The sequence below is a fragment of the Temnothorax nylanderi genome, unplaced genomic scaffold (genome assembly GCF_030848795.1).
Source record: "Temnothorax nylanderi isolate EJ_2023f unplaced genomic scaffold, tnyl_v1.0 TNYL_tig0042_pilon, whole genome shotgun sequence".
In the NCBI taxonomy this organism is placed as follows: domain Eukaryota; kingdom Metazoa; phylum Arthropoda; class Insecta; order Hymenoptera; family Formicidae; genus Temnothorax; species Temnothorax nylanderi.
Window position 1 is genome coordinate 557,632 of NW_027249104.1, and position 240,933 is coordinate 798,564.

A 240,933-nucleotide genomic window follows, 5' to 3' on the forward strand; every position below is an offset into this window, starting at 1 on the left:
TTATCTACTATTGATAATTCTTTAGATAACATATAATATAAAATAAAATACTTTGTTAAATAAGTTTTAGTTAGTATAATATGGTAAAACTTTAATCTTTATGAACATTTAAGTACAAGTGACTCCAAAGAATCTTTGACTTAATGAAGAAAGCAACGAAACTATTTAATAACAAATAATATCAGAAAATTGTAAAACAATATAGCATTGAATAAAGTCTTATTCGAAATTAAAGACTTAAACTTGAATATATCATATATCATAAATGAGAGATCTGATGAACAGGAACGACCTGCATAATATCTTTTTATTGAAATACAGTCTTCTTTCATTCGGTCTATAATTTAATTTAAAAAAAAAAATGGAGTAACCTACAACACAAACGTAACAATTCGCACAAAGAATTATCACGATTGTCTAACATTTATTGCCCAAGTACACGAGTAAGTTACATATTATATTTACACGGGAGGGAAGAGTTATTGTGACCACAAATGCAAAAACTAATATAACTTACAGCTTAGCATATATACATGTCCCTGAGGCTTATTCTACATTATCGTACACACACTATTATCATACAATACCAATAGCTCTATGCACTGAACAAACGCGGCGTTTGTATATTATAATTTACCGAGTATCACACACCTATGTATATGTACATAGCACATTTGGGGTCATCACAAACATACGCAAGCGGCATATCGCGAAATTGATGGGTCCATTTGGAAAATTCAAGCCAAACTTGCAATTTGCAATCGACTAGCGAAACGTGATTGATTGATAACAAATTCGTTAGGAAAATAAACTGAAAGCTCGACTGATGAATCGCTAGTAAATTTTGCTTTGACGACTGAAAATATTGCACACTCGATATTTTGTGCAAGAGCAATATTAATAATTGTAATATATAGAAATTTATACATTTATTTTTTCCTACATTGAATACACCCTGAAAAGAAATTAAAGATCCCATTTAAAAAATAAAAATATAGATATCTGGAAATTAAAAAAGCTTTGAATTTTAGCCTTGATTTTTTTTTAAATTTAGCATTTTCATATTTCATATATGTTCATTTCACATACAAATGTTAAAACCTAAAGATATATGTTAATTATTTAAAATAACATTTTATAAACTGCCAAAATAACACAAAAAATGTTTATTAACACTTAACAAAATCTTTGTTATTAGTAGAATTAATTTGTAAGAAATTTGTAAATTTTTTAATAGCTTATAATTTATAGTTCAGAAAGCACTATGTTAAGATATAACACTGTTCGTTGACGTATGTACTCTGTTTAATCATTATTTATCTAGGACACACTAATCACTAAATTATAACGTACGGATGAAAAACTGATAATGCTTTCTATATATGTCAGTTTAGGTATAATAAGTCTATTGTACATTATTATATTTGTATGATCTCGAGGTATTTGAATTAAAAATACTTTATTGATCATTCCGTTGAATAACGGAAATCTTCAGAAAATTATTGTCATCCTGTAACATAAGCGATGGTTATATTAGACTAACACTTTTACACAAACTTATAAAAATTTTTACAAAAATTGAAAACAAATTGCAAGAAATAAAAACGTGATTATAGTAAGCAAAATTATATGCGATTTTATATCGCAACATAATGTTTTATATAGAGCTATAAATTTTTATTTGCTGTTATTAACAATCTCTTGTATTATTTAAACCATTTGATGGATTAACTGCAAAATTAACTACATAATTATTATTTCTCTGCGATGCCATAATAATTAATGCGCCATCAATAAGGGATATTCGATCGGCTCCCTTACGAGGCAATATAGGCAGGTTTTATAAAGTATTATTACATTATCCGTACCCGCGACTAGAATAAAGAACACATCCACTACCAGTTTGAATAAAATGGAGTAGTCCTCTTTATACTGCTATATAGAGATCATTAGAATAGCCACTTTTATAATGTAATACGGTAAATCCGTTTTGCAATTCTCTCTGTCTAAAAGTTATTGCGACATGCTTAAGGGAAATAAATTTTTTCTCGATGGATATTTCCTGTGAGGCACATTCTTTTGTTTCAGCGACATAATTTAAGTATCCGAAAAACAATAGGCAGAGTAAATCAGCGAATCGTAATAACATGTTGCAAACATGATTCATGAAGCAATGGCAATTTAATATATTGGCATTATTATGAAGCACTTATTATTTAAATTATCCATTTATTTATTTTAATTTCTTAATAAATAAATATCAATTTATTATTTCAGATTTCTTAGTATCCTTGCTACATATAGTATATACAAGAGGATTTATTTATTCTTAACTGATACTTTCTACATAAAACGTAACTAAATTTAGCATTTTCTAACATTTACATTTCTTATAATAAGAGCTGAAGATAATAAAAGTCTGTGTGTATATATATTTTTTGAAATCAGGCAAAAATAATGACTACAAATTCTATAATAAACAATAGATAACTTTTTTACATTTAAAATTATTTAAAATCTAGCTACATATAATAATACAATCACTCTCATTCTTTGCGCCCTTGTACAATTAGATACTATTAGCAAATTGCAAGCTATATATGCACGCTTAGTTAACATTTTGAAATGCTGAAATAATGACAACATATATTCGCAGCAACGTCATTATTTACATGTATTTGTAAAACGAATAATATACTGTTAAATTAAATATTCAACAAATCTAAATAGACGCTATGTTATATTATATTAAATGTAAAATTAGAAAATGTATTTGCATAAAGCATAATTTTGTGAGTGAATTGAAATATAATTTTCATGTCATTATCAGTATTTGTTTTACAAATCAGAAAATGCGATTGCAAATAATATGTGTCCGTCGTTACTGGACCTACAGACTTTCTTGTTTTCAAGTGATAGCGAGGTCAACAGAGTTACCGCTTGGAATGGAAACGGTAAAAGCCAGCTACTCTGGCACCTTCAGCGCAAAGGGGTTAATAGATTGGTGGCTTTCTACGTCTTTAGGGAGGAAAGTCTATTAGTACACGTTCGGCTTGCAATGTGTTAATTACGCTTCTCACGAAGTACCCTGGTCACTCTGGCCTGATCAGCCAGGTACTTCGAAACTCCATGTAAAAACGACTCTTTGCTCTGCGCTTCGCTTTACGCAAATTTCATGTACAATAGGAAGAGATCTTTTACGGAGAGCAGCAATTCCCACGCAGCATCATTCTTATCGACATTCCTTCGTTGTAACGTTTGCCAGCATACGATGCCTAGTCTCGTGTCTGGAGAACGTTTTGCATTAATCTCCTTTGGTAATAGTTTTTAGATGCACAACGATGGCCTACGTGGATAAACCACCGGCCAGTATCACAGTCATGGCAGTTATCCCGAAATTCGTAAATAAATGACGATGAAACGACGATGAGGCCGTCGCCGATTGAAAATCGATCTGCTCGTCACCAACATCGTCGTTCTTTAGCATCGGGTCGTCTTTCATACCGACGGCCTTCTTCTCATGGTTGTGATCGATCTTCCACGTCTTCTTTGACTCCCGCCTCATGCCTGGTCTGCGCGTTGTTGGCGGCTTATCGATCCCTGAAAATATGGCGATACAATAAATTCGATAACCAAAATTAGTGTAATGGTGTGCTTTTGATAGGAAGCGAAATATTTCATAGCGTGCTTCTAGTACGGGTCTTTTTTTGAAGATATTTGAGAAACTAATATGTATCTTGCTACTTTCTTTCATACAGATTCTTCTGAGAGTTAGGTTCTTTCTTTACCGATCTTTTCTCATAATATTCTCTTTTAACGTTCCTCAGCGTCATGTTAAAACTAACTGAAGAATATAGTACTATTAATTTATTCGCTTCTATTTTAAGAATTTCTTTCTTCTAGTTATATAAGAAATGGGTCACTATTATTGCTTGAAAGCGAATTAAAATAGCAAATTCCTTAATTGAAGCAAATGAGATTAAACACGTGAATTTAAATATGTGCAATCCATTACTACAAAATAGAAACAGCACGATTTCATATAGTTAATTATGGAAGCTAAAAGCTCGTGTTTCTGTGCATTAGTTTAAGCCGTGCTTATCGTTGTTTACTAGCATTGATTTTACCAATCAGTTTCAACGTAAAATCATTTCCTACGCGGATGTCCGTCCATGAAACAAACCTTCCATTTAAATAGAAATATTTGTGAAACGACATATATATATAAATGATCGCGATTTTCACAATCATGGTGTCGATAAAAGTCAATGATAACGAATAAAAAGTACATTAGCTAATTGCTGGATTATTGATAAACGTTGGCGCTTAAAAATCGGTCCGATTGTCTGAATAGAGATTGAACGTCCGTCGCAGTATGCAACGCAGAAAGCCGTTTTACCGTCGAATCGCGTTTGAAACGAACGGGCGTAAATGGCGAATCGAGATATCGGTAAAGCCTGTCCGCGAGTAATAACCGGAAAAATAATCGGCCAGGCGGTCGGACTTTCCGCGCGATGCTCCCCGGTTTGACGTATTGGAATGTCGTCCGTACGGTATTCCCGCAAACCCGGAGAGCTCTTGTCACTTGCACACTCCGTCGAAATGTCGAGAGTTTGGAAGCGATATTAATTCTCTCGCGCGTGCATCGACATTCCCGCACGAGACGAAAGTAGACTTTTTCTAATTAATCCGCAGGATGACAGCGCGCAGGCCGCATAACGTAACTGAGGTGTGACAATCGCTAACAATTGAGAGACAAAAGTTAATGTCGAACCAAGAACGATGTTGCAGATATAAACGTGAAAGTAAATGTAGTTCTCTTTCAATTTTGATATATCGAACAAAGATTTGCGTAGGTGAATTGAGAGCTCAAGAAAGAAACAAAAGAATATATATTTGCCAGCTCTATTATATTTCTGCTGATATAATATTTAAATACACTGGAATTTAATTAAATAATTTTTCTGAGAAAAGAGAAGTATACTTTTACGACGAATTTCTAAATGTACTTTTACTTCAATGTGTTAGCCTTTAAAAATCTCCTTGCATATTTCAGTTCTGAAAGTTACCTTTGCGAACAGACGTGAGTCAAACATTGTTGAAATAGTAATCAACTTTCGTTCGATGTGCAGAAGCTTATGCAACGTTGATTTCAATTCGCGAGCGACAATTGTGTTTGCACTTCTGCAAGGTCAATGCGTTTATGTTTACTCGTAGTAGCTGTTTACAAATCTCGGAAAGCGTACGGCTGCGCGGGCGTATTCGGAAGTACAGATGCGGAATGTGTGCTCACGGCGATTCTGACAGTTGCGCTGTAACAGCGCAATTTAATAAATACATTAATTAATACGCTCAGACAACTACGTTCCAGTAATGAATATCGGAATTGCGGTCGGACCCGTGTTACCGCGCTGTTACCGAAAAGCCGTTGAAACGGCTATTCGTCTCGAATGCCTTAAATTACGAATTTACATTTATTAGCCCGTGCTGTTATATCATCGTCTTTGATGCCGGCTGTGTCTGCGGTAATGAATATTGCGACTGTGGTTTAAGATGCTCAGAGCTCTTCCACCTCACTGCAATTAGCCAGTAATGTGTTCTACCGTAAGACTCGTAATTCTGTTCACTTCACTACCAGTGATGCCTGCCAGTTCACGATAACGCGCTTTATAGCGCGTGAAGGTGAGCAATGATCAACCGTGGAAGGTGAAATAATTCAACTTGTCTTCTTTCCATTTATCTTTTCATCCGTTTTTCGCAAAGAATTACGAATAACGCGAAGAATTATGGATATACCTTAGAAGTTTCATCCGCGCCATCAGTCTCGAAGAGGTAAAAGTGTTAAAGGGTGAAGGAACGCAATTATTTTATTCGTAGAACTCTGTACAATCATGAAAATTGAAAGTAATTTAATAATTCCATGCGTGGCATTAACGTCTGTATGTTATTTAGGTAATTTGTCAAATACACAACTTAATTACTTTAAGCGCTATAACGTTCTAAGTACCATAAATAACGATAGAATAATCAATAATTGTTAATAATTTGTAGAAGTTATTTTACCTAGTGTGCTGGTATTGCGAAATCAGATTTACCGGGCCAGTTGCGACTTAATTCTTTCTCAAAGAACATCCGCTTCTGTCAGCGAGCGAAGTAAAAGTGAACTAACGACCACAACCAAATGCTACCACGGCGCATTTATCGGTCACATCTATACGCGCGGGCACGTTCCCCTCATCCAGCGATATAATGCAATTTGAATATAGGCCATCATGCACAGACTTTGCATGCCATGCGTGCACGTCATTGTACAGACTCGGAACGACCGACGCGACGCGGTGGCGCGACTCGAGCGCAAAGTTTCCCTCGCAGTCTTAGCCACTCTTAAAGCATCCCCCTCGCGACTCGTCCCCTTTTCGCACACAAACCATATGCTGCGTCCGTCGATAATTCGTCCTTTCTCACTTCTCTACCCTCTTACTTATAGTCAAGCTTAAGTGAGATACCTATCGAAGTTAACCGACTTCAGCGAAGCATGTAATCCACCGTCCGCGTGCCTTTCTCTCGGTAATTATTGCTAATATGGTTAGATGTGTGCGGCATGTCGCGTTGCGCCGGCACCGGAAAAAGCTCCCGATAATAGCATGCAAGTCGACCGACATTTCAATGGGACGCTGGATTAAACTACTGGGCTAATTATTGGAGAAGTGATTCGCGAGAATGGAAATTCGTGATGGTCGGTGCAGGGGCGTGCGGGCGTGCGGGCGTGTCCCCGGGCTTTCCCGTCGTCGCTTCGACCGCAGCGTTTTATTTGCAATTGTCGGTAATTAAGTGCCGCGCGCGGCCTACGGTTACCCCCTTTCCCTTTCCGTTATCCAATCATCATGAACGGCGATTTTTGTTAAAGCCGTCGCTTTCTTCCTCTCCCTTTGAGCGGGCCGCTTCCGTCCTTTCTCGCTGCCCGTCTCCCTTTCCTCACCCCCCGTCCCCCGTTGACACTCTAATTGGAGAGACGATCAATTAACATCAGCGAGGTCAAACGGAACGGACGGGTCGTGCTTTACGCATTTGGCGTGCTTGCCACTTGAATCTCACGCGTGAGATCCAATGAAATATAATGACGGCAAACGGAATGGACGCGTGACGTAGTGACGCGAAGATGAGCTGACATGACATGACGCGACGCGATGCGATGCGATGCGATGCGACGTGACACTACGTGACTCGATCCCTTATCCCTTATGCGGTTTGATTCGCAGCAACGATGTCTCCTAGGAACCTACGGGGGGTTTTTGTTCGCTGCACTTTCATTTTACTTTTCTTCTTCTTGTACGCAAAAAAATAGTGAAGCCACTAACGTCGTTAGCTAACGAGCGGCAACACACGCTCCGCGAGATCGCCGCTCTTTTACTCCATCAACGCGACAAGGGTAAATGATGGGACAAGGATAAACAAGAACAGAGGTTGTCTGGCTTCCCGAAGTTCATATGCACGGAACGATGATGGAGATCAAGCGACGGTTCCGTGGAATGAGGGGGGGGGGCGGGAAACGAGGTGCATTGGTACACTGAGATTGGGGCAATTACGTTGAGGAGGCAATATCGATCGGCGATAAACCGATAAGTTATCCGCTTAAGAATCGCGCCCCGCCGCTGGTTTAATTCTGAGACGGGAGATGTTTCGTTGCCCCCGAAATAACTATGTGTATCAGGATACACGCAGATTTTTCATTCGTTTCGCTGCATACGCCATTACGCCGCAATGAGTTTAAGCCATACGTTTTCATGAAACATGTTTGATTACAAAATACTCTGTATCGTGTTTTCCAGTAATAAGCGAAACTGATTTAAATCCCTTTTATGTACTTGCGGTTGACGCGATCAAAAATAATACAAAACTGACGATAATAATAAAAATGCAAGCTTCAAGTTTGCGTAATTTAGTAATATTTATTATTTTCTATTATTTATACATGAAATGTAGGGCATGCGAGTAACTAATCCTTTTTTCCACGCATGATACGTGCAACGCAGGAAAAACAGGAAGCGGAGAAGCATAAGGAGTATGTGCAACATTTACAAAATAAAATTAAATTATCAGTAAATTATCTGTATAATATGTAATTACGTCAGATAATCACTACAACATGAATATTAAAACATACAAGCAGATGATACGCGTAATAATATAAATTTGAAAATTAAACGAGATATTTAGTGCGTGTATAGTTTTTCGTATGGAACGTAGCGCGCAAAATAAATAAAGGAATTGGGAATCGGATTGAAATAACAACTGATTAAACACATATTCTTTATGCGAAAGTAAGTAGTATATACACTGAGAAAAAAATGTTCTGGATTTTAGTAAATATTAGTTTGCATACAACTGTGACTCTATTTACTAAAATAAAGAAAATTTTCCTTTTTATTAGTATATGTGTATTTACTAGGAAAAAAATATACTAATAAAAAGGAAAATTTTCTTTATTTTAATAAATGGAGTCACAGTTGTATGCAAACTAATATTTACTAAAATCCAGAACATTTTTTTCTCAGTGTAGTATATCGTAAATGAAACAAAAGTACATTACGTATAACTTATACGGATTAACAAGTTCATAAATGTTACTCACTGTAAATTTTTATTTTCCCATCGGTCTCTCCGAGGGAGTTTGTCGCCACACATCGAAAGGATCCGAAATCCTGTGCTCGTACAGATTTTATGACGAGCTTCATCGTCATTTCGTATAATCCTTTAGGAATTGTTTCGACCTTATAGTTCTCGTCTGAAAAGTGTTGAAAATATATCGGTATAGAGATTAAACGCGATAAATACGCTGAAACACACAATGGAATTGCAAACGCTAATTTTCGTGGAGATTTTACCCGATCAATCATAGCACGCATATAACATTACATGTATAATTTATAAAGAAACAACTCGTTATATCAAAATGTTTACAAAATTAACAATAATTAACAGAACAAGAGTTTGTGAAGCTCGGCGCCTAAATAAAAAAATATGCTCGTTTCCCCTAATCGAAGTCAATGATTCAGAAGGTTGTTAACGGGAAACGCATGACGCACAAAACCAGCTTTTTCGCGTTGATGCAATTGCATTTGTCTCTCGTTAAAAAGCTAATTCGTTTCATTGCCGCGAATAGAGGAGCACTAACTAGACAGGCTTCCATGGCAGCCGGGAATAACAGAAAATTCCGGATCGATGCGGCAGTAAACTTCGTATTTACGTTCCAAGCCGCTTAAACATTATGGAACCGTGCAAAGTACGCACAGAATGGGCCGTGTTATTCGTGCAAATGTCGTTTTCGTTCTGGCATACGCGGAAGACGACGCGAATGTCGATTTTCATGTTATTAGTTCCAGGCTACGACACTGTCGATGCAGAAACGTTATTTCAGAGGAAAGTTTGTCGGCGCTCATATCGGTATACGTCGTGTTATCCGTAACAATAAAAAATCGTACTCTTTTGCAAGAGCTTACTCGCTGCATTCGCCGATTGTATACGTGATTTTATGAATATGTATTCAAAAATCTGTGGGATATGATATATTTGATATTTTTGCCATAAAAAAATCTCTTCGGGATATTTCTGATAACAAAAATGGATGTGATAAAATTTATGCAAAAAAATTGCATTAATGTAATAAAATTGAAAAGTTTAATATGGTATATTGATTGTCTATTTATAATATTATTAATTTACTTAGAAGAAAATCAATTTTCGGTGTCATTTTAGATAATTTACTTTTCTTTTTACGTTTATTACATTTAATGTCTTCCTCTGATCTATTATTCTAAAACATAAAGTAGCAGTTAATAACCTAATAATAAATAAGATTATTTATATCAACGTGCGTACACATATGTACGAAGTGAAGAACATTTATTGTTGTAACGATACTCGCAAAAAACGTTTCTATTACATAAAAAAATAAAAAAATACGAAATAAAGAAATATAATATAAAAACGCGTATACAAAATAAAATATTTAATTGAAAAATATCGGCTATAGCCATATACACTAATAATAAGCTTCCTCTCCGTAACTGATCGGCAAATATTTCAAATTAATTTTATCCATTAATTTGTAAAAAACTTTTATCAGAGATCATAATTAAGCTGGGTCGAAATCGTGACAATAGATAAAAATAAAATTTGCATAAGAACAACTTCGCGCGCTCTTAATTGATTTGCAGATCTTTCATTATAACATATTATGGAAAAATTTTAGCCCGTACAGAGGGTGCTGTCACGGATTAACGACCCGACATGAGATGGCACGCACACGTCTTAAGTTTTAATGCCGCTGCCCTTGCCCTTAACCCCTTGCATATCGCAAAGGTGCATGGTAGCAATTAGAGTGAAACGACCGCGTTAGCGCGATGTAATTAAGGCGAATTGCATTACAGCTGCTCGTGCGTGCACCTCCCGGCGTGCGCATGCAAAAAAAAAGAAAGAAAAAAAGAAGAAGAGAAAGAAAAGGACTTGTAACAATTATTTCACAAATTGGAATAAAGCGCGCTCTCGGTTTCATTAAAACTCTCATTTTTCCTTCTTTTCAGACACAATGAGTATCGTCCACGGATTTTTCAATAATAAATATTATCTTAAGAAGCAAATTCATGAGACGTCAATGTTTGTGTAATTATATGTATAACGTCACACACACACACACACACACACACACACACACACACACACACACACACACACACACGCAAGAAGAAATAATCTTTTATCACAATAAATGTAAAATATTTAAGAATTGAATTATTAATATTGTGGTCTTAATATCCATATAAAAATAACGATATCGTTTCGTATATTGTCGTCGTGTTTCGTATGTGTCTTATTCGATACGTTCCAAATAAACTTATACATAAATTAGTTGTTTGTCATGATAAAGAGTTATATTTGTCCGCTTGATAAGAATACGGAGAAAATAGATCATGTGAAATACTGTCTTTTCAAAAAACCAATGTAATGTAATTATCCTTTTCTATGCACTATTTCTTATTATTGTTGATAAGAATGAAAGGCATATCAAATTTGGACAAACAGAAATATCTGCTCACCATTGGCAATGGTTTCATTCGATGGCCTCGTCCAGTAAGTGATAGGACTAGGATGGGCTTCGCTACGGCATTCCAGCGTAAGAGTTTGCCCTTCGTAAGCACCCACTAGCTGATTTTCGATCCAAACCATTGGCTGAACTGTGCAAGATAATACATCTTAATAAAATATGCATTAAAACATAACTATTACATTGAGAGAAAAATCCAGGTCTAAATAATCGGACAATTCGTTAGAAAATTAACAAACGGCTAATCCGATACTTTCAATCAGAATTATAAAAATGTCCAATCAATGATATCCAATTATCAATGATATCCGGATATCATTAATCGGATCATTACATTACATTACATTACATTACATTATTCTGATCTTGATCGGATTCTTATAATTTCGATTGAAAGCATCGGATTACCCGTTTGTTAATTTTCGAACGAATTTTTCCGATTATTTATTTCTCTGAGTGTAGTATTATAATCACATAAAAGAAAGCATCTCTTATTTTTATTTTATAAAAGACGGCTTATCTCTATTATCATAGCATTTTTTGATTGCCTTGAGACAAAAAGTCATGCAATATGGCGCTGATCAACCATATTAATTTGATGTATACTGTTATTTTTAATTAATTTAACGAAGTTTAGTTGGCAATATATTTGATATTAAAAATTATAAAGCTGTGGAAACACGGCTGAGAATTTAACAAATCCAATTTTACAAACTCATCATAAGGTACAATATCTAGCGTTTGACATAAAGTCTTACTAAAGAGCTCCAGCGCTCATTTTTAAAACATGTTCCCTCGAAATAGGGCTCTCTTATTTTTTAATCAATCCAGAAACGTCACTTGTCCTCGTAGCAAGCGACTTGTTATATAGCGTAGCAAAATTACGTAGCCTGCAGCGGCGGGAAAGATTTAACTCCGTTTTCAGGAACAATGGCCCTCGGGATCAGCTATTCACCATGCCTACCCCGAGAGGCGTCATTACGCGAGATCGCTCACACCACACGCGAGTACGACAATCTAAATTATATTTTGCGACAAGCGCGCGACGCGCGCATAAGAAAGGATTTCTGCTACCAGAACAGACAGAACTGCATAAAATATCATTCGCATGCATTTCCGCAATTATGCATGCGTAAAAAGCAAAGGACGAAAACGCTGGAATAGTCAGAGTTTCGATTAAATTGAAATTTTTGAACCAAAATTCTGACAGCATTACATCGTACACGTTATATTCTCTAGCATTTTTAATCTGAAAGATTAATTCACAATTATGAATAAATTTCGATTAATCCTCGTATTTCCAGGAAGATTAAATAATTTTACGTAATATTTTTTCTCGCCTTGCAAAACGGAAACGCATTTAATTATATAATATTTCTCTCAATTGCAATGAAAAAGCCATTTAACGCAACGTTTTACGTATTTCACCACGTTGCACGCTATCGCTTGGATGTGAAAGTGTTTCTTAACATTGTTCTATAAAATGAAATCTAGGATCATGCAGCAAAATTACATACAGTGAACAGTGAGCAGGATCCGCTTGCTGACTGTTGGTGGCACCCCGTTGGACGCTATGCAGAGATATGGTCCCATATGGAGACGCGTGATTCGTGTTATTTCCAGCTCCGGACCCACGATACTCCCCGCTGCAACAGTTTATACATGTAGACGCAGGCATGCAAATTCATATGGACGTGGATTACGACGCATTATTACGTACGCTTCGCTCATCGTTCAGTGAAACGCACCTATGACACGATCTGACCAATTGCACACGTTAATGCCGCGTCGTTAATTTTTAAGCATCTCGAATTACGAGCGTATTTTTGTGATTGTAAATCAAAAATTTAATTATTCGAGTTTGTAAATATCTTTCATGAAAAAGGTGATAAGATAATATAAATTGTTTAATTCCCTTAATATGATTTTCAAGATAAAATAATAGACAAGGAAATGATAAAAAGTAGAAAAAGCATATTAATTTTTTCTAATTTTTTTAAATTATGTAAAAGAGAGGAAAAATATATTTTTATTTGAGCTTTGGAAAATACGCGTATGCATATTCAAACACATTACATAAAGTTTAAAAAATTTCAGATTATATAAAATATAAATGAATCACGGTTATATTTATATGGGATATATGGAAAAGTAAAAATTTTCAAGTTTTTGTTAGCGTTATATCAAGCAACTAAATGCATAATGCATTTGTTTGTTGTATAGGGAATGCATAAAAAATGCTTTTTGACTTAAATTTTTTGACAAAAAATTTTCTCCAAAACCAGAAAGTCTCTTTGAATTTATTATTTTTGATTACATGTACATATTTGACGCTTAAAAGTACTGCTATTAATAAATGCAAACATAAGATTAATAAGTAATAATAATAAATGTAGCTTTGTTATAGAAAACATGCTGTGTTATATAAAAGTAAAACAATATGCAATTTGTCTAATTTTTGCTAATTCTTACAAATAATTAATAACGTTTAATTTTGTATTTAATTCCCATTTTCTTAATATACCTTTTCATAACGTACACGTTTCATGAATCGCGTAATCAACAAGCGTACGTACGATAATTAAATGGCAAGCAAGTGGCTTAATATTGTAAAACATATGTAATCTTATGTCCTGTGTTTGTAAAATATTCAAACGCGTAAATTATAACATAGATAGCGTAAACTGAATGTGCTCTTCCATGTGTGAAAAAGCAATTAAAAGATTTTGCAATACACACATATCAACAGCGAGAAAAATGGAACATTGATTCATTATTAAATGACATAATTTCGTTAGACTACACATTGCATTAAATGGAACGTAACATAAATATTAATACGCAAAAGTGGATAAAGTAGCACTCATTATGTCAACTGTAATTTCATATGTTGTAAATTAATATTTGCTCTCTGATATTTTCCAATAATTCCTGTTTCGCATGTTGCAATACGGTCGACTAGCTTAATATCGCGAAACAATTGATTTCAAGTTTAATTAAAATGTGTATTTCCTTAATTTCGATATTATATAATTAATCGTGCTAATCGATTTGTACATTGAAATTACAATTAGTTTCACGTCGCGAGTGTGCAACGAAGTTAAATTGACAATCTAGCACATTCATTTCGAGATTGATTATCATATAATTTACATAGTTTCTTTACAGATCAACGGCCTATCATTGTGTATAGTGTATACTATACTATTATCAGAACAATTGTTCCATAGCTTATACAATATAAGAGCTTAAATTTATTAAATAATATATTAAAATAATACATATATACAATAAAACATTATAGTCTAATAACATTTTTCAAAATTTATGAAAATAAAGATATATTATATATATACACACACATATATATATATATATATATATATATATACAATTTTGTTCCTAATATATATATACATATATATAATAAAAATGTTTTAATATCAGATGCGGTCAAAATCTCTTTTTGAAGAAATAAGACAATCTAATTCCCAATAATATTATTACACATTATCTTTAATTACTATACAAGGTCTATAAAAGATTTATGCGTGTGTAAAATATATTTGTCGTTCTTTAATAATTTTATAAAAACCATTGGTTTATTATCAATTATCATATTTATTTAAGAGTATAAATTATTCTATTTGATAATCGACTATAAATTATTCGATTCGCTTGATCCATTTTTAGTATTGACTGATTTTATTTAGTATTTACATATATATCGCGAAACTTGTGCGTAACTCTTGTCTGCACATTTCAACGACAGCTTAAAAAGCGTTTTCAACTCATGTCCTTGTTGAGATTTTTTTAAGTAAATTCATACTTCAAACTTTTACCTTCTGCAAAAAGCAATATCTCTCAGTATGAATTATCATACAATAATAAAAGAACGCAAAATACTTTGCCCATGCTATTATCGGAAGTCAAACGGAGTGCGCGGATCTCGATTGCAAAAATCGTAAGAGCGATAGCGCGCTGCCGAATACTCTATTTTCCGGTACTTATCGTCTAATGGAATCGCGACTGAATCTTTCCGCAAGACCGACGAGAGACGAAGGGACGAATAGGGGAACAGCGAAATGCGACAAAATACTTAAAGTAATTCCCTAAAATCGACGCCGAAAGATGAAAGTTTCGTCCAGTGAATAAATCATCGGAAGTCGGTCCCATCAATCGATATTTTATCACAGCGAGATGTCCTCTCATTTCTTCACATTTCTGACCCTGAGCACATAATCTCGCACGAAAGGACGAAAATACATTACGAGTGTGTTGTACATTGGCTCATTGGTCTTTCTGAAGCACTCAGTACGGACTAGACAAACAGAAATAGGGTGAAAGGGAAAGAGACGAACCTGTAGAAGAAGGGAAGATCCTAAAGCCGTATAACGTATAAGAGGAAGAGACTAAAGCGGCACTTTAGCTATCTGTCTGATGTACAATTGAGAATGTCCCCGACACTTGCTTGCGTAATTAGTCAGCAAAAGATCTAAACAATCCTGATGCGAGCGACGAGTAAAACGAGGATGCTATTGAATGAAGCCGACAGCCAACAGCACGTGAGTGATTGGATTGTGAGAACGGCGAATCTTGCGAAATATGATTCTAGAGAATAACAACATTTCATTTAAATTACGGGATATTACCATAACGTCTTTCACTTTAATTTTATACAAAATTAAATAATCAATTGAAATCTTTTTGAATGTGTTACATGTGTCGAAAGTACAGGAAAACCGTTCAGCGCACATAAATTAGAAAAAAATATAAAAATAAATATAAATGTACGCGCCTATGCTTGTAATTATAAAAGTAGAATCTATTTACGTCTTATTAGTAATAATAATTTCTTCAAATATTAGTAATCAAACTCTATCTTCGTCGAAGAATTATCACGTATTAATAGAAAGTTCTCGTTAAAATATTCTCGCGAACACTTGTATAACATTCCTTCTACAACAATTAAGAAATTAAATTACATGTTGATTACTAGTTCCTGCTAGACTTTATTCAAGACGGCATAAGACAGAAATTTGTTCGGAATTGTAAACAAAATTAATTTCTCACCGAATGGGTTAAGTAAATGAGTTTATATTATAAATTCACAGCAATTTTATTTCGATGGACATTACGCCGACGGCACTTTACTGATAATAACATCAGGAAAGAAACCATTTTGTGTAACGAATCGTTAAATTTTCTCGTCAATTGCGAGAGACTGTAGCAAGCGCGGTAAGATAGTAAGGAAGTAAAAATTACTGTTGAAAGTATTGTATCGTCAATAAAAGAATAAAATCAATTGAAAAGCAAAAGTTTTATGATAAAAAATAAAAATGTATATTGAACAAATAGAGTTACAAAAAACAAGAAAAATTTGTTCTTTAACCGAATCAAATCCATGCACTTGATAGTACATTAGAGTTTCAAGGAGGAAATTTGCTTTGTTTCTGCTTCATTTGCGACCTTTCATCCGATTATCAAACGTGTTCAATTTACAATGAATTCAACAAAAGGCGCATCTGTATCGGTTCAGTCGCCGTCCATCAAAACTCATTCAATGATACGATCCGAGCGCACAATAAACGTCTCGCTCAATCAGCGCGAAACGAGACGGCGAGCTTTCTGTCACTCTGTTTTAGAGCGAGAGCGAGGGAAAAAGCCTCGTAGCGGAGCTGTTCTACGAGCGGCGGGTTACGTTCAATATACGCGAAACAACGCGAGACAACGACGGCGAGGGGGGTTGAAAGGAGGCGTGGAGATCGGGTGAGAGAAACGCGACTCTATCTGGAGTAGCGAGCGGCATTCGTTGCGCGATGGAATACGCGACAATCGACGCCCAACGAAGCGCTGCATAGCGTGATAATATTATAGTAGTAGTAGTAGTAGTAGTAGTGGTAGCAATATAGTAGTAGTAGCAATACGAAGATACGTACCCTGCCAGTTCGACAAGCTGATCGTGCCGCCCGCTTCACGACGCCACGTGACCGTTGGCTCTGGTGTTCCTGTCGCCGCGCACCGTAGCGTCACGTTGCTACCCTCCCGCACCACCATGTCCGTGCTGGTGGGATAGTCCAGGATATCCGGCGGCACTGAAACAATGACCACATTGCGACGAGAACGTCCCAGAGAGGCTTGCGTGAGCGCGCGAGCACGCGCGCGTACCAACGGTGCATGGGCGACTATGCGCGATGACCATTCGCGCGGACCAGATAGATGGTTATCTCGCGACGCGGCCGATCATGCTCCGCCACCGCCGCCCGTCGTGCAACATCCCGCGTGCACACACCGCACATACCGCGGGGAGAGCACGCGCGACATGCATCCTGGGGTTCGCGCCCCATTCGTTCGCGGATGGTGGATTCGCTCGTAAAATTCTCGATTCGCCCCGCCGATCTCGCTCAAATTTTCGCAGCGTCCCAAACCACGTCCGGTTCGCGTTCACCCCCCGTTTCCGCTTTTCCGTACGAGAGATACTTTTTGTTCCATTGAAGGAGTGATTTCTTTCTGCTTTTTTTTTTTTTTTTGCTAAGGCGATCTTCGGCGCGTCGGTTACGGTGCGTGATTTTAACGGTTCGTAACCCACGTTGCTTTTGTCGTAGATCACAGCCGGAAGCTTGACGGGGGTGTTGTGACAACGGCGCGTGGCATTAGAGCGAATCTGTTTTTTACGGCACATATACGCCTTCGAACGCGAGAGCGCAAGCTGCTGGATGAAATTTGGATAAAGCTTACCTGCCAAGCAGATGTAAAATTGTCATGAGCTAGATTACCATACGGAATAACTTTATGTAATTATTTATATAGCATAACTCAAAAGACTATGCACGCTCTAAAGCACGATTTTTTTTCATTTACGCACACATGTGTTTAACACATTTACATAAATCAGCTATGTGTACATGTTGCCTCTATAAATTTTACGAAATGTATAGAAGTTATACAATTTATCAGTTCTATAAATTAATGCACGCGAATAATACAAAGAGGATCTGAACTGACTAAGAGAACGGTGCAAGTGGATTACTCGAAAGGAACTGCGTAAGCAATCAATATATCATGCAGAGTAAATCCATCACCTCGCTTTATCCGAGTTTAGTAAATGACAGTTGGATGTGGCGGCATGGCGGATTGTTTTGTGCTTAGGCGATACACTAGACATAGTTTAGAGTCACCGTCCATCCTTCTAATCTGAGTAAATAAATCAACTAAAATACCAAAACTAAATGCTAATCCAATCTATCTTTTATCTCATCGCTTGCATTACCAAGATTTTTATGTCGATCTGTCTTATTTCAAACAATTTGAATTTAATATATTTGATCACTTTATACTGAAATGTTCTTTTAAAACACGCACGATGATATAAAACGTAGAAAAATATATATTTGAAAAATAAAGCAGCTGACTGGGGCCGTGAAATTTTCTCTCTTTCTTTGATGCGGCAAAATATTTCAGAGGGAAACTGCTCACCTCGATAAGGACAAAAATTTGTAGGAATCTCATTCCTCTTGCGGTTGGACGTTTTGTATTTGTAAAACGATTGAACGAACGTTATTTATCCATCTGTCTTGGAACCAATGCGTCAAACGAGTTGAAATATATAGAAGCATTGTATTATCGTATTCAAAATGTGCGCTTTAGCAAAGAGAGCTTCGTGAAAGGATGTAATTTTAATTATATCTTAATCTGCTGTGGAGATTATCGTATCACACAATTAGTAACGCGAAAGCTGTATTCTCGGACTGCATTGATTTGAATAATTAATTAAATTTTTATTCAATGATTTAAGTATATATCTCCTCATACATTTTCTCATCCTCTCTTTTAGAAAAGGATGTTATTATTGAAGAGATATAATTGTCAGAATTATACATCTAGTATTTAAGAATAGAAGATCATTATAAATTAAAAGCAAACTTTTAATTAAAATAGTTATAAATTTGTCCTGTCTTTTCGTAATAAAATTTTATAGTGTAAATCATGTAAATGTAAAATCTACAATCTATAGTAATGCATATTAATTATCTCAAGTCTCTTAAGCACATAAATTCTACAATTATCTTCAATCTTGAAATTTACTTGACATAAAAGGCAATTAATAAAATTGTCTTTCGTTCAGTTATCGCGCACAAACTAAATTTAGTTTAACAAAAAATGTACTTTTCTTGGTTTATTTAGTTTCTCGATTTATTTATTTAAACGCGCAACTTTTAGTCGTTTTTAATTTATCTAACAAGATGAATTAAAGATGTTACTGGCAATAAGATTTTTTAAATTTAAATTTATATAAATATAAATAAAATGTATGTTTGATAACTTTTGTTATCATCATATACTATAAACTATAAAAAATTTCAAAAATCCTAAGAAGTCCTTTATATTCTTCTATATCAACATATCTGTTTTACACTGACCTATTCAGGTAGATTGACAGCTTGCGAAAATTTTTACGCTGGCGTCAGCAACACAAAGATTATTCGCGCGTGCACACCGAACCAGCCTTTTCAATAGTGTAGGATATAGAACCAACGTTTATTACGAGATATCGCCAGCATTTCACGATAATCGACCCGCATACTCTTCGCGAAAATAATCTTTACCGCGCGTCGGGATGGAGCGAGACCATCGACGCGATACATTATTTGCGGCAACAATGCGAAGAATTTCGTTATCGAGTTGCTTTCGAAACGGAATAGAGCCGAATATGGCTGGCGCGCATGCAGCTTGTACACCGGAAAGACGGCTGGTTTCCCACGGCTTACGCGGACTAAGTTCTTTCCCGGTCACGAAAAAGGCTACCTTCGTGAATAGTCCTCTCTCAGAGACCGACGTCGCGTCCCCCTGGTGAGTTACGAAAGACGTGTTCGGAAGGCAAAGAGGTTCCAGGACGAAGTTTTCGCGCGGATGCGAAAAAGCTCCCGGCGCGAATGGTGCTTTCGTGTGCTAACGAGACGACGAGGATGGACTGAGAGCTGCGATTGCATAACAGTGCAAATCCGAGAAGCACATTAGGAATACAAAGCTTTTCTTTACTATAATTGATAATTGATAATCGATAAATAATCTTTTTGAATTACGATAAATGAGCCTGTAATTAACTATCCAACTACAGCAGTTGCTTTCTTGACAATTACGTGAATCAGAATAATGTCCCATCATTTTTAACGACAATATATATTTCGATATACGTTTTAATTCATCGTTAAATAAATTCGTCAAATTAATTTTATATTTTGAAACATTCAATAATTTTCGATTTCAAAGTATAAAAAAAGATCGGCAATGTGCAAGATTGTATAGTTAGGTTAGCGTCTGCGGTGCAAAGTATTTTCACAATAATGTTTGTGCCGTCCAACAAAGAGGAGGTTGAAACGAGGATGTTCTCCGACGACACAGTAGGATCACGGCAGAGCAGTCAAATACTGAGGGCAACCGTACGGCAGCGAATTCTTCCAAAGAATTAAGCGGGCATCGGCCATCGAGCAAAAAGCAATTCCACGCCGGCATCGGTACGCCCGCGCCGTCACAGGTCACAGAGATATCACCGGGTCCGGTGCGCAATTCATTTCGCGCTTTGCCCCGACTGCATCGGGCGCAAACGGGGCGAAAAAAAGCGCCGTATCCGCAGATAGTATATTTATTGATACGGGAAAACAATTGGGTCGAATTTATTATTTCACGCGTGCCCGCGTTGTTTTTGTTTGCTTTTACGGATCGCGTTTTATTCGCGTGGACTGTACACACAACCGCGTTTCATACCGCCGATATCTTCGAGTGTCTTTTTGAATGGCCGCTATATTTTGCGACGTTCCGATAACGTTTGAAAAGTTCGATCGGTCGGAGAGCGAGCCGACGTTTAAACCAACGTGATACTAAATTGATGCATACGGGCCGATCTTCGATAGTCGAGTTACGCAAAGGTGCGGCAAAAACTATCAACCCTTTGCCATCTGAGATAATTTCGAGTAATGCGATATTAAATACTCTCTTTCTATCGCAATCGTCTCAACACTACGTAATAGCACAATCGATATCTTTTCTGTACAATATTTTACGCAAAGTTTAAAAAATCTTTCTTGTAAATTATAATGATTTATTTAGAAAAATATATTATAAAAATATACAGGTCGCGTAAGTCATAGAATGGAATTAATTTCACACTGTGAAGAATCCATCCTGACAATTTTAATACTTATTTAGAAATCGTACGTAAAGAAATTTTTTCAATTCATACATGTTATTTAAATTTGGAAAGGAGAAAGAGTAGATTTTATTTACTATATAAAATAAAGTTGACTATTCTATGCAATTTCTACTTCATTTCTATTTCAATTCAATCATTCTTCTGATACGAATCAAATAGTTATATTTGTGTTGCATTTGTGTCACGAATGCTTTACGCTTACGCAATCGCGTATGCTCACATTGGGGAAAATGAACAATCAACCAATTGATCACGTAAGTTGGGGAACATGTAACATCACACCAAAGCAAGTTGACCAAGCCAGTAATTTAATTATGATAAACAGGAAATTTAATGAGGGTTGGTTACGATAAGCTCGAGCTTTAGGTTTGTATATGCATATGCATCCTACGTACATCGAAGAAGCAAAGGAGGGGTTACGACGTATGACATATTAATATTCATAAACTATTATAAATTTGAAAAAGAGTTTGCGATTAATATAATAAGAAAAATATCATTGCTATATAGCGAAGACCCGCATGCCAACTGCAATACGCATTCAATAATCGAATTCGCGCAAAATAAAAAAAAAACAAACCGAATGATAAAATTTCTGCAAGTCAATATTTTGAACGGCGCAACGAATCTATATGCAATATTTGCTATTTCCATATTTCAGCATTTCGCTATTTTTATATATTTTTAAAAAAGCTCGGAAATTGAACTCTCTCAACAAGTTTGATTACCCAAAGCTGATTACCGTAAAAGTGTACAAACGAAGCAATATTTATTACAATTTGCATGCTTGTGCGCGTATAGAGAGAATTATGGTTATTACTGTTATAGAGTAGAGCTACTTTTTCTTAGTATAAATTTTACGAGTTTTTACTTCCCGCTCATAGTTATTTATTGAAAACAATTTTTGCATAATTATAACAAACTTTTCTCACTCACACATCATCAAAGAAGCAATATCGCGCGGTTTCAGCAAATAACGTAGTCGTAAGAGTTTAAAGAATACATAATAGAAACCATAATAAACGCGGGCAAATATAATTTTTTTGTTTCCACTTTATCCTTTCCTAAATGCAAATTAGAATAAATCATGATTGACGGCTCGATAATGCAAGAAAAGAATAAACAATTGGCTTTTCTTCTCTCGCACATTTATTTTACGTTGGACCAAAACAGCAACGATTTATTATTAGACGAGAGCCAATAATTCACTATTATATTCCAATCACTACAAAGCATGCTTCAAAACTACGTCAAAGGCATTGTTTCACAAATTAATAAACACAAAAGATGCAAAATTAATTAATACATCGTAATTACGTTCTATAAAACTCGCTTGTATCATAATAATTTTGCGTCATTTGTGCCATTTTTTTCATTCCTTCCTGCTCGAGCGATGCAAACTACCGAGAAATGCAATGTCCGCATGTCATTCGATAAAGCGAGATAAAGCAAAATAGTCGACTCCTTTCTTTTCTCTCCTAGTCTTGGCAATATAGTCGACGATAGGACAGGCCGATAAAGAAGAATCTTAACGAGGGGTTGCGGTGAAGTTAAACTATACGCTTATACGGGGTTCTACGACACGGCGGCTGGGCGGTTTGCGGCGTGAGGAGGCCGACCGGTTATTAGAACGAGGAGCACGAGTTGCCGGGAAGGTGTCTAATAGCCCGCCAAGAGTACAATCGCCCTCGAAGGTTTCGGCACGGGGGGGTACGTACTTTACATACATTTGCATCCCGCCGCCACAAATCCGGCCGATCGCGGAAGGGGCGAGACGGGTTGCGCGGGGAGGCGTCTCTATCTTGGCAAGCCACCCGAAAGAGCTCGCTGAGGTGTGAAATCTTTAATCTCTTCAGCTGCTTTCTCGTCCAACAAAACGTTATTCCAAATTTCACAGCAAAGTTCAACGCGCGACGTTGTTTTAAATTTTTATTCCTAGAAAAATATCAAGCGCGCGCGTATGTGTATTTATGTGTGTAGAAGAACAATCAAGATAAACCGCAATCGATACATCTCTATAAAATACAGCATCTGTATAAAATAGTGCATCTATGTAAAAAAAAAGTATAATTGTTTAAATATTGTCCACTTTAGCTTAAATTAATCTTTTAAATAAAAGATTTTTATTATTCAAAACTATTTTAAACCATCGAATCTTTACTTAAATACAATGTTGTTTCATATTTACTAGTACACAAAAATATCAAACGTGCTTGTACGTGGATGCGTACACAGAAAGAACGGTTTTGTTAAAGTATCTAAAAATCTAGCTAGATACAGATCTGAACATAATTTTATTGCACCATCAAAATAATTATGTACAGCACTCAAACTGAGTGCTAAAATGTCAAAATTTTTTACAGCATTATCATCATACTTCAGCAACCTACTATAATTATTTTGATGGTGCACAACAAAATTATTTTCAGATCTGTATCTAGCTACATTTTTAGATACTTCAGCAAAACCGTTCTTTCCGTGTGTATAATAGGGAGATGTCCGAGATAAACTGTGATCGATATTAAAATTGATTTTAGTAACATCTACAAAAAAAAACGTTAATTTCTTAATACAAGAATTTTTATTATAATATTATTTTTTTATCATGGAATTTTTATTTATCTAGACGAATTAAAGGATTTCTCTTTAAAATGAGTACTCAGCTGTACATCCGTTCATGAATGTTCGCTCGTCTTACTTAACGTGAGCTTAGCAATGTATCAATGGGATACTATCTGCGAGCTTGTTAAGAGATATAAATCAGTAACCTTAGCTGAGGTATTTATGGAGATGCATTAGCTTTCCGCAAGAGTATAGAATGCCAGCATTTATTTGGTAATTTCCGGCAGTCTGATATTCATCTCTCGAATGCTATTGCGCCAGAGAGCGATAGAGCCGACCAATGATCTCTAGAAGTCAAGAATTGTGTCAGACCTTCGTCAAGTTAACCGATAATTAATAGCAGCGTGGGAAAGATACTTTCATTAATTTAACAAAAATAAAATAAGCCCCGAGTATCCGATCTAATAAAAATAAGGAGCCAACTATTAAGCGAAAGAATGAAAAAATTTTGGAAGCTTTAAAAGTGCAATTATTTCACACAAAAATCTTAACGTATTAAATAAAACAATAATAATTTCGTTATTTTATTAGCAAACATTTTTTTATCTAGCGATTATTCAATGATTAATTAATATTTTATTAAAAAGCATTTTATGAAAAAAAAGTATTAAAAAATTATTATGTAAGCAAAAATAAGAAGTTGCTTTAAGAATAATGTAATTAAAATATTCATATTAATTTAATTGCTAAGTCGTAATTTCGACGTTCTTTTTGCAAAATAATTGAGAAAAGATAATGCATTTCCCTGTGGAAAATTGGTTAATTAAAATGATGATCGACCTTGCGGACATTAAGTATTATGTTGTGCATATGTTGTTCCCCGGGAAGCCGCGAAACAAAAATAATCAAGAATTGAATATCGGTGTCTTGTAGTAGCAATCACGGCTTTCTCTAGAGGTACTAGGGTGTCCGCTAAGACGACCGTAGTTGGCGAAGTTTGACAAGTTGGCGGTAACAGGGACGGTGGTACCAAGTGCCAAGAAAGTTTCGAGGAAGGATCAGTTGATGCATAGTCACGGGAAGAAGGATGCGCCCTGCCAGCAAAGGACGTGTTCCGCGGGACAATCGCGAGTTACGTATACATGGAAAACGCTGAATCCGCTTGTGCTTAGTCGAGTTTCGCAAGGACTAGTCAAGGATCCCGGACTTTCTGGATGGCGCGGGTTACAAATTCACGAGCAATCTCGAACGTACGATTTGCTCGCAAATATTTGTCGGCAACGGTCCTTAAATCATTCCGAGATTCTCATTCCCCACTCAATTTTCCGCCTCTTAAGCGTTATGAAAACTGGAAATTGCTCGTAATAAGTTTAATGCCGGTTTTAAATTATGTATACGCAATATATGGCAGTCTTATTTTAATTTTTATACATATACATATACACGGAAAGTGTTAACGATTATTTAAAAAATATTTTCACATATTTATACCATTATTAGATAATGGAAAATATATCAAACGTTGATTATGCAAATGTAAATGCGACAAGTGTAATTGTTCTAATAAGTCATTTTAAACTATGCATTCCTATAATTACATAAAAACAGATACACGTCATTATAAAATAAAAAAATTAATATATGTATTTCAAAACTAATTTGAGATCTCTTCTTCCTTAATTAACACTCAATCTTTCACACCGATATTTTTTTGTAATTAATCTAAAATTAATAATTAAAATTACAATTTCAAAAATGTTTTCAAATATAAATAAAAAGTAAATAAAAACTTGAATAATGCTTTTTCATGCATCAGAATAATGCGTTTAAATAATTACAAATAAGTGATCAAAATTTTAGCAATAAAATTTTATCAGGTAAAATAAACTGAGGTAAAATATACTGTGCAAAGTTCGTACATTCAAAAAGCCTCGCATCTCATTGCCACTCATCACTGAGATTGCACGAGCTGCAATGAGATGCGATGGATGTGTCAGGTGTGACATGTTAATCTATATTGAGTGTAAAGTGTAAATTATTTGTAATTTTTCGAACAGGCCATAATAAAGTTGCGCGTGGTATGATATTCATTCAGTGTATGTGACACACGATATTCTCGGCGACGGATATGGAAATGTTCTGCTCAACAAAACTTGCAATAATTATGATTTGTCATTTGTTTAATGTGACAATAAAATGTTTGGGTTTGGCAATGCAAATAAAAATTAATGTTATGTAATTCAATTTAATTTATGTAATTTTTGCGCACGCAGCAAATTTATGTGTCTGCTCTGATAAGCATTATATATGTTTTTTTACAAAAAATTTCTTTTTTTTCTCACTCTTGCTCTCTTTTTTTTCTTTCTATAATACTTTATTAATAGCTGATTCAGTAATATCTCGTGTATAATATTATTTAAATAGTTAATAATTTTTTAATCAGTATATTATTTTATCTGAGTTAAAAGAAGATATGCATTTGTATTTATCGATAAATTGATAAAAAATAAATTGTTTGGATATTTTATAGCAACATTTACACACACACAGTACCTATTTATAATACATAACATTATACTAAATATATTTAAGACATTTAAAAATCTATTGCTTCTCTTTGTATTGCGTTATGCAAATTTTATACATTGTGTTTATTATTTTTTGCTCATAATATTAATTATTCCTCTGTTTAAATTAATAGATGTAACGCTTATTTTTCAAATGTAAACATAATAGGGTAAATAGAGGCAATTCTTTTAAGGAGAATTAGAATTAGGAGAATCAGATTTTGATCTTTACCAACGACTTCGAGAAATCCAGTGATGCTGGACATCGGGTCAGTATTAACCTGGCACATGTACCAACCGCTGTCGGTCTGGCGCGTGTCTTTTATGTGCAAAGACCACAAACGATGGCCAATATGTGTCACAGAGATCCGATGATTCTTCGTAATAACGTGACCTGCTATCGTCAGAATCGTCTGCGTATCGACTCGTAGCCACGCTACCTGCAACACAAATCACATAATGGGTCAAGTAAATAATCCATTTAAATAAAATTTCGCAAACAGCGCTGTACGCGTTATGCCGGTCCAAATGCCTTGTTTATATATCGAGTTTTTTGGAAATGTATAACACATCAGAGAGAGAATTTCAATTTAATTATAGTCCATGTTAAAAATGCGACGTAATGGAAGTTATGTATTATATACATGTAGTAGAAAAATTAATTCGTGTTGACAGACGAATGATTGCAAAAGATGAAACAAGGAAAATATCGAAAAAAAATACAAAAGTAGGAATGTTATTTTACAATAATAGAGTTTCCATTTTAATTGGCTTCTACCAGTGATGCGTACACCAATATTTTTGAAATTATTTTTAAATGTCTATAGATATATTTTTATTCTCAAAATACATCTTCCACGTTTTAAATATAATGACTTTAATTAATATCGATATTTCGCTTCGAAATACGCTTTGTTAATTCCTATCTGGAATAATTACAGAAATAATATTGAAATAAGAAAGTGTCGGTTAAAATTTAACGACGCGACTTCTTCGATTGGAAATAAAAATAATCATACATTTGCTAAGCATTTTGAGACACGCATTTCCAGCATATGGGCGAAATTAAATTGTCGAGATGCACATTCCATATCCAGCTTTCCCGCTGCACTATCATATTCAGAGTGATAACAGACGCTACGCGCGCTAGGTAGGTACTTTAGCCTGTTGCAAGCTGCGTTAGCGGAGTTAATATTTTATCATATCGTTGTAAAACAGATTTACATTACAAATTTCGTCCGACAAGAAAAGAAAATTGCGTTTGGAGAAAAATCTTCAATTAATTTTGTTAAACGCAGTAATTAGCGATTGTTAAAAAAAGATAACACAAAATATATTTTTACTATAATTTTATATCAGTCATGGTTTTATAACTGTGATAGTTTTTACATTTCTACAATATTATTTTATAAAAATATAACTCAAACTTCAATATTAAGCAATAATAAGAGAATGTCTGAGCATTTCAAACAGAACTATAGCCATATATTTCCAAATTTGGGTTTTATAATTGAAACAATGTGTTAAATTTCTCGCCTAATATTCAAGAATACGTCAAAGTTACAAGTGTCAAGCTAGCTATCATGTTGAGAAACCAAATCAACGGGAATAATAATGTGTATGCGACCTAGTTACCGCTTTACCTGTCTCTTGCATTTTCCGACAAAAGCACACACAATTCTTTTATCTGATCCAATATTCGCGAAATAGAGCACCATGAAACACATCTATGGCTTTGCAGATCGCATCGCGACCCAGCCAGGATATCTCGTTAAAAAAATAAGTAGTATTCTTATTCTTCGTACTTATTCTTTGTAGAAAAAAAAAAGAGAGAAACAATGATCTCTCTAGGATGATGTCGTACACGGTTTTACTTATGGATGTCCGTTGCAAGTCTTCCGCTTTCCGTGCGCCACATCCCTCCTTCCCTGTCCCCGACCATCGCCTCAACCATCGTCTTTCCCGTCCTCATTGCGGAAGCTGTCAACGCGTCTCATCGCCCAAGTGCTACCGACAATGTACTCGAAGCTTACCAACTACGCTCGTAACGTAAAGAAAGCGGGGATGGAGAAAGAGAGAAGAAGAGAAGGGAAGAAAGAAAGAAAGAGAAAGAGAGAGATACAGCAAAAGAGAGTCAGAAAGAGAAAAACGAAAAAAAAAATTCATTGTTAACGCCAAAGTCGTAATACCCTCGGCGCCGTTTTAGAGAGCACGCAACATTCGTCTCTGTGCTCTTCTACATCCACTCGGCCTGTAGGCAAGGTGTGCCGCGTACGACGCGTATCCGCCACGTGCCCCGTGTGTGCCGGACAGGCGTAATAGGTGCTCTAGTCACGAAGAATGACGAAAACGAGTAAAAAGAAGAACGTTTTCCAGAGAGAGCGATTCGAGGACGAGGACGAGAGTAGAAAAGCGGTGGTTATGTCCATCGAGAAAGAAACCTGGGAAAAGAAGGTGCCGGGGTGTAGCGAGCGGTGAAGCGCGGACGATGAAGGGAGAGAGGGCAGAACGGTTGTAAATTGTGTGCTCAAGACGGGGAGGGGGAGGGGTGCAAGAGCTCTCGGGGTTGATAGAAGAGACGTGGTGCAGCGCGGGCGCGCGCGGCGCGAGTGCCTATATACATATATGCATATACATTCCGTTTTCTTTTTCCTTCTCTCTCCGAGAGAGTATCTGGTGGTATCGGCGCATATACGCGCCTATTACGTACGCATGACGAGCTCTATGAGCGCGCGTAATGGAAGCGCATCGTTCTCCTTCACCCCGCCCGTGAGCAGCCGTCGGCTGCAATTACTCAAGCTCGTGTATATATGACCGAAATGCAAGTGCCGCGAACGCGCGTAGCGGCGCGCGGGCGTCGCGGAAGCGGCGCGACGCGGCGCGGAACGGCAGGTTTCGCTTTTACAAACGATCCGTTTCTGCGGTAATGACATAATTGCGCCTGTCGCAGCGTAATCTCGCCGCGCGCGTCTCAGTGCGCGTTCACCGGGCCCGTGTCTGAATAAACGCCGCGGAATTCTCTCGTTTCTTCTATTCTTCTTTTCCTCGCATCCATCCCACCGCTACAACCGCCAACGACGGGAACACTTCCGTATCTACTTTTGTTTTTTGTTATTGTTTTTTTTTTTTCGTTTCGGCCACTGTTGTGTTTCCTGCCTTGGACGTGCCATGACCAACCGGTTCGCCAGTTGAAAGCGGGCGAGAGGAAATCAGAACTCGGCGGCAACTCTTTATTTTCGTTTACGTCAGTCGGTTGCACGAGACGATACCTGTGTATACCTACCTACCTACCCTTTTTTTTACTAACACTCTTTCCTCAGCGTTCCCCGCCCCTTCCTCTCCCCTTGTCAAGCGCTCGATGCACCCGTTACACCACCCTCCGCCTCATCTCTTTTAGTTGCGGCAAGGTATGGAAGGTATATCCGCGGGTAGTTCTTTAATTTCGCGAAATATCTTCCCGAGAGGCACGGCCGCTTTCGCGACTCGGACTCGCGGTGAAAAATGACTCGGTGCAAGTTTGCCTCGAGGGTGTACCGTGTCGTGGCCCTCGGACGATCGCTCATCCTTTCTCCTTCGATTTCTCTTCCGTTCGCGTGTGCTCGTGCAATCGTCGCCGGATGTAAGCGACGGTGGAGAACGCTGCGCAATGAATACATCGAAGCAACGTCGGCAAGTAAGGCGAGATCTCGATATATACGATATTTTTAGAGGGAATAATTATTTATATGATTTCCTTGGGATCCTATATCGGGTTAACAAGATTTAGCGGTACTCTTAATTATTGTCAAGTACCGCTTCCAGTGACAGCACTAGTTGACGTAATTCTATTTATTTGACTAATTGGATGGTACAGCGAATCGTGTCCGCGCACGCGCGCGCGTTACCGCGAGTGCTTTTAAATAATTAGATTACACACGTATATAACACACAAATCCACGTGCGTTAATATCCTACAGCGCATAAAGCTACAAATAGTATCTCAAAAATGTTTCGTGCGCGCTTTACGCGGGCATTATTTAAAATTACGCTATGACTTTCCAAATATACGAGTTAATTTTACTTGCTGGCATTGTTTTTGCGATTAGAGTTCGTAAAACGTTTAGAAAGGGTAAAATGTGGATGGGAAGTGGCGGCATGAACGTGTGGCGCGTAACGCTACACACGTACACACATATACCTGCAATACGACACACAGTGAGAAATTAAAACTGCATTACGAGTTATATACGAGCGCCTTTTATATATGATACATCGCCTGAATATCGTTACGCCTAAAGAGATGTTCTTTAGACGCGCGCAACGTCGTGCGCGATATGAATAAAAAATAGTGTTTTTTTTTCCCCGCCGACCCGTAATGTGTACTGTACCTACAACAGCGGCGCGTAATTACTCGTAGCTCACGACCGATGGCTTACGAAGAAAAACGAAAAGACAGTGATTCGTATTTACCCGCCAGTGCAGCTCGAAGGTGCTCAAATATTTTAACAAGATACGAGCGCGGCCAAGCGATTTTCCGACATAATAACTTATCCAGAAGAGGAAACTGTATTCGACGCGCCGCTTCGACTACGACCTCGAAGGAATATCGCGTGAAATTTTCGATGCGGCTTAATAGCCGAGCGTTGTGCTTTCATCTAATTTAATGGCGCTAATCGATTAACGATAATGCAATATCTACTTTCATCTGATACATCAATTAAAATGAAATTTGTTGCAATTTAAATAAGATATAAAGATTTTGTTGTATTGTACATCATTTGCATCTTCGAAATATTTTGTCGATTGATAGTAATATCAGGAGAGAAATAATTTGGTAAATGAATTTAAATTATATAATCAACGTATTAAAATGAAATATCTACATTTGAATGTGGATTATGGATGTTATTCACGCACTGCCATAAACAAATTTCAATTATTTGCGAATAATGTAATTAAAGCATTTTATTTCTTTTTTTTTTTAATGTGAAACGCATAAAACAAATAAAATAAAAAATCTCGTTTGCTTCCTTTTTGAAGCAAGTGATATACTATCGTGTACGTAACGTGAGAGGGAGATTTACTGTTTGTGATATCACGACAATGTATGTCGTGTTGCTAATTCGCAAAACAAAGCGTCATTAAAAGGAAATCGGCCAGCTTGCGCGCGTGCTCGCGTTTATTAAAGGCAAATATATTAAACTTATCCCAGCAACAAAACAAATTTTATCGGTTATTCAAGTTTTCTAGCAGCATGCTGAAAAACGTTGAATATTCTGGTGTGTAAATATTGGAAAATTCTAAGCGTGGCAGAGCGGTTATACTGTTGAACGGGCATGATATGGTAATAATCACGCCGGCATAGCGCTCGCGGTTGAAACGTCTAACGCACGTCATTCACACTTCGATTATTGTGTACGTACGCATTGAAAAATTTAAAAAAATGACATACGTGATAAAGAAAATATGCACGTTAAAGCGCGCATAATTCATAGCGACAGTATCAGTTTTTTTCCTATGTTTTAATAAAAATACTCACAGCTGCTTTTATTACATTTAAGAATAAATTCAGGTATATACATGTTATTTTAATATTTCCAATAATACACATTATTTCAATATATTAAATAGTTGGTTTTTTTGCACACTTAAATTCTTATTCTAGTTCTAATTTCTAGTTTCTGAGCTCTAGTTGTTTAATAAATTTCAGAATTGTGTTATGTACTTTTTAGATTTTAATACATAAAACCTGCTTATTCATGTTATATTCAGTATGTTTTATTACACTGAATAAGCTTTGTTCTGTTAAAAAGGGTTGCGTTAATATTTCCGCCAATAATTACCGTATTCACGCGAAAACCAAATTCGATTAGCGTTTAATTTGTTTCGCCTTGTTACAATTAAAAATTTATTTTTCCGTAAATATATCATGTAAATATTGATATATTCAACTGCATTTAAAATTATATGGCTTGTATGTGAATTGCCCTAAAATAACTTATATTTTAATTTAAAAACGACTAAAATATGCATAATATCGAATTACAATTGTTTTCAAATTGCCCATATTACAGCTCAGAAACTATAAGCAATTAAAAAATAAATTTTAGCAAATAAAGTTTTAACGACGTAAATTAACGTAAATTAACGTAAATTAACGTAAAAAATTTCATTTTTTATTTAATTTTAAAAAGTTGGAATATTAATTTTATTATTAATCAATTACTTAAAATTGAAAACTGAAAAATAATGACAGACTACTTACTATTAAGTTTTTGCTATAAAAAAATTTAGTTTTGTTGCATAATGTATATGGCTTGATGGAAAAAGGTATTATACTAATTTAATTAAAATGTCATTCATTAAATTGCTCTTGTTTCAGAAACAATGTTTATGACATGCACGCAGTAAACTCATCCAGGTGTAACGACTTTAAACGTAACTCGCCATGCACAAGTCACAGAGTATTTTACCTTTGTAGAATATATTTTGCGCATGATTGTTAAACAGATCTGTTGCCATAGCGTTCGAACAACAGGAAGACCACCTAATACGGGATCGGGTTACAAGTTGGTACTATCACGTTATCAGAGAACGCAAAGATAAGCATCTGTTCGCAGCATCAAAGTTTTCGTGGACAGAGCGACGAAATAGTCGGTGAATTCGATGCAAGTTGTACAGACGGATAATTAGCCCCTAGTGGTACAATCGGCATAATTATTGTTCACTGCGGCTTACCCTCCCACACTTTCCTCCGGGAGTGCTCCGCTCCCACTCTCTTTCTCTCTTTCTCCCTTTCTCTACCTCTCTATCACTCTACCCCTATCGTACTCTCTTCGGTTCGACGTTTTACAACTACCATCAAACGCACCAACCACTGACAAAACACACGATCGCATTAATGAGCCCAACAAGAGCCGATTGAACCTGTTTTGCCTAAACAAGGAATGCCCTGTTAATTGTAATCGCTCGTCAACCACGGACGCGCTAATTACAAAGGCAATCATCGTAACGAATGTCAAATACAGATAACGCTATCCCCGGTCGTTTGTGTTCCCGTGGACGGACAGATACGTAATTCCTAAAGCCCGCGTTCTACGACTTATTTGTCTAGCGCATTACCATTAACCTAGTTATGTGCAATAAGAAGTGCCTCCCACTTACGTGTAAGCTGTAATGTGCACCTCCTGTCAACGGCCGTGCTGATTACCAAAACAATCGGTGTAATAAATGGCACATATATCGTTGAGCGCCTTCATAGAATTAAGCAGGACATAAAAATCGGACGCATGTTTTTAGAATGATAATAAATTATTGAAATGCGTGTTTCAATCTGATTGTATTAAATATCAAACATATAACATATCTATATTAACGTATATAACGAAGAAGAGTCACTAGGCATATAATATTTATAAATATGAACAAAACATCCACGATTTTATATTACAAGTTTCGACAGTTTTCTTATAGCTGAATTTGTTTGATAAATTTCGTAGTAAAAAAAGTAGATACATACAAAAAATATTAATGTATTAAAGATAAATAAAATATATAAAATATATTAAGGATTTGCTATGTTTAAATGGATTTTATATACATACATATGTTCCGTTTTGTGAATGCTATTTAGTTTAAGTTACCGCAATCTATTAAAAGTGCTTGATACCTTGAACCAAGTATTCATCATAAGTTGAGTACTTAAGTTATCCTCCTATAACTCGAAAGCCTCCGCTTGTTTGCAACAAATTTGTAGTTTTGCACTAAATTCTAAACTGCTTCATTATTCAAAACAAACAATCCTTTCATCGAAGATTGCATTACTTTGCGCTAAAGCGATCGAAACTTATCAGCTTTGAAAATAAACGTACTTCCGATATTGTTGGCCGTTAAGTTAAGTAGGTCAGTAATAGCCTACGGCGTATTCTTGTTACTTCCGAAGCTGATAAGTTATAAGTTATCGCAAAGCGACATTGACAGCACATTTTCTACTCGTCTATTTGATTGCATCATTTATAAGAAAGAAAGGATCGCATGGCACATGATTAAAAAATAGCCTGTGCTATCAAAGCGAAAACGATTAAGAATGTCATTATATCGCAGATACTGTTGGACATGCTATACCTAAAGCTGTCAGTTTTTTGTCCTTTATTTCTCTTGTATTTAAAAAAAACAATCTGCTCGTATTTATCGATTAAAAGCTAACTGGTCAGCCATGGACGGACAAAAAACATTCTACACATAAAGAAACTGTGCACACACGTTATCCGTGTCGCACGGATTGCGAGGTTTTCCTTTCACTAGAAAAATACGAGTGGCTGTATAGTTTCGATCGACGATGTAAAATTGCCAAAAGCTCGAGTGTTCGCGATGTAAATCATACAGTCGTTCTCCAAATAAAAAGAAATTCTCCAAACAACGTTACTCAAAGGCATTCAAAAAGAGAACATAATTTTTAGGTAAAACAGTAACTCTGTTTAGTACATCTCATAAAATGCTTTGCAAAAGTATTTTAATTGAACCTATCTAATAGTTGGTGTATCATCTATCGACTTGATTTTCTATTATTATTACGTGATGTGAGACGGGACGAAGAATTTCAGCGAAGATCGCCGAAAAAGGAGGGAGGGAAACCTTCTTTCTTCTTTCTCGCTGGTAAATCAAAAAAGAGATTGGCCGAAATAAAAGCGAGCCAATTTCATCGCGTAACGTTCAGTTGTCTCGCCAGCTGGTGTATCGAGCTAATATACGCTCGCCGCTTATGCGCCTTTTACACGAACTCACGGCGCGCCGCAACACGCTCGCGGGCTAGCGCCAAGATATCTGTCAAACATCCCTCGGCAGAAAGCGTCCTAGAGAGAGAACGCGTTCTTCCTCGTCTTCTTCCCCCTCGCCAGCCCCCTTCCCCGTCAGACATCATTTTTCATATCTCGACCCCTAAGAATATCCGACGACGGGTGACGTCCTCCAACCCCCCAACGTCGACAATGTGCTGCGTTGATTGAATCGTCGAACGTCAAGGCGTTCTCCGCCTCCGACTCTCTGTCTCTTTTCCTCTCTTCCTTCCGCTCTATCTTCCCTTTACCTTAGTCGCTCTATAACTCGCTCCTCTCCTTTCCTTCCCTTTCTTTCTCCATTTCACTCTCTCTCTCTCTTGTTCCAGTCCATTGCCTTATTCCTAACCGAGATTCAACCTCGCGGCACGATCCTTAGTGAGATCGCGCTTAGTAATTCACGCGGCGCAACCGCTCGTGTAACGTCAATTGCTTTGATACGCTGAAGACTGCGCGGTCAATCCGGATATTTGCCGCATACCAATGTTGCCGATCCCATCGTCGTAAAACGCTTTCCAATTTCAGTTTCGACGTTGACGCAGTGGAGAACATCGCAGTTTTGGTCTGGGTCAGATACGACGTTGCTTATCTTGCAGCGTGCCATCGATGTGTGTGTGTGTGTGTGTGTGTGTGTGTGTGTGTGTGTGTGTGTATGCGAGTTATATAGTTAATAAAGTTAAATGTGTAGTTAATAAAGTTGAATATGTAGGAAGCAATATTGAATACATAAAAATAAAATAGGATTTATAAATGACATAATTGTGTTATTGGAGAACATATTTTTATTAGCGGAAATATATATATATATATATTTTTTTTAAGACAGAATCTGGTTTTGCTTTTTATTCTACTTTTTCTTTCTTTTTTTTATTTTACTAGACAATACAGACGCGCATACTATTACACTATTAACTCCTTGATACACACAACTGTCAAAATATACAATGACAGCTGCAAATGAAGTAAGCGCAGCAAGAGAACCAATCGGCATCGCGGAAAAGCGACAACAATAAACTTCACATCTCCTTTTTAGAAAAGGAGGAGGAGGATATTTGCAAAATAATATTATTATATAAATACAATATAAGACAGAATAAATTTGATTTACCTACACATCCTTTTTACTGTTTCATACATTTTGCAATATAACAAAATGGATTTTCTTATAAAACGACAGTTATTTCGAGGATAGAAGTCTAAGAAATTCGTGCACATATCTGTCCGTGGTGTCCACATTAATTTTCTCTTTTGACCAGAAAAGGGAAGCCGCATGACGTACCACCGAAGAAGTGGCCGTTGAGTTTGTATTCCTTTGCCGGTCATGCGCTCTGTCTTTGTCAGAAGAAAGCATTAATGCCCCAGTCCGCGCGCGAGCATTCTTCTGGACCCTGACTCTATAGCGAAACGTTAAGCGTTTAATAATTTGTAATCGTGTGCGCGCCGCGCGCGGGAGGGTTGCATCGTGTAGCGGAAAGTCGGATAGACATAAAAATATATCCGCTCTTATTCCGTTTTGCTTTGAACGTAAACTCGCCGCGCAAGCACTGCAGTCGAGCGGTTTAGCACAAGAGAAATTCAAAGGAAATACTTAAAAGCGGTGAAAACTGACGCTAATGGAATTTCGTTGTAACTGACACTTTTTTTTGCGCCTTTGTAGTGCGGCGACTGTACTCAGAATTATGAACCAGATCGGGTTTTGCGGTTGAAATAAAAACTCTGCGAAGTAATATTCCAGTTAAGTGAGACAGCGCAGACGAGACATTTTTTTCGATAATACAATATTCACAGCTAGTACAGTGCAATTATACATATTGGCTACATCTTTGTAAATTTAAAATTTGTCAACTGTGACGAGTACATTATTTATTTTATTTAGTAAAATACCGTTTTAAAATAACATAACAAAAGTTAATGCAGTATGTGATATGTGAAATTATCTTGAAGATTTAATCTTAAGCGAAACTCATAAAGATTATAATGCCATATGAGGAGTAATATTATCCTGCGTCTGAATTTCTGAAAAATATTCTATTAATATATTATTATAAATGTATTATATATACTTATAAATATAGTATATTTAATAGAATTACAAGCACTAAAAGATATTTATATTATTAAGGATAATTATATTTTTATAGATAGCAGAAATAAAAAATAAAAATATATAAGTAATAAAAATTAATTAATATTTACAAATTACATATAAGCTGTCATATGAATTTCACTTTATGGGGACCAAGAAAGCTAATGAAATATACGCATATGTAAATCAGTATGTTTTCTTTCAAACGAATGCATGCCGTACACGACATTTCTTTGGCGCTATTCTAGTTTAATGATGTGTGTATGAGCAAAAAAAACCGCGGCACCGCTGGTGGACCATTTGGCTCTCTCTTAATTTGTCTCTCGCGTAGACGAGTTGGAACACGACCCTGACGCGCGAAATTTCACAAGGAGACGGCAATTACTGCTAGCGTGGTTAATAGCTAGTGCATTCGCCGTTGACTTATTTCATATTCATTAAAACGAGGTTTAATTTCATGGAATATAATCGAGTTTTTCTAAATAAGAACTGTATGTTACGCATTTTCGCTCATTTCAGCGAGCTACAAAATTAATTTGGACGAGATGATTCTGTTGATAAAAGTTTTTATATTCCATTATATTAATTATATTTTTCCTTCGCTTATTATTACAAGTGTACATTGTTATCGCGCATCGATCAATATCATTAATAGTGTACTTTTAAATGTAATTCGAATCTAATTCTAATTTTATTCTAACTTTTGCAAAATTTTGGAAAAATTTTAAAATTGTCCTAAATTACAAAAAGATAAGAAAAGAGAGAAGGAGAGATAGAGGAAGAATTGTAAAAAATAAAATAAAAAAATATATTATATTCCTAAAATTTGTTTAAACATAAATTTATTCTAATTATAAGCTAGCATTGATGATAGAAACAACATAACAAAAATTTTTGTAACATGTGATTTACATTTGTATGACTCTGAGCATGACTAATAATGTAAAACTGAGTCAGCAACAATGTATACATTTATGTACAGATTATAATAGAAGCCTTTTACATATTTCTAGAACTGATTTTAAGATTCTTTAATCTTCGTATTTCAAACGCGATATCAAAGTAGATTGCGTTAAAACGCATTTGGCGACAAATTGTACTGATTACTCGTCACGTAATTATCTTTATCACATTTCCATTTTGAAAGCCGTACCATCTGTCGTAATTTTCAGGACTGCCGCTAATAGTGGTGCTCAATAATTCATTAGACAGTACCTGAGTAATTATCGAAACTCTGTTTAATGTTTCAATTGCGTTCTTCATGTTTCGTATTCCTCGCGAACTTTCGTTTCTCCCCGTTTCGCTCCCTTCTCCGTGGGGTCTCCCAATGAGCGTGTGACAAGTCGCGGCAATGACATTTTACTTTACTCGCCGGCTCATTGTCTTGCCATTTCACCCGCAAAATGTCGCGACTCCGACGCGCCGTGCAACGAGAAGCTTACGAAAATGTCATACCTTCGTCTCAAAGTCCCTACCCGCGCCATCCCAGCCAATGTCGTTTCGCATTTTTCGAGCTCACTACGCTTCAGCCTGGGTTTATTTTCAGGCGCGGTTGCATACGTTTCGCGCAGGTATGCCGCCGGCATGATGCACCTTGCATCCGAGAGGAGACAGAAAATAAACGGTAGAAGTGTTTCAGATATTTGCCTTTTGGATAAGGCAACCGATGGGTCGGGCATTAACATGTGAATTATTATGATGAAACAAGTGGAAAAATTTTCATCGCGCTTTTTATAGACGCCATATTCTACGAAAAAAATGACCGAGTGATATAATACAGCGAAAAATATAAATTAAATTACGCATGTTCACAAAGCATGTTAAAATATATGAGACTTATAAGTATTGTCTTTCGCAATCTCCCTTTCTTTTTATAGTTTTATAGAATTATTTGAATCGAAATTAGCCATTAAAAATTTTCTTATTCTTCAAAAATAAAATTCGTTAATTGCAATATAAAACTAATTGTGATAAAATAAGTAGATTTTATATAAATAGATAGTATCAATTTGCATAACAAATTTTCTAAGATAGTATCTTTAATTTAAAAATATGATATTTGTAAGAAATATATTTCTGTATCGTCAAATTTGTAACAATATTTAATATTAAGACGCAAATTTAAATAATAAACTAGATTTATAATAAGCTCGAATTTTCTTATCGAGAAACATTTATAATGAGATAATGATAACTGACAAAGTACTTGGGAAAATGCTTCAACAGATAGTGCAATTCATCATTATTTCGCGCTTTATCGATTTTTCTAGCGTATCTGTGGCTCTCCGAGTGACGATAAATTAATGTGAGGTGCAATTCCAAACGGTACCGTTAATCCTCCTTATGACGAAGTCGGAGAATGCATTCATTTGGGAATGTCAGAAAAATTACAAAGTTTCTTAATGCGGAAGCTCGACGCGGTGACCTGCGGATGATGTTACAATTTGCTCAAGGCGATGCCGTTTACTTCGCCGACCGATAACCATATTTTATACGTATGCGACGCAGTATAGTTAATGGTAGAATCATTAATCAAGCGATTATGACGTATAGAATGAACCAATCTGACAGAGTAATTTATTCTTTCTACTGAATTTCTCTACTTACACAGAGGCAAAATTTTAAATAGCGAGCTAATGAACCTCCGTCAGCCTGAATATGTTCTAAATGCCTGTTCTTTTCGGAGAATTCATTACGTTAACTGAAATTTATGCTTCTGTCTCATTTACACTTATTTCGACTACAATTTCGTTACGGCCAGCTAACTATACATTATTCTGATCCTTATTCAACCCTTAACTTGATTCATTATGTGCATGTAATAGCGTAAGATATGAAGCTTACGATCTATACCTACATCTTTCTTTCGTTATTTTTTCATCACAACGTGAAGTAATAATGACCAAATCATTTTTTATCCTACCTGCAACCATCCATTGCCCAATATTCTCCACAGACATTTATCTTGCAGTTTCTTGATCGCTCATTACTCCTGCTGCGTAGCTCGACCAGAGAAACATTGCACGCACGCACCCTGTTTAAAGATTTATTCCTCACGCGAATCTTCCCCAATCTTTTTAGCCTCGGCAAAATAATTTCCGGCGAAGTTGTAATAATACCAACTGTCTCCATAGCTAATTTATCTCAAGATACTGGTACATGTATGATAGTATATATAATTTATGATATAGAATGACTTGCCGATAATAGAATATATGTGCAAGACTTACTACAATGGTCAATCTGTTTATTTCTTTGTAATGCAATACCTGATTTTTGTTTGTATGCAAGTATATGTACAAGATATATATTTTAATACTATATCGAGTTATTTTATTTTAATTCTGAATAAGGTCAAAATATATTTCTAAAAGAAACTTTAGTGTGACATGTGGAGTGGAATATTACTCACGCTCGTAAATAGATACATTTTTAGACTACCCTTGTGTAGCATCCTAAAATATCCTTCTAATGAATATTTCAGAGGAGAAAGCCATTATCATGATATGTTATTGCTAAGGTTGAGTTGATGGTTTCGATAATTAGGCAACTTTATTCGTAATTAATAAACAGTAATATACTGTTCGAATACTAACAAGAATATATTTGTTAAAATACAAGAAGCTTGTTAAAACAAATGATAAAATTACATTTTAATGTGTAAATGTTGCTATTTATATTGTGCCATCTTTATGTTTTATATCTTTTTTATTACTATTTTCAAAAATTCAAAACAAAAACAATTTAGCACATTACTGACCACTTTAAAAATTTATAACGTCATCGTGCAAATAATGCAGAAATAAATCTATTGTGCTCAGAACGGCTACGTGTAATCTTATGATAACAAGAAAAATATATTTATAATTTCTTTCAGAACCATTACAATGCGCTTTTACATGAAAATTTAGAATTATCGATCTCCGAGAAAGAGAGAGATGTCGATTATATCGTTTTCAAACGTATATTCTGAATTCTTTTTATTAATTTCAATAATATTAATAATTCTTTATAATTCAAACTCGATTGATATATATATATATATATATATATATATATATATATATATATATATATCCGCGCGATTACAAACTATAAAATAAAAGACCGTATTTTTTTCTGTCTCTATTAAGCCAACGTTGGGGAAAATTGAGTTTTTTTATGATCTTTAAAAAAACTCTCACCGGTCGTGCAATAAAATGGCAGAAAAACTGCATCCGCCGCGGCCCGCAGATGAATATAACGCTATTGATAGTAGACCACACTCAATCGAATCCACCATCCATCCACGCGATCCGAAACTAAACAACTGTGAAGTAATTTCGCCGAGCCGAATCGTTTGACGTGATAAAGTTCAATTAACTCCGTGCGATGGCTGCATGCACGTGGTTTTACGACAGCACAGCCGCTTCAAATCGGAGCGTATTCGAGGACAAGAGTGGCACGGAGATTCGCCGCGTGCACGGCCACGAGAGAGACAGAGAGAGAGAGAGAGAGAGAGAGAGAGAGAGAGAGAGAGAGAGAGAGAGAGAGAGAGAGAGAGAGAGAGAAAGGCAGGTAGGGGAAAAACAGTAAGCGGGATGAAAGGTCGGAAATGGGGTAAGCTTCCTTCCGTAGCCAGCTGTTTTCGTACAAGCAACGACTCTGCTTTGCACGTGTGCAGGCGCGTGTGCAGAAATTCCGTGTATACAGATATGCGTTGGGGAAAACGTTACCCCACTTTCCTTGACTACTTCCGCGCTTCATCTTCACCCTTCGATTCTCACGGTTCTCCTCTCCTAGATTACAAACTGCAGTTGCCGTTGCTGCTGTTGCAGCGACTACCGCATCGTAATGCACGTGAGAGAGAGAGAGCCCAGCAATACCGAATGAAATTGAAGCGCGTATCCTATCCACATGCACTCGTGGGAGATGGGGAACGGGATAAGTGGGAGGGTAGCGTGAGAAAAAGGGCAAATTGATAACGCGAGTTTCTTCAAATATTTCACATCGATAATATCATTCCGTCGTAATAAGTACGGCTGCATCAAGTGCGGCCAATCGTGTTGAGCATGTTCAACGATGCATGAGTCCATTAGTAGAGGATTGCTGTGTCCGCTTCGTTTGACTGAAATATCAGAAATCTTTCTCGGTGTAACCTGAAGCTCTCAGCAGGTACCGAAAAAGTTACCAAGACCCAGAAACGGATCGGGAGACCTGAAAACCTATTTCGTGAAGTATATTTCTGTATGTTATTATTAATGCATTAGCTTCTTCAAAATTTTTTTGTCGCCTGCGTTGTTTATTCCCACTGGGAGCTGTTGGGAGAATGAGATATATAATTCACATAACGTGTATTATAGATTTTCTTTCCCCAAAAGCTCTCAGTGTGAATAAACAAACGCAGGCTTATAGGTAGCTGCATATGATCTTTTTTGCCTTAAGAAATTGATTGTATCTATTTCGGGAATCCGAGAATTTTGTATTCATGTGTATTAAATATTTTGTTATTCTCGACATGCCGTCCACATCAAAATTTATATCATGAATATCACGAAGGAATAAAAAGTTGTTTTGAAAACAGAAAAAGCCTACAAACACAAACAGACTGATAGTAGCAGGATGGCGAATCCTAAGAAATCGAGAACAATTCCTAAAGAAAGAAAACAAATGTAGCGACCAATACTAAATTGACGAAAAAATATAAGACAAAAAGAATTGAAGAAGCGTTTGTGATATCTGAAATAGAAAAAAAATTTAATATTGATTTATTTATTGTTATTACCATTCTTTAATTGTATATCATTTAATATATTTTTTTTTCTTCAAGAAATAGTGAATAGCTCAAGAGTGTGTAAACGTTGTTATTATATAAGATGTAATTGCGTGTAGATAAGAATAAGACCATCCTGCTTTCAACACAGGAAACAAAACCTATATTATATACAATATCGTGCAATACTTGAAACAGTTACTTCAGATGACCGATCGTATAAAAGTACGATCTCTCTCAAGCAGCTATACACGAAATTTGTACTTTACAAGTGCCATCGTCTGTTAGTGAGAGCCAAGAAGAAAGTGCCGCCGTCTTTTTCGATTTCGTGCACGAGTATTGCAGAGATAAGTGAGACTTCCAAAATGCATTCTACAGAATATTAGCCATATACGTTTCCCTCTTATAATCTATGATACGAATCTGCGACACTTTAACGATATCGAAACAAATAATGGAACCATTTTGCTGATGCTAGCTTTTTAATCTAGTTCTACGAAATACGTATTCGTAGATTAGAAATATCTATTCGTTTCATGTTATCCTACTAAAATCAATCTGCCGTTGAACCAATCAACAAATCGACCGTTGTCAAAAGACAACGGGTTTAATATATTCGTAAAAAAATGCGCTCGCCTTTTTTTGTTGCCAATACTTACAAATAAAATATTGTAAACGTAAATTCCGTATTGCAATACTTAGCATCCGATATAATGTATATTATGCTAATAAACATTGCGTATTTCAGTATGCGAGCTCGATTAAGCGCGTATTATAGGCGCGTCGACTTTATTGCACTTTTATGTAGCATATTCTTCTAGGGAGAGTATTCCAAGCGTCGTGATAGTAGCGCACCGACGATGCACCCGAATCGAAGGGTAAATTCAAATTTGCATCTCAGACCGGTATTCGTAAACGGAAGGAAACGCGTTTCCGATCTCGTCCACTTATAATCCACTCCAAATATAATGGTTTCCTCGATCGATGGCGCACCGCACACAACGTGCATGTAACGTAAAGAGCATCTCTCGCTCCGCGCACGACGCGAATTCTACGTATTTGGTTGGAACAATTAGTGCTCTCGCGAGATATTAATATCGGTGGCCCGCCTTCGCGTGCAACAGAGAGTACTAAACCGAGGGAATGCGGGATCGTTGGGCGGTGCGGTAAGCTTGAGAAGCAAGGGAAGATAGCAGGTAAGAGAGAAGTGATTAAATCGTAACTGGAATTCCGTATTGGTCATTCTCGCTTTCCGCTCGCGTAAGATTAACTTGTCATCGGACAATCACCCACTTAGCTATCCGGCATACAGGACACCAATAAGGTCGTGCAAGCAAGTTTTGTGCAATATCGCTTATTCGGTGTTCCAAAAACTTATCACAAGAAAAGCGACAATGACTACATTGAGCCATTGAAAGATAGTGGCGGGCGCGAAGTGTGAGGCACGAGGTGAAAGTTCGTGTTTGTATGTGTCGGAGAAAACAGAGTTGGCAAGAGGCGAAAAAGGAGGACCGGCGCGAAATAGAAGTGGCGACCCTGACCATTGACGCGCCGTTACTCTCGAGAGGAAATCTCAGCCGACCCGTAGCGCCGGGGTTTCCTCTCCCCCGAGATTCAGGAATTATCGTCGACAAGATCGTAACTCCTCTAACATCGGCTTCTTCCTAGGATATCCGGCCGACTGCCGCTCCGCTCAATGCAACCGCCAGTATCGCGAATAATTAATACTGCGGTTTGTTTGCACGAACAATCACAGGGGCGAGCATGAACGCGACTTCTCTCTCCCGTGTGCTCGCATCAGCGTCGGCTTTCTCGCCAATTCCGAACTATTGACCGCGAGAGAGACATTAGATATGCCAGCATTCTCCGAATGTTAAGCACCTTGATCCAAAGTCCGTCACATTAGGGCCGACGTCAGATATGTGCGGGAAATCGCGCGTCGTGTCGGTAAGGACTACCGAGTAATCAAGGGTCGTCAAGGGATTGTGGAATATTCCGCGTTACCGTGCCTCTCATGGATGCGCAATTTGCCGAATGCTACAGTGAGGAAGTACACAATACGTTTGCAACAGGCCGTAATGATTTCGAGAGTTTGCTCTCTCGGGAGAATATTAGTCGTAAGCGTTGCATTACTCGACGCGAAACAACCCGTATAAAGTCGCGCTAAGTTTGACGTCTTAGCGTAATTGAAAACGGAAACTGAGGACATTATAGATTTTTGATAAAAGCTCAAAATTTCGAAAGACCTTTTAAATCCGATCATATACTTTTTTTAAATTAATCCTACGTAATTCGCATATTTACGTTAGCTATAGATATGTAATTGTATCTAATGCGAATACAGAGTCGATGGAAAATTATGCTTATTTCCGACGTCCAATTTCGAAGGAAATAAAATTTTGTCTGGAAAATGAGATTTGTTCGCGGCGTAGCAATAGATGGCACATGACGGTGTATAACCATTTGGCAGCCACGGCTGGCTCTTGCGAGATCAAACTCGTAATCTGATGGGGCAGTTGCAAACATTCACAATATAACATATGGACGTTTTGCCAATAGATGAAAACATGGTGCTTGAGGTAAAAGTTATGCAACAAGGCAATTATGGAAAATTGTGAAATATACAGGTTGCCCCGGCACAATACTACTTTAATGTCTTTTTAGAAATTAATTAATGTTTTAACATAGCACAAGTCTTAATTATATTTTAAAATCGTTATAGAAGACAAAACATTTTGAAAATCAGTTCAGGACGCAAACAAGTCAATAATTTTCATATTTTAGATATAGCGTTCTATTCAAATGCCATTTTTTTATTATTATATATCGCACAGATATGTTGTATAATACGCTATGTGCGATTTTGCATTTATTCGGAATAACGGAATAAAAAAGTGCACGTTGACATAAAGCTGAAATCATGATTATCTAAAGGAAAAAAAATTTCCGAGCGCTAATCTTTACGAAGCCTAACGAGTTTCAAGGACCCAGCTTCAATTAGATTTAGGACCGTAAAAATACTTCGCTGGGGGTGCCTCCTTTCCTTACACTGTTCCCACTTCCACAGGAAGCAATTTTGGCCCTTTAATGAAATTTTAAAATTTGCTGGAGAGTCGGGATAATACATAAATCGTTTTATTTCTAAAGCACCCTTATTTCCGCACTTCATAAGGTACGATAAAAATGAAAATGTTATAGCTGCAAGCACATCGGATGAGCCCTATTTTCTGATAAGATTTGGGCAAAAATATATTACTTCCTACGAAAAAGGATAATTGAATTTATCTTGTTCATTTTTCAATGTGCTTATTAATGAAACAATTAGCACTTTTAATTTGTAATTTCTTAAAATTATAAAATATGTATATAAAGAATATCGTAATCGACTGCAGGATATCTTATAACTTTTAAAATAACCTAAATATCAAATCGGATTTTGCTTATATTAAAATTAATTTAAAAAATATTTTTAAACAGTTAAGTTGTTATATTTTATTTTTTATTTTACTATTTAACTTTGTTTTACTAATAATTGAAATCTTTTATCTAAGATTTTTAATAAATCAATACTGTTTAAACAAATAATAAAAAAATTAGAGTTCTTGATAACTTATGCACGTAGACTTGCATAGTAAGTTACAGCAAAATTTAATATATAATGGATCACTGACAAGCTGTGTGCATGATTAATCCAGAAATATCAAGTTTGAATAAAAAGTTTCCGGTGATTTTTTAATTATAATCAACTAGGCGACACATTCACATTTGTACAGTACGTTCATGTCAAGATTTAACTGTTACTTTATAATTTTATGTAAAATACAATCGTTTCTAATACAAACTTTAATGTAACTAATTTTTGAATTATAGTATTTATCTTCTAATTGTTCTTTAAAAATAATACTTATGTTGTTAATAATTAGATATATTTTATATTTTAACAATTAATTTAATATATTAACAAATATAATGCCAAATTAAATACTTCAATTATTTACATCTTTTGTTTATATCTTTTTTATCTTGTTTTTAAAAATGTATTTTAAAAATAAAATATTTTCCAATTCTTAATTGCTAAATTAATTTATTAATTATGATAACGAAAACATAGTGTATGAGTACCCAGGTAGCAGGATGACGTCTAAAGAAGTCTTAATGACGTTTTATTGACGTTAAAGACGTAATTAAAACAGACGTAATTAATACGTCATTTGACGTCACTCTGCTACCTGGGTAACGACGATTTCCAAAATCGTTGCTTCTAAAATCGTTCTAAAGTCGACTATAACGCGAAGACGTACAACATATAAGTGACATGTTTGTTGCTAATTAGGAGAATTGGTGCCATCATGTACTGCATAACACGGTGCGAGTCGTAACACCTTACAAGTCGTAATAAGACGCTTTATTATTTCAAAGCACCGGAGAATTTCCGAGATGTTTCTTCCCTCTCACAGGAGTCACTATACATAAAATCCACCATTACTCATGTTGCAACTTGAAATATAAATAAACTCGATGTCAGCATCGTCGTTGCACTAACGTACGCTCTCTTTGCGTTATTATTGTTTAAACATATATTTACGTCTCTCTCTCCCTCCCCCTCTCTCTCTCTTTTCTTTGTTAAAATGATAATACTGTGAGTCCGCTCTCCACTTAATAACATGTCCTATCAGAGGAAATTAATAACTTATTATTAGCGATGTAAAAGGATTGCAATACCGTCGGCGCAAAGAACCAATTACGAGATATTGGTTATAACCGCGCCGTATGCGACTGCCATGTGCTAAAACGAGTTACGCTAAAAAGCGTTAATTTCGCGGCGACAGTCGTCGGCATCGATTATCGAAAGCGCACCCCTTTGTGTCCCGTCCGGGCAAAGTGGCACGCGCTTTTTATTATTTTCGCCAAACGCTTTTCGCGAGTATCGGCGGCGGCCAACGTGACTCGCCGTTTTCATTTCCGCAGAGGTGCCGTTGACCAACCGTAAGGATAATGCATCGATTCCGTTCGAACGCGCGCGAACGAACGCCTATACATATACGCGCACACGCATACGCACACATATATTCCGGCGATGCCGTAAAACAATTTCGCGCATTTTTATCGCGAAAACATTTCCACGGTTGCGAGAGGTTGGCGTTATCTATAAAACTATAACTCCTCCATACGCGGTTTGAGCGCGCGCTGCCGTGCCTGGCAAGAGAACAGAGAATCGAAAAGGGTATTTCCACGAGAAGCGCCCGATCTCTCGCCCGAGAGGAGGATGGGAAATAAGTAGAAAACGAGGGAAGAGAGACAGACGAACGACAGGGAAACGATCGGCCGAAAGACGACGCGACGCGCGACGGCGGCGGGTGAGAGAGAGGAGCCGCTTAACAAACTGCTGAACTCACACACACACACACACCCCACGAGATTTTATTTCTACTTAAATGGAGTTGTTCAGATACGCACTGTGATCCTCGCGCTCCAATCCCTCGCTTTGAATTTATTTGTCCTGTTTGTTAACTTCTCCCCGTCCCGTGCAGAACTTTGCGAGCGTAGTTCAGTAATGACGTCGCCGTGCCGCTCAAAGCGTCTTAGTACCAATTTTCTAAATCGCAAATTACAGCGTATCTATGTTTTGGCATGAGAGTAACCGACGTGATTTCGTAATTTAGAGATAAAGATCTCTGTATTTGCATAGTAAACTTACTGCGAACTCTCGCTATCTGATTTTCATCTTATATTTACGGGGCTGCCGGCTGGCCAAACAGGAAAATGAAAGCCGCTCATATTAAACTTCCATTAATCGTGAATTGTATAATTTTGATGTAAAATTGATTGAAAATGAGTTTAAAAATTGTCTTCTTTTTTTTCAAAAATGAAATTAGTGGAAAGTTGCAATAAAGAGTTAACATGTTTGTTATTGTCAAAATCAAACTGATGAAAATTTCATCAATTTTATCGATTAAAAAAGAAGGATCATTTCGAAATTCGATAGATGATATCGCGTTATAATTTATCACGGATGTCTAATGAAATTTGCACGGCCAAAACCCCAAATACCAATCATACGGAGAGACATCAGCGCGCGCAACGCGGCGTGCAATTGCCAACGGCAGCACAGCGGAATGTATGGCTGCAACCGCGCGTGGAAATAGGATAGCCGGGGTTATGATGTTGCGTCTCACCTTGTATGGTCCGAGACCCTCGACGATGCAGGTGAAAATGGCTTCGCGACCCACCGAGACTGTGAGATTGTTCAACGGTTGGCCAAACCTGGGTAAATCTGTAACACGTGAACGTCCTCGACTTAAGTATCACGCTATCGCGCGAACGCTCTACGTATAAACGGCGGTATACATACTCTTATACTTACTTACTAGTACTTATACTTATAGCCCACCTACGTGCGCGCCGAAGTTTGCAAAGTACTCGAGGAACTCGGCAGTGAATAGCGCGAGTTAACGTAAGCGGGTCAAGCGAGGACTAAGCCTGGCGCTTTATAATTCTACAATGTTCTTTGTGTGCTCTCGATTTGGAAAAAGAAAGGCCATTCGAAATCATCGCACGCCGATCATATCGTTGCGCCGCAATAATTTTATTGATTTCCAATAAGAGTTATACTTGGCAAATGTCTAGTCACACTCCAAATTTTTGGAGTGTGACTAGACATTTGCCAAGTAACTCTCTTATTAGAAATCAGCCGGAAAGACTCAAAAACAATCGTTTCTACTGCGTTTTTATATAATAGTTACGAAGATTTGAAATGCAAGTGAGCGAGCAAACTCCCTTTATATTCTGACGGCAAATAATGATATGTTAATGTCTAATAATAATTCATAATTAGATTATTTAACGTAGATCCATATATAACGATTTTTACTAATTTCCTCACATTGATCACCGAAATATTTTGCGGTAAAATTTATTACGGTAATGAGATAAACGTTATTGTGAAAGTGACAAGATTGTTTGTCCAATATATAACAAAATTCCTTTCATTAAGCTCAGCTTTATAGACGGCCCGCTCATCAAGTTTAGAAACTTCTAAGAGGCCATTAATAAGCAAGCCAATTACTACTTCAAAGAAAATTTTCGAGACGAGGTAGTATACTTACGAAACTACGCGTGATGATACGAAGTAAGTTAGCAACAGTTTATAGATGCATGGTACGTGCATCATCACGCCGTTATAATCCGGAATTTAATGTGTTCAAGTATTTCTCTCACCTAGAGAATCGATATTGTCGCACGCGATATTTGCATATTCAATATCACGTCAAATATTTGATTCTCCAGATTTTCGAAATCCGAAGAGACGTGATAAATGAATTATTTTATAGTTGACAGCACATCTGTTTATAACTTTTTCATGATCGTATTTGTTCTTCCTTCTCATTGCACAAATTTTTATATTCTCAAAAAATAGTTTTCAAACCAATTTCAAAAATAGTTTTAACCAATGCGGTCGTGTCTTTTTTTCTTACACGTTTGTTAGTCATATTAGCGCTATCATATTTTGAAATTTTAAACTATGTTTTTCTGCTGTCCTGTGCAAATTTAATAATCTCAGAAATATATCCGATAACTACACTGTTGCAACTGGAATATGAAATACTGGCATTTGAAATGACAGAGGCATTGAAATGGTCGACACATTATCAGAAATACAATATCGTTCGATTTCCAAATGCGTATTCATGTTTCTCTTTAAAAAAAATCCCTTTGCTAATTGTTATACTACGAATACATCCTTTCTCATCAATATAACAAGCTACAGTAATTATACCAAAGTCCATATTCACGCGCATATTCATAGATGCTTTATTAAGCTTGGTATAAGTTTCATCGTACAGTATCTCGTCGAAGAGTGAGATGAATAAGATCTGTCAATTATTGCGAATTGCTCGATTCATGATCCGCGACAAGCGGTCGTTTACAAGATCAGGTACATTGCGCACGTCTGTCAGTGCAATGAGTGCCCTCATGCATCGTCAGTCACCGTTGCTCATTTACGAATATAGCCGTGCAGTAAAACGGTCTCTTAATCTTGTTCGTCTGACAGACAAAACGTAGTCGCTATCGTATATAATTTCGATTTCACAAATAAATTACATTGTAAATACTAATTGCTTGATACATAGTATAAGAAAGCTATGTAATCTTCTCTTGTATTACATGTCAATTTATTATTATCTAGTATATCTCTTAATAGTTTGATGAATTACTTTTATCAGCGAAACAATGAAATGACAAATTTAAGTCAATTATAATATATTGTCTAATGAATAATGTTTTATTGTTATTAAGTTTATACAGCTAGATGCTAGAAAATATATTTATGTATATAATTCACGATGTTTACATGAAACTTATGCGAGATGTAAAACTCGACGTATGATGTCTATTTTAAACTATTAAGTTTCTTTTGTCTTCATAAAAGATTTATACTTGTGCATGCAAGAAGGTTATTATACATTCATTAATACCCGCTATGTTTTCATAAATTTCGCCATGAAAGAAGTTGCTAAATTAAGATTTTAAAACTCACGGATATCAGTTTCCAATATATTCGAAAGATCTCTACATTTAAAAAAGATGAAAACAACAGCGAGTATTTAATTCAAGTATGCGTGCTATTTATAAATAATAAATTTTTTATTTATAGTATTTACATTAAGAAAAACGGGTAACAAATTTGTAACTTTATTAGAATGTATCTTTTTTCTAAGCGACAATCTATGTAAAAGCTTCTTTCTATGTGATATGAAGATATGATCTATAACATATAGTCTGATTAAATTTAGCTGACCTATTTTGTAAAATTATTTTACAAAAATATATGAACTATTGATTTACAGATTTCTGCTAATCAAAAATCGTTACATAGCGAAATGTTAAAATTTAAATTGTTGAAAAACAGACGAATATAATTGATAGATATAATTAAAAAATGTTTGTTAAAAATTATTTAAAAGATCCATGGATATAGAATAATATAAATAAAAATTGAAAAAATTTGCATGAGAAAAATTACTTAAATTTTTTCAAATATTTTAAATATTCAATAATTTAAATATTCATTCGAGTATTACTACGAGATATAGATTAAACTAATAAAGTAAAGCATTTACACATCTGTATATGTTTTATAAAGTCGTATCTACGTATCAAAATCGATTTAAAATATTTCAAATGTAATCACAAAGTCGCAATACGAAATTCTAATTTCTTAACGCCGGATTCTAATCTAGCCTTCATGCATGAATAAACGTATTTATAATCCTCTTAAAATTTGAATTAACTTTTCGATTATCCGCTGACACATGTAATCAATTTATTTTAACAATGTAATTATCAGAGAATGATAAAAGTCATACATTTATAAGTAATTGCAGAGTCCTCAATTTTGAAATCAATTTTTGTGTAGTAAAAATGTGCAGTTGAACGTCAATGAAACTTTTGCTTTTGAGAGAGATAAAGAAAATTTTCTACACACACATCATATTATTTATATATTAATGTTTTATATATATATATGTATATATTAAAGTTTATAAATTATAATTATACATTAATTAGCATTATCTAGTTTTTCAACAATTAACATAAGTATTAAATAAAATTATATTAGTGATCTTACGTAGCAAAATTAACGTTTATTATTTTATCACTACTTTATAAACTATATCAGAAAACTTATAACATGTTTATAATATATTTAACATTATTTAAACAACATACAATACTGTATTTCTAGTGAAAGTGCTTGCATTAGTGTCGTATTTCATAAAGTAATCTTTTAAGTATCGCAAACCGTCAAAGATTAAATTGAAGTTATAAATCATATGTTAATATAGCCCGATTCACGAAGAACTAAAATGAAAAATAATGAGCACACTCCCTCCCTTAAATAGCAATCTAATCTGATTTAATGGTAAACCGAGTAAATGGAAAATAAAGATCGGCACGCAAAGATGTTCTGGATCGATAGTATCTCGGTAATCGAACTGAAGCTAATTATTCTGGTAAGAAACAGATACAAAATATATTGCAAGTCGACGAGACTGCTTAAGATATGCAATGTGCATTATAATACAGTTTTAATTAAATTTAAATCTCTCGTTTACGTCGGTTACGTTCCATTCTATTCCATATGCACATCAACATAATGTTGCTGACAACAATGTACTTTTTTTCTGTACTTATAAAAAACTTTTGTATCCTGGCAAGCTTCATGTAAAACAGTTATTTATAGAAATTTTTGTTAATATAAAAGATGCCAAAAAATATATTTCTCAAAGTATGCATTCTAAAGATAAAATATTGGCAATATTGCAGTTATTATTAATAAAACACGAATGATGATATTTATATTTAGAATAGAAATTGACTAAAGGACAGTATTTGAGGATATGTCAATAGGACAGTCAAATTTCATGAAAATTATATAAAATGTGATTTATCTATATCGATCTTAGCTGCAACATAAAGACGCATATATATCTCGTGACATTCTTTCATTTTTATCTGTTATTTTTATCTTATCGATTTTTTACTGATTTTTTTTCTGATCAGGTCACATGTCTAAAACCAGTAGCGAGTATTCTTTAATAATTTGCGTATACTAATTTAATGTATTCCACTTAAGTCGCGCGATACGCTCGAAAACTATATTTGAGAGCATGTGAATTTCTGGTTTGCCTTCATACGCAGACCGGCAAAGTCCAACATATCCGAATGTGTAATCTTCAGTCCAACCCGGGATCTATGTAAATCCAGATGGAAAGATCCGTACGCGCGAAGAGGGCAAGGGAGATAAACAGAAGGAACGGACAGAGGGGAACCGGTACAGAGAGAGGAAACGATAGTGGATAAAAGGAGTTCCGAATCCCCGCACGTTCGCGTATTACCATTGATAGAGGCATCAGGGTCCCTCCTGAAAATAAACGTAACGTCTCCTATCTAAGATCGAAGGATCAATACCCGTCGCGATGACCCGTGAAACGGTTACACCCAAACGCGCGGAACCAAACCGTTTCCAGAATTATACTCATGAACAATGCAAGAGTCGGCGGTCCCTAATCGAAGAAGTAAGTAAGCAGGCAGGCAAGCAAGCGCCACGGCGCGTATACGCGACGGCTTCACCCGAGCCGAGAGTGACAGCTTCCGGTATCTCTTATTTCGGGCACAATATCCGACCACGAAGCTCATCAATCCTGCGCGTCGGCGTGGGCTACGGGCCAGAGCTGCACACGTATGAGACAAACTTGCACGTACCTGGTAACTGGAAATTTCGCGATACTATCTATCATTCCTTCATCCTACCGTAAAAAGAATACCAGATTCCGTGTATTTCGAGAATGTAATATGGACCTTCCCCTCCGCGGCCGTGCAGCCGGGATTAAGGCTGTCCTTTTATTTCTATTGTGCGTAGATAAGCGAAATAAACATATATTGAATTATGAATCAATCAATTTTTGATTGATTCGCACATATATATGTAATTATATACGCGCGTGTAAGTATATAATATATAGAACTTCAATGAACGCTACCTATTAGTAGCCGAACAGGTGTAAACATTGGAAGCTATCTGATTTTATACTGCTTCATTTACATTACACAAAAAATAAGAGAATAGATAGGCAATAAGAATACAAAAATTAGAATGCTCCAACTTTAGGCTCCAACTTTAGAATTTGATACGCGAGATATGATACATGTCTATATGTAGTATGTACCTTTAACGACTTATAATAGTTAATAATTTAGAATATTAGATTAGATTGAAATATAATATTCTATTAACATATATAATTTCACATATTGTATATATAATATATAAGGAACTTAAAGAATCAGAAGGCACATACATATGTAACTAATTATATCACAGGTTGTAGACCATCTAAAATGGTATTTAATATAAGGAATTAGGGCGATAAAATTATGGAAGAAATTGAACTCTTTTAGCTGTATTCAAAGTATACTCAATTACATCATGTGACATACACGTTAAACTTATTGATAAGAATATGAATTTGAATTCATGAAAATCACATGTCAGATTGTGTAAAATATTTTATACGCCACTTTATTTCATTGCAAAAGCCATTTCCTAAATAAGGACATTATTTTGGTTTTACATTTTATAAAGCAATTAACTATGATGAAAACATTTTATCATTAAATTACAGCGCCGCGTCTGTAACAGTATTCATATGGGCGCGATGGAAATTTCTATTTTATCGTGATAAAAGTGTTCATATTTCATTGGAGTAAATTTGACCAACCAACAGTATGAAGCAACTACGGTTGTGGCCATTGTGTACACATCGCTAATAGTAATGCCATTAACATTTGCACGTAAAGTACATTTTGTCATTCTCATGCAATTATATGTTACAAATCTTGGCTTGCCGCTATATATAGAACTATGTGTAGGTGTGGATATGCATACGTGCGTGTGTGCGTGCATGTGTAATTTATGCATCATGTACGTTTGATATCAGATGTTAATGTGACGAATGGCTATCAAAAACTTTTTTTATCTTAATGATTTCGGATTATATACGTTATATCTTACAAAGATAATACGTATAACTCAAAGGCTAGAATATTTTCGTCAACTTTTTTATGTTTAGCCTTTTCTATCCCTCTCTTTTCCTTCCTTCCTCTTTCTCTTTCTTTCTTCAATTAGGTAATTTTTATAAAGAAATTAACTCTTAGCTGGCACACTGGGGCCGTTTCAGACCCCACCACTAAAATGCTTGCTGGGAGGAAGCTATTGATTTTTTTACTTAAAATAATTCCAAGATAGTCTTTGAATGTTGTTTTAACAAATGTCATAGGTTATTTTAATAAAATGTAATATTAAGTATGAAAAAAATTGGAGAACGTATAAGAAAACGAAAAAATGACTGTTTTCACTCAAAAATTCATAACTCTTATATTTTAACTCTTCCATTTTTTACTACCATTTTCGTACTATAGGGGGGCTTAAATTAGAGCTGAACTTGGGCGTTTAATACACCACAGTGCCAGCTAAGGGTTAATAATGTACGCACAAATAAAATATGCAACTTAATTGAAAATATAAAAAGAACGCGAAAATACTTTGGCTAAATAAATAACCTTCGACTTTTAATTTAAATAAAATTATTTACTTATTTGCAAGTCGCATCCTGTCGCATAAAAAAACATTAGTTTGTACGAAAAAGTCGATGGTTATGTAGCCAAAGTATTTTCGCGTTCTTTTTATATTTTCAAGTTGGTATTTAATTCAAAGTATCCTTAACTGTTTAGTTATAACGGGCGCAACAATATATATGTATATTTAGATGTAACTTTGCATATGGTAAAAGGCAATCGGTCAGCGTCGAGGAAAATAATCGGTAAGCAACAGTGGATATTGGATATGTCTCATGAATAACGAAATTAAAATTAACGAAGTATTTTCTTGGATGTTAGATAATACTACAATATTTATTTACTATGGCGCAAACTCCGTGGCTGGCCCGAAGTAGCTTTATATTACGATACGCTATTAAACTTTGCGACAATGATAAATAGCATAGCAGATATTTGAAAAATGTAAAAAGCGATGCAATAACAGTTTACTTAAAAAACGAAGGAGATCGTACTTCAAAATAAGTGGAATCGTACTTCGAAATAAGATTCTATAATTTCTTAAACGTTCACTCCAACACGTTTATGGTGGAAATTCTACAGTTCTAGCAAGAATTTTCAAACCGACGATGAACCGATTGTCGAAAAATTATGGTGGTCTAAGGGGTGATTCCCTAAGGGGGATTTTCGAGAAGCCCACGTTTATCGACGCGGGTATAAAAATTGTTTAGTATCAATAATATCGTTACGATTTCGACGATCGCCCAAGGAGCGAGCACAGACACAGTACTTCACTTCGTTGTTTGCCCCTGAGGCTATTGGGATTCCATGGAGGTTTACACTCACTGCGATCGCGGGCTGTTATATAAATCGTATCTCTCAAATTGGAAAACAATCTCAGTCGGCGTGATTCCTTCACTCTGCGGCAAAATCGCGTCTCCGGAGCACTCGGAGAAAAGATGAAGTAGTCGCACTTCTTTACGTGGTGTGCACTATTCGTCTCATAACATCATGAAAAATATCTCAAAAATATATACGTACCAACATGAAAATCGGGGATGAAATTTGATCGCATGGCGGTTATATGGATATTGCGCGATATTGTACGTTACACGAGATGGAATTGTTACACAGATCGGGCTGATCAAGATACGAGAGAGAATCAATTGCAACGAATATTATAGCCAGTATTGGTTCGTTAGTTCATACCCGATTAATGAAATAAATTATTTTTTTAAATAGTGTAATCGAAATATATATAAATATATGTGTTGCAATAAGAATTTTAAATTTTTATTGATTAAATTTATTTAAATATAATAAAAGTTTATATATTAGATTTTAATAAATTTATAAAGATAACCCGAACACGCGTATAAATAAAATAATACAATATATTTTTTTATTCTCTTATATAAAATATTTGAGATATTAATTAGATTAAAATATTTAATTTGAAAAATGTATTTGCTTTATTCCAGGATGTATATAAGTAAAACAATAAAAAATATTAGAGTAACGAGTTAAAAAGATAATAAATTCACGAAATGTAAGACAAAAAATATCACTTACATTTCGCGTAAATTATAATAATCTTACTTTTCTCACTGCATTATCCAAATCATAATGTAAATATCCGAGCGATTTAGTTTCCCTAATGAAGTTAAACATGTCTAGATCCTCACGTGTTAGAGTCAACGATCCCTTTACCCGGACTCTCGTTAAAGCAATTGGCCATTTACTGCAATCCCCGATAGCTCTCGTCTTTATCCGTACATCACTTCTTTAATGATTTTATTACGCCTTTTCTCTCAAATCCTTGTTTAATTCCTCGTGTTACCGTCTAATTCCTCGATAACGGAGGAAGCATCGGGCGCCTTCTCGGAATAACAATGGGCATTTCCTCAGTGTCCCCCTTCGCGCCAAAGCACGTTCCACGGTTTAATTATTTCCAAGTGCGATCTTCGCGGCGCTGCCGGCAGAAAAGTTAGAGAGGGGCACAAAGACGCCCCGGAAATTTACTCGCTGCGTATAACAAGCTAAACGGTTAACGGTTCTTGGGAATATTATACGCAAGATTGTCTCCGTTCTTGCGTGTCCTTCTACAATGCTTCCTATTATCCCCGCAATCGTAGCAGTTTCGAGCAGCCGTAGGTTCCCGGAATTATCGTCACGCGAAAATAAATCATTTACTTTCCTCACCGACAAATTCTATTGACGCTCCAATATTTCATAAGGCATTTTGTCACATTAACGGGGTTACGACGGTACAATGCTAACTTTATCTTCGTCAATTATTAAAATTTAAAAAGCAAATCGTGTGATGCTTATAAACTTTTATATTCGAAATATTTCAAACGTGCTGCTCGTGCAGTTCAAAATTATTTCTTGTTTTCAAAGTACGCCGTATAAAAGTAATTCTCTGAAATTCAATTCAATTCTCGTTTAATATAACTCTGTTAAAAAGGACGTTAAGAAATAAATTTGGAACAATCAAATTGCAAACTTAGTTTTACGTTATAATTAAGAATTAAATCGCTGAAGACAAAGAATAATGATCAGTTTTTATTAACAAGATCATATCTTTGATCTATTACTACTTTTATCTTCACTTTTATCTTATTCCTGAATTGACCATATCCTCTTTTAACGTGTGTAATACAAAAATATACTCAGTCAACGATCTGATTAACGGTGCGTAATTTATCACTAAAATCTGATACAACAATTCATAAGGCTCCGTGATTATATTATCTGCCTCTTCGAGCGGCGCTCCTCTGTCACGAGATACTTAACGCGATTGTGAAGTGACGTTCTGATACGTTTCTCCTGGTAATTAGCGACGAATAATTTACGCGTCCCGGCTTTGCACACCCGAATGAAACAAGGGTCTGTTCAGGTAGGCGAAAAAAGGTATCAGAGATTTTCGATCTGATAGGTCGCAGATATGGCAGAAAGTCACGAAGCGGTTTCATCACGTGCTGGTTCGCCACAAATGGACGGAACGGCGCGTGAGGACTGATCGCGTATAACGTCACGACGACATAAACTGGAAATGCGTACTCGCGCGACGACAGCGATTTGCGACGGCAGCGTGTGTATACGCAAATCAGATTAATTAACGAATAAACGCGTGGGCGAAGGTGAGAGAGCACTAACGAATCTAGGCACGAATCATCCCGACTTTGATAAGGTCGCAGGTCCGAGGGATCGGGACTCGCAGCGCGAATCATCGGAATACGGATCGGAGAGGCGACCGCGCGAGAGAGAGAGAGAGAGAGAGAGAGAGAGAGTGATAGTAGAACGCACGCCAGGAACCTCAAGGCATTAAACCAGACATCTCGTGTCCCATAAACCCCGGACTTTGATCCTAATCCCAACTAGAACCTGAGCTGTCGTCTGCTTAATCGAGTTTAGCCGCTTCGGATCCACTGCGTAATCGGCGCGCGAAACTCATACCTGATTATGCTGCCAGCTATTCGCAACGTTGTTATCCGTAGAATCGTGTAATAAACTTGGCAACGCGAATAGTTTGAATCGTTGGCGGTCGTTGACTGAACGCATAGCGGCGCTGATAAACGGGACCGACGACGTTCTACGTATCCGTCCCGCTATTGTTAGGGCAGAGCTTTAAGAACACGCACGACACTTGATTTTAGATAGACACAATGGTTTTGAAATCGGCGTCAAGGCCGACAAATTTGATGTAAATTTCATTATTCATTAATCTTAATAATCTATAATAATTAATAATATATGAAGCTTCAATCTTCTAGATATTAAATTTAATTGATCTTCTTCACGTTAATGGCCATATTATCCGCATGTCTCTGTTACTATTATGCAGATATCCTTAATTATGATAACTGAACTTACTCTTCTCTTTCTCTGCAAATTCACCCACAAATAAAAATTATACACGAGCATTTACTTGTATAATTCTACCACCTACTTTATATGTACATACATGATTGTTCACGATTAAAAGACTCGACGCAACTACATGATATACAATATGCATCCTTGATTTATTCTATTACACACAATGCGTGAAATGCGATGTGTGCTTACCTAAGTAGGTCAGCTGAAATGATGCCGCTCATGATATTTTTAAACACAATTACAAGTTAAGCTGTCAATAGTATTGGCCCACTTTGTAAATATCGATTTTGACTGCATTTTTTATTTCTTCTGAAATCCAGACCAATTAATCAAAAGTCAATAAACGGTTTCTATAAAGAGAATCATTGTTACAGTTGATATCATGTAAATTAGCTAGCGGCTCAACTAAATTTTCCTTCGCGGGGCGCTACAGTTTTGATAATAAAATGTTCTACATAAAACGCGGCCAATCCACGGTAAGCACCGTACGGTTCGTACGGTTAAACTTTTGCAGATCTCGATTATTTTTTTAAAGGGAAACCACTTTTTCTGACCCAAGGCCGCGAAAGGTGCTATAATGGAACGAATAAACATAGCGGCAGTAACATAGCGTGTCGCGTCCGCCGGCATCAAAAGTATGCCAACGTCGTCACTTCGTTCGGCATTGTTCTCGGCTAGCACTGATAGACGTCGTAACTATAATCTATAACACTCCAAGAATACGCTAATTAACATCGGAATGGGCAGGGAAGCGCGGCTGGCGGGTGCGTTTTCGTTGCGCCAGCAATAAATCCAGGAAGCAGATAAGCGTTATCGCGGTCTTTCGCCAGCACCTATCTGCAGCAGTCGTGGTTTCCCTATTCTCGAACAGACACACGGGAGGCCACCACACCACGTAACGTGGTCGCCATTGCGGCCATGATAGACGATTCATCGATCGGTGGCTTACCAAGATCGAAACGATCGAAGACTGCCCGGTTACGTGCAATAGCGATATCACGGAGTTAGACGAGTATGTGAATTGAGCATCTTTTACCAGTACCAATTTACTTTCGACGGATAGCTTTAATATTTTACACTGTGAAACTCTCTGGCGGTTAAATAAGTGGACCGTTTTTTTTTCACATATAAGGAACATTATGAGGAAAATGCGTTTTTATTCAATGTATATTTTTTAATTTGATTTATATATTGACAATCTGGTTATATATGATATAGATTTTATTTGTAATAAAAATAGATAATGCAGATGATGTGTAATAATAACAAAAGTAACTGGAGCAAGTCGCTCAGATTCTGTCAATTTCAGTACTATGCTGAAATTTTCGTTACCTCATGCCCTACAGGTTAAGTAAAGGAAGTACTATACCAGCAGAATTACTAGACTTAGTGATTCCGCCTAGTCCGGTGATTCTGCACAAAAGAGTACATTCATCTACTAAATGTACTCTTTCAATAATTAATTTTTACCTTACCCCGTATTATTCAGGAAAAGTCTTAGAAACTTCATTAATCTCGCCAAAAACGTATATAGTAATAGACTGTATCGCGAGAGAAATAACTACTTGGTAAAATTTGGCAATTATTTTCCCGGCAAATTTTTTTATTATTATCTTAATTAATAGAATTTTGTCCGTTTTGAATATATATTGACGTTGTACCAGATAAAGGTGCATTATAGATTGTTCTGCATTTCATTCGATTATAAAATATAGGATATAAAATCATAGGATCCAATCGTAATACTTGTAATACAAAGTGCTGAATATTTCATGATTTATTTCGTTTAATGTAATAATCCAAAGTACATTTAATTACCTTTAATTTGTACTCAGATAAAAGCGCAAAATTGATGCAATTGAAAAACAATTCTCAGAAATCTATCTTGTAACAAGTCTTTCGATAATATAATATTAACATTAATATTAATTCTAAAACTGGATAATTAAAAATTTATAATTCAACTTTATTGTTAGACCATTCAATATAAATGGAAGTGTTTATAGCGTTGCATCCGCAATGTTCCATGACTTTAATCTTATAAAGAGACCATTTTTGTAAAATCAATACAGCGCTACATGAAAATAACATTCAATAAAAGAAGCATTGTACCTGAGTGAACGGCATCAAAAAAGAAGAAAAAGAGGATTTAACATGATCCGCTATACCTGCATGATAAATATGTCGTAGTTGGATTATTCACACGTCGAATTATACACACACGTTAATAGTTGTTATAAATTATAAATTCCACGTTATATAAAGCTTGTTTTTAAACGTTCATATTAATCTTACTTGAATTGCTAGCTTTTTTTATATTCAACGCGCAAGTGTATCGTGAATACGTGGATGTAACAATTGTATTCATATTACTGTATCGTTTTAAATGTTTATCGCGATATTTATATAAAATAATATGTCTAGAATGCCTTTTTAGAAAAATATTCCGACAATGCCTTTCACACGGATCTGTTGCAATCACGATCGGCAAGTGCAATCAGGATAAGGTGCTTTCAGAATTGACCCATCACGATACGAGGCTTAATTGTTGGCAAAATGAATTAACGGAGTGCATGCAATGCGCTTTAATTTATTCACCATTTATCCACGTACAACTATTTCCGGTGCAGCGACTATAAAGTATGTTGCTTCAGAATGAACGATACAACACACGCTCGTATACACGTACATACGCGCGCGCGTGCTCGTCATCAGGTCGAAATGCCTAGGTATTACTAATGCAATTACGTAATTTACTAATGAATATCGAGGTCTATTGTTTATCAGTAAATCTCGCTTCGCGTAGTATGCCGAGAACTTGCGTATACGAAACGGTAGAATATTCAAGGAGAAAAGTTTCGTCGTTACAACAGAACTCCACTCGCGCTGCAAATTATATGGTTCCCGAACTAGCTATAATAAAACGAGATCGCACGCAAATTATTCCCATAATAATTTTATTGCGAATGCATCTGCGAAATTGAATGTCGATATTGATATTTCGTACATTTAAAGGAATATACAAGCATTCGACAAAGAGATATTCCAATTCCGCCAAATATTTTTGAAGAAACAATTTGTTTTTAGAAAGACAATTGCCAATTTTTATTCACAAGCTCCCTTAACTATTTTTTAAAAATAAACTTTTTATATGTAGGTACACAAATCTCTTAATATTTTTAATTTGTCCAAATATGTATTGACTTCGTTCAATGAAAACTGTTTAATAAAGATAGATGAGAAGTTTATATCAATAATATTTCAAAATAGAAAGTTGACGGGAGAACAAATTGAAGTTATTTTGCTAGCATTTTCTATCATCTATGTTGAGGTTTATTGAACATAACTTTTAACGATTTATAACTGGGTTTATAACTTTTATAAGGATTTATAACTTATAACAAAATAAGATGTTTCTTTGATGTCTGGCGCTAAAATTGGCAGTAGGTAAAAAATTTATGCTTAGACAATACAAGCATAATAACGGCCTGATGCGACGCGACCGACGAACGTCAACGGCAATAACAACGTATTCAAATTTAAGTGATGCACCTGCAGCGACGAAATTGTCGCGAGATTAAATCCTCTATGATTGTCGTAATCAGATTCAGGTAATAAACTCTCTATCTATAAATCCCCCGCGCTTTGCCTCTTTCCGCATAGTGTTTCTCTCCGTTTATACCCAACACACAATTTCGTTGTTCGTGCCGTTGCGGCCATCCTCATATATTCCTCCCTCCTCAGAACAATTACTGCACATTTTAATTAAAAATTCTATTAATTCGCCGCGGTTTCATACGAACGACCGCCACGGAACAAACGACGCCGTTCCGAAGTATTAAAAGATAGTTTTAAGGCCGCAGAACCGTTCCCGTGTAATTCCCGCAAGGGAGAAGCCCCGCGTAGAGCCGTGCACCGCGGAAAACGCTCCCCTCATTTTCTTTTTAATTTCTCCGACTCTTTAACAAAGTGCTAATTCCACGGGGATCTGAGGATCCCCAATGAACGGGAAGTTGTCAGAGTTTCGACCAATTGCGTTCGTGAATACGAAAATGCAACGGTGCGGAAAACTTCGCAGTCCATCGTCGTTTAGAAATTCTTCCCAATCAGGATTAGATACTAACATAATTTTCTATTACGTCACTCGAAGAATCGTTGAATAACGAAGACAAATCTCTATCCGTTATATTTTAGAATATCTGTCAGGTTAAAAATTTACGATGCGCGGTGTGGCGCAATGAAATTACATGCACGGTCGAACGAATATCCTTACCCGCGTGAAATATAGCTTAATTAGCAATTAGCTTGCAAAGTGCATCCGTAACAAAATATGGTCACATCTGAATATCCAATTTACGTATTGATGTATGGGACCGTCAAAGCGTCGACGTAATGTAGATATGAATAATAATTAATCGCCACGCCGGAGAACTATACTGAAACTTAATGCATCTCATTACTGCAGATACCCGCGCGCGTCACGCCGCCAAAGAAACGTCCGCGCGCTCCGACGCGCGACGCTTGTGTATATGCCCCGCCAAACGTTTATGTATACGTGTGTATAAGTACGATGTCACCCGGTCCCGGATTTGTAAAGGGGAACATCCTGGCGGCGCACTTAGCACGGATAACGGTACTGTAAGATCCCAGGTTGGAGAACGGCGTAAAGTTTGAGCTTAAAACACAATTTAGCGACAGCGTGTCTTCTATATCCACGGCGGAATAGGTAAGATAGTTTGCGGAAACAGGTGGAGCGAGGAAAACTCGTTCAGCGCCGCATCCTTTTCGCCTTGAGAATTTTGCCCTGGGAAAAATGTCCTCCGGAGAAAAATTTTGTTCATCGGTGCATAACAATTAACAGGTATTTATGCTTCGCGCCGTGCAAGTATCGTCGACTCTTATTTACATATCTTAACAAATAATCTTGTGAGCGTAGGATTTGTTACTTTTTACATCTTTAAGTATCGTTCTCATCGCACCAGTACCGTTTCGTATACGGAAAATAATATTTAGGTTATTTATCAAATTAAGAAAATTTTAATAACTATAACGATTTAAGGTTTCATAAAATTATTTATATAATAATTATTTGCAGAAGATATAAAATAATTGAGATTAGGGACAAACATCCAATCCGACCATATAAAGCTTATTTCTATGAATAACCATATTATGTATCGAATTGTTTTATCTTTTATAAATCAAAGCACTTTAATATGGTCAGATTATATCTGCAGATAAGTTTATTTAAATAATGAAACAAAATGAGTTGTAATTACGCGACGCTCGGACAGTGTTTTTGCCAGATTAAACTTACTGTGATTTCACTTGCGTGAAATCACGGTCGCGAAGATAAATAAAAGTTATGACGAAAGTTTGGCTAAAATGATAGGGGATTGAATCTAATTCATCGAACTCTCTGCGAGACATTACAACAACTTTAGACGCAACTATTTAAAATCTAATTAAATTATAATCTCTAATTGATAAAAGCATTGTTCGAACGTAAAGATATGTTTTACAAATTTTGCATTTTATTATCAGAATAAATTGCAATTTATAAATTTTAAGAAAAACATAAAAAAGTATTTTAAAATTTTCTCTGAATGAAAAATAAATTACATCGTTTATGTAGCGACATTTTTCCGTTAAAATTAAAAAAAATTATTTATTTTTCGCAATTTAAATAAACTATTTGGAACACACCTTCGCATTGCACTATTTATCCATAAATTGCATAAAATAGGAATTTAAATAGAAATTCACGGTAATGTGAGATTCGCCGAAATTATCTCTCTTGTATCGAAATATTATTGAAAGCAGAAGGTTCTGGGAATTCACCCGTCATATGCCTCGCATTTTGTAAAAGTTCCGTTAACGTACGTCAACATGCGCGAATTGAACTTTGCTGTATCGTGCGCGAGGCACGTCTATCTTTTAATTTCCACGATCGCGAATGAACTTCGAGCAGCGTGTATTTTAGGCGTCCATTGTTTGGCTTACCATCATCGGCGGAAGGGCACCTGCGCGCATTGCGCACCGCTACGATGAGCCAGCAGCCCGCGTGGCGACCGAGGGAAATCCGAACGTCCAACGAAAATCGATTTGGCGAGCCGGCGCGGGGGGAGGCCGCGATACCGGTAATTTGTGACACGCGATCTCGCACCGAATGAAAACTTGATGCCGTCACGTGGATCTGGCTGGCGCCACGCAGACGTTCCGGTTATTTCATCGAGTTCTCTACGGTTTCCATACGTGCGCGTACCTGCCGTTTTTTTTTTTTTTTTTTTTTTTTTTTTGCGCCCCATCTGCACCCCCTCAGCAAGTCAGAATCTTATATGATACGTTCATGCTCTCGTGACTTTATATCAAAGATTGGTAACACACCAATGTTGGCCATAATATCATGCATGATGCTGTTCAAATCTATGTTCTTGACTTCCGTTAAAAACGGTCGTAAAAATATAAGGGATTAATAATGTCGATGCACAGCTAATCATTATGTAATTCCCAATATGTCATTATCCATATAAATATGTCGATAAATTTAATCCTAATTAAATCCTATTTAAACTTAGTAATCGATAATCATATTTATCATACGATTTTTCTCTATATAAAGTCATTGATATTAATTTATAATTAAATGAAATTTTAAACGCGAATGTTCACGGCCGAACGACGTCATCACTGAAATTAACGATTTCCCACCAAATCGAGCTTGTCGGGCAATTTTTATCTTTAATCTGTAAGTACTGTTAAGCATATTTTAAGTGTGACAAAGAAGGAGCCTCACAAGGATGTTCAACATCACGAGACGCGATTTTACGCACCAAGCTGTAACGCAGGTAACGAGTTACCCGTAGGTGTGTGCAACGCATTACACGAGCGTGCAGATGTATTGCGGCCGACAGTCGCATGCTCGCACAAAGGATCCCATTAGACGGTACGAGCACGCAGATCCTGCCCTTTGAACGTACGCAAATCAGTGACAAGTCGCGTACGAACAGGCACTCGAGGAACGGACTACTGCGGTACATCAAGGCACTAGGCATGTCCAACGTTCCTATTCGCCATCCTCCTGGAAACGCTCGTCTTGCCCTCCGGGAGAAACGGCCGACGGTGACACGGTGAAAATGGGTTTTCGATCGCTTTGGCGAGAGAGAGAGAGTGCACAGTGCACGTGGCCCGCGCGACCTCTCGTAAGAACGAAGAATCGGCCGGAACAGATCTGCGTGAATGACCGACGAGTTAAATTGGCGAGTAATGGGAACCGTGATAACTTCGCCCGACTGTTTCAGTTCGACACGTCTATTTCTGCTTTAAAGAACATGACCAACCTTCATTTTCATTATAACGTTGATAACGTTTGCGGTTAAGCGCGCCGAGTAAACAGACGTGAAATAGACGATTTCGCTTTCGCTCCTCGCGGATAATTTTTAATTATCCGTGAAGGACACTTGACATGATGGGTAAAACATGCGATTTCACTGGAAGGGTAACAATGATCAATCAAACGGTGGATACCCGAAGGAATTCGATTGTGTTATGTGTGTGCAGGTTACTACAATATTAATTATTCGCGCGCGCCATAAAAGCGTGAGCAAATTCAGATTTGGAGCTGAACAAATGTCGCATTTGTCGCAGTGTTTGGCAATTAACCGCGGTTATACGCGAGAATAGTCGCTTTTCGCGTAACAATAGTATCCTACTATTCACGAATAAGTCACTTGCATGCTCCGTTTCCGAAATAATATGTCTAATTGAGAGATATATATACACGTTCTCTTTTATAAGAAGAAACATGAGATTCCCTATAATGTTACCGAAGTTTAATTAATTAAAGGACGACGACGTACAATACGATTTAATGTAATTCCCGTTAAAACGACTATTTCGAACGACATTTCTATTACTTCTGAAAGTGATTTTAACAATCGTGTTTAAACGTGTTTAAACGTGTTTTCGAGTGATTCTATTGAGTTTCACGAGAAAATGATCATAAAGTTTATCTCGTATTAACTTTATCTTTTCACTTGACAGATATACAGTATTATACAATAATATGCAATAAAATATTTAAACGAGCAGTTAAGTAAAAATAGGAAACGTTCGATAGGTAACTGAAAGAACCATTTAGAATATATATATATGTATATAAATTTTCCGAGAGAAATAAATTGTTTCCCTTTACGGCAAATTGAAATCCGGCGGATATCGTCTGTTAATACGATGTCGCATAATATCCAAGCGAAATTAGACTTTAAGGACGAGAACGGCGCTCTCGCAAGCCCAGAAATCTCGTTTCAAGAAAAAGTGGACGGTCTGTGACAGTGGAAAATGGGATTTCGATCGTTCGCGGGACACCAAGCTGCCGCTGAAGAACGAGCTGTGGCCAGCTGCGGTGGATCGTAAAGTAGAACGGGTGGACCAATCAGAATGGGAGAAGAAGACAAAGACCTTCTTCCACCCCTGTAATATTAAGCCAGGATATTAAACGTCCACAACGTTGAGGCGTTTCCGGTCGGACTCTTGTCGTCCTTTTTTTCCCCAAAGAAATAAAGGAAAGGTACACACCAAGACACGACCGCCGCGCCGCCGTAGAATTTAGAGTGACGCGCTTCGTGACGTAAACCCGAGTAACTTGCAGCAGGACAATATGGTGAGAGGTCGTCGTCTCGCGCGAACGGCATGCGTGCTAATCCTTAGAAAAAGTAGGACTTTGCAAGGCAATTTCTCATCTCCAGGAGAAGATACGAAATAACGGCTTTTAACGGCTGCATCTACGTTAACCGGACGGTGTAAACCACGGACAGTCCCTGTATAAAAAGTATTGTCTACTCTGTCGCTGTATAAAAAGTAACTGTCGACACTTCACTCGCTACTGCGCGCGGCCACTCCGAGAACTTTACTGTCCTGGGGAGGAGGGGGGAAGGGGAGGGGAAAGAAAAACGAGAAAACGCGAAAAAAATCGGCCGCACGGAACGCTCTCGCGAATAAACTTCCGGAATCCTGCTAACGACCGCGACGCTTCGCGCGACTTTCAGTAGCGCGCGCGTCTCGATTTTCAAACGACGGAGCCGGCAGTCACGGATGGCAGTTTTATACTACATATATACATATATAGGTATATGTTATGTACGTATACTCTATGGCACGTACGGCCAGGGATATCGCGAAGGATTAAATGGGGCGAGCGAGGATATCGTGAAGTGAAGCCGGTCGGGCGAGATCGAAGAAAACGCCGGCTGCGATTATTTGCGAGAGACACCGTTCAGACTCGAGTGCCACATACGTTCGCAGGGAGAGAAATAAGAAAACGCGAGCGGGCGTTTCGGGAGATAGCCGGGTGAGTTTCATGACGATAATCAAATAGCACGGAGCGAAGAGAAGGGGCGATGCCCGAAATATATGGGGCATTGGCAGAGCGAGGGAAAAAGGAGAGAACCGACTTCCCGAGATGTCGTAAAGTCGCGCGCGCGCGCATGAGGTGCAGAAGAGTTAGGAGCGTAACGCGAGAAACGATTCAAGGAGTACCAAAGAGAAGCGAGTGAGTCGAGGAATACGATAGAGAGTATGAGAGTAGCGAGGTCGATGAGCGCGCGCGCGCGCGCGCACACACATGCACATGCATCGAAATCTTTTGGGCAATCAGGTTTTTAAAGAGCTGATCGGGGAGAAAACCTTATTTTTTCATCATCTGCGCTTTTGACGTAAAAAAAATGCTTCGTACGCTGGGTTACTATGTAATCTGTCTTGCTTCGTTAACGGAAACCGTTCGTACGTTCGTTGTAGTCAAAGATAGAAAACGGAACGTGATCGATCGAGGCGACGGCTTGTACACAAACGCGCTCGGTACAAGCAAATGTGAGACTCTCTGCGTTGGCAGAACTCCGTTGATTTTCAAAGTTACGAGGATGTACTAATTTATCGACCACAAAAGAAAGTTGGATCGAGTTAATTACGAGTGTACGGCAATAGACTGTTATACCAAAGATGTAATTTACGTTAATGTCGCCGACGTTTTGTTAACGCAGACGACAATAATTCTAACATAACGGTCATCTGTGTTTCCTGCAATATGACCAGGTAGTTTCAAACACATCTCAAATGAATTAGTTTAGAGTTTACAAAGGATAACCTAAATACGAATAAATGAAGCTCAAGCCCTGTGAAATAATTATACTCAATTATTTAATATCTATCTATTTTTCAGAGTTAAGCAGGAGTTATATTAAGATGACTTTTAAATTCTGAAGTATAAAAATAAAAAGACGGTAATCAGACAAATGGTTTTATAATGTAGAAATGTCTATTTTGAACGGCTCAATTTTGTCAAAATGTTACTGGAATATATTCATAAGCCTAAAAGAGGAAAAAGTACGAAAGTAGTCTATCGTAAAGGAATACTGTTTCTTTAGGATAACTCGTTCATATAGTTAGAGGTAATCACCGAAGTTGGAGATAATCCAACTTGAATGGGAGACTTTATATGAGCCACCTTATTCGGTCATCTTTCTAGATTATCATTTATTTCTGGTCCTTAATAATAATAATCTGCGTGGAAAGGTATTTAGGAATGACAGGGAGCTACTAAACTAATCTAACCATAAGAACTTTCTTCTGTTTCAAAAATAAGGATTTTTATGGAAAGAAGAAATGTTTATAAGCAAGAAAAGATCGTTGAATCAAATGAAAATCTTCGATAAATAAAATTATATTTAATATAAATTGTTCTCTTTTTTTTACGACTATCAGAAATGATAAAAACTTTTAATCATCTGGTACAGAAACTTCTTTTTAAAAAGATAAGCATGATTAAACAAGCAATTAAGAGAAAATTAAAGAATCCAGCTTACTGTCTGTTACCGCCAACATTCGTCGTCGCGTCGACGAGGGCGACGAGTACATTCGACGATTAGCCGCAGTGAAATATGATAGCGCCGGAAATCTACAGACAAGTGGAACAAAAATAAACCAGGTGCGAGACCGTTCGCGAGCGTTGGAGTGATAATCTGTAACGAAGTAGCCTGATACGGACGGCACGCGGCGAGAACATAACGATTGCTCCAAGCGCGGGCGTGAGTGTAGCTAGGGGAAAAGTTGCGGCGGCACGGGGATAGAACACTAATTAATTGGGGTTAAATAACTAACTGTAAAATACTTGGCGTGTCGGACTTGCGCGCGCGCGCGCGCATAACGAGATTCGGGAATGAATTGGCGGGCAGCCTCGGCAGTAGTGAAGAGTTTAGCCCGAGTCGGGTGAGCGACCACGGAGGGCAAGTAGGTACCTTTAATGAGGTTGATAATGGGTGGTTATATAGTCCTCCCCCCCTCCCTCCCCCCTGCCCCTCTCGGCCCAATAGCTCGCCCACCCGTTTGCTCACCTTTCTTCCCGCCGTTACTCATTGATTTCGCGGCGCAGCGGGGTTAATCGGGCCACGAGAATTTCGTATTTCAGCGGGTTTTCAGCCTTTACTCGAGGTTAAACACTCGCCCAAGAAGAGTGCCGTTAATTGGATACCCCGATTCTACCACCGCTTGTCCGCCGACACGCTGGAAAACCAGACCTCCACCGGCTTACGGCGGCGCGGCGGCGAGCGATTCCACTTTCCGCATAACGGTTCCGGGGGAGTGATAGCGACTCTATCGTGCGCCGCGATCGTGAACGGAGTCATTCCGTGCTCAAGATAATCTTCGATTCTGCTGAACTGTCGTTCGAAATCCTATGATCTGGCAGGGAAGAGGGAGACAATAGAACTGGGTCGAGTAAACTCGGGAAGGAACGCGCGGTATGGTCTTTGTTTAAATAGTCATCGTGTTTGGATAAGCAATTATTACGGACGCTTTTGCCCCGCGCCGACCCACTTGTAAAAACACTCCTCACGCGCGTAACTTTCTTAAGATGCGACACCGCGTCGCCGTGACACGCGCGCCCGCGCGCGTTAGGAATGAATAATCGAGTGTTCTTCATTCGAACGCCTCCCCTACGCGCCAAAGGGTGTAATGCGCCGTGACTAAAGCGCGCGAGAGACTCACGTCGCGGAAGACGCGTAAACAGCGGCGGCGTTAGTGTAAAATGTCGAGGAAAAACAAGGTCTTACCCGTCCTACCTCTCGGTCGTTGTCTAAACAGCGCGCCGGCGAATAAATTCATTTGCAAACGGAAACCGTGGGGCACGCGGTCATTAGGATCCGCGCGAATTGTCAAACCGGTCGTAACGCGAGCATAAAGGCGAACCCCTCACTCGGAATCAACGCCGCCGGTTCGAGCAAGTTCGAGTCCGCGCTCGGGCAACAACAATTTGGGGAATAACTCGCCGACGCGGACGACGAGGATATATACAGTTGAAGTCCGCTCGGGCGTAAATGTGCGGCGCAGCGTCGTGAAAGTTGTGTCCGCATCTCGATCATCTCTCAAACGGCGCGTATTCGAGACACACATACACAAACGTTGACACGCCGGACAGGGGTGTGCGGACGAGTTTTTTTTTTTTTATTGACACTAAAAGAACCGTAAAGAGATGCACACCCGGTTACGCGAGCGTCATTCTATCGCCCGTGCCCGAAAAATGCAACTTTGTGAAAAAAAAATTCGAGCGATCCGGATCACGATCGTGTGCGCGCTTTCGAAAGCTATCGCGATCACGCGCCCGTCTCGGTCGGTGGCCGAGCGCGCGCGTGTGGATCTTTCATAACTCGGTTTTGTGATTTATTGCGACCTCGGTGATTTTTCATCGAGCAGCCTACGAAATAAAGTGATTGATTGCGCGCGAGAAGGAGCGATGGCGAATGCGGTCGAGCGCGCGCGAGAGAGAAAGAGGGAGAGAGAGAGAGGAGAGATATATTTGTCAAGATCTCTCTCTGGGTGGATCGTTAATTTACGATTGTTAATTCGCGAAAGAGTTACCACGCTGCGGGAGCACGAAGACGAGTTCAGTTCAGACAAGCGATAAATTTGCGTGATATATGATATATAGTTATTAATGTTTTGTTAATTAGTAATAAGGGTCACAGTTAGTACAATGGCTTTGTTGTTAATGAAATCTTTGAATAAAGCATAGAAAAATACAATTGCCATCGGCAATTTTTATATCCATTTCCGAAGTATTCCATTTACTTGCGCTAACGACATATTGTGTTATTTAAGAATAATTTGGTTTTTTTTCAGTTTCTGTTTTGAGATGTAATTTAAGAAATTTAATCTTCTTTGGGTGGAAAATTCTGACTCTTCGTGTACTTATGACATGAAAGATATTTATACCAAAAGGAATTAAATCGCATTTGTAAGAAGATTTCGTTAAGACAACGATAAGATTCAAATAACGAAACTAATGAAATATTTATTTAAGAAGTAGTATATTTATCAAAATTCTCATTATTTTATAATATCTTGTAATTGTCACTATAAAATGTAATAATAATAAGCATCATAAAACTATTTCTTTCAAATAAATGTTTACATTTGCATATGAAACGTTAATTAACATAAAAAGGTACGTAAAATAAATAAGCAAGCTGACTAAAATCTCTCGCATTTATTTTCACAATAAATATGAATTTTTGGGCTACTTTAAAGTAAATTTTTTTGTATGATAAAAATATTACAATATTAATAATTTTTATATACGATGGTGTATATGTATGCAAAAAAACCACAAATTTTAACAAATTAAATAAATCCTTCTCATAAAAAAATTTTTTTAAGGTAAATTAAATTTTATCGCTTAATATTAAACTCATATATTCTGAAGGAAGTAATACATGTTCACTTCATAAAATATCATTTTTAAAATTTATTAAATCATTGCAGATTTAATGTGTAGAGTAACTCGAGATAAATCTGCCGTAGAAAACTATATCAAAATGTAATACTTAAATATGAAAAATAATCAAAGTAGGACAACGGAAAAGTGTAACTAATGTTCATTATAGATCAGCCATGACATTTTCTCTGATACGAAAATCACATATAGTTGTGAGAAACGAAAAAACAGTGCAGTGTCAGAATTACGGAAGCGATATTATGTCGTAGGCCGGCGCTGAAATGCGGCAATGATAAATGCTCCTTTTTTCTTCGACGAACGTCGTTAGCGTTGCCCTGCGATACATCATTGCTAATTAGCCATGAAACTTTTGCAACGCGCAAATCCTTAGCATGATCTAAAGAGGATGAAGAATTACACATATCTGACTCAGAACACGCCATTGAAAAAAAGATAAGGGGAAAGATATGGGGGGCAAAAAAATCTGCAACATTAAGCTTGTAAGCAATCAGATTGCAGTTAACGTCCGCAATATATCTATTATATTTGCCAAAGGAAAATCGGAAGCTTGCGAGTCAACATAAAAGTCATATTGACTTTCGAATTGATTTTAAACGTGAAATTTCGCGTTCTTGCTACACATTATATCTAAACACCTTGATTCGATACTGTATCTCTATTTATATTATAATTGCTGTAATATTAACTTTTGTGATGTCGTATATATTTCAAAAGTATTTAAATAGATACTGTATTTTCATTTATAGCATATCAAATAATTGCATCTATGTTAAGTGTTGCTATATTAACTTTTGTGACATCATATTTCAGAAATATTTAAATACATGTTTCAGAAATATTTCGCTTAAAGGTGCCAATTCATGAGACGCTGAAAATGAGCGTCAACAAGGTGAACGTGGTGGTTTCGCTTTGACGCTAGCGTCAAAGAAATGAAGTTGAATTTGTTTAATATTCAGCGTCGTCGCTGAATCGTCGTTAATCGTCCCAGTACAATCAAACATAGACTTCGAAATACGTAAAATATTAATTATTTTCAAGTAATATCTTCAAGTAATAATATTTTATAGATACATATATAAGTAAAAGATATTATTTCTGAAGATTTTTACTTGCTGAAAATGAGCGTCGAGCGTCAACGTGAAAAGGCACCTTAATTTTTCATAATAACAAGTGCAAATCAATTTTTCACAATAAGTCATTCAATCTGATCTAAAGATATTGCCTGTTTTCACTCTAATGATATCTCGAATCACATATGTCTCGAAGTTACATTAACAATCTTATTTAAATATTTAAATAGACATTTAACGAACATTTGAAATAAAAATATTCAATATATAGATATGGTCTATATAAGCTGATTTGAGATTTTATACATTACATATATGCAAGATAAATCGGTAATATATACATAACGAGAGCATATACACTGCATCAATCGAGGTTAATAAGTATATTAAAAGTATACACACAGGCGTGTGTAGTTTTACAAAATAGCCAATAAGAAATGCGTGAGATTGTTAACAAAGATCTGCGTATATATCCGAATGGCGACATATTGTTATAAACATCGTTACGAAGGTATGGTAAAACCGGTGATCACGATAACAGGCATTCGTAAAGGTCGCGAAACCGTAAAATTGAATTAAAATCGATGACAACGTTCGCTTCGCCAGATTCCCAATAACGTTACTGTTAACACGTTGCGCGTTTTTTTCGTCTGTTCGATGAAATGATCCAATTTCGTCCGTGTTCCCTGGCACGTCGGGTCGATCGTAGGAGGACAAGCATGCGGCCGATATATGCGCGCAATGGCCGTTTGCGTGACAATTAGAAAGAGACAAATACAGAGAGCCAATAGCGGAGCGGTGCGTGCAATTCGTTTCGTCGTCGTCGTCGTCGTCGTCATCGTCGAAAAGCACCCTCTCGCGTCGCAACACGCGGGCAGATCCGCCGCTGCGAGAAGTTAAAAGGTCGTTAGCTGAATTCGCAGTAGCGAACTCAAAACGCCGCGGCCGCCATAATTTACGCGGCCGTGTCCCACTCGACCCCGTCGTGAGATCGTATCACCTCGCAGGTGTCTAGCCTGCATTCTCGCGGAGGGACATGCACATGCAAGCACGGAAACGCTGTTTAACAATTCCATTCTTGCCGCGAGAAAACGTTTCGCTTAACCCCCCGTCGGTTCTCTGTGAAGCTAACTCCCATGCGAGTTTATGGAACAGAGTAAGTCTTCAATTCTCTCGCGCATACCTCACTGTTTATATCTACCTAGCTAATTTTCGTCCTACATTGTACGTATAAAGGAAGACATTTCTTTCGGCAAGAATTGATATTTTTGTACACAAATCTCGAATAAGATCGAAAGATGTATTGAATAAAAATTAATTAATTAATCTTGAATAATAATTGTACATGTGAGATTATTATCTTTAAATTTCTAATAATATTTTATGTAAAGAGAAAAGCGGGCGGTAAATCTGTGAACCAATCTTTTTTATTATAAGCTTGATAATATCACTGCTAGACGCATAAAGATTTTATCAGCCAATGGCTGATAAAGCTTATTTAAGTCGTTAGCTTAGGAGTGGAAGCGCGCTCGTGTTGTACACATACACCTACGCCAAGGGCGTGAAAGAAATTAATTTCGCGATAGCACCGAGCTAATTGTGAACTGTACTTTGAAGTCGCCCTCGATATATCACGATGCACCGAATGCATAAACGTATCGCTGCTCTCTATCCTAATGAGTTTCCCGGGCGCTGCATATCTTACCATCGCATTGTCTCTACGTTCTTAGCACATGCATCTACGAAACATTTGGAAAATCGTATTAGAATGTTAGTGCCTTTAACAGTTGACTTCATATATCTGTATACTTGTAAAACGCCTATTACTTGCCGTGATTATACTTAAGGTAGTTCTCCGGTCCTTGTACTAGAGACAATCGATTTTCTCTAGATTTTCTTGAAACTGTGAATATACGTTAATTTAAGTGTGCTTTATGCGTGGTCTAAACTTCAGTACCTCTTGCGGTATAAAAAATCAAGATACTGAGCCTCAAAGTTTCAACTTCTTTTACTAAATTTTAGTAAAAATTGAAACTTTGGAGGCTCAGTATCTCGATTTTCTCGATGCAGTATCTCGATGCAGATACTGCAGTACCTCTTGCGGTATAAAAATCGAGATACTGAGCCTCCAAAGTTTCAATTTTTACTAAAATTTAGTAAAAGAAGTTGAAACTTTGAGGCTCAGTATTTTGATTTTTTATACCGCAAGAGGTACTGAAGTTTAGACCACGCATAAAGCACACCTAAATTAACGTATATTCACAGTTTCAAGAAAATCTAGAGAAAATCGATTTTCTCTAGTACAAGGACCGGAGAACTACCTTAATGAAAAATGTGATCGAATTTTGTATAACATATAAAAGCTGGAACATATATAGGATCCAAGAAGTTCACATATTACTTCACAATTTGAATAAAACTTCATTTAATAATAGCATTAAAACATGATAAGTCGCAAAAGTTAAGCAGCTTCAAAAATAATACCGTGCTCGAGAAGTACCCCACTCAACTTTAATGGCGAGCTAGACGAGGATAAAATAATTAAAAGGCTTTATACGCCAAAACTTACTTGTTGAAATTTAAGATAAACTTTTATAGTCTCGTAATAAAAATACTATTTCAGTATACATATACTTTGTAATACGTCACGAAGTGTCGTATTATTTTCTGACAAACGAAAACACCTCATAAAGGTTAAACTGTATTATTTTTTTCGGTGACAAGTTAAGAATATTCTGTACGTATAATATTCAATCCTAATATTATACAATTCATAATCGGAAATTAAAAGGGTGGAAAATACATTTTAAGATCAGAAATAGGAGAAACATAATTCGCAGCTTATCGTCTTTAGACAGCTTCCATCGTAAGCGAATAGCGTTGATGCACTTTGGTGCAGTGGACCGCGCGCACGTGTCATTATACATTCCTCTTTGCTCATGCCAAAGGTAGGTGCATGAGAAATAGCGGTGCGTGGAACGGAAAAACAAAACTGAGAACCGCACACGTACTGAAGATAGAGTGTGCAAAAGCATGTACATATATATACATATATATATATATATATACATATATGTACATGTGTTGCCTGCGCGCATATTTATCTAACGTACGCGTTCGTATTTCGCTACTACGAGATTTCGAAGCGCGAGGCACGGAATTGCCAGTTTAATACCGATTCTGCGTACAAACACACGGGGGTGTGTCGACAGTGGTTTGCTGTTTGCGAATTAGGTGCAATCAAATGCAAAATCACACTGGCAAATATCACACGATTTACCAATCACAGACTCCCGCAATTAATTGCTTGGCGCGATATGCTATTAGCAAAGACTATTTCACTACGCTGAGAATCTGTCGGATCCCTTGAAGACTCTGTAATACACACTCCGAGATTTTGTCATATTTCGGGTACCCTACAATATTTTTATATTGATTATTCATTACTTAGATCACTGCTGTATTCTGTATTTAATGAATTATTACATTTCATACGCGATGTACAAAAATAACCAAACAGATAAAAATTAATAAATGTCACATATACGTTTCGTACTCATATTCATCTTTTAGACATATCCCTTTATTTAGATTTAATTGAATTTTTCATAATAAAAGATATGAAAATTATAATATTATCGCAACAATTTAATTTTCAAATTAAGGTTTTATAATTAAGTCTTTAATTAAATAGCTGTTCAATTAGATGACTATATCTACAATTAACCAAGACTAAAGTTCTCGAAATTTCCTTATATAATTTAAAGATTTATTTAATTGAAGAACTTTTGTGTTATCGAGATGTTGACTTTCTATATAAATAATCTCTTATCAGATAATATAATTTCGGTAAAAGTAAGAGATTTCAGTCTCATTAAAAAGTCAAGCGTAGTTAATTCGGTAGAAATTATAGTACGTATTAATAAAAGCACGTTGGCAAAAGAAGAAACTTATAGCAGGTGTAAGTCGTTTCTAGAGTGAATAAAATATAGCCTGCGCGTCAATCATGCGCCGTCGAGCTATCACCTCGAAATAGGAAATGTGCGGTAATTGTTCCGCTCACCCGAGTTATGTATTTAACAAATCAAATTGCTCCTTCCGTGAATTGACGTTTCGCCTTTAAGGAGCACTCGTTTTAACTATTAATTTAGCCTTTCCATTTATCGAATTGCTCGTTGCATGCGTCGTTTCGGGCATTACGATGAAGTATTAGACCTGTACAATCAATTTAGACTGTGAATGAGAGTGGCGTAATAAACGGTTAAATACACACAATGTCGCGCGTTTAATAACTGTGATAAATGTGATCGTGAAAAAAAGTCTGTAGAATTGATCGGGCCAACCATTTGCCACATTTTTCTTGTAAAAGCAGAATACAACAGATATTTCTCATGACTTCAAGTGCACGCCGCAGATACATTGATTTAAAATAGCAATGACAGTTTAAGGCCAGACGAATGATACTACATGAATACTAAACATGATATTATGGATACTTTCAAAATCGCAGTGTTATTTGCAAGTATAGTTTATTTAAAGTCTGGAATATTTTGTGATCAATTTATACCATTTTATTAATGAAAATAGTTTGCGTATAATAAAGAAATTAATTTCTTTATTATATAAAAAGCCTAACGAATAGCCTAACACCTTGTAACATAAAAAATCTAATTTTACAGTAGCGGCAGAAGAAATTTCTACTTTACTGATTGTTTAAATTCTCAGTACTTTCGATATTTTTGTTTCATCTATTAATCTTCATAACGTACGGATACGAAAATAAAATATTGTGATATAAACAGCGATTTTTACGATAACGAAATACAAACTAAACTTCAGATATGTTTTTATAAGATACCGGTATTATTGCAAGCAGGGTAAGTTAGTATTTAATTGTTTCAATCGTGATTATAAAACTTTCAAAAATATACAAATTTAATCGAATGCCCCACAATCCATAAAAATACATAAAGAGAATGACATAAAGTCGCGACAATTCTGAGATGTTTATAATAAATGCTTGGTAAAAAATGCTCACGCGAATAGTGCTCAAATAATTGTGTTAATTCGCAAAATGCATAAAATACGCTTGAATCCAGACTATCTGTTTTATTTGTGCACGATAAAAATTTCGCTCCGGCGTGGCGCGTCGTGCATGAATTAGGGCTGTAAGGGCCTCCACACACGAATTGGCATCATGTCTATTTGAAAATGACAGTATTACGGTTCGAAAATACTTAACGTAATTGGTGAATTCTTACGGTACGTCTTACGTTACGGATACTGCAATTTGTGTATATAGAGGACTTAACAATTTTAAAAATCGTAAGTCACAGTCTCTAGCGCGCACGGCTTTCATCGATATCTCTTTGCGAGAGGCATTCCAGCGTAAATAACTCACGTGACGACTAGATTTAAAGGAGCATGTGTTTATTATCGGCCTTATCGAATTGCCTTATCAAGGTGCGATGTGACGCGACCCGAGAACGCGGATTAAAAAGCGTCAAGCCTCTCTCGTTCGACCCGGCGTCAACCGGGACCTGCTGCAACTAATGCGGGACTAATTCGGGCGGTAAGAGGCGGCCAATTAACGGGCGGGCGAGACCAAGTGGATTTACGGAGCCTTCGGTCGACGGCGTGATAATTCGACGTTAAGTCATTAGCCCGCGCGATTACAGCGCAGGGCGCGTTTAATGGCGCCGGCGTATTTCACTGGCACCTAATCCCGCTGGCGTCCCACGTGCCGACGCGCGGCGGCGGTGGCCACGCCGCGGCGTCCGGAAATCTCGCGATTACCTCCCTTTAAATTTTCTGCCGTTTGTCCCGCCATCGTGAGACGTACGAGTAATCGTGTCCGGGCCGGGGCGCGAATAAACGGATGATCGCCGGCGCGATCTACGAAGGTGTCCTAGCCGACGGCTGAAGAACCCATTTCCCAGCCGACCGGTCGAGAAAGAGGAGTAATTATTATCACGCAAAAGGATAAGGGGGAGTTTGCTGGACTAACTTCCGCCCGTGATAATTTATACTTGCCACGATTCGCCATAGGAACGATTGCGGCGGCGGGTTTGCGCGCGGCCAAGAGGGAACGGAAAAGAAGAAGGACCGATGTGTGCGCGGAAGAAAGAACAAAACAGGTAATGAGATGGCACAACGCCGACTCTATGCGTTCCCATTTGAATGCGCACCCTCACACCCACTTTTGGTTACTTCCCGTTTACCATTTACGGCAGACACTAGCTGGCTAGCGACCGCGATTTCAATCGATGCGAGGAAACTTTTGGAACAAAAGATTTTTCGTTTCCGACATCAGTAATGTTGATTCGAAAGATCAACGCCACAGTGAAGAAAAATTGAGCGAGGAGCCTTGGTTGTGTGTTTGTGGTTACAGACTCGTCGCAGAAAATTTTACGATCGAACAACGTATCCCACAATCGCGATCAATGGAATAACATAAACTCGCTTTGCGATACCGCATTACGATCGTTCCCGCGGGATCGGAGCAGAGCTCCTGGCGACAAAGCGACGCGACGCGACGCGACTCGTCGTGACGTGAGGCGATACAGCGGGATAGGCGACTCGATCGTGGCCAATCTCGTTCGTTTAAATTACGGCCGGCTCGTAATCACCTACTGACTTTTATCATCCACGTAATAAACAAACCGCAATCGTAAAATCCGACCGTAAAATTTCCTCGGAGGAAATACCCGAGGAAGAGAGAGAGAGATAGGGAGAGAGAAAGAGAGTGCACGGTTAAATACGCAGACCTCGTGCGGAAAAGTCATAAAAACAATGCAATGAGCTACCCCTTTTTCTCTGTCGCTCACAAAGATCTCGATCGCGAGGGCCCTTCGAGCTTGGCAGTGGTTTCGATCGCGCGACGGTTCTCGTCGGGGACGGCTAAGATGGAATTCATCGAGAGGAGGAAATGTTATATTGCATAATTGCGTAAAGTGCGTAACGCTGATTCGGATCGTGCAGAATCGGTGCGGGGGAAGTCGTGCGTCTTGCCGGGGGGGGGATGAATTATTTTTACCTGATGACGGATCGTTCAGCGCGGATACCCATGTCGCGACGCAGAACACCGGGATCGCGAGAACGGGGAGCATGTTGCTACGTCGACGACGCGGCTACGTCAACTGAGGAGTAAACGCGCCGGGCGCCGCGACGCTCACCGTCGCGACGCGGTTCCGCTTTGCCGCCAACCACGCGGGCGCCTGCGTGCTGCCTCGTTCCGTGCGTCCTGCAACTTACGCGACTCCGCGTCGTCCGCGGTGAGCCGAACGGACCACGGCGAGGAGATGCGGAAATATCTCTGTTTACTATCAAACGCGATACAAACTCGAACGCGACGAAGCGCAAACGTGACGCAATTGCGTTTCGCCGCGTACACATGTTCGACGAAGAACTGCAATGCACGTGCAGCCATACATACACGGGATGCATGCGAACGCAAGAAGTACGGTACATAACAATCTCGTTATTACTTCCTTGAAAAACTTTGAAACATATTGAGACTTCCTCGAATCGAAAATATCTACATATCTTTTCTTAAAGTAGGTATGCATGTATATGGTAACCGTTTTTCTTGTCAAAATCTATCAAAATGTTAAAAGGATTTCTCTATTACCGAAAACAATTGAGCCTCTCAGAAGATAAACTAATTGACTCCATAAAATTAAAAGTAGAAAAAATTTATGAAGAATGTGCTCCAATATTAAAATTAAGAATTTATTAAAAAGTGGAATTGATAAGTGTTGCTTTTGAGACAATCAATTACTACTGTTTGCCACGTTATTACTATTTTCATTATATTAATAATTAATAACATGCAAGTTTAATATCATGCAATTGGCTTTCACGAGACTTTTCAGTTGAAAAATTTCAACGCTCATTTTTATAAAAATAATTATTTAAATACTTTAAATTAATCAATTTAAAAACTAACCATTTCAAATTTTACTCGTATATCCAGTTTCTTTTTCTTAAATTGGAAATTGATAGACAACCTTTTTTATCAAATAAATTTTACAACAATCAATAATTACATGTAAAATTATATTTGTTTTACGAAATTAAGATTGTTACTGGAGTTGTGATTAATATAAAATTTTTTTTTCTAATTTATATAGAGCCGTACGCAAGAAACAAAACTTGTCTAATCGTAAGTCCACTTTGATTAATGAGAACGCTTGTCGAAAAAGCCGAGAAAAAGCGAGTTTGTAGGTAATTACTTTCGCAATAATTACATTGCCTTGTAATCATTCTAACGATCTTATTTTGCTCCGCATCTGCTTCTTGTTTAGCACGGATGAATTTTTAAGTATTTTGATATTTATTTCACGTCGGATTTCAATTATGGCATTTAACTTATCGCTTCCGCTGCACGCTTGCTATTCTAATTGGAAACTTTCAAATACATTTATTGAATATATTTTTATATTATATAGAGTTAAAAATATTACTATTGTGTCAGATGTTGCTTGGATGTCTTTTTAATTTTTAATTGCTATAGTTTAATTAATAGTTATTGGAAAACTTTTTTATTTTCCAGACAAATATGCTATTTCTATCAAACTTGAAGTAGCGACTTCTAATTTCATACATTCGATAAATGTGATTGTTTGAAATATGCACATTAAAATATTGCATGTTGTTTACGTGTCATCTACATTAAACTAAGAAATCGTATTAAAACTCCGAAAATATCAGAACAAATACAAAGCAACGATCGATGAAATACAAAGCAGTTTATCGACGCATTGTTACGGAAAACAATCATTTGTTTTCACTGCTTCTCGTAACTTTCTACGCTTCGATGCATCAGCGAATTGTTATTCACTTTACCACCCGTAGCGTGATACGTATGCAATATTGCTCTTTTTTTCATGTCCATATAGTTTTTTTGTCACCATTTCTGCCGAACCGATTCGCGATGCACGCTCATGCAGCAAAAATCTCCTCGTGAAGTTCCCATGCGTTCGATCGTGGCAGAAAATTTTTATTTTTGCATGATTGCATGTCGCTGCGCGCTCCGATACACACGATAGTATTTTATCGGCACGAAAAACGGATCAGCGAGCGCTAAACAGTAAATAAACACCGAAATCGGGAAGGACACCTTTGCGGCATACGGAGAGCTTGGCGTAGCGCAATCCCTATCAACGATTTATCCCTCGAAGAATCGCGATGGAAGTGGCTCGCGTGATAATTCATGCTCGCCGCGGATACTATTTCGAGCACGCGTGCCACTTGATGGAATCGCACCTCCGGTTCAGCACCATTACGTACAATTGTTTTCGCTTATTACATGCATGCGATTCCCCTAGGTACGGATGTGGCGGAACGCGCCCGAGAAGCTCTTCCTTCTGTTCCTGAAGCTTGAGAAAATATTCCATTCGTGAGCCTAACAAGATTGAAATTTTCAATTTGACGTTGCGCGAGTACTCGACGGGAATTTCACCCGTAACATAATTTGCGCGCAATCATTTGCGCATAAAGAAAGTCGTTTATATGGACGTAAAACGAAAAAATAACTAATGTACATATGGAGGGGTAAAAACCACAGTGGTGTAAGTCAAATTTTTAAAAATATTTTTTCGTATGCATAAATGCAATTTATATATTGTATAAATTGCATCTATACACGCAAGAAAAAATTTAAAAAAATTTGACTTACGCCACTATGACTTTTACCCCTCCATATGTATATTAATGTGTATATAAGCGTTCGCGCTTTAAATTCTTCAATCTTAGTAATCCACGTTCATATATAATTTGAAATATCTTAATATATCCGAGATATCGAAGACACACTTAATGTAAACATCCATAAGCCGCGACACGAATCGCTACTTGTCGACTCCGTATCATGAAAGATGAAGGGCCAGTCAATTTTTCTGACAAAGACATGCGATATAAGAACGTGCGACCAAGCCACTTTGCGTGTCAGTGATTCCACTGTAAAAGCAACTTTACCTTCATGATCTTGGCACCGCGTGCCACGACCCGTGAGACACGCCATACCATCATTAATGCTCCGTAACGTAGTGCATTATTTTATTTGTGCATGATCGCGCACTCGCGCGCTGACTCGTCATTTCGGAGCGAATAATCAGTATAATCTGGAGTTTACGAAAGTATTTTGTGAAAATATTCTTTTACGTTAGTTGATTCGAAACGATCCGCGATCACGACACTGTATTTGTCTATTTTTCAATTTGTAACGTGTCGCGATAACGTAAACGAAATACTATCATAACTTGATCACGTTCCGCACACTATCATTAAACGAGAAGTAGCGTCGCATTCCGCGAGAAGAGTATAGGAAAGAGAGTAAGAATCTAATATCATAAATCATTTAAATAGTAATAATCTAAATAATGCGCGATTTAATCTGCATATTTTCCGTGATGGCGGAATACACGTACTCAATGATTTGAGTGTTATCGCAACGGTAAAGTTCGATCTCCTCCGTACGAGCCTATCTCCGTTTCCCTTCCCGACCGCTCTGGAGAACCAGGTTGCAATGAGTGTGACCGAACTCATTCGGGCGCAATTGTCGCGTGCACCCTTGTACTAGGTACTCCATCGCGGCTACACCACGCCGCGCGCCGGGCAGAACGGCAGAATGGAAGCGGATATATTTGCGCCAATCGTCGAGGCCGCGGCGATCGATGCCGAGCGGCCGAGGATCGATTTCAATTTAGCGGCCGTTTAAGCGTGCACGCTCGCGGCTAACGAGCTTTCGAAAGTCGTAGATATCCGACAAGTTGGCCTACGGGGGCAGTCCCGCCGCGGCTCACAACCAACCCTGCCAGAAACTTACCGCAGTCAGGCAGCGCGAGTATCCGCGAGCATACATGTAACACGACACCGTTAACTCCCTTAACACCGTACTTGTACCGTACAGATATTACACACAGGCGCGCACAGACACACGCGCGGCTCTCTCTACCTGACGTTTATGCGGCGCCCGGGATCGTGGTGGTAGGCATTGTTAACGTCTGAAAAGGATAAGAACGGCGCGCGCGATGGAGGGCGGCCCGACTGTTTTACTGCTTTTCCAACGTTGGAGGAGTCGATGGGGGATGGCGTGTGGTTCCCATTGTAGAGATTAGAGAGACCGGCATATGCACCTGAGGAACGGATTTACGTTCGGCAGCTAGATTACACGTTACGGCCGCCGCGCCGCGCCGCTTTCTTTCTTTCGAATCGCTTTCGTGCAAGAAGAAGTCATTCCTGTTTCTCTTTTTTTGTTAATACTTCCTGAAGGATCGATGTCACTGTAATAGAACTTAAGTAGAGAAGTGGATCAGATATATCGCCCTAACGTTTCCAATCGTTGAATCGCTCGTACTAGAACTATTTGAAGAGTATATGAAAATGTTTGAGTACCGACTAATTAGACTGTAGTTTTAAGAAGTTTTAAAAAGTTTTGATAAAATAATAATACAGTTCGCGTGATGAGAAGTAATAGTGTGCGAAATCTTTATTATTTCTGACAGAAATTATGATCCTCGTTTATTATCACATACGGCGTTAAATTACTGTGAATGAGTCTGCCAATTTCAAATACATTTAATTAATTATTGTGGTTTTCTGGAACATCAAAGACGTCTGAGGTGTACTTGCGCAAGATTGTCAAAGGTCTCCCAGCATTGCTACGTAGTACCGCCTTTAATTAATTCTTCCCAGTTAAAGAAAATTTTAATAAACAGTCTACAAAGAACTGCAACAACGGGATAATTTATATCTCTGTTCCCTTCTCCCTCGAGACATTCTAATATAAACATGTTTCCATATGATATTTGTATAATGTAAAAGATAATGTAAAAGATTAGAATTAAATAACGCACGTTTTAGAAAACCATCTCATTTATTTACGTATAATATCTCTTTTCAGACAGTATAGAATATCTTAAAAATATCGTTGTACAGGCACGCGTTTTTGGACGCTGCAGCGCGCGCGAGTAAAGCTGCAGTTTCGAGACTTTATAAATCAAATTCGGAGTATGATCATATCGCTGTTATGATCTCACCCTGTCCAAGTTGAGCGTAAAAAAATGTAATTATAATCGAGACCGTACTAAAAGCAATGTGCAACGTTGAATTCGTAACCATTGAACTCTCGTCATTCACCTCGTATACATTTATAGTATTTATACAATCAGATCGTTGAACTCTCGTCATTCATGAAACCGGTGAAATAATCGTAATTGTTGTGCCACGAAATGAAAAAACGTTTTTCTATGACAAAATAAAATACGTCCGAGAAAATAAATTCCGTCGATCGTATATATCTTTGTCGGTTATTTGTAAAATACATTAGAAACGTTGCAGTATATATATGTATAATAAAAATTGATAAATTGAATATTTCTCTAAACTCCCCTTCCCATCGCGTATATATAAACTCTAAAATATCGTGAAAGTATCTTGTGTGAAAAAGATTCCATGTGAAAAAAAATATCGCTTTTGGTAAAGTGATTTGTCCGTCATCGCATACGGCCAATTTACAATAAATGGTTACGTATGGTAAAAACAAAATGTGTACAAATTTATAGATTACATTTGCGGACAGATTTCGTTACCTTTCCGTTCTTGCTTTGTTCTTGCCTTTTCGATTTTTTTCTTTCTTTCTTTTTCGAAACTTCGCATTGGACTGAAATCTCTGCAATTCGCTTACGAAAAGGAACAATGGCATGCGGAGTATTAACGCACCACCAAGTAACGGCTAACCTGAAGCATATAACATTCGTCACAAACGCGTACCGGTTTCGTTGAGTTCGGCAAGCCTGTAGTATTGTCACTGCAGGCGTTGCAGAAAATGTTCCCGCAACTGCGACAATGGTGCTGCAACAGAAACAATAGCCACAAATATTTACTATTATACTATTCATATTAATTGTTAAGCTTTACCTTTATCGATAAATAAACTATTGTATTATGAATATAAAGTTAATACCTACTATAAAATGTTTTTGCATATTCACGTTACGAGTTATATCATCAAAATTGATATTTTAATGATATATGTTCATTTATACTACGATATATCAAACATATCAAATATATAAAAATATAAATATAAAATTACATTTATTTGATTTTACATTTAAATTGAATATAAAATAGCCATGCATTTCCACATATATAAATATAAAAATATACCAGCATTCAAATGTCTTATAATTATAAATGACGAGATTACGTAATAAGTATCTAATATCAGCTTCTACAATAATATGTAAACGTATGGCAAAATAGAAAAATTAGTGTGTTCACGTTTGCACTTATTTAAAAAAACAGAAAATTGGTTATTAAACTTCAATGATTACTAATCTATTCGTTCTAGAAGTGAAGCTACATTTGTCACAGAAAGATTTGTCACATTTAGACGTAAAGATCTAAAATAAATATATATATATAATTATAGACATAATATATACTTTATTACATTTACAATTTATATTGTAACTTCATTCGTAAAACATTTACGAAGTAGGAGTAAATTAATAATGCGGCGGATTGACATTTAACTTCGACTATTGAGTTCAACCAATTTCACTTTGAGAATCGACAATAATTTATAAGATATCTCGATTGTCCCGGGGCAATGTAAATATAGTACGTTTTAAATCTCGTAGCTAACAGTTTAGGATTTAAACCGAAACGTCCAAACCAATCATAACTTCGCGGCGGTATAATGGCGATGAGTTTTGCCCGCCTCAGGTCTACACGTTGAAAAGTAAAAAGCTCTGTAGCGTAGTTCGCAGTTACGGATTACGTGTGCTCGTTACGTTCGGGTCAAAAAAAGTGCATGCCCGTACCTGAAGCTGGCACGCGGACAACGGCCGGAGCTTTTTGCACTCGGCACCGGGGATACTATTGTCCGCGCGTCAACTTCAGGTAAGAGAGCGCTTAATACTTTTTTGCGGTGTTTCTTGCACAGGTCATTTCCATGTGAGAGTCGTTAGATTGTTGAGGTATAGACGGACATGGAACAGGACTGACTGGCACAAGCTGCTGAAAGTGACAAACGAGAAACAGCGAAGATAAGGGCAAATAGGTGAAACAAATTCGTGTTAATCGCATCGTTTATGCAGAATGTCTTAATAGCCTCGTTCGTCTTTTTGTAGCCTTCTTTAAAATCGCAGATGCTAAAATATAAATGAAGAAAGATACTAAAAATATTAGCCAAAAATAAAGGCGTCCCGTATTCTAGATATTTTGTCATATTATTAAATTTTCTTTTAATAGCGTGGCTCTTGTTCAGAGCTAATGTAAAGAATTCATCATCGATTCATCACACGAGGAATCCGTACAAATTTGTAAGTCGCGACGGGGGAGAACGTACCCCACGGTATCCATGCGTTTCATCTTTGCGTTCATTTCGCGCGCGCGCCCCTACTCGCGCCCCCGTTTCTCTATTATCCCGGTAATCCTTATTTTCGAGCCATTACCGACAGTCAATTATAATAACGTGGTATTCGCGTGCTCCAAAAGCCAAAAGAGAAGCGTAACCGAGGCGACGATTCTAAATTTTACATCTAAATTGAATCCTCTAAGTGAGACAGTCGGATAGTCGTTTCCCTCTTAGCGCGAGGGTGATGAGGGTGTGCGGGAGAGTGGTTGCCCGGTTATTACCGGGAAGTAAGAGCCCGAATAATATCGTCCCGATAACCGATTTCCTCGCGAAGTTAATTATTGAACCGTCATCATGACTTACGACCGAAACGTAGTAGATTGGTGCCCGCAACTCCGTAACCGGCGTGCCTCAAGCGCGCCTTATCTTAACCGTGATAGATACCTACTTACAGATACTTTCCAAGACGAATAAATCTGTCTGAGAGATCAGATTCGAGAGATACTGTCGGGCAAATGATCGACCGTCGCGATCTATAAATTTCCCGCGAGATGACTTGACTCTTGGCGCTGACGCGAAAGTCTTGGGTAAAACCGAAGAGACCGTCTCGCGGCTTACCTCGCTCGCCTTTGTAGCGCGTAACATCGGGCAAACTCACTTTTATGCAATCGCATGAGCAAGGAAATGAGTTTTCGTCTCTAAAGTTAAGAGTTAAAAAGACGCAAATGCCATCGCACGCTTATTTATCTTCGTGGATGAAACGGAGAACGCAAAGTATTTTTTTTTTTTTTGCAATTATAGTCGCCTTTATCGGTCTCATAACCGATATGTTCAATGTGTTAATATATTCCAAACAAACTTAGATTCTTATCAAAAGTTAGCTTTATCAAGATTTGAAGAGGCCACATGGCCCACATGATAGAAAGTTAAGATGGTTACATCGTCGTGAAGCCTGCCTTAATTTGGAATAGAATGAACAGAGTTCCAAGAGAATTCAGAGAGATTAATAACGATTTTGAAATATGCATATTCATCATCTGTAAAATAGCGTCTTTAGCTTCGCTTCAGGTTTATACAACACATAGGAACATTCTCAGTGCATCCTTTACGGCACCATTCTACCGCATCGCCGGCGGTGTGCGGCGGCGAATAATATTCACTTATCAGCATCTGTGCCCAACATGATATTGCTTATGATGCTCCAATATCGCAAGTGTATCGTGTATGCTTCCTTACGCAATAATCCCATGATATTTTAGAAGTATTTCATGTTTTTATCGCCCTCATGGCGAACAACAGAAGAAAAAAGGATGTTTACTTTGCATAAATGTGTAAAAGTACGTATAATAAGTTTTGAACGGAAATATCGTATATATTTACACACATCTCGACACGACTGATTCAAATTAATGTCTATACTTTACGTACGTTAAGCTATTGACTCAACTCTGATTCTGTCCGTTAGAAAATGTTTACATGCTGTTACTGCACAAGATGAAACTTGGTTGTCGCAATTTGCTGTTACCGAGAGCAAATTAAAGCGCCCGGCGACGCGTAAGATACATGGGAAAAGTTTTGCGCTCCGTCTCGTTAACACCTCTCGCCGCGGAATCAAAATTTCGTACAATCCGCGGGAACTGTGTCAAGTGCACGTGCAAAGGAATTGTCGGTGTGCCACGTGCGCCGGGGCGATACCGCGGGGCATTGTGCATTTAAAATGCCATGATGTGAGCTTACAGTGTCTTAACCGTGGTCAACCGCCGCGCTGAGCGATGTGGACCACAACACGAGGAGAATTATTATTTTGCCCGCTTTTGTCCGCGCGAGAGCTTGCGGCCATCCCGCATTTTTTTTCCCGCCCGCAAACAAACCCGTGTACCTTTCGAAAGTCTCGCGCCTTCTCCCATACGGCGCGGGGCTTCTCCGTTGCGCACCTGCTAACGGAACGCGGCTTGCCCACTGGCACGATTCCCACCCACACAGCTGGTCGTGCCGTGGGTGGCCTATTCTATATTAAACAGTATGGTAATACACCTACCGGGCGAAAAATGAGTAACAAGGATACCCGAGCACTGCCTTGTTATTATGCAATAACTTACCACCCTTTCCTACGCCCTCCTTTCAACCCTCCCCCGTAACCCGTTTCCTCGCGCGCGGCCACAACGTATATTCCTCGAACCGTCGGCTACGTAAAGCAAAGAAGAGAATACGGTCTAATGTATTTTATGGGGCGAGCAACGTCTCTATCACATTGTCGACTGAATATGCATGCGGGCCATGCATGCACAACGCGTAATCATGAATGTATGTCGGATGATGGTGCAAATAATGTAATTGGACGTTCTGAAAAAAAAGGAACGCCGCTCCGTAAATATCCCAGGCTTACGGCTAAAGAGAAGATTTTCCCTGGCGTTCTGCGTGATAGCCAGAAACACGTGGTCATGCACGATTAATCGTTACGACAATCGTTGACGACTAAACGAGGTTACAATGTACGCGATTCTTTTGGAATTCCCGCGAGCGGGTTATTCCGAATTGTTGATGACCGCAAACGAGAGGTCACGATGTACGCGATATACTCTTGGAATTTCCGCGAGCGAGTTATTTCCGCATTGGTGGGTTATCCCATACAGCTAATTTCGATAAATTCTATTATTTATCGCTCATGTCTGCGTAATTTCGATAAACTCTCGACCGCGCGTAAATCCCGCTACAGAATTTATCCGTATGACGAATGTACGAATATACTCACTCGTTGTCGGCGCGCTGCGCGCTTCCCTTATCGATGCACGCAACCGCAGCATACGGAACGATCAAGATCTCCGCGCGAATACTTTAAGCGCCCATGTCGTGCTGGCACGCGTGATTCGCGCTCAAAAAATGGAAACGAGCCGGCGCGGGCGTGAGGAGTTCTCTGACCGAGCTTCGTTGCGCAGCCCGGGGAATATCGCCTCGGCTTTTACCGTGTAACGCGACACGTCTCTCACTCCCTAATGAGCGAATTAAAAAGCGTTGCGGACGCGTGGGCCGCCGTATTCTCGCGGCAGGTGCTTAACAACTGCCGCTCGAGAACTTGTTTAAGCCCAGTAATCCCTCAGCCGGGCTCTTATCTATCCGCAAATTCCGGCCCTCATTACGGCCTATCGCGATTTAATAAAGGGGGAAGTTAGGTAAACGAAAGCCTTTAAGTGTAATTGCCGACCCAAGCAACGCGATAGCCCGCTATCTCTAATAATACGACTGTCGTGCATCAAAGTTGTTGCGCGCGAGGAGCGATTTCGATCTCGAGGGATCCTGACGACCTGACGAGCGCCCAGCCCTGTGAGCGCCATCAGATCTTCAGCCGAGGGTAAATGTATCCCGTGGTGATGCCAAGTCTGTTGGCCTGCCACGACCCGAACGATCCTGGTCATTTAGCGCGCGCGCGCGCGCTTATTTCGCCTTGTCTCCTCCATCGAGTCCGACGGCTGGAATCCACATCAGGGTAAGCAGTAATTTCCCGAACGGCGGGGATAATTGAACAATTACGTACGGTGCGCCGCGCTTTCAGCCGAGCTCTTCGCGCGCGCGTGAACCATCTCCGCGAATAGATCGGATAGGCGAAAGAGCATGGCAAGGAGAAAGGCGGGGGAGGGATAGTTTCAGCGAAGAAACCGGAGAAACCGAGAGTTGAGGCGGAAAGTTAGAGAGAGAGAGAGGGAGAGAAAGAGGGAGAGAGAGAGGGAGAGAGAGGGAGAGCAAGAGAGGAAAGTTACGAAGGCGTGAGAGCAATTAAAAAGTTTGATTACCTTGCGACGAGTCATGTTGAACTCACGGCTGCACCCCTTGCATTGGGTGACCGTCCGATCATCTGCCCAGGTTACCGAGCTACCCTCTTGCAGTGCCGACTGCTGCTGCTGCTGCAGCTGAGCGTTGTCAGCGGCCTCGCGCAGTTCAGCCGCCGCTAATTTGGCCCCGCTCAATTGTCCCCCAAGTTCCTCCAGAGTTCGTTCCTGCTCACCGCATACCTCCTTCAGGGCATAAAACTCTTCTTGCAGCGTCAAGTACCTCTGGAACAAAATCATGATTATTCGGCATATACACATTCATTCGTCCATTGTTGCGAATCAGTTGGCTGCTGAGATGCGACTCGAGTATGAATGAGATGTAATCGATATCCAAAATGTATATACAAAATCTTTTTAGATAATCTAAATTTCATTCTGTTATGTTATTATATTAATTTTATAAATTATACCTTCAAATTTTAATTATTCTTGTATACGTATCTAAATCTGAATATGTTCTTGTATTTCCAATGTTCCAAAAAATGCTATTTTATTTTACAATACTTTAGGGCACCGTCTAATTTTTAATTTTGTATTTCACGTCGCTGGGAATATTATATTTTTATGCATTGTACATTAATTATAGTTATTATGTTGAAGTACATCCGGTGGATATCACTGTCTCGCGTCCAGATTAAAAAAAGAGAGAGAATTAACTTATCTTTATTATAGAACTACTAAATAACGCGCGTAATACGCTTTAGGGATTCGCGGAAATAATAAAAATTCAGTAGTTTGAAATAAATTTCATTAATCTATTTCAGGACGGGCGGCGCGGCGCGGCGGTACCGTAGTACTTACTGTCGGTTCTATTATCGAAAGGCGGATAAATCTCCGTCGCAGCGTGCGAATTGAATTAGGTATTATAATCCAGGTTTCGCAGATGAGATTTAAATAGAAAGATCGAATCGCTGTTTCCGTCGAGGCTCACCGTTGTCTGAACTTACGAGTCGGCGTGACGATAACGCGGCGATACCGTGAGATTTATTCGCGGGTACGCTTAAAAGGCAATACAGATCGCGCGCGTGGATACGTACCTCGGACACCCGTTTCAGCTGATCGATCTCCTGATGTAATTGAGAGATCTTCTCCGTGTTACAGATCGATGTTTCCTGCAAGGAGGTTCTCCACTCGCGCTCAAGTCGCAATTCCCTCTCGACCCCATTCGTCCGCGCCTCTCGCTCGGCAGCCTCGGCACCCAGGATCCTCACCTTCTCCTCCGCCCCCGATCTGACACCATCCATCTCCTTGCACCTGATTAAGTCAAATCGGTGGTACTTAAACGTCGAAGACATAAAACTCGCGTCTACACCGCCAGAAGCTATCTTATTCAATTGGCTCGACGATCTTTAACTCGTACCTTGCTCCAAGATTAGTTCAGGGTTTCGAAATGTGAGTGTAATGATGCGTGAAGGTTATACCTAAGGTTATACCTAAGATGATGACCCTGTTCGCTCAATACGAAAATACCGAATGATATCAGTAGTCAATTTTATATTTATCGCCAAGAAATAATTTAATTTGTTTGCGATTCGCTATTTATGCCTGCTCATTTGCAGAGAAGTATATTTCCATATTTTATATATAATTTACAGAAATTAAAAAAACTTACTAAAAAATATATATTTATTATTTAATTGAGAATTTTATCAAGATAAATGTTATATATGTATTATAAGCAAATAAAAGTGTATTCTCGAAAAGCGCATTTAAGGAACTGTTTACTGATTGCATCATAAACAAATGTGGAAGAATTAATGCAAACTTACATAAAACAATAAAATCATTTATCTCATTTTGAAAAATGGACGAAAAACATACAATTATTATCAAATATTATCAATTAATACACCTAATGTGAATATAATCAAATATAAGGATAAAATTTCAAAAGTGCCAATCCAGAAAATTTACGTTTAATTGATATTATATTTTATATTTAATTACTTTTAATATAATTAATAGCACATATTGTGCACATGTATTACATTGACCAAATATCAAAGTAAAACAAAAATACGTATTATACGTATTATACTGTTTTATATTTTATACACAAACGAGTTTAACAAAACAATAAAATCGTTGCATTTATATAATTTACTAATTTGTAATTTATTTGATAATGCTATAATGTATATATAACTTACCTCACAAGATATTAACATACAAACAGTAATTATATATACAAGAATAAATAAGGAAAGAACTTTATTCATCAATTAAATGAGTCACAGAAATTTTATTAGGTCGTGGCGTCTTAATTTAATCGGCGATGACTCTGGGATAAACAAACTCACACTCTCTTCTATCATAAATTTATTTTCGTAGTGTTGGTACAAGCACACGTAGTGTCAGAGTGCGTTATAATTTTCACTGCGCTTATACAAGTAGGTAAATATATCAGTAATATGGATATGGCACGTTTAATTAATCACCATCGAACATTTTACTTCCAATAAGGAAGTAACGCTATCATCTAAACGGAAAAATGTCTTGGATAAATGTATCGACTACAGATATCAATAATGTAATAATTTACTCGTAGCACAGCTATTTTCATGTATGAACATTAAATGAAAAAGGAATGATTTGGTGAAGCGGAATCGCGAATCAGTTCCTTAAACGCGATTATCACAAATAAAAACGAGCGTTTTAATTTAGATACGAGAAGAAAAATACGGAAATTTGCATCTCCCCTTGCAATTATATCAGACGAAAATTCTTGCATAATAAGAAGTTAATTTTTGTTCATCTTAAGGTTATTAGCAGATAATGGAAAAGTGATAAAAATGATATCGAATGATTAGATGTTCGATGATATTACTTTTCCCTGTTCGACAGCATTAATGAATTTTATTGATATAATTATGTGATAATGTATAAATTTATCGATTATTGCAAAAGACTTTAAAATATGTCTTGCCAATATATTAACAGCTACATATTAATATAACTATTTGTGTAATAGCCATTTAGTGAAGTTTACCAATATCCCCGTGAGACGATAAGACTTCGTTTAATCCTAGAGCTTCGCGAGTCTTTAATCTATCCTACCTAAATCCGATCACATTCGCGACATCTAAGTAAAAAATAAATCATCTCTAGCTAGAGCTGTCCATTTATTTGCGTGCGTGCTTTATTTAAATATTGGTATGACCATTCGCATACCGAAAATTCCGTATAACGACAGCTGATAGGAAAATATTATCACAACAACTACCTATATTTGTACGTAAATAATGCTTGCTAAAATTGTTCAGTAATATGGAGAGACATTGTCAACGCTTCTTTAAGAAATGCTAACATCACGCGAAAAGTTTGATGGAAAAGAATGGTCAAGTTCTTACACATCTCAAATGTCACATTTTTCTGAATAATATCTCGATCACAATGTGATTCAATCAAAATTTTGAAGCGTATAAGAAATGCGAACATTAGCCCTTTTCGTATTTCTACAATGATAAATGTAGTCTTTTATATAATTAGAAGACTACGGTCTTTCACGCGCAAAAGTTTAAATCTACGTAGACTGAAAATGGAGCAACAAAATATCTTAAAATGTATATATATATATACATATATATATATGCATAAAAAAAAGTTTTGCGTAGTTTGAATTTTCGATATATTAAAAATGCAATTGCTAATTACAATAATTACGAAATAAAGAATGAAATATTCTGAAATGGAAAAATAAATTATTTACAACAAGGAGTGTAGAGCCGTTTGCTGAAATATACGTAAGTCTTCACTGTTTTACGAATGAAATGAAAATGAGCTGATAACAAACACGTAACACTTCTATTATTCTTGCACGTTTGCATTCTTGCACGAGAAATGTCGATGAGATTAATACGCTGATAAAGCAATATTGATCAAACTAGTTCCATCACCTCACTCATCATATAGAAATCCTATACTAGAAATTCACGATATTAAAGGAAAGCTGGCTTATCAATACACCTTTAACATGTTATTTAGTAATTGATCAGATAAAATGCTTTGCAGAAAAAAGTGTTAACGCCTCAGTATAGGAACACAAGATAATAAAGCGCAAAACATTTTTTGATGTGTGTATAGTTATTATATTAAACTACGCGCGCGCGCTACTTTTAATCCCGAGTATGCGCGTGATCAAATTGCACTTATAAGTTAATTAACACTAATGAAAGACAAATAAAACATACTTCTCATCCATTTTCTGGATGGTCTCGCTCATTGACAGTGTTTTAGCTTCCAGCTTTGTAATCAGTTCTGTCTTATGCTTAAGTGAGCCTTCGCACTCCTGAAATAAATATTTATTGAGTACAGGCGAAAGAGAAAGAGACGATTTTGGCTTGCCCAAATTTCTAAACCTGGAATAGCAACGTGATGCATAATGGGTTGAAAATCATTTCCGTAATAATGAAGCATATGATAGCATGAGTTTAATAGAATGACGCATCTTCTAGAAAGTAGAATGTATGATATTTTCGCAAACACATGATGTAACGAAATGCTTGATGGAATTTTCAGATTTTTTAAACTTCTAGTTCTATAAATAAAATTTGTCTTGCGTCTAATATTTAGGATAGCATCTATCGATGATAAGCAAATATATAACAAATTTATTTTGAAAATATATTAGGTTTCAAATTTATAACATTATAATTTTTGATAAGTTCTTTATTATAATAGTAAATAAGTAATTTCTATTACATGTCATGCGATTGTTATAGGATATTATTTTTTCGCACATCAATATTGCAAACAAATTGACAAATTTTTCAAGACGCTCCATGCGTCCATGCATCATAATTAAAATTAGTTAATTGGCAAATTATGATCAATAATTTCTTCAATAAAAAAATATTAGTGTATACATGTATTTTATATTGCAATATTGTAGAAATTTCTACAAGAATTATTGTCTTTAACGTAACAATTTGTATCGGATTAAAGCGTCGGCAACTCGATTCAGTGCTTTAGAGAAGTCTGCTGCATCATTTCGTTACATCACAGTAATTACACATAATTTATCAACGTAACATCGATTAATCTTCAAAAGTGGCACTGAATAGATGTGTACGACAGTATGCTATATGCGCGAAACCCAAGTAGGAAATCTGGCAAAGTAATTTTGCACGACTCTGTAGGGTGTACGTATAAAAAATGTACGCCTCGCGTGCAGCACTGAATAGCCGCGATATCCGAAGTGTCAAGATCCGCTGTGGAATTAATCGTGTAAGGGTAGGCGGCTGTCTCTATTCTTTCGCAGTTTGCTCGGTCGTTGAACTATTCATGGAAATCTCGGAGGTAGAACGACTCTGTTTCAATTTGTCATTAGAGGCTGTCGCCGGCTGCTCGTCAAGAGAGCGCTGCTGATCGACCGTCGGCGTCGGCCGGGTGGTCGCATTCTTCGCGGGTGGCAAGGGTGGGCAACCCCTCGGGATGGTGGGGCTAGTCTTATTAAGAATAGATTTCGATACGCCACCCGGAGTGGTGGGGCTTCGTATACCTTCACCATCCTTCATCCAATGATTATACTTCTCGAGGTTGTTAAGGATCTTGCCGATCTGATTGGTCTTCGCGTGAAGACGGCTCACCATCTCGCCCTTCTGTGTCAGTTCGTGCTCACACTCCTACAAGGGAAACACGTCCAGAAACGGAGAATTTATGTGCCCGTCGAAATCCTCTCCGAGAAAGAAAAGATTCCGGCGGAATAATAATTCCCACCCATTGTCAGCACATCCACGAAAAAGCGCCTAAATACGCTAGTGTAATGTGAATGTGTAACAACAACCTATCTTGCATAAAAGACAGTTTAACTACTCACTAACAGGCTGAAATATTAATAAATAGCGAAAATATCAATAAAATGCGGAAAAGTAAAGCAAGTTGTCACTTCCGTGCTATAACTATAATGGTTTCATTTAAAAATAAATCCTGTGATTAAAAAATTTTATAAATAGTAAGTTATATAAAGAAATCACGTCTCCGTAATATAGTACACTTGTCTGTATCAAATGTCGCATGTGTTTAATTAGAAATATTATTTATCGAAAGATGTAAAAATTTTTTATTATATGATTAATTTTCTAAATTAAAACGGGACTACTAAAAGAAAATTATTAATATATTATGAAATAAACGTTTCCTCTTCTTCTCTCTCTCTCTCTTTCTTCTTAAATAAAATTTAATAAAGTAATTGATCAAATAAAATGCAAGTAGGCTATATCACGGAGATTAAAAAATTATACAAGAATAGTTGCAAGTTATACAACCTGCAGCTTTTTGTACATTTCCAAGTTGATTAACTTGATATCCTCCAGTTGTCGCCTTAAAGATATTATAGTGTCCTGTTTCTCATGTATATCCTTCTCTAACAATTTCATAGCTACTTCCATTTCGGATTTCATGCTAATCTGTATGAAAACAGTCAAAAAATACTCATCAATCGCTATGTGCATTTTCATGTACTTAACTTTTATAAGTCTACATTGTCGTAGGAAGGTATCAAAAATTGTAATATTTTATTTATATATAAATATTCAGAAATATAAATATCACATAAAACAATATGAGCCCTTATTAACCTGCAGTTCCAGTTCTTTCTCTAAATCTTGCCGAGATTTCTTTTCAGATTCTATTCTGCATCTGAGTTCTTCGATTTCAGCAGTAGTTTCTGTTATTTTAAGAGGTACCTTTCCATTCTGAAATCAAATCGATTCTTCAGCAATACGGCAATCAGTACGTAACACGTAATTTCAACGACGTTTATATACCTCGTTTGCATCTTTAACTTCAATACCAAGTTCCTTCTTTAGCTGTCTGTTCTCGTCTTGAACCGATAAAATATTGTTCTTAGCAATGGCAAGATCCTCTTTCATAAGAGCGTTCGTTGTCGTCAAAGATTCTACTTTAGCTTGGAGATTCGTTACCGTCGCGCTAAAATCGACAGAGAAAATGTCAAATCGAACAATAACATTCGTATGTTATATGCGCAACTTTTCATTTAAAATTCGCGAGATAACGAGATATTTACTTTAAATGTCGATTAAGCTCTTCGATATAATTCTTCTGGTCAAGCACTGTGGTCATATTGTCGTTTTCGAGTTCATCGTCTGGCGATTCACCAGGTATATGATTACTATTGCGCAGATATAACGAAAAGTCGATTACGCCTTGTTGACAATCAAGGTCTTCTTCCTGTTGCAATAGTTACAATCGATCTTGGCTTAATGTCATTATCACTCTAATTAAATGCATACATGCACACTTTCATATATGTATGTGAAAAACGCGACAATAATTCAGACTGACCTTTACACAGAAGTTACAATCGATCACATTTAATCCCACTAATAAGCCCATGACTACAATTGCCTCTTCGCTCATCATTAGAGCATCTGGTTCGAAGTATTCGGACAAAATATCATCTCTGTGATCTATCAGAACTTTGAGATAATCTGCTAATTTCTTTTGCATCAATGCCATACGCAGCCAAGCACGCGCCCTACCCATAGCCGTCCTAAAAATGACAGTGATTTCAAAATATTATATCCCAAAAATATTTACTACAAAGAAATCGACAAAAATTTCAAATTAATAAAAATTCCATAATTAATTAATTAATGTAATTATTAATTATATATCTGAATAATCTGATTTGAAAAGAAAGGATATAGTTATGAAACACTACCGCATCTTTCGATAAATGCCGATAATAAAAAAGCGAAAGTATAATAATGATATTAATATATAATAAAAAAGCTTTTCAAAAAAATTTCTTGAGAAAATCTAAAAGATCTATCATTGGTTAACATACAATGTACCGATCACGTTTTAAAAAAAAATTCCTAACAAAACATTATATTTTTATTTTACTGCGGTAATGCAAAATATTGTTAATTACTCATATAATAAATCGAACAAGTTCAAGCAAATAAATATGAATCACAGTGCCCAAAATAGAAATACATAGTACCTAACAGTAGGCAAATCACGAATGCTGGACGTAATATCTTGTGCTTCAGGACAATATTTCTCTACGAGCTGAAGAATATCCCACAGCTCCTTTTTGGGTCCGAGAAGACCCTGAAATCGGAGGCCAGTTAATATCAGATTGGAAAAATTATTCCGCTGTCCGCACGATGGCAAAGTTTTACCTTCTTCGGCCGTAAACCATGCCTAAGCACGTGTTCAAGGACGATGAAAAAATGTTGCAACGGCATATGATCGGAATCGAGCATACGACCATATTTCAAGGATGTTTCAATCAGCTCCTTGACGATTAGTTTTGAAATGTTAACGAGATTACTCCTCTCGATGATCACCGGATCTCGTGCTGCAAAAACAATACGTCTGTTCTGACTTGCGGTATATAATCTCGATTAATTCTTTTTTCCCCTCGTCAATACTTAAACTAATGATTTCAAATTCAGTAGCAAGTGTCCAGTCCTGAATATGAAAATATCCTTAAAGATCATATTGAAACTTAAACAATAAGAATGATATTGCGTAGCACGGTATGCGTCAATTTCATAATTTTGTACTTTCTAAAATAAACAAAAAGTATAAATAAATAAAGAAGTGCAACCGTAAGCGAAGAATTGCAACGGTTTCGCTATTGAAGAAATGCATTCCAACCAAAGCGCCCACGCTAAAGCGTGACAAAGAGGAAGAAACTTTTTTTTCCATTATGAGCAAGAAAAGCGATACTTGTTTCGTAAACGGGACAAATGTTATAATAACACAGTTAAATCTTGCTGAGCGAAAAAAAAAGAAGAGAAAACTGATTCGAATATATCTCCGAATATATTTCCGCCAATTAAAATGCGGGTGAGTGCAGTAACATCCAGTACGGACACAAGCTGGAGACGTGCTGCAATGGCGGTGGACTTGGTGGCATAATATCGCGAAGCTCTCGCTGCTCGGGAAGCTGTTGCAGATGATGATGATGGTGATGACGGTGATCATGATGATGATTAATACCACTGAGAGCGAGCGGCGGTGAGGGTGACCGCTGCATCGAATCCTGGAGCGAGAATTCGACATCCTGAAGCTCCTTCAGACAGAGCCACTCGCCATCTACCGACACTCGAAAATTGCACAGATATATTGTGTCCTGAGCACCGGCCATATCTTCCTCCAGCATGACCCCGCCGTGATGTACACCACCGTGATCGCCCGGCGGCCGCAATTTCAGACCAGTCAGGGATTCCTGCCGCATAGAAGACGATTCCTCTGCCGTCTCTGTCTCAATCGATTTCGTAGATTTATGCGATATCTTTCAACGATCGTTCACTAGACGCTTGATTTGCATAGACTTTTCTTCAATAATTCTGCAATAATCTTTGTAGATTGGAGTAGCTCGTTTATTCGAATTAAATGCTTTTCCCGTTATTAAAAAATAACGAGTTGATCACAATTAATATGCGTCGATTTATTCTTTCAATATATATATTTTTTAGTCTATGTGTCTGTTAGTTCATAAAATGACTTGCTCAATCCGTATAGTAAAGTATCTTCTTCTTTCTGTTACATCGATCAGCTGTGAGAAAAATGTGTCGCAATAGATGAGTCACCAGTGAGTAACGATATATTGCAGTCAGACTTTACGTTGTTGGCAACAACGTAGAAATCTGCGTATGATAGTTGTGTCGCCCCCCTCCTCCTGTTACTTGTTATTTCTTCAGGTGTTATCCTTCGATCACCACTACTTGTCTCATTAACGACAAGTAGATGCTTTCTTTGATAAGGAATGCTGCTCCAGTTAAGCTGCAGGTATCGAAGAGACGACAATTAAATCTCAGCTCAAGCGAAGAAGAAATGGTGAACGCGCACTAACGCGACTACATCGTAGTCCTTCACGACGATGTAATTATTCGCTCACAAAGCGACACACGCTCAGGAATCAGCGCACTTATAGAAACAACTTGGAAATCGGAGTACAGAGTGTCGAGCGAGGAAAATTTCACGTCGAAAATAACGAGAGCGCCGGCAAAATGTGCTTGGATATTGATTTTCCCGCTGACTTTGCCTCCATCTACGATAATCAATACAGGTGCCGTTGCGCATTGCCGTGTGGTGCTGCCATCACTTTTCTGTATTGCTTTACCGGTATAGCAGCACGGAGCAATAAGAAAATATATAATTTATTTACAAAATTCTCATAGAGAAGAGTAGGATGGTAAAAAAGAAAGTAACGCATGTTTCCATGTTTCAAAATTTTATTTCGGCATCCCGATAAGATCAATATTGTCACATGCACGATTATAAATGAATATTGTAAATTTGTAAAATGTCTTATTTTAACATGCCCTTTAACTATCTCACTTGAATTAATAATTATCATAGCATGTATTCATTATGTCACATAGAACTGGAGTATCCATAAATACGGGTTTCTTATGTAAAAAATTTAACAGTATAAACAATTGAATCATACATTTTCACATCACAATTATTTAATCACAAGAAAAAAACAGCATTAAAATGTCTCACTAAACGTCCTATTAAAATGTTGATCAACGTACGAATACAACAAATTGTGATTGTGATTGTGACTTTGTTTTCATTCGGTCACGATTAATCACAAGACAGATAGACGTACACGTGTCAAGAATTGTATACTATATGTACAGGCGATATCATTGCTCCCGGCGAAGCACTATCGCTCGAGATATAATTAGAGCGTCAAAAAAATAAACAGACATTACAGAAGTTGAGTAACTGTATTGATAAAAATATTTAGCAAACTTCACAGTACAATTTTTTCAAATTAATTTAGTAAACTTTGTCAAATTTATTCTAATGCTTTATTATGAATTATAATTTGAATATTGTGCAAACATTTGTGATTGTTGCTTGCATTAACTTGTATATTCTTAATCTGTTAATTTGTTAATATAATCGCGTTTAATTTTATATTAGAAAGAAGAAAATAAAATATAGATTTCCGAATTGAATTACCATTTATCTCATATTCCTTCATTCCTAATCTTCATTCTCTAAATCAACTTTTTATAAAGTCAATATGTGTGAGAAGGAATCGAATCGGCTGACAGATTTGGTCGACCGTCTCTATACGGAGTCACGAGTCACGTTTCAATGCTTTTATTTTATATTATTTTTAAAATATTACATGTTTCATTAATTGTAAGTATTTATTGCATTGCTCCCAACAGCTTGAATAGACATGAAATAGAATTTATTAGGGCTGCTAAAAAAAATCCAAACAATTTAGAATGTTTACAGAAATTCCTAACATGCTTGCTGAGACGTATTTATAGCGCGTATTTATACACGAAGAGAATTTTTTGTTATATTTTACCCTTAAATTCACTACAAATTTGGGACAACTTGGCAACCAAGGAATTTTTAAAATATACAAAAGACATTTTACAAACAACGTGATAAAAATTACCAAGCAGATTGGTAAATTTTGAACAATTATTGAAATTTTCTAGATATATTTTAGTAAAATTAATCAAACATATTTTATATTTTAATGTAATAGATATTAATATTTTTTATTATGGTAGATATTAATCAGAATAGCTCGTATAAAATTCTTGGTGGTACATGTTGTCCCACAACTATCGTGATTTCAGGGTAAATTTTAAGAGAAAATTCTCTCCGTGTATATCCACTAATAATTATAAGGAATTCAGAAACAATGGAAAACTTTGCACGTAGGAGCAACAAGACTCAATTAAAGCCATTTGTCTTTATTCCGTCTTTTTCGTTAAAAAAAATCTATTATCACGTTCTTTAGAGAGCGTTACTTTTTTACATCGTGACTTAAACTAAATCTTATACAATATAAAAATATTATCACCATGTAATAAAAACCATGTCTCTTTCCTTTAACATACAAATTAATAATCTCATGTAATCGCGCACGAGAAAAATTTTTTGACGCTTATGATCTTCGTAATAGGAAAAGTGCAGCCGTTTACAGCTTGATCGTCAGATATATCCAAATGCAATTATACGTAGTTATTGGAACACGTGTTATCTGGAGAGTTTTTATGACGTCTCTATGCTGACACAGAACGATCGTCAATAAAGAAACAGCAACGATGGCGAGACACGTGCGCGCACAGTACGTCCACGCGCGCTTAACACGCGGGCGCCAAAGCCTGAGCCCGCGAGCAGCGGACTTTTGAAAAGCGCGCCGAATCGTGGAACCATGCAACCATCGGGCTGTGTACTCACGTCTCGGCAACCACCAGGCGTCCAGCTTTCTGGGTCTGGACACGACGAGGTCGGGCCATTTGTCCTCCCGTATGGAATAACTTGACGGCGAACGCGAGACACTTTTCTCGTTTTCGTCGGACGCGAGGCTACCGGTGAGCGATTTCTCGGACGGGGATATTGGCAAACCGTCGCCACTCTCCGCGGCCATATTTACGTTCCCACTGTTCGACTAACGGCGCATTCGCCGACACAGAAGCGCGCGTATACGTATATACGCGGGTATAGACTGTAGGCGTGTTAATATCTCTCTGTTGCGGCGAGCAGGCTGCCGCTCGGCCGCGTCATTCCTCTTGCCAACACGTGGTAAGAATTCTAGCTCCGTCACGCGACACACGCGCACGCCCACATCAAAACTCTGCCGAGCTGGATAGTCAACGAGGGATTCGGAGTAACGTGACGAAATTGAAACAAGTGTAGCGAGCAAATGTAGTCTGCCATTGATCTTCTTTAACTCTTGTCCTCGCTCTTGTCGAACGATCGTTAATACTAAGGCTTACAATTGGACCAAGAGACGGTGTAAAGAATCACGATGTAAAACAATATCGCGTCTCCATGTCGGAGAACTCTTGAAGAAGTAAAAGTCCATGCGCGAATGAAGACGAATGATTATTTGATCAATTCCCGTTTTCTGGAAATAATGGATGTGCGACAGGAAATTTATTGGGGTATCAATTCTTATTTAGATCTTATTATTAGATCGTATTGCCGCATTTTTATATATGCCGAAACTAAAAAATTCTTTTTCCGTCTTTCAGTTACAAAAGATCTCTCTCATACACTCCGCGTATCTAATTTTGAGCGCGAGTATCGTCGAAACCACGCAGATTTTTCTTAACAGGAAATATATTAATAAAATGTATCTATATGCGTAAACTTTATATAATTTAGTCTATAAACACATAATTGAAAAGATTTGAGGATTTTCTGAAATGTTTAAATAATATTTAAGAGCATAAATATTCTTAAACAATGTATCTTAATGTATTATTATTTTAGAAAGTTTCATTGTGATGTATTGAGATGTCAATATTAATAAAAGAATCTTTTAGCTATATAATTAATAAATCACCCTCGTAAAACTGCACCGTAAATAATATCAGCAACAAATAATTGCGAGTTAAAATTTATTTCGAAACATTCAGGCCTGAACAAACGATAAAGTCTGCGCACACGCATCGCGTACATCTCTCCAACTCATCCTTGTTGGGTTGAGTAACCCTCAAGCCACAGTGGCCACAGTCGAAACTGGATCCGCCGCGCATCATTCGACTTCCCTCTCTCCCACTGCATCAAGGGGAGTCTATTGTTCAAACGGCAGTGGATATCACGGTTGGGATCCTGATGGCGCGAAATACTTGTCTTCCGAACGTCGCGATTACAATAAAGCAAGATAATGCGAAGAATTTCGATCTACTCGTGTTGTAAGATTGCGAAAAAATACGCTTTCATAAATTCACTGAGGGAATACTATTTAATTAACGAACGTCTAATCAAGTAAATAAGCCGAATTTGTGAGCGCATTCGTCAAGATGTACGGGATGCTGCTGGAAAGTGTGCAATATTTCGTGCAGGTCGGTAAAGTGCGAACACATCATAGAACTGGCATTGTGTATTTGACTAACTTGGAATATATATTTTTGGAGAATGATTGAGTTTGAATTAAAATTTTATTTCTTCTTCGTTTTTCTCTTCATGGTAAGTAGCTTTTTCTAAGTAATTGTTTTAAAATTTGGTTTGATCTACTTTTTTTCTGATAATCATATAATTACGAAAGGTAAAAAACATTATTATGAATAAAAATGTATGCTTTATTTTACATAGAATTTTACAATTTAGAAGTGTCCCAAATTAGCATACATTTTCGATACTTAACTATTAAAAAATAATGTTTTCTGATCAATCTTCCTTCATGTCACACAATTATTTAACATTTTTTTATTATACATGTTTTACTAACTATAGATTGCATTTAAAAATTAAAAACGAGATGATTTATTAAATTTGGAATAAGTTTGAAAGTTATTTTGTACACTAGCTTTTTTATATTTCAAATTTTTATATTTCTAGCTTTATTTATTGCGAATAACATGGAGAATAAGTTTGATAAGATTGTAGTGACACAGCTGCTCCTGGATATTTAATTTAAGAAGTTTGAGATTGTGACTGTTGTGCTCATGAAGTACAAGACAATTCTTTTCTGCAATTTTTACAATTTACGAATATTAAAAATCTGTGTGAGTTAGTTTTTTTTTACTCAATTGTTTGATTACTTTTCTTCTTTCATTAATAATGTTACGTGTACTGGAACTTTCTTCTTCACGCGTATCATATTAAAGAAATACGATCGATCTTTTTTTTTGCGTCAAAGTATATTTATCTTTCCGTTGCGCAGATTTTAATGAATCCTATCCGGTTTCCTTTACAAATACTCTCTTTCCTCGATAGTAATTTATTTTCAGAAAAAATAGTTATTATACTTATACATTAAAAAACATAACCTTTATTATAATAAATTTATATAATTGTTTATAAATTTCATAAATTAAAAACAAATAATTTAAGTTACTTTCTGTTACATAATAAAATAAGATTATTATAAGATTATTATTTTTTAATAGAGAGTTAAATGCTTTTATTTGTCTAATACATGTGAAAATGGATTTTATATAACATATATTCTTTTATGAAAGTTTATTCAAACTTTATTTAAATTTTTATAAACTTTTATCTAAAAAAAATGTTTAATGTAAAGCATATGTGGTAAGTATTGTAACTAAACATTCTTACGCGATATGCTAATAAGTTTGACAAATGTGTATTAATTGCACGTTCGTCAGCATCCATTTTAATGAACTGTAGTCACCGGATATTGAATTGCTGAGTTAAGGTCAAATGCATATATCTTTAAGTTCTGCAATTTACACTAATTGTAATTTGTCTTTTTGTAGAGGAATAATAGAATCAAAATTAAACATCTCATTCATCAATCTGTCTAATTCTTTACGATGTTTTAAGCACGATCGTAGAAGCATTTTTCCCTAGTTACAACCAACTGACCCTTAATTGACATTTTTAATTTAATAAAAATGTCAAATTTATTTATTTAAAATATTACACCTTATGCACCTTTATTACAGCTTATGCAAATTATTTAAAAATGTACTGATATTATCATGATCTACATTTATCTTAACATAATATAAGATCGTTACTTGGCGTTTTTAATACAAACATTACCCAATTACTGTTAAAGTAGAGTCTCTTTTGTTTAGTCATACACGTGTTATTCAGAAAAGAATACAAATAAACTAACTCTATCTCTTATTCTTTCTGTTTCTCTCACTCTCGTAAAAAGAGTCACTTTATCTTGCAGCATAATTTTACTGAAATCTATATAGTATTGATTTGATATTAATCTTGTTATGTATACATATCCTATATTTGAGAAGATAATGTATACATATATGTACATACACACATATTCCATTTTACCTATTACGGAAATAAATTTCACGGATATGATAAACATGTGTGATAAACATTACATATTCATCAACTATTCCTTCATGATTTCATCACAAAAACAAAAATTTACATTCAAGCTTCAATATTAAATTTCTTAATCAAAGTGTATTTTATATCACAATACTAATAAATATTAATTATCAAAAACTCTATATAATATAATTATCACTTTGCAATAGAACTATTTGTCATTATTCTCCAAATCTTTTTTATTTTTTTTAATCAAGAAGAGGATTAAGTTACAAAATTTAATAATAATTAATGTTGTATTGATATAAGCTTCAAGTTATAATTATTTATGCATGTCAATGTTTTAAATAAGTATAAGTGTTTTGTTTATCGATATCGGTATCGATATTACAACTTTGATATCATCACATTAATTAATTCCATATGTTTTATTTCTTGAGAATCGTCACGAAGTGATCTATGTACTTGTAATGTGTGTCACGTACTTACGAAGGAAACGTTTCGTAGGTAGGTACTTGAATATGAATGCATTTAAAAGACTTCCTTTTAGTCTCGTACGCCTTAATTGTACAAAGTTTTAAAAATAGCATCTCATTCTAACATCATATAAGGTCGACTTTATTGATTTGTTTTGATAATATCTTGCTTCCTCTTATATGCCGCTTTTAATCACTTGTAATTATAAACTTTGCTTTGATACTCCTCTACATAATTTTTTTACATAAAGTATAACTTCGGTTACATAGAAATATTTCTTTAATAGTACTTTATTGTTAGATATACAATACATAATGACAGTATTATCAGTTTTATCAGTTAATAATACAAAACTCTCTAATGATTATTAATTAAAATGGATTATGTATTATAACGTTAATTATTATAGATACTAATTTTCTTTATTTTGATGTATTTTTTAGTATGCATTTTTTATAAAAATCAAATTATTTATAATAATTCTTTAAATTTTGCTTAAAATTTTAAACATACACGTTTATATTAAAATAGAAATACTTTAAAAATATTGAAATGTACATAGCTAATTGTTCATTGAGTCGTTTCAATCTATAATTTGCGTGTTCATTTGCGATATGGTTCCTGAGAGCCTTTCTCATTAAAGATCACATATTCATTTTCGTGACCGCCTGTCGTACTCATAATAAAAGAAACATTAATTGACGTAAGGGAACTAGGAAATTGGTTTGATTATCCCAATCGATTTATAACTGATCCGTAGAACCTATCGTCTGGCACGTAACGAGGATATTATCACAGATATTTCTCTTTAACAAATAATACTTTACGTTCAACTTATATGCATTATATTATACTTTGTATTTACATTGAATTTTATTTTGAAAGGCTTAGTTGAGAAAAATATAAATAAATATAACTTATTATTTTAATATATTATAGCTTTTATTACAGAATGTTCCACAACTCTGTCCACCTTATATATATATATATATATATATATATTTATTAATAATAAGTTATATATATATAATATATATATATATATATATATCTCTGAAATTTCAAATAATACGAAAAAACATTTTTGCGGCTTTATCTATCCATTCTTATACTTACATGATCAAAGCTATACTTATTATCTCGGATGTAAAGAAACCGGTAGATAATTCTATGAAATAAGAGTGTTGAACTTTCCACATTTCAGTATCGGTAAGTCTTTCATTGATCAGAAAGTTATCCATATGAAATTTCTATTCGAAGAACAATTAAGTTAAAATATTCCTTATTTAAATGGAGAAACTTAGAGAAATTCAATGTTTTCTATAAGCTAACCGTTTTTTCTATTACTTGAAATAGCGAAGATATGAGGTGAATAGAGAGTAGGACACTATGTATAACAAATATTTATTTTCCATTTATAATTATCTAGCATTCATATATAATTTTTAATAATACATTAAATGTTACTCATAATATTACTAGTAATAAATTAGGAATAAAGATATTAGACAGAAAACTAAAAATATTTTTTGCAGTTAGAATTTGGCGAAGAAGTATGGCTTCGCATTCTGGAGAAAGCTGATTGCAAACACCTGGTTTTTAATACAAGACAAATATATCCAGATGAGCTAATGACTAATTTAGCTACGGCTCTTGCCGCATGTACTAATGATTCCATGGATAATGTTATGCAATTTTTTGGAAAGTGCTTCGTTAGATTTTTCAGTAATTTAGGGTAAGTTCTACCTTTAAAAAACGTAAAACAAAAATTGTGTCAACAGTTCTATATAATTTTTGAAATATAATTAATCGCCACTGGAAACATCGTTAATTTCGGCCATGAAGTTAATCGCAATATAAGTATCCCTTATATTAATGGTAAATGAGTAATTAATTTCTTCATGCATTTTTAATAGTTAGCCGATGTATTACCCGAATATATCTATTAACCTTTAACTACACGAGCGGGTCTAACTGGATAGCTATTTTTACGTATTTTCTCAGTTATGTGTTTTATTTATTATATACTCTAAAACTTACATTACTTTTAGAGAAAACAAAAAACTTGTGGGGATCCCTGCAGATCCCACCTGTAACTATATTAAGAATAATGTGTACTTAAAAGTTAATATTTAATAAATAAAAAGAATAATTCTTTTTATTACACATGCTTCTTTTTCCATTAAAATATAATCCATAATTTAAAAGGCTTTATGACCGATTCTTGAATATTTATTTTACGAAATTCTTTTCATCCCGACATTCGATATTTGAGCGCTTCAGTTTCATATGTTCAATTACACGTACACTTTACAATCGCGGAAAATTGATGCGACAGAAACCGAGATTTAGAACTTAGGAAAATATGCATGGAGGTTTAATATACGTGTTAGTACAATCGATTAGTTTAATTATAATTACTTGTGTATCATCTATTTCGAAAATGCTTATATTTACATGGAAATTAATGCAATTTGCATATAATGCTTAGTTTATTTTGTTAGGTATGACTGCACTGTGAAAGCAACTGGTCGTTATTTTTGTGATTTTTTACAAAGCGTAGACAACATTCACATGCAAATGAGATTCACGTATCCAAAAATGAAGAGTCCTTCCATGTATACAACGCATGTAGATCCACAAGGTGTTGTTTTAGTTTACAGAAGTACTCGACAAGGTTTCACGCATTATTTTATGGGTAAGATTTTATTCTTTCTTCTTACATTATAAATACGAGAAAAAAAATTATGTATTGCTATTATCAAAACTTTCATACATATGAAAGAAGAAAGACATAGATATATATGATCAGTAATTCTTTAGTGTGTTTAACTACATTTTATCTAATATATTTTCTATTACATACATGATACTCTATGCTTTTTAGGACAATTATTTCAAATAGCGAAAGAATTATATAATACAGAACTGGATATTAAAGTATTGGAAACTTCAAATAATATTCCAGGATCTCGAAGCGTGATGGTTAAATTTCGTATTAATTTCGATAACCGTGAATACGTAAGTTTAAATTTCAACAATTGATTTAACTTTTTATTAAAAATATATATTTTGTATTTTTTTTAAATTTAGATAGAATTAATAATATACATACTATACATATATAAGTATATATACAATTTTGCTTAACATTCAATTTTTAACGCTACAATTTACATTGGGAATTAGATTGCGAAGACCAATAGAATGAAAGCACCACTAGATCTTGAATTGCCACCTGTATCTTGCACATTTTTCTTACGTCTTTTTCCGTTTGGTGTCATAATGAACAAGGACATGCGAATACTAGGAGTTGGTGATAAATTACTTCAAGCATGGGGTGGCACCACGTCCATTTTGAACAAGCATGTTATTGAAATATTCAAATTAAGAAGACCGAAAGGAATTTCGTTTACATGGGGAAACGTAAGTAATAAAAATTATATTTTGAAAGTCGCAACGTTAGTTTTATAAATTATGATAACATTTTCAATTGTCGTATAGATGTACATATGTACATAAATACAACGTGCAGATATACTTATAAACGTTATATTTTCAGGTAATATATTTGCATTCAGTGATATTCGAATTGGAACTCATCAGGGCAAGCGATCATAATTCTTCGATAAATTCAGATGAAATGCCAAGCACAAGCAGCAGTTTAGATAGGCGTGGGAGTCAAGGTGCACGAAGTATCTTGTTAAAAGGTCAAATGAGGCATATTGAAGATATTAAAGCTATTATATTTCTCTGCAGTCCTTTGTAAGTTCCCGATGTCATCATAATTACATTTCCCATAGGATAACTCATTTGTAATCGATTATCTTATTGCAATAGAATCAACAGTTTAGACGAACTTCTCAATATGGGTCTGTATCTGAATGATCTAAATCCTCACGGTTTGAGCAAAGAACTGGTGTTGGCAGGATGGCAACATTGCGGAAGGTACAACTTCTAGTCATGTTCTCAAATGATGGAAAAAATTATGTTACCTAAAATTGAATACACTTTGTACGATTTTTCGGCTATCTGTATTATTTATTTGCAGATTGGAAATGATGTTCGAGAGGGCAGAGCAAAGATCGATTGAACTGGAAAATAGCTATGCATTACTGGATCGCTGGAAGAACAAGAGCGACGAACTTTTATATTCTATGATTCCGCAAACGGTGGCAGATCGATTGCGAGCCGGGGCCAGTCCGTTGAGCACTTGCGAGGTGCGCAAACAGACTTCGCAAATTTCGATCTATTTCATCCTGTCTAATAACTACTTGAAAATATTTCATTTACAGTCATTTGAATCAATAACGGTTCTTTTCTGTGAATTATGTGACTTTGATTATTCGACCATCGAGGGAGCGATGGACATCGTCTTATCAATGAACGCCGTTTTTTCTTGTTTCGATACGCTAATGGATCAGTTTAACGTGTATAAAGTAAGATTATTCATTTTGTTAGAAATTTCATATATCATTCCATTTCAGATAATGTAAGATTTAATATGATTGCATAAACAAAAACATTTGTTATGGAAAATATTACGAGTCACGAAGATAATGTTTATCTGAGCTATTATATGACGTCGTCGATCGCACTGCATGTGTAATTGTAAGTATCATTTGCTATTTACAATAATGTGACAGGTGGAGACCGTTGGTCGCGTGTACATGGCAGCTAGCGGAGCACCGGACAGAAATGAAAACCATGCACAGAACGTCGCCGACGTTTCTCTACAACTCATCGAGCATGTCCGATCTCTCAAATTACCCTCCGGACTGGATATACGAATCCGCATAGGTAACCATCCTATACCCAGTCGTTCAATTGCTCGAACATAATATATTCCCTTGTGTCTTTTGAGATATGGCTTCGTTTTTTTTTCCCGACGCGTCGAATAATTTTATCTTCATGAAGACTGACGATCGTATTACACGCAACGCAACGAATGCATAAGAAACGAACTGAGATAATAGTATTTATCTTAAAACTTCTCAGGGATTCATTCTGGGCCAGCGGTTGCCGGTGTGGTCGGTCTCAAAGTACCGAGATACTGTTTCTTCGGAGATACTGTTAATACGGCCTCCAGAATGCAAACCACTAGTCTGGTAATATAGCTATCTTATCTTTCAAATAAATAACATTAAATATAATGTCTAATCTAAATATAATATACGATCTAGGATCAAATATCTAAACTGACGATTTAACTTCAATTTCGTTATTAAGAAACAGTTCAATAAGTTATCGTTATATCAATTATGCATGACGTAAATTGCGTTTATTATGACAGTTCAATATGTATTTGAAAAAAGATTTATAAATATTTATAAAAATCAGTTTTTATCTTCCCTTTTCTGTATTCTTATATTTTCTCATTATTTAACTGCATTGTATGACGTAGCCAGGAAAGGTGCACATTTCTTCTAGCACCAAAGCTCTGTTACCAAAAGGTCATTATCATACCGAATCACGTGGAGTTGTCTGGGTAAAGGTTCGTATTATGAAAATCTTCATTGATTAATAATGTCACATATCACATATATATATAGAAAATTATATATTATTTATTATGTAAAGGGAAAGGGAGAAATGGAGACGTACTGGTTGCAATCAGCGGCAAATAACAAAATGAAAGAAGAAATTAATTCAGACGATGAAAACGCAGTAATTGAAAGTCTTTTAGCCACTAGTATATAAAGCCTTAATATTAAAATAAATAAAACCCATATAGTATAATTGTTATAAAAATGTATGTTTTATTTGGTAAAAAAGAACCAAGTTGTTGACTATCTATTCCTTAATATATACAGGCCTTGATCGTGTACAATAAACAAAATTATTCAAGTTTTATAAAAGATAATTCTCATTAAAAAATTATTACACATATATTGGACTTAAATTAATTATAAATGTCTTATTAATATACATATATCGATAACAAGATGTACACGACGTGCATATATTTTACATTACTAATTCATTGCGTGGTGTAAGCAATATTGCAAATAGATAATGAGTTTTCACCGAAATTCCAAGTTGTCCGATTATGAAAAACAGAGAAAGTCTTGTCACTTCTTTCTCCTATGTACACATTCTATATTGTGAATATTGACCAAAGTGAAGAACTACGGACGTGCCTTAATTTTTAATCATTGTGTACACAGCATTGTGTACGCAATTTACATATCATACATGATGTTATAGTAAAATGTCATAGGATCTCGTATTATATCATATATGCATGCTATCGTGAAACATTACGTACTTATTACGTACGTAATAGAAGTAAATAAATATGTGTTAAATAATTATCGTGTCACGAGGCAATGAATTCTTGATTGTATAATGCCAATACGAATTGTTAATGTATGTTTCATTGTGCGCTTCATTGATTGTTTCTGTAACTTGTACATTTTCCGTCATGAATAAATTAACTAAAATAAATATGTCAGTCTATATTAAAATTGCATATCAGCAATAGCAACCATCTTTCGTGTTGCTTGCAATCCATGAAAGGAATCGGTTTACTCTGGTATAAACCCCAGGATATCCGGGTTGCGCGCATCCCTCGCCCCAGGATACTACCCCTGCAAATTTAGAGAGTTTTTAAAATTTGTTTACCTTTTTTCTTTCGTTTCTCTAAAAGTAATTTTTCAGGTTTTCTGTAAAGTATTTTTTTAACAGTTTCTTTAAGTTTTACACGTATCGCCTGTATTATTAAATAACTAACACAATTTAAAGTTAAACTTACCAACTACCTGGTGAACACTATTCTTTTCTATGTGCAACGGACCACCGCTGTCCCCCTATAATGTGATAATGTAAGAATTTACATTGTCATTCTTTCTTTAAAATTTACAATTATTTACTTTAATTAAAAATACATGCTGGACAAATATTCTATTGACATTTTTATCTGTTTCATTTATTATTTATCGTATTTTTATTATAATTATTTCCATATTGTTTCCACACATTATTTTCATAATTTAATTAAAATTTTATATTTCAAAACATATGCTATAAAATTTATGTTCTATTTATTTAAAATAAACAGTTTAAATATTTATCTACTTAACATTACTTCCTTAATTCGGTAATTTAAAATGAATACGACTTTCTGCTTACTTGGCACGAATCCTTGCCGCCTTCCTTGAAACCCGCACATAGCATATTATCTGTTATCCTGCGCGATGGGTACTTCGTAGCGCGGCATTCTTTGTTTGTAAGAATAGGAACAACTACTTCCTGTAAAAATTGCGATACCGAGCCACCTTCCTTGACGGCACCCCATCCGGTCACTATACCTTTTTCGCCGGCGAAGGTTTTTGCTGAAAACAGATAATAAATTCGTAATCTATCACGCATGCGAATAAATTTAAATTGTTTATAAATTATTTAAAAGTCTACTTTCTAAAAATCTAAAAGATCTAAGATTCGTGGTATCTCACTTTTAACAAATAAAATTATTTTTCAATAAAATTAACGACACTTATATACATATATATGAATACGTAAACTAAAAGATACCTTGTTCCGGGAGACAAGCAGGTCGCATCAAACCTTCGAACGTGATAGGATTCCTTAGCTTAAGGAGTGCAATATCGCTGTCGTAATTGGTAGTAGAGTAACCACTGTGTTTGATTGTTTTTTCCACTTGAAAATCCTGCGTTTTGCTTTCACCGGTCAAGTTCCGGTCATGTTCCAATATTCGGACAATCAATTTATTCGCATCGAATCTATCAAGAAGAATCTGATTAATTATATCGATCGTTTTGCACATACGCATATACACACATATTCAATGATGATCAAAAATCGGCATGAACGGATGAATCACCTGTCAATGCAATGAGCGGCCGTCAGCACATATCGTGAATTTATGACTGTACCACCACAATAAAATTGTCCTCTGTACATCAATAGGGCCATCCAAGGATACTGATTGACAATCGTCTCAACGCCTCCGACAATACGATTGTGTTTGTTTGTCAAACCACAAGCTATAAATAATACATAGATCAATATTTTACTATTTTATTTATACTATATTATACTATATTATATATATACGCTATATAAACTTCCTTTTGTTAAATATCAATCAATCAACTAATAATATACAATTGAAGTAAATAATATTCTTGATAACAGTAGTAACACAATTAATAAAATAAATTTCGTATTTTTTTATTCATACTACAATAACTTATAACAGATAAAATTGAGAAATACATTATTATATTAACTTAAAGATTATAAAATTTCAAAAATAAAATTTAATTTAATTAATTTAGATACATTGTACATTATATAATTAATCTAGGATTTAATATGATAGTAAATTTAAAAAATATATGCAAACATACAGCATTTTGTACAATTCTTTGGTTGTGGTGGTTCTGTGACTGTTGGTGGATATTGTGGATATGGTGGATATGGTGGATATGGTGCCACCGAACCGAACAACCATTCCCAGAATCCTTTATCATTGTTAATTCCACTTGTGCTATTCGAGTTTTCTTCCTCCACACGTATAGTTAAGTTTGACTGCAACTGTTATTTAAAACATATTGTTTTATATTATGGATTGTAATATTTGTATTACACAGGAGTGTCACACACCAATAAAAGATACAAAACTTTTCAGATTTATTGCACCTATTAATTGCATCTGTATAAAAGTGTATAATATATTTTAATGCAATATATATATAAGAGTTTATTATTAAAATATTTAATACTAGATGTGAAAAATATGTAAAAAAGACGGTATTTAATAAATTATTCATTTAAGAACAATTCACTTTTTAAGTTAGCAAATAAATTGCGAAGAAAATATTATAGATTGGAAAGTTTCTATGCATATTTCTCTATATAGTTCATTTTTATATATCTGTTTTTTATTGTTCAATAAATTAGTTTAAGAAATGCTTTATTCGATGCTTTATTCATAAATGGTAGTAAATGTGCAAAAACACTACACTATTTACACATCGACGATACCTCATTATCAACGGCGACTGTTATTGCGACTGCGACAAGTGTTAATAACAATATAAACCGAAACAGCATTATTTCTTGCACTTCAAAATCTCGCACTGCTGTGTGTTGTTTCCTACTGTGCACTGAGAAGTAAGTATCAAACCGAGCTGATCCACCACACTTCCTGCTGAGGCAGTATATACTTTCACACAAGCCGTCGATTCGGTGTCACGTCTTTATTTATACGGAATAGTGGACAAGCCGGTAGCAGAAGTGAAAATTTAGGCTAGCGGTAAATTCACCGCAAATAAATGTCGTAAGCATGTAAGAGATCTGCTAAAGTTCGCTAAAGACGGTGTATCTCTTGCTCAGATAATTCCTTTTCCTCTTTCTCCTGTGATTTCTCTTCTCAGAATAAAAAAAGGGCAGAAGCAAATGTCCCAATTAAAAGTAATTTATAAGAAATAAAAAACACAAAATATAAGCTTTTCAAAGAAAAATTTTTTTTAAATTCTTTTTTAATATTTTTTGTAAATTGTCTTTGGAAAATAAAATTACTAGATACATATATTTTTAAAAATTAATTTTTATTTTTTATCAAGATTTCTTGTATTTTATTATAAAATAAGCATAATATTTAATAAATGTTTTAAAAGACATAAGTACATTAGAAAAGAATTCTCAGAATTCTGTTATAGAATTGTCAATGCATTTTTATAGATAAAATAAAATGTAGTAATTGTAAATTATATAGGACAAATTAAATATGTTAAAAAACAGTTTTTAAATAAAGTATTATACAAATTAGTGTTTTTTGTACGTACACGATTAAATATATATTACCATATGAATAGAGAGAGTCATACATTATACATCTTACTTTCGAAGTCGTATATTTGAAAGTTTAATGAGTCTCATTGCAATTTGTGCATTCTGATTTAAAGACACGCTTTTACAAATCTTGAGCATTATGATATAAGCGTGTGTCACGTTGCATAAAGCGATACATCCATAATATTCCAAGTGACATGGAAAACGACAGTTCGTTTGGCAGGTTCCTGTCTTTATCTTTATCGGCACTGCTCCGTCCGATCCGATTTATCACAACTTCGATTATTGCTGAACAAACAAGATAAGATGCGCGGCAGGGCAACAGATTGTACACCACCTGTAACCCGTGACAGTGGGTCAAGGTATATAGGTAACGAGACCCTCATGCGGGCGAGACGCATTACCTTATTGTCTCGATGTACGTCTAACTTTATCAGAAGCCTTGCTTTATTTTCATTTATCTTCAGGGTTAGATTAAATCTGCGATGTAATCTCTTCACGGGCACAAATTTAGTGTCACAGATAATATTAAAGGTCGATTACACGTAATTTCTAAGCAGAGTTTAAGGTAGCAAAGATAAAAGAAAAGCCAAAAATAACCATTAAAATGTGATAAAAAAGACAAATCCTTTATGATTATATTAAGTTGGTTAATTATATAACACACATATACAAGCGCGCACACATACATACACGGGAAAAGCAGAGAAGAAAAAGTATTTATACAAGAATATTAATCAATGAGGAAAATTTTCTTCGCCAGTGGATAAATAACGGTATAAGAATTCTTTGACTATAACTGGCAATTTAATTAAAAAGTCAACGCGACGTTTCGACTCTAATTCGAGTCCTTTTCAAGTGTATAAATATTCTTACAGAGCAATTCATTCGTCACGACAATGTGCCTGCATGTCAGATGTAATGAATGCTTGTGCGTTGTAAAGAGATAGAACATGGTCAAATAATAAAAAAGTAAAAATCGATTGTGTCAGGAGACACGTCTGCACTCCTCGGTAACGGACAACACAATGAGTGTGAAAGGGACCCTTTTGTCCGTTGTCCGTTTTGTCCGTTGCCGAGGAGTTGAAAAGGAGTTGAAGAGGAGTTGAAAAGGACTCGAATTAGAGTCGAAACGTCGTGTTCATTTTTTAATTAATTTGCCAGTTATAGTCAAAGAATTCTTATACCGTTAAGAATATTAATAATGTCACGCTACATATTCAATTGCAATTTTAAAATCGTATACGTATTTTAGCATATTTTAAAATCGCATACATATTTTAAAATTGCGATTTTAAATATAAACGTAATTTTCATGCACGTAAACATAGCTAACAACTTAGAAAATATTTAAAATCATTTTACTTTAACGTTCTTTTTCATCTCTAATTATCTCAAAGATATGGGTTCGGCCCAGTTTCCTAAAATATTTTGTGTATACATATGACAAGCAAGATAAATAAAAAATGCAAGATAAAAAGTTAAATTCGAGGTATACTCTTATCGCGCGCGTATCATGTATATCTGTTATATCTGTCAGTTAACAAGAAAAGAAATGATTATAATTCTCGAAAATTTAACGAGTTCAGCGTAATTAAACAGTTCGATTCTTTAATAACTTACAAACGTATTATTTGGGCCTCGCCTCGGATTCCACTGCAATATTGATTCACATTGACTAATGATTATACGCGGGCCATGTAACTTGCGACACACATAAGTAAAAATAAAATTATCTGTAAGTCAAATTACAAAATATGATGTGTTACCCGCCTTGAAAACGTGTGAATATAAATAAACGATGCGGAATCAGTTCAGTTTTATTTATGTTGTAGAAATTGCACTGTTAATTGAAAATCTTTTTGTATGCATTTTTACATTGCAAATCAGGTGTTTGTTGCACAAATCTCTAGCCCTTATTCCAGATGACTAGAAATCCTTGAAAAGCCGCAAACGTTTTATTAGCTCGCGGACTCATCACATTTTTATGATTTGTAACCGCAATCTTAATAGTCCGAGGAAATTGTATAAACTTCTTCCTTTCATGTCACAGATTTGTTCTAGCTCAATGAAATTGATGACAAGGACAAATCATTATTACACTGACCCTGGTTACTGTAACCGCAATAGCATCCTATCATGATGTTTAGCAAATATTAGGAACTTCTAAGAAGCCGCAAACGTTTTATTTGATTGCGGACTCGTCACTTTTTTTATTCTAACTGCAAATATTAAAAATTTCTAAGAAACTTTCAATATAATATGTTTATATTAGTCATATTTAATTCAAAATAATTATCACAACACTATTTACTCTTTCATGACATAATTCACGTTGTAAAATTGTGTCATATAGTATAACAGATTTATAAACTAATGCATTTTTTTAAATTACTTCTCTGATTACTTCTCTCAGCATACATATTTTACTGACCACTGAGTTTATTATCGTACGCATACCACATCAGAAGATGGTTTCAGCCGTGCATAATAGCGATTAGTCTTCACACCAAACGCTCGCGCGTGAAGATCACATCGTAAATCACTTTCTTCGAGAAAAAAAAAAGTGCAACCAATTTCATAAATATGTATTCAAAGAACGTGTCTTACGGAATAATAATAACAAAAATAAAAATTTCGATATTTTAGCGACTCTGCCACGTGGCATAACGAGCGAAATTCTTGCAATTAATTACTTTGCTCGCGAAATTTATCAAGATGATTTATCACCACCTATCAAAATCACCGTCATTATCATCATCGACGACAACGTTGTCGTCATCATTATCGTTGTCGCTGACGCTGTCGTCGTAGTTATCATACCGCGACAATGAATCGGAACGGCCATGGGGCGCGGTGGCATTCGCGTTCATTCGCTGACGAAATTGACATTGATCCAGTCTCGGTGGATCCCTGAAATGAAGGGTCGCTGCGAGAGGAGGTGGACCGGGTTGACATTGGACGTTCGTGGTGGCCGATGGTCGATTGCGCCATAAGCCGTCGCGCTTGTACGTACGCTCGCAAACTCTCATTGTGCTCGTACCTGCGGCGGTACTTGTGCAGGTGAGACAACGGGCGCGTACACCGACCGCCCGGGTGATTTAAAGGCTGTCACATGCAACATCTGCCAATGCAAACGCACCACTCAAGGTTGACGATCCCCACCCGAGACACGCGGCTGGGCTTTTTCATTAGTTATAATTTACTATAAAACGGCAAAACGGCCGAGATACCTTTAGACTTTTCACGCTACGGATGTAAGCACGTGCGCGGGCCCGAAATTTCGCGACAAAACAAGTTTACCGATTGGCACGGATTACTTACCGGCAACCGCACGGCATGGACGGTTACGCAAGAACGAGATACATTTTTGTGCTATTTTTATGCCTGGGCTGCTGTTATGCATTGCCTCGTGTGGTAAGTTTAAATAATCAATTATATAGATGGCTTACGTTTATGATCGAGAAGACGCTAATAAAAGTAGCAATAATATCCTGTTTTCATTAGTCTAAATTTACATTTAAACAACTCGACAGAACCATAATATAAGAGTCAATAAGATATTAACGTATAACGGAACAAGATGTTAACATATAACATATATTAACATAATTAATTTGAACAAATCATTAATTTTTAATTATATTCTTTTTATAATTATATCAAGTATCTCAAGCTTTATATATTCATGTACTACGTGTTATATATTTATGTATTATGTCAGTCAAATTAATTAAAAAATAATTTAAAAACTACTTGCTTAATCATTAATAAAGAATAGGTTAAGTTTTTTAATATATTTTATTTAATATCTTTTAATACTTTTTAATATCTTATTTTTGTTTTCTCTAAATTTCTGCAGAAACGCAAACAGTTAAAAAATGATGCATTTCTTTTCGAAAATGTTATGCACAAAATATCGTTGGAAAATATTTTTGTACGATAATTTCCTAATAGAGAAATAATCATGTATATACACATGGCTTTTTTCATAGCCTTTTTTAATGTCAATTATACATTGATCAGTCTTATTACCTAAATTTGCGGAAAATAACATGTAGAATTAGTAATCTTGAAATATCTATTTAAATACTCTTTTCTTTATAGATATTGTCGAACAATAGACGGAATTTTCCTACCTCAAATGCTCAAGTGCACTATAACATCACGAATGCTGAAGTTGATTATCGACCGACAATAGACGAGGTGTCCTATGTCGATTTTGATTCGCTTACATTCCCTTCTAAAAAGCCGAATGTTTGCAATGATTGCGGTAAATAAAAGCATTTGAGCTAATGTATCTGATCATCATTTGGGAATCTGTGCAAGAAACATTGGAGACCATTATAAAAATCTTGAATTTTTTACATTCTTATATTGGCTACATTCGGAAACTTCATTCGGGTGCACACTAGCGTCGTTCTGTCCTTGTTCAATTTTTAGTAAGTAACAAAGATAGAACGATGCTGGTGTGCATTCGAGTGAAGTTTCCAAACGCAGCCATTGTAGCAATAATAGATGCAAACAATCATGCATGTTTCAATCTCAATTGATAGAAAAATATACATATATAATAACTTATTCCTACTAAAATAAATAATATAATACATATATTGATTATATATATATATATGCATAAAAGTGTAATAACTGCGATTTAATATTCTTTAAATGTAAATTAATGGAACTAGCTATAAATATAATAAATGTATAAATAGAACACATATTCTATACATAATAGTGTTACAAAATTATTTATAATTATATGGAAGTAAAATTATGCCATTTTCTTCTTTGCACAATTTTACACATGATGTTACGATTTACATAGATTAAATAATAAAAAATTCATTTTCTTTCGTAATCTTGTTTCACTATGTAAATTTGGAAATATTAAAAAGTACACCTGACTATGACTAAATAAGGTTAATAATTCTTTTCAATAGTGCGCAAACTTAATTTATTGTAAATAACTAGGAAGCATGTCGAATAACCTTGCTTCAATCATATTGATTATTAGTTATTCAAGTTATACGTTTGTATTAATGCGTTACAGTTTGCGGGCTTGGGAGAAAGACGAGAATTGTTGGCGGCAATGTGACCAGCGTTTATGATTATCCCTGGTTAGTTAGCATGAGTAAGAAAGGGACATTTTACTGTGCTGGAAGTATAATATCACGAAAGCATATACTTACTGCGGCTCACTGTTTGCAAGGGTACGTGTGAAGCAATTACAAATCGCAGATAATTATAAGTTTGCGGATTATACATATTTAATTCCAGAGTTATGTTATAACATACCTACATTGTTAAAATAATTTTTAGATTTGACATTAGAACCATCAAACTTGTTTTGATGGATAGCGATCGATCCTCAGTAGGCAGCAATGCTATAGTTCGACGTATTAAATCGGCAGTCATTCACGAAAATTTCCATAGTTACACTTTTAATAATGATATTGCAATCATAGAGATGGATGAACCCGTATCTGTGAATGGCATTGTACGAACAGCATGTTTACCAGAAGACAGTAAGTTATTTCCAATACTAATAAAATATACTTTTTTAAAATATCAGTAAGATATGTAGACAGTTTTAGAAAAATTTAATATTTATGTTTCATTGATTGACATGATACATTATAAACTATTACGTACAAGTATGTGTGTGCATGTGAGTATCTACATGTATTGCCATTTTACATGTTTATTTGAGTCATATCTAAATTACGATATTAATAATCTGCAATATAATATTCAATATATACCTACATATAAATATCGCTGTATTCCATGTGTTCCGAGTTCCGATATTCACTGCCAGTACTGAAAATCTATAGTTTGCGTCACGTATACTCTAAATTCAAGTTGAAATTTTAGATAACGCTTTAGATAACGCTTAAAAATTTAGATAACGAGTTCTGTTCCAATAGAATCCGTGTTGATGCAATCGGCCATAGAAGATATTAGAATTATAAAATTACAGACGTGATTGATTACACCGGAGCCATCGCTACCGTAGTCGGATGGGGTCGAACGGGGGAGACCAAGCCGGTAAGTGACGAATTACGAAAGGTTAATCTGCCAATCTTATCGCAAGAGGAATGCGATCAAGCTGGATACGCGAAAAATCGCATCACTGAAAATATGTTTTGTGCCGGCTACATAATACATCCGGAGGGAGCGATAGAAGGACGGGACGCTTGTTTCGTAAGTGTTAACCAGAGTTCAAAATAAATATAAATAATTGATATTTTTTGATAAGAAATACTATATTCGTGAAGAAAAATATACGTGTGTATGTGTGTGTGTAAATTATTTATAATATCAGCAGAAGATTGTCTTTAAGTTTTTATTAATAGAAATTCTAAAATATTCAATATTGTACATAAATTAATATGTAGCTCAATTTTATTATCTCATTATTGTATTAACTATCAATACAGTAAGCTATAATTTAAATCCAATTTCAAAAAATTAAATATATCACCTTTTTTATACTACTCTGTGTGTTTCTACACTGGAAAAAAATTTCTGCATTTTAGTAAATATTAGTTTGCATACAACTGTGACTCCATTTACTAAAATAAAGAAAATTTTCCTCTTTATTAGTACATTTTTTCTCAGTGAATACACATATACTAATAAAAAGAAAAATTTTCTTTATTTTAGTAAATGGAGTCACAGTTGTATGCAAACTGATATTTACTGAAATGCAGAAAATTTTTTTTCTCAGTGTATATATATATATATATATATATATATTACTTTTATTTTTATTTTTATTTTAAGGGCGATAGCGGTGGCCCTTTACATGTTAAAGGAATTTATGGACAGCTCGAAGTAGTAGGTATGTATAAATGTATAGTAGTAGGGAATAATAAACTAAAATTTTATTTTACTTGTAACTTTAAATTTTTTAAATTTAATTTTAAAACTAAAATAATTTTTTTCTCTATAGTTAAACAGAGAAATGCATTTCTCTGATATAACAGCTAAATAAAGTATAATATAAGTCAATCGTAGAAAAATGGAGCGTGGAGCCGTAACAAGGTGTTGGTGTTCATATATTCTATACTTAAGTAAAGAATTAACGAATTGTAATGTACACGCTGTACATATACATGTATTCCAACTTAATAGACTGCGCGCCGATTATTTGTCGGACTTGAAACGCAGCTATCTTGGAACATTAATACCCTTCCCTCCCCGGAATTAAATCGACAGGATTTAATTATTTAAAAAACTGTAAAGAATTTATTGCGAAAAATATTACCTCAGCCAGGATTCGAACCTGGAACCTCCCTCATTCCGTGAAGGGTGTCGTACTAATTCGACTACCGAGGCATGTGGTAATATTTATCGCAATAACCGGTTATTAATAATAAACTTGAAGAAACGCATATCTATGCCCGCGTATATAAATATAATAGTAAAGGCTCATAAGATTAGAAATCAATCGTAGAAAAATGGAGCGTTGAGCCGTAACAAGGTGTTTGTGTTCATATATTCTATACTTAAGTAAAGAATTAACGAATTGTAATGTACACGCTGTACATATACATGTATTTTAACTTAATAGACTGCGCGCCGATTACTTGTCGGACTTGAAACACCTTGTTACGGCTCCACGCTTCATTTTTCTACGATTGATTTCTAATCTTATGAGCCTTTCTATAGAAAAATGCAGCGTGGAGCCGTAACAAGGTGTTTCAAGTCCGACAAGTAATCGGCGCGCAGTCTATTAAGTTAAAATACATGTATATGTACAGCGTGTACATTACAAATATTACAATTCGTTAATTCTTTACTTAAGTATAGAATATATGAACACCAACACCTTGTTACGGTTCCACGCTCCATTTTTCTACGATTTATTTCTAATCTTATGAGTCTTTACTATTATATATATAATATAAGTATGTTTTTCCATTTATTCAGGTATCGTTTCTTGGGGACGTGGATGTGGAAGACCCAATTTTCCTGGAATATTTACTAAATTGACGAATTACATCGGATGGCTTAAAGATCACTTAGATGACGAATGTGTTTGTCCTCCACCACATCGACAATAAAATAAATTTGTTACCTATTGTTATGTTGATATGTATCGCGCGGATGTAATTGTCAGAAGAATAGTAAGTGTAATTTTATTTCAATATTTATTTGATCATTAAGTTTACGAAAGGAATAGAAAATAATAGAGAATAAAATGTTGTCGTTCTTTTAATTTCATACTTCAGTTTAATTATAAATATGTAATTTATCTTATATGTCTAAAAATGTCTTTATATTTTACAAGTTTTTCGTATTAGATACTGTATAAACATATAAAAATTATGTCCAACTATTTTTCTATAGAATAATCATAATACATTATTGTACATTTTCGTGCTATTAATTTATTATAACTATTAATATATACATACACACATATATATAAATATATATAATGTTACATGCATCTAGTCCAATGTATATAATAAAATATTTATGTACTGCGATATTAATTGTGCTACAAATGTCTTGTAAAGTAAGAAAATGTGTAATAAGGAAAACGTAATTAATTTTTATTTCTTCAATGTATTGTACATAAAAGTGTCAGAATTACAAATAATCTATTATAAAATCAGTAGTTCAAAAGACATCTTGTATGTTCGCTCCCCTCCTTTCCTCTTCTTCTTATCCTATATAACTCTATTTAAATAAAAAAAAACTTGTAAAACAATTTAATGTAGGAGCTCTAAATTGCACGTGTTCCTTTTAATGTAGGGGTTACTATTTTATAGTTATTATTGCTATAATATTAGTAAATATAACCTTACACTGAGAAAAAAATAGTTGCAGTTATCAAAACTTCACTATTTTTAATTGTCCTTATCGGATTACCACAGTGTGAGGTCTGTAATTTCTTTTGATGTTAGGTTTTTTTTACCTTTATCGAGAAGAAATGTCATGTTGTATCATTGTCGAGAGATTAAAATTTTCAAAACACATCTTCTTTACTACAAGTGTTTACTACAGTGGTTTACTACAATTCTAAAAATTATTTGTAAAGAAACTTTTACTATATAATAATAGTTCATATTCACATTATAATAAAAGTTCTCGAATATTATTATTGCATAACAACACCATGTTATATGAATATTATACCAAATATGTATATACTTGTTTATTTATCACTTTACACCTTATATGTTTTCACTTCATATGTTATATAAATATAACATACAATATACTCTCTAAATCTGAATCAGTGAATAGTCACTGATATCAGTGATTATTCACTGATTCACAGTACTATACACTGATTCAGATTTAGAGAGTATCTAAAGCGGGGCATACCAGAGCGACATGCGATACATATCGTGAGACAATTTTTCTGCACATCAAAGTGATAAGATATTTATCATTTGTTGTGGTACAGTCGCGATAAATTTTTTAAGTAAATAAGACGTAGTTACGGCTTACTCTTGAGATAAAGAAAAAGAAAATATTGGGTACATCCCTAGAATTTTCATAATGTGCATCATAGTTCTGCAATGGTGTCAAAAGAGCTTGCAACGGATTTCCACGCAAGGCCCATAATGTCACATTCTTGCTGTGCCCTCTTAATATATAAACATGGATGTTTTTCAATTGCTTTTATAAATGTAATTAACAATGGGTCTCCCTTCATCCTTGCACTACGGGACATCGTGCTGGACGATTTGTTAAATAAAAATTAATCACATGAGACATGTACATGCTACTTATTTTAGGCGGGCCGCATACCCGAGCGACGTGCGATAAATATCTTATAAAATCTTGAAAGAAACTGTTGTATACTTTAAACATTAGTGCTGATCTACAACCTTGCTTTAAAGGGTATTTAAGCTCTAAGCCGTAAGAAATTGACCAATCACAGTGGAATGTGAGGAGAATACTCGACTGTGATTGGTCAATTTCTTACGGCTTAGAGCTTAAATACCCTTTAAAGCAAGGTTGTAGACCAGCACTTAAAGAACGAAAGTTGTATATTTTAAACATAAAATAAGGAGCCTGGTAAAATACGGTATAGTATCTATATTCGTAAATCGAAAAGAATAAGAGAACTCTCTTTTCACTCTTTTTGCGGATACACGATCGGTCTCGCTGTTGCATGAACTTGGCGCGAGATAATCGTGTCTCTTGGGTTGCATTCGGGGAGTGCGCTATATCAGTGCTATTGCATCATTCTATCTTTATCGCTCATTAGGTGTAGAGGATAGAATAAGCAAATAGCGCTAATAGCGCGCAACCCCGAATTCAGCCTTAATCACAAAGTAAGATAAGAGAAGACAAGGTGCAAAAAAATGCAGCATGAATGGCATAACGGTCTTATTTTATCTTGCGCACTATTAGCGCCATTCGCTTATTCTATCATTGTTTTACACCTAATGACCGATAAGGATAGAATGATGCAATAGCGCTAATAATGCACAAACACGATCACCTCGCGCCAAAAGTTTATGCAACAGCGAGGCCGATCGTGTATCCGCAAAAAAGCGAGAGTTCTCTTATTCTTTTCGATTTACAAATACACTATACCGTATTTTATCAGGCTTCTTATATAATGTTTAAAATGTACAACCTTTGTTCTTTAATGTTTAAAATAAACAACAGTTTTTTTTTCAAAGATTTATTCCCATTTAATGTTATTTTCTATAATATCAAATCTTTTGTAGATAGAATATACAACAGTTTTTTTTGCAAGGAATTAAATTTAATATATACAATAGCTTCTTCCAGGGATTTAAAGTATACAATAATTTTGTCCAATTATTTTTATGTATGACAGTATTTTTCATATGCAACAATGTTCCGACAGGCGCGTGTACTTGATGCTTGATGCCTTTTTTGTACCTTAAAAAAAAAGAGTTTTAAAAAGATATGATTTCATTTGACGTGAGTTATTAATTTCCCGGAAAACAAAGTTGTTGGGCATCCCCTCTTGATACCGTGAAGTATATAAGCTTGCTCAGATATCAGCGCAGCACATTGCACATTAAATCACAGTGCTGAAGTGAGGAAAGTCAAAGATGGGAAGTCCAAAAGACTACATTGCATCTAACGAAGTACAAAAGTGTAAAATATTGTCTATAATCGACGAGTTTAGTGAAGATTTAAAGGATGTACATGGAAAGTGTATGGACATTGGTTGTGGTCCTGGAGATACAACAAAAGAATTTGTGTTGCCAAATCTTGGCTCAGATGCACAAATCATTGGTAAAAGAATAATAAATTATAGAAATGTAATAACAAATCAACATTATAAATAATTATTTAATTCTCTGATTTCGCGTTTCGTGAAGGTACGGATATTTCGGAGAGCATGATCAAATATGCGAATAAAACATTTAATGACAAAAAACGGCTCCACTTCGAAGTATTGGATATTCAAACTAAAAATCTGCCTGAGAAATATATTTCTGAATTTAATCATATATTTTCGTTTCACACTTTGCAATGGTGCAATGACATTCGGTAAGCAAGATATTATATAAAATATAATTAAAATTAAAATGTATTTCAACCCTTGTTGATAAAATAAGCCTTATCACTAAACTTTTTAAACAATGTAAATTAATTTTTTCTTGCAAACATATTGTGCATGTGTGCTTCACTTTTTGAATAAAGCAAGTATTTTAAATTTATGCACACGATATTATTTTACATTTTGACGTTTTTGTTGTTCATAATATTTCTTCACACACACATTTCTATAATATATGATAATATAATAGCATAATTTAAAAAATGCATTTGAAAAATATACTATTGACAAATATTTTAATAAAAGTATGTGTTTTAAAAAAATTAATTACATTTATTTGTTTTATTTAACAGACAAGCCTTTAGGAATATATATCAAATGCTACAACCCAATGGAACTATACTTTTGTACATAGTAGCATCTCATGATGTATGTGAAGTTCTCAGAATTGTGGAGCGGGACATCCGCTTTGCACAATATATACCGGTATATAAATTATTAAATTTTAATTGATATTTGATTTGCTTTCTCATTATTTATTTTTATTACATGTTTTATTACTTTGTAATTTTTGCACTATAATTGTTGCACAAATAAATTGTTAATTATTATTTTTATGTTTATATAGGATACGATAAAAAACATTTTTCCATTTCAAGATTCAAACAATGCTCGCAAAGACTTAAAAGAATTACTTCAAGGTATCGGATTTACAATTCACCATTGCAGTCTTCGGGAGACGAGCTATTCTGAAGAAAAATCGAGACAGTTTTTGAGTAAGTTATATTAAAAATATGCAAGAAGTAATAATTTTACGTTATAAGATTATTAATACTTTAAAGAATTTCCTTTTTGCTATTTTATTTATTAAAATTATAATGTAACATTAATATTATTATAAATTATATATACGTTAATTTGATAATCATACGTATATTTTTTTAACAGAGTCGATAATATCCTTCTTAACATTTCTTGAAGATATGCCACAAGATCTGGCGGAAGAATTCAAGAATACACTTATAAATGAATATGTAAGAAGAAAAATTAAATATAAATCAATATATAATAATAAGGAACTTACATTAGATTTATATAAAGGGTTATTAGTTTATGCACAAAAGATATAGTAGTCTATAACAATTGCATAAACATATATGCAGTCATAGAATAAAAAATCTATAGAAAACATTAGAATTTTTGTAGCACTAATTGTATTAACAGATACTTATGATTAATAAATAATTATTAATTAATAAATAGTTAATAATTTAATCCACATCTTATATCTAGATTGATATATGCATTTGAAATTAAATTTTAAAATATAAAACTTTATATACACGATAATCACAATGTGTATTTGTATGTGTGTGAGAATTTCTTACATATTGTTTGACAAAGAACTTTATAATAAGATTTATACAAATGTAAAATTTAATTTATGTATTATATATTTTTAAAATATTGGGTTGATTTATAAATAAGATCTGTGTTATCAAACTGAATTTTTATATTTAAAAAACGTTAAAACAATATAAGTACTGATTCATAAATGATACACGTATAATTACTTGCAGTGGATAAAATAATTACATACCGTGGGTAATACCGGTTTCTTAGAAAGGACAGATTTTGTATTCAGTAATTATGTACAACAGAACTTATTTATGAATCAAAAATTATAATAACTAATATAAAAATTGATGTAAATTAAAATCGTGTAAAGATAGGGGAGCTTGGGGCACAGTGGCTCAAGGGGCACATTGGATCATTGGTTATAACTACGCGCGACTATCAGTTCTAGAAACTTGCTCTTTAAGCACATAGATTATGGTTTGTGTCACTACTTGTCAAACCAGTGACCGATACGCTACCGATGGGTGTATACGTGTGACAGAGGTCCTGTAGTAAAATAAGTAAAAAACTTTCTTTCAATATTGTATTTGTTTTGTACTTTTGTATTATTTTTGTGTGAATTCTAATATAGTTTAGCATTTTTAGTGTCTTTACAGATTTGTTTACAAGTGCGTGTACGTGAATTCGCTAGATATTTCATACAGACGTTACACGTTAGACGTAAGACAATTTTGCTGCACACAGCGATAAGACATTTATCATTTGTCGTAGTACAGTTGCAATGAGTTCTGTACACATTGTCAAAGCCTGACTCGTATCGCCGTTTATTAATTTGTTGACATTTTCACGAGTCTAATGACATATTTAAATTTACGCAGGCTGAAACATGCGTTTGTAACTATTATTAACAGGTTATTGGGATAAATATTACACACATGCCTCGGTAGTCGAATTGGTACGACGCCCTTCACGGAATGAGGGAGTTTCCAGGTTCGAATCCTGGCTGAGGTAATATTTTTCGCAATAAATTCTTTACAGTTTTTTAAAAAATAATTAAATCGCGTCAATTTAATTCCGGGGAGGGAAGGGTATTAATGTTCCAACGATAGCTGTGTTTCAAGTCCGACAAATAATCGCCGCACAGTTTATTAAGTTAGAATATATGTATATGTATGTTATATACATTGTAATTCGTTACTTCTGTAACTATTAATTTCTTTACTTGCGCACCACGTACCGCGCCTGACTCGTATCGCCGTTTATTAATTTGTTAATATTATAAGTTTATTTACAAGGGAATGTTTGGAACTGTCTCTCACCTATTCTGATGGACTTTGGAAATATTGTAGAGTAGCGAAAAATAACAGACACGTATTTCTTTTTATCGGCTTCGAAGCATGTTTAGAGATTGAAACAACTCCTCGAAAGAAATTCTACGTATTTGATTACGAGTAAATATCTCTGAAACCGTGACGTATATGAAAAAATGTTTTAGACAAAAAGGTTACGGTATTAAGTGATCTCTGTAATCGTGTATTTAGATTTTTTTGATGTCATATTTTTTTAACATACCCCCACCCTTCAATGTTATTTTTGCCAAAATAGCTAAGAGTTGCAAGTAGCTGCATCAATAACGTTATTATCAAAATATATTAGATAAAATCATTTAATATTAAAATATTTGCATAAACGTGCAATAAAGTAAAACCAGGTCAGCGGTTTAAGATGTTTTACTTTCATCGATAAATGTGGGTTAGTGAAACCGTAAAACCGTTACCTGCACTGCGTGATTCTTCCCAAATTAAAGTACACTAAATATTATATAAAAAGAAAAACAATTTTATCTACGGACTCAATAATCTCAAAACAGATTTAATACTGATAAATGTCAAAAGACCACATTATACTTATGCTTTTTCGGTTACCTTATAGTTTATTCTTAATAAACATTATTGGGTCCATAATCTTTTATATATAAATTAAAAATAATGTATTTCTGTGGTTTATGTTATCTTTATGGTTTATACTGTTACTTCAACGAAAGTTATTACTTATTTTCAGTATAATATAATTGTCCAAATTAGTTTATCCCTCACTATCATTGATATGCTTATTTGAGGACATTGTCTGCCTTCTTTTCGTGACATTTTTGCCGTTGAAAGAAACAAATAAAATAATAACTATTTAACTTAAGAAACGAAGAAGGCACCAATATTTTACATTAGATAACAACTAAAGTTTTGTTATAAATGTATTATGGATTATTTCAAAACAGAACTGAAATGAACTGAATGTGTCTTTTTATTATGGTATCTAGCTCTGAGTAATCCTTGCATTTTGAAGAAGAAGAGGGTAGGGAGTTTAAACTAAAAAAATATTATTAGAAAACTTTATATCAAATGCATTTTGATTATTTACAAAATTGATTATCAAGTAGAATTAGTTATTAAGATTGTACCATAAAATTTTGAAAGAATGATATAAAAAGCATTAGTTCATGCAAATATGTATATCTTAAAGATATACATACGTACCTACTTGCATAAACGAATGTTGTTCCCTCGTTAACTCATGTACAATACATATTATATCTTTAGAGTTTAATGGTAATCCAAAATTATTCGAGAAAAACGAGAGAGATTAAGAAAATTGTTAATCACGCATAAGAAACAATATGAAGTGACATTGCGTACGGCGAAAGCTTCCATTGACGTACGTGCTTTCCATTCTTACGTGAAAAGGAAGGACATTATGATTCCAAATTGAGAGAATTCACCACGTTTATGCCACGTGTACTGAATGGGACCGACGATGGTGGCAGGCGCGAGAGTGAAAGAAGAACTTTCTTCGCAACCATAAAGACCGGCTAGCTCTCGGTCGATCAGTTGGACTTCTTTGTGGAGCTACGGTGAAAGCGTGCGCGAGCAACGGTGATCTTCGGCGAAACCAGCATCCGCAGCTTCTCTGTAAAATTCACGAAGGCGAAAAGAACGGCGGGGAAGCCGCTCCGACAGCGGAGAACGAAATCGTGGCCGAATGTTCGTACGGGCTCAATATAATGCATGTCGGTCGTGGAATCCAGCAAAACACGTGGTGTGCGGTGCGCCATCGATGAAAGGAAGAACGCATCCGTGATTCAGAACGATACTTGTGCATTTCGTGAACAACAAATGGGAAAATGCCTTTACTCGTGTCTCGTAGCAAGCTCTCGATCCTAATCTTGATCACGACACTTATAATATCCATACCAATTGAAGGCTATAGATTTCATCGAAAGATTAAAATGGCTCCAGCTACATCTGTGAGTATACTATAACATATAATTAGATCGAGACATCAAAGCAAAGTTAGCTTATAAAGTAAAAGAATATTAGGCTTCTCTTTCCTCTAAAATTTCAATTGTTAAATTTATAGCATGATATATAACAATTATATATTACTAATTTTCATTTGTGACAACAAATATTAACAAAATGTATAATACGATATATATAATCCTTAAAATAACTTTTATCGTGTAACTAACAACAGTATTACATGTTAATAATATCGTTGATAATAATTTAATAATTATTGTAAATCCTAAACAATGCTTTTAATTTCAGAAGTTAACGGGCTTTTATTTAACGATTTTCTGACATTATTTAGCATACAACGACACTATGTTATACAATCTATTTAATGAGATAAGATGTGTGTTTTAAGTAACGGCTGCAATCAATCAAACATCAGAATTAAAAGATTCATGTAAACATTACGTGCACGCAACACTTACGCACATAAGATATTTAGTCAGTATCGAAGATAATTTAACAGCTTAGGCCTTGACCCATTATTCTGATCATGGTTACTTTCTCTCATCGTTTATGTCGTATTTGCAGTGGAAAGTGAGCGCACTTGAATGGCACTAGGTAATTACGTATTTCTTTCAGGAATTTTTTTCGAATAGTTCGCAAATTCGTACCGGAAGGTTTTTATTTGATGAAATATTCGGTATCGACGTTATCGATAATAGTGATTCAGACGAAGATAGGCTCTGCACGTGCGGTAAGAATTCCATTCACAAATTAAATTGTTTTTATCCTTTTTTATCGCGATTACTTTATTAATTTTAAGAAATATTGAAATTTTTTAATATATAATGTACATTTAAATTGTTATATTTCAACTTATGTAACATATTTTCTATTATCTTTTTTACTATAGAAGTAAAAATTGGTTAAATTTATAATTTTAAACAATAAAAATATTTAAATGTTGATATTGGCGTTATAGAATGCGGTTTATCTAATCAAGAGAATCGAATAGTGGGTGGACGTCCTACGCTACCGAATAGATACCCCTGGGTCGCAAGGCTGGTGTACGACGGTCATTTCCACTGTGGTGCTAGTCTGCTCAACAACGATTACGTAATCACCGCTGCCCATTGTGTACGGAAGTATGTCTCTACCCAATAAGTTTATAGATAATACAATGGATAAAACTATAATATATAACTACAATAAAACTGAAATCACAAAATTACTATAAATATTATATGTCATAATTATTATAAATGTTATTAAGTATTTTGCGGAAATTCTGATATAATATAAACTTCAATATTAAAAAAATATATGCGCCTTATTCATATTTTGATCTTATCGAATGTGTGAATTATGACGATTTAATCGATATTTTTATTTTAGTTTGAAACGATCGAAAATTCGAGTGATACTTGGTGATTACGATCAATACGTAAATACTGATGGAGTTGCCGTTATGAGAGCAGTGAGTGTTGTGATACGTCATAGGAATTTCGATATGAATTCCTACAATCATGACGTAGCCTTACTAAAATTACGCAAGCCCGTAAAATTTTCAAAAAAGGTTCGACCAATCTGTTTACCTCAACCAGGTAATACGCACTGAATTAATCAATCGTCGTCTTTTCTAAGATATTAAATATTGTATTTTATACATATTAATGCAGGAACCGATCCTGCCGGAAAAGAAGGGACAGTAGTGGGATGGGGTCGTACTTCGGAAGGAGGCATGTTGCCTGGGAAACTGCAAGAAGCGCAAGTCCCAATATATAGCTTGGCGCAATGCCGAAAAATGAAATATCGAGCGAATCGAATTAGCGATAATATGATTTGCGCCGGTCGAGGTGGCCATGACTCTTGTCAAGGGGACAGTGGCGGTCCTCTTCTCGTTCAAGAAGCCGATAGGCTTGAAATAGCAGGTGAGAGAAACATTTATATTTCGTTATAATAATATATATAATTTTTTAAATAATATTTAATTTATCATTACTAATTAATGTTTTTTATTATTTGAATAAGCATATTGCATAAAGTATATCTCCGGATCGCTTTATATTTACACAAATGTAAAAATTCGCAGAAACCACCTTACTGTACTTATTTCGGAATATTTGTTTTACGTGAAACTTATGTGTGTGTGTGTGTGTGTGTTAAACGTATCTAATAGGTATAGTGTCTTGGGGTGTGGGATGTGGTAGACCAGGTTATCCCGGAGTTTACACGAGAGTTGCCCGATATCTCAAATGGATCCACGCGAACATGAGAGAAGGCTGTTCGTGCGCCAATTGAGGACCTGCTTTCACCTCCGCCTTGTGTACATAAAATTTCACATGTTATAATTGTAATTAATCGGTGCGACGAGCACGTTCTACGTTAACATTCATAAACGTCTTATTTGGGAACTGAATACAATTTTTTATTAAATATAGAATTATTAATAGTTCCTTGTAGATATAGAGGCCATTATTATTGCTGTTAATTAGCTATTGCTTATACATGTAATTGTAAGAAATACATCTTTGTAAGAAAATTTAATTTAAGTAAAATTTAGAACACAACTATGATTAGTTTGCTCCGCACGTTTCTATCACCTACAACTGTACGAATAGCGGTCAAACGTTTCCGGAATAATTAGCAACCAGTAACGGTTCACTGTCGAACCGGGCTAAAGTTGACGCATGCAAATGCACTCCACATGCAATAGCATCTTTGTATGCGCAACTAGTAATTTGTACATAATGGAAGATAGTGTAATTTATGGTAACCAATTACTGATACTGTCTGTTACATGTACATAATACGCGTGTATTTGCATTATAAAATAATATGTACAAATCTGCAAAAGATCAAAAATGTGTTAATAAATACAAAATACTTAGAACAATAAATCACTGCACATTCTATTATTATAAATAATACAGTAATTATAACGTAAAAAATTCTATATACTTGTAAAAATAATTAAAATTACATGGATAAAAAAATCTTATTATGTTACGCTTTATTTGTCTCCGTTTCTAAAATAATCATTATTTAATTGTATTATAATCCAACACTGTATCTGTATGTGTAACACTAAACGCACATATATCTTTGCTACTGTATCTGATATTTGTAAATTTAAGATTAAAATACAATAAGTGTACTATTTTCTATCTCAGCGTAACTGTCTCAGTACGGCAATGTAATTTTACAATAATATTAGCAATAAACAAAGAAAGTTTAAAAAGTGTCGCTACTCTTTCTAAAATTAAATTCCTGTAGTCTTCGTAGAAATGTAAATAGGTGGTCAATAATAACGATGACAAACTTGCTAAACCTGATCCTTCAATCGAAACTAGTTCTAAGGAATAATACGATATTAGTACGATAGCGATCAAAAACTTCATTACAAATTCTAGCCAAAAATGAAAATAACAGGATTTAACGAGTATACTAATAGGACTACTTTTCTTCTTCCAAAACTGGTAGACGAGGTGTTCATTTATAACAATTCGTCCGTGAACTGTGCCTACCAAACGGTACCAAATAACACACCAACCAAATGCGTATAATAAAATAAATGTGCATATAATAAATAAAGATGAGCACTTATTACAATGAGTACGACGTTCTCTTTCTGTACTCTCTTCTATTTCATTATGCATTCACACGATGAATAAGCTGTATTGCAAAATTGCACAAAGATGCTTCAATTAAATTTAATTAAAATTTTAATTAAAAATCATTGTTTTAAGAAGTACGTTAATATTTGGTGTATATCTTTTTTTTAACAAAAAGATCCATTTTTATACTAAAAAAAGATATATTGTGTGTGTATGTGCATACTTAAAATAATTAATAAACTTATAGCGCTATTAATACCAAATAAAAAATATAAAAGTGTCATTTTTGCATTTTTATCGATGCAAAAATTTATGGAAACGTAGGTGACAATATCGAGACAACTCTCTGAGTATAATGATTTCTCGTCGCGGCCCTGATGACGGTCAATAACAGTCACCCGTGATTCGACCCTGAACATGAACGTGAACTGGTCAGGTACCGGCCGGCTCTGGCTGTGCCCGCCTTCCCTTCCGGAATAGCAATTACCTCTTCGACCTCTCAGTCCTCCATAGTCGGCGTAGGACGCCGGTGATAGCTGTTCTCAGTCAGGGACATGTCCATGACTCGTTCCTGACGGTGCCCGTGTGGCAACTCTCTCATTCAAATATCCACAAAGACCTTAATTAAAGTTGAAGTGTATAATTATCGGTGCAACAAGTTACCCAAGTCGTAAAACATGAAGACTTTGTGTTACTTAATTTTATTATTCATTCTGCTCTCGACAACGAAAAATTGTCAGGTAAGATTTTTCTTTGTGAATATTGTCTATTAATTTCCTTGCCATGTAATATTGTTATATGTATGTATTTCTTAGAAACTATCGTTAAAAAAATTTCTTAGATGTATGATGTTGGAATTTTTTAGTTCCCGTAACATGTTTTTAATTTTAATGTTAGAATGGGAGTAAAGTAAATTTAGAAGTTAATTTAGAAGCTATCAATAAAACAATTAAAATTGAGGTCTATATGCGACAAAATGCAAACATAAAACTTGAACTGTTTTGACAGTTTACCAAAGTAGAAAAAAATTGTACATGTGAGAAAATTATAAAAATAATTTTTCTCAAAGTGATAACGCATCGTAATAATTTTTCATTTAAATTTTTAATTATTATTGCATATAAGAATAATTAACCTGTGAATACGATATTTATATATCTTATATTTATGCTTCACAAAACAAATAAAATTATTGATTATATTTTCTTGAACATTGTTTAATAATAAAGCATATAATTCGTTAAATAATCTAATTATTTTGATTTTAGGCCGGGGAATTTAACGAGAAAATGAAGAATTTTTTTGGACTTTTTGGTAATAAACCACCTTACTCCACTACTGATTCACCTGCGCCCTGCTACTGTAGTGTGTACTTTAATATGCATTTTTTGTTGAGTTTTATTTTTATTAGACGTAGTGTCATAAAAGGCGTAGAGAAAATGTATTATACTTCGATCATTGCAATCTAGGTTGTGGGTTGCGGAATGAAGAAAGTCGCATAGTTGGAGGTCAAACGACGAGTATGAATGAATTTCCGTGGATGGCTAGATTATCGTATCTAAACAAGTTTTATTGCGGAGGTACACTTATAAACGATCGTTACGTTCTCACAGCTGCACACTGCGTGAAGGGGTAGGTATAACTAATAAATATCGCACACTTTGTGAAATTGTAAAATTGATATTAAAAACTTAACTCTAACTTTTGTTACATAATTTCGTCATTAAAAGTTTTATTAATGCTTATACATTTTTTTTATTAAAACGTTCCTAAAACTTCAGCAGATATTACACTAATAATATAACAGAAACACAAAATTTAACCGTAGTAATAATGGAAAATAATACTACGTGAATCTTAACAGGAGATAATGTCTAATTAATTTTTTGACATAAATAAAATTGTTGGAAGTGCGCGCGAAATACTAAAACTATTTTCATGAAAATTAACTGTGAGTATAAAATCGCTACAATTCGTGCTGTTGGCATCATCTACTCGATATGCAAACAGGTCAAACTTCATATTTGCATCCTTGATTAATGTCATGCTACAAGGAAAACTTTTAGTTACCGTTAGCCCCTCTATACTGAAGTGAAGGAGTGCTAAATTATTTCACTGTTGATGATTGCAATTTTTAGTTAACTGCAAACAACAACGTAAAGAATCTGTCACCTTAAAGCTGTTTGTCCACATATTTATTTTAATTAAGTAAATAGTTAAAGCATAATTTATTGTAAACATAAATATCGTTTGAAAAATTCGTTTACGTGTCGTTAAAAATTCAATATGTAGTAAATAAGAAAGAAAGCATTCAACACTCAAAAGTAAGAATTTGAAATATCATTTGTAGCATTTATCAGTACATCTTATGTAGCACATTCATCGAGTACATTATCTCATCTATACATATATATCTTTCCTAAATAACATAATTTACAATCTATTTATAATTTTATTAATAATATAACTTTGTTTAATGAAATCATTCAAAACAGTTGAATTTTATATTATTGATGTAGATTTTAGAACATATAATTCAGTCGATATAAAAACAAATAATAATCGAGTCATTACTAAATAAATTAATTCGGGAGATTTTCTCTTACAGTAGGGTTTATTTTCATTCATTTTAACTAAGTTCCCCCATCGCAATCTCATTCGCCAGGCGAATGTGATCAGTTCTTCTAGTCTTATTTTCAGATTCATGTGGTTCATGATCAAGGTTACTTTCGGAGAGCACGATAGATGTATCGAGAAAGGACCGGAAACCAGATATGTGGTACGTATTATGACTGGCGACTTCAGCTTTCTGAATTTCGAGAATGACATTGCGCTGCTTCGCCTTAATGAAAGGGTACCATTAAGCGATACAATACGGCCGATATGTTTACCGTCAATATTGGGTAAGTGCATTTTTTCTTCTTTCTTTATAAGGGTGTGATAAGATAATGATATTAATGTTTGATAGAAACACTTTTATAAAGATTGGATCACCATCATGTGAGTGTACTTATTTTCTCTTGATAAAGACTTTATAAAAGTGTAACAAATATAATAATAAAAATTATAACTTTAAACTTATAATTTTTATTAGATTAGAAATTATAACTGATAAAATGTTTTTGTATAAATACATATATTAAAAGAATGAACAATAATAATAATAATAATGCATATACTACATACTTAAATTTTATTTGGCGTAGGGGAGACCGGGGCTCGTTGGCACCGTTTTCACAATTTCGGCATTTGAGATTTTATACAACTAATTATCATGATTAAACATTACTAATATGATAGAGAGAACCTTTCTCTACATTTTCATGCCAGGAACGCTCCTGTATACTGTATAGTTTCTTTGTAATAAGTGAAATACGAACATGCTGCATTGTAGCCAACTTGCCCCGATAGTAGGGTAAGTTGACTATGCGACAAAAGTCCATGTTAAATTAATGAAAACGTAATAGAAACACAAAACGGGTAACAGATACGTACTTCTTGATAAAGATTGTATCTTTTAAAGTTATTTTGTAATAATCTAATAGCAAAATACTGTTGCAGAAAAACAATTGTAAACTATTTTAAATGTAGCTTTCTTCAACATAAAAATATTAATATAAATATACATCTAGCTTCTACCAGCATTGTAAATAGCAAATCACATGCTCAAACAGGTCTCACGCGCGCGGCAAAAACAAGTCAAGCTAAGCGTGTCTTGATATGAGCCAACATACCCCATCCCTACATACGTTTTATTTCAGTCATTTATTACAATAAATTACTGTTGTTAGTCAAAATAACATGTCGTATAGTAACAGAAACTTTTCTTTTAACTAATGATACGTCACTTTGATTTACTTCTCAAGCTGAAGAACATTAATACGATATTTTGAAACGCTCGAAAATTTACTTGCCACCTCTTGAATCAGAGTTTTCTCTTTTTCTATTGTAATACTTGTTTGATTAAAATAAAACTTTGGGAAAAGTACCTATGTCATATAAGAGATATTTTGTGATAACTTTTCCATTGTTTTTTTCGCTATAAATACATAAACGAAACGCATTGCCAACTTGCCTCTTGTGCCAACGAGCCCCGGTCTCCCCTACATGCTTTGTTAATAATTTCTCTTAACAGTTTGACAGAGATAAAGTCATAATAAGATTTACTAAAAGACATGCGACCGCTGCAGCCTTAATCTAATATGTCGAATAAATTTTATCGACATCCATTTCGATATCCATTATATCACACACAATTTCATGCCCCGTCGATATTACAATAATGAATTTGCGATTATTAAATTTGGCCAATATGTTTTGCATAACCGAGCATAATATTGAATAATATTGCGCGATCTGCGACTAGCCATCATGTTTATTATGCGACGATTACGCGATAGCGGAGTCATAAATTAGTCAATATACGGGTACCTACTCTCAGTTATTGTAATGTCGCGACGCACATAACTGCGTAATAATGAAGATTTCTCTGAAATCGGGGACTTCGAATTTGCATTTCGAATGCACGCAATAATCTTTCCTGAATTTGTTAACGCAGCATGACATGATACACTTACATGCCCTGTTTTCTGGTAATACCGCATATTCGTGTTAATAATGTACGCATAGAATAGACTTGTATTCGAAAACTTCTTAACGTTCATCTTTTTTTAAGTAGTTTTCAAATCTTTTATTTCTTTAATAAAACATCGATTACTTCTAAGAATCTTTCAATTAGACTTATACCAATATATTATTGCTATTAAATCTATATTTAAATTTACTTAACCTTTAGAGGCCGGGAAAAGGACTTAAAGAGTTTTTTTTTTTTTTACTATTTTTCCCTTATTCAACACACAAATTTTGCCTGAAAACATCAAATAGCTTGTGTTTTTTGTGTGGTCGATATTTCGACCACCCCCGGCCTCTAAAGGTTAAGAAAAATATTAAAAACAATATTTTGCTAATTATTTCTAAGATTATTGTTGCTGCAATTACCGACCTTGCGTGATTAATTATTTGTCATAATATATAGTGCAAAATTACGTTTTAGATAACGAATATGTGGGATCAAAAGCAATCGTGTCAGGTTGGGGTACGCTAAAAGAGGATGGCAAACCATCTTGTCTTCTCCAGGAAGTCGAAGTTCCAGTCATGAGTCTTCAGGATTGTCGCAATACTAGCTATAGTTCTCGAATGATTTCAGACAATATGCTATGCGCGGGTTATCTTGAGGGGCAAAAAGATTCATGTCAGGTAATAATCACTGCAATATTTGTATGTGATAAATAAAAAATAAAAAATTACAATAATAAATGAAAGAATTATTAAAAAATACACATGATAAAATGTGTCTTACATTAATGTAATGCGTATTATCTAATAGATATAGCGCATTTAAACATTAAAAACTTTATTATATATGTTGAATATTATTGAATCGGATGCGCGAACAATAGGAATCTTTTGCATTACAGGGAGACAGTGGTGGACCCTTGATAGCGGAGCGCGAAGATAAGAAGTACGAACTCATCGGTGTGGTGTCTTGGGGTAACGGGTGCGCAAGACCTGGTTACCCAGGTGTATATACGAGAGTTACACGGTATATGGATTGGATTTTAAAAAATTCAAAAGACGGCTGTTTCTGTGAGCATAATTAATTATGGTTACCCGGTGATTCTTGCTGGGAGATATAATAAAAAGAACAACAAAGATGATTTTTACGTACTACTGTATGTATAAGCTCTCTGAATTCTCGTGCTAAATGTGTTGTTAGGATGTACATGATATTTCTGTAACGATTTTTTACGCATAATTATATTTAGCAAATTTGAAGTGATGCTGCGCCAGATGTAAAACTGATGAACTTAAATTGCTCAAACAATTTGAATTTTTGTATATTATTTTCACATTTTATCTATATTACATATCTGTATTACATTTATTGTTATATCCTCCTATTTAATGTCTATACAACAGCAATGAATGAATAAGTAGAGACGGTATGACAAAATTACGAATAGATATGATATTATATGATGTCATCGCAGTATTTTTTTTATATTGTCAAACATTTGCAAAAATAATATTATACCATGCAATATTTATTTATCCAATAATCTTTCTTGCTATTGCTGAAATATAGCCAAAGGCTATATTTACAATACTTAATTTTATTGCCAAGGAAATTGACTATAGTGAGATTAAGGTTATATATTTAAGCTACCAGTGTGTGTCATATCTTTCTACAGAAAATCTTTATTATTATAATACTTTATACAACAATGTAATAAATTTGCATAAAGTAGCTCCTTTTCCATACGTTTTTTAGAATGTAATTTATCATGTTCTGCGATTTTATTTCATATTTTAAGTTTTACATTATTTTATACTTCTGCTAATTTTGAAAGTTCTATTAAAAAAAATTTGTTAAATAGATATATATGTATCTAATATTTCAAATATTTTTATAATTTTTATGACAGTATTTTCGAAAAAAATATCTCTTACGAAACTAAATATGTAGCTGAAAATAAATCACAAATTTTAATAGAAGAAGCATACAGAATTAAACATGACATAAAAATTATTATAAACACATGTAGATTTGCACTATTGCAATTATACTCAAAAATTTATTCATAAATCTCAAATATCAAAGATATCAAACGAATTTCGTTGATGTTAAGTGATATATTGATTGAGATTCCGAGAAACGTATGTATGTATAACGGGACGGGCGAACCGGTTACCGACTTGCTTCTCGTGTCAAAATGAAATATAAAAAAAAACGAAACGAACACAACGGTAGAATCAAATGCTTGAACACAAATGTGAAACGTACGGGATATATTCAGAGATATTACATTCTTGAGAGTGTCTCAGGATGCGGGCAATGATAGTCCCGCTATATGACACAAACCAGTTGTTTAAGTGAGACCAGTATCGCCTCGACTACCGACAGAAAAGTCATGAATCTGCAAGACTGTATAAAATTCTTAATTTGTATCATCTTGGTGGTGAATTTTGGAAGAACTGACTGCAACGAACGCGTCATTGATGCCGCCGTAAGCTTCTGCATATCAATTTTGCCGTGTTAATTTCTACCGCAGTGGGCTACTTTTACGATTTTTCATATAGTTCTATCAATTAGTATATTTGACACGTGTAACAAATTTTTCTATTTTAATGTCACTACATTTCCATTTTTCATAAAATTACACTGCTATTTGTTATTCTTTCTATATTTCTAGTTTTCTATATTTCTATATTTCTATATTTCTAAAAGAAGCTTAGAAAGATTGAAGATTATTACTCGAATTATATTTAAAAAATTGTAAATGTATAAAAATTTGCAAATATATTTGTTGGATAGGTCGATGATCAGATTGAAACAAGACATAAACGCGGCGTTTTAGATCTTCTCTTTGGAAGGTTTCGTACCTGTGGTGCTTGCTGTAAGTAATATTATTAATATATAATGTATGATATTAATATATACGTATGTATAATTATTACGATTAAATAATGAGTACCTATGATATAAGATATACAGAGAAAATCATTAAAAAATAGTATTACAGAAACTAGAAAAACAATTTTGGCAGACTGATTCTTGTTATAAATATGATCTTAACTATCATCTTTTAATTACTTTTTTTCTATCGTGCAAAAATATCAAATATATTTTAAAATGATATAACTACTTTCTCGGAAGTTTTTAGCAGCTTATATTACCTACAATCAGAAACGTTAACGTCCGCCCGCATTTACAAGGAAACTTCATATTACAGCAATTCACCATATTTTCACTCTTTCACAAAATAAAATGATTGAGTTGTATTAGTTACATGTAATACACATTATGTGAAATATGAAAGAGATATGTTTCTGGAATATCATAGAGAAATTTGATCGCAACAAATATCATTAATATGTTCCCGATTGTTAAACATTGTTGTATATTTTATTGAAAATATTTTTTCTTTATAACTTTAACATAATAATTTTTTGTTATATATTTTTTTATCTCAATTTTTAAATGTATTTGATATAAAATAATTAATCGATATTTTATACACCTGTAGTATGCGGCCGATCAAATCGTAATGCAGCACGGTTATTGGGTGGTGAATATACAGAATCGCATGAATTTCCCTGGCTTGCGAATATTCACATAAAGTCCAAATTGCTCGTTAGTGGAGCATTGATAAACGATCGTTATGTCTTAACAGCGGCTAGTCAACTTGTTGGGTTAGTACAGACTGAAATCTTTAATATTATTATTAAACACAATCAAACGTTAGTAATGACGAAAAAGACTAATTGTAGAATATTCTGTAATTAATATTGTTCTCGGCAGAGCAACAGCACATGAAATAAAGATATCCTTGGGAGAATACGATCGATGTACTTTAGATGTCTCATCAGTAAACAACAGCGTCGAATCTGTAACTTTGCATCCAGAATTCAATCCGGAGTCGAGTACTCATGATCTAGCTTTAATTCGTTTGAGTCGACCAATCAAATTCGAGAAAAGAATATCGCCAGTATGCTTACCCAATCCAGGTTTGTTTCTTTACGTAGCATAAATCTAGGATATCTAACAAATATGATAATAAAATGTAGAGCTACACATCCAAATTTTCTTTTCTGAATTTTAGGATCAACTTATCTCGGTCAAGTTGGAACTTTAGTAGGATGGACCAGGCACAAAGACAAAATTGATGTTGAACTGTGTAGGCCTCGAAAAATAGGACTTCCCATTCTGGGATATAATGAGTGTATTAAATCAGGAATAAATCTAACATTAAATGATGATTACGGATGCATTGGGGTTGTGGGTACAAAATCTTTGGTGTGCAGTGTAAGTGAATTATACATATATATGTCATATTATATATCTTAATTTAAAAAGAATTTACAAAAATTACATATTATACTTAATTATATCGTAATAATGTTGCATATTTACAGAATGACGTCGGAACTTCTGTGCAATATCGATCATACATCGGAATTTACGACCTTATTGGTAAACATGACCATTTGTCAAATTAAAGCTAATTTAATATCCAAAAATAGCTACATACCAAATTTATATTAGTAAGAAATACAATTATTTGATAATAATTTATTTTTAAAAATGTAGTGAACATTAGGAAACTTAAAGAAAGATATATCTTGTTCGAATTTGAACCTCAATTTATTGAGAGAGATTTTAGCGATTATATATATTTACGATTAGTAAACATGTAAATTGTTAATTGCTGAAGCTAAAGAAATATATTACTAACATAATATATGGGGGATTCCATGCCAAATCGACCAGAGTTTGACCCTCGACCTCTCGGTTGGTCGTTGATTTTTTATGTTATTGTTCCACCTCTAAGATGCACTCTGAATTTTTTTAGATTTTTTTTTTAACAATTGATTTAGTTATAATTTTTTAAACCGACATATCAATGGCCACAATTTAAAAATCTGAAAAAATTCTCAAAAATTCTGTCAGATATCAAAATTTTTAAGCCTAGACCCAAAGTGGGCCGGCGTTTAATTCTAATTTTTTCGAGCTTTTTTCGAGTTTCTTTCGAAAAAAATATTGAAAAAAATTAGAAGCAGACGTCAGTCCACTGTAGGCTATTGCTTGAACATTTTTGTATATAACACAGGATTTTTGAGAATTTTTTCAGATTTTTAAATTGTGGCCATCAATATGTCGGTTTAAAAAATTATAACTAAATCAATTGTTTAAAAAAAAATCTAAAAAAAATTCAGAGTGCATCTTAGAGGTGGAACAATAACATAAAAAATCGACGACCAAATCCGAGAGGTCGAGGGTCAAACCCTGGTCGATTTGGCATGGAATGCCCCATATGTATATCATATATATTATAGGAATTATTCCAAGCGCGAATGAATGCGACGACACTCCTAGGCCAACTGTTTTCACGAAAGTAGGACCACGTCTTGACTGGATATTACAACATACTAAGGATGCATGCTACTGTACAAAATAAAATACAGGCAACCTTTCTCTCAGTAATTCTATGAAAATATTATTGCACATATATGATACTGATAATTACATTTATTTCTTCTATTATAATGTTGCATTTTAGAAAATACACAAAATAATTTTAAATATCAAAATAAACAAAATGTTATTTGCTTAAAATGCATATATATATTGTTACACTCGTCGCGCGTCCGCTGCACAATCACTCACGCGCGACGCGTATTCCGGCACTCGCACAGAAAGAGATAACTCGGTATTGTAAAAGAAAGACGATTCGCGACTTCACAGCATCTACCGGGCGACTCGCATGAGCGCACGGCACGGGCGCACAGCACGGGTGTAACAATATGTATGTATACATTTTCTTATCATTACACAAACATTAAAAATATGAAAATTATAACATATAAATACAAATCATGTATTTCGAAATAAAAACATTTTTATTGCATTATAAAATATAAGTTATATCACAATTCCAAGTTGGCACTGATATAGCTGAAACAATATCATACCCTATACACGTTTTAGATTTACATGTTACAAAGAGGTTTATTCTCTGATCTCTTTTTTATGAAAACGTAAGTTCTCAAATCATCATCTTCTTCTTTATGCACTGACTTTAGTCACAGACACAATTGCTAGAGGAAATCCTTATAAGAATTTATCGCCCATATACCACCCTAATACCTTTCCTGCCTTTCTAAGAGTAATTTATAACACTTTCGAGGTGAGGAAGAGCAGCGACCCGTAAAATCTGCCGACCCATCTTGAACAGGATAAAGTACATTCTTCACATGGAAGGACAGATAAAATTCAACAATTGAATATGTATATTAATTGATTATAAAAACATATGTAAAATATATATCAACCAATAAAAGATAATTTCATCCAATTTTTGTACAAATTTTTTGTGGTAAAATTTTCTCGAAAAATCTATATAATACAACTTTTTCTATACAACTAGCTTATCTACTTTATGAGGACTTCTGATACTTTAAAATCTATATTTCGATTTTATAATTAATTAATTCGGACCATGGAGATTGCAGCGTATTTTGTGCTACGTGATCATTCGTTAGAACTGTCCAAGTGTTAATGAGAATAGCGATTTATTGGTACACGTTCCTCGAGATATAAAATGCCTACGAGGTGATATGCTCGACAATGATGCAGCATCGAAATTGGTTACCGTTGTTATTCACGGTTCGATATAGAAGAGAGTGTTCTCTGTGCTGCGCTCAGTAGTCGCCTCGTGCTGTTTTCAGAAGGTGAAATCTCAACAGAAGTCGCGCATCATGAAGCCCCACTTAACCCTGACGACCGCAATTGGCATTCTTCTGACCCTAGACGTTCGTTGACAGAGTAATTAAATGAAATTGTCACAAGGGCAAGTCGAAATGGAGCGCAAGTAATAATTCACTATTTACCGTATAAATTGCATTGTGCTCATTTTCAGGCACGGGCGCAGAAGCAGCGTCTACACTTACGAGTAAATCCAAATTGCGGTAAAAATTATATTAAAATTATACACATATATGCGCGCGACAAAACTCATTCACATAAAAGCGTATAGGAATCAATATTAGATTTTTTTATTCTGGAATATCCTGTTAGTAAACATTTATTTTTAATTCGATTAACTTCACTTGTATTAATTGTACTTTATAAGGGTAATAATATGAGCAAAATATATCAAGTCAAATATACAAGACATATGTTACGGAATAAATAAAAATTGACAGAAAAAGATCTTTTTTAATCAAATTTTCTCACTAGATATCAATATCAAATTTTTAAACAAATCTATGAAAAGGTATCGTACAATACGTATAATATATTTTATTATCTTTTGTTATACTTTATCTCTGCATATATATGAAATTTTACTCAATTTATTAAATCTCTTTCTTGTAACAGAATGTGGGGAAACAGGAGGGATATCGAATCGCATCGTCGGCGGAAAAATAACAATTCCGCATATATTTCCTTGGGTCGTCGCAATACTCAACAAGAGAAGTCTTCATTGCGGAGGCACATTAATTAATAATCAATACGTGTTAACTGCCGGACATTGCGTTAAATGGTATCTTATCTATATCTTTAATAGAAAAGGTTAAAAGTGCATTTAATATGGTATACTTTCTTTAAAAACTCATACGCAATACATTTGCAAGATCAATGACTGTTTAATAACATAAAAAATTTATTTAGTAAATCATTAAAACATTTAAGTATATTAAAAAAACATACATAAATAACATTCTAAATCATAATGTTAATTTGCAAATTTCAAGAATATTAAAGTCTCCATACAAATATTTAAAATAATATCATCAACAAAAAGTAATAAATTTTATTACATATATTATTGTATATTATTATATATTATTATTATAATTAAGCATTTTGGCGGTGAGAACAAGTATCATTGTACGTTCTAAAATATAAAATATTTTATAATTCTCAAATTTTCTTGCGACTTGCATAGGACGAATCATGCCGATCTCTCGATTGGCGTAGGTATGCACGATATCCTAAATCCAAACGAGGGATACATAGCTGCAATCGATGAAGTAATTTTACACGAAAACTTCGAGAGTGATTATCTCCATGACACAAATGATATTGCCTTGATTCGATTACGGCATCCGGTTAAAATCAATGAAAACGTGAGACCTGCTTGCCTTCCACATAAAGGTCAGCCTTTTCAAGATATTCAATTAAACTTTAATTAAAAATTCGATAAATTAAAAGACACTTGAATATTAAAGTTTAAAAAAACTAAAGGTATTTATTTGTATCTCTCTTATATTTTTACACACGTATATCAGTATATTTAAAATATAAAAAAGAGCAATGTAAATAAGTCTTCAATGATAGGTTCTGATTATACGGGGCAGTACGTCAAAGTTACTGGATGGGGACGTGTCCAGGTCGAAGGAGAACCTTCTCAATTTTTGCGTCAAGCAACCTTGAAAGTAATGTCTTTCGCAGCCTGTAAGAATACTTCATTTGGAGATCATCTTACGGAATCGATGATGTGTGCTTACAACGATAATACTGATGCATGTCAGGTATTGTGTCACGATCATGATCAATTTAATCTTCTAATATACTTTGGGATCAAAATAATATTAAACATTTGTTTTATTGTGCATACATCAGTAAAGATATTGACTTCCTAAATTTTCTTTTACTATGTATTCAGTTTATGTTGCACAAGTAATATACAGAATATTTCAGGATGGGTTTTTTGGAACAAAAATTAATTCTCTTGGTAACAGAAATAATTTACCTACCACCCTACCCCATAAAGTTTCTTCCATGGTGACCTGAAATATTTTGTATAAATCAACCAATATAAGATCGAAACACATCTATTTCTCAAATATATACATATATGCTACATTTGAAAGATATTAATAATATTAAAATTTCAGGGTGACAGTGGCGGACCTCTTCTGTATGAAAGAATGGATGGAAAATATGAAGTAATTGGTAAGAATATCGTCAGTTTTACATATATATTTTTCAATCGTGTTTTTGAAATCGAATATCAATTGTTAATTAAAAAGATTATCTTGTGAAACAGACATATGCCCATAAATTATGCTATGAATTTTATAGTTTTGTTTTCAAGTGTTATAACTATAACATTTTGTCTGTTATCATTTTAATAGGTATAGTTTCCTGGGGTATTGGATGCGCCGATCCTGGGATCCCAGGTGTATATGTGAAAAACACGGATTATTTAAACTGGATAAAATATCACAGTAGAGATGGTATTTATTGCGTGGATAGATAAGCTTCCATGTAACAGATACTAAGAAATAAATGTAAATTTAAGATAAAAAACTTTAGTTATCTTAATATAAACATTGATTAGATATATATTTTTAGATAGATATTTTATGAAATAAATATTCAAATTATGAATCTTGAAAATTGTGCTATTTGTTATTAGAACGATTATTTCAAATATCTTATATGTATATAATCGCTTATATTCACAGACTCCCAAATACAATATCTTATCAATGTATAACCCAGCAGTTCTTTAAAACACGATAAGCTCGATATCATCAGGTCACGTAGGTAATACCACAGCATGAGTATTTCATGGTGGTATGGATATGAATACGATCTAAAACAATCATAATTCTTTCTACGTCGTTAACAAATCACAGTGAGCGTTTTCAATTTTATTTTATCATGGACACAATTACTTTTGTTGTATTAGCGATAACGCTTCGATCGTTTGATGAAACAATCAGAACTGATTATAACCTACGTGTCAACATTATTATAACCGGCAATTCTATAATGCTGTTTTAAAAGAAATATAAATTTGTGTAACAGCTTATTTTTTTATGGTTTTTGTTATACTATTATTATTATTAATATAAGCATATTAATTTTATATATAAATATACTGAAATAATTTGTATATAATTGTCTAAAAAACTTTTTCTTTAATATCTTATAAAATATCTTGTAATTTTTAAATAAGTCATTTTAGCATTTGTCTTGCTACATTCAATAAATTTTAAATTGCCATTGGGCCAAAAAATACTAAAAACCATTAATTGATATGCTACCTAAAATGGGATAAATGCAATTAAAAGTAAATAAAATCATGACAGATAATTAGATCCATTCTTTTATGTCCAGGCATTTACAATTTTCGAACTATATTTGCGATTAAAATTAGAGACAGATTAAATTTGTCCATAATATAATTAAAAAGATAATTATTATACTGTATCATAAACTATTTCTAAACAAGATAAATGTATATGTAAATATACGTGATAACTAGATTATATAAAATTTGTCATATGTATTAGATAAAATTAATATGAAAAAATATATTCTAATGTATTTAATTAAATTAACATATTCATAACATTTATATGTTATTTTAAATACCATAAACGATACAGAGATAATTACATATCATTATATTATATATATCACTATATAAAAGAATCATACATATATATATATATATATATATCTATATATATATATATATATATAGGTATACACACATATACATACATATGTAAATTATTTTTTGTGGTAATAATAATAATAAAGTACATTAAAGTTAAAATTACGTGCTCCTGGAAAAATATAGTAATTGGGTACTAGAGAATATAGATGCATCTTTTAATTGAAAATCTAATTTGCCCTCTGGTACCATTTAGATTTTATATATTATTATATATCATGTATATTAAATTCATTACAAATAGCATATAAAGATTTACAAGATTAGCAGTAAATTTTAATTGAATATAATTGGACGGTTCTTTTTTGCTAGAGAATATAGCATTAATTAAAGAATATTAATACTATAGCTTCTTAGTCAAGTAATTCTTTTAGCAAAAATTCAAGATTTAAAATTGTGCATTGATATAGTAAATTATGCGTACTTAAAATCGCATAACAACATTTTATTCTTGTAAAAAAAAAGAAGATATAAAAAAAGTGTGTAATAATATAACTCTTGCCACTTTAGCTGCATACAAACGTTAGAAAACTGATCAAATGTCTCACAATCAGTTGAACGTGCGATTAAGTTTTAAAATAGACATTCAATAAATTCAAAAAAATGCGTGAAAAAATAAAATATATATGTGTCATAAGAACAGCATAAGAACTCACATTTTATCTGTAAGTCAGAACGGTGTCAAAAATAAAGAGAACCACCGTATTACACGTTTTTAAATTTCGTGGAAGACAAAGTAACATGCCAATAAGTTTATCGGCGCCACGCATGCAATTGTTTTTACACCCGTGACCATTATGTCCATTTCTATCAATGCAGATTAACTTTAATAATTTACTTTTTATTTTTTTTTTTTCTAATTCGTAGAACTAAAATGATTGGGAAAAACGGACATTCGGTATCAACAATATTTCGTTTTAACTATCTGTGTCGTCAGGATGACTAGATTCGTTTTTAAGTACCTCAAATTGACAGATCCAAATTTATCATAAAACTTCATGAAATTTCACTTTTTAGAAATAAATTAAGAAACGTTGATGATAATAATATAAGTAACATACAACGGTTAGATTAATTTATAATTATTTAAATTATATAGCGTGTCACATAGACTAATTAAAAATAAGATATTCATTATTCATTACTCTTATTCATATTCAATATACTCATATCCATTAAAAATAAAATGTAAATGGATAAGAAATCGTGTGCTACGTCAAATGATCAACTATCATATGTGTCATTAAATTAATTAACAATTAATTATAATCGATAGATTGTCCAATATTGATTTGTGTTAATAATTAATTAATCATGTTTAGTGTGTCATATTTTGTCATAATTAATATATCGTATCTTTTTTTCTATAAATTGCTAAACTCCAAATATGTATTATATATATGTTGTTTTAATATTATATGCAATGTAAATCTCCGTGATAACATCTCTCTCTTATTAAAACGCCAAAAAATGTAATATATTAAACAAAAATTATTAATCATTTTCTATTTACTTGCTGATTATAATTTCTAAATACAAATAAAAATTAAAAAATTGTGTGAATTCTTTAACAATGCATACAACCAAGTCTGTCAAAAACAGATTCTGCAAAATGTTGCTTCAAATTTTGTCGACAGAAATATTACAGATTTAATACGATTTGATCACGATTGCCACTTCTCTAGTTTTCGACCAAAACTCCGAGTTTCGAACAAATTTCGATAAACGACATTTTTTTCTGCCAATCTGCTATCAGGTTAAGTCAGTAGGCTTTATCGACAAAACATGAGTTTCATATAAACACAGTTAATGCCAATTTGCCAACGATTTTTAATCAAATTTGTTACTAGCATTACAATATACTAGATAATTTGATTACTGGAGATTAAACATAATATAATGAAAGTTTTATAAATTGTGAAACATATATTGAACTCGATAATAAAATATCAATTAATTATAACATAAATTGTAATAGAAATTAAAAATATAATTAGATTTTTTGATATCATATTAAACGTTATATCATGTATTATTCATAAATTTCGTTACTATAATATGACAGATCGCTTCAATGCTAAAATATAAAACTTTTTAGAAAATTAAATAATATTATACTGAAAATATGCTTAAATACAAAGTATATTACACTTGTAATACTATAATACAGACATTATAAAATTTATGATACTCTACTCGCATTAATATATGACATGAGTAACGTTAGCATTACATTGCGATGTAACAGCTTCTTCAAGTGTACAATCCAGCTTACGATAGCTGGCTGTGCTCGGTCGTCGTCTTCCACGATTATTCCTTGATCTTCGACCCTCTAATACAATAGCAAATATCTGAAATATAAAACGAATTATTTTACATATGACAAAGTCATTGAGAATAATCATAAATGTCTGCAAATAAAAATGCATAAGTTAAACTAACCTTCTGTTTATTATGATAACCTATGTATCCAGCAAGACAAACCAAAGTGATCACAGTAAAAATAGGGAAGAAATGGGAATCGTCTTCCGTTCTCATATTAGAATATTCCGTTAGTCGAACATTATTGTTCTTCTGTTCAAAAGCTTCTTGCACATTTTCATTTTGATTTCCTTTCAAAAAATGCACATGTTATAAATATATAGTTATTAGTTATATGACAGAATTAATACACGAAACAACTTTTATCAAGCATTCTTACCTGTATCTGGATGTTGAAGTGTATCGCCTACATCTGAAAATTATAAACATATAACATTTATTTATATATATGTATGTGTGTATATGTGTATAAGGCTAAGTAAATTATATAAAAAATATAGAATACATTACAATAACATAATTTTTATACATCTGTATATATTATTTTCTTTCTTCTTATATTTCTTTATAAAAATGCATATATAAAAATATTTTATAACATGAACATAATTTATATATTTTATTCTTTTGTGCCAAAAAGTACGACAGAATATAAAGTTTCGGAAAAATATGCAATAAAGTTCATATTTGTTTTTATTACTTTTATTCAAGTTCATATATTTTTTGAAAAAAAATTCGACATATACACATACAGACAAGAAACATTAACAACAATATACATTATAAATGCATATTTATAAGTATTAATACCATCTATATCATTTTCCATATTTTCTTCTGGATTTTCAGCATCATAATGATCTTGCGTATTTTCTGATATTGTACTGGGTTTTATATCATCAATATCTTGTTCTTTATTAGATTTCTCTGCGTTTCCTTCATTTACAACGTTTTTTATAGCTTTATTTATTGATGGAGCTTGTGAATCACTGTTTGGAGGAATATCTTTTATAGATTCTGCAACTTCAACATCAGTACCAATATTCTCTTTATTTTCTTTATTTATCGAAGGTGCTGGCTTGTGAGCTTGTGTCTCGAAGGCATTATTAATTTTCTTCTGAATGTTGTTTGTTTTTTCAGTATCAGATTTTTTGTCTTCGTCAAATTTTACATCTGCAGGTGGCGCATTGGCAGGCATATTTAAGTTACCTTCTTTAACATTATTATTATTGTTAGAATCTGTTGTAACTTGCTTTCTGTTCTGTTCTTTAGAGTCTTTTGTTTCTATCTTTTTAGATTCAACTGATGTAATTTTAATATCATCCATTGTTCCATCCTTTGACTGACTTACATATGGTTTATCAGTTGCCATAAGATCATGTTTTGTTTCTACCTTCTTTGCATTTTTCATCATATCATCAATGCTCTTGATCCAAGCAAATACTGCGCATAGTGGATGAAACTTATCTTCGAAGTCGAAGCATATCCTTACGCATTTGTGAGGTGTATTAAGACTTTTGACCAGTTGTTCCCAAAGTGAATCTATTTTATCGTATAGTGGTGTAAATCCTTGTAGACTGTTACAAAAATCTTCCTGGGCATTATTTTTATTAGGAACATATTTCTCCACATATGAATTGAATATTGCTGTACTATTGAGAGGAATTGGTAACTGACTAGAATATCGACAGATCTTGTATGCTGTGTCATAAACTCCTAAACACAGATAGTCATTTAATGTATCTACACTATAATTCCAAGAAGCAGTTGGATATGCCATAGACGCACAAGGTTTTGTATATTCTGAATCATATAAAAAATTGGATGTCAAGCATAAATTCGAATCATTCTGCATAATGTCTATGATTCTTGGCCTCACTGGTGCGCTTGTCACTACCGTCACTCTCGTGAAGGAAAGAAATAGGACAAAACAGTTTAGCATAAAGATGACGCGAAATAAATTGGTGTAATGGTTTTCCATTATTTTTCTTTTTAGAAATGATCTTTCAGCCTCTATCGTGCAGACTAGTAAATCCACTGTCGCTCTATCGGTTGACGAACATAATTTTATTTTGATAACTTCAATTCTTCTCGGACATCGATCATTTTCTAAAAAGTCTTAGAAAGTTCTCACTCACACAATTCGTGTCGTTTTAGAAACGCAATATCTCAAATAAGTTACTTTTATCCAGCATAACCTCTCCAATTCAATTCTCCTACATTCGCTGGACAGTAGAATACTCAATATGTGTTCACGTATGTCGTGTTCAACTCCGTCGTCGACATACGATAATCGCGCCACCTGAAATGTTCTTATTTCAGCATATAAAATTACCAACAGTAAATAAGTATCCATCATGCAATAATAGCGACTACTGAAGTATTATTATCGCTTCAACATAAGATTGCCATTAATAAACAAATTTTAATTTAATAATTACTCTTTATGCAATAATTTCACCATTTGAAATATGTTAGCATCGTCATCTTAATATAAAATTACCAATAACAAATATCTATTAAATATTAAATCATAATTTTTAAAATTAAATTAGTCAAAACCCTTACTATAATTGTAATTGCTCTCGACTAATTTAAATTGTGTAGATATTCATGATTAATTTGCAATGTAATACTAAAACTTCTCAATTCATGCACGCTCAATCTTTGACACCGACGAACGGTCATATCAGTGTTCCTCGAATATTCCTGATTTCCTCCGTTCATTTGCTGGCAACGAAGTAAATTTACTTGCGATTGCTGATATTTTAACAATTTTTCGTCAATGATTAAGCATCTATATACATATTATTATCAACAAAAATAAAAGAAATGCCATTAATAAAATTTGCATTATCATAGAATTAAAACTATAATACGAACAATTTCTAACAACAATAATCGTTGTCGCGCATTAACTCATCTCTTAATATTTATTTAATTAAAATTTTTAATTTAATATAATTTTTTTAATGGTACAGTAAAAAACTTTAACAATCATATAAAATTTAACAGATTTTAGACAAATATTAATACTTTAAAAATTAATATAAAAAAATTAATTTAGTTCCCACGTGATTAAAACAAAATAACTCAAAGTAACTTGAAATTATATTCAACTTAGTAACCTAAAATATAACATATCCAATCACATCACAATAGCCAACTAGTTTTGGTAATTTATTTTATAAAATCGTGAAAGTATTGTTAAATCATGCGACACGAGGAGATACAGAATGCGATTGATTCATTGAAACAAGAAGAAATCGCGACAATAAAAGCAAAGAAACAGGAAGTCATAAACGACGTAAAACTTTCTTTAAAGCAAAGACAATTTGATAAAATAGCGATAGAAAATGTGCATTCCGATATAGAAATGAGCATTCGACAGAAGGAGATTAAGGATACCAAAAAATTACAAGGAGAAAAAGCCATGTTTCAGGTTAACATAACATTAAAGTTATCTAAACTATTTTATGTTATGTGAAGAAAACTGTGTTTTATTTTACTGGCATTATTTTACTTTATCGGCACTCTTTCATATTAATTCTCATGGAAGAGGTTTTGTTTTGCAATTTTATACGCGATTATGTTTGAGTTGTACTTGAGATTGTACGTACAGGACGATAAATCAGTTTTGGCATAAGCAATATTCATATATCATTTTTGTATTAGTATTCTCATTAATATATACATACAAATGTATATATAGAAATTGTATAATATCCTGAAACTAAAATCCCCTTTAATATATAAACTTCAAGTAATTTTCTTAATTTTTAAACCAAAATCTTTAATAAACGCAGGTCCGTCAAGATCTCAGTGCTATCATCGAAGCCGGTATAAAATGCATTTACCCGTCAGCAATTATTCCTAAGAAGATCAAGTATGACGGTCGTACAACGCTAATAATTAATGATGTCAAATATAAAATAAATAATAACTTGCATATCATTGGCTGGGGCAAGGAAGCAGTTATGATGAGCTCGGCATTCGAAAGAATGGTTGGCAAACAATTGAAAAAGGGATTTATTGTAGTACCTCGCAAATCGATCTCCATAATGTGGAGATTCCCGGACGCTCTTCCAAAGTTAGATAGTTGTATAACTTTCGTTGAAGTCGGGACAGAGGGACAACCGGACGAAAAGGCAATTGAGATTACACGAAAAATCGCGAATTACTGTAAGCGATTGAAAAAACGCGATCTATTGATAGTTATGCTATCCCGAGATCTAGACGATCTTCTGTGCTATCCGCATGATACAATTACTTTGAAAGATAAGTTAAAGGTTCTCAACAGGTTAAAAGCTGCTAATGCGACTCTGGAAGAGATCAATATCGTGAGAAATAAACTTTCTGCGATAAAAGGTAAATGGTTTAGGTGCAAGAAAATTTTATTAACTGCTTCTGTGAAACTTTTATAATTCATATATATATATATATCTCGTCACTCGTCTATCTCTTTGGAAATCTATACACAAACACAATCCTGTTAGATAAATAAATGTAATATAAAGCTAATTTTGTCACTTTCACGACTAAATCGCATTGCATTTGAACCTACAATTAAAACTAATTTGTATATCTATCAGTAAAAATCTTATTTTACAATTAGATTAACATCGAGACATTAACGCTTCACGTTAATGTCTTGAAAGGAAAAGCATAACTATGTAATAAATAAAGGTAATATGTAATAGATAAAATTCTATAATATTCTGGCTATCATTACAATTTTCTTATAATGTTTTTGCAAGAAAATATAACTCAAACGATGTGTGTGTAAATTTAAATGGATTTAATTTTATTTAATTCTTTCTTTCTTTTGCTAGTAATATTATATTACTAGAGAAAATCTCAAATTAATATAATATCATATACAGAATTAATATAATACCTACACAAAAATACTTAACTCTTCATATTTATACAAAAAAATGTAAATTGTCTGAAGCTTTTTTGCAAGCACAATCTTTTTAATAATCATTAAAAGATTATATGTATAAACGAAAGGTATAAAAAAAATTTTAGGTGGTGATTTGGCGCGTCTGACATATCCGGCCAAAATCATTACTCTCTTTACGTCTGACGTGTCAGAACCGTCAACACAATTGGCCGGTGATCCATGCATTTATGATCCGAAGGATCAAAGGGCCTTAGCTATTCTGACAAAATACAGACTTATTGACAAAATATCGCAAAATGTACGCGAGCTGTTAAAAGAACCCAATCCTCGAACAACAGCGGCGGACGCCCAATTAGACGAAAAGAAAAGGTACAAGTTCGTGCAGCAATACGTGATCGCATGCAATGCCGACGCTGTAGAATGTATGGCGGCGAATGCTCTTAAACTGGGACTGTCCCCTTTGAAATTAAACTTCACCTGTGGCGGAACCGTCGAGGAATTCGCGCAGGAGTATGTGAAGATCGCGTCGCTAATGATCCTGGCAGTTGAGAACAAAATTACTAAGTTGGAGATGTACGAGCAAATGAAGGAGAGTCCGGTATGCCCTCTGACCGACCGGGAGGTATGGGAGATGTTTCCCACAAAGGACAAATGGGGTCTGGGACTGTGCCTTCTGCTGGGTGGTCGACCGGCCGTTCATCTCGGCGAGCATCCCGGGAAGGGTGGGCCCAATCAGGAGCTCGCCCTTTACTTCTCCTTATATTGGTACATGCGAACGAAGCAATATCCAATTTTGCAAGGATACACCGTCTGGTTCCTCGGCGGTAGCTCTTACGGGAGAGACGGTAATACCAGCGCAGCTGGCGCATTCGGATACAAGAGCCTCGCGACTGACGTTTACCCGGAATACGAAAAAGCGAGGAGCGTGCATGAGGCTGCCTTCCTGAAATGGCGAAGGCTCGCCGAGGATAAACAGAACGAATCGGAGATCGCGGTAAGAACGCGGCAGTGATAGCCCACTTTATTTTTTATTGCGCGCATACAACCGAATAAAGTCGGAGCGGTGAAATATTGAAACATCACTCTGGAAAGTCGATGATGTTACTGGTCAGGCGCGGGTAGAGAAGGGTAGAAAGGTCTTTCGATGCAAAGTATTTTGTAATAGTTTGATGCATGCAACTTTTGACCTGTATCATTGCGGCTGAGATCCGTAGCGCGATCATTCGTGCAAATCTTTTTGCAGGAAGCTCGCCAAGCGGTGGAAGACGCGGAGGAAACAATGAAAAGATACGCCGCTATTCTACCCGAACGAGTTCTAAAGGAAAACAACACGAATTTGTTTTTCTCGAGTATCAACGATGGCGACGAGTTATTGGAACTGAGGAGCAAAAATTATTACGCGCTCGTGGACGTCGGGGATCTTCACGTTATACGAATCGCGCGCTTTCAGTGCAACTGCACCACGGCACCTGTCACGGAGACGTAGATAGGATATATGCCGATAGAGACTGACCTGTCAATCGCACGTTATCGGCAACGGTAGTCCCGGTGTTACAATATTGTTGTCGGATCGAAGAGCCGTTGATTATTTACGACCCTGTTGTGTGCCGGATTTTGCGATGGATTTTACTCCCTTCGTTCTAAATTTATACGCAACCTGCACGAATTGATTTCTTGTTTTAATACATAGTTTAATACATCTCATTTTCCATTCGATATCATATTAAATATTCATATGCTGTTTAAAAAACAGATTTGTATTAATAACATTTAATTAAGCACAAGAAGTATAGCTATCAATCGCAGTGAAGATTTAAAAAAATTCAATAAAAGCAATAGCGTATATTAAATTTTTATTACGACTTGAAGCTACAGTCATCGCAGTGAATATTTCTAAATTTTGACACTTTTTCCGATTCGTGTTTGAATATTTCATCGCTTACAATAATAAATTGAGCATTTTGAAAGTAGATGCAACTTTACGTTGAGTGTGCATACCATTATTTTTAAAAACCTAAAATTTATAACGATACAAATGTATAAATTAGAATTCTATAATACTGTAATTCAAATAATTATTTAGGCTAAATAGAACACAACAAACTTTTATTTTGAAGAAATTACTTGCGGTGAAATATATCACGAAAAATATATATCAGTCTATTCTGAAGAAAAACTGTTACAAAGTGCAAACGCTTGAACTCTAGTATATCTTATCATTCCATATACAGTTGCCTTCACTATTGATAACTTATTGATTCTTATGTGACCTCTTATGTAATACATTTGGCGTCGTTAGTTTATTACAATTGGTACTATTCCGTGCCAAGTGTCTAATAGTACTAATGTTATACCTTTTATGAAACTAATTATACTCAAAACAATCGTTAAATTTATTTTGCAAATCAAGATTCATGGTTAAAAACTAAATGAATCCTATTGAATGATCGGCTCATCGGACGAATGAAACGAAAGTCCCAAGAAGCTCATTCCGCCTTTCCTTGACATAATAGAGATCTTGTAGCTCGGCGTGTCCCTTGGGCTCGGTACCAATCCCGTTCAACAAAGCCTTGGGAATAGACTCAGCTACCTCAACGACATATCCGCGGTACAACACAGTTCTGAGTGCGTTCTCTCTTACATTTCTTCGTGACCAAGTCCAAAATGCCCCTTGAGAATACCACTTACAGAATGCGTGCGCGAACTTCCTTTATTTAATATTACCCAGCTTAATCTGATCGAGTTTGTCTGATGTAAAGAAAATTATAAAGAACATATTAGTTTCATTAGTAATAATAATTCAAATTATCAGGTAAGGGCAAAAAGATAAATTTAGAAAAAAAACGCAATTAACTCGAATTAAATCAGTTTTTAATTCTAACCTGTATAATTGGTAGCTTTTAATTTTAGAAAAATTTAATTTTAATAATACGCGTACAAAAATTAAATAAAATTAGCGAAATTGCAGATATGTATCAAATTATTTTTAAAAATAATATTAAAAATTGTTCATATTAACAATTTAACAGATAACATAAAACTTCGATAATTTTGATATATTCTAACATGATAAAATACATTTCTTATATAATGCATGCATTATTTTTCTAAATTATTATTACTTTTTATTTAATTTATGAATTGCACAAGTTAGCTTAGTATATGTATATATACATATATGAAAAATCTCGAGCAAGATTATAAAAAATTATATCATATGATAAGGCAATACCAATACGTAAGACACAAACTATTTTACAGTCTTATCTTCATTCCTGACTTTGCATTTCTGATATGAGATACTCTATAAATTTAGTTCGATATTAGAATCCTTCATAATAGTTTATTGAATCTCTCTCGTGTAGCAACATATATTACATAATGAGACGTTTTGCGTTGTTTTGCATTATTCTACTATTTGTGGATTATTCAGTGCAAGTTCCGAAATATGGTACGTAATTTCCTCTCTCTATCTCTTTCTTCCTCGATATATAATAAAATAATTTAAATAAATTTGCGGGGAAATTGTCTTGTGTTCTTATATATTTATTATTAACCTAAATTTATTCTTTAGTTATTTGGAATAAAAAGAATGTATTATATAAACATACACAAACACACACACATATACAAAAGAATATATACATTTTCTTTTTTATTTTATAATATACATCAGCTTATCATAAAAATTGTTATAGAGAACTGTCTTAGCGAGGTGCTTCCTGAAGGAGATCAGCAAAGATGTGTAAAAGTAACATGCACATCGCAGAATAAGTTTAAAGTAGAAGAGTAAGTTTAATAAATTATATAATAAAATGTAATACTCTTTTACATTATAACTAAAAACTTGCATATGCATTAATGAATTGTTCGATTGTTGACACAAAATTAATGTACACCATAATTATTTATTTTAGGTGTAATTGTGATAAGAATGCAGGACAACATCTTGGAGACCGTAATTCTGAATATCCTGTTTGCTGCCCGCGGTGTAGCAGAAGTAATACGAGACATTAGAAATATAATATAAATTTCTATATTATGAATATATGTGTAAAATTATTATCAGTTATATAATATAACTGATTATAAATAAAGTATCATATGCATAAATATCTAATAAAGTTACATATATAAGTATATGAATGTATATCATATTTTCTTCCTAATAAAAATAAAACTTTAAAAGGACGATGCCATAATCATAATTCAATAATAGTAATATCTTCTAATTGATTTTATGGTAATTTTATCTTAACAAACATTAGACTTTTAATAATAGGAAAAATAAGAAAAATTTTTTATATTAATAATTTAACATTTGCGTGAATGTGTGTTAAACACAATTTCCGTAAGATTTATATACGTATATGCGTATATTTTATATACGTACACACGAAATATTACAAATATTGTGTTTCATAAAATTACAAAAATTTTTGGTATGGGAGCGTACATATATCTAAATATCGCCACTGATTTTTATTCAACAAAGCGATATACATTTCACATTAATAACAGTATCAACATATCAAAATTTAATGAAGAATAAAATTTATAAGTGTTTTGCTCACTATTCTATTATTATTATTCAGCAGAATATAAAGAAACAGATTTATAATATCCTTTATTTTGCGTTAGTTAGCACTGATGCATATTATTTTGTATAAACGTATATAGAGACGCGATAAATGATAACAGAAGTAAATAATTAAATTTTATGAAAATACTAAAATCAATGTAAACATAACTATCTATTATGTAAATCTTGCGTAATTGATTGCAAATGTTGGCTGATTATACTGTTACAAATACTCTTAAGTGTCCGGGTTCTTTACGGTTGGTACTTTTACCTTAATGTATGCGTTTTACTGATAAGATTCGTAATATTTTAAAATTTAAAAATAAAGAACTTTTCTAATCATAATCATAAAACAGTAACTATAAAACTGTAAATTTTACAGTATAATTATCCAAGACTGACTAATATTGATGTTAACTAATGTTAATCATGTGTAAACATTTGCTGTCTTAAATTAATATGTACATATATAAATGCTCAATATATCTGCAAAGACTTCATTTTAAAAAAATCTGCATGTACATACTTTCTCGTTATCTAATCTTTTTAGAAAGACCAAAGTTCAAAAGACATATGTCAAGAATGTATATATTGAGAATTGTTCCCGCATCTCGAAATTGTGTCTCGAAACTCGTCTCATTCAACGTAAACCAGCAAGATGAAACACTTCGGAGCATTGTGCATACTTCTCATCTTGTTTCATTTCAGCACACAAACTCCAAAATATGGTACGTATTCACATTATATATTACATTATGCATTTTATATTTATCTCCATTACTTAATCTAATGTGGTACTGAATAAAAAAGAATTGTTCAAAAGAGATTATTTGATTTCAATGTGAAATCATGCATTATAACATATAATTCCATTAATCGGACACTAATTTACATGTTTTTCTCTAAGATCGTATACTTTTGACAATTAATTAATGTTACATTTGTAATAAATTGAAAACTTTATACTAAATGAAAATCAAGCTCGTATTTACAAAGCAATGTGGAAAGGTCGTAGGTCAATAATGAGCGATAAGGATGTTATTGCATAAAATATAACATAATTTCTTCTCTTCTAATGAAAAATTACTAGAATATTTTTTAGTGTACTAGCCGTAAAATAAATAAATTAATAATAATTACGAAATAAAAGTTATAGAATTTGACATAATTAAATTACACAAAATAAATAAACAAGTAAATATTATACATAGATAAATCGACATGTCATAACTAAATAAAAAATAGAATATAAGCGAACTACTATACGAATTACAACGGGTCTGGAAGAATTTACATCAAAGTTGAAAGCGATTATAACAATAAAAGATTTAAAATATAATTAATAAATAGAGTCATTAAAACATCTACATAAAGTCAAACATTTTTTATTTAATAATAAGGGATGGAATATATTTTATGTAGATATTCTTCAATTGAGAAATACAACACTACGACATTTTTTATTTGACGCAATCCGCACGTTTCGTAACTGTTCTAAATTATACGCAATTTAATATAATTATGTTTTTATATTTACAGAGAATTGTCCTGAACATATTGTGAACGCACAACCGGCTCAATGTGATTGCTGTAAAGTGACATGTTATTCAGATTCAGAATTGAGTATGTTAGGGTAAGTTAAGCAATAAGCGAAGGTTAGTGCTATACAGATCAGATGTTAATTTTCTATAAATTTTAGATGCCCTGCATTTCAATGTCCCCTAGGGATAGAATATCACGAAGAGAATAACAATAAACAGTATCCAGACTGTTGCGGACATATGTCTTGCAAACAATAAAAAAATACATGTTGTACACATATTATTGCAAAAATAAAAGATTTTACATGTAGATAGTATTGCGTAAGTGTATAAGTAATTACAACTTCCTAATAATCTGATTTTTATTTCTTTATTCTTTTAAGTTAATATTATTTTATATTTAATGGTTAGTACAAAGAGGAATAAATGTTTTCTCGAAAATTTGATGAAGACGATAATATTTATATCAATAATAACAATAATTTATTCATAAATAAAAATAAGAAAACAATTCTTTTTAATATAGTGAAACTAAAGAAACATAATATGCAAATTTAAAATCTTAGATGGCTCTTTAGCTTTCTGCAAAAACAGACACTCGATTTTTCTTATAATAATCATTGATATGTTCAACGATCAATATTATTTTAAGAATAAATACTATATAATTTGCAAAATAATTAAATAAAAAGTAATAATAATATAATAATAAGCCATATGTAATTCGAATCAACGAAAAAATTGGTATGGGTATGTACAATACATACAATATATTTAAATATTGTGGAAACAGTAAGAAATCAGAGTAAAAAATTTATGTAAAAATATTATACTCTCTTTACACATCGCAGATTTGTCAAAATGCAAAACTTTATGAAGAATGGTTCTCCCGAGTATAATGGCCGGCGAAATCTTGATTAAGCATGAAGCGGAGTATATTTCACGTGGTATAGAGGCAACCAACCGAGAGGAGCCATCGCTGTACATTTGCATGTCTCTGCAGAGAAGCCGCGGCTAAATATGCACCGCTCGTTACTTAACCAACCACCAAGCAGCGTCGGCGAAGCTCTGCTTCTGCAGCTATAGATCCACCGCGAAATTCTACCATTCTTACATGCGCTATGCCGTTTTGCGCGATTTCGCTCGTTGAAGCAACTTAATTTAAAACAGTTTGATTGAATTACTGCTCGACATTTATCGCGCACGTAAAACAATAGACGTCCTTATTAGATTTCGTTTTAGTCTCTGTTTTAATAAATTGCAAAAATTGATCTACAAAGATTCGACAAATTTGAAGCTATCTACAATTAACGTTGAAATGTTAATGAAAAACCGATATATTATATATAACAAACCATGAATGACGTTGCATTATCTAACTAAAGTTCTGTCTAAAAAATCTCGATATGCTTTTTCCGGTTAAATCTGCAATGCAAATCGAATGGCGGATAAAAATGCTCGCGAACCGAGCTTGAAGAGACGACATATGCTGTATAGATACATTTTTTCACCCCAGAGATCTCCAACTAAATACATGAAATATAAGAGGAACGGCAAATTTCCATATAAATCTCAGCATTGTTCTTTTGCACCGAAAGAACTGACAGACTGTGGAATAAGCGTTAGCAATGATATATCGCCCTAAAACAGATTAAACTAGTTAGTCTGATACCGGGTTATGATGCTATCTAAAGGATATGCGACGTGAGATTTTTCTTCATTAAAATTGCAATATCAGTATGCTAAACAAACGTTTGAACGAAATTTATTCTACTAGAATAAAAAGCTTCTTCCGCAAACGTTTTAAAATTGTAGAAGAAACTGCCTTCCACGTAAGATTCTTAAAAATTTGCTAACTTTACTTTATAAAAATATATACGTTTATAGTAAATTTAGACTTAAAATAGGATAATGTAATTTTTACGCAGCATATCTTAAAAAAGCAATAATTAATAAAAACGACTTAACATATTATCGCAAAAAATATATTAAATTTTTGTATAAAAGACTAGTAATCTTAATTTATCAAGCATTGAACGAGATTACCGATGTAATTAAATTATGTTTATGATCTGTAATGAACGCGCATAGTACGGATCAGACAGCGTCTGCCCTATTGGTTGACTGATTACGGAATAATTGGATTGGCAGACAGTAGCAATTCTGGTCGATGTCAATGCAACGTCATATATTCTGGTGAGTTTCATGAGTGCGTGGAATTAACGCAAAAAAATAAAATTGCGGAAACTTTTATGAAACTACATATATAACGTACAGACTTTGTCGCGTCTGAATGAATCACGTATTATCGATGCTCGATGTCAACAATCTAAACATGACAAGATAATGCATGAATACGAGTAATAATTCCTATGAAAGTGCTCTCAGGAGAAAAGAGCAGGCTGGGGAGAAATGTAAATTGCGTGGATGGAAAGTATCTTGCGCGTAGTTCCGCAAATATGCCACGCTAGGTGGATCTAATTGCGAGCCGCATTTCATCCCCAGCTGGAAAAATCTCCAGAGACACGCGACAAAGGTACGTACATTCGCGATATACGCAAGTATTCACCGCGGCATTTCGTAGTGAGACGGCTTGAGAAATGATGTAAGAGATTATCAACCCTGAATTAATGGCCGCGAAGGACGCACTAGTACACGAGGAAATCTCCTGTTTATGAAAAAGTGAGTCATTAATTCACAGCACGCTGGAAACTGTAAGCAACTGTATAAATTAAAAAAAAGAAACGATACATTGAATCACGTAAAAATTGCAGCCTGTTCTTTTTCCCGCGTGGAATTTAGTTCAAAGTATCCTATCTGAGACAGCAACATTATTTATAAAAAATAAAAGGACTTGAATGTAGGAATTTAAATTGAACGTCACATATGATGGCATATCTTAAAATACATGAATAATAATAATAATGTAAAAATTGCACTGTAACATTATATATAAATTATAGCTCATAGTATACTATGGTAAATAAAATTTTATTTTAATCTTGTCTAGTTTAATTAATTTTCTTTTTATATCCAGTTCAATCATCATCAATTTGTGTTTTCGAACTTCTATTGACAATTGTACGGCCGACCGCTCTGGGTTAAGCAGAATAGGATTATAGCTTAGGTCAGCGATTCTGACTGCTCCAGATTGCTTAAATTCTTGAGAAAACAAACTGTGGACCCCATCTCCATCCTTTACGTTTTGGTTCCGAAAGACGAGAAATTTTCGATCTTTCTGATTACACACATATTTACTTGCACGTTTCTCGTTTATTAAAATTTAATAAATGGCGCTTTTGTTATCAAAAACCTTTGTTATAAAATATATGTATCTCATAGCTATACACAATGCGAGTTTAAGATAAATATTAATCTATAAAATTGCTTTTATAAAAATATATTCGGTCATGTAAAAAATGAAAAAGATATTAAATGTATGCAGCTATTAAAAGTTTTTTACATGTTTTAGATATATGTGATAATAAAGGTACGAAACACGTTTCATTATACAATGTAAAATAACCGCGCAATTATTATATCATCAAACAGATAATTAAAAAATATTTTGAGAGTATAAGTAATAATATATAACAGCTTCATCGAAATACAACTCATATTAAAAATAAAAAAGATGTAAAGCTGTATAATTAACAACATATAATTTTTCGTGAAATTTTGGATAATGGCATACAGAGAATGCATATACATTGCATGTATTATTATCTTGTTTATTATTAGAACAAATATTTATGTTACATAATTATGTAATAATTTAATAATTAATGCTGAGGCCACACTATTTCTCTTTATAGATCTTAGTATTCATGTTGAATTTTTCTCTTCTTAAAAAAAATACCTGAAATGTATCTTCCATTTGATATATTTTATTAGTAATAAATTATTTATTTCTTTATTTAATATATTATTTGTAAAAGTTATTGCATGACCCTTCTATCCCTATTTTACAATTTTTCAACGTTATTTCTAGAAAAAAGAACCGATTTTCCAGTTTATACAAAGGATACGAATCAGCTCCATATCCTCTGGAGATTCTTATATCTATATTCCGTTTCATTTTTCATACGTGAATTTAACATCGTATTTCTTTCTCTCTAACCTTCTTATTCTGTCTTCTTTTTTCTCTTTCTTTCCCTCTCTTTCTCTATTCTTTGATTGAATTATGCACCGAATTCCGACCTATGTTGACACACCTTCGTTATAATATCTTGTTGTATCTCTGGTGGCGTTTGATTTCCTTAGGGCCGAGAATTTAAAAATTTCTCGAGAATCATGTTATGCCCCTTCAATTCACATATCGTAGTTCAAATTTGCTTAACAAATATCGTTGCAGTAAAATGATTTAATAACATCGTATTTGTATAAATATTGACGATTGGATTTATTTGAATATTAAAATGCGACTCAGTGTAACCCACAAGGTAGAAGCGCAGCTAGAAATACAAGAGACGTTTGTCAATAAACGTAAAGTCACTCGATTCGAGCTGGTATGTTTCAGAATCAAGCGTGACACTTTTTTATATTTGCTCGAGTCTAGAGCTTCGAATTTTATGTTTAATAATCGGACAATCTATCAGTTACCAGACGGCATGCTCGCGCGTTTGGAGGCTTACATGTAGGCAACGCTATAGTAAATATCCCGATAGTCTATCGCTGCGCGGCTATTCAATATTGACACACCGTAGTAAAACAATGGAAATATGTTGCCCGGCCACAGTGTCGAGGAGAAGGGTAAATATCGAGTAAATTAGCATTAATCTGTTGGCGTTCGCATCGGCGCTGTTCGACGGCCGGCTGTTAACGGTTTGAAAATCACGGTAACCGAGTGTCACGTGTAGCCGCGTGTTTGTCGTCCGCTTGAAAGCCCTCTAACAGGCACGCGAATCATTTTTGAAGTCGGCCTCTGAACCTGAAACAAACCGATCCGATCGCATGCCCGCCACTTTTTGCCCGCGCGCGTGGGAGAGATGGGATGGCATCTCTTTGCTCGACGAACCGATAACGCAAATATTTCGACATGTGCACGAATGTGAATTTGACGACAAAAACGTGGAAACGCTCAAGTCAGTATTTATCTCACGTTACTCAGTCGTTATTTATGAAGTGTTCAATGATTAGTATCCGGTTGTAATCCTCATTGATTATTCTACCACGTCAAATATTTTTATTAATGTTATTTTATCGAAAGTATCTAATAGTATTTCTTTCGAGTAGGCTACTATAGTGATTAAAGGAATATCATTGAAATCAAAAACCTCTTAAATTAAATTAAACAATAGTAAAACATATTTTTAATCAAACAAGTCACCTTTCAGCCACAGGTGATAAAGACATCAATTACATCTCGATTGTTATCAGGATCAATAATGATATAACTCTTTAATTATAAAAGATTGACAATTAAATAACTTCGTCGAACTAAATTCCAATAATATAAATAAATTACAAAATGTTAGCCGTCGCTCTAAACGAATAAAATACTTTTAATAAAAAACTGTTAAGTTTATGCAACTTTTTAAAGTTCAGACCGAGTAACAAAAGCACAAAACATAAAAGCATTTATTGACGACAAAAAGCTCGTAAAATAAGTACAACTTTGACAATTCCGTGACCCAGATAACAGTAAATAAGCTGGTCTTTCGGGAGTCTCATAATTCGTTGAAACGTCCGTGATTCGACGGCGGATACAGCCATAAAGCGCCCGAAAATTCGAATTCCGGCGACGAAACCTGTGGGCTGAAACATGATTGACATCTTACCCAAGTTGGGAAGGTAGATCGCGCATAGATGGGGCGCGCAGCGCGAATGACGTAAACTGTCAAACGTGACGGCAGAGGAGAACAGATTGGCCTTAGTGCGCGGTACGTGATCAGCGTGGGTAGCGTCTTCTGATTTCTCCGTGGCCACAGAACGTGAAAGAGACATTCTAGAAAGGAGAATAACGTTTAATGCGCCGGGCGGGCAGGCGGGGATAGAGCGCCGAGAGAAAGATGGAAAGATCGCGAGAGAGATCGGACGTGACGCCATTTCCATTCCCTAAAATTTATGGGCCAAGTTTTGCTCGCACGTGGTTCCGCTAATTACGCGAGAAACGCGGCAGGCAGGTTCGGGAATAACGATCGCGCGACGACCACTGGCTGAAATGAAAGGAAGACGTAGAAAGGATACAGTAAGCGCGTTCCAATGCACGTTCGGATAGAATCGTTTATTAATGAAGTTCGAATATGGATGAGTTTTATATCGTGACTTAAGGAAAAAATAACTGACGCAGATTTATTTCAATATCCGGCCAAACGAAAAATTGATTAATGTAATGCTGATTAGCGAGTAAATAGAATATCTGCATCTTGAAAAATATATACTTCTTTTATTTATTTATCTCTCTTTCTTTCTATTTTACATTGTGATATTTTGATATGCATTAATTTAATTAAAGAAATCAATATTAATACAAACTATATTTGTAATTGACCTTTTGCCTCATTTGATACAACACAAAAATTAATTAAGGATAAAGTAATTAGGAATAATTAAAAACATATCTATACTATTATTATAATAGGGGAGAGGGAGAGGGAGAGGGAGAGGGAGAGAGAGAGAAAAAGAGAGAGAGAGAGAAAGAAAGAGAGAGAGAGAGAGAGAGAGAGAGAGAGAGAGAGAGAGAGATTATTTGCGTGTCTTATTACATATGTCCTCCGGGGCGAAGCCCGGGTAACCAGCTAGTAATTATTATAAAGATTGATAGCATCGATGGAACAATTATTTTAGCTTTAATTACTTTAGCTTTAATTTCATGGAATTGAAGCTAAATTGTCATAAAAAAATTTATGATCGCTAAGATTTATTTTTATAACCAAAATGTAAAAAAAATGAATAATTTTGTTTTTGTTCATTGCTACACTTATTTTTTAAGTAGTGATAGAGATCCTATGTTAGTGGTGTATATTTTTGTCCATTTTATGTGTATTCTAGATTAAACTGCGCGCTGCATCAATATCTAATAATAGCCTCACTAGAACGTACCGTCAAGAGTTTATTCGCAAAAACTTTATCCGAATTTCTGCTAATTACCGTCTTGTTAATTACGCAAGATCAAGAAGCAGGTTCATTCTTTCACATGAGGCAAAGAAAAACAAGCGTGCAATTCCTATACAAAAAAGAAATTGAATCATACTGCTCCCTCGTACTGGAGCTTCACTCACTGACCGAAGTGTATAGCGAAGACAAAGTTCTGTTCGATTAAAATCTTATGCCAAAGTGCCGAAGTTTCAGATTATACACGTTCCGTAATGCAGTTTCTCGAATCTCGAATAGTCTACCGTTTTCTCGCCACTAAACACTTGCGATCCGCGAGCAGCCTGCGTAAAATTCGTAGCCATATATATATATAAGTTAATCATACGTAATTTTATTAAAGAATCTCTTGAATACCTCGCAATTAACGCCACCTTTATATCAATATCCACGAGTGTCACAACTAATTAATCGCTAAGTGAAAATTTTCATTTTCGATCCTGCGTGAATTCAATTTTATGCTTTTCTATACAAAATATTCATTTTCCAACAATAAAATGCGCAAAATATAGATCTCGTCTTTATTTTATGTAAAACATGAAAATAAACCGATGTATTGTTTTCACTATTTATAAATCTATTATTCGTGTGATTATAATTTGGAATTGAAACTGTGATAATTTCTGTATAAATACAATGTTTAATGCGTTTCTATCGTTACAACTGAACAAAGAGAAAGTCATATGTATGTTAAAATGTTATATAATACTGATATTTATATCAATCGATTTTTACTTCGGATATTGTAAAAATTTCAGTGTATAATATTTTTTATTACGTTCTCAATCTCTGATCGTACATTCTTATTAAGATCCTTCAAAGTGACATTGTACAAACGCGTGTGTGTGTGTGTGTGTGTGAATTTGCATGCATATATTCTTTTAACGACATGAAACCGAAATTTCGCGTGCTACATCGTGTTATTCTGACGCTTGTCGTTCGAAGCAATCACCATTATAACTGCCGACGGGAATTGCAGAACTTTATCACACAGTCTAAACAATGCCGGATTTCGCCGTGATGCCAACACATATGATGTCACGTCCAAAGTCAGTTTATCAATGACAACTAATGCAATGGATGTTCATTCTAACGTATCCTCCGTTATCGCGTTGAGCCATGCCATCGTCATCCTCGACTATACCGATTTCATGTCAAATGAAAGAAAAATACATTTTCCAAAATTTTCGTGAAACATGAAATTTCTCCTATTTGAAGAAATCGATGCATCGCTATCAATGTATCAAATTATTCTCGCCGGAAGAATGCAATCCGATAACAATCTGCAAATCTTCGTAAATATATTATAGGACATTTTATTAAACAACGAATAAAATATATAGTAGATTAAAATAACTTATATTTTCAATTAGACTGAAAGAATTGATTAAACGTTAAACGTGTCAATTTCGATATTTATATCAATAAGATACGCATAAGAATTCCAAGTTCTATAATATATATTGAAAAAATCATATCGAGGAAGACTAATACAGAAATGTCTATTCATTGCTTAACATTCGAAGCGATATCCGTAATCTATTTCGCGGTCAATCATTCGCGTTTTTATCTGTCACCGACATTCATAAACTAATTGTCAACGCCGGACAGTTTTAACGTGATGGCCACGTCCAGCAAAGCTGTGCCCTGCGCATAAAATCGAATTTCAAAAGATTCGTGGAGGAGTCGCGGGTGCGAATGGTCCTTATCTATCGATCAATCTGATTGACAATCGTTTTGCCCGAAGGGTACATGAACATTTTCGATTATCGTGACTCAATACCAACCAGCCGAATTCCCTGTTGATCTGATTGACGCATCTGCGTGCCAGTGGAGCGTAAACGCGGCTACCGCCGCGTACCATCTCGTAATGGAATCTCGCAGAGCACTCGGGGAAATTCGTGGGCACCTCCTAGATCGGTGCCTCCTTTGAGATCTCGTTTAGCAAGCTGATATTGAAACGGGTAAACGGCGTTTTCACGATAAAGAGAGGGGCGTTCGCCGGGTTGTGCGTGCGGAGATTACTGCCGTTTTGTTTATTCGCGCACCACACGTTACGGGAATACGTTCTCCCAGAACGTACGAGCGAAACGAGCGGAAAAAGACGAGGCAGAGGGAAACTGCGGAAGAGATAGAGAGATAGCAATGGAAAGCGGAAAGAATAAGGAGGGTGGCGAGATGGGAAAATAGACTCGCCGCCGTCGAGGGACATATCTTTCTCACATCTCAATTTGTATAAGTATCTCGCCAGTTATCCTAGAGTCGCGATACCGAACACGTGCCATCGCACACGCGTGGGCGGCCTGACGCAACCACAATGACACGATACAACGATATATGTATATTTCGTTGCCGGTGGGAGAACGTATATCTGCTGTATATGAATTGTGCGCACGCTCGGCGAGGTGCGCACATTCTCGCCTCGACACCACGATTGTACGCTAATAAGTTTCTGTGGGAATACCACGGCAGAGCGACAGATACTTTATTCCGTTTCACGTCGCGACCGCACAGGATTACAGCCGAGACTGTAAGGGCGGTGGAGAAATAATTCCCCGGGAGGTCGTGCAACACGATCGTGCGAGAGGATGGGTCCTGATTGTCCTCCGGGCAACGCGGGTAACTGGCAGGCGGATGTCAAGTTGGTGAATATTTGATGTCTCCACATTTACCTGAATATAGTATAGATGCAAAAAGCGAAAACTACACGCACATTTAACGGAGACACGAAACGTTTCGCGTCTTCCGTTCATAAGCACTACTCTCTCGCAGCGCATTTAAAGATGAAATAAAGATGCATAGACCAGACATAAAAGTTGTCAGAACTTATATATAACTTAACTATAACTTTATATATAACTTACATATGTATGTAAAATATATTACACAAGTAGTTGAGAGAAAAATAGATAAGATGTGTAGCGTACATTAAATATTATATAAAACATTAAAAAAGCGTTAGAATCTGAAGGCTTGGATCTTTTTATCAATAGCAGATATTATATATTTTAATATTTTTATCTAATACTTTACTCTTGTGTCTCTAATCTTCATTGTATATATAAATTAGAAAAAAGTGGGGCTTAATGGAGTGGCGCGAGAAGAATGCTTTTCCGGACATAGAACACACATATGACCGAAAGAACTCAAGGAGTTGCGCTGGAAAAACACGATTGAAACTTTCGCTTGTGCGGTCACGATCAAAATTCTGCAAACTCGTAATACTGCCGCGAGTTTGCCGGATCATTGCCGAGCTTATAGCATAGGACATTCTTGGTTTTTCAAGCGGACGAACGGGGCCATCCAGACGCGGGGCTATCCTCACTCACTACGCTAACAGCTTGCAGTCTGAATAGGAAACTTTTACGTAGGAAATACGTAGGAAATACGTAGGAAATCCCACGATCGACTTTCGGCGAGCGCCTATTTTTTTGGAACGACACGGTGACGGTGGGTAGATGGAATTGACGTGCTTCATAAAGTTTTTATGGACTATTCGAGGGAAGTTGCTTCCTCGCATGCTGTTTACGTGTACGTGGCTTTTTACGAAAATTGTTTTGGCAAGAGAACCCTCGTGTTTGAAATGTAAACGTTGTAAATTTATTTTCTAACATTCTCGTTTGTCGATCGTATAACATTTCAAGATTGCTTTTTAATAAGATATTATAGAATTGCATGTTATTAATTAAAAGACTTCACAAAGTTGTGTATTAAAGAGAAAAAAATATCAATTTTATTAATTTGTTATTGAAATAAGGCTATACTGACTTTATCTTACTAATAAAATAGAAAATATGACACTAGATATTATTTGTATATGATGTATTTAAAAAATTGTCTTTATTCAAATAAAGTTGAAATTATTATTAAAATATTTATTAAACACATATTCACATTGTTGAATTAAATTCGAAGCAGATTGTCTAAATATGGAATTACAGGCACGCTTGCTCCAGACATTTTGCTAATCGATACGCTCGATCTAATTCATCTATTTGGATACTGCCCGCAAAAAAAGAGGATAAAAAGAATCGTTAGCCCGTAACAAAATTAAACATCTGATTGTATCTATCAGAGTTCCTAAATCCTATATTTATTTCTTGCTGACACATAAGTCGCGAGCTCGCGAAAAGCCAACCAAATATTGCAAAATCAAAATAAAATAAAACAATCTAAATATATATTAACTTATTTTTCGCTTATTTTTCGAAATATGAAGCATACAAATACATCCTACACATTGTAGTCTCGTATTGAACATCTTCAGCAATTAAAATCTACTCGTTCAATGTTTGCAACAAATAATTTACAACAAACAAACGATTCCAATAGATGGAATTATATTTCCATCGATGTTTACTATTAGATACTTTACATGGATTATATATTCTCCATCGGATTGTATTTACTTAATTTTCAACGTGAAATTCAATATTCAGCATTCAGAGTCGGATAAATTATAAATAAATTTTTTGAGATAAATGTTATATAACCATAATTTTATATCTATTTAATTTGCAGTCTTTTTTCTGGATATATTAGTTGTGATACAATTAATAAAAATTGTACTTCTATCAGATTATTATGATCAGTATCCCAGCAGTTTGTCAACATCATAATTATTAAGAAAAATTTTGATTGTCTTACCAAGATCTTATTCATTATTGCTATTTGAAATAAAATTTAATGGAAATTTTCTTTTAATGAAAAGAAACTTTAATAAGCACTCATAACTTCTATAAGAAATGGAATTCATTTAATTTTAATTATTACTTTTGTTACATTGTTCATTCAGTTTTATGGGAAATTGTAAAGTCCATTTTCTGTAGAAATATTACTATAATTTTAATAAACTTTACATAATTACTATATACGACGAATTGATCTCTCTTATTTATTGATCACGTTGGACAGTTGTTTTTACAATAATCTATAATTAATCTTTCTTATTCAATAAATATTATTAATTCAATTATAAGCACATTATAATAAAAATTCAATAATGATAATAACGTTCTGATTTTACAAATTAACATCTTTTTAATAAAGTTGACGTACATAACATGTGCTTATTGTTATGAGTATTTTCCCCTACGGTTGTAATTTGATTTAAAAGTAACGATTTGCACATGTTTGCCTAATTATCGGACCAAAGTGCGTGCCACTGCGTATTATTATTAAATCAATCGCGCGCAATGCTATTGTCACGCGCATTGAAATAAATGTGCGAAATATTTCGTTGTTCGTAATTTGCTCAACATTTCATCTGAAATTTCATTAATACAGACATAGTCATAAATATACAGTTCTACTGTGAAAAGTGGATGTGACAAGTGTTTTTAAAACAAATGATTGAAATCATAAAATGATAATCGAGAGACACGTCAATGGTAGCAAATTTAATGAATATATTCATTTGAGTCGTGATAATAAGGGCGAACTCGTAGTATAACAGTTTCAAGAGATAGCAAAATGCGTTTCTAGATGCAGAGTTGATATACAGTATGTATCTACGCTCCTCGTTGTCACTGTATATACGTTGGCTGCAGACTTCTTTACAGAAAGGAGGGCAGGAACCAGGCCAATAGGGTTGCCACAGAGTCGCCTTATCAGCGGTTTATGTGGTACGACGTAGCATGGACTACCTCGAGGCGATTTCTATGTGAACAGTCCTTGTATGAGCATATACGTGGCATCTACTGTCTATATATCGTATACATAGATAGTTATGTAATCTCCAACCATTTAATTCCCAATATACATATAGGTACTGGTATCGTCGAATAAATCAATGGTCCGATAAAGTGTAAATCGAACAACATGCTTTTTCAAGTTCAACAGTAACATACATCGAATGCTGCATTATTTATTTAACTTTGAAATTTACAAATTTAACTTCTGTGTATGTTGTAATATATGTCAGAGAGAATAATTTTAATTAACACAACTATTGTCATTCTACGATCTGCGTTTAAGAAAAATAGCATATTTACATATCTAGGGCCTGCTTTTATTTTTAAGCCTTATTTAAGTTAAATTGATAAAAATACTTGAAAGTTGTGGAAATATAATAATCCATCAAATAGTTGTGCAAAACAAAATTGTAATAATAAAATAATTAAGAAATTTCTAGTTGAGAGATTATGTTTCTGTAACATTCTATGTATAATTATATATAAAGTATAGATATTTAGTATGTACTATATATGCTTATTTTATACAAACTGTTTTAGATGGTACCTGATTCAAATTTTATTTAAATCTGATTTTATTTAAGTCTGAGTTAAAATAAATGTAGGGCATCCTTTAATATGTAAGCGTCTGTAATAACGTTTGTAATAACGTCTGTTATTTTTATTCCACCTTCAAATTGTAAATCACAGATAGAGTACAGATATTTTTATGTATATGCATATTTCGTACATTGCTTCAGATGCTATCTGCTTCAAATTTTATTTAAACATATCATGTGTCTGGTCTGATTTAAAATAACTGTGGGGCATCCTTTAATATATAAGCAATGACATCTTATTTTTATTCCATCTTCGTATAAACGATCGATTTAATATAAAACATTTATGATTGGAACTATATAATGGACTGGAACATCCATATTTGTTATTTTAATTAAACACAATCAATTGCTTAAGTAAGCAATGAATAATATATTAATTAAGTACATTTGCTTATAAATACGCAATTATATAATGATAATAAATGTATCTTTTTTATTTATAACATTAATAATATCAATATAATTATTATGCTAATAATAATATATAATTATTAATAAATTATATATATATACGTTTATTTATAAAGTATTCTTGGTTTAATATAACTTGTTTACTTTTTTCAGGAATATTAAATCGTCACATCATGAGCATTAAAAGATACATTTTGCACAGTTAATCATTAATATCATTTATGAGCGCTAATTGATCACTAGTGATTATTGGACCTCTGGTTTTTCAATGGCAAATTATACATAGACACTTATCAGCGGATAGTTTACCCTCTCGTTCACCGTATCACCGATACAAATGGATCTCCGTAATTCCCGACTCATCACGGCGTCATAACGTCACCGCAACCGTGCGTTCAATTTGTCTGCCGATGGTCAGACGCACATGGGATATAATATCGCCGATCGTCGGCTCTCTACGCTACCGATTTCATCGTATGTCCATTTCATCGTATTACCATTTCCAATGTTCCATGCTATTGCTCTCTCGCGACCGTTATTATCTTTGCTTAACGAGGTGCCAACATTATTTCAAACCCTTCCCCGAACCGGGTCTTGTCGATCGAGTCGAGTCGCGTGTCGCTCCTACCACTGTATTTTCGCACAAAGGGTTAAACGCCGATGAATACGTTTTCGCTCGTCATTGGACCATTAGGGATCAACGATGGAGACCGATGTACCTCGTCGATGCATCGAATGGCCAGTGTATTATTAACGGCTCGAATGGTTCCGCAACGACGATCTCGAGGGGAATTGGCGCTCGGATGAGAAAGCAATCGAATCGCTGGCAGCGTCCACCGGCGTCGCGATATTCTCCTACGTCGGGGGAAGTAGGCCGTAAATTTCGCGACCTTATTCAGGACGGGGAAAAGGTGGAACGACGCGGCCGGTAGGACATGAAATGGCAGGACGAGGCGCGATTCTTTCACGAGACGCTGACTTCCTTAGCTTCTCCGTACCGTGAGACATCGGCGAGCGCTGATGTGAAAAGAAACACGGGAAATGGTGGACCAGTCAGTCTCCGGAATAACGATTTATTGCAACGCGATACGTTAAAAATTCGAATTTCTGCAACATAGAAATTGCTAAGGTTTTTTTATTAAGATTTAGTATAAAGCGATAAGTGCTATAATTAAGAATTAAGTAATAATGTAAATATAATTTAATTTATACAGATTATGTCATATGTGTCATGACAGAAGTACCACGTATGATTAAAGATGAATTAAAAAATTTCTATTATATTAATATTCTTATAATTATATATATCTTAGTACGCAAAAATGTATTATATATGTATATCTCATTTTTTTCTTTTTTTTCTATTACTGTTGAATATTATTATAAATATTTTAGTTTTTCGAGACCCACTGCTTAACCACTTGTTTCGCGAGAAACAGTGTTCGAAAGAGTGGTTGCACAACCGCGATTCAATCTAATCGAAATTATTTTCAACGACACGCGCTGCCGGAATCGAAGTGCGGAGTAGGATTTAATCGCGCGAGTATCTTAATCGGCGCAGTCGGCAAGCAGACAAATAGTGGCCACAGGCTATTGGCTGGCGGGCTTGTAGCAAAGCTCTGATATAACTCAAGCCACCTGATAGTTTCATTACTACAGTAAATTTGCCGGCCATGGTGAGCCCCTTATACGTTCTGCATCGTGTATGTGCGAGTATGTGTTAAACGGCCAGAAGGCGAGAGGCGTTTAGAGGGCGAGAAAAAGGAGAAGGATAGGAACAGGTGGAAAGAAAAGTGGCAAGGGATAGTTTGCGCTGTTCGAGTCACAGTAGTGGTGGTGGTTGAGATGTATCAGGATCGGCTACGATCAGTAGAAAGTTTGGTCGAGAGAACCATTCCATTTGTTCTGGCAAAGGAAAACACACGAGGAACGCGTTCCGCGGCTAACGACGCGTTTCGAAAGGTGCCCATTAGATGAAAATCTTGTGAACTTATGACATCTTTCGTCATGGAAAATATATCCATGGTTGTATATGAAGCAATACATACTGCTAAATGAGTCGTTTATACATATCAAGTAAATTATCGATGAATCTATAGTAATGACACTAATGGCTGAATAAGAACTGTTGTTAAAAATTTATTAATTTAAACTCACATGAAAAACATTATTTTCAAAAGTTGATATTTACATACTTTTACATCTTAACGTAATAGAACGAAAACGTCTACTTTAGCTCATATTCCGCGCGGTGAGCACTTTTCAAAGGTGGCAAAAACGCACGACCGCATCGCGAATTACGGCGACGTGCCTCTCAAAAACGTAGAAAGTGTTAATTCGCAGAGTAGTCGGCGCGCGTTTGACGTGCCCTTTTGAAGCGCTTTTGCGCGTAAGGCCACTCATTCTCCAATTTATACCCGGAGATCTCCGATGCGCGCCTCTCTCACGCACTTCTCGCCCCGTGATGTAATCACGACATATAGATATAATGCTCGTTAGACAGTTCGTTTGATGTGGCTCAGCCCGGCTTCTCCGCCGGCACTCCACGTCGCTGGAAAATGCTGAAAAACTTTGCCCACGCTCGAGATAGCGTATCACAGGGACGGCATGCGAATAAGCGCAGACGCTTTTAACGCGCCTATCCGTCCGAACGCGCGGATAGACCGCGCGCGGAAAGTTTATGAAAATACGAATGCCCTGGGTTTATTTTTATTAGAGAGTCCCTCTTTTATGCGGGGGCCGCGCGCACACGGGGGTTCCCCTTGCTGGTCCCCTTTGCGAGCGGGGGCGGGAGCGCACTTTTCCATCAGAAAATATTCCGCCTTTTGATGTTCGAAGCCACTTCGCCCCAACGAATGACATTACGGAAATGGGAGGGTAATACGCCGCATACCGACCGGCATTTCAACGTTCTCGTTCACCACCTTCAAGCCCATGCACTGGAGCACCTCGGATACGCGGTGTACTCTTCGTACGTGGCTGGTGCACCCTCTTCTTGAAAACTTGCTCGAATGACTGTCGACATTCGCAAGCAAACGCGTCCTCGCATCGCGACACTCTCAATTTTACGTTTTCCCGGTGACCTATGTATATAGCCGATTAAGTAACGATATTTTTTTGAAACTAGCTTTCACGAGTATATCCCAAATATTGGACCAAAATATCTACTTTTATATCTCGTGCTACAAAAATACTACCATGATACTTTCTCTTTCCTTGGTCTAGCAAATTTCATTTTGTCTGTATAGTTTAAAATGTTTAATATAATATATCGCACATTTATTTTTTTTATCGACGTTAAAATTAATATAAAATAACTTTCATAAAATATTTAGATTTATATATATGTAATAAAATTATACTTATATAATTTTAACAATGGAGATTTGAGTTAGATCAAACTGCATATTAGATTATTATTATACTGAAAAATATAATATATATCGTAAGAAGAAGAAGAATTTATTAAAACTTTAAATATATATTTATGGCATTCAAGCATTGCGCTTTGCATTTGTACTCAAAGTATCACTCTTCGATGAGTAATTTTACAGACGGTATAAGCAACATATGTTTCTGGATTTATTGATTGCTTCATGAGAAGAGTCGGTCAAACTACGTAACGTTCTCTATTAAAATCGTGATATATTTTATAAAGATTTTAATGAAAGCATGTTATAAATGCCTATGAAATACTTCAGCGACGCGTGATAAGATTTATTTTACGGTTCTATTTTTCGACAACGGCGCTAAATTCATTATCACAAACACTTGATACCAGCACACGGCCGCGATCAATCGCCAGGATTATTAGCGAAATTTTATGTAATACACGAGACCGAAAACCGACTTTACAATTAATTGATTCGCCATGCACGCACACGACGATTGACGTATTGTTCGTAGAAATGTTATTATTATATTATTGTATTAATATGTGTGACATTAATCTATTAATGTTACCATGCATGATATACCTAATATGGTTTAAAATGAGACAATATTGCGGATTGAATTAACGATCGCTTCATTGCGTAGTCGCACGTTATTGAAGTATAGTTTAGTGATCTTGCGACATTTTTAACGGCGGTTCAACAATTAACGGTCCAAAATCACGTATAAGTAAATGTGGACAAGTTGTAATGTAAATCTTGCCTATCAGGGATCTTGATACTAATCGAAACTAACTATGTAGCTTAATCAAAGTTCAGATAAACTTATATGACAACTGCGACTGTTGTGCGTAGGTAATCCTGTCCAAAGTTACACAACCTCGACACGAGAGGTACAAGTTAGAATCATCTTTGCGGCAGAGTAAGACAAGATAAAATGAAGCAGGATGCAAGACAATTACAGAACACAAATTCAAAGAAAAATAAAAAGCATATCTAACGAGACATCATAGGTACACTAATTTCTAAGCTTGTAATTACAAAATGTATAACAAGGAATTAATATTAAATAGATCGATTTTACATACATATGCATGAAGTTACATATCTCTCTCATGTGTCTTTATATAGATTTATATTTAACACCAATTATACCAGTAACTAATAAAATATTATAACACATTTGCAATCTTGACATTCATACTGTTATCGATAATCTGATGTGTCTACGAAATAATATACCGCGTGAAAAGAACAATTCGCGAAAGAACTTCTAATACGTTGAGTCACTCATGCTTTGCTAGTTCGCGAACTTTTTACTTAGAGTTTCACGAAGACGACGTAAAAGCGAGTCGTAAAAAGTCGTGCAATCATGTTTATACGACGTGAATGCAAATTTAAGTTTGCCTCAGGAAGTATATTGTGCAAGCATGTGATAAAATGGTGAAACTTGACTTACAATTAGACAATGACTTAGAACAATTTGACATGAAAATTTATATTAAATGCCATTATTTTTATTGCTCTCTTGATTTAGCTACACAAAAAGTAAATAAATTAAATGTAAATAAATACTAAAAATTAAAGAGCGCAAATTTAATACACGAATAAGAATTCAATTATTTATTAATATCGTACTCTCAGTCTTGAGAAAATTTACACAACATTATATATTTTAAATATCAAACAGAAAATTGGTTTTTAGAATCGTTATGTCCAAATTAAAGTATTGTAATAATATTGTAATCTGATGAAAAATCGAGATGACATAATATAAAATAAATAAAAATTTCTAGTTAAAGTATTATCAATTATCATCAATGTTGTTACATAATTATAAAATATTTCTCAATTTTACATATCTTAGCTATGTTCCTCTTAAAATTTTCTTTTGTTGTGCAAAAATAAATTATAGAAACCATATGACCAGTTACGCTTCGTGTGTTTCCTTATTTTTCAAATCGCAACGTTTAAACCTTTCTTAGCACTTCCTTCGTTTCAGCAAGTATAATACTGTGCGACCGACTAATGTCACTAATGCAACGAGCTCATCAGTTTCTGTAGACGCTCAGGCCGTTCTACTGCTGTTATAGAGAATAGTCGAAATGAAAGGAATCCGCGTCGTCTACGGGAAGACATTCAGCCTCCCTTAATGGCGTCCGCGCAAAGGGTGCTCTTTTAGTCGAGCAATGTAACCGGTCTGTGAAGCGTCAAAGGAAATTTTACAACTTCGCGATATATTCGCGTCTTTCATAAATATACATGAAATCCTGTAGTGTTTGTCATCGCGCGTTGATCCGCTGCAAAATAAGAATGTTCCCGTGCTTTTCTTCCCTTTTCACATTCACATCCACGTTACTCATTCTCCCAACTGAATTTCAACGAACCGTCAACCTTTGAGAAGTAATAGAGCACTGTCGATTTGACGATGAGGTATGTTAATGAGCTAAGCAATTTTAATTTAAGCAAATATTGTTCCAAATTATGCCACATATGTTGCGACTGTTATCGAATAACATACCACTTGCACGAACTCCATGGAGATAACCGTAAAATATTCACATACACGAGAACATTGCGCATATATTATTTATAATACCATGTTCTGTTTCTGTTTCTATTAGACGTGTGTCATATTGTGTAATATGTAGAATGTCATTATACGCATGACATACATACAAAATGTAACAGCCATTATATATATACAGCTAACATGTTGTTATTACAATGCAACGAGAAACGCAAAGTAAGAATAATCTTCTTGCAAATTAATAGCATGTAACAAAATTAAATATTCATATATTGAATTATTCATCGAACAAGAAATAATACACAAATATATCAATTTAATAAACGACACAAATTTTGTTTCTTTATAGCAATACGTTATTAATTTTTACAAGAATATAATTAAGTTGAAAATCAGAAGAGGACAAGAGTTTTTACACATTATCCATAAAAGTAACAAAGTGAATATGTATCAAACTTTCAATATTTGTTTTCTAATGCTACTATTATAATCAATTAAAGAACTGGCCTAGGTCCTAGAAAAAATTACTCTTTGATAACACCAAAATCAGATAAGTGAACATGTCACATTGTATCATTGTGCTATTTCTATGTCATAACAAAAGGTGCATGAGAAAAGCATGTTTCCATTGCAAACTTCGTTGCTCGATCGAGGAATCTGGACTTTGCGAAAGTGCAAGGACTTTTTCCTGTCGCCGTGACCTTGCATACACAACCGTCGAGCTCTCTTCTATATACCGCTTCGTATCCTTCGTCCCTTACGCGCGGCACTACGCCTCCTTACCTACATACGAGTTTACTCACGTACTTCGGTAGTCCTATTACCCCGATTTCTTTGCTTTCCGACGCGATACATCATCGAAGTGGCTTTTCACCCCGTCCACCCCATCCAACCTATCTTGGAACGTACGTGCTTCTTCTATGCCGCCACTCGTCTCACCCTTGCCCATTATGAGCGTTCCACCTTCATTCGCTTTCTTCAGACGCAACCACACATTTTTGATCCACACACAAATGTACAACGTGTACACGCAATATAAATATAGATACTTATATAAATGTCTATTAAATATCAATTGCAAAATTAATATCTACATATTTAAAGACATATATAAAATGGTATAAATGAAATCACATAAATAATAATTATAAATTTTCCGTTATAAGACAATGAATAAAATAATTGGTATTGTTAACATTACATCAGCTTTTGACTAATTTATCATATATTATTTTATCAACCATTAATTTTATTTTATCACTGGAAATATGTCGGGAATAAACTTTGGAATTCTGATGATCGAAACATTTATAATACTAATTATACATGTGGCACAATTTACGTTCAATTGATATCTATATCTCTCATTTGTATCGTGAATGTACACGCGTAACGTGTTCTGCTGATAGGTAGTTTGTGAGCAAAATATTCCAACATTGACATACATTTTTCTTTGCAATATATTTCTCAGTCGGCATAAATCATATTTTGAATCTACGTGAAATTTTCACGTACCTAGTACCTTGTGATAGATTTCCCAGAGATCGTGGTTCAGTTCACAGATGGAGCAGGGAGTTGTGGCTATATCTCTCTGCGGAGTTGGACTACCATTACAGGAACATCGTAGTTCGACGTTATTAGTATGCATATTGGGTTTTTCTATCGGTCCGCCAATGGTCTTGTGACTTTTTGATGCAACGGATTACAACCGCACCCCTTGGTGCAGTCATCGTTAATTTAATATAACGCCCGACCCTTATAGTTTCAAAGCAAAACCGATTATAGATCCATCGCGTTGGAACTTCTAAATTGCAGCTATCTATAGTGTAAGATTGCCCAGAATTTCGGCAACATGAAATAGATGCACTATTAGCGTACATGCACATGCATACTCGTGTGCATGTACGAGTAATATTACTATCTAAACTGTTATTGATAAGAAAAATTTTACCGAAAGCAATTTATATATATATACAGGGTGTCCCATTTTAACTTGGACAGCAAAATATCTCAAAAACTAAGCTCCACATACAAAAATGTTTCAGACAAAAGTTGTATGGTTTCAAGGGGGACATAAGATGGTACCATTGGTTTGACCTTGGATGGTCGTTTAAAGCTCACATAAACGACACCTTTAATTTCTTAAATGGAAACCCCTATTTTTCAATGCATATTCTTGTAGCTAATCTCGAGAGCTTTTCAAAACACTATAATAAAGTATTTTTTCGTTAAGAACTTTTGGAATCATGAGGCTTGAAAGTTCTAGTATTTTGACATAAATTACAAAATATCTTGTAAAACATTAAGTTTTCGGTAATGTTACCTTAATACTTTTATGCACAGAATAATGAGACGAATCAATTGGTATGAAAAAAAGACATAGTTGCTTTTAAGAAAAAGTATGCAGATGCGTGTTGCAAATTACATATTTTTTCTTAAAGGAACTGTGCCTTTTTTCAGACCAATTGATTCGTCTCATTATTCTGTGCATAAAAGTATTAAGGTAACATTACCGAAAACTTAATGTTTTACAAGATATTTTGTATTTTATGTCAAAATACTAGAACTTTCAAGCCTCATAATTCCAAAAGTTCTTAATGAAAAAATACTTTATTATAGTGTTTTGAAAAGCTCTCGAGATTAGCTACAAGAATATGCATTGAAAAATAGGGGTTTCCATTTAAGAAATTAAAGGTGTCGTTTACGTGAGCTTTAAACGACCATCCAAGGTCAAACCAATGGTACCATCTTATGTCCCCCTTGAAACCATACAACTTTTGTCTGAAACATTTTTGTATGTGGAGCTTAGTTTTTGAGATATTTTGCTGTCCAAGTTAAAATGGGACACCCTGTATATATATATATTTATTATTTAAAACACAATTAATTATTTTACTCTTTATGTGAAATAATGTTCACGGATAACAGATAATAAGATAATAATTAGTTTTTTCATTATTTTGTAGTAATTGTGTAATAATGCGTTCTATATTCATATACACGGCATATAATAGTAACATTTAATAAAAATAATAATATAAACTGCAATTATTTTTTAAATAGTTAATTCGAAATTGTAAATAACTCGTAACGTGGAAATTCTAAAAGAAGAATTAGGAAATAGATATTAGAACATTCATTAAATTTAACCGCGTCGCGTAATAAAATCCTTTACCACGTAAAGTGACTTCAAACATCTATATGAAGATTACAATCGATCGAATGTTAACAGTATAAACTGCGACGAAAACCAAAATTAACGATTATCCTGATAGCTGGAAAATTGGCTTGTCTAACGAAAAGTTACCGCGCGGCACATGAAAGGCTGGGATGTTCGGCAGTAACCTTTGATCCGTGAACTATGCGGCTATGTCATACCGCTTCAGCGGTTACGCAGAAAGTAATTTAGTTAAACCATCCCATATGCGCAATAAAACCACTCTCTTGTGCATGTACAGTATGCGTCATATCACAGGGGTGTAAGGTCCTAAAATTCTATAAGCATGCAACGATGCGTAGCAGCAATTTCTACTGAACTACATAAACTCGCGTGGAATTTTAACATATTTTACCCTATTTACATATATATTATTGAAAGCAATCTAAATATGATAACCTAAATTGTACAATATATCGATGGAATATATATCCGCGTATAATTATTTAAACAAGAAAGTAAGATAAAATCTCCAATTTTGAAAGAACATTATTCTAAATCTTTTAGCCAACTGTTAGATGCTAAAAGCAAAATTAAAAATAATAATGGTTAACTTAAGTTTACAAAACTAGTTTTTGTAAATAATTCAATACAAAACAATTTTTAATTTTTGAGGAGTATATAATTATTAGAATATCATATTGTTAATTCTTAACTTATATTACATTATAACATTAAATATTTTTGAAAAAAAATCTGATTGTTAATTTGCTGAAGCGTCCCATCATATGTTTGATACTTTTTAATAAAACGAAATACTGAACTACGAAATTGCATTAAAGCTGACGTTCCAAAAAATAAAAAAACATTGTCCTTCGATGCATTTGGCATGCTGTGAGTATTAAAGCTTCGTAAGTGCATAATTCATTGCACACAACATTGACAGGTTTCAAGTTTCCAATATACACAAAATTTATGCGCGCATTTGTTAGACACTTTGAAAACACGCGTCGGAATCGAAGGATACTAAAGCGAAGGGTGCTGTTACGTGACACGCTGCGGAAAATTGGTCGTAGTCTCTTCCGCGTCCCTTTCTCCCCGTATAAAAGTTTCTTTATGCAAATATCGCAGGTCGCCTCAAGATTGACGACAACTTATACCGCTTCAGCGAAACTTCCCGCTGTTCTTGTTGAAGGGACAAAGGCACACGATATCACGAAGGCAGGCATTTCACCGCCACGTGGAACTTAAGCTATTCGAGTTATTTATCCTAAAGATTGCAAAGTATGCTTAAGTACGCAACGCATCATGTACTAATCAATACGACAAACTCGAAATACAACATAATGATACATTTCTTTATAAAGAAATACCATAATATTAAATAGTATCGATCATTTTATGTGATTTTCTTATACACATCTAGTGGATAATAAATTTAGTTTATTCGCAATTTATTTTTCTTAGCAATTTTCAGACAAAAGCATAATACTCATTTTTATTGTACAGAATTTTTAATTTATCGATTTATTAAAACTAAGTTTTCTATTTGTTAAAATAAATAAGCGCGAAATAATATTTAAATGAGATAAAACACAGATTTTGTTTCAATTATAAAATAAAAGAAAGAGAAAAAAGAAAAATAAATTTAATAAATATTTCAACATATAATACGGACTGATACGGTAGCTAACTTAAGCTTTTTGTATTTTTATTATTTTTTCTGCAACAATTTGTATTTGTAAAAAATAAAAAATAATTACTATTATATTAGAAAATTTATATAATCTCTAAAAACATGTATGTTTGAATTGTATAACAGATATTATTTAATATTACGTTATTATGTAATTATATCACGTTTTAATATTTATTTACTTGAAATATCTTCTCATCGTAGAGAATTTCAATAAAACATGAAATATTGTCGTCGTTTTATGAGTTTGCCTGCGTATTTTCTCAAATTTTCTTCCAGCTGAACGAATATTACATATAAGCGAAATGCAGCTATCGTTTGCGTTTAAGTGCGCAATTGTAATTTTTCGATTTCATTTACGAAGAAATACCTTAGTGGATAAGGCGGACAATGGCAACAGTAGGTATGGCAATTTTCACCCCTGTCCTCTCCACCTCGCCCCGTGCGAACGTAAAGAAGTGTTAGCCCCGCAACCAATGTTGTTCACGGTCCAATACATCTTATCGACTTTACTTCGTATCCTATCTACGTGGGAAAACTCTCATTCTTTCCCTCTGCCGCACCTTCCGTCCTTCTTTCGTCCGTCTTCCTGCCATAGTTCGCCTCACCCTGGCCCCCGTGCCGCCACTTTACCATTCGCTTTCCTTCTTCCTCTTTCTCGAGATTATTTTTGTCTACGGCTTTAAATCTTCTCTCGGTACTTTCAAATAAAGTTTACGGTAGCGCCGGAGTTGATTTATATCGAGAGAGAGAAAAAAGGAGAAACGCGCGGGAGAGAAGTAACTGTGTCCGTGCGCATTCGCGCAGCTATATGTGGACGCGAGCGCAATAGTCGCGGCATTCCGCGCCTCTAAATTGCAGCTACACCCCGCAGCCTAACTCCCCCGATGCCCGTGTGTTCTACGGACAACGCTTTACGCGATATTAGCCCGCCACGACGTTTACACTCGTTTCCAGGTTGTGATTCTCCGTAAAGTCACACATTGCCACCGGCGAGCACGACGCTCAATGCTCTCCTCGGGAGAACAGCGCGTTTATCCCGTTTAGATCGCGAGCATGTCGGGAAAACGATCGACAATTCACATTTGTCCCGCATTTAGTGGTTTCTATACTACGCCACGTGTGATGAGATAAACAGAAGCCGGTTGAAGAGTAAATAAAATTTTTCTAAATTTTATTCTGCGTTTCAGAAATGTGCAATAGAAGATAAATATTACGTCTACACAAGTGTCTTATAGCAACATATTTTCTTTTTCTAAGAAACAGTGCATTATCGGTGTATGTCATGTGTGCAAAAATAATGTGTAAAATTAAGTTTTATTTTTAATTACAATTAATTTTATTTTCGGAACGTTCTTATTAACTTATTTTTGTTCACAACCTACAATTCATGATCATCTTTACAAATAAAAATATTTAAACAATTATATACACGTAGAGAAGAGAGGCTTCTGAAAAAATGTCTTGTTCTTTTTAAATGGCAAACAATAAATCGCAACCGATACCTAACTGCTCTTGCCAGTTAAATTAGCTTGCGTTAGGTGCGTCTCTCTCGGCCTGCAATTCCAAAGTAAACCGTGAATCTGGCTCTGCGCGTTACAGAGACCCGGCTGCGAAGTCTTATCGTAAGCTATACACTTCACGGAACAAGAGGGAAATACAACGACTAGTCTATCTATAAACTATTACGCGGCGACTGCACCCTCGTTACTGCCTCTGCGGTTACAGATAGAGGAAGAACTTGATTTATCGATACTCCGTTTAATTTCTGTTTCCTTCTCATTGCGCGCGAGGTTGATTTCATTTTACGCGTGAAGAAGAATTAATTGCTCATGAAACTTATGTGCTACCATAAAAAACAAGATTTTATAATTACATTTAAAAAATGACAATATTACACATGTACCATTATAAATAACATAACATTCTTAATACAACTAATATGTCAATTGTTATTTAGAACACGATTAAAAATCTGGTTAATTGTTAAGACTTTAAACAATATTATAATTTTGTAATCAAGTAAAAAAGTTTATTAAATATTATCGACATAAAATAAATTAACAAATTCTTGTGTAAAATTGTAACTTCAATCAGAAATAAACATAATAGTCAATAATGTATTCGTGCTGCATTGCACCCAAATTGATATAATAAATTGTTACTGTAATATTAGTTAATATTTTATTTAAAGCTTCAAAGTTTTGTTTTTTAGGTATAGGCGTTACAGTTTGTTCTGTATGATTTATTCGCTGCGGTTAAAAATATCGACACGACGGATGCAGCGGCTCAAACAGCCGCGAGTGTGACAACATTATTGGATAACCAATGTTACACTAGTCATACGTCTCACTAATACTACTAAATCTCTGTAATGTGGGATTTTACAGCCTGTATCCAGGTGTGAGGCAACGAGGTGCACATCTGGCGGCAAGCCACGTGTTCACCTACACACGCTTAATGCCCAAATAGCGTGTCTGCCAAACTGGAAGAAAACAGCGAAATCTGACATGGGTGAAAACGTACACGCCAGTTATACTATACACATGGATCATACATAATTTCGATGAGCACCAAGCGCACGCGCAATTTACGTAATTGGAAGGGCCGCCTCGGTCCTCCCCAAGAGACAAGAAAATTAATATTCTCGTATGATATGCGTGCAACACAAAATTAACTTGGAATACATATTTACAACGTATACGCTGGAATCTATTCGGAGTACAAAATTGCACTTTCTGTTAGGAACAATAAAAGAGAACGAGTCAGATGTGACCGATTTAAAATTCTTCTAATATTTGGAAAATCCATTAAAACTCAATTTACGTATTAAGATATTATCTTTCTAACATTTTTTTACAAGATTTCCGCAAATAAGTATCATGAGGCTGCTATTGGGTACGGTCGGTCGTGCGAAATCTTACGAAAAATGTAAAAAAGACATTCCGTGATTATCAGCGCGCGCGCGAACGAAATTCGTTGGCGGAATGCTAAAAGGTCCCGCCCTTTACAGAAACTGTGTAACGCGACTGAATTCCGAAATCTTCAACGTGAAGGATCGTTTCGTATTCCGAGTGGCGAAGATGTAAATTTCCTCGCGGCGCCGCGCGGCGCGGCGCGGCGCCTTCGCGCGTCGAAAGACCGGCAGAAAGACAAGCGACGTCTGTCCGTAACGTTCCATATCCCCTTGCCCCGTCCGCAACTTCCTTAAGGTATTTCGCTCGTGTTTTCAATACGTAGGCACTGCAGTATTTTCGTAGGTTACGGACAAACTTTTCACTTAAGTTCCTTCATTTAGTCGGCCGCAGCAGTATATTGGTTCGGCAAGTTGTACAGGTCGAACTTCCGGGGCTTCGCTGCGCCCGCTTCCCCCGCGCCTGTCCGCGCGCGCGGAGCAGTTTGTATTTACTTACGCGCGAGCGGAGAATGTTTTACCTCCCGGTGGCATGAACACTTAGAAAATTTACGTCTCTTGCGTTTCTTGCCACGTTGCGTGCAATCGAAGAAATTACCGGTGCACGCGGATCTACCTGAAACTCCACGGCAGTTCGAGCTATGCAATTCTTTGTGCCATCATAGTTATCCTAGGAGCGAGCTCGTTTCAAATTAATTGCAAAACTTTCATAATTATAAGTTATAATTTATATTATCTGTGCAAAAGGCTTTGACTTGAAACACGCGGTTACATGATTGCATTATACGTACGTCTCATTTTAGATCCGTAAGAAACATCTATCTCTTGTAATATACAAATATAATACATTTTAGCATCGTCCATGTCCGCTTGTCCTACTTCGGTCAATCGATTGGCAATTTAATTGAATCTCTTAAATATTTATCAAATGTATCTTATCCTATATCGAAGAAAGAGAATTGCCGATATTTGTAAATACGATTAATCAGAAAGTTATGTTTCGTGAACCACCCCTTTGTAACAAATTTAATGTAGCATTGTAGTCATTAAGGGTAACACATACAACGTGAGATTCATAGGAAGGAAAGTAATGATAAATGCAACGTGAAAATCTTTGTTAATTATGCGTATACCACAAACGATGAGAAGTCTTTGACACAAATTTCAAATAGATTGCGCGCGTTTGTCGAGAGACCACCCATTTTTCCACGCACTCTTTGACTTAGCCGTGTAATACACGCTTCTCGTAATGCGTGGCGCATTGGCATTTACATGAATATGACCTGCATATGAATATGCATTTTAGTCTATGTTACCCGTCCATGATATCCGATGCACATCACATGCCAGGCGCGCACGTTGCTGTACCGCTATATGTTCGGACATATAGAACCAAGAAACGCTTATAACGGATGTTACCACGAACAGTGGTGTAGAAGCGATAGAACAATTCTTTTTTGCTACGTTGAAAACAACAGCAATATTTCTTACATTATGCGTACCTTGGCATTTGTCAAAGGCGTACTTCAAACGTACCCTTTTGGGAGCGCGAAAGAAGGCAATATCTACGCTTGCATAATTCTATGTTAAACCACTGTAACTTCCATTTCGTTCATTTTCCGCAAGTTAAATTGCGCCGCGGTCGGCTAGCTGGAAATAATGTTACATTTCGCAAATATTTAATTTAACATTTACTAAGCCCGCTTTTGCAGCCAGCCAATTCTTCTTTTCAGATCTTTAACATTCTGATAATGAATACAATAGTTCTAAGAGAGTATCTTATAGAACAATGAAATAAATTATGGAAATATGAAATGAACTATAGAGCCCATGATAAAAGTTACTTATTCAAGAAGATAATAGAACCGATAGATTGATTGGATATTTTACCGCGCGTCTCTATACTTCCTTTCTTTACCTCTTACTTATATTTCGCGCGAGTTATCGAGTTTCCCTTCGAGCCACTTCTGAATATATCTCGCCGTTTATACGAGAAACGCGTGAAAGTCCAGCGGCAGCAACAATCACCGGTGTGCCTTCAACATTGCGGAATCATGGCGAAAGGGCGAGTAAAAGTAGACATCACGCGCGATTCATGAAAACGATGCACCACGCTGCGATGCCGCGCGGTCGAACGAGCGCGGCGCGTGCACCCGCTGGTGCATGAAGGTCCGCGTTATTCCGCACAAGTATGCGCCCATAAACGCGGCAACTTTCGTTATTTATGGCTGGGCGAGCGGCGTAACTTAGCCGCAGCTACTTTTCGCCGATGTATTTATTTGTTATTCCCGCAACGCGGCTAAAACTGGGACGGTCGCGCATGTACGTATACGCGCGCCGGCGCGGCTCGAAGACCGTTATTTACCGTGGCCCACGAGCCACGACACGGGCCCGGTGGCGGCTGTTTCGCAAGCTGGCAATAAATATGCATAATGATATGAAACGGGACATTTCCCTACTGGTCATGCGAGAAAAGAGCGCGGTGTCTTACCCCCCCGGCAATGTCGCAACGTAACGAAGCCCGACGTTCTTTTTCTCTACGTCGACTTTACATGCAACCGCAATCGCGGTTGCGACATAAATGCAGAATGCAAAATTCGAATCTACCTTGGTCTTAATACCCGGCACAAGTTTATCGAGCGGTAAAAAAAAGAAATATTCAAAGCTCAACAATGTTAACGATAAAGAAGAAGAATACAAGCACTCTGATGCTATCCAGCTTTATACAGTTAAACGAAAAGTAATATAAAAAGAATTGAGTATGTTTTAGATTTTGCGATTTTGTAATTACAATGAAGAAATATGTGTTTTAAAAATATTTGTAAAATTTCTCTTTCTGAGATATCGGAAATCGATGCTAAATGGTAATTAGTTTGTAAAAGAGAGAGCATTGCAGTTATGCATTTTCGTTATTTATAAAGAACGTTCAATATTTTAGTGATTCAAGTTGGATCTTAAGAAGTAACCTTAATGATTTTTGTTGGCCTTAATTATGCCATAAATTTGCAATATGGAGCATAAACGCAGGTAATGGAGTCCTGTCCGTCATTAAATAAGCATTTGAGAATATTGCATGCGATACTCTGATATAGGAGAGAAAAGATTGCCTATATTTTAGCACATCGGCACATTTGGACTTAAACTGTATTTAAAATAAATATCTTTTGAAATAGAAATTTTAACCGCACAAGCTATTACAAGTTTATCAGTACATTAGTTGAGTACACAAAGTAAATAGCGTAATGACTAATTTACCGGAACTTATTATAGCATTTATACAAATGTAATCATTAGGTATATATTATTTCCACACAAATCGATATTGAATAATGAAACATTTACCTATTTAAATTAATTATAACATTATAATCAAATTGTTCATGATCTATTATAAATGTTCTTATGCCTTTGTAAACACGCAGAACTGTGTAAAACGAAAAACGTGAATAGATGGAAAGAAGAAAATAAGCATAATTATTCTATTTTATCCAAGGAATAGAAAATTTGTATTTGTTAAAAACGCACGCTATTAAATAAATACTGAAGAACAAGCCCTATCCATTGCTTAGATTTTTTTCAGAAAATTTTTATAAATCATTAATATTTCTTCGTTTTGACACAGCATTTTTAATATCATAGAAAAATTGATTTTCTTAAAATATTTTTTAAGTCCCAGAACAATTCTGTCTCTTTCTAAAATTCAAGACATTGAAATATCCAAACTTTGTGTCATTTTTCTTAATACAGTTATCATTTATATATCTAACCGATGTTAATTAAATATATAATATTAATATAAAAATTCAGTTATTATGTTTTATATATACATAAGCTGCTTGCAGAGAGAAAGAATAAGTTGTATAAATTTTCATAAGAACCGCATTTTCTTAGGAAAGCAATGAATATTCTATTATCTCCCTATGGAAATCTCGGAGTATAATCCTGCGCTTTCGCGTAGATGCTTGATTCCAATTTGATGAATTATTCGTATGAATGACTAAGGCTCACCGCGGAAATCCTATTCGACGAATAATATCGGTAATACGGATGGTCGGCCCGGAAAGTGGATCGTCAGGCGCCTAAGCACCGCCGCTTATCGCCATTAAACTTCGCGGCGCGAATTCTTGAGTACGAGAAAGGCGAGAAGTTAAGGGTGTAATCGCTGTTTAGTCAGCTCACCGTGGAAGATTATCCGCTCGTTATCGCGTTATCCGCAACGCCGTCATATCGTCACGTTTCGTTTCTATAGCGATTTCCACGAACGAGATCAGTCGAAAGGAAAACCGGCGTTTACCGCGACGAACCTTTCCAGGAGATAACATTGTGCTTGTTTTATGCTACAGCGGACAAGAAAAAAGCCACTCTTGTCACCATTTATCACCCCATCCATACCGAAAATGTTTTCGTTATATCGATATAACAGCTTATAGGCTGTTACATTCTTCATAATTCTTTTTTAACTTATCCATTAATGTTCAGTTGAGCGTGTAACCCTTTCAGTATCTTAAATAATCAAAGGCATGATAACAAAAGAAAAAGAATACGATCAACAAAATATATTATTTTAAATAAAAATATCCCGTATTGGATATTTAATAGAAATCACAACTTTGTATTAATTAAATGTTATTGTTACTTAAAGTATTAAATAGTAGAGAATTGTTCTTATGTAAAAATGGATACATATTTTTATAAGAAAGAGGATTCTTCCCAAATACGAATGTAACGCTATTTCTTTTTGTTTAAACAAACTTGAGTTAAAACAACGTTAGAATATTCAAAGATATTAAATATAAAAAAGTACGGTGTATGCATATTGTAATGATTTCAGGATTATCTCCAAGACGGGGACAAATAATGGATAACTGTACTCCGATTGAAAATGTTCTGTGCAAAGGGTGCAAAGTATAATGCACGCTGAAAATTGAATCGCAGTAGAATAAAAAAGACGGTTATCGCCGGCGCAGATTAATAAAAGGTATCGTCTACGATCGATTCGTTGATGATTTCAGATTGACACGGCAGTCACATTAGCATAGCAGCTTTACGGTGCCGGGATCAAAACGTCATCCACAGAGAGGTTGACGCCGTCAATTTGCGCAAATATGCGAACGCGTAGTCTCTCGCGCTTCTCCGCTCACGCCACATATCCGTTCTTCCAATAATAACATGTTTATCGAACGATGATGCGACTATTAAGCTAAACGTAGGGTTTGGGTAATTATGCGGCGGCCTATCAGGAGGGAAGCATGGCTCAGTTAACGTCATTGATATCGATGAAGCGTGCCCTATCCGTACTTCCTATATCCCTTGCGCTTGCTCCCTTCCCCCTCCTGTACGCGGTTGTATACCGCGGATCTGGGCCACCCAATTACACGCTCATCTATGATCCGGGATCTAGGAGACGTACAAATTGATCTGTCTAGGTCGTCTAGGAAGTATCGCGGTATCCCAGTCGGGGGGATATGGTTATGGGCGGTATCGGGACGGATTGGACGGAGCTCTCTGCACTGTACGGCGCATCGACCTCCTAAAGGCGGAAATTACGGGTACTGCGGATATCCCCCAATTTAACAGCCATCGTATAATGCGATATGTCTTCCCAGTGATTGCCGAGATATACTGCGAAACAGTAGATAATTGATCATTGCTTTCCTGAAGCTTCAATCGCGCGACGCGCTCCTGTTTTCTTCTCTAACAATAAGAACCTTTATTCTTTTCTCAAGAATAAGGATCGTTACGTTTCCGTTCAATACGAAAAAAAAAACATATTTTGAACCACACGATTATTTGATATATAAGAAATATATGTAGAAACTTTATATAAATTAATTTGTACACACAATTGTAAGAGAATTTAGAGAATAAAATGTTAAGCATTGAGCTTCCTTTGACAACAAAATTATTATGTTTTCTATATTTGTTATTCCATTTTTTATCATTTTTTTATCATCGTACCTCTATAATTCCTCGTTCTCTCTTTAGCTCCGATTACACGATGTTTGTCGCACGTCAGCTACAACACGTCCTCAGACATGAACGAGTTAAGACAATCGCGATTTCGACGCTTATTTACGATCACGACGGAGGTGTTCGTCATTTGGTACTAATGGAAATTGTCGTTTGTTTACGGTCGCAGTATCGACATCGAGCAAATCATGGCTAACTATGGTACTGTGTTTGTATTTTGGCAGAGATGCATTGCTTGCCATGTATGCGTACAGTGATTAACTTACATGGTCTTGTGCTTCGTTTGTGATTTTGGACTATTATTAACAACGTCATCCTCTCTGCTCTCAGATCCAGAATGATTGCTTGGTCATCGGTTCAGAAACAACTTTTATATTTTGACTTTACGTTCCTGATTACGTTTCATATAAATTAAATTGAGCGAGATATTACACAACTTTTCTTCGTAGTTGCTAATTTATTTACACAGCAAAGTAGTTTTTTCTTCATTACTAGTATGTGTTATTTCGTACTGGTGAGAAAAGTTTATATCGTGTACCGAAAGCTTCTATGTTATTCTCATCATCGTTTTTAATTCGCTTCTCAAATCATAAATAAAACCAGTTAATAACAATTAAACAAATGTAGTTGTTCACATTCAACTAGCAGTTAGTCAAAACAATTAAAAGATTTTTCAGAGGAGTGGTAAATATTAAAGTCGTACTTTTCTCCGAAATTAATGCGTAAAATAGACTTGGGATGAAACTCAGAGAACCTTCTCGAAATAGAATCTAATTTGCATATCAAGCAAACCGATAAAGAAATTATTTTTAAGTGCTTAATGGAAGTTTGAAATGCGACATTATTGAATTGAGAAGAGGACTCGCCGATATTTTGCATATCAAAGGAACACTTTGCTCGTAACATAAGAATTATATTGTATTCATTATAAAAAATACTCTGAGAAATTTCATTAATTTCCGTTTCATGTAAGACATTATTAATGTATTGTTCTCAATTACATCATGTACAAAAAGAATCGATCGATTAATTAACAAACAGCTATTTTTAAATGCCTGTAGAAATTGTATGTGAAGATAAATTTTTCTATTTTTTTGCAACATATACGTAATGATGTAAATATAATAATGCATTATCTTTTGAATCAGTTAATAATTTTTAATAATTATCAATCTACGTTTGTATTACTCTTGTTCTACTCTTTAATCTAAAAGATTAAAGATAATTGTAACTAATCATTTTAATTATTACATTAGAGTTTAATTTATAAAATAAACCAATTAATTTGTAAGCCATAAAATACAATTCTCTTTAAAGAAAAAGAAATAGAGAGAGATTAATGTCGGTTTTTGACATTTCTCAGATTAAAGATCATTATTAAGATATTTATTTATAATATATTATGTATGTGTATATATTATGGAATCAACATCAGCATTTGCAACTGTTTTCAGCGTACGTCTACAGTAATATTTCCTTCTAATTTTATTCGAGTTATCTAATTGGAAAAGTGTCGCCAATTAAATTTTGTTGACAAAGCTTTATATGTAGCATCAATTATATTTTCAGATCGCGATTTACAATCGAGCGAGCACGCGAGTATTTAGAGAACATAGTATCACTCGCCTCCTTGACTTAGTATTAATAAGAAGCGAGAAACTAATGAATTAATAAAGTCTCAAGTTTACCGGAAGCGGAGTCAAGTCTCTTTCCCAGTACCTACTGTGCGAGCGCACACGTACGCTCCGAACGACGGCTTGGTGTACCTAGCATATATACCTCCGGAAACACGACCGCAGTATGACATGCAACTCCGTGCTTGCGCGAGGAGTCTGGTGCAAGGTGGAAAGCGCACCTACCGCGTGCGAAACGACGAGACTTGGCTGCTGCTGCTGCTGCTGTAGCAGAGGTCTCGGGGAAGTTTCCCATTATAGTCTCCCTTAACTGGTACTAGCTCTCCTCTCCCCACCGATATCCCACCTCTCCTCGGTCTCCTCTCTACAGCTCCACGCCTGGCGCCTCGTCCTCATCTCTCCAACCTCTTGCCTAAAGTACCGTACACCTTCGGTGGTAAGCTATGGGCTCGAACTATTCCATCGTTACCGCTATAGTTTAGTTAAACGTGCCCTTTCGCCCTGGTCCCCCGGCTCGCTTCTTGCTCCCCTCTCCGACCCTTGTCACATAATCTTCCATCTCATTCTCCCTCTCTCTCTTTCTTTATCTTTCTCTCTTTCTCCTGCTGTCTATCTCTCTATGCATCTCTCGGACCTAAGTCCACAACATGCAAATTTGACCCCTGCCAAATTTGCTCGAACCAGCCAATCTTCGTTGTTCGGCAAACTGCGGCAATGGGCCGAGCGACACGGAGAGTCGGAGAGACTACTGTCTTCGTTGCAGCCGGCTTCGTCAGGATCGACTTGGAATTTCGAGGACGCGACGCCGAATTAGGCGAATTCGATTAAATCGGATTCGTGTAAACAGCCACACCGCACGGTGGAAAGTTTGGCGCGGGTTTGCTGTAGCTGCACGCGACGCGCGTAGAACTATCGGGGGTGGTTTCTCACGAGGAACTTCGAGGGTGCATGTGACTTCAACGACGTTTCCGGTTAGACCTCGCCTTAACGTGAGCTTAATTAAGGTTTTGACGGGTAAATAAATATTGTCCAAATGTGACTGGTAATTAACAATCTTTGTGTACCATTTGTAATAGATAATTAGTCTAATTAAAGTTCGCTGTAAAGCAAAGTGCATTGAAGAAACAAAAAATCATATTTTTATTTTACTTGCACCATAGTATATAGTATATCACATTCCAATAATAATATTTATTTAGCATTTTCTGTACATTAATTTAAAATAAAGTTAACACAGTTAACTTAAAACTAATAAAAAAAATGCTAAAATTAATATTATTAAAATTTTGACACTATCTTTATTATAGTGTAAAATTATCATTCTATCAAAAAAGCACTGAACTAAATCTCTTCTGCAATAATGCAGAATGGAAGTAAATTAAATTATTAATATCTACTTTGCAGATTATTTAAAATAGTCTTAATAATTTAATTAAATTTAATAATAAATAAAGCTTGTCTTGAGAGAGAATTATTAAATCAAGACGTTACATTAAGACGGAAATTAATACCTCAATTTCTCAAAAAAAAAAAAGAAAGAAAAAATCGAGTAATTTATGCTCAACTATATATAACTACGTAAAAATATGGAGATGAGATAACAGTAGACTAAAAAATAGATTTGGAATAGGTAGATAAGACAGGATTAAATATTACTCCGTGCAGCCTTCTAAAAAAATGGCAGGGTGTAACGAATGCACACAGCCGTTTCGAAGAAAGACGTAATTCATCAGCACGATGTGTAATGGGGAGCGCGAGATACAATCTTCCCGTTATCTTCTTAATTAGTTTCATTTGGTAATCTCCGCGAACTCCTACAACGTTTGACAAATGACATAAGGGGTTCTTACTGGAGGGATCTTACATCTTATCTACCTAATCATAATAGATAACATTTTTAATTAAGCAACGTTTCTCGGCGGATATGCTAGTAGAAGAATATTTAACAATAAGATTTTACCGAAAAATGTCCTTTGTCGAGTGCAGCAGACAAATTAATTCTTTAGGCATGACAAGAGTGATCTTGTGAGAACCAATAAAGAAAAATATTTTTATATAATTAAATTGATATATCTTTGGAAATGTTAAAGCAAAATATATTCGTGTAAATAATAATCATTTATAAAAATTTGATATGCTTCATATTTATATTTGACGATTCGCAATAAATCTTCAAACTGATCAGTTTGTGAAAGTCTTAAATCAGGTAACAGAAGAAACGCGTTATTCATACTAATATATAATACACATTACATGAAAATGTAATACCATATTAGAATTCTAAATATTTTCACTTCTAGCAAAAAAATATAAAGTTCCCAAAATATTGATCCGATTTAAATAAGTCATATTATTATATAATTGTGTCCTTTAAAACATATGTAAATTTAAACTTCATCCAGATCAACGTACTCAAAGTACATAAACTAACGTACAAACTGTGCATCTTGTTCCACAAAATTTATACTCATCATAATGTAGACCGATCAAAATCTTGGGCAGATTGACGGCAAGCCGAATAGCTGTAAATAGGTCGGGAGAGTTCTGTCCGCTTTGCGAGCAACATGCACTGCCGAGCGCCGAGTAACGCCGCAGGTCCTCAAATATACATGGATAGACTTCGTATCGGATTTCCCTAGCGGGCAAGAAAATCGGCTCCGTCGACGGCACTTCTCCTCGCGCGAATAAGAAGTTCCTTTGGCGACGCGTCCCGTACAGATCCCGTTTGTCCCCGAAGTTGCGACGTGAGCTTGGCAAAAGACAGACACCAAGGCTTCGCTACCTAGCACAGGTCTCCGGCGAATCCGCGCGCGAATATAGAAATCTCCTGAATTGCAAATTACATATGAATCGCCGCGAGAAAAGCGGAACTCTCATACGAGATACTTTCACATAAGAGTGGCGAGTGTCGCGATTGAATGATTCAATCCCTTCGACACGCTCAATTCCGCATACGGAAAGTAGTTTAAATTATGAGACCGTACTCTCGCTATAGTTGTATGTTTTCCGTTTCCCGGTAGAGAAATCCGACAAATAAATCGTATCTTAAAAGAATTCTTTGCATTTAGTTTCTCGTGAAATTCCGTAACTTCATTTACTATCGGTCGTCAGAATTACGAAGAAAATTATCAATATATTTTAAACAAAAAAGAAAAAATTAAGTAACACAATATAGTAAGAAACATATGTTGCTATACTGATATTTTACTTAAAAAATTTAGTTTTACGAAAAGTTTTATGACACGGATTCTAACTTTATAATGCAAATTCATTTTATATATAATTATCATCAAATTAATATTATATCGAGCAATACTAAACAAAATTAAGTAAGATTTGAGGTAGTTTATTTGATTGCTGTGTAGGTATTGCGTGGAGTACAAAATAATCTACTAAGTGGTCAGCTCTTAAAGCTCTTGTATAATATATTATTTCTGAAATAATATTCCTGAGTATGTTTTTACTCTGCATCTCAGCAAAGAAAATGTAATCTTTCCCCTACTAGTTGCTAATTATATTAGCAACTTATGTGTAATTTGGCAACTTTACAAATTATTTTTTACTAATATAAATTATATTCAATAATGTAATAATACATATACAAGCATTTATTTTCAACTATTTCTAACAATTCTATGCACACGACGAAAGTTCACATATTATTTGTCTTCACATAAATGATAAAACGCGCTTCTCGTCATAGATATTTTTCAGCCGCTAAGAAACTCATCGTTTATGCATTTATCACTTCTCTCCAATCCCAGAAAAATGAATCCTGTCGACACGGGAGACGGTTTTAAATCATTAACTTTGCAGGACTCTACAGGGATAAAGCGTGGCGTTTAGCGGTCGTCGATAATACCGTCGTGGAGACATCGTGTATCCCTTAGCCCTTATAGAAACGGTTTGCCATCTCCTCGTTGGTCTTTTCTCTTTGCAATCCCGTGACTCTATCCCTCTCTCCTGATTTCTTTCTCTTCCTCGCCCCGTCTCTGTTCGGTTGCCAAGTTCCTATGGGATTCCGGAAACCTTGCCGTTCGCAAATCCCTTTCCTTGCCTCGACGGAGCAAGAAATGCAACTCTCCTTGGGGAATTAATTGCGCCGTAAAACGTAGATTCAAATCCGCGCTTCAAAGAAGAGAAGAGACGAGGTACGAGAGAAAAAGATAGCGGTACCGTTTTCCTTCTCTTCCGTCGTCCGAAAGATTTTCCCAAGATGGTTCTCTCATCTCAGCTGCAATCAGTGTCGTAAATTGCTTGCAATCGGTCCTGCAATTAATTCCGGCTCATCCTCAAGGATTTATTATTCTCAATAATATCATATTCTTAGGTGACCAGACAGTCCCTCCCCCCTCCCCAGTTTTCGCTGCGACATTTTCTTTCAGCTCTGACAAAGGCAGTCTTTCATACGATTTTACGTATGGCGCATTATGCATTTTTTATTCTACGAAATTTAAAAACCAGATTATTTAAAAATCAAATTTAAATACACTCTAAATATCTACACTCACAATTTTCAGCAACTATTAAACCTATACATTTATTATTGTGATAATGGAAGCTTAATAGAGTGGGCGGGATATGTATCTCTCCTGTGGATAAACTGATAAACTTCATTTAAAACTTTGCTTCCGTGTCTCTGCATACGCAAAATAAACAAATATATCATTTAAATTATTATAATTTCAATATCTTCTCTTACTTGCTTTATTCTTAGATATGCAATTATCAATGAAAATAATTAATAATTATTATGTCAAAAAACAATCGAACAAAGATCTAAAAATAAAAATCTAGAAAGCGCTGAAAAGACTTCTCGTTATTATGTACATCAATTTCTTTCGTTGTTAGCTAAAGATCGACTTGCAGCAAAAACTTAGAGCATCTAAGGTCAATATTAACATCTCATTTTCATGTACTTTACATGTTATGTAAGAAGAACAAAGTGGTCAATCCTCTTGATCTCTTTTTTGTTCCTCTTATGCATTTTGCTAGCATTTTTATTGGCGTCGTTTAAATGAACTGCAATGACGATTATTTATTTTTCATGTTAAACAATTAATAGTAAATTTCTTTCTTTCTTCGATTGGCATACATATTTATATAGAACGAGAAATGTATGTATTGTGCAGTCATTTTATAAAGGATTATGGAAATAAAATGTGAATCATGATATCATTAAAATAGTGAATAACTTAACTGCTGAGATACTGACTTTTTTGCGTCTTATATGAGGCATACTGACTTTTTATTCTATTGACGACGGTGTTTACAATTCCTCGAGGTATTTGTAAATTTACATTAGATGATATAGTACCTACTTATTACATTCAGCGTTGCGATGTTTGCATTATGCGCAGCGGAAGAACAAACGCTTCAAGAACATTTTTTATATATTTAAATAATATTATGTCATGTGCTAAATTTTGTGTCAATGAATATATTCTTATAAAGAATTTATTGTACAAAATCGATATAAAACTGCATGAAGATGAAATCAAACAGAAGTTATTTATAAATAAATAACAGAAGAAAAAATGTATCACAGTCTCTGGAATGTGCGAGTATCTTGATCGATTATTTGAGATTTTTTTCCGTTTTTTAAAATTTGAGACTTTTCTTCTATAAAATAATAATAATTTGTAATTATATAGAGAGAATTATATAGAAAACTTTCTTCTATTTTTTTATAACAGCAAAATCAATTAGCAAATATTCTATTGTATAATATTTGCCATGTAAAACAGGCAAAGTTAATCATTAACCTTTAGACCGCCGGCATTTGATGAGCTTTAATCCTCTTAGAAAGTCCTCAAATTGTTGTGCTTATATCTTATATATAACATATACAAAGTTCCGATCACACGTAGAGCCTATATTTAGGCTTTCCGGCGGTCTAAAGGTTAAAAAATTATTTTTCTCTATATGCTAATGGTATACTCATATCTACATATTTACATAAACATCTTAAGATTCTTCATGCAAATATTATTATGTAAACTACACTGTGTTCGATCTCTCTCAAGAAGTATAATAGCACATTTATTCAAAATCAATTTCTAAATAAGTTTCTAAATAAGTTACATATACGTATCCAATAAATATATGATGTATATGTATACAAATGATATATGCATTATTTTAGAAAAGCTATAAAAACATTATTTAATCGTAGAAGTAATATACATTTAATTCTTTGACTTCAACTACTTTATCGTTCATATATCCATGCATATTAGCATTCAACTTTATTACGCGGCCTTGGGAAAGTTATATAAGATTCCGCATTCATAGTCAATCGGACTATTCGCTAGAAAACTAAACAAAGAACATGTTACTCTACGCTCTTAGTATATTCAGTGTCACGACACTTGGATTCTCAGCTGCAGAATCTATGCTTCGTAAGTCCTTTAAGAATTTTTTGTTATATCTTTTTTAATGATTTATTGTGTATTTTTATTGTGTATCCGTGCCCGACAGGTATTATTTAATCACATAAAGAATTTATTATACTTACAAAATTAATATGGAACTGACATAAAGACAATTTCAAATAAAAAACAATATATTTTTTTAGGCAATGCATATACACGTGAACGGATATTCTAACACTGAATTGTTGTACGTCGTGATCAGTTTCGCTGAAATACTTGAAGACTTTTATAATAATTGCTTTTCTGTATTCGTAAATCATTTTATTCTAAAGAATTACTTTGTCGTATTAAAATTTTATTTCGCTTTTTTACATGTTTTCTTAAACAAATAATATTTTTATTTATACTTGCGAGTAATAGTTCCTATTTTTTAATATCGTGAATTATGTGCGTAATATTAAGCCCGAACTACATCTATCGTAATGTTCACCGTAAGCGATTGTAACAACTATCGTAAGCTCATCGTATGAGTTGATTCAACTTGAACTCTTACAATTACAACGCTTGTCTGGCATTACATAACCTAATCTGTCAGCCTTCTCGACGTGCGAAGAAAAGTGTGTTTATAGATATATTGGGATAGATATACGGTTTACGACAGCTTCTTTGCTTACGACCACAATTAAAGCGTTACGATAGATGTAGATCTGGTTTTATTTGCCGTAGAAAAAAAGAAAAAGGAATACAAAAATCTTCTTATTGTGTTTACATAAATATCTGATAATATACACGTATTTGGCATAAAAATAATCATCTCCTGTATTATATTTTACACTATATGTTATTATTTAAATAACTACCACATTTTTATATTTTTATTACAACTCCATTAATTTTATTTTTAATCCTATTTAGCTGTAACCACCTGCAAGCGGGATTCAGCTGATTTTTCCGCGTGTTTAAAACACGCTATAGAGGAAGCATGGCCACGAATTGTTAAAGGTATTTCCAAAATTTTTAAGTTTTTATTATGTATACTATACAGAATTACTGCGATATTAGGAATGTTCATATATAATTAATCAATGTAGCAGTATCAATAAACTTCCTTAAATTTATAAATTATTTAAAATTGCACTAGGAGTAAAAAAATTTAAAGTTTTTTTTTAAATCAAATTACTTTAAAAAATGGATATTAATATTAGCTTGTTCATATTCGTAGGACTTCCAGAATTTGACTTTCCGACTTTGGATCCATTAATTATCGAACATGCTACAGCTGTAATTAATTTAGGCGAGATACGTGGAGAATTAACTGTATCAAATCTCACTACTATCGGTTTATCGAAAATTCGTTTTCTTGGCGTGAGAACGCATTTTCTTGATGACGTTTTTCGTTTGGAAATTGACACGGATTTACCGTGGTTGTTCACAGAAGGTTTCGTGGAAGTAAATGGCACTATAAATATGTTCAAAATTACTGCTAAAGGTAAAATAATAAATTCTATTCAGCTTGCGAGAGCAAACATAAGTCATATATTTTATCCAATATACTCATTTACTATAATCAAAGATTAATTATATTTGTATATTAAACTGTAAATTCCTTCTACTAAAATCTGTTTTGTTACAATCACATTATTAGTCAATTAAGATAATTATAATAATTTCGTAAATTTAATGCATACATATAAAAAATATATACGCATATATAGCACATAAATCTAATTTTAATATAATATTAATCATTTCTGCTTTATAAGTCGGCCATTATTAAAGAATGTTATGTTTTTTAAATTATTTCAATTTGATGAAAAATATTCCATAATTAACAAACTTTAAATATATATAACTGTATAACATAATTTATGTAACAGGTTATTATAATGAAACTCTAAATGATATCAGAGGAACATGGGATTTAACAGGACATGTAGTAAATGACACATGGATTGTAGAACATTTTCGTGTCGCTCCGTCAATTGGAAAGTTTAAAATGTATTTCGACAATATGTTAGAACAAGGCAAAGAGTTTAGTAAGTATTAAATTAATTTAAATATAATTTTATTCTATTGCTACTTTTTCTAGTACACGTCGAATTTACTGACAGAGATGCATAATTTATTATTTAAACATATATATAGATAAATCTAGTCATTTCAATAAAGTTTGCCTAGAATAATTAATTACAAATTAGTAATAATTCGTGTACAATAAGATATTCATACAGAGTTAAAAATAATTATTAGAATTATTGTGATACACAATATTAAATTGAAATATCTGCAGTATAATTAATTGTTGAATTTACTATTTTGAAATGTTACACTTTTAACAGAATTTCGGGATACCTTGATATTATATTACAAATAATAATAACGAGATAAAGTCAATCATAGTTTTAAAAAAGAGGATAGTTAAAAGTATAAGATTACTTTATAAGTTGTAATCATATTTTATTTTATTTTATCTTAATATATTTAACATTTTTTGCCTATTTTTGCAAATATAAGATCACAAAACAAAAGTAATTATTTATGTAACTATAATTAATATATTCATATTGCTTTCTCTTATGCTGATTTATTTCTTCCTACAACAATTCTTATAATATGTATGTCAATTTTTATTTTCAGATGACTTTGTCGTAAATTTTGTAAACGAATACTGGCCAACTTTATATCGAATATCATTACCAATAATGACTGATATATATGACGCTTGGCTGATTGAATATCCCAATAAGATATTCTCAAAAGTCCCATTCTCAGAAATATTTCCATGAAATTTATTATATATATATCAGTAAAGAGCCAAATTCTTCATAAGAATGAAAACATATATTCAGCTTTATAAACATAGATATATCAGATATGTTTCTAAAATTGCGTAGTTTAGTCTTTATATTTTAACTATTGTTCGTAAGCAAAATAAAAAAAATAACTTAAAGTATTAATTTCAACGCAAGATTATTCTTCTTCTGTTTTCTTGTATTCTTCTAAATACCGTAAGTAAGAAAATTATCTTCAATTATTTTAATCTACATTTTATTAAATGTTCAACAGCATTATTACGGACGATCAGTACAGTTGACTATAGTTTACTATACAGTTTCCAAATACTATAATTTTTTTAATACTGCGGTGACGAAATAAAAACAAAATGCAACTTTCTTTTCTGCAACAGTAAATTATCATTTGCGAGCTGGTATAAACACATTATTATTGGTAATGTCATACTTTTTTAATAATTTTTTTACATGATGTTTTATGTGATCACGCTATTGATATCATCCATTTGCGTGCCGTGACGAGTAATATATAAGCAGTATATAAAGTGGTACAGCGTTGTGTCAACTGTAGCCAAAGTGTTAACTTTTTTTCTATTAATGTTTATATACATTAACGTCGTTCAATTTTATTATGCTGCTTAAAAGGCCTCGAGAACAGAAATGATATAAGACTAAGCGTTCATAATCAATCTCTAACTATTCGCAGGAACATTAAACTAAGAACATGTTATTCTACGCAGTTAGTGTATTCAGCGTTGTAGCATTTGGATTTTCGGCAACTGCAGAATTTACGCTTCGTAAGTCTTCTTTAAAACTTCTTTGTTATCTTCTTTTTAATAATATTATTCGGGTCTAATGTTAGTGTATCGATCGTTTAAATTATATAAATAAAGAATTTACTCTACAAAATTAATATTAAGTTCTGACGTAAAAATGATTTTAAGAGATATATGATATATTTTTAAGCTAACAAATATGCAAATAAAAAGATATATATTAATAATATTAATTAGTATTAGCATATTCTACAGAACAAATCGTCGTGACCAATTTCACTGAAAAATATAAAGACTCCTAAAACAAATAACTCTTCTATATTCGTTTAATCTATTGTAAAGAGTTGCTACCCCTTATTAGACGCTTATATTTCATGTTTTTTCTAAGTATTCTTCTAAATATCTACACAGAAAAAAAAAGAAGTGTCAAATCAACATTGTTTATACTCATATATACGCAAGAATATATAATCTTGAAATGAGATTATATTGCGTTAAACGAAGAAAACTTGCTTGAATGAACTCATTCATTACATAGTTCAACCAAGAAAAAAAATGTTTAAATAAAAAGTTGAAATAAAATGTTGAAATTCTTATAAGAAGATTATAGTAATCTTGCGTATATACGAAACAATCTACATCTTCTTATAAGAATTTCAACTTTTTATTTCAACATTTTTTTCTTGGTTGAACTATATAATGACTTCATTCAAGAAAATTTTCTTCGTTTAACGCAATATAATCCCATTTCAAGACTTCCAACGTTTCCAACGTTGAAACTAAAGATATTTTCAAATCAAGAATATTCCTTTTTTTTCTGTGTACTAATTACATACTTGCAAATGGTGGTTTTTATGTGCACATGAGTCGAGAGCATTGTTAATTCCACACATGAAACATTATTCAATACACTTAAAAAGACAGAAGAATTTTCTTTTCGTACTCATAATCTAAACATCTGATAGCACGTACTTGACACTTGACAAAATATTAATTATCTTCTAAATCATATTTTCAATTATATTTTATTATTAAAACAATTGCTGCCTTTTTATATTTTTTTACTACTATTTCATTTTATTTTACTTTTAATTCTCAGCTGTAACTACCTGCAAGCGGAATTCAGCTGATTATTCTGCCTGTTTAAAACGCGCTTTAGAGGAAGCCTGGCCACGATTTATTCGAGGTACATTCTAAAAATTTATAAATTTTTATTATTTTAATTTATTTATTTGGTAAATAAATTATATGCATTATTATACAATTATATTACTGTGATGTTAAGAAATAGTCAACATTGAGAATAAACTAATTTACTTATTGTTAGATTTATAAAATATTTAAATTTTATTTAAATTAAAGGAACAAGTAAAAAAAGTAAAAATTTCTTTAATCAAATTATTTTAAAATATGGATAATAATAGCTTATGTTTATCTTAATAGGACTTCCAGAATATGATTTTCCATCTTTGGATCCAGTATTGTACGAAAATGGAAAACTTTTAGTGACTGCAGACGAGCTACATGGAGAATTAACTGCATCAAATATCACTGCTATCGGTTTAGCAAAGACTCGTTTTTTTGATGTAAGAACGCATTTTCTTGATGATGTCTTTCGTTTAGAACTCGATACGCAAGTACCAAAGCTGTTTGTAAAAGGTGCTGTGAAAATGGATGGTGCTGTAAATGTATTCAGAGTTCTTGGCAATGGTACGATATTAAATTTCACATAATCTGCATAAGCAAAGAAACATTATTTATTTTGTTGGGTGTATCTCCATTTATAAGGCTCAAATATTAATCATGTACGTGTATCAAACCATGCGCGTTTCTCTTTATGACAGATCAACAAAATCTGTCTTGTTACAATCTCATTATTAGTTATTTATCATAAATAATAGTTTCGTAAATTAAAAAATATACAAAAACATACAATACAAATGTATATGTATATTGCACATATGTATAAATCTATCCTTAGCATAAAATTAATAATTATTGTTTATTGTAACCATTTTTAATCAAATAAGCCAAAATTTTTATAAATTATTATTAGTTTGTCGAAAAATATTGCATACTTTTATCATTATAGTAATTTACTTTTGTAACAGGTCACTTTAACATAACCGCGGCAGATATCAGAGGAACGTGGACTTTCATAGGACATGTAGTAAACGATACATGGATTGTAGAACATTTTCGTTACCTTCCGACGGTTGGAAGCTTCAAAATATATTTTGACATTTTGGCAGAACAAAGTAAAGAAATTAGTAAGTATTAAATTAATTTAGTTATTTTGTAAGCTCAAGTTGTATTTTATTATCTTTTATGAAATATTTTTATTAATTTTATGTCTATTTTTATAAATCAGAAAATAAGAGTAATTATGTATGTAACATTACGTTTATATTATAATCTTACATTGATATCTTTTTTCTGTAATATAATACTATATGTTTATTTTTATTTTCAGATGATCTTGTCGTAATTTTCGTAAACGAGTACTGGCCAGCGTTATATCGAATCTTATTACCATTAGTGGCCGATATATGGGACCCATGGTTGGTTAAAACCATTGCCAATAAATTCTTCTCCAAAGTTTCCTTCTCAGAATTATTCCCATAAAACTCATATTTATTATACTAAATGCAAATTCCTTATAAAATTAAAAATACATTTATTTTAAACGTAATATATATGTGAGCTATTTCTCTGAGATTCCATAACTTAATTTTTGTTTTCTATATAACTACTCCTTGTGAGCAAAATTAATAAACAACCTAAAATATTAATTTCAATTTATTATTTTTTCCCGTTTTTTTAATTCCTAGGTACCATAGGTAACCAATAAGAATAATCAACATTATATCTTTAGGATACATTTTAAAAAAATAGTAAAAATTATATAAAAAAGTTTATCATAATTTTTTATAAATCATCAAATAAGGATTACTTACACGTATTCACTAACAATATAGATATAGCATCGAAAACATATTTATCCACACTTTTTAAGATTCTTCATGTTAATATCATTTTGCAAATTAAGTTTCGAGTTTTTCCTTGCTATAGTAGAACATTTATTAAAAATTATTTTCTAAATAGTTTACCTGTGACGAAAAAAAAATGACACGTGTAAATTATATCATATATGCACACACTTCTAAAAGCATTATAAGAAAATACTATATATTCTTTGATTATAAAAACAATAAAAGATTATAAAAACAATAAATGTCTCCAAGAGGATCTTTTTTATTTCTCATATGTCTATACTCTATTCCACGAGAGAACATTAGTTCTCCGCGCATAAACGCGTGGGGAGAGCGACAAAGTAGGGAGAGGATGGCGCGCTTCTCAGTGCCGTATACGTAAATATGACACGCTCGGTCCCGGGACTATTGTGCTAGTCTACATCGATTGTTTGACACGCGTATCAAATAGTGTATTTAAGCTGATCAGGTAATGATTAAACTAATGTACTAGTAAACTAGTTATTTACTATTTAATATGCGTATCAAACAAAAGACACTTTAAACTTTAAAACTACAGCCTTTGATATACTACAACCAAATTAATAATTTTTATTCATTATTATTAACCTGGCCTTGTCTGTTTTTCTTAAAAAAAAGACGACATTTTATTATTTAATTTCTGGTGATGTTTTGGGAAGGGGCCTAGTATCACTCGCTCGCGCTGGCACTGGTAAGCTATACATCACAAGCAGCATTTACGGCGGTGTGGAAGGGGGGTTTTCTGGGCGTGACCTGCGCGGACCGGACGAGTTTTCGTCCGATGCGACTAATGTTCTCTCGTGGAATAGAGTATACATGTGTTTGCGTCATTCGATCTTAACAAAAGACCTTAAGTGCTAAAATTATATAAAACTCAGCCTCTATAATCAATCGAGTTATTCGCAGGCATACTAAACAGAGAATATGTTGTTCTATGTGCTTAGTGTTTTGAGCATTGCGGTATTTGGATTATCCTCGGATACAGGATTTAAGCTTCGTAAGATTTTTTAAAAGAATTTTTTGCAATATTTCTCTTTACCAAATCTCAATATATAATATTAATTGTATTATATGCATAAATAGTTTACTATGCAAAATCAGTATTGAATTGACATAAAGCTAATTTCAAATAAAAAATTATAAGATATTTTTAATAAATATACAACAAATGAAAAGATAGTTTAATATAGAACAGTACAATCATTGTGATTATTTTCGCTGAATTACCTGAAGATTTCTGTAATAATTGTTCTTCTATGTTAATTCTATTATAAAAAGTTGTTTTCTCTTCATTTATTTCGTGTTTTTCTAAGCAAAAGTAACACTCTTATTTATATTTATAAGTGATTTATATTTTTATGAATCGCTGAAATAAACGTATCGTATGAAGCATATAAATAACATTATTTATTATTATTATATTAGAAAAATGTCCTTGTTAATATAATAATTTATATATTTCTATATTTTTGCTACTACTTTATTTCATTCTATTTCTATTTCTACTCAGCTGTAACCACATGCAAGCGGAATTCAGATGACTATTCTGCCTGTTTAAGACGCGTTTTAGAGAAAGCATGGCCACAATTTGTTGCAGGTATTCTTTTTAGAAAATTATAAATTTTCATTACTCTGATTTATATATCTTTCAAATAAAATATAGGCATTTATTACTTACATTATAATGAAGTTATAAATGAGTTTATAAAATTATATATAATCAACGTTAACAATAAACAAAAATAAATCCAGAAATTGTCTAAAAAAAGGAAGGTTATACTTTATTAATTAAAATATTTGTTCAAAATACTTTAATATAGACATTAATATTGGTTTATTAACGTTAATCCCAGGATTGCCAGAGTTTGATTTCCCACCTTTGGATCCATTATTTTACAAATACGGTAAAATTATGTTTAATTCTAACGATATACATGCTGAAGTAATTATTTCAAATCTCTCTGGCATTGGTTTATCGAAGACTCGTTTTTCTGATGTAAGAATGCATTTTCTTGATGACATATTTGGTTTGGAAATCGACGCACATGTACCAAGAATATTCTTAGAAGCTGCCGTGAAAATAAATGGTATTCTAAATGTATTCAGAATTGTTAATGAAGGTAATAAATTCTATACAAGCTGAGCGAAGATACGTCATTTATATGTATATGTATACATTGCATACATTATAAATCTATCTATAATATAAAATTAATAATTATTGTTTTATAATTTGGCAATTTTTAAAGCAATATATATAATTGCAATTTTTTTAATTACTATTGTTTTATCCAAAAATATTCCGTATTTATATCATTGTTATAATTTATATACCAGGTAACTTAAGTGTAACTGCGGATGATATGAGAGGAACATGCAATTTAACAGGGCACGTAGTAAACGATACATGGATTGTTGAACATTTCCGTATCGCTCCGTCAATTGGAAAGTTTAAAGTGTATTTTGATAATTTATTCGAATACAACAAAGAACTTAGTAAGTATTAAACTAATTTAGATATAATTCCATTTTTTGCTATTTTTCCAGCATTGAATTACCTTAATGAAAACTCATATATCTACTGCTCAAATATATATAAATATATATATATCCCATTATTTTTATAAAAGCATTTAAAAACTTTTTTGCGATGCCTTTGTATATTACGTTACGAATCATAAGAACGAGATAGAAACAATAATTATTGATTTAAAAAAAGAGGAAAATTAGAAGTATATTACTTTGCAAGTTAAAAATATATTTTGTTATCTCAATAATTTTATTTATTTATTGCGTCAATTTCTACAAATAAAACATTAAAAACAAAAGTAATTATCTATGTAACTACATAATTAAATTAAATTTTAATCTTTCATTGATTTATGTTTTACTGAAACACATTGTTAAATGTCAATTTTCAGATAATCTTGTCATAACTTTTGTAAACGAATACTGGCCGGTAATATATCGAGAAGTATTGCCATTCTTGTCCGACGTGGCGGATCCATGGTTGGTTGAATTTACCAATAAGTTTTTCTTAAAAGTTTCCTTCTCAAAAATATTTCCATAAAATTCATATATTTATTATATGTCAGTGAAATGCTAAATTTTTCATGAAATTAAAAACACATTCAGTTGCATTTAAATATAAAAGGTATATGGGTTGTTTCTCTGAGAGTCACAGCTCAAACTTTGTGCTTTAACTATTCTAAACAAAATAAATAAATAACTTAAAATATTAATTTTAATGCAAAATTATTTTTCTTCTGTTTGTTTATATTTATAGAAACTGTAAATTAGTTCATAAGAATAATCAATATTATATCTCCAAGAAATTTTGTGTAATTTTTTTTTAATTAAAAAAAAAGAAACACATTAAAAATTATATCATCGTTGTTGTGGATGGGTTTCTGGACGCGCCGTGGCGAACGCAAGCCCGCTGAAAGTAATGCGCGCAAGGATATATACAATAGCGCGTGCAAGGGGAGAAGGAGCGCGCGTGCAGAAGAAGAGTAGAGTTAAGATGGCGATGTAACGTACACGAAGTTTTGTAAGCGACACAGCGTGCTGTAATTAATCGCAATAAACGCATTCACGCATACTCAGCGCAATTAAATCATTAACAATCGTCTTTATAAATCGTCTCATGAATCATCGATCAAAGATTACTACCACGTGCAATAAAAATTTAATTAAGTTAATTATCATTTTTTTCCCATTTACTGCATATACATACATACATACTGAATTAATATCATCTTCTTCTATTAAAAAAAAATTAAACTTAAGTAGAGTTAAAATACTTTTTAAAATAAAGTATTAAATAGTAAAGAATTAGACTGTTACACTAACAGACATGTGAAGAATTACAATTTTTTTCTTTTTCTTGTGCATCATCATCCTTGATGATATTTCCAGTTTAAGCAATTATAAGACCTATGATTTGTAACTACAAAAAGTTCTTATTAATTAGTATATAACTAGTATATGGTTTATATAAGCAAATTATATGTGCACATACACACACTTTTAAAAGCATTACAACAACATAATAGAATAGTTATTATCGAAATAATAAGGATTATGTCTGCGATGTTAAGCTATTTACCTTGAAAATTGCAGTTATATAGAACTCAGCATTCATAATCAATCGCACTATTCGCAAGTATTACTAAACAGGAAACATGTCAATCTACGCGCTTAGTATATTCAGCATTGCGATATTTCGGTTATCCTTGGCTGCAGAATCTGAGCTTCGTAAGTCTTTTTTTTTTAAATTATTTGATATATTCTTTCAGAGATATTATTGTGCCTAATCTTAATAATATATATAAATTATGTTATATATGCGCGAAGAGCTTATTGTGCAACATCAATATAAAATTCATATAAAGGTAACTTCAAAACAAGAGATAATATAATTTTAACAAGAAACACATAATATGTCTTTAACGTAACAATGAATAAATAATCCAATATAGTATAATAGTAGTACCAACTTAATTATTTTTGCTATAATACCTGACATTTTCTATAATAATACGCACAGGTTATAGCCAAAAATTATTTTAAATTAGACAAAATGTTACTTATAGACTTTTGGATGCTAAAAATGATATCGCAAGTCAAATTTCATCAGTATCTACGTCAGATTTCTGAAATAATTGAGGTTTAATGCATTAAAAATAACTTTTCCGCAATATTTGAAATTTTCTTATACGAAAGGTTAACGTTATCTTGAAATTCTGATCAAAAGTTATGAATGTATTGTTCATCCCCTGTAAAATATATTTCTTTTTTTATTTTCGTATCTAACTTTCCAGCCATGTTATGAAAGATTTAAATACACAGTTGTGCTATCAATAAGATCCAAAATCCTCCTCCCCCCTATGACAGTCATATATATTTATAATTTGTAGTTTGTGACTGTCGATACACATACATAATGTAGTTTATGATTATGGTTTCGGCTAAATGTACCTATATATATAGATATACATGTATGTACCTATGGCATCTACGCTAAGAACAAACAATGAAAATAGTAATAAATGAAATCTGCATCAGGAACAATAAAACAAAAATAATAAACTAGGGTATATATGTATATGCGTATACATACACTTGTAAGAGAGAGGATTTCCTTTTACTGTATTTCACATAACATAAGTATTTATGAAATTTGGCTTGCGGCATCCTCTATTTCAGCATAAAAAATCTATTTAAAAACACCTTGTCTATAATTCAAAATAATATAAACAACTTTTTATAAAGTTGTATAATTGTTCTTCTGTATTCGTTAGTCACTCTATTATAAAGAGATATTGCCTCTTATTAGAAGACGTTTATTCCATATTTCTCTAGACAAGTAATACTCTTATTTATATTTGCAAGTGATAGTTTTTATTTTTGCGAATCGCGAGTATTGTGAATTATGGAAATACAATTAAAAGAAAATAATTAGAGAAGATGCCATTTTCGATCGGACTGGATCTTGGTAGCACAATATAATAATATTTCTATATTACTTAATTATTTAAGTACGTGGATTTATTATTCCAATAAGAAACTGTGTTTCAAGATTAACAAATAAAAGGCGCGCAGCGCCTTCATTCACTAAAAATAAGTTTTAAAAAAATACGAAATTCACTAGGCTATCAAAAGCCTCCACCCCGACCGAAAATAGCATCATTTCTAATTAATTGTAAGACTCATATCGGTTCAGTATCACTTAACATTGCATTAAAAAAGCAGCTTAAAGAAGAATCCGATTTTCGTGTTTGTAACACATAAACATCAGATAATATGCATAAAATTAAGAAAATAGTTAAATGCTGAATTATATTTCAAAATTATATCTATATTCTTAAAACAATTTATGTATTTCTCTATTCTTTTAATACTACTAAATGTTATTCAATTTCTATTTCTATTCAGCTGTAACCACTTGCAAGCGGAATATGGTTGATTATTCCGCCTGTTTAAAACACGCTTTAGAGGAAGCATGGCCACGATTTGTTAAGGGTATCTATTTAAAAAATTTATAAATATATCCATTATATATTCTAATTTACATATTTCTAAATAAAATATATGTATTACTATCTACAATTATCAACAATAAAAAAATAAATCCACAGATTCATAAATTGTACAACTTTTATTTAAAATTAGTGAAAAAATGGATTAAACTTTAAATAATCAAATTATTTTAAAATATGGATATTAACATTAGCTTATTCGTGTTGATAGGACTTCCAGAATTTGATTTTCCATCTTTGGATCCATTATTTTTCAAATACGGTAGAATTGCACTTAATTCTAATGAAATACGTATAGAAATAATTGTGTCAAATGCCACTGGTATCGGTTTAGCAAACACTCGTTTTTTTTATGTAAGAACACATTATGTTAATAACGTTTTCCGTTTGGAATTTGACGCACAAATACCGAGCATATTTCTAAAAGGTTCCTTGAAAATAAATGGTACTCTAAATGCATTCAGACTTGCTGGCGAAGGTATGATAATAAATTCTCTCTTGAATTATGATTTAAAAAAGTGTGTGTGTGTGTGTGTGTGTGTGTGTGTGTGTGTGTGTGTGTGTATGTGTTGCACATCTATATGAGTACCTAGACCTAAATTAATAATTACTATTTTATTATTTGACAATTCTGAAAGAATTAACGCCGTAATTTATATAACAGGTCCATTCAATGTAACCGTAGATGATCTTAGAGCAACGTGGGATTTTACAGGAAATGTAGTAAACGATACATGGATTGTAGAACATTTCCGTTTCGCCATCGCGTCACTTAAAAATCTTAAAATTTATGGCGATAATTTGTTCGAAGGCAATAAAGAGCTTAGTAAGTATTAAACTAATTTAGATATAACTATATTTTTGTTATTTTTCTCAGTATGCATTAAATTACCAGAATGAATACATATCTAATTTACTGATAAAAAAAATATACGTAAATCTTAACATTTTGATAAAAGTATAACTAGAATAATTAAATAAATACTGATAAACAATAATTTATAAATATGTACAAAAATAATATTGTATACTGTAAAATATCAATATAATTGATCAAATGGACTACTTGAAAGAAAAGAGAAATTAAAAGTCCATTATTTTACAAGTTAAGTTTTAAAATTTTTTTTATATTTTATCTTAACAATTTTCTATTAAGATTTTCCATTCGCCATTTTATCTATTCTTTATAAACATAAAATCACAAAACAAAAATAGTTACTTATGTAAATATAATTATATATTTATATACAACATTTACATTAATTTGTTTTTTACTAAATCAATTTTTATTTTCAGATAATCTTATCCTAATTTTTGTAAACGAATATTGGCCGGCGATATATCGACCGTTGTTGCCATTTATATCTGACTTCTTAGATACATCGCTGGTTGAATTTCCTAATAAGATCTTCTCGAAAGTTTCCTTTTCAAAAGTGTTTCCATAAAATTCATATGTTTAATTGCTCGTCACAGGAGTGCCAGCTTCTTCATAATATTGAAAATATATTTAGCTTTGCAAAATATATGTTAGGAATATCTTTGATTCTATAGTTTAATTTTTTCGTTCTTTAAATATTATTTGTAAGCAAAATAAATAATTAAATTAAAATATAAAAATTTCAGCATAAAATCATTTTTCTCCTGTTTTTTGTGAAGTTTTAAAAGAAAACCGGACGGCTCTCTGAGTCACCGAATCTATATATAGCCCACACATACCAGTCGATAACTCCATGCCGCATTACACCATCACCTGATCCAAGAACAATCAGTCCTCGATTCATTAATGATTAATATATACAATCTGTAACAAAGACAGCATTCAACGTGAACTTAAAAAGCTAAGAAAACTCCAACAAAACGTTACACATCACAGATAAACAAAATAATAAAAAATCACCAAACCAAAGCAACCTCAAATACACAGGCCAAACATCTTCAAAAACAAACAAAAAAGAAAAAGATATTCATCACCTTCCTTCCATACTTACAGTGAGTCACAAACAAAATCGGCAGAATCCTGAACAAACTCAACATTAAAACTATCTATAATAAGCCACCAACAAAAATAGGACAGTTCCTCGACAATCCAAATGACAAAATACGCCACTAAACACGTCAGGGATATACAAAATGTTTATGCTCTTGTTCCTTGTAATTTTGTTCCTGCGGCAAAGTCTACATAGAAAAGAAACCGGGAGAATAATAAGCATTCGCATAGAAGATAACATCAAAACGCAGTTAGATTAAAACATACGACACAATCAGCAGAACACAACTTAGAAAGTGGACATAAAATCTTGTTTGACAAAACTTCAGTACTAGCCAAGACTAATACTTACATTTTTAGAAAGTTTAGGGAATTAATGGAAATACATAAGCATCCTAACAATTTCAACAGAGACAACGGACAGAAGATCAGTATAATCTGGTAAACAACCATCCTCCTTGTCTTTAAATAAACTGGTTAACCAACCAAGGTCCCCCTTTCCTCTCAATCACTAAGTATATAAAGAAAGGCTTGGCAAGGAGCAACTCAGTGACTGGTTGCTTCTCCTTGATGAAGTAAACTGAAATGTTCGCGAAACGTTCAGACGCGTCGGAATCAAATAGAAAATAGACAATTCACGTGACTCCAACTCGGAAACCAAACTCAATGATATAGTAATTACTGTAGTTAGTCTTTAAGGACGTTCTCCTATTTATTCGTATCTCTTATACTTCTTAATCTTTATTTTTAGTTTTAAATCAGATCTTAATAAAATTTAAACAAGACTTTAATTATATTTAAATTTAACTAAAATTGATAACATTTATGTATTGCTTCGAGGTTTTTGAGATTTACAGTTACCCTTCATAAAAATAATAATAAATTTTTATATTAACTCCTTTTTATATTAACATAATGGCACATAAAAATTAATTAACGAAATTCCATCCTACAATATGTGTCGTAGACATAAGCAAATTAATCAGTAAAAAATTGTTCACTTTGTTATGCTATATAACAATATATAAATAACACACGAAATATTTATGTAAACTCTTGAGACTATCCATACTAATTTTATTCATACATAAGTTTGATTTTATTTCATATAATAAACATTTTCAAATAATAGTCTCAAACTGTTGGCCTATAATGTATATAGGTACACATAAATACAATGTGTATGTACCAATAATACATGCACACCATGTTTAAAAGACACTATAAGAGCACAATTAATTCTTTAATCTTAGAAATAGCGAACAGTTTAATTCTCTTTAACTTTTCTAGATCTTATATGTCTATATATAGAATGTTGATGTAATTATATTTTCTTATGTTGCTTAAGAAGCCTTGAAAGCCGACGTCATATAAGTCTCGTCTATAATCCAATCGAATTATTCATTGAAGTGCTACACAATAAACATGTTAGTCTACGTACTTGGTGCATTCAGTCTTGCAGCATTTGGATTATTCACAACTGGAGAATCTACGCTTCGTAAGTCTTCTTCAAAAATTATTTGTTATATTCTTCTTAATGAGTTTACTGCATATCCGCTTCTAACAGCAATCCATTGTTTTAATCAATGAAGAGTTTATTATACAAAATCAATACACAGTTAACATAAAGATGATTTCAAACAAGAGACATATAATATATTTTTTAAGTAATAGAAGTAAAGAGAAGTAAATATTCTGACGCAGATCCGTATGATTTTCGCGATCAGTTTGCTGAAATGTCTACATATCTAAATATTGTAATATTTATTATTCTGTATATGTTAATCGTCCTGTTATGAAGAGGTACTTATTAGACGTTTACTTTTTCTAAACAATTACAACTACTATTCTCATTTATATTTGAAGTATTAGTTTTTATGTGTGCGTAAGTCAAGAATATTGTGAATTACAGACGCAATTTTAACGTTAAAGAAAAAGAAGTGAAAACATTTTTTTTTTGCAATCACAATGTAAACATCTGATAACGTATACGCACTTGACGAAAATATAGTTTTAAATTGTGTTTTAAATTATATCATATATAGTATAGTAAAAACAATTATTGCATTTTTAGTTTTATTATCACTCCGTTTTAATCCATTTTTATTTCTATTCAGCTATAACTACTTGCAAGCGTGATTCAGTCGATTATTCCGCCTGTTTAAAACGCTTTTTAGAAGAAACATGGCCACGATTTATTACAGGTAATCTTGTTTTTATAAGTTTGTATTATTTTAATTTATATACCTTTCAAATAAAAAATATATTATTTTATACACACAACTATATTACTGCAATATTAAACATTAATAATAAATAAATTTCCATAAATTTATAAATTGTTTAAATTTTATTTAAAACAAGTAAAAAAAAGATTGAAATTTTTTAATCAAATCGCTTAAAATATGGATATTAATATTGGCCTATTCATTTGACAGGACTGCCAGAATTGAACTTTCCATCTTTGGATCCATTATTTTATAAGTACGGTAAAGTTGTATATAATTCAGGCGTGATACATGCAGAAGTTTTTTTGTCAAATACTACTGCTATCGGTTTGTCAAAAATTCGTTTTTATGATGTGAGAACGCATTTTCTTGATGACGAATTCCGTTTGGAAATCGACGTACAATCGCCAAGACTATTCGTAGAAGGTGCCGTGAAAATGGATGGTACTCTAGGCCTATTCAGAATTGTTGGTGATGGTACGTCAGTAAATTCTACACAGCAAAGATACGCCATGTATTACATGTATCATCATTTATGATAATCAAACATTACTCATTTGTAGGTGCAATACGTATACGAGGATGAGTCGTCAATAATTATCCGCACTATTTCTAAATTTTATTAGAACAACAGTAGACAATATATATTTACAACATTTTTTTAACATAGTCCCCTTGCTTTTTAATGCACTTGTTCCAGCGTTCCACAAGCTTGCATATACCCTCGAAAAAAAAATGGTTTTTGTTTCTCTCTCTACTATGTATGTATCACTTCTTGCACATGTTGGTTATACTGTTGCATATAACAATGAATGCCCAAATACTGCTGTCCAAATAAATACACTGTTCAAACGCTACATAATATCTGTTTTTTTATAGCTGAACTAGTGTACACTCTCTGTATTTAAAGTGAGATAGTGAGTATATATTTGTAATTTAGCGGAAGCAAGAAGGGAAGTTTTAGTGCAGTCCAGTGTAGCAAAAAACCTACATATATAGTCCAGATCTCGCTCCCTCGGGTTACCATTTATTCGGCCTACTTAAAGATTCCTTAAGAGGTCATCGATTTCCCACACATCAACATGTGTAAGAAGCGGTGCACACATTGCAAGTTTGTGAAACGCTGGAATAAAGTGCATTAAGAAGCAAGGGGACTATGTTGAAAAATGATGTAATTGAACGTTCTCTGCTGTTGTTCTAATAAATTTTAGAAATAGTGTGGATAATTATTGACTCACCCTTGTATATATCCAACTGTAAGTTCTCTCTGTAAAGAATTACTAAAATCTGTTTTGCTACAATCTTATTATTAGTCAATTATGATAATTATAATAGGTTTTTAATTAATCGATATGTATATGTGCATCACTATAATTTATGTAACAGGTTATTTTAATATAACCGCTGATGATATCAGAGGAACATGGGATTTAACAGGGCATGTAATAAACGATACATGGATTGTAGAACATTTTCGTGTCGCGCCTTCAATTGGAAAGTTTAAATTGTATTTTGACAATTTATTAGGCAACAAAGAGCTTAGTAAGTAATAAACTAATTCAGGTATAATTCTATTTTTTTACTGTTTTATCCAACATGCATCGAATTGTTCGAGTGTAATTAAAGACGTGTAATTTATCGTTTAAATATTTATATATAAGTCTTGTCATTTTAATAGAAGTTTGTCTAAACTAATTAAGAAGAACTAATAATCTGTAATTTATATATGTATGCGATTAAGAACAGTTGCATGTTACTCTTATGTCATAAATTGAAATATATATAATTAAATAATTAATTGATTTAAAAACTAGTAGGATAGAAGTAATATACTTTATAAGTTAAAATCATGTTTTATCATCTTTTATCTTAATGTTTCTATTCACTTTGCTATTTTTTTTTAAACAAAAGATATTACAGAACAAAATTTATTTATTTATTACGTATTTAAATATAATTATATTTATAATTACACTTCTATGGTAAGCTTATATTAATTAGCTTATATTAATCTGTTTCTTATTACATTGTTACGTGTAAATTTTTATTTTTAGATGATCTTGCCGTAATGTTTGCAAACGAATTCTGGCCGGCGTTATATCGAGTGATGTTGCCAGTAACATCCAATGTATGGGACCCATGGTTAGTTAGCATCGTCAATAATATCTCCTCGAAGGTTCCTTTTTCAAAAATTTTTCCATGAAATTCATACATTTATAACACATTAAGATTAAGAAATATATCGACGATCACAGAAAAATTATATCATGTAATAAAAAGCAAGCTGAATTTATATTATATAGAAACATTTTTTTAAGTTTCCTATATTGTAAACTTTATGAGGTGATACGGGAGAACTAGAGAAAAAGTTAAGTTAATTAATGCGGAATATTAATTTTCTAAAATTGATTTCTCTTATATATAAGCTTTTAGTTTTCCTTTACGTCTTAATTACATAATTTTTTTGCCAATTCTTTCATTTAATATCACGAAATAAACTCTTCTGGAAAATGCAAATTAAGAATATGAAACAAATTATGAGTGTTAATTTCTGCAAAGAATGATCAATCCAATGATAATCATATGTACAGTCTCACGCTATTTTTTTCTTTTCGATTAATTGGTTACAAACGGAAAGATCACGCAAAACTTTGCTTGGTCAATTTACACTTAGACTCCGATATACATATACAGACGCAACGAATCATGCAATTTTCAATCGCAATAAAGAATCAAGATCTTTAGATATAACTCCATGTTCCGAACGCGTTAGTATTTATGTCACTGTATCTCCAGAAGAGATTCGGAAGAATAAAGCATATGTATATGTACGAAGAGAATAAAATACGACAAATCTGAGGGAGAAATAGAGAGGCACCGAATTTGTTGCGGACGGATGTCAGGAAGAGAAAGTTAAAATACGCGTCAAGAACGCGAGAAGTTGTCAAACTTTCGCATCAGAGAATTCTTTCCGGGTTTCCCGGAATATCCGTAATAAAGTTATAAACTTTTAGGAATGGCCACGCCACACATTCGTTATATAACTGCTTGCTTCTAGTTTCTCGTAGCGGTCAACGACCGAGCTAATTTTGCTTTTTTCGAGCACCGATAACTGAATCTAAGATTCAATGGACAAATTTCTGCAACTTTTTTATGAGCTGATGAACCGATTTAATTACGTAATGAATTTGTCAATACCTAAAAGATAACCAAACCAATTCACCAAATGTTGCATGCATACGAGACAGGAAAAGGATAAATTAACGATTTATTTATAGCACACAGTAATTTTATGTCTGTCATTTGCCTAAATCCAATAATATTCACATACTATTAATAAATAAAACGCTATATTTAGTACGGTTGATTATAATATAGATTCTTAATATAACATTGTTGAATTTCAAGAAAATGGACTATCTCTATTATCATATAAAGCCGTTTTTCCAAAACTGAGCAATGAACTATTCTAGAAAATGGAAAATGGAAAAGTCTTCTATCACAGAGAAAATAAATAAACTTGAAGCTAGATTACTAGGTTAGTAAAAATCGTAATTAAAGAATATAAGAATGTTTACTTTGACAGAAGAAGTCTCTCTAATATTCTTTTTATCTTGAAAAAATTAATTTTTGTAGAACTTTCAACCTTTTTATGTTTTATTATTGCTCTTTACATTATTTTTTAATTTATTATAAAACAATGAATAAAAATAATAAAAATATGTTAAATTATAATACACAAGTTTGATTTCATTTCATATAATAGACATTTTCAATTAATGATCTCAAACTGTTGGCCGGTGATGTGTATTGTATACACATGAATACATATAATGTATATTCAAATAATACATGGACTCTCTGTTTGAAAGACTATAAGATCATAATTTATACTTTATACTTTATATTAATTTATACTTTAATCATGGAAGTAGAGAACAGCTTAATCCTCTGACCTTAAATTCCTCATGTCTTAGAAGTCTATGCATGTTAATGTTCATAAAATTCAATTTTATTACGTTGCTTGAAAAACCTTGAGAGCTGAAATTATATGAAGCCCATCGTCCAAAACCCATTCGAACTATTTATCGGAATATTAAAGAGAAGTATATTCTGACGCAGATCCGTATGATTTTCGTGATAAGTTTGCTAAAATATCTAAATATTATAATAATCTGTATAATTGTTCTATTATGTGTATAACAATACATATTTGAAAGAAAACTTGGTGTAGAGATATAAAACGGAAAGTTATCAAGTCTTTTTAAAATCTACTTACGCATGCACACGCATGCTCGTCAAAAGTTATAAATTTTTGGTTGGAAGTTTGCGAGTTACCATAAATTTTTACGTTCAATCTCGTGACTCCGAACTTTATAGACTTGAAATGCTTGAAGAGAGTGCCAGCTTTAGTAGAAATCATATAACGCCTCCGGTTCATGTACAGAAACCGGTATATACACGCACGAAGTTACAAATTTCAGCGCGAATGGCAACCCACGGCCATCAATCTTCACGGGCGTCTGAGCGACTTCAAATTTTAAGGTTCTCAAAGCGACTTGCCGTCAGCAAAAACTCGTGCATTCGTCGCGTCGGTCTGGAAGTGTACAGCTCCGCGAAATTACGAATCCCGATATGGATACTATCCCATCGTTACTATCGATTTTCGTCATGCATCGCGATATTTTTAGGCTTTTATGGTGCAAAACTAATTCGATATGACAAATCTATCGATTGTATAAGTTTAACTAATCCTTATAAAAATGGATATATAAATAAAATACCTTTTTATATACAAAATTTTATATATCAAAATAACCATATAAATTATTTATTTCTAAAAAAATAGAATAAAAATTGTAAAAAAAATTAAGTGTTTGTACAATAAGTATTGTGCAAATATCTTCATCGTGCAAATTCAATGACACGACAACACTTGGGTCGTATTACATCACTTTCGACAAGCGGAGCTCAGATTGACAAAACCGATATTCCGCCGTGATGGAAACCGTCAAGTTCCGCCACGCAACTGAATAAATCACAAATACACGACTACCTGTGGAGACCTGCGTTAATGCCCGCTACGCGTGACGAGGTGCAATTAATCCGTGATAAGTGCAATTAATTTAGAGTGATTTTCTTTGCACGGTAACCGCATCAAATTAAATCTGGCGCGATTCATCACACTGACAGGAAAAAGAAATAAAAAGATAAAAATATGAAGAGAGGTCGAGAGAAAGGGAGAGAAGACTCCGCGCGTACTTCCCTTCATCGGGCGAGGCAAACCAGAATGCAGAGGTGCGCACGTGGACGGAAACATCGATCGTGTGTCGGCCGGCAAAGTCGGTAGACGCGTGAATCTCAATTTGCCGGCTGGTCCCCGTGGACACGTGCCTCCACGTGTATTCGGCGAACATTTACATAAGATACGCGGTAACGCCGATGCGCTTCCTCCTGCGACGAGAGAGACGCAGTATCCCATCCCATCCACTTTTCGAGAGATTAACTCTATAGCTCGAAACGAAATACGGTTTATGCTTAGATTTATGCCTAGATTTATGCTCAATCTTCGACTAATGACGCAGAATTTTAGCACTAATAAGTTCTAATTAAATATTTGACTTAATTATTTAAGAAATATTTATTACTATTATTTTATAAAATTTGAAATAAGGAAGAAATATAATTTGCATATGTTACATAAACGTCCCTTTTTTGTGTATGTTGCTAAATGATATCAGTATAATTTATTCTTCTGAGACAACCCAACTGAGCGAACGCTCAGCTTCTTTCGCGGAGTGTTATCTTTAATCACTTAGTCTCTTCTGTCCCTTCGAGTTTTTGTTTGTAAAATAGTAGTTAAAGAATTATAGGGAGAGATGCCGACGTTGCAGCAATATTCGATTGGGCGGGGTAACGTCACGAAAACTTCGTCGGCACGGCATGGCTAATTAATCAAGCTTTTATAGTCGTCGTTCAGTTGAGCTCTCGACCGCCGTCCAGTTTACCGGTATTCTCTCTCTCTCTCTCTCTCTCTCTCTCTCTCTCTCTCTCTCTCTCTCTCTCTCTCTCTCTCTCTCTCTCTCTCTCTCTCTCTCTTTCTCTCTCTCTCTCTCCCTCTCTCTCTCTCTCTCTCTCTCTCTCTCTCTCTCTCTCTCTCTCTCTCTCTCTCTCTCTCTCTCTCTCTCTCTCTCTCTCTCTCTCTCTCTCTCTCTCTCTCTCTCTCCCCCTTCCCTCTCTTGCTTTTTTGTTGATCCATCTCACTCCCGGATTCATGCTTGACCTTTCACGGACCATCGACGGAAGAAAGACAGAGTGAGAGAACACGCCATTTGCTTTTGTACCATTTGCCGAGTTGCTTGTGCGATCTTGCAACCGCATAAATTATTCATGTCGCGATTAATGCGGTTAAATATTTAGGTACTCCGTTATTCTTTCACTTTAGCACGTCGCACCTCCGTGGGTGCGAACCACGGGGATTACCACGGACTGCCGCGCCTCGCGCAAACAAATTTCCGCGAGAAGTCGTCCCGACGCACAGCCGGCGACGTTCTTAATTGGTGCTAATTAGACGGTTATACGTTAAACGCGCGGGCGTCGCGAACGCGCTTTCTCCCGCGCGTAAAGAGAGTACACCGATGGCGTTGCTACATTTTCAATGAATAATATATACCTACGGTATAAAAATTCTCTAACGCATTATTCTTTATTTCTTCAAATAATTATTTCTTTATGAGAAGCAACGAATAGTATCACGCGTAATCTTGCTATATAAATTCTTTCGATAACCAGATATATATTATGTGCAATTTTAAATTTAACATGTAAAATTATTGTATGGTGTATATTCTATAACAGTTGCTCGTTTCCTGAGATTAAGTATCATTCATCTGAGCACGTTGTTGTTAGTTAATAAAGAATGGCCTGCTTCATATCGCGCGTACACATATCAATCCTTCGCTATTACAAATCATCGTATAGCCTCGATGTTCCGCAGGTATCTTGGAAGACTTGGATGATATACATAAGCGCAAACAGCTACGTGAACACGGAATAGATGGGCTGCATGTTGTGGCAGGGATATTCTCAGGAAATTCACCATTTTTAAGCTTATCCATGGTACTTATTTCTCGGAAGATACGGGAGGCCCAGGGCTTCACCCTGGCAGCGGGCGGAAGGATACAAAACGAGCGCAAGCTCGCCGGGTGTAAAGGATGAACGTGTTTTCTAGCCGTAGGAACGAGATACGTTCTCGGAAAATCGGTGACCGCTTTAGTACGGGGCAAACACGATTATCGGTATTACCCTTTCGCTTTGTTATAATAGAATTTTGTGTAACTCGATCGCAGTTACTCGTTTACCAAATTTACCACTATTTAATGTCTTTAATGTCTGCCTTATACATATCTATGTGCTATTGTTAAAGAAATATCATTTAGTCCTTCCACTTCTTTGCAATGTTGTCTTAAACATAATATCCGAACTATTTACAAAACACGCGAAATTTAAGAAATGTTGTATGATAAATGCAAATTTTCATCTTCAGATTCTTTCCGTTATAAAGATTTATAAAGATAATTCTTATGTCGAATAGATATTATGCATATACATGTAGCAAGGAGGTATATCTTATAACTTCTTTGTGTTTTACTACAATCCGTCTATAAATTAGTCAAGGGTGAAGGAGTGCCACTTAACCAGCGACAATAATTCTTCGCTGCGGGAGCTCGGTTGAACAGGCGATATGCGCCCCTATGAAGGATGACAACGCAATTTTCTAACAAAGAAGATTTTGATGATTTGTTTCGGGATAATCTTAATCCTTGGACATTTTAACAAAGTCTAAACATACATATATGTATACGAATGTGACAACAGAAATTTCCTATTACCTCTAATAGAACAATAGCATAATTTTATATATTAAATTATTTTATACAATTTACATAGTTGGTACTTATATCTGTTAACATGGTTTTATCGCAAAGCATCTTATATATGTGTAGAAAACTTTGTTAGTTTTATTTAAAAGAGAGAGAGAGAGAGAGAACGCGATAGAAAATTGAAATTATTTTTCTGTGAATTGATTAAGTTTTATTTATTTTTATTTTATTCGTAATTTATCTTAGTATACGATAATATTTGGTATATAGCATATAAATCAACTTGACTTCAAACCATTTTTATCTGGTCTCCACCCTTCATAATAGCCACACACACGTATTTCACCAAAAAATAAAACTTTGTTCAGCAGTTTGTCTTTGCCTTTTTTTATTCTCTTTTTCTTCGCACCCTGACCTCCCTGTGCGGATAACCTTTACGGTACTTTTCCGACTTGCTGTGCACGTGTTCGATACTGTGGTACTCTGACAAACTTATATGGAGCCAATTCATTTTCACGAATAAATTCGCTATGTCGTACTATTTTCCATTTACATTTTTCCACACGGGGAATATAATGACATTATCCGTCTACAGCGACTGAGAAACAAATTTTGAGGCAAATGGAAATGGTTTCAGCTTTTGATTAAATAAAAAACAATTTTAATCTGAAATTATAATTTACTATTTCCGAGATTTCACGTAAATATTATTTGTGCCGTTTAAACGGCGGACGAACCTTTCTGATACTGCAGATGCTGATCGCCTTGAACTAGGTATGCAAAATACCATCGAAATCCGTGTGTGTAATCTTGGGCAACCCATGAATCGTAAAAATCTGACGTAAAAATTAAGATTGCCCTTAGGCCGTAGTGCCTTCTAGGTTGGTAAGTTTATGTGTGTTTCGGAATCCCAAGGTTGTAAAAGACTCACGGTTTCGAAAAGTAGATGTTAAATCCTTCGGGAATAGAGCATGTTCGATAAGTTAGACATCAAGGATTCGCGATGACTCCCACCCAATTACTGATTTATTAATTCTGATTTATTGATTTAAAATCGCTGTTGTCTAGCGAACAGTTGTAAAAATTAATTTGCAAATGCGAAATAAGAAAAAAAATTGTATAATTAATTACATACACTGTTTTCAAAACAACAAGCTGTACGTATGCGCTATGTTATTAAAACTGTAGAGAGGAATATAAGGACTACAACAGTAGCAATTAGTATAATAAATAAGAAAGCACCGTCGCGTCGATGCGTGAGAAACGTAATTTTTTCTTGGTACTTTCATGTTTGATATGTCTGTTTATTATACGCGGACGACGCCTAGATTAAATTTCTCGCGCATTGACGTTGTAACAAAGCGGTGTGTACCATTGTATAACATATAGCGTTACTGACGAGAATCGCAAAGAACATCTCGCAAGAGACATCTGAATATTCACATATCATTCTCTCCTTGCTATTGTAGCTTTTATTTGCGCACTCTACATTTTCCTTTACCCCGTTACGAGCAGTTCCGGGAAGAATAGAGTACTAAATCATAGAACAACGAAACTGATGAAACGCATTTCGAAATGTGACCCTGGGGAAAAGCGAGACGACATTACTCCGTCCGAATCGATATCCTCAATATAGTGCATTTGGGCAAGGAATTACTTAATATTTATATAAAAATCTTCCGTTCGTAGACACGTTATTACAATATCGATTTCTTTTCTTTTCTTATTACATTAATATCAAACTGTACTATTGTAGCAGTAGCTATTCGTAATCGATACTGCACTTATAAATCTTTATATTAGTCTCGTGGTATCACATCGCGTTCAATTTAATTATATAATCTATAATTACATTTAATATTACGATTACATTTTAAGTATTTCTAGTATAAGCAAAACAACCTAATTGTGTTGTTTTATTATTTTAATAAAATGTTTCTGAGACAGAAAATCGTATTGCAAATTGCAGCATAGTAAATGTACTTAATAATTAAAGCTAATTAAGATCCATATTGAGATTTCAACTAAAATTTAGCTTACAAGCTGAGTAAAGACAATTTTTAATTAAAAAAAGAAGGTAAGTGAAAATAAGATTAAAAGTGCGCATAACAGAGAAACTGTAAGATAGTCTGTAAGAATAACTACTTTTTAATAGCCAGTTAGTAATGTAAGCTTGAACAAATGCAAATGTGATAAGGAGCGAGTTTTTAATTCGGAATCCAATTAATCACCCGATCTCATTAACCCAACGTTACTGTTTGCTTTGAGAGAAGAAACTGCGAAGTTACGTCGCAGTAAATCGCGGATCAGCAATAAATTAGAATTACCGTAATATCAACCGCTAATCAATTAGCCTCTAATCTCATTTACTTGCTTCTGAATGATTTGATCCTTACAGATTTGGACGCACAAACGAACCTCGACAACAAGCGCATGAAGAAACATTTGGCAGGTACCATCGTCGTCATAAATGTAATAAAGATTCCAAACATCCGCGCGTCTTACAACCGTCGGTTTTACGTTCTCTATCGATTCGCCGGAACAAACGCATTAACCGCGAACCGCGAACCGCCTAGTCTCAAAGGAGCAATGTGGCTACTGCACTCTACTAATGCAAAGCCCTCCACTGTCCCGGCCTCTCCCCGTCTATCCTACGTACGTACGCGTACTCCCCATTCCCTCTTTCCGGGCCCTTTCTCCCCACCGCACGGTCCCTTGCACTTCATCGAGGGCTCACGGCTCCTAAATTTCCTACCCTTTAGTAATAATATATTTGTCCCTTGGGCGTCGCTGAAGAGTCCACCTCTTCCTACCCAAGACCCCACGTGCGACTATTATCTTATATATATAACCAAGCCCGAATCCCCGAGTTTCCTACCGAACAATCCACGAGGTCCAACCCCGTGGCGTATCTTTGGGCATTGCAAATGTATCTTTAAGATTGCACATCCCTGAAAAGGAGCTCGTGCTAGCGCGTCTTCATGCCCACCGTGCGACTACGACGATTACCTTTGAAGGAACCGAATGATGCGTAAAAAGAGAGGGGACACGTGGCAAAAATAAAGAAACGGTAAAGAAGATATTAATGAAAACTACAAGGAATGAGTTAACAACGAAAAAGCAAGAACATTTTTAAATTAATCGAATATCTTTGGATATAACAATAAGGTCCGGCGTTTGATTTTACACAGAACATTTTAGCTTTATTATAGTTTGTCTTTATTGAATAAAGCATGATATTTTTCAAGCTATAAATTAACGCTGGGTTCTCAGTAGCTTGATATATTATATACATATAAGAAATCAAGCTAAGAATTCAGAGTGTTAAATATTTTAAATTTCAATTACTTTAAAAATATATTTAAAAAGAACAAAAAACATTATTCAATCTTTATACTAATCTAAAAGGCTGTAAACGGCCAGAGATTATTATTAATTGAGCATCATATATATATATATATTTTTTTAAGATTATTGCTATCAAATATTTATAAGAATATTCGATCTTTCTCTCTTTAAGAAATCGATTATTTCAACTATAACAAAACATAAACACTTTAAAGAAATTTTTATTTCAACGATCTTGATAAATATTTCTTTGTACCCGGAAAATAGCATTCCACCATGAAATAACATTGTTATACCAATTTAATATTCTGTCAGTAAATGTACGAAAGAAACTGTTATGCGCGTGTTTAAAAGTAGCATATTTTCTCAGAAATTACCGCTGGCCATTTGTATGTTAAATACGTTGACAAAAGAAATAACTATGACAATTCATACGCTGAGTAAGAACATCCGCGAGACTCTTATGTTTTGTTACAGTGTGAGTATCTCCTGGGAAGCAGCATTAAAAGATATTTTTGAATTTATCTCTGACATGTCAAGTCGAGAACATGAAAGTTAAGTGAAAAATGTAACCACTTTGCGGAATATGCAATAGAAAGAAACTCTTTCTCGCGTCCTGAAAAATCCGTAATGTGACAGAACATACTAAAGTCTTAGACATTTAATGCGTATGTCTTTCTCTCTCTTGTCAATCTTCTCCTTTTAAAAATTATTATTGTTAGTATAGTTAGATAGTGAATTTCATTGAACATTTCTTAAAAATTCGAGAGAATAAAGAAATAGGCCAGTATTCATAGTCGGTTCTTATATTTAAGACCGTCTTAAGTACAATCTTAAGATGTCATGAACCAATCACAGAGCCGTATTAGCATCTTAATACAATACTTAAGACGGTTTTAAAATAAGAACCGACTATGGAATACCGTCCATAGATTTATCAAATAAGCAACCCTTAGTAATCTAACGACACATTATTCTGCCATTTAATACCTTATTCATTTGAATTAAGTTAATTTAAAGAATGTTGTGATTTAGAAAAACCCGAGGAAAAAACCGCATGTAATTTTCATTGACCAGGTGCAACTGCATGATTTTTAAACAAGGGTTCCATTATATTTTTGCTTTCTGCTTGTAATGACTTTTAATTACACAAGAAACTTCAGCGCCAGCCCATTTTTGTTAAGGAACTTACTAACATACGTCTCTAGAAAAAGCTAAGTACGTAAAAAACTAAGTAAGTAAGTAGTAAGCTTCGCTGAGCTCAAAGTACATACATACTTTTTCTGAGTTACTGCGTTATTCCTCGAAAGATAAAGTCTTCACTGCTAATATTACTACAACCTTCGTAATTAATATGCTAATATTACTATAAAAGTCGTAGTAATATTAGCAACAACGACTTTGTTTAACGCATTCGCGGTTTTATCTTCTATAAATTAAATTAAAATACTTCAGAGTCGGCATTTTCTTTTTTTTTTAAGGCCGAAGCTTTCCGTGAACACTTGCGCTTGTTATCACAAAATTAAATAACTCCCTGCGCCACTGTTACGATAAAACATAAAACCAAGAAAAGTATTTTTATCACAGTAGTAAAAACTCAGTGAATACTGCGTAAATAGTCGCAAGTTTAGAATAAATTTTTCGAAAGCACTTTGAATGCCATAATATTTACAAATTGTGCACAGAATTAATTATTAATTAAAACATGTAAAACTACTATTACTCAGATTAATAATCATATATGAATTATATAAGGATTGATAATCTGTATCTGAATTAATATGTGATTATAACAATATTAAAATAAAATGTAAAACTCAACCATAAATAAAAAATTTTTCTTATTTTTATAATTACATCCCGCGACAAATAAGATTGTGTAATTGTCATAATAAAAAATTTGTCAAATTTTAATAAATCATGAAAATAAAATTTAATTATATATTAATTAAATCTTGTACATTAATTATCAATTAAAACTGTACAAAATTTTGCATGGCACTCAATATTAATAGCTCATTTTATATTAAATTTTTTATTTATCCAATCTTATATGTGTTGAGATATATATATATAATGTATATTTATATATAGAGACAAAATAATTGTCATAAGCCCATTACCTAAATAAAAAAGTTTCTAATCACTCACCTACTGCTGCGCAGCAGCGGAGTTATCTGCTACGTTGACTGCGTTGATCTGTAACATCAATGTAATATTCAAATTATAAAATAGTGCAATGTAATATTCAAATTATAAAATAGTGCAATGTAATATTCAAATTATAATTGCGCAAATTATAATAGCGCAAAATAATTAATATTTTAATAAATAATTATTACAAGTATCAGATTTTTTATTCCTTTTCAAATAAATATTTATTAAAGTAATTACATAGTTTCCGAAAAAAAAAACTTCATAAAAATAATCTTTTTAATTAAAAAAATTTTTTTCTGTTATTATTTTTATACCATCGAGATAGCTGATAGATCAATCGGAATGAACGAGAAAGAACGATTAATTTTTAAATAAGAAATGATACTCACCGCAAGGTTGCTCCGCCGGCGCCTGATGTCCTTCCCAGAACCTCCTCCTCCTCTCAGATTGTCTTCAGGCACTTGCACAACACTCGCGACACTCCAATCATTAGAATACGATAATTGCCTGACACTTTGCACGGTATTCCTGAAACACAATGCGCATTTTATTAAATTGTGGGAAAAAAGAAGGATCGGAGACCGGAGTACAGTCCGTTCAATACTTGCGACATTTCATAAATTAACGAAGTTTGAATAACGAATTTCGAACGAACAAAACGTTTTAATTAAACTATCGATGCATGGTACAAATGCCGAATTTATGCGGTTGACAAGTATGAAATACAGATTTAATCACAGCTACATTCATCGCCGCCGCGTAGCGATTACGACACATACCTACTTCGATACAAAGCTCTCGCCAACAGACTTTAATCGTAGGAGAAATTTGATCACGTAGCGGATTATCTGCAAAGAATCGTGTTCGGCGTCTCCCCTACTTGTTACAACGATTGCATCTCGAAGATTAATGCGACACACAGACAGGCGTCTACATGCAATACCAGACCGCCGACATCTGTGGACGGACAGCCGAAATGCGTGACGGGAGGCGCGGCCATATTGAAGTGGGTCACTATCGGGTGTCGCTATCGAAATTTTCCTATTTCTCGTGAATGCTGTACCAGTATGAATAAACTCTTTCTTTCAGAATCTGTATATGTATATCTTGCCCTACCGCAATATGACGACAGGATTTACCCGTGCATCACAGATCCCGGCCGAGACGCCTGTTAGTGATCTAAATAATGTATAAAAGTCTGTGATGCGACAATATACGGAGGCATTCGCGAAGTCGCCACGCAGATTGCCGCGCGAATAAACACTTGCAACAACGCTATACGTTATAAAAAACACTCACCGAACGATTCGTTACCGCCGTGAACTGTTTAACATACCGTTAAATAAAGATACGCAAAATATTCTGCTCCTTGAAAATTAAATTAGTTATATTAATGAATATAACTAAATAAACGCGGAATTCTCCGTTACTCGATCAATCTATATACATATCGTTTTATGTATTACCCTAGATGTAAAAATAAACCGACCATAATACGAAAATCGATGAAAGATTTCGCGATCGAAACGCGATACGGAGATAGTCAAATTCGAGCATTGTTAGAGAAATAATTAAAAGTAATAACTTATGTAATTCCCGTCTCATACGCTTCAATTCCTAATTCGAATGACCAATCGCGCGAAATATCCGCTTCACGGATCTCACGAGCCGGCATCTCGATATGCTTACGAGTCGTTAAATGAGGGAATTAATTACTCTTACGGACTGATAACTTTCAGTTGTTCGTAAAGACATGCGTTTGGTATCCCACGGTACTTGTCGCGATCGCATCTCGAAAAGTATAATATGGTAATACACGGAGAGCGACTCGTACCATTGCCTATCCGTTCGACGGCTCGGGCACGAATGACGACGCCCGC

The 240,933-nt window shown here is 34.3% G+C and overlaps 16 protein-coding genes, 4 long non-coding RNA genes and 1 pseudogene across 22 annotated transcripts; 16 read left to right on the forward strand and 5 right to left on the reverse strand.

Moving 5' to 3' along the window:
- Positions 1 to 278: 278 nt before the first annotated feature.
- On the reverse strand, positions 279 to 82,077 carry LOC139771648 (protein amalgam). Its single transcript, XM_071704580.1, has 8 exons — positions 81,988 to 82,077; positions 49,271 to 49,368; positions 26,676 to 26,883; positions 17,044 to 17,199; positions 12,622 to 12,750; positions 11,097 to 11,234; positions 8,633 to 8,785; positions 279 to 3,600 (listed from the first exon to the last, which is right to left on the reverse strand). The coding sequence occupies exons 1-8, from the start codon at positions 82,058 to 82,060 to the stop codon at positions 3,347 to 3,349; spliced, it is 1,209 nt and encodes a 402-aa protein (XP_071560681.1). The 5' UTR covers positions 82,061 to 82,077; the 3' UTR covers positions 279 to 3,346.
- A 4,733-nt stretch (positions 82,078 to 86,810) lies between these two features.
- Positions 86,811 to 105,566, reverse strand: LOC139771643 (protein RUFY3). 3 transcript variants are annotated; one of them, XM_071704574.1, is made up of 13 exons: positions 102,812 to 103,902; positions 101,997 to 102,681; positions 101,297 to 101,475; positions 101,116 to 101,225; positions 100,452 to 100,659; positions 100,174 to 100,337; positions 99,914 to 100,076; positions 99,725 to 99,841; positions 99,413 to 99,553; positions 97,337 to 97,434; positions 94,184 to 94,400; positions 93,108 to 93,368; positions 86,811 to 87,806 (listed from the first exon to the last, which is right to left on the reverse strand). In XM_071704574.1, exons 2-13 carry the CDS (start codon positions 102,358 to 102,360, stop codon positions 87,666 to 87,668), a joined length of 2,163 nt encoding a protein of 720 aa, XP_071560675.1. In that variant the 5' UTR covers positions 102,361 to 102,681; positions 102,812 to 103,902; the 3' UTR covers positions 86,811 to 87,665. The 3 variants fall into 3 exon arrangements, with proteins under 3 accessions (XP_071560675.1, XP_071560677.1, XP_071560676.1); XM_071704576.1 differs by lacking the exons at positions 101,997 to 102,681; positions 102,812 to 103,902 and adding an exon at positions 105,351 to 105,566; XM_071704575.1 differs by having other exon boundaries at positions 102,123 to 103,895.
- A 920-nt stretch (positions 105,567 to 106,486) lies between these two features.
- On the forward strand, positions 106,487 to 115,811 carry LOC139771646 (soluble guanylate cyclase 89Da). Its single transcript, XM_071704577.1, has 13 exons — positions 106,487 to 106,963; positions 110,900 to 111,099; positions 111,869 to 112,062; positions 112,252 to 112,385; positions 112,554 to 112,790; positions 112,927 to 113,129; positions 113,205 to 113,312; positions 113,416 to 113,584; positions 113,660 to 113,803; positions 114,011 to 114,164; positions 114,363 to 114,472; positions 114,769 to 114,858; positions 114,945 to 115,811. The coding sequence occupies exons 1-13, from the start codon at positions 106,922 to 106,924 to the stop codon at positions 115,062 to 115,064; spliced, it is 1,905 nt and encodes a 634-aa protein (XP_071560678.1). The 5' UTR covers positions 106,487 to 106,921; the 3' UTR covers positions 115,065 to 115,811.
- On the reverse strand, positions 115,745 to 118,876 carry LOC139771657 (trypsin-1). The gene is made up of 7 exons (XM_071704588.1): positions 118,374 to 118,876; positions 117,737 to 117,923; positions 117,208 to 117,370; positions 116,898 to 117,106; positions 116,496 to 116,698; positions 116,119 to 116,173; positions 115,745 to 115,954 (listed from the first exon to the last, which is right to left on the reverse strand). Exons 1-7 carry the CDS (start codon positions 118,440 to 118,442, stop codon positions 115,839 to 115,841), a joined length of 1,002 nt encoding a protein of 333 aa, XP_071560689.1. The 5' UTR covers positions 118,443 to 118,876; the 3' UTR covers positions 115,745 to 115,838.
- A 2,960-nt stretch (positions 118,877 to 121,836) lies between these two features.
- Positions 121,837 to 138,743, forward strand: LOC139771676 (transmembrane protease serine 9-like). Its single transcript, XM_071704626.1, has 12 exons — positions 121,837 to 122,600; positions 123,291 to 123,456; positions 124,240 to 124,399; positions 124,509 to 124,714; positions 125,170 to 125,393; positions 125,976 to 126,033; positions 127,125 to 127,255; positions 135,993 to 136,107; positions 136,336 to 136,498; positions 136,749 to 136,957; positions 137,033 to 137,284; positions 137,533 to 138,743. Exons 1-12 carry the CDS (start codon positions 122,523 to 122,525, stop codon positions 137,652 to 137,654), a joined length of 1,884 nt encoding a protein of 627 aa, XP_071560727.1. The 5' UTR covers positions 121,837 to 122,522; the 3' UTR covers positions 137,655 to 138,743.
- Positions 130,218 to 131,953, forward strand: LOC139771650 (juvenile hormone acid O-methyltransferase-like). Its single transcript, XM_071704582.1, has 5 exons — positions 130,218 to 130,433; positions 130,520 to 130,691; positions 131,055 to 131,187; positions 131,330 to 131,477; positions 131,650 to 131,953. Exons 1-5 carry the CDS (start codon positions 130,247 to 130,249, stop codon positions 131,829 to 131,831), a joined length of 822 nt encoding a protein of 273 aa, XP_071560683.1. The 5' UTR covers positions 130,218 to 130,246; the 3' UTR covers positions 131,832 to 131,953.
- Positions 138,744 to 139,491: 748 nt separating the features above from the next.
- Positions 139,492 to 144,910, forward strand: LOC139771649 (trypsin-1-like). The gene is made up of 6 exons (XM_071704581.1): positions 139,492 to 139,710; positions 140,239 to 140,335; positions 140,440 to 140,602; positions 141,671 to 141,873; positions 144,024 to 144,226; positions 144,448 to 144,910. The coding sequence occupies exons 1-6, from the start codon at positions 139,648 to 139,650 to the stop codon at positions 144,628 to 144,630; spliced, it is 912 nt and encodes a 303-aa protein (XP_071560682.1). The 5' UTR covers positions 139,492 to 139,647; the 3' UTR covers positions 144,631 to 144,910.
- A 682-nt stretch (positions 144,911 to 145,592) lies between these two features.
- On the forward strand, positions 145,593 to 149,447 carry LOC139771658 (vitamin K-dependent protein C). Its single transcript, XM_071704590.1, has 7 exons — positions 145,593 to 146,037; positions 146,346 to 146,427; positions 147,058 to 147,223; positions 147,333 to 147,538; positions 147,634 to 147,836; positions 147,947 to 148,004; positions 148,868 to 149,447. The coding sequence occupies exons 1-7, from the start codon at positions 145,882 to 145,884 to the stop codon at positions 148,987 to 148,989; spliced, it is 993 nt and encodes a 330-aa protein (XP_071560691.1). The 5' UTR covers positions 145,593 to 145,881; the 3' UTR covers positions 148,990 to 149,447.
- A 536-nt stretch (positions 149,448 to 149,983) lies between these two features.
- LOC139771659 (trypsin-1-like) lies at positions 149,984 to 154,156 on the forward strand. Its single transcript, XM_071704591.1, has 7 exons — positions 149,984 to 150,343; positions 150,451 to 150,499; positions 150,912 to 151,077; positions 151,483 to 151,691; positions 151,875 to 152,068; positions 152,435 to 152,492; positions 152,675 to 154,156. The coding sequence occupies exons 1-7, from the start codon at positions 150,290 to 150,292 to the stop codon at positions 152,797 to 152,799; spliced, it is 855 nt and encodes a 284-aa protein (XP_071560692.1). The 5' UTR covers positions 149,984 to 150,289; the 3' UTR covers positions 152,800 to 154,156.
- Positions 154,157 to 156,132: 1,976 nt separating this feature from the next.
- On the reverse strand, positions 156,133 to 158,595 carry LOC139771647 (uncharacterized). Its single transcript, XM_071704579.1, has 4 exons — positions 157,141 to 158,595; positions 156,710 to 156,742; positions 156,451 to 156,620; positions 156,133 to 156,359 (listed from the first exon to the last, which is right to left on the reverse strand). Exons 1-4 carry the CDS (start codon positions 158,309 to 158,311, stop codon positions 156,210 to 156,212), a joined length of 1,524 nt encoding a protein of 507 aa, XP_071560680.1. The 5' UTR covers positions 158,312 to 158,595; the 3' UTR covers positions 156,133 to 156,209.
- Positions 158,596 to 159,413: 818 nt separating this feature from the next.
- LOC139771678 (glycerate kinase) lies at positions 159,414 to 163,086 on the forward strand. The gene is given in 5 exon segments (XM_071704628.1): positions 159,414 to 159,772; positions 160,137 to 160,698; positions 161,362 to 162,230; positions 162,480 to 162,701; positions 162,704 to 163,086. Coding segments are annotated over 5 exon segments (2,058 nt in total). The 5' UTR covers positions 159,414 to 159,544; the 3' UTR covers positions 162,881 to 163,086.
- Positions 163,087 to 164,525: 1,439 nt separating this feature from the next.
- On the forward strand, positions 164,526 to 165,376 carry LOC139771644 (uncharacterized). The gene is made up of 3 exons (XR_011717944.1): positions 164,526 to 164,687; positions 164,935 to 165,025; positions 165,154 to 165,376. It is a non-coding gene; the product is annotated as an uncharacterized lncRNA (long non-coding RNA).
- A 7,242-nt stretch (positions 165,377 to 172,618) lies between these two features.
- Positions 172,619 to 240,082, reverse strand: LOC139771660 (uncharacterized). The gene is made up of 4 exons (XR_011717946.1): positions 239,833 to 240,082; positions 239,443 to 239,581; positions 239,048 to 239,095; positions 172,619 to 173,306 (listed from the first exon to the last, which is right to left on the reverse strand). It is a non-coding gene; the product is annotated as an uncharacterized lncRNA (long non-coding RNA).
- LOC139771679 (uncharacterized) lies at positions 176,732 to 178,326 on the forward strand. Its single transcript, XR_011717953.1, has 2 exons — positions 176,732 to 177,099; positions 177,741 to 178,326. It is a non-coding gene; the product is annotated as an uncharacterized lncRNA (long non-coding RNA).
- Positions 186,566 to 189,238, forward strand: LOC139771645 (uncharacterized). Its single transcript, XR_011717945.1, has 2 exons — positions 186,566 to 186,985; positions 188,638 to 189,238. It is a non-coding gene; the product is annotated as an uncharacterized lncRNA (long non-coding RNA).
- LOC139771655 (uncharacterized) lies at positions 208,694 to 211,784 on the forward strand. Its single transcript, XM_071704586.1, has 5 exons — positions 208,694 to 208,854; positions 209,743 to 209,829; positions 210,050 to 210,316; positions 210,705 to 210,863; positions 211,465 to 211,784. Exons 1-5 carry the CDS (start codon positions 208,785 to 208,787, stop codon positions 211,611 to 211,613), a joined length of 732 nt encoding a protein of 243 aa, XP_071560687.1. The 5' UTR covers positions 208,694 to 208,784; the 3' UTR covers positions 211,614 to 211,784.
- On the forward strand, positions 212,084 to 215,187 carry LOC139771651 (uncharacterized). Its single transcript, XM_071704583.1, has 5 exons — positions 212,084 to 212,416; positions 213,495 to 213,581; positions 213,839 to 214,105; positions 214,507 to 214,665; positions 214,869 to 215,187. Exons 1-5 carry the CDS (start codon positions 212,344 to 212,346, stop codon positions 215,018 to 215,020), a joined length of 738 nt encoding a protein of 245 aa, XP_071560684.1. The 5' UTR covers positions 212,084 to 212,343; the 3' UTR covers positions 215,021 to 215,187.
- Positions 215,714 to 219,010, forward strand: LOC139771653 (circadian clock-controlled protein daywake-like). Its single transcript, XM_071704585.1, has 5 exons — positions 215,714 to 216,406; positions 216,920 to 217,006; positions 217,263 to 217,529; positions 217,747 to 217,905; positions 218,331 to 219,010. Exons 1-5 carry the CDS (start codon positions 216,334 to 216,336, stop codon positions 218,477 to 218,479), a joined length of 735 nt encoding a protein of 244 aa, XP_071560686.1. The 5' UTR covers positions 215,714 to 216,333; the 3' UTR covers positions 218,480 to 219,010.
- Positions 219,154 to 223,067, forward strand: LOC139771652 (circadian clock-controlled protein daywake-like). Its single transcript, XM_071704584.1, has 5 exons — positions 219,154 to 219,666; positions 221,347 to 221,433; positions 221,662 to 221,928; positions 222,115 to 222,276; positions 222,747 to 223,067. The coding sequence occupies exons 1-5, from the start codon at positions 219,594 to 219,596 to the stop codon at positions 222,893 to 222,895; spliced, it is 738 nt and encodes a 245-aa protein (XP_071560685.1). The 5' UTR covers positions 219,154 to 219,593; the 3' UTR covers positions 222,896 to 223,067.
- LOC139771636 (uncharacterized) lies at positions 222,975 to 223,852 on the forward strand (annotated as a pseudogene).
- On the forward strand, positions 223,997 to 227,958 carry LOC139771656 (protein takeout-like). Its single transcript, XM_071704587.1, has 6 exons — positions 223,997 to 224,111; positions 224,786 to 224,935; positions 225,555 to 225,641; positions 225,876 to 226,142; positions 227,052 to 227,207; positions 227,720 to 227,958. Exons 2-6 carry the CDS (start codon positions 224,863 to 224,865, stop codon positions 227,866 to 227,868), a joined length of 732 nt encoding a protein of 243 aa, XP_071560688.1. The 5' UTR covers positions 223,997 to 224,111; positions 224,786 to 224,862; the 3' UTR covers positions 227,869 to 227,958.
- Positions 240,083 to 240,933: the final 851 nt, after the last annotated feature.

What these genes read in the sequence shown, in the direction of transcription:
- LOC139771648 (XM_071704580.1), bottom strand. Translation starts at nt 82,060, where the DNA reads ATGCTCCCCGTTCTCGCGATCCCGGTGTTCTGCGTCGCGACATGGGTA. An exon ending in GCTGAACGATCCGTCATCAG is followed by an intron (nt 49,369 to 81,987) that starts GTAAAAATAATT and finishes CACGTGTTACAG; the next exon opens with ATTTACCCAGGTTTGGCCAA. An exon ending in CAGCTTGTCGAACTGGCAGG is followed by an intron (nt 12,751 to 17,043) that starts GTACGTATCTTC and finishes AAACTGTTGCAG; the next exon opens with CGGGGAGTATCGTGGGTCCG.
- LOC139771643 (XM_071704574.1), bottom strand. Translation starts at nt 102,360, where the DNA reads ATGCGGCAGGAATCCCTGACTGGTCTGAAATTGCGGCCGCCGGGCGAT. An exon ending in AAGTTAAAGATGCAAACGAG is followed by an intron (nt 99,842 to 99,913) that starts GTATATAAACGT and finishes ATTTGATTTCAG; the next exon opens with AATGGAAAGGTACCTCTTAA. An exon ending in ATCCAGAAAATGGATGAGAA is followed by an intron (nt 94,401 to 97,336) that starts GTATGTTTTATT and finishes TGACTTAATCAG; the next exon opens with GTGCAAGGAGATGGATGGTG.
- LOC139771646 (XM_071704577.1), top strand. Translation starts at nt 106,922, where the DNA reads ATGTACGGGATGCTGCTGGAAAGTGTGCAATATTTCGTGCAG. An exon ending in ATTTCGATAACCGTGAATAC is followed by an intron (nt 112,386 to 112,553) that starts GTAAGTTTAAAT and finishes ATTGGGAATTAG; the next exon opens with ATTGCGAAGACCAATAGAAT. An exon ending in TTTCGTTTACATGGGGAAAC is followed by an intron (nt 112,791 to 112,926) that starts GTAAGTAATAAA and finishes TTATATTTTCAG; the next exon opens with GTAATATATTTGCATTCAGT.
- LOC139771657 (XM_071704588.1), bottom strand. Translation starts at nt 118,442, where the DNA reads ATGCTGTTTCGGTTTATATTGTTATTAACACTTGTCGCAGTCGCAATA. An exon ending in GCCGCTCATTGCATTGACAG is followed by an intron (nt 117,107 to 117,207) that starts GTGATTCATCCG and finishes TCTTCTTGATAG; the next exon opens with ATTCGATGCGAATAAATTGA. An exon ending in GCGGCAAGGATTCGTGCCAA is followed by an intron (nt 116,174 to 116,495) that starts GTAAGCAGAAAG and finishes ATCACATTATAG; the next exon opens with GGGGACAGCGGTGGTCCGTT.
- LOC139771676 (XM_071704626.1), top strand. Translation starts at nt 122,523, where the DNA reads ATGGACGGTTACGCAAGAACGAGATACATTTTTGTGCTATTTTTATGC. An exon ending in AATCTGTTTACCTCAACCAG is followed by an intron (nt 136,958 to 137,032) that starts GTAATACGCACT and finishes ATATTAATGCAG; the next exon opens with GAACCGATCCTGCCGGAAAA. An exon ending in CGATAGGCTTGAAATAGCAG is followed by an intron (nt 137,285 to 137,532) that starts GTGAGAGAAACA and finishes CGTATCTAATAG; the next exon opens with GTATAGTGTCTTGGGGTGTG.
- LOC139771650 (XM_071704582.1), top strand. Translation starts at nt 130,247, where the DNA reads ATGGGAAGTCCAAAAGACTACATTGCATCTAACGAAGTACAAAAGTGT. An exon ending in CTCAGATGCACAAATCATTG is followed by an intron (nt 130,434 to 130,519) that starts GTAAAAGAATAA and finishes CGTTTCGTGAAG; the next exon opens with GTACGGATATTTCGGAGAGC. An exon ending in CAATGGTGCAATGACATTCG is followed by an intron (nt 130,692 to 131,054) that starts GTAAGCAAGATA and finishes TTTATTTAACAG; the next exon opens with ACAAGCCTTTAGGAATATAT.
- LOC139771649 (XM_071704581.1), top strand. Translation starts at nt 139,648, where the DNA reads ATGAAGACTTTGTGTTACTTAATTTTATTATTCATTCTGCTCTCGACA. An exon ending in CGACAACGAAAAATTGTCAG is followed by an intron (nt 139,711 to 140,238) that starts GTAAGATTTTTC and finishes TTTTGATTTTAG; the next exon opens with GCCGGGGAATTTAACGAGAA. An exon ending in GCTGCACACTGCGTGAAGGG is followed by an intron (nt 140,603 to 141,670) that starts GTAGGTATAACT and finishes TCTTATTTTCAG; the next exon opens with ATTCATGTGGTTCATGATCA.
- LOC139771658 (XM_071704590.1), top strand. Translation starts at nt 145,882, where the DNA reads ATGACACAAACCAGTTGTTTAAGTGAGACCAGTATCGCCTCGACTACC. An exon ending in AACGCGTCATTGATGCCGCC is followed by an intron (nt 146,038 to 146,345) that starts GTAAGCTTCTGC and finishes TTTGTTGGATAG; the next exon opens with GTCGATGATCAGATTGAAAC. An exon ending in TCGTACCTGTGGTGCTTGCT is followed by an intron (nt 146,428 to 147,057) that starts GTAAGTAATATT and finishes ATACACCTGTAG; the next exon opens with TATGCGGCCGATCAAATCGT.
- LOC139771659 (XM_071704591.1), top strand. Translation starts at nt 150,290, where the DNA reads ATGAAGCCCCACTTAACCCTGACGACCGCAATTGGCATTCTTCTGACC. An exon ending in TGCTTGCCTTCCACATAAAG is followed by an intron (nt 151,692 to 151,874) that starts GTCAGCCTTTTC and finishes CTTCAATGATAG; the next exon opens with GTTCTGATTATACGGGGCAG. An exon ending in ATAATACTGATGCATGTCAG is followed by an intron (nt 152,069 to 152,434) that starts GTATTGTGTCAC and finishes TTAAAATTTCAG; the next exon opens with GGTGACAGTGGCGGACCTCT.
- LOC139771647 (XM_071704579.1), bottom strand. Translation starts at nt 158,311, where the DNA reads ATGGAAAACCATTACACCAATTTATTTCGCGTCATCTTTATGCTAAAC. An exon ending in TATGGAAAATGATATAGATG is followed by an intron (nt 156,743 to 157,140) that starts GTATTAATACTT and finishes TATAATTTTCAG; the next exon opens with ATGTAGGCGATACACTTCAA. An exon ending in ACTTCAACATCCAGATACAG is followed by an intron (nt 156,621 to 156,709) that starts GTAAGAATGCTT and finishes ATTTTTTGAAAG; the next exon opens with GAAATCAAAATGAAAATGTG.
- LOC139771655 (XM_071704586.1), top strand. Translation starts at nt 208,785, where the DNA reads ATGTTACTCTACGCTCTTAGTATATTCAGTGTCACGACACTTGGATTC. An exon ending in AGCTGCAGAATCTATGCTTC is followed by an intron (nt 208,855 to 209,742) that starts GTAAGTCCTTTA and finishes AATCCTATTTAG; the next exon opens with CTGTAACCACCTGCAAGCGG. An exon ending in GTTCAAAATTACTGCTAAAG is followed by an intron (nt 210,317 to 210,704) that starts GTAAAATAATAA and finishes TTTATGTAACAG; the next exon opens with GTTATTATAATGAAACTCTA.
- LOC139771651 (XM_071704583.1), top strand. Translation starts at nt 212,344, where the DNA reads ATGTTATTCTACGCAGTTAGTGTATTCAGCGTTGTAGCATTTGGATTT. An exon ending in CTGGCCACGATTTATTCGAG is followed by an intron (nt 213,582 to 213,838) that starts GTACATTCTAAA and finishes TTATCTTAATAG; the next exon opens with GACTTCCAGAATATGATTTT. An exon ending in AGAACAAAGTAAAGAAATTA is followed by an intron (nt 214,666 to 214,868) that starts GTAAGTATTAAA and finishes TTTTATTTTCAG; the next exon opens with ATGATCTTGTCGTAATTTTC.
- LOC139771653 (XM_071704585.1), top strand. Translation starts at nt 216,334, where the DNA reads ATGTTGTTCTATGTGCTTAGTGTTTTGAGCATTGCGGTATTTGGATTA. An exon ending in ATGGCCACAATTTGTTGCAG is followed by an intron (nt 217,007 to 217,262) that starts GTATTCTTTTTA and finishes CGTTAATCCCAG; the next exon opens with GATTGCCAGAGTTTGATTTC. An exon ending in CGAATACAACAAAGAACTTA is followed by an intron (nt 217,906 to 218,330) that starts GTAAGTATTAAA and finishes GTCAATTTTCAG; the next exon opens with ATAATCTTGTCATAACTTTT.
- LOC139771652 (XM_071704584.1), top strand. Translation starts at nt 219,594, where the DNA reads ATGTCAATCTACGCGCTTAGTATATTCAGCATTGCGATATTTCGGTTA. An exon ending in ATGGCCACGATTTGTTAAGG is followed by an intron (nt 221,434 to 221,661) that starts GTATCTATTTAA and finishes TCGTGTTGATAG; the next exon opens with GACTTCCAGAATTTGATTTT. An exon ending in CGAAGGCAATAAAGAGCTTA is followed by an intron (nt 222,277 to 222,746) that starts GTAAGTATTAAA and finishes TTTTATTTTCAG; the next exon opens with ATAATCTTATCCTAATTTTT.
- LOC139771656 (XM_071704587.1), top strand. Translation starts at nt 224,863, where the DNA reads ATGTTAGTCTACGTACTTGGTGCATTCAGTCTTGCAGCATTTGGATTA. An exon ending in ATTCAGAATTGTTGGTGATG is followed by an intron (nt 226,143 to 227,051) that starts GTACGTCAGTAA and finishes TTTATGTAACAG; the next exon opens with GTTATTTTAATATAACCGCT. An exon ending in ATTAGGCAACAAAGAGCTTA is followed by an intron (nt 227,208 to 227,719) that starts GTAAGTAATAAA and finishes TTTTATTTTTAG; the next exon opens with ATGATCTTGCCGTAATGTTT.